The sequence below is a fragment of the Chelonia mydas genome, chromosome 3, assembly GCF_015237465.2.
Source record: "Chelonia mydas isolate rCheMyd1 chromosome 3, rCheMyd1.pri.v2, whole genome shotgun sequence".
Taxonomy (NCBI): Eukaryota; Metazoa; Chordata; order Testudines; family Cheloniidae; genus Chelonia; species Chelonia mydas.
In genome coordinates this window covers 161,269,399-161,531,943 of record NC_057851.1, presented here as the reverse complement: position 1 = coordinate 161,531,943, position 262,545 = coordinate 161,269,399, and the positions used below count along the sequence as shown (strand labels likewise).

Sequence of the window (262,545 nt, the reverse complement as noted above, 5' to 3'; positions counted from 1 at the left end):
CTAACCGTCATCTTTGCCCTTTGATTATATCTCTTTCTAGGAGAGCCAACTACAGCTGGACCCATTATTCCAAGGGAGGGTGAGCCAACATTCAGGATAATGTTTCAGGTTCTGATGGCTGCTCTTAACTGTGGCAGGGGGCACGAAAACCCAGCAAAATAGGAGAGTGCAAAGGTCACCTTCACAATTCCCTGATCTTCAGCAGCATTGTGTTCAAGGATTTAGCCCATTGTTTTCTGTGATCTGTCCAAATAAATATGCCAAGTGTTAAGAAGTGCTGAGCAGCAAAAGCTACTGGTGAGGGCAACCTGTGGCACTCTTTGCCGGAGGATGTTGTGAAGGCCGAGGCTATACCACGGTTCAAAAAAGAACAAGATCAATTCATGGAGGATAGGTCCATCAATGGCTATTAGCCAGGATGGGCAGGGATGGTGTCCCTAGCTTGTTTTCCAGAAGCTGGGAATAGGCGACAGGAAATGGATCACTTAATGACTGCCTGTTCTGTTCATTCCCACTGGGGCACCTGGCATTGCCCACTTTCAGAAGACAGGATACTGGGCTAGATGGACCTTTGGTCTGACCCAGTATGGCCGATCTTATGTTCTTATGTCAAGAGGTGAGGGTGCTCAAGTGTCTCTGAAAAGCAGGCTGCCCATTGAGGGGCCTAACCATGGGTTTAGGTGCTTCACTTTGGGCACCCAAGTTTGAAAACGCTGCCTTGTTTCCCTAAACCAGAGGTCCCCAAACTGTGGGGCATGTCCCTGGAAACTTTGGGGGGAGGGGCGGGCCAGCCCCCATGTGGGGTGGGGTGGGAGCGCCATCCAGCCCCTGCCTACCCCCCCCCCCCCGAGTTCTGCTCCAGTTCTGCCCACAGCTGCATCTCTGGCTCCCGGCCCTGCCCCTAGCCCCATCCCCAGCCTCGGTGTGGCTCACCTCCTGGCTCTTCCCCAGCTGTGGCCGGGCATGGAGCTGCACGTGGCCATGGGCCCGGCTGCCAATCTCCACCATAGCCCAGCTGTGGCTCCACTCCTGCCCCCATCTCCAGCCTTGGACCCTGGCCGTGGCTCCTGCCCCAGCCCAAGCTGTGGACTCGGCCTTGGCCCCCTTAGCACTGGCCACGTTACATCTCCCCGCCCCGAGTCGTGGCCCCCACTCCTGGCCCGGTCTGGGGGGACAGATGTGTGTGGACAGGGGTGTGGGGGGCATGGCCCTCAAAAGTTTGGGGACCACGCTCTAAGCACTCTAAGGCTGCTGGTAGTGACCTTCTCTGTTCTCAGTAGGGATGGGATTTTAATTCTTAACAGCAAACTGTTTAGCAAACTGAATAAGATGAAAGAGATACTGGTCAGGATCATTTTACAGTTGGTTGGCCAAGCTTGTGAAGGCCTTACACTCCACTGGACAGTATTTCTGTGTATCTGTCAAATACATGATAACCTCTTGTGCCAGAGTGCTAGGTAGGAAACCCTGAGTCAGCACTCTGTTCACAGCCCCTCCAATCAGGCATAGCATAGCAGATTGGAGCTGATGAGGCAGACCTGTGCCTAATTTGTGAGTGGGGCAGGGAAGAAAGGCTAATTAAGCCATTAGCCAGAGCTCACAAATTGGCACAGGAAGGAAATGAAAGGGAGGAAACAGGCAGTGGGACTCAATTATAAATAAACTGCCCAGCGTGGTGAACCAGCACAAGGATCTCTGAGTGGTTTGTTGACTGATACAGAAACAGGACTGAGGAAGCCGGTTACACCTCTGAACACCGCATCTGAGCAATTCCAAATTTTCAGGGAATGTTCTAGGCATCGCTTAATAGAACCCTGTTGATTTTGGGGAAAACTGGAAGGAAAAAAAAAGGGGGGGAATGGGGAACATACGGAACCCCCATGTGTTTAGCAGACCCACAGCTTCAGTCACGTCTGTGATGGGCTGTAGATCAAAGAACTGATTGATGGCAGCCATTAATGCCTTCCAGCATAACAAGCCCCCTATCTCATCTCTGCTCATCTTCCCACCAGAGCTTAACACCGTGTGACACCCTGAATGACTAATCTCCTAGACTGAAAGAAAACAAATCATAATGGTTTGGTGGGGTTGGGGAGAATAGGGGAAGCAGGTGCACACAGAGCCACTGTCATGGGGGAGAAATGGAGGACTCTGGTATGAGGGGAGGCATAAATGGGGCATACAGAGGCCCTGGCAAGTGCTGGGGGAGAGGGGATTATAGAGAGCTCCTGGCATGGGGGGGAGTATGGGGGAATGTGGGTGTCGAGGGAGGGGAAATGGAGGCATGCACACAGCCCCTAAGATGGGCAGGAAGTGGGGGGACCTTGCTGGGGGGAGGGGGTAACAGAGGGCACATAAAACACTTGGCCAGGGGATTGTAGGACCTTGGTATGGGTGGAGGAGGGATGGGGGTACACAGAGCCCCTAGTATGGGGGGGGAAGTGGAGGGTGTGGGATTGGGAATGCACACAGCTATAACCAATCGAAGAGAATGGGGTCCTCGGTATGGGAAGAGAGGAATAAGGGGCACATAGAACCCCTGGCAGAGAGAAGTTGGGGGAGAACGGTATAGAGGAAGGGGATCACAGAGAGCCCCTGGTGGGGGGAGACTGGGGGATACTGTATGATTCTGGCAGACCAGGTGCCAGCTCATGCCAAGGTCCCCATGTCGCCACCGCACCCTGACATATATAGCTGGAACCAGTCTGGCTAACCTGGGTGTTAGTATTGTTAAAACTGGTATTAGAATTATAAGAATGTGTTTAGTGATTAGACTTTATGGAATGCTTGTAAATTGCTGCACGCATTAATTTCACTTACATCATCTGTATCCCATATTGTAAGGTAATATTTGAGCTGTAAGCCTCTGTAACTGTGTAAATTACCAGACAGGAGAGAGACACTATCAATGATTTCAGTGTTTCTTTGTACTTCCCCATCTGTCTGTCTGTATCTCTCTCTTGTCTCTTATACTTGGATTGCAAGCTCCTTGGGGCAGGGACCATCTTTTAATTCTGTGTTTGTGCAGTGCCCAGCACAGTGGGGTCCTGGCCCATGACAGGGCTCCTAGGTGCTGTAGTAATACAAATTATCATAATAATAAGGGAGGAGGTTAGGGAGGATGAAAGAGGATTTGTGGAAAAACAGAAACCCCGACATCTTTTCTTAACTGAAAATGTTACTGGGAGGGGGGAGAAAGGAATTCAGTGGGTGAGACCCACACGGACTCTAATAAAGCTACCTTCCTTACCCAGTATTAACAGGGTTTTCTTAGGAATGTTAGGACCATACAACTGCATTTCATTTGAGTCCTCCACCAGCTGAACATCTTCATGCGAAACCTAGACAGAGGGAGCCCTCCACTGTTCAGTTCATGCACCTGCACCTAGCAGTCCAAAGGACTGTTTGCAAGCCACTGATAACAGGAATAATGTCCACAAGTGTTCCCATGGCTGCTGTGGCCTTCATATATGCAAAGTAGGGTAGGACACTATGGGTTTGATATGTGATAGGACTGAATTTATTAGTAGAAATGTTCAAATTCATGAACAGATTCTAACTGAAAAGTATAATATTATAAGATATATATCTAATCTATATCTATCTCAACATGGCTACAATACTGCAAACAATATTATGATACTTTGACAATTCCTAGCATTCCCTTGCATTTATGATATCCTGAGAATATGATTCTTTTTGGACAAGATACGAATGTTAATATCATGCTGCTACAGTGGTACTGCAGGTAAGATTTTAAATCCAACCTTTCAAATCTAAACCCTCGGTTGGCTTTGTGATTATACGGAAGGCTCTTTTTTGTATCACACTTAAATTAGTTGGGAATTAAAATAATGAAGGTAAAACTCACTTCTATGATTTTATGATCAAATTAGCTGCTGTGGTCAAGAAAACAATCTCCCTGCATTCAGAATTAGATTGCAGGATAACAATATTATTCATTTTAGTTTTAGAAATGTATAGCTGTACAGGGTGGCATGCATTCATAAAATAGTTAATTACAAAATCGAAAGCATAATGAAATCTCTGCTAACAACCAGCCATCCTCCTATTCCCTAATTTTACCAAAGACCAATCAAACGCTTGACCCAATAGTGAGGTCAAGACAGCTAACACGTACTGTTAACACAACTGTGTCTGTTGAAAATCAAAGTAGGCAATCAATAGCACACGGGGAGCAGTGCTATATGGTACCCCACACCCTCCATGCTCTGTTAGAGTAAAAAGCCTTATAAAACTGTTGGGGTCACATACAACAGCAAGAGACAATGTGCAGAAATACTTTAGGGAGGAATAAAGAAATGCTTTAGAAAGTGTTTTAACACAGAATCAAAAGTCAGTTTAAAAATGATTACAGCAGTGCAACAGCTCTGAAGATTAGGTGTGCAGTTATATATGCACTTGCTGTGACTGTACAGGCACAGTGGGTGTTTCTGCATCTAGCTGGCCATTTGCACTTTCAGAAATGTGAATTGTGTGCACAATCATAGTAAATGCCATGCAAACGGACATGCTCAGTGAGTGCCTGAGCTTTTGAAAATCACACCTGTCTCCCGTTACTCAGCAATGTAGGTACAACCCTGGGGCATGTCCTGTCGATTTTTCTGATTCGTCTTCATTTTCTGCTCAGTGCAACTGCTGGACGCATTTGTTCTCGCTCCTGGTCCCGCAAAAACCCCAATTTTTAAAATTTGCCTCACTGTTCTATCAACACCCTTATACAATGCCACCGTATCCGAGCACCTCATAGCTGTTAATGTAAGTATCCTCACAAGAGGCAGGGGAGTATTTGCATGGCCATTTTATGGATAGGGGACTGAGGCACAGAACAGTTAAATGTTTTGTCTCAGGTCACACAGGCCGTCTGCAGCAGAACAAGGAACTGGCCCCTGCTCTCCTGACTCTTGTTCTAATGCCTTAACCACAAGACCACCCTTTCGTTCTGTGCTGACTCCCAGTGGGTTGTGGTTGCTCCTTAGCTGTGTCACGGAGTTACCGGGCGATGCTCTGGAACTACTCTGTATGAAGCCAGTCAGGACTCTGGGGGAGCAGGCCTCCTCTCTCTGAGCAGACTGTCTCCAGGGCAAGAAGCTTACACAGCTTCGACCTTCCTGGGCCTGACCTCAGAGCATTCAGCACCCCCTTCCACACCGTGCGCTTCCTGCAGCGAGTCTGCCTGGGCGGGGCTCCTGGGTAAGCCAGAGGGCCCTGCACCCCAACTCCACAGTCAGACGTGACTCTCAGCCAGCGTAAAACCAAAGGTTTATTCGTTGACAGGAACACAATATAGAACAGAACTTTTTAGCACAGAAATCCGTGACTTTCAGCCAAGTCCATCAAGGGGAGTCCTGGGGCAGGCGGCTTGGAGTCCCCCTCTTCCAGTCCCCCCAAGCTGACTGCCAGGTTCCAACGACCCCCATTTCTCCTCCTCCTTCTCTTTGTCTCGCTTCCCAGGCAAACAGTCACCTGGTCGTCCCCTGGTTGCATCCCGCTCCTGGGTCTCAGGTCATGAAGGGCACTGGTCATAGCATACATGCAGACAGCTGGAACAGCCTCACCTGCCCCAGAGGTCCCAGCCAAAGTCACACACCCCTATTCCCACCACTGAGGTATTGGTGCACACATGGAAACTGAGGCACACGTTATTCATGCAAAGCAGTAAAACTCACATAGGCTCAAGAGTAAGACTCACATACAACATAAGGGAAAATCCCCACTTCAGCACAAGCTGCATATACATTTGTGAATATAGGGTTCTTTTAAAAGCGCCAGGGACTTCTGCTGTGGGTTGACTGTTAACTGGGACGTCTGTTAACATCTTGGTGCCCTTCCTAAATGCTTGCCGCTTATGTGGCTCTGGAGCCCCTTAGTGGAATTTACACTGCCCATTAGGGAAATGGGAAGCAGCTGGCTTTGCAAGCATAGATCATCTGCGTGATGAAAGTGTAGCACAGGGAAATTAACAGCTGTGTATGGAGCAAAAAACCTGGGAAGAAAATAAATGTGCATAGTTTGCTTTAGGATTTGTATGTCAGGGTGGGGAAGTGCCCTACGAACACTGATGGAAGAATCACCACTGCTGCCTCTGATTTAAAAACAAACCATAAATCATTATGGAAGTGCTAGTGAGATGCTGGTTCCAGGCCAGCAGCACCCAGCTATCCCCGGCCTGTCAGCCCCCGAGTGGTCTGTTAGCTTTGTTCCTCATCTGGGCCTGCTGCTTATTCCCCACTGAAAGCCACAAGCCCATTTGCAAAATCACAATCATTTCTGTGTATGCCGTGTAACTGTAGCCATGTTAGTCCTAGGATATTACCTCACTCCCCTTGTCTCTCTCTAATCCAGTGGTTCTCAAACTATTGTACTGGTGACCCCTTTCACATAGCAAGCCTCTGAGTGAGATCCCCCCCCCTTATAAATTAAAAACACTTTTTTATATATTTAACACCATTATAAATGTTGGAAGCAAAGAGGGGTTTGGGGTGGAGGCTGACAGCTCACTATCCCTCATATAATAACCTCACGATCCCCCATGTAATAACCTCGCAACCCCCCTGAGGGGCCCTGACCCCCAGTTTGAGAACCCCTGCTCTAATAATTTCCATGGCAGCCTATTGTGATGTTAGGCAGAATTATATTGATTTCGCTAGAGGCAAGAGGAGGGATGGCAAGAGGGAGTGATGAAAGCACAAGATTTGGAGAGATCTGACGGGCTTTTCCACTGACTTCCCAAGGGACCTTGAGCAAATCATTTAATGGTTCTGTGCCTCAGTTTCTTGATCTGTAAAATGGGGATGATGATAATACTGATCTTCCATTCTAGCGTGTGGTGAGGTCGGGCTTTGAGCATCATTCCCAGAGGGAAGTACAGTCCACGCAAAGGGGATATTTCATTTAGGGTTCAGGACTCATGCATCCAATAGTTTTTGCCTCCCAGGATTCCCACACAAACACTTCCTAAAACCTGGCCTGAATTATACAGTCATGGAATGGAGTGTTGACTCCCCACAGGAATTTACCACATTACGGAACTGCAAAGTGTGATCATTTATCATATCTTTCTGCCGGAGGAGTGAACAGAAATGAGCAAAAATGAACGGAACAGAAACAAAATCCTGGATGGAAATAAGCAAAGAAAACTGAGGTTGAATATCAGGAAACATTTCCTAATGGTGATATGTTAGGTGAGGGACAGTCTCACAAGAGAAGTTATGGAAGCTCCATTATTTGGTAATTTAACATGGGGCTAGGTAAGACGCTGGGGAATATACAATAAAAAACAATCCTATATTGGATCCAATGAGTCTTTTCCCTCTCTAACTTGCATGATTCTACCATTTGGAGAGTAGAGGAGGGAGAGGAACTGAAAATGCTGATCTTTGGTTTCAATGCATATGAGTGGAAGCTAAAAGAACAGGCTAATGGATCTGAGAATGGGAAAATGGGCATATTCAGCATAGATTAGGTGCCATCAGAGGTACTGTGCACATTTGTGTGTGTGCAGGTGGCATATAGGACACCTCCAACTGCTTCATAATAAACAAGGAGGGATGTCATTTCGGTGTATGGTACAGCCTAAAGCAACGCTCATTAAGGGCTGTGCTCCCACTCACAGCCTTAACAAACTGTTCGTTTGCACTTCACGTGTCAGCGAAACACTCAGTCTGAAGCCCAACACTATAATTGATCTCTCTTTAATCTAGAGTCAGCACCCACAGCTCCTAGCACTAGATGAGAAAATACTTCCAAACGGAATGAGCACCAAACAGTGGGAAGATACAATATCATCTGCATCATCCACATGAGCCATCTGTGGGTAGTGGGGCAGCTGAAGAGGGACTCTGATGTCTAAGAAGAGATCAAAGCAGCTCTTTCCTGTGATGGGACTTTCAAAAACCCCAGGTTACGTCATTGCTATCAGATAGAAAAGAGAGCTAATAGACTTGTTTTGCCTCAGTATTCAAGTTTGGATCTTATCATCTTAACCTTAGCATTCTAAGATTAAAATCAATGGTTAAACAGAATATTTCCTCTCGGTCAGACAGAGCCCTAAGGCTCAACATCCCCAGCTACCTTTGAAACTGGAGATGGGACTCGAGGCGTAAAGTGTGGATTCCGATCTGGAATTTCTCAAAGTCTCATGCCACTTCCCAAAGTTTTGGGGTTTTCACATCCGGGGTTTTGGTTCAGCCCTTTGAATAGAGTCAGCTGAGATATTGTTTAATTTCCTCCCTATGTTGTGCAGCTTGGTGAATTTATTGGGTTGGTGGGACATTCCATTGGTCTGGAGGAATCCTGCCCCTCTGTTACAACACAGGTGCTAGATTTTGACAAAGTGTAACTCATGGCAGGCAAAATGCATCTCACTGAAGACAAGCATGAAGAGAGAACTGGATCTTTCAAAATAGTCTGAAAACAATCTTGTATTGTTTTTTCATTTTTAAAATCTTATTGGTATTTTGACTATAATAGGTTTGGCACCATTTCAGTAGATCCGAGGGGCTCCATCTTTATTGACCACAGTAGGCTGTCGTGCTAGGATTAGATCCAAAAAAGTCTATGCTCATGGAAGTCAAGTTCAACAAATGGCATAAAAAACAAATCCAACTTGCCCTGCCCCTCCCTTCTTTTTGTATATTTACCCTAATCAGAATATGAATAGTTAAAGTACATCAACAGTCAAACTGTAGATGAAAAGACCCTCATCTCTAGCTTTGGTTTGGTTTACTTGCCCTTGTGAGTATGATACGTAGTAACATTTAAGAACCCATACTCAATAGTCTCTTCATTATCTTTACAGGTAAATGGCAAGGGAGAAAAATTGCGTTTGTGACTTTTTCTGCTTGTGTATGATGTAGAAGGAAGGCCTGAAAGATTTATTTTGCTTGTTCTTTACCTTAGAAATATCAAGTTCTGACCTCTCTGTATTTTCTGGAGGACTCACTGCGGGTCTGGAGATCTAGTGGGATTATGACATTGCTAGAACAAGAGACTGAGACTTGAATAGTGGAGAAGAGAAGGGAAGGGATTTTTTACACAGACTGCTGAAAACTCTGTGTTTTGAAAAAAACACTTGGGAGAAAAACACTCTCTGCCAAAAATGTCAACATCTCTACCCGTTCACAGCTGAGACTGAGAAAGCTCCCACTTTGGTTCTCTAATCCTCCATGAAGTCCTCCAGCTAAATCATAGACAAATAAATTTTTAAAAAGTAATGGTGTAAGCTGCCTCTCCTCCCCTGTAGTCCTCCTCCCCAAAATTACTCAGACCACATCATAAAAATGCAAAAAGGGCACAAACAATTATTTTCCTTTTCTGGTCAATTATAATTTCTAGCAGAATTGTCCATCTCAAGATATTTAAAACATTTCTTTCCTACAAAGTAAGGTACTCCTCAATAGGCCTGTCTATGCTAGAGTTTTCAGCTGTTTTAATTTGAATTAATTGATTGCTAATTAACTCAAGTTAACAAATTTAAGTGTAAATGTTAATCTAGGTACAACACATACATTTGTTCCTGGTTTGTCCTAAGAACAGACAATTGTGGAGTGTCTAGATTAGCATTTACAATTGTGTTTATAATTTGAAAACCCTATTATTTCATAGAGACCTTTCAGAACAGTAAAGGCTGATTGCAAGAGAATAGGCTAAAAAACACTCCTTTTTGCAGAACTGTGACATTCCCCTCTGATGTTGTCTGGACCAGTGACCTGCTAGGCCACTCCAATCCTTGACTCTGAGAGCCAGCCGTACCCTGCTCTTCTGTGCTCTCCTGGGCTGTTCATGCACAGCCTCTGGCATGTAAGCTGCTTCCAGCTACTTGCAAGCAAACGACACCAGCCACTATCTCCAGACCCAGACACAACCCTGGGAACCTCCGTTTTGCAGTGTCCAGTTATGTCTGCTGGATGCTGCAAGCTTATATAAGTTCATCAATTTAACAAATAAATTGATATGCACCAGGCTTGTTCTCCCGAGGAGAGTCTCTGACACACTGCAAACCAAATGCACTGCTTCAGGTAGAATAAACAAACAGATTTATTAACTATAAAGGCAGATTTAAGTGCTTATAAGTTGAAGCATAACAAGTCAGATTTGGTCAAATGAAATAAAAGCAAACCACATTCTAAGCTGATCTTAACACTTTCAGTGTCCTTACAAACTTAGATGCTTCTCACCACAGGCGGCAGCTCTTCAGCCAGGCTCTCCCCTTTGATCAGTTCTTCAGTCGCTTGATGGTGGTGGTGTCTGTAGATGTAGGTGGAAGAGAGAGAGCAAGGCAAAATGTCTCTTCCTTTTATCATGTCCTTTCTTTCCTCCTGGCTTTGCCACTCCCCCCTTCAGAGTCAGGTGAGCATTACTTCATTGCAGTCCCAAACTGCCCAAAGGAAGGGGGTGACTCCCTCGAGGGTCTAACAGATTCTTTTGTTGCTGCCTAAGCCAGTGTCCATTGTTTCTGTGAGGCTAGACTGGGTTTGTCCCATCCATGCCCTGATGAGGTGTGAACTGCCTCTCTGTTCTTGGGGAGTTTTTGCCTGGGCTTGCGTTAAGCCATGAGGATACATTTTCAGCCTCATAACTATATACTGAAATTAAAACCTATAACTTTACTATACCATTACTGTAACAATTACTATAACATCACTATAATAACCATGCTCAGTGCATTATGAGCCTTCCAAAGACACCCAACATGACAAACTTTGCATTGGATACCACACAATCATTTTATAAAGATGAACATGGGGGGTGCGGGGTGTTCCCCGAGGTACAGAGCGTCACAAGAACACAGCAACATATGTGTAAATCCCCCAGAACTGCAGAATCCATAATATTACATAGTCCCTGCCACTGATCTGCAATATTGGGAAAAACAGGCAGATTTAGTTAAGCAGACAGCAAACTTAAATGTGACCGTTACTTTTGCTGTTGAGACAAGGTGGGTGAGGTAATATCTTTAACTGGACCAATTTCTGCTGATGAAAGAGACAAGCTTTTGAGCACACAGAGCTCTTCTTGGGGTCTTGTTGTTGGGCTGTTAATATAAAAAGGGATCCTGTTCGAGCTATTGGGCCAAAATGTAGATTTTTCAAACTCCCTCCATCCCCAAGCCTTTACAAAGCTTCTATTTTTTTTGTTTTAAAATGTCCATAGAAGCAGTTTATTTGAAATGACAAAAGTTTCCCTTCAGTGTTTGCAATTCAGCAGTTTTGTGTTAATTCATAAGGCCTTGAAAGTGAAGCAGAGGCCTTGCCTACTCAGGAAAGTTGAACCATTTTAACTTGAACCAGTTTTTACTCCCTGCATGGATGCTCTGGTTTCATTTTGAGAGGTTTATTTTGTTTTATCTTAATCCTAATTTGTTCCAAATAAACTGAAATAAACCTAAACCAAAATAAATCCACACAGGGGTGTTTGCGCCAGTTTAATTAAATGCATTTAAAATCACATCTTTCGTTAAATTGGTGTGACTGTCTCAAAGTAGACTATAAACAAAAGCGAAACTGGTAAATCTCTTTTCATTGTCAATTTGAGTCTAATTTAAGACAAACGAAGTATAAAAAAGAACTTTATTTGATAAAGTACATTAGATTATTGATAACTCTTTCAGTATTAATACTAAACTGTTATTGGTAACACAAATAAACACTTTTTGTATCTGCCCATTCTTCTTTTGTCATCATTTTCTTTGCATGGAATCACTGTTCAAGCCCTAATGAAAAGTCAAAGCGTCATAGTTTGAATGTGACTTTTAAGAAGTTGAATATACATACACAGCCTATCGTGCTGATCAGGATAGTCTCTGCGTACTCCCCATCTGTTGTCTCTCTTCTTACACGTAGGGATGTCCATGCTAGAGAGACTCTATTGGCCTAGCTACAGTGCTGTAGCTATGCTGGCATAACCCCATAGTGTAGATGCAGCCTGCCCAATGGAAGAGTTTTTTCCATCGATGTAGGACTACCACATCTCTGAACTACCGTAGTTACGCTGACAGAAGCATTCTTCCATTAACATAGCTGCAACTACACTGGATTTAGGTCAGCATAGGTATGTCACTCAGGGGTGTGTGTGTGTGTGTGTGTATCTTTTTTCTTTTCTTCCACACTCCGAAGTGATGTAGCTATGTTCACCTAATATTTACATGTAGACCAGGCCTAACATTGTAAACCCACTGGGACAGGGACTGTCTTTTTGTTTTGTTTGCAGAGCCCCTGGCAGAGTGGGGTCCTGATCCACAACTAGGGCTCCTAGATGCTAAGGTAATTATAAATACTGTAATAACAGCATAAATGAATCCTTCACCATCAGACTGAGACACTTTAAATGCTGCTTTAAAATTAATCCCAAATAAGGGATTTTCCACACACATGGGACTGGTGCAATTCTGTTGCACGCAACAACGAGTTCTGAAACTACACAGATTACTCTGGATATGACACCGTGACCTATTGTAACTTTAGACCAGCAGTTCTCAAACTGTGGGTCAGGGCCGCAAAGTGGGTTGCAACCCCATTTTAATGGGGTCACCAGGGCTGAAGCCAAAGCCTGAGGGGCTATTTTTGCAAGCAGGGCATTTTGTTATCTTGGGTAAGCCGATCTAATGCTGCAGATGCATATTTTGGGTAGCGAATTATTATCCTATCCAGCAGTGACAATGTGAATTTTGAATCCTTTTTTATCCTGGCTTCTCCTTAACTCCTTGGAAGGCGACTTTAGATGATGCTTTGTGCAGCATGCATTCTTTTGCCCTGTGTCGTCCTGGCTTTTCTGTTGCTGGATTCGGGAGGAGGGTTGGTGAGAATCCACTCTGCTGCCTATAGAACACTACATTCTAACCAAAAGTATGTTACTTTGATCCTGATTTCCTTCTGTTCCTGGAAGGTGATGTTTGGAAGTTTTCCATGGAGCATGAAACAAAGTCAGAGTCAGTATTGGTAAATGTCCCCAAAACACGACTTCAGCCTACCCTGCATCAGCCAGATCCAGCCTCTTAATTTCTCTGGTATTGATTTAAGGTAAAATCAGTCTTACACACACACCTGCATAGGGTGTGAGTGTGTGAATCCTCCAAGGGCAGAAGTGAGATGGAGTGTATATGAGAACTTATGAGTGATATCGAAGCATTCCGCAATGTTGGAAATCATGGCCTTGTGGACAGACAGAAAGCAAAGTGGGGGATTCTTTCTCCTTCTCCCCATGGCAATACAATTAACACACCCTCTGTTTCATTCCATTGGAAGACACTTCCACCCCTGCTGGGCCAAGCCTGCTGCCTGGGACTGCAGGTGCTCCAAGCAGCCAGCAGTGGGCCAGAAGGAGGAGGACCATGCAGGAGCTTTTGGAGACAGGGGCAAGGAGGAACAAGGAGCAGCTTGCTTTCAAAAGAGCCAAAGAAGAAAGGGACATGGTCCACGAAGAGAGACTGCTTCAGGGGTTGCTGTAGGAAGAGCAGGGAGCAGGACCGATTGCTCAGGGAGAGAATGCTGGATATGGGGGCCAGCAGGGTGGTTCATCCAGCTCATGTCACAGCGCCAGCACCAGTGTGTGTGTTCCAGCTGCAGTGTCTGCAGGTGCGCAGGTCCATGTAACTGTGACAGTGGAATGGTGTTCCTAGTCCTAGCTCACAATCGTCAGAGGTTGGAGTTTGTGGCAGGACCAGTGAGCAAAATTACAGAGGGGTTTCTGTTCCCAACTATTGACAGTGGTGTGTCTCAGACAAAGATCCTCTAACTCCTCTCGCCAAGAGAGGGACCCTTGTCTCCAAAACCAGTGAGGTGGCAGAGCGCATAGTGGTTTATGCCATACACTACACATTTTCTGGCCAGCCTTAAACTCTCCAGTTCCCTGATGAATGTTCTTCTGACACTTAATGGCTTTCATATTTTTGCTCTAGCGATTATTCAGATGCTCAGCCCAATCGGCCGGGTCCTGCTTCCACGTGGTGCCTCACTTTCCCCCCTCTGAAGTGGGGATAATCCTAACCGACAATTAGACAGTGTTTGATCCTCAGATCTTGCTTCCCAAATCCCTGTCCTCCTTGCCCAACACCGGCCTCTCCCCCCTTTCCCCAAACTTCTATGCCTATGTTAGTGCCTGTCTCATCCCCCAACTGCAAGGTCTCAGACACAGTCTCCTTCCAGAAAGCTGAAGCTGCCCCTGGCTCTGGAGCTGGAATCGCATGTCCTGAGAGCTTCCCTTGCATGGTGTATTCACCGTGGGCATGAGAAAGGACAACACCCATATGCAGGTAGAACAGCAACCTCCATCTCTGTCCCAGCAGCAGGATGGCCTCTGGTGTCCCTGCTCCCTCGGAAAGCTGGAGCTACTGAGAGGTGGGGTTGGCAGAGCACGAGAACAGCCCGTGAGGTTAAGAAATGGCGGGGAGAGCCTCTTCCCTCCATGGGACATTACGTTGTCCCTCCGGGGGCAGTCCTTTCTTTCCGCAGGCTGGGGTTTGCTTCCTGGATTCTGCCCAGAAGCCCAGCTCCCATCCCTAGCAGCTGGGCTGTTCCCTACCCTGCTGTGCATCAGGCCCTCTGCAGAGACCTGCTCTAGGCAAGGGCTGCAGAGCCAGCTGTCATCCTGGCAGGTGTAGCCCCAGGTTCCATAACCCTGACCCAGGGTCTCCCTCCGCTGGCAGACTCTGAGCAAGGCCTGCCCAGAGAACATGGATGACGAGCTCTAGATCCTGCTGACAGCACCCCCCAGCACAGACAAACTACAGCACATCTTGGAGGTGAGCAGAACGGGGAGGGACAGCAGGGGTTTTACCTTAGCCCTTGGGACTCCTAGAAAGAAGAGACTGGAAAATCCATGCTTCTGTTGGATCCTTCTGAGTATGCATTTGTGATATAAACTCACTGGGTGACCTTGGGGTTAACTCACTTTCCCCATATGGCATCATTCTTCTCCACTATCAAAGAAGGACATAAGCCCCAACAATCACCTTCATCTGTGGGTGTCTGTCCTTTGGAGCCTAAACCAACTGGACTATCTGCCCCATCCCATAACCCGGCTCTGTCTTTCCCTCCTAGGGCCATGTCCTAAGCCAGGGGTTATCAAACTGGGGGTCAGGACCTCTCAGGGAGTTGCAAGGTTATTATAAGGGGGGTTGCGAGCTGTCAGCCTCCACCCCAAACCCCACTTTGCCTCCAGCATTTATAATGGTGTTAAATATATAAAAAGTGTTTTTAATTTATAAGAAGGGGTCGCACTCAGGGGCTTTCTATGTGAAAGGGGTCACCAGTACAAAAGTTAGAGAACCACTGTCCTAAGTGCTCAGCCTGGCCCCTTCCCAGCTTGTCCCTGACCTCTAAAGGACTCTCCAAGCCCCTCCCATACCTGCTCCCCTTGGGGTCTCTCTCCTGGCTGAGCACAGCCTGCCCTTCTATCTCTCAGCAGGCCTGGGTCCTAGTCACATGCTGCTGCTTGTCACATGACCCCCACCTAGGGTGACCAGATGTCCCGATTTTATAGGGACAGTGCTGATTTTTCTCCCCCACCTCCTGTCCCAATTTTTGACACTTGCTATCAGGTCAGCCTACCCCCACACTTATTCCCTTTGCCCTAGGGAGCTGCGTAACCTGGGCTAAGTACAGTTGCGCTCCAACCCCTTTCCTGGCCACCTCACCCTGGGACAGGTTGAAACTGGAACCTGTGGGATAACAGGAACTCTTTGCTCTCAAAGGTGCTGAAGACACAATGGAAGAGGAAATCCTTTGGCCTGGATTTCAATTATTCCAACTGAAAGTGAATGAGAGAAAATAGGTCCAGAGTTATCTTCCTAGCAGCATAAAATGTATAGATTGATAGATGTTAAAGTCAGAAAGGACCATTATGTGCATCTAGTCGCACCTCCTGTATAACTCAGGCCCTAGAATGTCACCAAGTGGTTCCTTCAGCCAACCATAACATGGGACTGAGCCAGAGCACCTCTTTTGGAAGGACATCCACATGCATTAGAGCCAGCTGGCTAACAGAAAATCCTTCTTCTGCAGTGACGTGGGGTTAAGGGACATGGAGGAAGAGACATGGAGGCTGTGATTAAAGTTAGAGCAGCGAGGCCAGGATAACCGGGGCTAGGTCCCAGGATTGGCTATCAGAAGACCTGCCGTTTTCTATTCCTAGCTTTGGGACCATGAGCGAGTCTCTTCACTGCTGCGTGCCTTGGTTTCCCCAACTATCAAATAGAGCTAATCAAGGTTTTGTTTGGTCTCCCCATTTTACAGGGTGGGAAACCAAGACACAGTTGGGACCTGTCTACACTACAGGTCTGTAGTGCATTTGTAAGCAGCTGACCCCCACATGTTGTTCAGAGCCTACGGACAACACAGCTCCTCAAGGTGTGTTTGTTCTGTGCTTATCCCCTATGCACCAGCAGGGCTGGATGGCCTTTTCTCACTGTGCTGTGGGGAGCAGGTCCTGGGTACTAAGGGTCTGAAGAAGCTCTCAAGGACTAATTTTTTAAAATAGTTTTTATCAATGAATTGGGAGAAAATATACAATCACTGCTGATAAGATTGGTGGGTGACAAAATAGTGGCAGCGTGGTAATTACTGATGAGGAGGGGGCAGTGATAAAGAGCGATCTGGCTCATTCGGCAAGCTGGACCCATTCAAAGAAAACAAGTTTGACCAGAGCCAAATGCAAGATCCTATACCTAGCAACAAGGCATGCCAGCCACACCTCCAGAATGGGGAAGTGTATCCAGGAAAACAGTGACTATGAAAAGGATCTAGGGGCCATAGTGGAGAAGCCACTCAACACGAGCTGCCAGTGTGATGCTGTGGTGAACAGGGCTAAAGCCATCATTAAACGTAGGAGCAGAGCTATGAGTAGGATAGGGAGGTGACACAGCATCAGTGAGACTGATATTGGAATACGGCATCCGGTTTTCGTGTCCTCCTTTGAAAAAGATGTTGAGAGATTGGAGCTGGGGCAGCAAAGAGCGACCAAATGTTCTGAGGGCTGGAGAAAAATGCCTTCTAGTGAGCTATTGAAAGAGCTCAACCTGTTTAGCTTATCAAAAGAAGATTGAAAGGTGACTTCATTGAAGTGTTGAAGTGGCTTAATGGAGAGAAAATCTTGGGTATTAATGGCTCTTTAATCTAGCAGAGAAAGTCATAACAAGACCCAATGGCTGGAAGGTGAAAAAAGACAAATTCATATTAGAAATAAGGCACGAATATTCAACAGCGAGGATGATTCACCACAGGAACAAGCTACCAAGGGAAGTGGTGGATTCTCCATCTCTTGATGTCATTTAATGAAGACTAGATGCCTTTTTGGAATGTGTTTGCCCAAAAAGTAGCTATACAGGAGGTATACAGGAGGCCTGTGATATGCAGGGGGTCAGCTTAGATGCTGTAATGGTCTCTTCTGGCCATAAAGTCTACTAATTTCTGAAAAACTGAGTGTAGCATTGGGAGCAGCCTCTGATGTTTTACTGTCTAGCCGGCTTGCTTCCTAGAATGAACACTCATTGAGTGGGGTGATCCACAGGGGTAGCTCAAACCTCCAGTGGGTCTGGCCAGTGAAAGGACATTAGCACTGCAGGGGAGGGGTGGTGTGGCAGTGGCATCACAAAGGCCTTTTGCAGGACCTCAGCCTATTGGTCAAAGGTGGTGACCTCACAGAGAGATGCGGACATCAGCCAGGCAGGACAGGGGCGCAGGGCCAGGGAAACCTCAGAGACCCCTGTGGCTTTGCTACAGCAAGTCTCCTTCTTGAGGTCTCTCTTTGAGGACTGAGAGAGTATTAGGGTTCCCATACGTGAGCGCGAGGAGGAACCTCTTTCAAGTTTTCTCCTTTCCTTTTCCTGATTTTACTAGAAAACAGACGTCCCTGTTTACAAGGTAAGAGTCTCCAAAAGGTTCCACACTGGAACCTGTTCAGTCTGATCCATCTGGTGCCAACTGAATTCTAGGCATGGAAAATACTAGCTGAAGGTGGCAGAATTTTATTCCCCATCTTTGATTTTGTCCCTTAGAATCACTGGGGACATTGGGGTTTGTCCTTTTTGTTTTACCTTTTCCTCCATCCCTCCCTCCTTTCTCTTCTTTTCTTACTACTTTTGTTATTTCCCCTGTTCCCCTCCCACCACCAGGAAGGGGGTGTGTGTGTGTGTGTGTGTGTGTGTTGGGGGGGGTGCTCTGCAGCTCCCATTGTGGGAGGTCCACCTGGGGTTGAAATAGTGCTTGGACAGTGATCCTCACCGGTGACCTGGGCCATCCTCTGGGCTCTCTGGTGAGAACCCGCCTGCCCCTCAGTCTCTACCCTGATTGGCTGAGCAGGCGGCTTATTGACAGGGAGGAGACTCAGGTCTTTGTTGTTGTCTTTTAAGACCAAGTAAATAAGTCATAACCAGTCATATGTTTGATGAATTTTCCTGCTTCTCTGCATTAATTGTTTCTGAGCAGTTCATGATTCTCTGTAACATTCCAGTTCTCCTAAAATACTTGCTGAATAATTACTGTGAATTGTTGTTGATCTGGAGCTCATTTGAGAGCACTTTATTGAGGTTATTCAATGTATGAAACTCAAGATCTGACGGTTAGTTTGAAAGTCAGGGCTCTTGGGTCCTATTCCCAACTCTGTCACTGACTGGCTGTGTGACCTAAGACAAGTCAATTCTCCTTTCTCAGCCTTAGCTCCTTCATCTTTCAAGTAGGGATAAAAATCCACTCCTACCTACCTCACAGTGGGTGGAGGATGGGGATCCATTGGAGAGTGTCACTAGGAACAGTGCATAATATGAGGTGTCCTATCACGTTTCCTCAGATCAGATTATGACATCATAGAATAGCTGAAATATTCTGTTTTATTTGTATTTTATTATTTTGAAATTAAGAGCAGCAACTACTTACTTCAGATTGAAGCATTTTATCTAATTTTCAAGATCTAAGTGTCTTCTCTTTATGTGCGATGAGACAATTTAACACAGTGTGACAAACAGGAGATGCTTTTGTTTTGCAACAAAATATTTTTGCAAAGCATTTTCATCCCACTTGTTATGATTTCAAGAAACAAACTGGTTTAGTCTGAATGGGATTTTCTGACAGAAACGGTTTCAATGTAATTTCCCGGCCATCTCGATTGCTGGGCTCTATCTCTGCCTCTGGGGGGTTTGTTGTCTGTTAGAACAGGAGTCAGGATTGGTGGCTTCTCTTTCTGGCTCTGCCACCACCTTGCTGTGTAGGCCCTTGGGTAGGTCACTTCCCTTCTCTGAACCTCAGACTCCCCATCTGTCCAATGGGAAGAGGGAAAATTCTTGAACTCTGGGCAGCCATTGTCCTGGGTGAGATAAGGGGCGTTAAAGCCCTTTGTGAAGGAGAAAGCGGAGTTTCACGGTGTTGAGCACCAAGGAATTCTAAACTTTGCTAAAATGTCTCATCTGTGGAAACAAGAAATGGTTGGGGCCAAATGTTAACCATTGTCTTTTTTAAAGCCCATTCAGGGATGTGAGTCCCACTCTTTTAGGTACCTGGTGTTCTTTGCCAGGAGGAGAGAAGAGGTTCCTGCCTCCATTTTTGTGGTCTTAACAAACCAGGTGCTGTGTCCCAGTTCTCTTCTCAGATCCCCGAAAAAGAACATCTTCCCATCCACTAACAAGACAATACCTATCTTTAAAAGGGGAATAAAGAGAACCCTGGGACTTACAGACTAGCCAGCCTCACTTCCATCCCTGGAAAGATACTGGAACACATTATTAAATAATCAGTTTGTCAGCACCTACAGGATAATTTGATTCTTAGGACTAGTGAACATGGATTTATCAAGAACAAATCATTCCAAACCAATCCTATTTCCTTCTTTGACAGGGTTATGGGCCTAGTGGAGGTGGGTAAACAGGAGTTGTGATCTATCTTGGTGTTAAGAAGGCTTTTGACACAGTCCCATCGGACATTCTCACAAGCAAACTAGGGAAATGTGGTCTCGATGCAATTAGTATAATGTGGGTGCACAGCTGGTTGAAAGCCCGTACTCCAAGAGTCCTTCTCCATGTTTGGCTGTCCAGCTGAGAGGGTGTACCTAGTGGGTCTGGCAGGAATCAGTCTGGGGTCTGGAACTATTCAATATTTTCATTAATGATTTGGAAAATGGAGTGGAGAGTATGCTTCTAAAATTTGCAGATGACACCAAGCACTTTGGAGCACAGGATTGGAATTCAAAACTCCCTTAACAAATTGGAGAATTGGTCTACTTGAGCCAAACTCCATGGCTGGGCCCCTGGCTAGAGACTGGGCTGAAGTGAAACCCCAGAGCCAAACACTCCTCCTCCTGGGCAGTGCACACCGACCTTTAATGATCAGATGCTGCTTAGCACTGTCAGAGCAGCTTTTTTCTCCCAGCACTTTCCAGTAGTGGGAAAGTAGGAAATCTCCATTTGACTGCTGGGGACAGAGCCATAGAGGGGGGACCAACTTGCTCAAAGTCCCACAGGTCAATAGGAAAACCAGCAATGGAACCCAGGAGTCCTGACTCGCAATCCCCTGGTCCAGTCACTACAGCAGAGCACATTCCCCCTCAAAGGCAGGGAGACCGGACATGGTTGTAATTGCCAGCTGTGGGAGGGAGTGTGCAGCAGTGGTTAGTGAAGGGGCCTGGACATAAGGTCTGCTGGGTCCCATCCATGGCTCTGACACTTGGTGTGACCCTGAGCCAGTAGCTTCCCCTCCCCAGGCCTGTTTCTCATCAGTAGGGTTGGGGTCGCAGTCCCTACAGCCCAGGGGAGTTGGGAGGCTCCAGGAAGGTGTGTAAAGTGCCGGGATGTCAGGAGCTGGGAGGCGCTGTCACCCCTGCACTAGGGCAGTGTTCTGCACCCCCTGCTGCTGGCTGAGTTTCTCCGTCCCTTGGCAATAAGACAGACTCTTGTTTTCACAGCCAGTCGATCGCCCAGTGTCATCACCCTGCCTGCTGGCTGGGCAGGGTAACTCCTCAGGTCACCACCCTCTCCAGCCTGCCTTGGGCTTGGAGAATGAGGAGGAGGGCAAGCAACATCACAGGCGACCGTGAACATCCGCCATCCATCGCTCCATCACCTAGAGCAAGTGAGTGGCACTAGGGTTCCTCTGTGGCGTCCCCTGTCTGTCTGGGGAGAGGCAGAAAGAGGGGGAGAATCTCTCCCAAAGGAGATTGGATTTGCAAACCGCCCCCAGGAGCCCCTTGCTCTCAGACCGGGGAGGGGCTTCTCCAGAGCTGTCTCCAGTGTGTTTGGAAAGGTCCCAGCAATGGGGCTCCCAGCCCTTCCTTTGTAGGAGACTGTTCTCAAGGCTGAGAATCTCTGAGCTGGGCCATGGAAATCAATGGGAAATGAGGGGGCCCTGGGCTTGCTATGCCTAGGGACTTTGACATGGGGAATGGTTTCCCAGGAGAAGTCCGCACTTCCGGGTTCTGTTCCTTCTCTAGCCTGGGGGGGAATGTGCCCTGGGATGGCAGGAGTGAGCTGCTTGTCCAAAGTGACCAATGGTCTTTGTGACTGACCCCGGTGCTCAAAAAGGAGGAGACTCCCCGGGTGTTGCAGCACCAGGAATGACGAGGGGGAATGTTGGGAGCAGATCATGCAATGAGCTCCTGCCAGTGTGTGGAGATTGCACTCCCTGCACCCCTGTGGGGGGAGGAGGAGCTGCTCTGGCTGGGGCAGGGATGGGGAGGGACCAAAAAGGCTGGTTAGTGAGAGGCTGCCTTGACCCCAGGCTCACGCCTGCTCCCCGCTCAGTTCCAGGATGATCAGGCTCCTGAGGATGTTCAGGAAGAAGGTGGCCCCAGAGCCTGAGGGAAGCAGCTGCCATCTTCCCCAGGAGCAGAGTGGCCTCTCCCTCCCCGCTGGCAGGGAAGGAGCCCCTGGCCGGGCCAGGAGGTGGAAGTGCCCAGCCTTCTGGCAGAGGAAACCCACTCCCGGCGCAGGTGCCGAGGTGGGAGAGCCACCGGCCAAGCCGAAATGGAGCTGGCCCAGGGTGTGGCTGGGCAGGCAGGACCCAGCCCAGGAGGGGAGCCGGGCAGGGTGGCTCTGGGGCTTGTTGTGTGGGAAGCATCGGCCCCAGGAACCCAGCCCTGATTCCCAGCAGGAGCCTTCGCCCTGCCCGCTCCCTGAGGACCTTCCAGCCTCCCCAGGGCAGGAGGTGGAGGATCCCTGTCCCAGCACCAGCAGCTCGGTCTGCTCCCCATGGGACAGCAGCAGGACCTATGACTCGGGCAGCCGCGAGGCCGATGGGCGCCGCTGCTTTTTTCCAGGTGAGGAGCTTGTGCAGGAGTCGTGGGTGATCTGGACAATGGGGGGGTCCCCACTCTCCCCCATTCAGGCCTGAGTCCTGCAGCTGGTGGGGGTGGGGCAGGGAGGTCCCTGGCTAACTGGCTCTCTCTCCCCTGATCCCACTCCTGGTGGGTGCAGGATGAGGCCCAGCACCTCATGTTCCTGCACACCATCCACCCCGCGTGTCTCGCTGCACGTCAGAGAGGGCAGGACACACTGGAGCTGAACTGCTGCAGGCAGCTGTAGTGGAGAGGATTGTGGTGAGCGAGACACAGTACCCAGCAGCTGGAGGCAGGACAGAGACATGGGAGGGCAGGAGTCTCTCTGGCCCAATGGATGGGGGCTGGCTGATGCTGGAGGGGCAGCTGCGGGCAGGGATTGCTGGGGCTGAAGGTTGGGGAGAAGAGACGGGAGAAATTCTGAGATTGGGCAGGAATCGGAGGAGTGGGAGGCAGGTGGGGGGATCCTGCTGGCTGTGTGGGGCGCTGACTGTGTAATCTCCTCACTGGGAACTGTCAGTGAGGCCTGAATCTCACACACTCCTTTGTCTCCTTTGGGTCTCACAGGAGTTCATTGAGGAGCTGCCTGATAACTCTCCACCCGGCACCGTCCTCGCTAACTCCCTGATTGCTGTGGGCAACCTCAGGTACCGAGAGCCTCCCGCCTGGTTGCCCTAACCCTGGCGCTGCTCAGGCCCAGGGCTGGGAGTCACTGTTCCTCCCACTCCCCGGTCACCTCCCAAGGGTGGCTCCCTCTGCCAGAGGTGGTGGGAAGGTTCACTCTCTCTGGGCTGGGCTGTTCTTTTCACTCCAGTAACATTGCAATGGCTTTGGGGAGAGGCTCCCTCCCAGGATCTACAGGAGGGGCAGCAGGGTCCAGGGAAGAGGCGCTATTCCTGCCCTGCCACTGTCTGTCTGGGAAACCTTGGCCTTGTCATTCCCTGGCTCGGTGCCTCAGTTTCCATTCTCGCCAGCCTGTGCCTATTTCCCTGCAGTTTCACATCCGTGTTGGTGAGAGTCCCAGCACTGCACTGCACAGTCTAATACCAGCTCCTCTCTCTTGCCAGCACCATGACACCTGCCCTGGAGCCAGAGCTGGAAACCCACCTCCTTCAAGCTGCCCTGCATGTCATCTTCACCCTGGGCACAGAGAAGGACACCACCCAAGTCCAGGTAGATCATGCTAAAGTCATGGATTGAAGAGCCACCTGTCATCCTGCCATGAATCCTTGCTAATTGCCTGCAGTGGGATGTGAATGAGAGAGGCCAGGATATGTGTTTGGGGGTCTCACCAGTGCTTCCCAGAGACCCCTCTTCCGATCCTGTGGCAGGTGTAGTCCCTCTTTCCTTAACTCTGACCCATGGCTCTCCCTTGCTTTGCAGGATCTGCATAGGGTCTTGCCAGACCTCCTGGATGCCATGCTGGGGAACCTGCTGGCAGAGTCCCCAGACACCGGCAGGCTCCACTACTTCTTGGAGGTGAGCCCGATGAGAGGGGTGGGGGCAATTTTACCTTAACTCTTAGATCCATTTTCCAGTCTGTCCTCTTAGCTGGGCCCCCAGTGGGCCGTCCTTGGTCAGGGCAGTCAGTGCAATGCAGTGTCAGGCCCTTCCTCCTGGAAGGACAGAGGAAGGAGCTGGGACTTCAAGCCAGAGCTCTGCCTGGTTCTGTTGAGCACTAACCACAGGGCCCCTGGCTGGCTTGGGGAGTGAGAGTCTGAACCCCTCCTGTGAGATCCAGAAGATGGTCCTCAGAGAAGAGTCACAGGCTCCTTCCTAGAGAAACAAGAGTACCCCTAGAGAATCAGCCCTTCTCTCTGACGGGCTGTGAGATTCCTGTGGGGATTGTGCTCACACTCAGTCCCTTCACTCAACCAAGGACTTGAGAGTCAGGGAAGGGTGAGGGGTCTGTCTCCTTCCTGGTGAGCTGTTCAGAAATGAGGAGTTCAGAGAGGATGGGACCAGCCCCGAGCCCGAACATTGTTCCAATCTAGAGAGACAATGACAAGTTGTGACCTGCAGGAGACAAGCATCGTCCTGGGGGCAACAATCCCCTTCTAAAGCTCTGCGATCAATGAATCAGATATTCCACCCTGTGCACAATGTCTCAGCCCCCTGGGGGTCGGGGGTGGGTCTCATTTGCACAACACATGCACCTGCCCATTGGTCCTATGCTGCCTACTTTCCCCAAAGCACATTAACTACTGGATCGTGCCCAGGGTGTCGCAAGAGAGAGCCAGGGCCATTAGGAGCAGCACGGCCCTGCTCAGATTCATTATCACCCTCCCTGAGTTTGACGTAAGTGACCTCTGACCCCAGCTTCCTGACTCCAGGCATAGGTGGGCTGGCGCCAACGAGCTGTAGGATCTGCTGCTGCAGGGGCTGTGGGTTAAGAGTGTTCTTTTTGGGGAGGCAGAGTCATGATAATGAGCTTGGCTTCAGTCATGTTCTTCTTGTCCTGGTTAAGTGATGACTCTGGGCTTTTAAGGGGACCATGCTCCAGGTTCATGCCTTCCTGTCATCCTGGAGCATCTGTGGAAACAAGTCCTCATGGAGGGCCCTGCCCACATCCCTGTGCTCCAGGCTCCCTTGGGGGAAGAGGAAATTAAGGATCTAGCTCTAGCTTCTATCCTCTAGGCATCTCCTGCAGAGAGGTGGAGGGGAAGGAGAGTCCTAGCCCAGTGGGAGACTGGGAGCTGACAGGAAAATGCTGATGGAGTCCCCTCTCCCTCTCCCTTCCATTAGAACTCAGCAGAATTCCCCAGGATGGGTCACCATGTGGCACAGCTGGCTCTGTTCATCGGTGACCCAGCCAAGGACATCAGCCGGCAGGCCAGGGAGGGGGTTTACCGGCTCGACCAGCTGCTGCTGCACCAGAGGAGTAAGGAACCCAGCTGGGAAATGGCACCTGATAGAAGAGTGAGACTGGGACCCCAGCCAATTTCTCTCAGACTGACCCCGGCTGGAGGATGAGTCTCTCTCGATCTCTTTCTCTGTTCTACACCACCCCTGCAATTCTGCTGGGCCAGGCACACAGCGAGGACTCTGCCCACTGTGCAGCCACCAGTGGGATTGGAAGGACACAAGCACTGCAACCAGAATGACAACTGTGTGTGTCTCTCCCAGGGCTGACCATCCATGAGGCTGAAGACCTGTGGTGTTGGGACTGGCACCAGGACAGCAGGCTCCTGGGCTACAAGAACACAGCCAGGGTAGGGGAGGTAAGGACACTCTGCCAGGGCATGACACAGCTCAGGGAATGGGGGTGGCTGGGTCCCCTGCACTGGCTGCCTCCTAGGGCCACTAGACGGAGATACCGTTCTAGCCCCAGGATTTGGAGCCTGGTTCTGGGCAGTCTGCTAATGCCTCATGTCCTGTTGGCTTTAGGTCTTCGGAAAGTTCTTCTTGGAGGTGCAGAGATCTTTCCTCTGGATGGCAGTGCTGGCCATCCATGACCCCCTGCTGCGTGTCAGCCAATCTGGGCTGCTCCTCACCTACTCCCTCCTGGGGGAAGCCCAGCAGTTGATGGGGGACAAGGTAAGCAGCTGCATTAGACTCAGGAGATTGGGGTGAGGCCCAGGCCTCATTCCCATCCTATGGCCATTCACTGGCCTGTCAGCAAGGAGCCTGGTGGGGAATGAGAGTGAGAGAAGGTGCTACAGGGAAGGGAGATGAATCCACCTCCATGAGCAGGAGGGAGCCAGCTTGTCCCCGGAGCAGCTCCAATCCAGCTGTTTAGCAAGGCTAATTAATGACAAGCATTACCTCGTCACAGACTTATGTTCTTAGGACCCGGTACTATCGGTCTTGGGAAGGGCAGAAGAGTCCCTTAAGTGCCCTCTTCAAGCCTCTCCTGTTCCACAGGGCTGCACCAGTTCCCAGTGGCCTAGTGCAGTGGTGAGCTGGAGCTGGTTCACGGGAACCAGTTGTTAAATTTAGAAGCCCTTTTAGAACCGGTTGTCCCTTGAGATTTCTAAATTTCTATATTTAACAACTGGCCAAAAGTGGTGCCTTAGGCGCCAACTCCATGGGTGCTCTGGGGCTGGAGCACCCACGGGGAAAATTTGGTGAGTGCAGAGCACCCACCGGCAGGTCCCCGCCCCGCGCCCGGCCCCAGCTCACCTCCACTCCACCTCCACCTCCTCCCCTGCATGCGCCGCCCCGCTCTGCTTCTCTGCCCCCCCGGCTTCCCGCAAATCATCTGTTCGCGCGGGAAGCTGGGGAGGGCTGAGAAGCAGGTGGCGGCTTTGCACTCAGGCCCAGGGAGGCAGAGGTGGGCTAGGGGCGGGAGGTGTGAGGAGGGCCGCCCGTGCCACAGCAGTTAACCTGGGGGGAGAGAGGGGGGCGTGCAGGGGAACCACTCCCCGCACCAGCTCACCTCTGCCTCCCTGGGCCTGAGTGCGAAGCTGCCGCTTGCTTCGCAGCCCCCTCCCTCCCCCCGGCTTCCTGCGCGAACAGATGATTTGCGGGAAGCCAGGGGGCAGGGGGCGGAGAAGCAGAGCGGGGTGGTGCGTTCAGGGGAGGAGGCGGAGGTGGAGCGGAGGTGAGCTGGGGCCGGGCGCGGGGCGGGGAGCTGCCGGTGGGTGCTCTGCACTCACCAAATTTTCCCCGTGGGTGCTCCAGCCCCAGAGCACCCATGGAGTCGGTGCCTAAGGCACCACTTTTGATGTGATCAGTGGGGGGAGCAGCTGCTCCCCCTGCTCCCCCCCAGCTATGCTCCCCTGCCCCTAGGAGCCAGAAGGACCTGCCGGATGCTTCCTGGGAGCATCACATCTTGCCCCCCGGCAGGTCCCTGTGGCTCTTAGGGGCGGGGTGGGCACCCACTACGGTGGCCCACGAGACCCTCCTGCCTGGTTCTGGGGTCAGTCATGGGACAGGGGAGGGGGGTAGATAGGGCAGGGGTTCCGGGGGGGGCGTCAAGGAACACAGGGGTTTGGATGGGGCAGGAGTCCCTGGGGGCGGGGGTGGGTCACGACCACCTCGTGGGGTGAAGAGGGAACCAGTTAAGATTTTGGCAGTTCATCACTGGCCTAGTGTCGGTGTCACCCGAGCCACCACCCAGAGTTGCTCCCATCACTGGCAGCCTGGGAGGCCAAGGACTGACAGGTGATGTGAACTGACGAGGCAGGGCTGAGGCACATGGGCAGGGGAAACTTGTCCTGCTGCTGGCAGGGCTAGACTCACTCTAGAGAGAACGGGAGGATTCAGTCAGCAGGGGCTGCTGATCTGCCCCATTCACCAGGGCTGCCATCCTGCAGCTTTAGCACTAGTGGCTGGGATGACTTGGGGAAAGGTCTCAACCTCCCCACATCCCACTTCACTGCTGCCAGAATCCCTCATCCCCCCCGCCCCTGCCTCCCCGCTAGAGCCCCCTCCCTGCCCAACCTGGGTGGGGGTGGGGGTGGGGGTGGAGGAGAGGGTTCTGAGAACTTGAGCTGTGGATTGGAGGTGGAACAGCTCTCAGGGGCACTGAGGAGGAGGTGGCAGGAGCTCACCCTCCAAGGAGAGGGGGGTTGGCACTGGAGGTCACTAGAAAGGACAACAAGCCTCCATTCTGGGGGTCAGGAGGGTGAATCCATGCCTCCGAGGTGGGCAGGTGCTGGGTGGGAATGCTGCTGGTTCCAGGTTCCCTTAATCCCCCCTGATTCTTCGGGGACGTCTGAGTGTCTGACAGGTTCTCGTTCCCTTGCAGCAGGAGGACGTCGTGGCTAATGTGATGCGCCAGCTCTGCATCATCCAGCGCTTGCGCCAAGTGCCTGAGGCACTGCAGGGGCTGTGCCTCTAAGGCCTCCAGCAACTCCCACTCCCAGCTGCAGGTACTACTCTGGCTCGCTGTAAATGGGGAGCTAGTGGAAGGGGAAATGGAGCCCCCTGGTACTCACAGAAACTCTCTCCCCTCTCTGTGGAGCAGGGTCCTTCCCTCTGCCCCCCAAATTCCTTCATCTGGGGCAGGAGCCTCCTTCCCAGCTGTCTTCCAGGCCCTGGGATCTGGCAAAGCCTCCCAGATAGGCGCAACCTGGAGCTGAGCCACCTCAGGGAGCAGTGGGGACAGGTCACCTCATCCCATCAAACCAAGCAATGCTGGCTCTCAAAGAGGCTTAGATGGAAGACCCCACTCCCTCATGGAGGTAAGAGCCATTTACTCCTTGGAGCATGTGGGTCTCTTGGGGGAGAAATGGGATCCCCAAAGCACAGCCTGGCTGGGAGCTTCCCCCGTCCCTGGCTCCCAGCTCTGGGACAGAGACATCTCCATCATCGTACCACCCTGGTTTTGTTCCTAGGAAGCAGCTCCCCAGAGATGTCCTCGAACCTGGATCCTGAGAGCATTTCCGGCAGGAGGCTCCAGCTCCTCAGGCATGAAGACAGTATCAGGTAGTCTCGTTCCCATGGCATCTCCAGTCTCCAGCTCCACTTCCCACAGCAGGGCAAATGAACCCATCAGCTCCCAGAATCCCAACTCCTTGACATCCTTCCGCTCAGCAGTGGGGTTTCTCCAGCCCCCTCACCACACCTGTCAGCCTCTGAATGATGAAGGGCCTGAATGTCAGAGTCACCAGAACAAGCAAACTCCAGTTCCAGGCAATGAGGCCTTCGTGTACTCAGCCCCTTTGGAAACCAGGTGGGGCGCAAGGACCCCAGCGCAGTAACAGTAGGAGTGAGCCGGGTGCTTTCCCCTGGGTTGCACAGCCTGGGGCTTAGCCAAGCTGATTACAGAATGAGCCCTAACTGACAGGCACCATGTACCTCCCCTTAAAGAGCCAGACTTCAGTGGTGATACAGCCCAGCTGGGGTATCCACAGGAATGAGAACGAGGTAGGAAGTTCAGAGCAGCAAGGAAAGCCTGGAGGGGAACTTGAGAAGAGAGGTAGGAAGTGCCCAGGGAAAACTGCAGCAAAGAGAAAGGAGCAGACCTAGCTGTTGAGTACAGGGCCCTAGGCCGCTCCCAGTGTCAGGGTGGGACTGGGTTTCCCTACTGGCCCCAAAGAACAGGGCGTACACGCACCCGGAGAGGGTTACCAAGCCCAGCACGGGGGCTGCAGGCTGAGCAAGAGCCCCAGCGATGGCAGAAGGACTGCTCTCTCTGGAAAGACCTCTTTGGACTTTTAGTGTGAGACAAGCTGGGCCCCAGAAGGGTGGACTAAAGGTGGTGACCTGGCCGGAGGGCTGAGTTATCAGGCAGAGAAACTGCCATGGTGCTGGAGCAACCATCGAGGGGTGATGCTAGCCCAGCAAGAGGGCTGTGATGCCATGTCTGCCCACCAGTGGGGCACGTAACTCCCAGTAGATTCGTTTCTGATTGGCATAGTCAGGAGGATTGAATTCCCCCAGTGATCCGTGAGGGCTGATGGAAGTCTTGGTTGCTGAAGGAAGGTCTGTTCTCCCAAGCAGGTGTCTCGAGGGACTGAGCTGGTCACTGGATTTCCCTCTTCAGTTCCCGGGACAATTTAAACAGCCAAAGCAGGTCTAGGGGTTTCTCCAGCAGTTCCTAGAAATCCAACAGAAGCAGAAGGAAATGCAGGTGGAGCTACAGACGCAGCAGCAGCAATGCCTGTGAGAGATCCTGCAAAGGGAAATCAACCCAGGGTCTGCTATGCCCATGGACAAAAAGAGCAGACACAGAGAGCAGGCCTGGGCTGTGCTGAGAAGGTTAGCCCAGAAGAGCAGGGCATGAGAAAGTCTACAAGCGTGGCCTAGTGCCAAGATGGGGACAAGACCTTGCAGACCCTCCACCCACACGCCCTGTCAGATGCTGCAGGGAGGTGAAGGACGAAACGGTTGGCCCAGAGATGAAGCAGACTGAAGAAGGGACAAACACAAGGGTGGAGCTGTCCATGGTGGGTTCTCAGACCCTGACGGAAAAGGTTTTGGTGTATGCAGCGGCAGTAGCAAAAAGACTACAGAAGAAGCTAAAGGCTTCAGAAGAGGCTCTGCAAGCAGCGGTTAATGAGAATGAGTGGCTGCAGGAAGAGCGCTGGGATACTGCAGAAGAGAAGGATTACCTCTTCATTCTGGTGAGCGAGCTGGCAGTGGAGCTGGAGACACTGTGCGTGCAGGCTCTACAAGCGTGCAGCCGGTGACAGTGACGACATGACGAGGGATGAAGCTTGGACAAGAATAGAACTTGCCCCCCATGTGGGCCAGGTTCTAAGGAGGAGGGTATGTAACAGGGGGGCTTGGCCTGTGGGCTATAAAGCCTGGAGCTAGGCCAAATGGATTACAGAGTGAGCTCCACCTGAGAGGAAAACCAGGGAAAACCACAGCAAAGGTACAGGAGTAGGCCCTGCTGTTCGATACAGGGCCTTGGGGCAGAACCTTGAATCCAGGGTAGGACTGGTTCTCCCATGGTCTCTAAGGAAGGGGACGTACAAGGCCACAGAAAGGGTTACCAAGGCCAGCAAGGACAGGCCGAGCCAAAGTCAGGTTGAGGAAGAGCCCTCAAAGGGACAGAAGACCTTGTTTCTGTAAAGGACCTTTTTGGAATTTAGTTTGGGATGAGCGCAATCCAGGAAGGAGTGGACTAAAAGACGGTCACCTGGCTGAAGGGCTGAGTTCCCAGCCAAAAACCTGCCAGAGTGCCCTAGCGACTATCAGCAGGGGTGCTAGCTCAGCAAGAAAGCTGTGACACCAGGCCTTGCCAGGAAGGGGCACCTATTGGTGTGTGAATTCTGTTACAAGCCTGCTTCCATTATGGAAACAGCCTGGTACTGGAGAGTGGTGGGGATGGCCTATGGGAGAGGATGGCTGGAGGGGTCATACAGGAGGGGCAGCAGGGTCCAGTGATGAGAGCAGGGAACGGGTTGTACTGCAGTCCTGCCACTGAGTGGTAACGTGATCCTGGCCAGGTCACACTCCTACCTGGTGCCTCACTTTCTCTTCTTTGAAATGGGGATCATCCTGACCCACGTTAAGAAAGTGTTTGATCCTCTGCTCTTCCTTCCCAAATCCCTGCCCTCCTTGCCCCACACAGGCCTCTGCCCTCTGTTCGCAGTTATGACTGCCACTGCACATTGAGTGGCTGTTTTCAGAGAACTATCCACAATGACTCCAAGACCTCTTTCTTGAGTGGTAACAGCTAATTTAGACCCCATCATTTTAGACGTAGAGTTGGGATTGTATTTTCCAATGTGCATTACTTTGCATTTATCAACATTGGATTTTGAACATTGAACAATGCCATTTTGTTGCCCAGTCGTGCAGTTTGGTGAGATCCTTTTGTAGCTCTTGGCAGTCTGCTTGGGACTTCACTAACTTGAGTAGCTTTTTATCATCTGCAAATTTTGCCATCTCACTGTTTACCCCTTTTTCCAGATTATTTATGAATATGTAGAACAGCACTGGTCTCAGTGCAGATCCCTGGGGGGACACCATTCTTTACCTCTCTCCATTCTGAAAACTGACTATTTATTCCCACCCTTTGTTTCCTATCTTTTAACCAGTTACCAGTCCATGAGAGGACCTTAGGATGTACCTGTATGGCACAATAATTCTGCATTGAAACAGTTGATTCAATTGCTTGTTCTTTGGGGTTCAGACCCCCTGTTCTCCCCATGGGGTGACAGAACCCTGATTGTCACATCTGACGTTTAGGCTCTGTCTCAGCCTTTCACACAGATGTATCGTGCAGCCAGCCCAGCTCAGGGAGCAGTGGGGACAGGTGATCTCATCCTGTCAAACCAAGCAACATGGGTCTCATTGAGGCTCAGATGGAAGATCCCATGCATCTCCTGGAGGTAAGAACCGTTCACTCTTCCTGTCACTTGGGGCTCTTGCAACAAACAGGGGGCTCCTGCTACATATCCTGGTTGGGAGCTTTCCCTATCCCTGGATCCCAGCCCTGGTACAGAGACCTATTTCTCATCATGATATCCTCATTTTATTCTCAGAGGATGTGTCCAGGATCCTGGATAATGTTTTCTGCAGGAGGTTTGAACAGGGAGAGATCAACCCAGGTCTGCAGGGTTCATGGGAGCAGCCACACTCCAACCCTCCACCTGGAAGCCTGCTGAAAATTGCTTACCTAGGACCCATGAAGTTCAGCCCCAGTTTGAGGCTCCACTCCTGAGGTTCTATTGGAGGAGTCCCAGAGAAGCTAATTGGCCCTGCGTAAGGAAGCAGCAGGAACAGGAAGCTGACTGAACACGAGGGCTGCTCCCTGTCCTGGATCATGTGCTGCTTGTTTCTGCTGCCGCTCCCCTGGCTTGATTTTCTGGCATCTGATTTGTGGTTGTGATCACAAGTTTGTCTTTTGCTTCTGATCTTCCAGTATCCTGACCCAGCTGACTCTCGACTCCTGTCATGTAAGTGTGGACTCTGGCTCTGACCAGTAGGTCTGGCTGCCCTTGACCCAGCCATGACATTGACTTTGTACAATTTCTCCAATGCTCTTTTTTGCTGTCCAGCAAAAATACACCAGTACCTTGGCTCCCAAAGTCCTAGTTGCCTGCTATTCAAGGGCTGAGGGGTAGTGCTTGTATTGTCCCCACCCCCACCCCAGCTTCTTTTCCTATGGGAATCTCCCTGGAGCAGAGGCGAAGTCTGCTCTTCTCTTTGGATCAGTCCCAGCAGTAATTCCACCCACCCTGGCCTCAGCTCAGCTACTTTGTTTACCTGGGATCAGGAATCACTTTTGAAGCCCTTAGCCTGTGGGTGGAGGTGGGAGCAGAGGCTGAAGCTCCAGCAGTTTCCACCAGAGAACACCACCCTGTCTTTCTATGGTCTGACTAGGGCTCACCATCCATCTTGGAGCTGAACACCAGATGGGAGCTGATAGATTGTCCTTGGTGGGCCATGTTCTTGTGTGTGATGGAGCTGTGTGCCAGAGAGGGCCAGGAGCAGATGCACCAGGCATGGCCAGGGCCAGGCTAAACAGCTAAATGCTAGGTGAGTCAAACCATGGCCACATATAGACACCTTGGGCATCCATGGGGGCTGAATCTGGGCCCTTCGCTGCCAAGAGCACAACTCACTCCAACTTGAGTCATTATGGTAGTGACCCCTGCCAGCCCCTCTGGGGGGGAGGGGGAGGGTCAGTATTATCTCTGTTAGCTGGCGCACAGGGATGGAAAGCAACTGGCTGCAAGGTCTCACACAACATCATTGAGAGAGGCAGGAAGGAAGCATGGTACTAATACCAGTCCAGCTCCAACAACTAGACTCCACCCACTTCCAAAGCCAGAGAATCCAGGAGCCCTGACTCTGACAGCTAGGCCTTAAATGACAAGACCAAGCTCCCTCCCACTCAGGAAGCCATAGAGGGGACCATCTGCTGAGCTCCCCTTTGCAGTGCCACTGTCAGAGACCATTGCTCTGCCAAGTGACTGAGCAGGGAACTCCTTGAGAGACTCCTAGAAACTCGCAGGTGTTTCCCTATGGCCTTCTGGGAGGCGTGGAAAGAGAGCTGCATTGAAGACACTCTCCTGCTCTAACAAAGGGTTTCTGTTCTCCTAGATAGTCAGCCAGTGGGGCCAGTTTGCAGAACATGGAAGAGCCGTTTGTCGATGGGTTGGAGGATTTACCATGTAGGTGGCAGCAGCTGCAGTGCCTGCGGTCCCCATGGGCCAAGCCTCCACTCCTGACACTCCAAACTAATCTCCCCCTGCTCTCAGGGGGGGCGGTCTTTGGCTTTAGCTGCTGGGCCTGTGTGCCTAGACAGAGGGCTCAGGTATTTCCATCAGGCTGCTCAATGGCAAATGCAGCCATCCACAGAAGTGAAGGAGAATGGAAGTGAAAGAGCAAAACTGGACCATCCGCTGAGCTGCTGCAATCAAGTGAGCAGAGCCGGGGAGAGAAGAGGGAGAACTCGAAGGTGGCTGGTGGCAGTAGGGAGAAAAAGCAGTTTGGGAGCCAGGAGAGTAGAAACAAATAGTTAATGATGAATACTGCGGGCTTTGTCTTATGTGGTGAAGGGTTAAAAATGGGTCTCTTTACTATCACGCTAAACTTTAAAATAGCCGCGTATGATGAAAGGGCAGGTCTATAAAGGTAAGAGGTTAGTCTAGGGGCTTGAAGTCCCAGATTCTGTCGATATTGCATACTTCTACCAGCTGATCTCAACCCAACCAATCCCTGAGGTGGTAGCTGTAGTGAACTCTTGTCCTCTTTTTCTGGAGTAGAAAAAGGACACAATACATGTGGCCAAGGAAATAGAGAGGCATGGGGGTCACTTGTAGTGGTGCCTGTTAATATGGCTTTTGTGGGGGAGCACGGCAGGTTACTTTGGACTAGGTAGGAGCCACATGTCTCCAAACCTGCACATCCCAAGGCTCCAGAGACCTGTCTCCAGATCCCAGAGCTTCCTCAGAGTCCTAAGGAGCCAGATGGAATCTGGCCTCTCTCCCCCCACCTCAGCAGTCCAGAAAAAGCTATTTGTAGATATGTTATGTGTCCTCTCCTGCCACACTCCCTTGTTGGTGACTAATGCAGTCACAGAGTCCAGGCTCAGTGTCATGTATTCCTCTGGGCTGTGACAAGCAGTACGACTTGAGCTGCAATGGATCCTCCTGTTCATGGGCTGAGTGGGCAACCTCTCTACGGCCGTATCTGGTTTCCAGCCCACACGCACTAAGGAGGAGATGATGGACTTACCCTAAAGGTGGGTGTGGGAAGAAGCAGAGTGAAGAGGTGATCAGAAAGCCATCCCGTGGCATTCCTCCTAGAGTCGCTCCCACAACCACCTGGCTCCTTCCTGCCGTAGGCTGCAGCCCCTAGGTTCCATATGGAATGTCTGAATTAACCCGCTAGAAAGCTGCCTCTGGCTCTCTACAAGCTCTCACACAGCCCTGTCACGAGAGGTAAGGAATAAGGTCCTGCCTCCCCCAACAGCTCGGGGGAAGCCTCTCAGAGAAATCAGTGCAGGGCTTTATGCATCTCTACAAACAGATCACTTTGCGTGGTGTTGTCAACAAGCTGTGCAGCTCTTTTTAGAGCAACATTAACTCCCCCAGGGATTTCTGCTCTAAATGCTCTGGGCCTGAGGGAAGACTTCTGTGGAAAACAGACCTTTCCCTTGCTCCAATCCAGGCTCTGCAGTTCTGATGCTGTTGAGCTGATAGGGAAGGCTTGAGGGTTCCTGGAGAGCATGCTGCAACACCAGCAATCCCATTCTGCAATGCCAGCAATCCCATGCTGCCTCAGCCCTGGGGACACGTTCTCTTTCTCCCCCGGCACCTTCCAAAGGAGGGAAGAAAGGGACAAGTGAGGTGGAGTCTCTCCCTGGCTTACAGATAACCCATCCTGCAGTAACACAAGTGTGGACTCAGGGGAATACTGTGGTGCGGTGTAGGTGCTCTGCAAGATATCACTCTTGAAGGGAAGCAACACTTTTCTTGGCACTGGAATCTGGGCAATAAGGAAGAGGAGTTGGAAGTTCTCCCTGGGGAGGGGAAATGGGGAAACCTGGTGGGACGATGTGTATGACTGGAATGTTAGTGTCGCTGGTTACAACACACTGAGGTACGGGAGAGAGGGTAAAAGTGGTGGGCAGGGTGGCACTTTCAGCGGTTCTCAAACTGTGGGTCAGGACCCCAGAGTGGGTTGCAACCACATTTTAATGGGGTTGCCAGGGCTGGCTTAGGCTTGCTGCGGCCCGGGGCCAAAGCTAAAGTCCAAGCCCCAGCACCTGGGGCCAAAGCCGAAGCCCCACTGCCTGAGGCTGAAGCCAAAGCCTGAGGGCTTCAGCCCTGGGCAGTCGGGCTCAGGTTGCAGGTCCCCTGTCTGGGGCTGAAGCCCTTGGGCTTTGATTTTTGTCCAAGGCTTTGGCTTTGCACCCTCACCCACACCCGGAGCAGTGGGGCTTGGGGGGCCTCAGGCTTCGGACCCCCTCCAGGGGTCATGTAGTAATTTTTGCTGTCGGAACGGATTCAAAGTGTAATGAAGTTTGAGAGCCCCTGCTTTAGACCATGGTTCTGTGACTGGATCTGTATAGATACAAATGTCACCCCATGTGGATCTGATTACAGGACTGAGGGTTTAGATTGTCAACTGTTTGGGACAGGGATTGTCGCTGTGAAGTGTCTTGCAGCCTGTGAGTACCAGAGAAAGCAATAATCTACCCCCATTTAGATTAGCACAGTATGTTAAATAAATGTTCCGACACAGAATACTGTGAAGAGAATTAATCTTCATCTACGTACAAATGTCTACCATGTAACACCGCGATTTACGATTTAAATGCACTGAACCACTGGGAGCTCCAGGCACCGAGGGCAGCTCAGCTCCAGCTCTGAGTGCTCAGATTTCTCCCGCTGGCCCCGCCCCCTGGCAGGATCACCGCCAAGCAGAACTCGGCAAAGCTTCTCAGCCTGGCCGTCCAGCTCCTGGGGCCGCCCCTCTTTGTTGCGGCAGCCAATAGGGGCGCTCGGAACGTCGGCGGCTGCCGGGTAACATGGTTACGTGTCAGAGAGTAACAATCATGGACCATGGGCTAAGGCGAAAGAGGCAGCCGCAGCAGCCCCAGCCTCCCGGAGGGTCCGTGGCGCAATGAATCCCGCTGCGACCAGGTGAGGGGGCGGGGGGCGGACTCGGGGCAGGGGTGGAATGTCTGATAAAGAGCGGCCGGCAGCAGCAGCGGGGGAAGCAGCCAGGCAGCCACCCACTCCCTGCCCAGCCCTCTGCTGCTGGGGATCGCTTGCGAGCGGACCCGTCTGGAGCTGAGCCTGATATAAGACTGGTCGTGCTGCAGTCTGGGTCTCTGCTGCTGGCGGCTGGCACAGAATCACCCACCTCCGAGGAAAGAGGAGAGGGTGAGTGTGGAGAGCGGGGTCTCTGGGCTTCAGTTCGAGGGGGATTCTGTTGCGTTTGCGTTTTGGACTCCAGCATTGTCTCAGATCGAACCGGGTGATGCAGACAGGGATCTAGCCAGAGTGACAGCCCTAGGCGCGATATGCCGAGGGATCTAGCCAGGTCCAGGTCACTTTGGGAACCCCAGGGGTAATATGGGGAGAGGGATCTAGGTAGATTGCTATTGTCACCCTTGTGTGACGCCCGCAGGAGTTTTACAGAGAGGTGTCTCTCCAGATTGCTATTTTCCTTTTGTCTGTCAGTCTTAGTTGATACGGAAAGGGATCTAGCCATGTTGTTATCCTCTCATGTGCCAGCCTTAGGGGATGCAGTGAGCTGAATGTTTTGCATAAACTCTGCTCCTCTTCTTCTGCTAACATGCTTTCTCTTTTCCCCCTCTTTCTCACCCTCTGCTGGTTTTAGATTCAGCCCACAAGAGAACAAACCCAGCAGCACTCACGCTGGCTAATTTTAGCTAATAACCACTCTGCCTAATTGCTGTGGCAGCAAGTGAGAGATGGATAAGGCTTCCTTGTTGTGGCATTGAACTGTATACATACGTCCTGCTTGGACTACTCTCGCAATTCAAACCCATCATGACAGGCTCTACTTCCAAAGCCCACCACTGCCCCCATCCCAAGGGAGCCAAAGGGGGCCGGTCAAGGAGCACTCATGCACGGCCTGTCAGCACAGCCAACAACGGGGGCTCAGAAGAAGAAGACAAAGATGGAGGGGTGCTTTTCCTCGTCAATAAAAGTGGCTTCCCGATCGACGGGCAGACCTGGGAGAGGATGTGGGTGCATGTGGCAAAGGTGCACCCTGCAGGCAGAGAGATGGTGGAGACAATAAGGAATGCTGCATACCTGGCTAAAGTAAGTGGCTCTAGGCCTTGGCAGAACCCTGAGATCTCAAGAAACTTAGTACAGCAGTTGCTTTCCTCTGTCTCATGAAGTGTATGTGTATGTTATAGCTTGAGTGCAAATAACAGCTATAGTTAAAGATGCCTAAGTGTTTCCATTCTAAGCACCTGTTTTGCATCATGAATAATTTCTTGAAAACATCACCTATGGGTTTCTAGGCTTGGTTTCTGCCAATATATGTATATGTTTGCAACTGTTTGTTGACAGCTCTAATGCTGCACTGGCAATGCAAGTCTTCAATGCCGCAAAGTTTTTTTTGTTTTTGTTTTTAACAGTGAGATAACTATTGCATGTTAGTTATCTCAGTATAAAATCCTAATAGAATATGGTGCTTTATCTCTATTATTTTTATTGCTTCAGCACCTAGGAGCCCCAGGCATGGACCCCATTCTTCCAAGTGGGGTACATAAACAGATCAAAAAGATGGTCCCTTCCTCAAAGAGTTAATACTTAGTTTGTAAGAAAAAAGACAACAGATGTACTTCCCCATCAGTTTGTCTGTATCCAAGGAAACAGATGATCTTGGTCAGTATGATAGGCTGTAGTTTCTGCACATCAGCAGCCTAACTTGTCAAGTTTTTTTGGTAGGCTTCACAGCAAAGGCGAGCTTTGAGGAAGGATTTGAAGGTGGATAATGAGGTGGCTTTGCAGATGTGTACAGGGAACGCCTCCCAAGTGTGGAGTTTAAATGGGACCCTCTAAGGGTTAACTTGGTGAAAACTCTGCTGGAAGGAACACCAGCTTCTGAAGCCTGTGGGCCTGACTGTATACCTGGGTGGAAATGGGAGAAAGCACAAAGGTGTTTATTTAAAAATTTAACAAGAGGGCAATGGTGACTGGCCTCATGGGCCCGGGTGGAAGTGGGAGGTGACCTTACAGTTCTGAATGACAGATAATAGGTAGGGTGGGGCTAGGTCGTGAAAGATTTTGAAAGGGAAGACAAATCGCTTATATTTGATGTAATAGACAAGAGGGAGCAAATGGAGGGATGCCAACAGATGGGTAATGTGACCAAAGCGATAGGCTAGAGAAATGATCTTTGCAGCAATGCTCTGAATGGATCTGACTGGAACATTTGTGGAGGCCAGGGAAAAGGATGGTGTAGTAATCAAGATGCGAGATAACAAGAGCTTGGATGAGAGTTTTGCTGTGTGAAAAGACAAGAAAGGTCTTATTTTGCTGATGTTCTGCTGAAAGAATCTGCAAGATTTAGACGTGGACCTCTGTTTAGGTCCTCACATCCAGGCTGAGTTGCACTATAGAGTTTACCGTGAGGTAGCTGGTAGGCAAGGTTGGTGCTATACCCTCCACCTGTGGTTGACCTTGCAGTAAAACTAAAATGCCTTGTCTCCACTAGGGTTTTAGCTAGTGCACTCTAGTTAATCCATGGTAAAAACACACTTTTTTTTTTTTTTTTAGCGGTCTAGACCAAACCTAATTTGAAAATTAGCAGGTTAACAACCTCACTGAGAAGTGCCTTGGAGTGTTCCGGTGAATATTGGTTTTGATTTGGCAGTTAGGAGAGCATGAAAACCGCCCTTCGCGCATGGACAGTGCACTCGGAACACCCCTAACATTTGAAAAGCAACGTTCAGACGGAACTGCAGCTGCGCTGTGCACAAATGTACCATTCACTCAGCTGCATAGTGACCATGTTCCAGATTGAATGAGGAAGAGCTCTTAAGGGGTCCTGCCTCAGCCAAAGCAACTTAAACCTTGACTTTACAACCGTGCTGTGGGCTTTCCTGGCCTTTGAGTTCTTTATTTATGCTCTATCCCTGTCTTTTACCCTGTGTCTGTCTTCTCTGTTTAGAATGTAAGCTCATTAGGGCAGGGGCTGCCACGTGCTCTGTGCAGTGCCTTGTACTGTGGGGCCCCATTCTTGGTTGGTGCCTAAGCACTATAGTAATAAACAGGAATAATAATAATTGCAGAAGCTTGACATTCTCTTAATAAAGAGGGTGAAATCCTGGCCCCATTGCGTTCAATAGCAAATTTCCCACAGACTTCAGTGGGGCCAGGATTTCACCTAGAATGTGTGTTTATGAGACTTCGGCAAAGTTTAGGTCGGGGACTGGACTTCACAGCTGGAGCCCATCTCTTCTCCCCCGCCCCTTATATCTCTACTGATTTATGAATGCAAGACTGAAAAACCCTTGGTGAGGAATAGATACTTTGCATGTAGCTTTGCATTAACATGTTAGTTTAATAAAAGACTGAGCTGGGGGTAGGTGGACATAGGGCATGTAAGCCATGGTGAACAGTTTAACGTTTCTGCTGGCAACATTTTCTACTGAGACTAGCAGGTTTGTTTTGCTCTTCATCACACTCTGGTTGTCTCTCTGCTACTGCATTAGTAGTCATACTGTATTTAACGATCTGTCTACCCTCAGAGATTATGGCTTTGATTCTCTTCCCGCATGCACTAGTGTAGATCAGGAGTAAAAACTCCTGGGAAAGAAGATTGGAATGGGCAGGGGGGAATGGTTTGATAAATGTAGTATGTGTATGAACTTCAGATGGCTAATTATATCCCTGTTCTTTGCCTAGGTTAGTAACTAGGAGCCCTGTGCTTCTCTCTGCTCTGTGACACAGAGGTGGGCAAATTCATGGAAGGAGAAGAAGAGACAGGGCCCAGATCCATAAAGGGACTTAGGCACTGCAATGCCTAACTTTTAGGCACCGAGAAAATCACTTGAACAACTTTGGGATCCACAAAGCCTGAGTTCGGTGCCTAGGCTTCATGTAAAAGCCAATATGCTAGGTGGGGAGATGCCTGAGCTAGCCAATGAGAGATGCCAAGAAGTGGGGAGGGCTAAGCTCCACCCTTCTGACAGAGTTCAGCATGTAAGTCTGGGCTGCAGGGAGGTGCCCATCTCTGCTTGTGATTCACAACTGGGAACTCCTCTTCCGGAGTCAGGTGGCTTAGGTGCCTAAGTCGTTTCTTACAAGAATGAGTTAGGCACTTGCCTAGTGCCACACAATGGACCATTGGGATGGCGAGGAGCAGGAGGATGACCATGACCTCTTCTATAACTTTTAGCCCAGTAGTTAGGGTATTCCCCCAGGATGTGGGAGACCCCCGTTCAGTTCTGCCTTCTACTTGATAAGAAGGGATTTGGACAAGGCTCCCCACCTCTCAGGAGGGGGCATCAATCATTGGACTGTGGGATATTGTGATGTGGGACTCTCTCTGTCTCTTCCGTAGAAGTTGAATAATTAATTAGGCCAGAGAGATAGGGATTCTCACTCCTTAGCCGAGTGGTTAGGGCACTCACTTGAGAGGTCTGGGATCGCTACTCAAATGCCTTATCAGACAAAGAGGGAATTGAACCAGGGTCTCCCCTATCCCAGAGATGTTACCTAACCTTTGGGCTAAAGGGAGGCTGCCTCTTCCTGTCCCCAGGCATTTTGTATGGAGTTAGGTGTACTCAGTATGCCTACTGGATTGGGCCCCACAGGCAAGATAAGAGGAGTGCCTATCTTCCCCCAGTTTGTGGATTGCTCTGGGACTTAGATGTAAGTAAGACTTGAAATGTAAGATGACTTGAAACACTTTATTTTTAATCTGGTTTGTGTGGGCAATGGTGGTAGTGGTATATAGACTGTAAGACACGCACACTTTTTCCGTTCAGAGTGTAGAGGGCTAGACAAGGTCTGTAGGCCTTCCTGCTTAAAGCAAGGCAGAAGTGCACGTGCCCAGAGGCAGAAATATAGGTGCTCAGGGAACTTCTGCAACAAAAATATAGGGTGCTGTGTGAGTTTAGGCACCTACAGGGTTAGGCAGCAGCTGAGGGGGGTTTTTGTGGATTGCAGTGATGCCTAAATCTGGATTTAAGTTCCTCTGTGGATCTTGGCTTAAGTTTCCAGCTTTTTTCCCCTTTCCTTGAGCTTGCAGGAGCCCCTCTGTCTGAACACCGCACAGCTGTGGCACTGCATGTGGCAACCAGGAGCAGTCACTCCCCAGGATTCTTCCCCTCGGGCTCAAACACCAGAGTTATCTCCTCCAGAAAGTCAGCAGTCCTGATCACTACATCACCTCCCCTACTTGGAGGGCGTAGAGCTCAGGTGCAGCGTGGAGAACCCATAGCAGCCCATCCCAAAGAATCCGCTTGTCTGGAACATCCCTTCCCCATGGAGCCTCAGGTTCTCTTGGAGTTTGAAGGCCCACACTCTGCTCTCTTTAAGGCTGTAAAGCCCTGCCCCTGGTAGGAGCATGGAGCAGAAACCCTACAAGGCGAACTGGCTGAATCAAGTGGAGTTCTTGAATTCTCTTCCCTACTCCTGGGAGGGCTTTACTGCAAGGGCGTGTGGAGTTGGGCCTAGCAAAGTAACTCATATGGAAGTTGGAAAGATAAGTGACTGTCACCTGAGCGTCCCTTCCCTGGGGAGGTGTTTCTCAAATGACAGTTAAGATCCACGTGAAGTGGGAAGGTTTGACTTCAGCGTGTCATGCTTCCTCTGAAGTGTTAGGTATGTCCTGGGCAGAGGTCAATTCTACTGCATGTGGGCCATTGGTCTATGCTGTTACGGCAGTTCCTGGGTCCTATAGGAAGTAGCTAGGATGAGATGCTGTTAGATGAAGGGTCCATCTGCACCTGATGGAATGAAGCACTTGTCATGCCTTCATTAATGGCATGGAAATGGATCAAGCTGTCTAAACCAATGGCCAAAGTGTTTCCAACGCAGACTGAGAGGGGATGGCAGGAAGAGCTGACAATCACAATGTGTTTACAATCACAGTCAGCAGCAGTTGGGTTCCTAGTGTAGTTCCTGCTGCTTATTTCTTTGATTTTCCTCTCCCCCGTTAATAGCATGGACCAGGTCTTGTCCTGGAATGTGATCTACTCCTGCTTAGGAGTGCAATATTGTAAACTATGGTACTAATGATAACATCATAGCTGCTTGGCTGCTGTCACTTTACTATGCTACTCACAGGCTCATGGAGTTTTTTTTTGCATCATTATTTGTGCCATCTTTTAGCTGAGCCATAGGCAATTTGTGTTAGGAAGAGATTGGATTTGGGATCTTGTGTTAATGCATCAGGTACTGGTGTCTTTCCTAGCAGGTTCTGCTCTTTGTGTATCTGGCAACACTTTTCCTGGTGGTAGTCTTTAGATTTAGACTCTGTTGTGGACCCTTTAGCTGACTTGAAACACTTTATTTTTAATCTGGTTTGTGTGGGCAATGGTGGTGGTATATAGACTGTAAGACACGCACACTTTTTCCGTTCAGAGTGTAGAGGGCTAGACAAGGTGTGTAGGCCTTCCTGTGTCTGTAGATTTCCTCTTGAGTGGAAAGGACTGAAAGGTCAGAGTTCCGTTGACGACTTCACTGTTGATCAGCATCTCTAGTTGCAATTCGAAGATAGCGAAGCACATGCTGGACTTGATTCTCTCCCCTTGCTTTCCAGTCCCAAAGGGTTTGCTGCATCATACGACTTACACTTGGAATGTCTGTGATTGATGAAGCAACTGGGGAACGATCTACTTGCAGCAGAAACATTCCAAGTATACCAGCACACGGAAGGCCACCTGATATAGCTGAACGCTGGGTAGCACTGGTGGTGCTTTCCTGCTTCTCACTGTATTTCAGTATCTTCAGAGTTGAATCCCCATTCCATGTTATGTACACGGGAGCCTTGTAATAGTGTAGAGATAACACTTGATACCTGTCAAACTAGACAGCTGGATAGTTTCATGTGTTCTTTTCCTGAAAGGTCAGGCTACTACTTCCTGATCAATGGGAGAATTACCATCTCCTAGTGCTTCATTCTCCTTCCTCTATGGTGCAACAGGAGACCTTCAGGCACCTTTAAGGGGAGATGGGCCCAGTCCCACCTGTGACTAGTTAGCTGCCTCCCAGTTGATGCCAGGGGACAAATGATTGCCTGAACGCACCTGGTCCTTATAGAGGCCCACAAATGATCAGTTGGGGTGGTGAACTACAAGGAGTAGAAAATGGAGCCCTGGCTCTTGGATGGGTCCTAGGTAAATGGGCTGGGGAAGAAAAGCATTGTAGTGCATAGAAAGGTTCCTATAGAAATCCCTGGGTCAGGGCACTGGCTGAGAGAGGTGAGAGAAGTCCCTGGGACTGTAGCCCGGGTAGGGCAGAAGAACTTCTTTATTTTGATATCTTGCCTAAGTATCTGGTTAACCAATAACTTGTGCCCAGAGGCCAGGGCCTGAAGTAGTCACTGGTGTAGCACTGATCTTTCTCAAGCTGGTAAGAGAGTCCACTAGCTTACACCTTCCTTCTAAAAAGTGAATCTTAGTCTCTTTTATATTTTCAGTAACTAAAAGCTGAACCTGATTTCTATTTACATAGCTACTTGCGTGAATTTGATGAGTTCAGTTTGGATTCTGAATCATTTTAATTCCCAGTGATGGGCGATGACTTTTCCTCCCTTTCCAGACAGTTGCATTTGACTGAACTAATCATCTTAGCATTAGACTCAGAACTTCTTAGTGTGGAGCAGTACGCAGCTCCTGAGTTTGTCTGTTGGGCTGCTGTTAGTGGGACAGATGTAAGTTACAGAAACACAAGGCTGATTTTCTCCCTCTACCTCCCAGCACCAGATTCTCTGGAAATGAAGATCTCTCTCTCAAACCCGATGGAGTGGCCAGTTTGGAAATGGCAGCATCTTCAGGATTATCCCCGTTCCCACCCTGCCCCCATCTTCAGTTTATTATCAGTGCCTAGTACATTGTACTGGTCCTTTAGCTAGTGCCAGCTATAGTGCCTTTGCTATAGTGCCAGCTAGCCTCTGCTCTCAAAGCGTCTTGCAAACACTAATGAACGAAGCCTACCTACAGTCTCTCTGATGGCTCCACTCTTCTGAGTAATAATAGGAGTACTTACGGAGGGAGGGCACAGAATCAGGCTCTGGGGTCAGTAAGTATTACACAGTGGAGACTGAGGTGCAGAGGCATTAAGTGACTTGCACAAGGTCATGTAGGAAGCCTGTGGCGGGGCTAGCAATAGAATCCATATTGCTTGAAACCCGGTCCTGTGAAAAGTACTAGCCTCAAGACAATCCCTCCTCTCTGTGTGGGCTTTAATACAGACTTTGGACCTGACTTTGGTCTCACCCATATCTTATACTGGGGTAGCCCCCTTGACTTCAGTGGAATTATTCTTGAATAGCATTGGTATGAGATCAGAATCTGCCCCTTTGTTGTATGTCTCTGTTAATCTGTCACTCACTTTATAATTTATGAATGGCTGGGTTCATGTTTCCTTCCACTCTGTGCTCCTTCAGCTGTTCAGTTATCCCATTACAAACTCTTGCAGATGTCTTGCATCTGTTGGGATATGTGGCTATGACTGGAGTACTCTGTTTTTGATGGCATAGTATTAATACAGAGCCACGCTTCTCTTTTAAATGGGAGGCTAAAACTTTGCTGCATTAGCATTTCATGCATTGTTTGTATGGAATGAGCAGGTAGAATTGTGGGAGGACTGAACTTAGCACCTTTGTCTGGAGTAGTTGCCAACTCTAGGTGTAAATTGAATGGAAAAATGCAAGTTGGAGGCATGGAACTTATCCCTAGTTGCTTAGCCTAGTTGTAAATATGCTAAAACAGCGGCTCTCAAACTTTAGCAACCCGAGGACCCCCATTTTGATGTAAAAATTTTCGTGGACCCCCAAGCGCCCCGCTCAGCCCCAAACCCTGCCCCACTTCTTCCTGCCCCTGCTCCACCCCTGCCCCTCCTCTTCCCCACCTCTTTGTGTCCCCTCCCCAGAGTGCACCCCATCCCTGCTCCTCTCCCTCCCTCCCAACACCTCCCTCACGCCAGGGAACCAAGAGTACTCCAGGGGGTCCGCCGGCCCCACTGATCAACTCCTCCCCATCCCTCCCTCAACTCCTCCTGCACATCGCTGAACAGCTGTTCCCCAGCTTGCAGGAAGCACTGGGAGGGAGGGGAAGGAGCTGATCAGCGGAGCCGGCACATCCCCTGGAGTACCCTCGCGGACCCCAGTTTGAGAAATGCTGTGCTAAAAGATGTTAGTTTATAATGATCTTATCCAGCTAGTGTTACTCAAGGTATAAAAAAATAAAGTGCATTGAGATTTTTAGCTTTTGGAGTTCTTTTTTATAAGACAGTCCTCAGATATAAATTTCAGAAGTTCACTTGGATTCCATGGACCAAATTCATCCCCAGCATAACTGTAGTGATCCGTGGAGTTATTCCAAAGACTAATTTGGCCCTATGTATTTAACTCAAAGTCTCTGTCTCTGAGTAAGTACACAGATGATGTGAACTACACTATAGAGAGCTGTATTATTATTATTTGGAGGGAGGTTTCCACAGGCTATTTCTGCTTGTGATGCGCTCCCCTATAGGTGATGTTCTGCAGGGAGTAGTGAGTAGCCGTCCACCGAGAGTCAGTGCCACTGAAGCCAAACGGTATGTGTTCCCTTGGTATTCGAACGAGAGCGGCAAAGGGTGCTTCAGAAAGTAGGGTCCATGTCACTTCGCTTCCTGCATGTGGCAAGGAGAAGAGAGACTCTCAATGGGGACAGCACAGGAGAAGGAGACTAATGGGTGTCTGAAACTAAAATATCCTGAGGAGACACAGGACCTTTGGTCTGACAGCTCTGTCAAGATACGTTAATAGTAAATGGTGCAACAATACTAACCTGGGGTGACATCCTGGCTCTATCTATGGTACTTATATGCCCCCCCCCCACCCCAATTGCCTTAGTATCTGAGCACTCCACAATCTTTACTGTGTTTATCCTCACAACGCCCCTGTGAGGTAGGGAAGTGCTGTTGTCCTGTTTTACACACGGGGAACAGAGGCCCAGTGATTTGTCTGTACCCAGGTCTCCCAAGGCCTAGGCTAGTGCCTCAACCACAAAACTACCCTTCCTCCCTATTCTGCTCTATGGAAATCATGAGCAAAACTTCATCGGAGCTAGGTTTTAACCTCTGGTATTTATTTAAGACACTGGCTTTTATAATTGCTCGCATATTGCAAATAGAATAACACCTGCCCACGCAGTGTTGATAATTTTCAGCATTCGAGCTCTCTATTGTCATTTAAATTTGCTAAGCAAACTCCTGGCTGTTTGATGCTTATACTAAAAGTTTACTTAAATATGTGTTAAATATCTGCTGGCTAGCTTTTAGATCCATTCTTTTCGTCAAACACAGAACCTGTTCACCTCTTCCTTTCCCTATCCCCCGACTGCTGAAATTAGAACTAACAAGGTTTTCAGTGCAATTACCTGTACCCCTCTGTAGATATTCAGGTAATCTGATCTACATGGAGAACTTGTCCTTCTAACAACTAGATGTGTCTGGCACAATGTCTTTCCTGATCAGCATCTTGACTCTGTGCTGGATTGGCCAGCTCAGGACTCTGTTACATGGAACTATATCAGCCTCAGCAAGTGCCTAATCCTGGGAGGGGCTGAGCACCTGCTGTTTCCATTGACTTCGGTGGTAGTGGGGGTGTGGTCTCTGGGGTGGGGCCGAGGATGAAGGGTTTGGGGTGAAGAAGGGGGCTCAGGAAGCTCTCAGAAGTGGTAACATGTCCTTCTGGCCCCGAGTCACAAAGGCGGCCAGGGGGACTCTGCGTGCTGCCCCTGTCCGCAGGCGCTGCCCCCACAGCTCCCATTGGCTGCGGTTCCCGGCCAATGGGAACTGCGGAGCTGGCGCTTGGCGTGGGGGCAGCGCACAGAGTCTCGATGGTGGCCCCTGTGCCTAGGAGCCGCAGGGACATGCCGGCTGCTTCCAGGAGCTGCGCGGAGCCAGGGCAGGCAAGAAGCCTGCCTTAGCCTTGCTGCGCCACTGGCTGGACTTTCAATGGCCCAGTCAGTGGTGCTGACCGGAGCCACCAGGGTCCCTTTTCGACTGGGCGTTCCAGTCGAAAACTGGACGCCTGGCAACCCTACCCCTTTTTCCCGCCCCATCCTCCAACATGCCCCTTCATTCTCTTTCTGCTAGAATAGGAGGGTGACTCATAAAGCTGCTTCTGCCACTCTTCTGGTAGTGGAGAAGGTGAATTCTCGGCAGGGTTTGCCCTAAGAGACTGGAGAGGCTGGGCCACAGATTTCTCTTGCGTTATATTGGTTTTCAGACCTACATGGGAAATATTTGTCTCAGTGTTACCTGTCCAGGGCATCCATGTGTCTCTTGTTTGCTCTAGTTAACAGTCTTTCCCTGGCAGTTTTGTGGAGCTGAGAAGAAAGTTGAAGAGTGGCCTGTCTGGAGTTAAGCTATTTAACTTCTACTAATCTGTTTTGCTTCCAGGCTTTATTGTAAGAGGCTTTCAGCCCGAGGTGCCTGCTTTGCTTGGCATATCACAAACAACAAATGTTTACCTTGAATGTGTGAACTGAATTCTGTCACAGCATGAAGGGCCAAATCCAGGTCTGAGCAGCCTGGGTGCATTGGGAGGAAGAGGTTGAGAGGGCTCAGGAAGCTGTAACAGGTGGCTTGTGCTTTGGGAGCAGAAGTGGGGGAGGCCAGCCAGCACCGCCGTCAGCACTAGTAGCCGCAGAGATGTGTGTCTTGGTGAGGAGCCGGTCTTACTGGATGGTGCCTGTGGAGCTATTTGCAAAGAAGCGCTTGGGTTTGAAAGTATTATTGCATGGCTTGAGCTGTAAGCGCTTGGAAATTCAGTGTGGGCTGGAGCATGGAGAGCTCCACAGAAAACAAACGTCTGTTTTCCCCTTGCTGCCCAGTCCTACAGGGTGCTGAGCACCGCCTGTGAAATGCTGAACCTCCTCAGCTCCCACTGAAGTCAGGGAAAGTTGAAGGTGCTCAGTGTCTTGCAGGATCAGGTCCTTGGTTGCTACCTTGCGGGGAAATTGTCTGCTGTGTGGTTCTGAGACACAGCGGGGTTCCCTGGCTGCCCTTCCTGGGTTCCAGGCAGACCCATCCCTCATGCTTTAACATAATTGACAGTGGAATGGTTTCAAGAATAACAATCCTGCAAATCTGACCTTTCCTGAGCCATTTAGTGTCTGTCTGTGAGGGCCTGTATGTGCCTCACATGCTTGAAAAAAGATAAAAATCATATTAAACTGCATTCTCTGAGTTCACATACATACAAAGCTTCACTATCTAGTCGTTCCTAATAGGACACTGTGAGATTATTCATAGCGTGGTAGCATCCAAGCACCCCAATGAGGATTGGGGTCTCTGTTAGGTGCTGTACAAACATAAAGGGTTGGAGTGCTTGGCGTTGGCCTGAGTCGGCTTCTCTGGAAGTCAATGGGAGTTTTCACAGTGGGAGCAGAGTACAGCTAACACGGAGTGCTTTTGAATAGCCCACCCAAAATGAGGGTGTGTCTGTGTAACGTAAAAAGAAAGGGGTGATTTTACTCTTATGTTTACAACAGCATAAATGACTAAACCTGAAATTATTTGAAACAATCCATGTTATTTTTCACCATTTTTACTGTGTACAGTTCCTGCAGTTTGGGCACATTCTGGTCTGTGTGCAGCAGCCCAGTGTCCCAATGGTTGTGTTGCAAGAAGTAAAGGGGAATATTTTGCAGGCCGACACAAAACATTTCTTTAACTATTTATTTATTTAGGGGATTTTAACAGGTTTACAAATCCTTGCCATGTAAATATCAGAGACAAAATAATGATCATTATAACAGTGAGCTTTTGTTTAGTGAAACCTTATAGATTGATTGATCACTTTATTTAACATAGTGTTACCATAAGAGTGAATGAGTCTCTTTACACTACCCACATTGATGTTGAAAAATATTTTTCTCCCCATAAAGCTATTTTAAAAAATCCTTAACTTACATGAATTTTCCATACAAGTATTAACAGATCTGATTTATAACCTGTGTTTGTTACCATTAAAAGACACATTTGTGTTTAGTCAATGTCTTATTGTTTGGTGGTTTGTTTATTTATTTATTTTTATTTTTTTTTGGTTCAAACTCCAAAAATGGTAACCATACATTATAAATGTCTTGATCCTAGGCTGTCGTATTTTCCATTGAAAGGATTTCCCATACTCTATTTCTCCATGTCACTGATGTTGGAGGATCCGTGTGTATGTGTGTGTTTCTATTTTATTTTTTTCTTTGAAAAAGGACTGATCGCCCATCGGGCTGCCGGTAGCAATTGTCTAAAACGTATAGTTTGGGTCTAACCTGTCTGAGTCTTCTAAACACCTTGGGTGAAAGGACCTATTGAAACTGGTAGGAGTTTTGCTATTGGCATGAACAGTGTCAAGATTTCACCCACTTTTTCTGAACATTGCTCTCCTGACACCCAACCCATGGATGTGTGAATTGCTCAATCTGTGTGAATACAATTATTAAAAATTCACATTGTCTACTTGAGACTAGGTTTATAATGATTGCAGTTGTTACTTGTTCAGTTCAGCATTCAAACTAGTTTAAAATGATAACTTGGAGCTCAAATGTATTAGGCAATCGGAATTGGGTACAGCTGCAGTATAGTAGTTTACTGAAGGGATTTGCAGGAAATGTTCAGGAATTTGGGAAACAATCGGAAACTATTCTACCATCACAAGATATGGGGAGGTAATTCTTAAGGCCAATTCTGCCTTCAATACGTGGGTGCAGCTCCAATCCATTTACTCCTCAGTTGTTTCTCCCATGGAATTGTATCATGTATCTGATGGTAGAATTGGGCCCTAAGACCTATATATTCAAAACCTGTGGTGATTTGGGTGCCCACCTTGTGATACTTTAAAGGAACCCTTTTTTCCCCCGGAAGTGCTGGTTGCCCACTCTCTGAAAACCAGGCACCTTTAAGGTGTCTCAGGCAGGCACCCAAAAATGGAGTCCCCAGAATTGCTAGACGCTTTTGAAGAGTTTGGCCTAGTATTTTAAATAAACAGCTCCTCCTGAACTCGGTTCCCTAGTACAAGTGCTTTATGCTTAACAAATTGGAATGTCTGTAATGCAGGGATAGTGGTGTCTGGCTACTGCCGTCTGCAGTGCTTTGTGAAGTTACAGCTTTTTAAAATTTATTTATTTCTTGTGTCATGTTAATTCATTAATCACCCGCACAAAAGGATGAAGAATGCTGGGTAAAATAATGAGCCCTATAATGCTGGCACAGAAACAGCTTTAGTGAATATCCTGGGGAGGTTCTAGACTGGCAGTGAGGGGCAGAGACTGAGATGCGTCTCCTCAAGGCAGTGATACAAGATTCTTTGTTTGATTTGGTGAAATTGGCTTTAAAAGGGCATGGAGCTAGAACTGACCTTGAAGATGGTCCTGTCCGAAAAGGCTTGAACCGGTGAATGGCTGAGTCCTTCTTGTGAGCCACTGCATGTCCCAAATTCCCATGGAAAACTAACTGGGTTGAGAACAATTGGCACCTCAAAGGCTATTGTAAACTAGTGATCTCTCTGACCAGCCCGCGGACCAAAGAACACTCTCCAGCCACAGGGTGCCAGTCCCTTTCTTCATGGCTTCAGTTATTTCTTCAGAATAAAAACTAGTTAACATAATCTGAACATATCAATTTTGCCCTTTAACCCAACCCAGCGCTTACAGGATTGCACTGCACAGGCTGTCTGCCTGAGATTCTCTCATGAACTGGAGGGCAGATTTTTAAAGGTATTTAGGTGCCTAGTGGAATTTACAAAAAGCTCCTAACTCCGATTGACTTCCAAAATCTGGCCCCAACTGATCTTCATGCTGTCACCTGAGCCCTAGCCCCACAGCCTCAGCAAGGAGGCAGCTAATTAGTCGCAGGTGAGGGCAGCCCCCTCTCCGGCCCCCATGACCATTATGATGTGGCAGGACAGTATGGCAAAAGCCGAGCCGGGGTGGCCTGATGAATCCTTGAGCTTTGGCCCTGCCAGAGGACTTAGGGTCCAGTGCTGCACTCCGTTAATGAGCCCTGACCACCAGCAGATGGGAAAATGTGTATTGTCAAAGTTGCTCTTTGTCTCTGTTCAGCTCTCTCTCTCTCAAGATGGATAAAACCAGAGATTAAAATTGAAGTTAATACTCTGAAGAGTCTGGAACAAATCCAGCACTGGGATTCCATTAATCTGAGCAAAATTGGTTTTTCTAGTTTTAAAACGCAAACGCTGTTGATTTCTGTGCCAGGATCTCTCAGCCTAGGATGATATTTAAAGGCTGCCCCTTCCTCATGCCAGTGGTCCCACCAGAGTAGATGCAGGGTAACTCCAATGAACGGATAGTTCACATTGTTGTAACTGAGCTCAGAATCTGCACTATTTACATGGGGCTGATTGCTTTCATATGGGGTTTGCATTATCGGGCCCTTAACTCTGAATTGTATCCCTTTAAGCACCTGCCTTGAGAGCCGAATTGTTCTAGCTGCTGTCCTGGAAGCAATAACCTGTATCATCTTTTTATCCTTCTTTGTTTTCAGCCTTCAGTGCCACCAGTGCCAAACTACAGGCTCTCCATGTCTGTCCCAGAATGGCTTCAAGCAATACAGAATTACATGAAGATGCTGCAGTATCCTTCTTGAGTTGGGCAGCAGAGTCATTACACTCTGCACTGAACCCACGGGGTAACTTACTGAAACACGAGGCTGCTGGAAAGGCAGAGGATAATTCAGGAGGGCAAAAAATCCTACTCTGCCAGCTTTGTGAGGGACCAAAGCGTTGAGCTCCTCATTCTGGTCTTCAGGGCCACACAATTAGCCCTAAGTGACACTGAGCAGAATTTAAATGAAGTGCCAACTCTCTAGATGAATAGGAATGTTCAGAAGAACCTCATAAGCCAATTTCAAAATGATCAGCATTCACGGTGCCTGGAGAAATATATTCCAGCCTCTCCTGATAGCTCACTTTCAGTTGGCATTGCCAGTGTCCACCCCTTTCCCAACCTAGCTGCAGCCTGTGATTACAGTGTTTTCCCCTCCAGGCTGAATCCGACCCTCACCTTCTCAGCCACAGCTCATGCTTTTCGCTGAGGGAGGGATTCGGCTGCCCCCGGGCCAGGAGGTGGGCTGCACTTGCTCAGCTACCTGGGGGTGGACTCCAGAGGGGCATGCAAGAGGCCTCCTTCTCCCCTCAACTTGAGCCACTGCTCAAGCAAAACACACAGATGGAGTCCCCTGCTGCATTAGTGCTTGGGGACTTTTGCTGCTGCTCTCCCCACCCGGAAGCAAAGTGCAGGAACGGCGATAGAGACCTGGTCCTGACCTCTCCAAACCAACCCCCCTAATGAGGCCTGCACGTTTGTGAGCGTGCCCTAGAGTAGTGCTTGATGCTTAGGGGAGAGCCACGTCTCAGTTTCTTGCCTTTTGTGGATTTAATCAGAACCTGACATGCATTTCTTCCCCTTCTCTCCCCACTGCTGAACATTGATTGTGTTTCCACGGCACATAGGCAGCGTGATGGAATGAGCAGTCACTGGCCAGAATATTTACTCCTGGGGGAATTCTGTGCCACCATGCATGCACAGAATTTGTCCCCCGCAGATTCCTTTGCTTCCCCACAGAAAATTAACTTTCTGACAGGAAGCAAAGGGAAGCCACAAGAGCGGTCATGCGACCCTTCCCAGCAGTATGTTTTGGGTGCTCAGGGCAGCCGGCAGAGAGGTGAATCACTGTGGGGCAGGGGGCGGGACTGGAGAAGACCTGGCTGGTGGCTCCTAACCTGCACCAGGCTCAGCTGTTAGTCCTGGATAGGCAGGGGAGGACGGGACTCCCTCTTCCCCTGCATGGCGTTTGGGGCCATGTCAGACCCATCCCCAGATATCTGCCCCAGCTGTAGGGAGCTCTGCAAACTGCTCCCACCCCTCCGTGATTCCTGCACTCATCGCTCCTCAGCTGCAAGGGGAGAGATCCCTGTACAGGGAGCTGCTCCACATCCACCCAACCTCCGTGCATCCAGACCCCCTCATACCTAGACCCTCCTGCCGAGCCTCACCCCCCCACATCTAGAACCCCCGCCCCAATAAGCCCCACTCCCCCTGCACTTAGACCACCCCGACGAGCCACCCACACCCAGATCGCCACCCTACCAAGCCCCAACCAGCTGCACTTGGATCCCCACCCCAGAGCCTCACTCCCCCAGCATCCGGACCTCCCACACAGAGCCCTTTCAACCCACATCTGGATGTCCCCACACTAAGCCCTCCACACTTGGATCCTGCATTGCTGAGCCTGCCTGCCCACACCTGCTGCACCTGGCATGGAGGGGTAGGGCCTTTGGGTGTTTCTGGGGTAGGTCCAGTCCTTGCGCTGTGTTAGGGTCGGGTGCAGCCTCACCGCTGAGTCCGTATCCTGGTGGGAGGGCTGGGGGGGGGGGGCTTCACAGTGATCTCCCATCTCTGTGCAGCCAGTGGCCTGTGCTCCCCAATGAGCCTCCACATTTATTTGACAAATAAAATGTGCAGAATTTTAAAATATTGTGCGCAGAATTTTTAATTTTTTTGGTGCAGAATGCCCTCAGGAGTCAATATTGAATTAGCTTCTTTCATCTTGCTCCATTTGCCAGTTATTTCTCTCCTCTTGTAACTTTTTGATCTTTATTTGGCAGAAAGGCAGTGGAGGTAGAAACAAAGGCGCATGAGGGACTGGTGAGCATTTGGAGGGAAAACAGGCAGTTGGAAGCGTATCTAAAAATAGCAGGAGGTTTGGTAGGCCAGGCAGAGCAGCAATAAAGATCAAAGCACCAGCAGAAGATACAGCAGCAGCTGAACCTGAGAGGGAGAGGCATGGCTAACCTGTTGTTTAGAGAACACATATATTGGGCTAGCTTTGGACATGGAATTTCTTTACTCATTGGTGCATGATTGCTACTCAGACACAGTGAGCTCTGCTAATGTGCATTAAAGGGGGGAACGGCATGATGCAGACAGGAGGCTCTGTCACACTATGAAATGCATATGTGGGATTTTTAATTCTTCAAAAGTAGACATCACTCTACTTGGTAGGTGCTAGAGATGGCCTTGAGAACTCAAAGTTTGGATCCAGATCGAAACGGGCTTCAAAGTCTGCTGGGTTTCAAATGCAGGGTTTTGGTTTCTCACTGAGGGCTATCATGCCACTCTGTTTCACTCAGAATGCTCTGAGTAAGGGCAACACACCTCAGAGCTCAGGCTCTGTTTTGTCTGTAGGGCCTGATTTTCATCAGTGCTCAGCATCCACAACTCCAGCTGAAGTCAGTGGGAGCTGCGGGTGCTCAGTTCTGAAAATTCACACCACTGGTGCTGAGAGTCAGGGGTACGTTCAGTTAAATGGTCCTGACATTTTGTTTTTCCACTAGTGCGATGTGTGCTTGTGGCTCATTCCCCACCGCATATTGTTAACAGATGTTCTCGTTGTCTTGCTGTCACAGAGAAGGACTTACATCTGTTTATATGTGGAAATTATCAGCCACATGTTGCCTATAGGGAAACCTACATGAATAGCATGATTCTTTTTGCATGAAGGGCCGCGGTTATGAGCATTCTTAAACAATGAATGAGGTAGACTGTTGATAGATTTATAAACTGTATTTCTCTTTTCCATTGTGATTCTTCCCATTATGATTCTTTCCTCCCCCCATACTAACAGGAGAAGGGTCTGAGCTGGCCAGAAAATTAATAATTATTTCCTGAAGCATTTGATATTTGGATCAGATTTAACAACTTCTTTCACTTGCATTTCTTCACAGTTGAGAAAATAGAATTAAGTTTTATTTAACATATACAGGATTTAATTTCTCCCATGAGAGTCGGTGGCTTTTTAGTACCCGCTTTATGCTTCCAGCGGAAATTACAATTTGAGAGTGAAAAGAGACTTTCCATCACCTTGGTGAGCTTTGTTGTTTTGTTGTCTGACTCTTTCTTAAAGTTACTTTACTTTAAATGACAAAATCCAGATACAATCACACAGGAACTCAGTTCTTTGAAATTAGGAAAACAAGACCTCTAAGTGGGTAAGTGGCATTTGCCTGCCTGCAGATTGGTTTGGCTCTCTTACATTCCTGAGGCTCTGAGATAGTCTAATTCTTTTCCTGGACACGTGTATACAGATTCTCAGCTGGTGTAAAGTGACAGAGCTCTGTTGAAGTCATCAGCTAACGATCTGACCCAGGGTTTTTCTCTCCTGTACTTCACTGTGACTAATCATAAATGCCTGGCCCGAGTACAGCTTGCAATTGAGACTGATGGCAGTTCTGGAAATCTGGAATCGATTGAGAAGGTCCAGTCTGGGTCATTATGATGGAAGTCTTCCCTGCTTCCTACCTATATCCTACCTCCCTGTTTATTGCCTCAGACAGTATAACCCCCCCACCTTCGCCATTGTTTGTTTTCCTGTGTGGTGCTGCCCTGTTGACTTCACATTCCTTCCGTATGTTCGTATGTAAATGGATGTCCCTTTTGCTAGCTTTCATCTGACAGAGGGACAGGTGAATAAACAATCTGACAGGAAACCTGTTTCTCCACCTCTGCTGTGATACAGAATCTAAAAACATATTTTCAGTATACGTCCCATGGAACTTCTTTTAGTATCTATATACGTACATTTCACAATGGTATTAACAACCAGTGTGACCCTGGTTTTCATTGAAGACCTCACATGACCGTCTTTGGTGAATCAGAATGTACCAGTATCAAGATATTCCTGTAACCCCTTGGCAATGATGGGTTCTAATGTGAGTCATTTCCTTTATTTACCCATTTATCTCTATCTTTTTTTAATAAAAGCTGGAAGCACTTAGATTTTTCTCATCGTTACCTTCCTGAAAGGGCTTTTCATAAAGTCTGAGAGGAACTTCATTGATGGAGAACAAAATCAACCTGTAGAGAGCTTTGAAGAACACAGCTAAGAGCAGAGGTTCCCTCACTTTGTGACTGGTGTCAACTTTCTGGAGCAATGGGCTGCATCTTATTTGCAAATAAATTTACATCACTAATGAGAAGTGTGAACTCAGCCTGTTACCCACACAAAATTCTCTGTTACTCACACACTCTAGGGGCATCCACCTTTACCCAGTTCCTAGGGCTCAAGGCGTAACCCTCTTAATTTAGGCATCCTCTCTTACCCTTCTGGGAGCTCAGGCATAACCTTATGCTCTAGGGCACCCACCCTTACCCAATTCCTAGGGCTCAGGGCGTAATTTTCTGCAGGTTTGCAGGACCTTTTACTGGTGAAAGAGCCTTACACAGTAAGATCTTTATTCTCTATTTATTAACAATCACGAAAAACAGAATGCACACGCTACACATACAATGCTCACCACGCCCAATAAGACAGTTGAACTTTTCCCTGCTGGCCATTTGGGATCAGGTCCATCTGGGGGACTTCAGTTTCTGCACGGTGTCATTGGCAGAGTGTTGAGGTCTGGCAGCTCCGATGGGGCTGTGTCCTGGAGTTGGTTCGCAAAGAACTGCCTTTTGGACCCCAGTTTATACAGTGAAACATGAGTCCTGCTTAGCTATACCTTAACCAATCATTTTACTAACCAATCCTAACAAAATTCTCTAACCAATCATACCCCAGCACCTTCATTAATTTACACCTAGCAAAATTAATTATTTAACAGACCGAAACAATCAAAGAACCAGACAGAGATCATACAGACAAACAATAGGGAAGTGGGGACCATAATGACAAAACAATAAAGAAATGAGGATTTCACAACCACAACTATTGATAAGTGGTTTCTTGCCAGGCAGAATGCTATCAAACTAAGTTTTCTTTAACCATCTTAAGATCTGTTTCTTTATCTGATGATAGTGGGTGCTATTAGGACAGGGTCTCCTTCTTAACGGCCTGATATTACATTGTTTTAATGTAATTTAGATGGAATGGTAGGATGTGAATTCCTGCTTCTCACCTAATGGCTGCTGCTCTTTTAACTTGGCTGCAGACGAAGGCCTTAGGCCTTACAATATGGCTACAGGCCTTATCCTTACAAGCTCACTGTAACATTGCTTGTACTGGTCCTTTCTTTGACAGATGAATCAAAGTTGCTTGTTTGAAGGTCACCAGCAATAATAGCTGAGATTTGATCAGCTATTAGCTGTACTTTAGGGCCTGTGAGGTGCATTTGATCTTCTGGCCTTTTTTTGGGTACCCTAACTTACCATATATGGGAGGAGGGTAATTCTGACAATTGTCACGCAGTTACAATAAGAACTATTGAAGCAGCTAATGGTTCAGATCTTGAGCTACCATAATCATGCTAGTGTTCTGTGATCTCAGTTAACCACTTACACCTGGAGGCACGGGAAGACTGGTCAGCTTCATTCAGCTTGTTTGCAGGTTGTATGAAAATATAATGCTTTCTCGTAAAGAGCTCAGTCCTGTGAGATGCTGAGGGTCTCCAGCTGAGCACCCACATTTTACTTAATTTACTCTGAAATTCAGGCTGCTCATTAGAGAGCTTGTATATGGATTTAGGGGCTTAACTTTAGACACCCAATTTTGAAAACATTGGCCGCAGCCACTTTGTGCCTCAGTTTCCCCACCTATGAAACAGGAATAATACTGTAAATTGTTTTGAGGTACTCTAATGAACTGCTTGATATGAGCCAGCTCCACAGGTGGGGTAAATTGGCATAGCTCCATTAAAGTCAGTGGAACTACACAGATTTACACCAGCTGAGGATCTGGCCCTTTAAGTACACACATTTTTCCATGGCTATTGCAGTGATTAAATAGGGGCTCTGTCGGGAAGCCATTTCTTGCTCTGCAATTACTTAGCTATTGGCTGTAAAATGCCAGCTGGATTTATTTGTTAGTTTTTTTTAAAAAACTGCTCGGGGGGGGTGGAAAGCGGGCAGGGAGAAGAAATCGTTGGTCATCACTGTGTCTTCCAGCTGCCCTGTGCAGCTGTTCATGAAGCCTGAAGGCAGGTGCATAGGCCCCAGTTGAGCAAACCATGTAAGGAGTGCATAAATCCCTTCCTATTCAATAAACGCTGAAGTAGGTGCTTGACTTCTAGCACATGCTTTCAGTCGCTGACTCTTTAAGCCTGTGCTTAATTGCTTTGCTGAATTGAGCCCTCGCTCCAGCTGAAGACATACAGCACTTCGGTGAAGTGCCCAGCACCGTGCAGGGTCAGGCCCCAAGTTTGGCTTTTAAATCAAAGGCCACTGGCCAAATAGAAGTTTTCCATTTTGTTGCAAACTCTGCTTGCTGCAATTGATGGATATTTTCAGGGACGCTTCCAGAGGCTTTACTGCTCAGTGCTTCTGTAGTGATTCCTGTTGGTTTACCCATTGAGTGCCCCAAGTGTATTTTGTTCCTGAAATGACAAAGCAGTACTGGGGAAAAGCTTGCTGGGTGAGCTACTTTCATTAGCTATTGCTAGCTGTGCTCTTTTTAGCTTTGTACATTTCTTTGGGATTTTCTCTCAAATTTTAATTGTGATCATGTATTGCCCCTTTCCTCCCTCCATTGTACAGCTGAGTTTGAGTTTTTGGTCTAGGTCTCGGTTCAGAAGTTTCATGCCAGGATGAATTAAGTTTATTATTTACAAGATTTATTTTGGACGCTTTTCTTACGGTAATGCCTAGAGACCCCACCTGAGATCAGAACCACACAGTATACACATACAGTAAGTCTCAATCCCTGCCTTGAAGAGCGTACGATGCAGAGGTAACATCACTATAGTTATAAGTTGTGTTACAGAGCTGAGTTTTAACAGGTGCTTTAAATCTTTGTTTTGTGAAAGTCTCATTGAAATGGCAAAAACCAAGCCATGGAATCAAAGCTTTGAGCACAATCTGAATTTTTCATGGCAGTTCGATGAAAAACGAACTGATGGTAACAAACCTGTAAAAGTCACCCATTTGGGCAGTTTTTTCACTGGATTGTCTCCTGTGTCTTGGTACCCCTTTTTCAAGAAATCTAAAGCACTCTGGGCCCTCTCCTTTGGCCACGTTGTTGCTCCCCGTATGCTGGTTCCTAGAATATCAGTTATGCATCAGGCATGTTTGCCTATAAAACACAGATAACTTTTTAATAGTAACAACAAGTTTTTGCCACAAAGCAAATCCTGCAGATTGTAGTTCTGTAGCATTAATGCCATAGCCGATCTCTAGTCACTTACTTCTGAGAAAAACTAAAAAAATGAGTGATGCGCTCTGACTCCCTCACCAAATACCCCTGGAATGTAGGAGAAAGCTCCCTGAGCTAGGAAACAAGAGCGCAGGAATTCAAATCTCCCCTGTTCTGGTGCTGTAGAAATTGCCATTCACTACCCTACCCTTATGATTAACTAATACCATGAACCTCAACCTAGAAGATGGTTAGGGAAGAGCTGCTGAACACTCCTCCCCCCCAGGCTTTAAATAAGTTAGCAGAAACATTTATGCAGGTCACTCACTGCAGCCCCAGAATCCAGGTCAAACTCCAGTCCTAGGCTCTGTACCACACTGGCTTTCAGGGTGATTATAGCAGTTTATTTGCTTATCTTCAGCAGTGTTGGGGCAGAATAACTTCTGTTACCAGATTTGCCCATTACTTTGAGGTACGCTCATTTATTGGGTTTACTCTTCTGGGGGTGGCGGTGGGGTGTTCTGTAATTCTATCAATGTACTGCTTGTGTCACTTGTGTTCTCATACGGAGCTCTGCTTCTCCCTTCTGCAAGTTCCCTCCCAATGGAGCTCTCCTGCAGGACCTAGGTTCCCCAGGGCTGGGTTCTTCCAGCCCCAGAATCAGATGAACGCACATTAACAGAGTGCATCTGAGAGGACCGGGTTAATCAGCACTCCCAAGCTGACCCCTTATATGTCCCTGGACTCAGCAGGTAGGTTGAACAGCACTTCCAAGCTGTCACCTTCATATGTCATGAGCACCGCACTGGAATAGAGTACGGCTGAGCAGGCTGGGTCGAGCAGCGCTTTCAAGCTGCCACCCTCATATGTCCCAGGTTCAGCACGTCCCTATCCCCACTTTCACATCACAGTTGTTCTGCTAGTAACCCACTTGATGAGCAAACCCCACAGGATTTTTGGGTGCTGCAGGGATCTTTAGCTTAGGTACGAGGAGTGTTGTTGCAGAGCGAATGGGGAAGCCAAAAAACACCCACGAGGGGGAGAGAGAGAGAGAGAAGCAACCAGCTTAGTTATTGAAATACATGAAATACATGTAAGTTATTTATTGCCAGGTAATAACCATACAAGGAGAGCCAAACAAACAAAACAGTTATAATATTAAATCTAACTTAAATTTGATTATAAAAGTCAGGTTTAGAAAACTATAACTGATCACACAAGTCAGGATCAGAAGGTGATACCTAGAGAGAGAGAGAGAGAGCGAGACAGAGAGCTGGTTCTCACGACTCCGTGAAGCTAGAATTGATTGGGGTTTCCAGGTTGTGGTGGTAGCTGAGGGTGGAGACAGGCCGAGACCCCAGCACGATCAGTCAGGAGAAGATGAAGTCCCAATGGAACTGATGCAGATTTTGGATCCAGGCATCAGAACACATGCTTGAGCATGAGTTGGAGTTTTTGTAGGGAAAGAACAGTGGTTCAGGGGAGAATACTAGATTTGTTTGTGGGTAAACTGATAACTCAAGGGGATTACCAAAGTTATTTTGTTCAGGCTAGACAATAGGAACTGATTATTCCTGGCTATGGACACCATTCCTTCGAGGGAGCTCACAATGCAATTAGGCAGCTTCAGTATTTTGGATACCAATAAAGTATTTATTACTAAGATTGGTCTGATAACTTCTGAGCTGGGTGTGTGTGGGCATGGGTTCATTAACATCTGGAGCAGAGAGCCCCATCATGCAGTGCTTCCCTGCTTTTCTGGTCCCAGAGTTCTGTGCGGTTCTTGCCTTGGAATCTCTGTTCTCCATTCTGTATGCTAATGGGGATGCCTCCCTGTCCCATGTTCGATGCAAATGAGGCTAGGGGTGTTTCCTTAATCCTGTCACCCTTGTCCCAGGGGTCTCCCGCAGCCTTTTCACTGCTTTTTCTAAGTCTTTCTTCTGATCGGCTTTGGTTCAAGCAAGAGGCTGGAGGCGGGAAGGTCTTCTGTGAGTCAGACAGACTGGATACTGCACCCTTGTTCCCTAAGAACACAGCTGATAGGTAACACTTCCCAAATGTATGGAATGTGTGCTGGCCAGATGTGCTGGTCTGTTGAAGTAATTGATATAAACGCAGATGAGGTCACTGTTACGGTATTAGAGTGCAAGTCTGGAGCTGGGGTAGGTATCACTTTGGGATAACTGTTGGAGAAGGAAGTGAAAGCCTCATAGAGTGTGTTACTGAAGCAGTGTTGCAGGCAACTTGAAGGTGGCAAGAAATGTACAAGTCTTTTCCGTAAACTTCTTATTTACATGTTTTTAAGGTTTTGGGTGCGCGGGGTGTGTCCTGCTGTAACCTTAATGGTCACTAATCCTGGTTTTAGTTTGGCAATTATTTAAATAGACAGGACAGACGAAGGGTGGGGGAAAGGCATTATTATTCCCGTTTTATGGATGGAAAATGGCGGTGCAGGCAGATAAAGTGATTTGCCCAACATTAAAATGGGAATTTGGAGCAGAGCCAGGAATTGAACCTTAATCTTTTTAGGCCCACTTTAGTGACTACAAGACCATCCTTCTCAAGGGTTACTAGCTGAAGTCTTTTAATAGCTCTTTGCCTCCGAGTTTGGCTTTCTATAAAATCTGCATTTGGTAAGTGTCTCCCTCTCAAGATGCTAGTGAAAGGCTCAGTACTTCCATTGTATTGATCATGTGGAAATAATGAAGTCCATCTGGATGAGCAGGCATACATATGGGGCTTGATCCAGCAGTGTGCCCTCAGTTTCCATTGACTCCTTTGGGAGTTGTACGTGCTCAGCAGTGCCACACTGGGCTCCTGACTTGTGCTTATGAAGCTGATTTTTTTAAAATGATTCTCTATTGTGAAGGCTCTGAGCTAACAAAGGTTCTGTTGCTTCTTCCCCTCAGGAGACCAATGGGTGAGCTCAGATGTGTAAAGAAGCTACATACAAATTGAAGATCAATAAATCCATGTGAAATTTGTCTTGAAATAGCACTGATCTGTTGTTAGGGAAGTGGGGACTAGACGCAGGAGGGATTTATTACCAGTATCCGCCTGATCCATGAGAGAATAAAAATTCAGAGTTCCGCGCAGGAAGGAGAGCATGAATTATCTGTTTGAGACACTTAATGTTAAGGGACACAGGCTTGATAGGATGCAATATTTAGAAATGATGTTAAGAATAACTCACTGTTGGCTAACAATTGGCAGCCAGCCAGCCAGACCCCTCGGGGTTTATCTAGACTAGAGACGCTTTTCAAAAATGCCTAGGTGCCATTTTCAAAAGTGACAGGCCCTTCTATATTAGAAAGGTGTACAGCCTTAACCAAGCTTTTTTAACTATAAATACTTTAAACTTGTGCAGCTGTTGCCATATGGAAAGGGGAGTAACTGTACTGGTATGTCACCTTTAAGCCGATAAAACTGCATCCATACTAGAGTTCTTTACTAGTATAACAATTCATATCTCTAAAACTTCGAAGTATAGACCAGGCCTATGTCACTTACATGCTTATGAAAATTTTTCTCTGGCATTTTTGGCTGTATTGTAACTCACGTAGTTAACTCGATGGATTGGGAATCAATTAACACAATTGCTAATGCCAGTCTAGAACTCCACAGTCTTTTGTTCTAGGACACAAACATGACCCACAACAAGGAACAAACACTTGCAATTTTGTTATTGACTCAAGTTAACTGGTAATCAGTTAACTTGAGTTATAACCATACCAAAACCTCACATCTGGACAGACTCCTTGAGTCAGATTCCAAAGGCTTAGAGAAATTGTAGTACAGAGGCTGATCTGCAGAAAGACCAGAGGTTGAGTAATTCTGTTACTGAGAATATAGTGGATAATTGATTAAAGAAGTGCTTAAAAAAACAACAACCCCGAACCGAAGTGTGACAGAAGCAGGCAGGTGGGATCTACTTACCCTAATAACAGAAGAGCAAGCCCTTTGTTAACATACCCCGTTCTCAAGGAACCCCAGTGGGACTGAAGAATTTGGCACATATTGTGTCCAGACAATAGCCTGGAGAGAATATTTGAACATCTGCTTCTAATCTTGCAGCTAGAGAGAGGAAAACTTATGGACATACTGGGTTATTCAGATTGAAGCTAAATGCACATTTTCTCATTAAAGCAACCCTATGTTATTGTCATGACTCTACCAGTAGCTGCTCCAATTGCTGTAGCTGGATTTGAGCAGTTCCCTTTCTTGTCTATGTCATTGGGAATACTAAATTATTGCTGATTTAGTTTTCTCCACAGAGTACACAGCCCCTGGGCATTATATATGCAGACGAAGTGCCCAGAAAGCTTAAATGGATATGCAGAGGACTGACAGATTCCCTTGTAGTGAGGTACTTTGAGAAACCTTGTGAAGTTCACATTTGGCAAAGCTAGTGCTTAGATAGCAAAGTGCCAGGAGCTGTAGAAATACGGTAGAGGGCGAGTTCATGGATGTCAAATGTGCCAGTACCAGGGGAGGAGGTGCATCAGTGAAATGAATCACATCCATAAACTCCAGCAGAGGGAGTATGTCAAGACCCCTCAGTCTCTAAAGTACTTGATAAGAGGTTGACACTTAGGGCAAGTCTACACTACAAAATTAAGTTTAGCTAAGTTATATTGAGTACAGCCACTATGCTCCTTTCCTTGTGCCAGCGGTGTGCATTCTCACCAGGAGTGCTTGCACCGATTTACCTGTCAGTGTGGGGCATTATGGGACAGCTTCTGAAAGGCAGCAACAGTTGATTTAAGCAACAAGTGTCTACACTGACACAGCGTCAAGCTAACTACATTGACCCGTGCCTTGCCTCTCGCGGAGGTGGAGTTACTATTCGGTTGGTGCAGTAGATGAGTTACATTGGTGGGAGCTACATTTTAGTGTGGACGCTTACAGAGCTGGGTTGCTGTAAGCTGCCGTCCATTGACCGAACTGTAGTGTAGACCAGGCCTCAGTGAATTTTACTTTTGCCAGTTAGATGTAACCCTTTATGTGACATGGGTATAGTGCACTGATTTTATTTGTAAAAAAGCAACTGCTGTGGAATTTTTGTAAGCACTCCTGCTTTAATGGAAACCCCAAGATTCCTAAGAGGTGCCATTATCACGCTGTTATTTTCTTTTTGTATATGTGGCAAAGGAGTTAATCCAGATGGGCACATCGATAGTTTATGGTCCTGAAGCAATTTACGGAAGAAGGAAATATTGCCCATTGAAACAGTGCTAGGTATACAGCAAAAGGAAAACGACTCCTGATTAGAACAACCAGCTGAACTGGTTACATGTATTAGGGGTAGGAGTGGCTGTGCTTGGGGGAAAAGAGTGACTGTGCAGGTTTGGGGGTGATGGTCAAATTGTACACTCCAGCAAAGAGAGAAGTTGTGTGACGTTTAAGACAATTTAAGTTTAGACTCCTCCTTTGACTGGCTGAGGGCCTGATTCAAAGCCCATTGAAGGCAGTGGAAAGGTCCGTTGGGTCAGGCCTTGCATACCTGTGCTGTGTAGTCACAGGAAGGCCAAGTGAGGGTCTCACAGGCCTCAAGAGGAGATGCTTTTGACTGTGACTTTTGGATACAGTGGAGGATCATAGAATCACAGAATATCAGGGTTGGAAGGGACCTCAGGAGGTCATCTAGTCCAACCCCCTGCTCAAAGCAGGGTCATGAGTGGTAAGTCCAATAAGGCAGTGATGAGCTGCCAAAATCTTAACAACCGGTTCCCTATCAAAAGTTTTGATTTAATGGATGTGCCCCAGTATTTATTTTTTTGTACCAACAGGGTTACCATATGTCCGTATGTATGGTATGTACCATATTTTCTCCCGGACAGCAATTTAAGAACCAAAAAGCCTGAGCTATCCGGGAAAATATGGATGTATGTTAACCCTGCCTAAAGTTCTTTTTTAAAAAGATGGGCCTGAACTAGAAATGAGCTCCGTTTCACATGTGTGGGTCCCCGCCACTCCCTGGGGGTGTGCTCGGGTGACCAGATGTCCCGATTTTATAGGGACAGTCCTGATTTTGCGGGCTTTTTCTTATATAGGCTCCTATTACCCCCCCACTCCCTGTCCTGATTTTTCACACTTGCTGTCTGGTCACTCTAGGGTGTGCACATGTGTGGGTCCCAGCTGCTCCTTGTCCCCCTCATTGAAGCAGGTGTGCAGGGTTACTGCCCTGGGAACTGCAGGGCACTAGTGGACATAGGACCAGCTGCAGACAGGGGCGTGGGGCAGGGCTAGCCGGAGGCAGGGGGTGCGGGGCTGGCTGCGGTCAGGGCAGGGGGTGCGGAGCTGGCTGGAGACAGGAGGCTGCGGGGTTGGCTGGAGGCAAGGGGGTATGGGGCTGGCTGGAGACAGGGCAGGGGCTGACTGGAGGTAGGGGCTGGCTGCAGGCAGGGCAGGGGGGTGCAGGGCTGGCTGGAGAGGGGGGCTGGCTGCGGGCAGGGCAGGGGGTGCGGTAGAGGGTGGTGCAGGCAGGGCAGGGGGTGTGGCAGAGGCTGGCTGCGGGCAGAGGGTGCGGGGGTAGCTGGAGACGGGGCTGGCTGCAGGCAGGGCAGGGGGTGTGGCAGGGACTGGCTGCGGGCAGGGCAGGGGGTGGCTGGACGCAGGGGCTGGCTGCGGGCAGGGCAGGGGGTGACTGGAGACGGGCTGGCTGCGGGCAGGGCAGGGGGTGCGGTAGGGGCTGGCTGCAGGCAGGGGATGCAGGGAGTGGCTGGAGGCAGGGGCTGGTGCGGGCAGGGCAGGAGGTGCGGGGGTGGCTGGAGACAGGCTGGTGCAGGCAGGGCAGGGGGTGTGGCAGGGGCTGGCTGCAGGCAGGGGATGCCGTGGGTAGCTGGAGGCAGGGGCTGACTGCAGGCAGGGGGTGCAGGGGTGGCTGGAGGCAGGGGCTGGCTGCGGGCAGGGCAGGGGGTGCGGCAGGGGCTGGCTGCAGGCAGGGGGTACGGGGGTGGCTGGAGATGGGCTGGCTGTGGGCAGGGCAGGGGGTGCGGCAGGGGCTGGCTGCAGGCAGGGGATGCAGGGGGTGATTGGAGGCAGGGGCTGGTGCGGGCAGGGCAGGGGGTGTGGTAGGGGCTGGCTGCAGGCAGGGGGTACGGGGCTGGCTGGAGACAGGCTGGCTGCGGGCAGGGCAGAGGGTGCGGCAGGGGCTGGCGGCAGGCAGGGGGTGCAGGGGTGGCTGGAGACAGGGGCTGGCTGTGGGCAGGGTGGTGGGTGCTCACAGGGAGAGTGGCTCGGAGCAGCCCAAGCAGCAGGACGCAGCCCAGGCCGAGCAGAGCAGCCGGGGACCCACCAGGCAGCAGCGGGAGCCCCAGGACCAGGGATCGGGGGAGCAGCAGCAGCAACAGGGCTCGTGCCCAGGGCCAGGCGGCAGCCCACATGGCTCCCGCAGCGCAGCGCCCCCGGCGGCCGGAGGAGGAATAACATCACTTCCCGACCGGAGCCCATCAAAGCCTCAGTGCCCCCTGCAGGGAAGCGGGTTAACAACTGGTTCTAAAACTGCTTCAAAATTTAACAACCGGTTCGTGCGAACCGGCTCCAGCTCACCACTGCAATAGGGTGACTTCCAATAACCAAAACAAATGTAATTTAATGGCCTAATCCAAATGCTGCTAAAGGCAACAAAAGACTGTCCTTGACCTCTGTGGGAACTAGACTGGATCCTATTTTAATACCACCGTGTTCCAGATTAATTTCTAATTATGAGATTATCCCCCCCCCCAGATAAATTACAAAAGCAAATTCAAATCAAATATAGCTTTTTTCCCCAGTATCAACAAGGCCTTTGGGGAAAGATATAATTCTTTTGCACATCTATGTGACTGACAGTTGTGGAGACTGAAGTCCTTGGGGCCTGGCCCAGGAAGCCCCAGGGGAAGCTTCACCACTGTACTAGCTTGCCTCAGCCTTGACCTGGAAGGGCCATCTCTAGTGGAGAGTGGGCAGTTCAGTCTCCCTGCCCAGTCAGTCCTTGGCGTCTGACACTGTAAGCAATGGTGTGCATTATGATGGTTTCCCATGACGTGTCTACTGTGAAAAGAACTGTGTAGCCAGCTCATTCCCTGTATGCCCATGAACATACTGGTGATCTAATGGCGAAAGGCTCTGAATCCCATTCCAATCCCTATTGTTAGGGACTACTACTGTTCCAGAACACTAATACAAAAAAGAGGAGGGCCGATCCTGCTTCCATTGAATGGGAATTCTGCCACTGACTTCGATGAGAGGCAGACTGATATAGTATGTGGAGGGTTGTGCACCAATAGACAGTCTGGGTCTGTCTTTGTTAAGCCAGAAGAATGCCTCATATGTTGAATTTCAATCTGTCTTAATGGCCTCTAAGTATCTCGGAGAGCTGTGGTTGAAGACAAATGAGTTCATGCATTGTAAACAGAACATATATTAAATGTATCTTTGTAACAGTCATAAACAATATGAATGTTGCCATGACAGATCAATCACTACTAATTTGGCAACTTGTTTATGCCAGTTGGTTTGCAAAGGCTCCCTGGCAATGGGGACGTTAATATTATACCCACGCTGACTGCTTCTGGAACTGGTGATAATAATGAACTTATAACAGCAGTCAACAAGGGACCTGATCCTGCAGCCAGTGGAGAGGCTGCAACAAAGGGCTTGGCATACACAGTGTCTAATCTCGTTTGTCTTCTCTGCCATTGGTATCTGGTTTTGTATTGTAAGTGTGCTCAGTGCTGCATGGAGCAGAGGGGAAGACTGTTTCTGTCCAAAAGAGAACATTTGGTGTGGTGTGTGCCTGAAATGTCCAGATTTCAAAGCTATCCTGTTTCTCCCTCTAGAAGTCTGTAAAACTCTGACTTAATAGTGCTTTGTGATGTGTTTGGGGCTTGCTGTGCTTGAGGCGAGTTACGCGTGTGGCAACTTCCTACCTGAGCGAGACGCTCTCTCTGTGTCCTCAGAGTCCTGGGTATCATAGAATCATAGAATATCAGGGTTGGAAGGGACCTCAGGAGGTCACCTAGTCCAACCCGCTGCTCAAAGCAGAGTCAGTCCCCAATTTTTGGTCCAGATCCCTAAATGGCCCCCTCAAGGATTGAACTCACAACCCTGGTTTAGCAGACCAATGCTCAAACCACTGAGCTATCCCTCACTTCCTTTCCTGGCTAAAATGTGATTGTGCTGCTTGTTACTCTGACTTAGCACCGGGAGAACGACTAGGATTCTGTTCTGCACCATCAGCCGAATCGTTACTGAATTCCAGTGACAGGGTTTCTGTTACTGACGGTGAGGCGATAGGAGCCAGACAAGACCCAGCTTGACTTTCATATTCTAGGTTGTCTCTGCAGATTGAGTTTGCAAATGAGTTTGCCGCAGGCTAGGTTGAGTTTGCAAACGAAAAGATGACAATAAACAGGGAACCCTAATGCCGTCTTTACTGAATTACTGCTCGGAAAACAGGCACGCTTTAAGATGGGTTTCACCATAATAAGTTAGGAGATGGCAAAAATAGGACGCTGGGGGTTTGACAGGTGCACCTTTACCAGCCGTTCTAGTTCAAATGCTGATAATATTGAAGATAACATTTCTGTGGTGCTGGGATCTCTTCCAGGTGGGTTGGAGCGGGAAAGGCTAAGGTTAAAGAAGAATTTCAAAATAATACCTCTCTCCCAACCCTTGAGTTTTTCAGCTACTACTGAACATGATTCTCTTTTATCTCTTGGTCTCTTCCAGTCCTCTTCCATGCTTTGTTTCTCTCTCCATCCTTCGAGGGTGCCCAGAAAAGCAATAACCTATTGACCGAGGGCACTGTGCCAGCAGCACAATAGCCCTTTCTCAGCTGCACCAAGACTGGATTGTTTGTGCCAAGCAATGGTGATGTCTCTTTAAAAGGATTGCAGACCTGAACCATCCAGTCCAGTTGCCCCAGGCACAGGGGGGCATTTTGAGCACATAACCTCTTTTCTACACAAAGAGCCAGAGCCGTTTTAACACTATAGGAGGGTACGTTAGAAGCTGCCTGCTGTTTGGAAAGAGGGTTTCATGTACCTGCTGCAGGAGCTTGCAGAATTAGTACCCCGTAGCATGGCAGTGCCCTGAACTGCAGCCTCATTCGGCTGCTGCCAGCGCCCTCAGGGACGTGTTTCTATGCAGTCCTGGGAGGAGAAGCAGAGGAGGGGAGAAAATATTGTATCTTTCCAGCCCATTTATGGCAGGGTTTTCAAAGCCACGAAGGGGATTTGGATTCCCATGGAAATTGGATGTCCGACGCTTAGGCAGCTTTGAAAATATCTCTCCTGTTGGGCTTAATTCTGCCTGTGGCGGGGGAACCCCATGCCTGGGATTTCAGTTGGAACTACACAGCTGTGTCATAGGGTGGAATTGAGCTCTGAGTGTTGCAGGGAGTTGTCCTGCTGTGTGGGCTCATGAATGTTAGGAACAACAACAAACGTCAGAAAATGTTTCCAATGTAGGTGTAATTTGCTGGTACCTCTGGTGTAGAGGGGCCCGTCTGTTGTGGAAGCACTGCATGTGGGGTGGTGGAGGATTTGGGGAGCCTGCCCAAGGGGTCTTGGAGCCCAGCTCCGTGGGGCCTCCTTGCCCGCAGCTGGGGCAGAGGTGCAGACATGGGCGGCCGGTGACCTGGCCGTTGGGGAAGGCTAGCACTCCCAGCCCCTCCCCTTGTGCCCAAGGCCCTGTCCCTCCCCTTCTGCCCTCCACCCCCGCAGGAGCTCAGTGCCCAGAGCACCCCCACCGCAGCCCCCGGCCCCAGCGCCAGACAGCCAGGAGGTGAGGCCTCAGCCCTGGAGCTCCAGGAGGCCAGCACAGCCCCAGGCACACTGAGTCCCTGTGGGAGCCAGGCCAGCCAGCCCTAGCCAGCCAGGGCAGAGAGCTGGGAACCGCAGGAGGGGGCCTGGCCTGGCCTTGGCGTGCAGCATGGGTGGGGCCACATGAGGCTGTTTGGGGAGGCACAGCCTACCCCTGCCTATAATACCCGCTGCCCATGCAGGCAGTGCAGAGGCTGCCCCCTCCCCCCCACCAGAGAACTGCATAGCAAACAGCTCAGCTGCTAGGCTCTCGTCCTGGGAGAGGATTTGGGGCTGCTGAGGGTGGTGAGGCTTTAGAGTGTGCATACGCAGTGCCCACATGGGGTTAGTTGTGCAAGCTCCTGTCGGCATGAGACGCGGCGCATCCACCATAACTTTTTCTTTGAGAATCCCGATCTCTGAAGAGGAGACTTTGTGAACACAGTGAGCTGGAGCTGCAGCACCCCTTGGGACGGGAGTTCAAATCTGTGACTCCACTGGCAGGTAGCTCTCGACTTAGATGACGCTGCAGCAGGAGATACGAATGCTTACTTGAGAACGTACCAGCTTTTCCTGATCAAAGCAGAACTGTTGTCTTTTTAATAATAATAGTTTATCACTGGCATTTGTTTTTAAATCAAAATGTCATGCACATCTGTGGTGGTCTGAATTAATAACATATTCTGTTAATGTTGGTAAAATTTGTGTTACAGTAGCACCTAGAGTCCCTATGCCCTGTATAAGCATGCAGTGAGAAACAGTCCCTTCTCCATCGAGATTAGTCTAAGGCTCAGATTCTGATGCCCTTATCCAGGCTGGGTAGATCCTTTCTCCTCGAGTAGTCTCATTGGTTTCCGCTGGTGCATGGTACTACTGAACGTGAGGGAGGGGCTCAGAATCTGCCCCTAAGTAAAGAAAATAGCAAAAGCCATTACTTGAAGGTGACCCTTCTGAGACATCTGGGTTCTCCCATACATCTGCTGCCACTCAGTCCTGGCTGCCTGTACATTGAGGCCTGTTTTTTATCCCCCTCCACTGTAAACTAGTGATTCTATTGGAATCAGTGGAGTTACATCCACATGAATGTGGTTTGAGAGGCGAATTGGGCCCAATAAGACCAGAGGGGTTTGGCCCCTAATAAGGTAAGAGGAACCTTTAATTTTTATTGACTATTTTGACCAAAAGGACTGAAAGTTTTTTCTATCCTAGGTTAATGGAGACGGCTAGAGAAATGACCAGGGAATCCTTACCTATCAAATGCCTTGAAGCAGTTATCCTGGGGATGTATCCTTTTCTCCATGCGCAGTTTGTTCCAGTGGGGGTAACCACTTAAAAATAATACTAGTTAATGTATCTGCACTTTAGGGATGCGGGATGACAACCCCAGTGGAAGGTGAGTTAAGGGGGCTCCATGTGTCTAAGTGATTTTCAGTGATTGACTGAATAAAGGAATCCTCCTTATTAGGAACTCAGCGTGGTACTAGGGCCTGAACTTCTAGTGTCAATCAGCATAATCCTATTAAAGTCAACTCCATTGACTTTGACATCTGTTTACACCATCTAAGGATCTGACCCTAAATGCCTAGATAAATAGCTGTCTAGTTCAGCTCTTAAACTCTTCCATCGCCATCCTGGGCAAATCATTAACAGCCTGTTAACTGAGTTTGAAATTCAGGTCTGTACTACCTAGGTTTCTATAACACATGCCCAACACAGTACTATCTGAGTCTTGCTGCCTTTTGTCTCTGATCTCCTGTAATTGTGCTGTGTACAGAACTAAGCATGTGCATGTTCTAATGTAGCCAAACCTTTAAACTACTGTAAAGTAACGCTCTGGTTCTTATTCAAACCCAGAAAAGCAAAGGACGTTCAGCTTTCAGGGTGAGACTCTCTTCCTTGTGAATTAACCTGCTTTGTCCCAAGGTACTGTCGTAGCACAAGACTGGGCTGCACGTGCTGCTGCCTACCATGTGTGTTCTGATCCTGCTCCCAGGGAGGTTCAGTGACCGAGCATTGAGGGCCCTAAATGCAAAAGGGTAGGGCTGTCAAGTGATTAAAAAAATTAATTGCGCGATTAAAAAAATTAATCCATAATAGAATACCATTTTATTTAAATATTTTTGGATGTTTTATAAATTTTCAAATATATTGATTTCAGTTACAACACAGAATACAAAATGTACAGTGCTCACTTTATATCTATTTTTGATTACAAATATTTGCACTGTAAAAAACACAAGCAATAGTGTTTTTCAATTCACTGCATACAAGTACTGTAGTGCAATAACTTTATCATGAAAGTTGAACTTACAAATGTAGAATTATATACAAAAAATAACTGCATTCAAAAATAAAACAATGTAAAAGTTTAGAGCCTACAAGTCCACTCAGTCCTATTTCTTGTTCAGCCAATCAAGTTTGTTTACATTTGCAGGAGATAATGCTGCCTGCTTCTTGTTCACAATGTCACCTGAGAATGAGAACAGGCATTTGCGTGGTACCTTTGCAGCCGGCGTCACAAGATATTTACATGCCAGATGCATGAAAGATTCATATGTCCCTTCATTCTTCATCCACCATTCCAGAGGACATGCGTCCCTGCTGATGGCAGGTTCTGCTCAATAACAATCCAAAGCAGCGCAGACTGGTGCATGTTCATTTTCAAAATCTGAGTCAGATACCACCAGCAGAAGGCTGATTTTGTTTTTTTAGTGATTTGGGTTCTGTAGTTTCTGCATCGGATTGTTGCTCTTTTAAGACTTTTGAAAGCATGCTCCACACTTCATCTCTCTCAGATTTTGGTAGGCACTTCAGATTCTTAAACCTTGGATCGAGTATTGTAGCTATCTTTAGAAATTTCACATTGATAGCTTCTTTGCGTTTTGTCAGATCTGCAGTGAAAGTGTTCTTAAAATGAACAACATGTGCTGGGTCATCATCCGAGACTGCTATAACATGAAATATATGGCTGAGTGCAGGTAAAACAGAGCTGGAGACCTACAATTCTCCTCACAAGGAGTTCAGTCACAAATTTAATTAACGCATTATTTTTTTAACGAGTGTCATCAGCATGGAAGCATGTTCTCTGGAATGGTGGCCGAAGCATGAAGGGGCATACAAATGTTTATCATATCTGGCATGTAAATACCTTGCAATGCTGGCTTCAAAAATCCCTGTTGTCACCAGAAAGTGAGATTGTAAATAAGAAGTGGACAGAATTATCTCCCAAAAATGTAAACAAACTTGTTTGTCTTAGCGATTGGCTGAACAAGAAGTAGGATTGAGTGGACGTGTAGGCTCTAAAGTTTTGCATTGTTTTGTTTTTGAGTGCAGTTATGTAACAAAAAAAATCTACACTGTTAAGTTGCATTTTCACAATAAAGAGATGGAACTACAGTGATTGTATGAGGTGAATTGAAAAATACTATTTGTTTTGATTATCATTTTACAATGCAAATATTTGTAATAAAAAATAATAATATATAGTGAGCACTGTACACTTTGTATTCTGTGTAATAGAAATCAATATATTTGAAAATGTAGAACAACATCCAAAAATATGTATTAAATTTCAATTGGTATTCTGTTGTTTAACAGTGAGATTAAAACTGTGATTAATCACGATTAATTTTTTTGAGTTAATTGTGTGAGTTAACTGTGATTAATCAACAGCCCTACAAAAGGGTGATGTAAGATCTCTTGCTTTCTCCAGGAGAACTGTTTCATGACATCTGAAATGCTGATTCCATCACCTTTCCCTCTCTCATCTACCTTCCCCACGACAAAAATAGAAGCTTCGTTTAGTGTCTTCCATGCAAACTATCTGAGTGAGGGCCAGGATCTGCTCCCAGTCAGACCCAAACAGCCCCATTGAAACTGGGAATAGATTCAGGGCCAGAATCTTTACAACTTGATCTTCATTTGCAAAGATGTCTTTTAAAATACTGGTGCTACAACTGAAAGGAACCACAGTCAACCCTCTCCTTTGGATGGAGCTGACTTTGCCTGGCTAGTGGCTGTTGCGTCAGTGAAGTCCATGAGTGGTCCCTCAAGTCTACAATGCATTTGTGCTTGGTTAAAATGATAGAAAAGGGAAAAGAGACATTGGGTTTAATTCTGATCTCATTTGTGCCTGCTTTACACCCATTTAACTCCGCTGACTTGAATGGTGTTGAATTTATACCTATAGGAAAGTTCAGAATCAGGACTGCAGATGTTCGTTATCTCTCGCCTGATGGTTTCTACCCTCTTGGACGTGAACAACCTTTCCGACAGGTTTTAAATAGGGGTGGGGAAGTGGCTCATTTGGCTTTTCCTGGAATGTTATTAAAGCCTCAGGGAGCCATCTGTGGGACGAAAATAACATAATTTCTGATCATCTGATAGTATTTCACTTTCTGGATGGTAGAAGTAGGAGGGAAGATCAGATCTTATATTATTTTGGGCCCATAAAAGTAGAGAGACAATCCCCACACCTAAAACTTCCCCACCCTCCCAATGAAAATCAAAAGGACAGCAGCTAGTACAGTGACTATGCAGGTCTGGGAATCCTATGCACACTTGTAGTGTCAAGCTGTGAGGGCCAAAGACTGACTCCAGGAACAAAAGAGATGATCTGTGATGCCTGTAATCATGGTGTTATGTCATATGCCATCCTATTATTTATATACACATAAAGAGATGGGAATGTACTTGCATACATACAGAATGCTTATAGGCATGTCACCTAAATATGATGTTGCTAGGCCTAGTAGAAAAGTTTCTGCTGAAACTTTTTTGTCAGAAAATTTGGTTTTCAAGGAAATGACCATTTTTGTGGGAATTGTCTGCTTCCCTTGAAAACTTTATTAATTTTTGGTCAGCAAACTGAGAGCCCCCAAATTGGAAACTTTTAGCAGTTTTTGGATAATTGTTTTGGCAATTTTCAACAGTTTTCAGTTTTGGCCGAAATTTTTTTACTTTCCTACCAAAAAAGCACAATTTTTGATGGAACATTTGACTAAAAACTGCTTTCCTGTTAGTTTCCCTAGACAACCCCACCCATTTTCCAGCCACCTGGCATTGCTGCCAGGGAGGAGATGGAATCTCCTGTAGGATCTCCTTCTTCTTGTAGACTTTGAACCCCCAGGAACTAGTAGCTGGTCCAGGTGTCATGTGCATGGCTACGTGTTCAAAACTCACCATCAAAATTTCTTGTGCAAAGTGTGATGCCCCCAGGGCCTGTTTGTGAATGTAGTTGCTGGGTGCTGTGTAGGAGGCATGCTGAGCGAGCCGGAAACGTGCCGGGAGGGCTCAGGCTCATTTGCCCCCGAGCCTGGGCGGGGAGTGGAAGCTGCCTCCCCGGCCAGGCTCTCTCAGGCAGCTGCCAGTCTGTCATGCTGCAGAGTAGCGTCCCAGCGGCCGGAAGGGGCTAGTCCTGCCCTTTCTGCTCCTGGTCCCCCAACCCCTTTCACTCCCTGGCATCTGGGGATGTCCCCCCTGATGTGTCACCCAGCCCTGCCCTTGCTCCGCCTCTTCCTGCCCCCTGATCCTCTCCCTCTCCCCCAGTGCCTCCTGCATGCCTCTGAACAGCTGATCCTCAGTGGGCAGGAGGCGCTGGAGGGTGGAGGGGGAGGAGTTGATTGGTGGGAGGTGCTGGGGGAGGGCAAGCAGGGGCCCGCCGGTGAGTGCTGAGCACCCACAATTTTTTTTCTTGGGTGTTCCAGTCCTAGAGCACACACAGAGTCAGCGCCTATGGCTGGGAATGTATTTCTGTAAAGGGTCTTGGCAAGGATGGTCTGAAGGTCCTTTCGTGACAAGCACCGGGGACCTGATCCAAAGTCCACTGACGTCAACGGAAGTCTTTTCATGGACTTCTTTGGGCTTTAGATCAGGCCCTTGGTATATTTTAGCAGTTTTGTCACAATCTATGGATTGCCCCCAGACACTGTCCTCTCTGTGCAGGCAGCAGTGAGCGTGAGCATCTGTGGCTAGGTTTCCAGTTAGGAGACATTATTTGTCATTCTCTCCTCCCTCCCTCTCCCGAATGTCAAGATGATCTTTTCAAACGTGTCTGAGCCATGCATCCCTGAATTTTGCGTTGCCCTCCGGTTCCCTTCTCTGCCTGTGGAAATAAGATACTGGTTATAATAACTTCTGTGTGCTGACAAGCTTCCCCGTTGCTTGGCTACCAAAAAGGGCATAGACCAACACAGCAGCCCTCTGTGGGAGTCTTTAAGCTGAGACCTCCTAGCGCAGAGCAGATTAGGGAGATGTCACTTTAATCAGGCTGCTTGCCAGCTTGTGCCATCAGCTTTTACTGAGACTTTTTTTAACCACTTGTGCAATCCTTCTTCGTGTCGAATTAGGTTTTACATAACGTCCTTTCGCACTAGACGCATCCCAGAACATTTGGACATGGGAGGAGTTAGATACTGATACTGGTACTGCGGTGCCTGCATATGCAGAGAGAGCAGCATTTCTGTGCTTAGCAGAGGCTCTCCCACATCCATGGCTATTCGATTCCTAGCAAATAGAGCTGGGGAGGACCTATATAGGTCTCCTTGTCTATGCATCTATCTAACCGAACTACCTGCTTAATTAAGCCCATCTAACTATCTGCTTCCATGGCCTCACCGCGTCATCACAGGCCCAGCTGTGCAGGAATGAGCCCCCTAATGCGTTCTCTGTGCATTGTTCAGTCCAGGTTTAAATCCATCGAACAATGGAACTTCCACCCCATCCACTGCGAGACAGCATTAGAACTAGTTCTGTTCAAGGACGGGAATAATGGCGAAGGAGTCAAAGCTAACCAAAAAGTGCCAGGGGAACCTTTTCCACCCCAAATTTGTCTTATTAAAACAGGTGAAGGTAAGAAATCATAAGCTGGGGGAGGGCAGGTCACCTAGGAGGAAAATCTTATGTGCAATACGGAGGATCAGATCCTCAATTGGTATAAATCAGCTTATATAATCACTGACTTCAAAGCACCTACCTCAATTTACACCAGTTGAGGATCTGGCTGAGAGAGTATATTTAAAGAAAAAGCAAAGCATTTGTACGGGGAAAAGAGACCAGCATATAACTATGCTAGAAAGGTGAGAATTGAGGAGATTTAATGGCCTATTGTACCTGCCATTTATTTGATTAATGGATACCAGTTTCAAAGACACCTGCCACAGCTACCATCCTGGATCCCTGTGTTTCCACCTGTCCTGCAAAGGATTTCCTGGCCTGCAGGGTGAATCACATTGATTATCACTGAGTTCTGTAAGAAAGATACTCCCTTACTGCAGGAAAACTGGACTGTTGAAAGAGTTCTACTTAATAGCTAGAACCACTTGGACAGCTAATAATAAATGCTGTGAAAAGGGAGCAAGAGGAATCTCTATCAGTGGGCCATCTATGTAACTGAAAACTCCTGGGAATCTTTAATTCTAGTTGGACTCTGAAGGTTGGCACTCTAGGAAGGGCAACATTGGCATGGCAGGTTTGAGAGGAGAGACCCACCCATCTTCTCCCCTTCCACTATCTCAAGCCCTGGCTGTATTCCTTGGGAGCCATAGCTGTCATACACAGTGGTTCTCATTAGAGAAGGACTGCGCCAAAACTCTGGATCCAAATACTTGGAGATCAGGTCCAGATGTGAATAATGAACTAGACCAAATCCCTGGATCTAAACATCCTTGGACTCTGGGGAACTTGGATCTGAATCCAAAATAAGTTGCTTGGGGCCTCTCTGATTATGTACAGCTGGCCCTGTGAGGCCCTCTGCCTCTCTGATATTGCTAGCAGTTTCATGATGCTTTTGCAAGTAGCTTATCCATTTTTGCTGAAGCCTTAAACCTTCTCTGACAAACGTGTCAAGGGTGGGAGGTTTATTTCCCCCTCTGCCACCTTGTTCCAAGTTAGCAGCCTCACTCTTGTCAGCCTAAATAAAGCCGCTTCCCATTTTGTCTGCTCTTACCCCTCAGCTTTTCTAACTAAGGATGAGTGCAGTGCCTTGTGACATCTCCTCCTTCACAGCAGTGAGCACTCCAGGGGCCTTATGTGCAGCTCCCCTGGCCTGGGGCAAGGGCAAGAAAAGAGGGTATATGAGAGTCCTGTGTACTCCAAGGCCAGCTGGTCCTAAATTCAGCAGTGACCCTGGAGTCTGGGTGCTGGGGTGTGTCAGGCTGGAGATATGTAAAATGATGGAGGATTTTAGTGAATTAGTTGTGAAAATGAATAGCACAATCAGTACAGCAGGGGCTTGCAAGTTATCTGAAGTAAATTCAGTGTGGTGCTCTCTCTGCTATTTCAGTTTTCATTCAATAGGACATAGATATTTGTACTGAAAACACATAACTGCATGTAAGAGCAAATCTGGATATTCTAGCCATAGGCACCGACTCCACGGGTGCGCCGGAGCTGGAGCACCCATGGGAAAAAAAATAGTGGGTGCTCAGCATTCACCAGCCACAGCTGTTTTGTGGCACCCCGATTGGCAGCACCCCCAATTAGTGGATTGGGGCACCGCCAAACAGCTGTTTGGAAGCTCGGGGAAGAGCTTGTCGGAGGGCGGAGACTAGCGAGTGGAGGGCAGGTGGGGGCCTCTGGGAGGGGGCAGAGTGAGGGAGGGAAGAGGTGGAGTGCGAGCGGGGCCTCAGGAAGGGGCGGAGAGAGGCGGGGCCTTGGGGAGAGGGTGGAGTGGGGGCTGGAAGAACCAGAGCGAGGGTGGGGCCTTGGGGGAAGGGGCAGGGCCTCAGGGCGGAACAGGGATAGAGCACCCCTAGGGAAAACTAAAAGTCAGTGCCTCTGATCCTGTCTGCTGAGGAAGGAGATGTTATGGCTTTTGGTACCTGGGAAGGTGCTGTAGATAATTTGGGGTCTGAGATAAGTGCACCGAACTGAATGTTTCTGATAAAATCACCATCAGTGAAATATTTAACAATACTGGCATTTAAACTGTTGTCCTTAGTTTCTAGAGCTAATACTTGAGCTGAATGGAACAATTCACACCTTTCAGAGCTACTGTTTCAAGTTGGCTGCAGATTTAGGAAGACATTGCTGCACTTATTTATGCTCAGATTCTTATTTTCAGGCTTTTCCTGTCAACTATAAGGACACAGTTTAGTACTGCCCCCCACCCTCCCCGCTGTGAAAGCATAGATTCTGGAACTTGGATCTGGATCTGATATTTCTGGTGTCTTGAACCCTATGTTTACGCTGGCTTGAAGCCAAAACCCAAAACTAAACACTTCCCAAGCCTTGAGAGAAACTCAGGTTCAGGTCTGAACTTTGCAGCTGGGCCATTTTGCTTGAAACAGACTCTATGGAAAGATTTGTCTCTACAGAAGTTACTCCTTTGTGCAGTTCCTTCATAGTCAGCTGGAAAGTCCTGGCCCTCCGATGAAGTGAATTTAACTTGCCGAGCATCTCATATCCATTTTACTGTATAAATACTTTAATGCCAGCTGTTACCCTAGCATGGTTAAGGCTAAACAAGGTCAGTCCCCTGTTGTTGTCCATATCTCCTCTCCATGGGAAAAATTCTCAAGTCCTTATTCAAGGAAAATCCCATGCAGGGAACTGACATCCGGGCAACCTTCCCTTCATGGAGCTTGCACTGGATCATTCCTTTGGTAGGGTGTGTGTGTGAGACTTGGCTCTCAAAGCCCGCAAGTATATAGTGGCCCTTGGCATATCTCTGTGGTCTCTCTTGGGGCCCCTCCAGCTCCTAGCAGTTAGCTCCAGAGGAGAATTCCCTGCTGGCTCTGTAGCTGTCCCTGGTTGGAGGGAGGGCTTCACGCTGCAGAAGGGGAAAGTGCTTAAGTTAATACCGATAGAGCCAGTAGATAGTGAGCCCAGCAAGCTGAGAGGAAATAATGCTACAGAGAGCATCCTCTCCCACAGCAGTGAATCTCAACCTCTGCAGATGCCCGGTGGAGGAGCTTCCTGAAGGTCCAGGAAATGGGGGTATGATTCACTGAAGGCAGCAATCCTGTCTGCCCACCTCTGTTCCTCCCCAGGACTGCCAGGTGTTTGTTCCCCTCTCTCCCAGACTGGCAGAGGGGGCAGTTTGTGCCTCAGTCTTTATTCAGTCCAAGCGCCCATCAAAGTCAACAGGAGTTTGGCCTGGGTACAAACTGGTTAAGGCCTTCGGGCCTTGGCCCAGTCCTACATGCTCTGTATTGTTGGCTCTGTGTAAATTTGCTGTTGGGCAGTAAATTGAGCTCATCTCCCCATGGAAAGCCAGCTGCTGTCACATAGATATTGCCAGCTGCAAGTGCCCATTCCAGAAACTTTGTTGTTGATGTACACAGCCCAGAGACAGCTTGACTTTGACACTGGAGTTGAGCCCACGCTGCTGGCACTTAGAAAAATTGTGTTCAGATTAACAAACAGAGGACAGTCGACCTGGAAGTCACTGCTGGAGAATAAATAAGGAATGTCAAGGAGGGTGGCTTAAAGTCTGTCTTCTGACCTCGCGGTAGGGAGGGAAGGTACTTTATTCCTGCTAGGACTCTTGTGAACATGGCATTGTGTTCCAATTCTGACTTTTAAAGCTGTTGTTGCATCCGTGCTGCATGGAAGTGTTGGTAAAAATGAATGGTTGCAATCTCTTTCCACTGCAAATGTGTGAAAACAGGTATGTGACACCTGGATTTTTAATTTACAACTGGCTGGGATCCAGCAGCCTGAGTACTTCCGTCTAATTTAAAAGCCATGATCATGCTGTCAGTGAAATATCATGACTGTTCCATTGATAATGAAATGGGTTTGAAATGCAATGTCAATGACATGCTTTCAAATGGACTTAGGGTGACCAGACGTCCCAATATTAGGGTCTTTGTCTTATATACACAACTTTACCCCTCTCCCATCCCCACCCGAGAAAAAGATGTCCTGATTTTTCACACTTGCTATCTGGTCACCCTACATGGACTCAAGTGTCAATGCAAGATGTGATCAATCCAACTTAAAGACTAGACCTGATTCTCATCTCACACTGATGTGAGCCAATGTAACTTCATTGACCAATTAAATTGCGACTTCTGAGACCTTCTGGTAGAAGCATGTGTATATGGGCAGGTGGCCATGGAGGCTTTGTGTGGACTTAGTAGAGAGCTACTCAGAGTGAAACAGGGTTAAAACCCTTTTATAATGAAAGGAACAATTGTGGCAGATCAGTGCAACACTTGAAAGTTTCATAGGTGCTAACAAAAGGCATTGGTCTCGTCCAGGGGTCGGCAACCTTTCAGAAGTGGTGTGCCGAGTCTTCATTTATTCACTTTAAGGTTTCGCGTGCCAGTAATGCATTTTAACATTTTTAGAAGGTCTCTCTATAAGTCTATATATTATATAACTAAACTATTGTCGTGTGTAAAGTAAACAAGGTTTTCAAAATGTTTAAGAAGCTTCATTTAAAATTAAATTAAAATGCTGATCTTATGCCGCTCAGCACGCTGCCAGCCTGGGGTTCCGTTCGCCTAGCCGGCAGCAGGCTGAGTGGAGCCTGCGGCCGGGATCCTGGATGGCAAGGGGCCGGCAGTCAGAACCCCAGACCGGCAACGGGCTGAGCGGGGCTGGTGGCCGGGACCCCAGACTGGCAGTGGGCTGAGCTTCTGTCCGCCGGCTCCTGCCAGCCAGGGTCCCAGCTGCCGGCCCCTCTCAGCCCGCTGCCAGTCTGGGATCTCATAGAGTGGGTACCTACCTTCTCTCTGGTTCTAGCCCATTCTCTTCCTCTCTCTCTGCACCGAGCTGAGGGTGGGAGTGCACTGAGCACAGGGCTGGGGGTGAAGGAGCAGGCTGGGGGTTGGGGTATAGGGTCTGGCCAGGAGCTAGAATGAGGGAGGGGACTCAGGGTTGGGCAGGAGGTTTGGGTGTGGAGTGCTTACCTGGGAAGCTCCCATTTGGTGCGAGGGGTGCAGGTGGGAATGTGGGGTGTGTGTGTGCAGGAGCTCCTGTTCGGTGCTCAGGGTTGGGGTGGGAATATGGGAGGTGCAAAAGTCAGGGCATGCAGTGTGGAGGGACTGGGGGTGTGTGAGGAGGGTGCAGAAGTCAGGGCAGAGGGCTGGGGGCAGGTATGGGGGGTGCTGGAGTTAGGGCTGGGGTCATGGAGGGGTACTGAAGTCAGGGCTGGGGTTGTGGGGGGGTGCAAGGGTCAGGGCAGGAGGCTGGGTGTGTGTGTGGGGGGTGCAGGGGTCAGGGCAGGAGGCTGGGTGTGTGTGAGGGGGGTGCAGGGGTCAGGGCAGGAGGCTGGGTGTGTGAGTGAGGGGGGTGCAGGGGTCAGGGCAGGAGGCTGGGTGTGTGTGTGAGGGGGGTGCAGGGGTCAGGGCAGGAGGCTGGGTGTGTGTGAGGGGGGTGCAGGGGTCAGGGCAGGAGGCTGGGTGTGTGTGAGGGGGGTGCAGGGGTCAGGGCAGGAGGCTGGGGTGTGTGGGGGGTGCAGGGGTCAGGGCAGAGGGCTGGGGGTGTGTGTGGGGGGGTGCAGGGGTCAGGGAAGAGGGCTGGGGGTGTGGGCTAGGGTCCTGGGGTTGCTCCCAGCCCCCTGCCCAGAGCGGCTCACGGCAGGGGGCTGGAGGGGATATGCCCTGATTCCACCCCCCTTCCCCAAGGCCCCGTCCCCACCTCTTCTCCGCCTCCTCCCCGGAGCAGCGCTGCGGCTCCGCTTCTCCCCCTCCCCCGCAAAGGCCATCAGCTGATCGGTGGCAGGGAGAGGAGGAGGGGCAGGAACGCAGCATGCTGCGGGAAGAGGCGGGGGTGGGGGGAGCTTGTCTGCCCTGCAGCAGCAGCCAGCAGGACCAAGCTTCTTCACCCTGCCCCTGCGGGGGGAGGCAGAGAAGAGCGGGCTGGGGCGGGCAGGATCTTTAATGGCACGCTGCTGCCTGCCAGAGGTCCCAGGGTCCCAGCCTGGGTTCGGCAGCAGGCTGAGCGGGGCCGGCTGCCGGGACCCGGCAGGCAGCAGTGTGCCATTAAAAATCGGCTCGCGTGCCGTCTTTGGCATGCGTGCCGTCGGTTGCCAACCCCTGGTCTAGTTGGTTACGTAGAATAATAAATACAAAAGGCCTTTTCATTGGTGTTATTTCTCATTTACACCAATGTGAGAGGAAAATCAGGCAAGACTCAGAGTTCAGATATCTTCCAATTTTGTGTTCCAATTCAGGTCAGTTACAGAGAGAATCCCAGATTATGAAGTTTGGATCTGGATCTGAATTTTCCTAAGGATCAGGGTAGCAGGGGGGTTTCAGAGCAGGATTTGGGTTGTGGGCTCATCTCTAGTGTTTGCTACCGTTAAAGCAAAGGAGACTTAAATATGAATAGCTGAAAAGAAAGAAAATGTTTATTTTATATAGGCCATTAACTTTTATTTTTGAATTTATTAAAATACTTCTCAATGGAGCTATGCCAGTTTATACCAACTGGGAATCTGGCCCATCCTCAAAGCCCCTCAAGCTTTGGTCTGATTCTCCTCTCACTGATTTTAGTCTGGTGCATGTCCATTGACTTCAACTGCCTTGTGTATCTGAGAGATCACAACTAGGCCTTTTAACTAAGCCATTAATGTTTGCATGGGGAAACTGAGGTTAAATGACTAGTGTAAAGCCACAAAGGGAATCTGTATCAGAGCCAGGAGTAGCACTTGGGAATTCCTGCCAGGGGATTGAGGGTGGGGAATGGTGAGTCCACTCATGCTTCATTTTCCATATGTGCTCCAGTGGTGTATAGGGACAACGAAGGAACTGCAAATGGCCAGGGGAGAATTCCTGTGGCATAGGAGTTGTGTAGGCTGACAAATACCCTGTGGAATCTCCCACCCCTTCCCATGGCCCCTGGAGGAGGAGACGTGTCAGGCAAGATGAGGCAGGTTGGGAGATTAGCATACCTGAGTGCTATGGGGGATTCTGGGCAGCTGCACAGCCCATAGATAGCCCTGGGGAGACTGCTCTAATTTATAAGCCGAGCTGTATCGGCCCCTGCAGTAGCCTGGAATCTAGAGGGGGTAGCCACTTTTGCTTCTTCCACCTCTGGCATGTTGTGCCTTCTGTGCTGTAGCACAGAACTGAATTCCCGATTCCCAGTCCTGCAGTCAGACCCACGTCTCTCAAAAATGTGACTATGACAGCAGTATTGGTATGTCTTGGCCTTCTGTTTGCTGCACCACAGCTCTACTTGTGGGGGGAATAGAAAGGAGATCATGACACCCAGCCAGAGGGGAAGATCTAAGTTGCCTTTCTAACCAAGTTGCTGTGTGTTTCATTTCATCTCTGGTGGAGATTCTGATTGACTTGTTGCTTAGCAGACGCATCATGCACCTAAAGGTTAATTTTCACAGCAGTTGTTTCTGTGATAGCTGCTGGTAAGTAAAGCCATTTCCTTCCTCCAAAGGCTTTTACTCCTACTTAGAGCTTAATGCAATTAAATTGCGACTTCTGAGACCTTATGGTAGAAGCGTGTGCATATGGGCAGGTGGCCATGGAGGCTTTGTGTGGACTTAGTAGAGAGCTACTCAGAGTGAAACAGGGTTAAAACCCTTTTATAATGAAGGGAACAATTGTGGCAGATCAGTGCAACACTTGAAAGTTTATTAGGTGCTAACAAAAGGCATTGGTCTAGTCAGTTACATAGAATAATAAATACAATAGGCCGTTAAAAGAGTATATCCACAGAAGAAAAATGATAGTAACCTGATCTTAGCATATACAGAATATTGCATTCTGTTACGAGAAGACTGAGGTCACATTTTAAATGAAGCGGTTGTAGGCGTAATTCTCCAACTGGTGTAACTGCATTGGGCCTGATTCTGATCTCTCACTGGATTTACACTCATTTAATTCCATTGACTTCAGTGAGATTACTCCTGATTTTCACTGGTGTAATTGAGCGTACAGTCAAGACCACTGAATGCAATGGAGATACTCCTGATTTGCACCAGTGTAGCTAAGATCAGAATCTGTGTTTGTTTACTGTAATCTGGAGGTAGCAGATGGATGGAGGGATGCATATACTGCCATGGTTTATCCAGTTGCACCATGTGTTGCGCTTGGATTTCTGGGCTGCTTAAACGATCTACTCTGCGGGCTTGTTCTTTTATTCTGTGTTGCAAGAAATGCATATTGGTTGGTGGGGAGAGTCCATTAATACGCGGAAGATGTAGACCTGCCAGGCTTGCTATGTTTGTCTCTACTTCTTTTAATATGTTTTCTCTTTATCAAATTCTTCAGTTTGATGCTCAGGAGTTAAATTTTTTTTCTTGCTCAAAAATGTTGCCTTCTTGAACGTGCTGGATTCCTGTTTAATCCTCCACTTCAGTGGAGCGACTCTGGGTTTAATGGCTCCAGGCCTTTACCATGGTTAGGACAAGTGAGCTTTTGTCGCGTGTAGAGCCCCTCTCTTCTCACTCTTACCAAAGGGTAATGAGTTCATGATCTGGTCTCACTGGGTAGAGGGGCGATGTAACTTGATGTAAATTGGCATAACTCTGATAAAGGCAATAGAACTATGCTGACACCAGCAGAGGATCTGGCCGATTGCTGGTCAAAGACATCAATATGTTTTAACCTTTGGAGTATGGACTTTAGACCTCTGGGTCTAGATGATCCTGGAATCCTTTTCTGGTGAGTTTCAGGGATTCCAAGGCATGCTCATGCTGGAAGGAGAATAGGAAAAAATGGTGGTGGGCTCACAAAGTGAGACTTGTCCAATGCCAACTGGGTGAAACCACCTGGAGAAAAGATTTTGGAGGACGTATGAGGATCACTGGATATTCTTCTTCACACAGCTTTAGGAACTAGGGGCTGAATTTGAGTTCATGCTACTGTATTGATTTCAGTGGTGTTACACTGGCAAAAGTATATAGTGTCAGTTCAAGCGAGATCAGAATCAGGACCCTGATCTTTTCTTTTCTTGTGTTGGTAAAAAGTTTTTTGTTCTCCAGTTTCTAAGCAGCTGTCAGGCACTCCTGGTATGCAGGAAGGGGGGAGGAAAGCAAGCTATAGGCAGGAAGAATTTTCAGACTAATGTCCTATGCCATTTCAACTATATAATGCCTATTGTTGTGTTTGTGTTAAAGAATTTTGGGAGGGGAGGGTGTGGGGAGAGGATGCCGAAGATCCGAGGATCAGGAATTGTATATGCAACATTTTCCTTGTTGGGTCATCCCTTGTTTTCTATACTGAGAGAGATTTTGGCCAGATCTTGAGCTGCAGTCGGGGCAGTGTGGGTGAGAGTGCATGGGGATAGTCTTAAACCATCTTTGTCCCTCTGGATCCTGGGCTGATCTGCGCTAGGCCTATTCCTCTAATTCTCCCCCACAGTGCAACTTAGAGCATTTCTCTAAGGCCTGAAGCCTCCTCTAACTTCTTCTAGCTGTTCTAGGCCTGTTCCAGCAGCTGGGGTGTAGTCGGGCATAAGGATACCCCAACAACATACCTTTCCCATAGCCATGTCCCCTGCCTCCACTACAGAGAGGAGTTAGCAACTTTACCTCGCCAAAGAAACCCACTGGCAGAGCAGCACAAGGCAGCTGAGGATCCAGATTCTGGCCTCTGCTCCAGCCCCTTTATGCTACTGGAGCAGCTGAGGATTCTGGAATAACCAGCTGGCTATGGTAGGGAGGAGCACAAAGGTGTGCCATGAGTGTGGACAGAGCATGTTTTGCTTCAGTCAGCTCTGGCCATGGTAATGGCGCAGGGGGAAGGGAGCTTAGAATAGTGGAATTTGAAATAGAGACTGCTCTGGGGTTGAACTAGCCCTTAGCAGCCCCTGAGGCCGGGGGAAAGCCCTTCCTCCGGCTGCATTGAGTGGCTCCCTCTGATGCAGGTGAAGATCTGGCCCTTTGACTTGAGGGGAGGCCATTTTACTCTGAGGGCAAAGGGCCTGCTTTTCTATTTCACATTGGCTTCACGCTGGTCTGATTCCATGGACCTTAAAGAGTGACTCTTGACTCTCACTGATGTGACTGAGAGCAGGACCAGGCCTAAAGGATCTCATTTTAGTGCTTCCCTTCTAGTCCCTCCCTCTCACCCTTCAGCAAAGATAATTTGATTGGTATGCTGCTGCTGACCATATCTGTGCCCCTTACATCTGCCCAATCTCTTTGCTGGCAAAGGATGGCTGGATTTGGCTCCCACTAGAACCAACCAGCACCAGTCCTGAGTCTGTAGGGAGCCACTCCAGAAATGATCACACGGAGGTGGCACCAGCAGGGGTTGAGGAAATGATCTAGATAACTACATGTAGCTTCCCTGTGGAGTACTGTATTATGCTGGTATAAGGCAGCTCTCTTCTGGAGACTTCTCAAGGTGTATTTGGAATGGCTGTTCACCAATAACATGGTCAGGTTAAAAGGTGGCTACTCCTGATCACCTCTTTGTGCCAGTGTCTGGAGTGAATCCTTTCTTTAATCCAGCTGCTCTTGTTTCATGCATTTAATGGGATATCTGAGGACAAAAACACTCACATGGCACTGGTTGACAGAACAAAGGTGAGTTTATAAACTGGAGGAATAAAACCCTCTTCAAATGAGACGTATGGAGTGGGATCTTCCCTAGCATCTGAAGGCTGTGGAAAACTCTGAGCAGCAGCCAGTTCCAAAATGGAACCAGAGGAAGGTTCTTTGGAGCGCAGAACTGAGGAACTCTGCATTGGTATTAGCTGAAGGAACAAATGCTGGGGGCATTCACTAGTTTTTCGGCATACTGATTGGGCTTTGCCTTTTTTACAGGTGTGGTCAGGGCACTGGGAGTCAGGCCTCTTCCTGGCTCTGTTACTGACTTGGTGCGTGACCTGGGGCAAATGACATAAGCTTTCTGTGCCTCATCCACCAGTAAGGAAAATGGGTATTATAACACCTACCTTGCAGGGGCATTGTGGGAGTGAATGTTTTTGTTCTGAGCCCCTAGGGTGGAAGGTGTAAGAAGACTTATAACAATATTTGCTTTACAACCTTTGTTCAGAGCTGCCTTGACACAGTGCATATCAGATACTTAACCAATGGGCAGCCTTCCGTGGAACGATTCCCAATCAGCTTTAAAACCCACTTCTCAGGAAACTATTTTCATCATGTGGTGCTTGGGATTTACTGCAATGGCCGGTATGGCTCACTGGGCATGAGCAGAAGATCAGATCTGATGGACAAACCTTTGACCTATCGCACCCTGACTGATCTTGTCTTTGAATTTGAAGATTCCTATAAAAAGTATTTACATTCAGTCAAAAAAGTAAAAATTGGATTATATGTCCCGCATGAGCCACACAGCTTTCAGCCCATTGAGTGGAAGCAGCTGGTCCTCAATGTAGCAAAGATGATGCGGACGGACATAAGGAAGGAGCTGGAGAAATATGCCAGGGATATGAGAATGAAGGTAGGTGCATGATTTCTATAATGCCTTGGGAGTCTGGGTCTGATCTCATTCACACTGGAGTAAATTGGGAGTAATTCTGTTGATGTTAATGGAGTTACACCGGAGTAAAACCAGTGTGAGATTAGAATCAGATCTGGTATCCATCTACTCTGTCCCTCTGTGTGTTTCTCCTGAACTGTGTGTTGCATGTTCTGTAACTTTTTATTTGTAGGATCTCTCCCTCCTCACCTGACATTTGTGGCCCAGAACTTCTCCTAGTTATAAAGGGTGAATATCCAGTCTGCTGTTAGCAAATAGCTTGCTGAGTCTTGAGCTTGGAAGAAAGTCACTGAGCAGAGCTAGTGACTCTCTGGTGTCTGGGGAGTCATGTGCATGCTCCAGTTGCTGGCTTGGGTTATCTGCTGCACCAACTTCCTGCTTTGGACAGCAAAGAGGTGGTCCCAGGCTGTCAGGGAACCAGTTATGGTTCCCTGATTCACTGCCCAGCCCTATTGTATGTTACAGCAGCCCCGAGGCAGCTGTAACATGCACCTGCTGAGAGTGGTCTCCAAGGGACCATCTGCCAGCTGGGTATAACCAAGGGCAGCATACTCTGGCTGTGCCTCTTCTTCTGCAGTAGGAGTTGTGGGGAGGGAAGTGTAGGAACCAGCTATGCCAGCTCTTCCCCCACTGAGGACTCCTCAGAAGAGGAATTAGGATTATATCCCAACCTCTTTGTGCTGCCAAAGTCATAACTGCCTTCTAGCCTGTTCTCACCTGTCGAGGGAGTGAGCCCTGTTGTGTGTTGGGGGCGGGGTGGGGAATTTCTCTGTGGAAGGGACATGGTGAGGGCTTTGTGGCAAGCAGTTCTGTTATTTCCTCTGCGTCGCTGGGTTAAAGTATCACCTCATGTGCCTAACTAGGCCAACAGGGTTTTAGTTTGCAATGGCCTCCTGTGGCACAGAAAAGTCTGCCAAGAGGTGCACTGTTTTCTGTATCCAATTAGAAACCTGAAATTAAGTCTGCAGAGGAGTTGTATGTAAAATACTATAGCTGTCTCCAGGGTCTCACGAGCATGTGCTGTCTCATGTGAACAAATTCACCTCTGCAGAGGACTGGAACTGGCTTACCCCTTCATTACATCTGGTTTGGAAGTTCTGCTAGAGTCCCGCCTTTCACTGATGGCAGCAGGATTGGTTCTCTGGTTTAGAATCAGCAACAGATTAATTTTTCTTCGTTATTGTTTAATCCTTAGACCGCTGGCACTTCCCCGTTGGAGAGTCAGATTGAAAAGCTTAGAGGACACTTGCAGACAAAGGTCTGCGGTTGCCAAAGAGTTGAGAATATGACTCCCTTTCTGGTTGGAGTTCCTGAATATGCTTCAGTGGCAGCTGGGGGTGAAGAACAGGTATCGGTTGCGGTGAAACTGGATTTGATGTCTTTCCAGCCACCTGTCGGCAGTTAGGGTAAAGCAGGTGCACTCACGAAGTGCAGGGCTGCTTCCCTTTTCCGAGAGGTATGTGGCATCATTTGTAAGTTACTTCACACACCACTCCTGACTTTTTGTCTCTCTCCTCCTCCTCCTCCAAAGAATGAATCATTTGTGTGGGTAGAGAGTGCTTCTTACATGTGACCTGGTGTTACAGAGCCTGTCTCTACCGTTTCAGTTTGCTCACAGGCACTGGTTAGCACAATGGAAAATGGGTGGTAAATCTGCCTAAACAGAGACTTCCTAGCGCTGCTGCTACAGCCCCCCTCTCCTGCCACTGTCAAGGTACACGTGTGGAGGATGGGATGTGGGTCTGAAGTGACTGGCTTGTGTCCTGTCCATCCTGGCTTGTGTCCATGAGCACTTTCCTCACCCAGATCATTCACCTCAAGTCAATGCCAGTGAGCTGTGCAGAGCACAGTTATGAATCCAAGAAGGCAGTGGAAGGGGAGGCCCTGCTTCCTGAGAGCAAATCTGATAGCATCTGGCTGGTCTGCAGGGCAGTCAGACAGTGGAACCGATTCATGCTGGGGGAGTTTGGCCTATTGTTAGTGTCTGAGATTGTCTGTCTTATTTTGAGATCTTACAGCTTAACTTGTGTTATTGGTCAAAAACTGTGGGAGTCGGCAGTGCAGGCTCAGGTAAGCATCTGTGCTGTCCCACAGCAACACTGCAAAGTTCTACATTGGAGCCCAGCCCCATTCTAGCTGATGGGACTGTCAGGGCAGCTTATTTGCATTAGGCCTTTTAAACCTCAGAGGATATTGTAAGATACTGAATGTTGGTTTTTAACAGCTAATCAAGGGCCAGAACCTGCTTGCTTTACTTCCACGAGGAGTCCCACTGAAACCAGTGCTGACTGCACAGTGGAGTCACTGGGGCTCCTTGCAAGAGTAAGGACCAGCAGGATTCATCCCCTAAATGTAAAGTCTTCAGACGTGCCTGCATAACAGAAGGGGAGAAAGCGAGAATTGGAGCAAGACCCGTGTGAGAAAGCACATTCCTTGTTCAGTGTGGAATGTGTCTCACTCCATGCATGTCTTTGTCTTAATAATAAGCTCTTATATAGCAGTTCTCATTCATAGCTCTGTTTTACAAAGGAGGCAAGCACCATCATCCCCATTTTGTAGAGCTCACTGTTGTTCATCCACACTTTCCTATGAAGCTCCTTTATTTAACAAAGGGGTGGGGTGGGGGGGAATGTAACAATTAGGCCAAGGCAATGTTTGTGGAATTTTTAACTTGAGTGAATGTAGTGCTTAGGCAAGCAAGGGGCTAACAGTGCAGGTCTTGGCGATATATAGTATTTTCAGGTGTCACAAAAGCTCGCATGTACAGCTTTGCCAGTGGACCCCGCATCCCAACCTGCAGCACCCTGCTCTTCCACCCTCTGGTGGCTTATGCTGTGCACAAATAAAAGTCCAAATACACTAGGGAAATGATCTCTTGTTGACAGTGGGTTTTCTCAGACAGCTGAGAACAGTGTAGTTGGGGCCCCACTGTTTTCCTTCCGGACAGAATGTGGAGTCTAGTGAGCACTAGCAGGTTTCCCTGTGATGGTGGAGAAAAGATTTGTCCCCATCAACTCCAATTAAAAGGTTTGCTGACAATAGGTCATTTGCCTAGTGTCCATCAGACCCAAATGCAGGAAGAAACACCAGATGGATTTCCATGCAGGACCAAAGAACTAGAGAGCCATATTCTTCTCTGTTCCGCAGATGTAAATCTGGAGGAACTCACTGACTATTCTGGATCTACACTGATGTAACTGAGAACAGAATTCAGAGTGGTAGCTGTGTTAATCTGTATCAGCAAAAAGAAGGAGTACTTGTGGCACCTTGGAGACTAGCAAATTTATTTGGGCATAAGCTTTCGTGGGCTAAAACCCACTTCATCAGATGCATGGAGTGGAAAATACAGTAGGAAGATATATATATATACAGAGAACATGAAAAGATGGGGGTTGCCACTGTAATTGATTTGTCTTGTTAGAGTTGGTAAGGCAACCCCCCCATCTTTTCTTGTTCTCTGTGTATATATATATATATATATATATATATATATATCTTCCTACTGTATTTTCCACTCCATGCATCTGATGAAGTGGGTTTTAGCCCACGAAAGCTTATGTCCAAATATATTTGTTAGTCTCTAAGGTGCCACAAGTACTCCACGTTCTTTTTGAGAACAGAATGTTTCCCAGGGTCTCCAGATGTGGAAAACAAGTGTACGGTGACCCTGCACTTCTATAACACACATTAAATCTTTCTCGTGTTCATGTTCAAATATGGAGTGAGATAAACTTCTGCGTTTTGAGTCAGTCCCACTGTGATCACTCACTCTGCCATGGGGATGAATGGAGCATAATTTGCATTGTTCCGTCAAAAAGGAATTACAGGCCAGACACTCAGCTGGTGTAACCTGCCACAGTAGAACCACTAGGATTTATGCCAGCTGAGGAACTGGTCCACTATTTTTTGTCTAATCTTTAAAAGATGGCTATTCCTTATGGTTTTTTTAGATAGAGAATAATGGATCTTATACTTCTCCCTATCACACTGGAGTAAATCAGAAGTTACTCCACTGAAGTTGGTAGAAGTGGTATAAAACTGAGCTAAGTGAGACAAAAATCAGGCCCAGTGATAGCCTTTGAGACTCAAGTTTCGTATTTGTCCATAGAACAGTTCCATGCTGCTGCCACAATGTGCTTTACTGTGAGTTGAGGGCAACCGCCCCTAAGGGGACAGGGTAGTTCGTTTGCCATCCCATGGTCTCTGCTGAGACTGCTGACTAGAAGGCCAGTTGTGGTGATGGTTTTTGTGACGTCAGCGTATCTGGAAACTGGATTGAGACCACCAACTAATTTCACAATGGGGCACTGATAACAGCTTTCAGTCCCTTCCAGCCTGGGCAGGATTCACATAAACCTCAAGAGACTACAGGCTCTGTGTCCCATTTCTGATCTCCAGTATTATCACGGGGTCTTTCTTTTTTTTAAATGTTGAACAGGCATCTTTATTCAGTGCCTCTCTTCCCCTCCTCCTTCCAGATTCTGAAACCCTCAAGTGCCCACTCTCCAATCAAAGAGAGATCACGAGGCAAGTCACTGTCCCCTCGGCGAAGGCAAGTCAGCCCTCAGAGACGGGTGTGCAGAAGAGACAAATCGTGAGTATTTCTGCTTTGCTACTGCTCATGTGTTCTCTTTGAGCTGATGCCCCATTCGTTGATGGATCAGAAACTCAGCGTAAGGACACAGTAAAGCTAAACTATGGATTTGGAGGAATATTGGGATTCATCCGCCATAGCAGTTTGCCTATTTGTGTATGCTTCAGATATTATGGTTAACTTTATGGCTCGAGCTGTCAGTGCTAATAGCACGGTGGTATTGTGCATGCTCTTTACGTGGTCTCTTAATAACAGAGCTGCTGGAGGGACAGAAAGCACTTTCCCTTCCCATATACTCCTGGAGGGATATTTGTATCATGGGCTTTATACTGCTAGAAGCTAGTGGAGATTCTCATAGAGTTCGAGTGGTAAGGGTCTGTGCTTTTGGAGTCAGAGGATGTGAGTTCTAGCCATGTTGCGGTTGGAGTGAAGTTCTGAAAGGCCATGCTGTGCAGCAGAATGACACCTATGAAGTACCTGTGTGGCCACAAATTAGTCACTATTTATGATGAGCACTTTTAAAGTAAGTTTCCAGTGGGACTGTTGGTCTAATTCTTTGTTAGTAGCTAAGAAGGAAGTTAGACTGACTTTCTAAATCTATATTAATGCAGGTAGCAGCTGATGATTTAACAGCAGGTTTACATTTTACATGTAAATTCATATTCTATCTGCATCATTATATTTTGGGCTGATCAGCAGAGGCTCCAGTCCTCATTTGGTGTCTGGATAATTATAGTAGTTTAAAGGCCCTGCCACTCCAGGCACTTTCCCTTCCCATATACTCCTTGAGGGATATTTTCATCTTTGGGTTTCTAACACTGCTACCGCAGTTGTTCGAATGGCACAGATGTTCATTCTGGAGAGGAGTGTCAATGTCGCTGGCTTTACAAAGACGCCTCAGGCTTTCTGAGAGCGAACTGCTGAGCAAGCGTCAGCTGCACAGCAACCCTGCTCTATTCTTATTGCTTAATTTATTTAATATGAAAGGACAAGCGAAATAAAAGTAGTCTAGCTTTGACCCACTGGAGTCAGGTGGTGACTCCATGGTCTGCAGTGTCTGCATTTCCACGCGAAACACACACACCTGCCCAGGACCCTTCTTTTGCATGGTGTTCTTTGTGCTGCATCTCTAATGGTATTACATATAGTGATAGTAAAATAAAGCCTTGGACTATATAATGATGACTTGTAACTAGACAGCAGCTCTGATTAGAGCAGGAAACTGAGAATTGAGACTCCTTGCGTGAGATTCTCATTCCTGCTCCGGCCCCTCTACACTACTGGCATAAAGAAGGGGCTCTGAAGTTCTGCATCCAGCTACGGGGAGGATTCCCCCAGCACCAGAACTGAAAAAGACAGCTGTAAGACTGCCTTCTGAGACCCTCCCCCTAGGGGGCATGCAGCAGGAGGCAGTGTATTGGGGACTGGGCTGCAGCATGTAGTGCTATAGAGACTCCAGGCAGTGCTGTGGTCCCCCAGGGCAGACCGGACTTAGGGCATGGCTACACTGGAAACTTCAAAGCGCTGTTATGGGAGTGTGAGTGTGGTCGTCCGCGAGCGCTGGGAGAGAGCTCTCCCAGCGCTCCTGGTAGTCCACCTCCACGACGGGATTAGCGCCGAGCGCTGGGAACATGGCTCCCAGCGCTCGGAACCTGTTTACGCTAGTGCTTTAAAGCGCTTGGACTTGCTGCGCTCAGGGGAGTGATTTTTCACACCCCTGAGCCAGCAAGTTAGAGCGCTATAAAATGTAAGTGTAGCCAAGCCCTGAGAGTATGTCTTCACTAGCAACGTTAAAGCACTGACGTGGCAGTGCTTTAACATAGCTGTGTAGTCGCGGCACTATAGAAGTCTCCCAGCTCTATAAAAAAAGCACCTCCACGGGGGGAGTAGCTCCCACCTCCACGAGGGGAGTAGCTCCCACCTCCACGAGGGGAGTAGCTCCCAGCGCTGATGTACTGTCTACACTGGCACTTTACAGTGCTGAAAGTTGCAGTGCTCAGCGGGGTGTTTTTTCACACCCCTTAGAAAGAAAGTTGCAGCGCTGTACAGTGCCAGTGTAGACAAGGCCTTGGCCTTAGACAGGTTCCATGGGAGAAAGAGGAGAAGAAAAGTCACCAAAGTTGCCAACTGTGATTAGGTTTGGAGTGTCTTTATTTACGTAGTAACTTTGGATGTTTAGCCTATTGACCTGAAGTCTGCCAGTGGCCTGCAGCTGCCGTACCACGAAGGAGGAATGTCAGGACTGCCATTCAGCCTGGAATGTGGATTAACTGGACATACTATATGAGGAAAAGCTCAAGAGCTGTCTGTGTGCACGTGGTGGCCTTCCAAAATCTCTGTGCAGTCCAACTGGGCCTTTCCACAAGGACCAAGCTGCGAGGGTTGCTCATGAACAGAGGCACCTTTCCACCACCAGAGAGAATTTCAAAAATGTAAAACGTGGATGCCTAAATCTGTATTCAAGCACCTAACTAAGAGTCCTGCTTTTCAGAGGGGCACAGTACTCGCTGCTGCTAATTGACTCTTAGGGGAGTTGCAGCCGCTCCTTTGGAAAGCAGGCCTTAGTAAAGGTGTCTGGATCTGGATGGACATGCCTGGTTTAGGTAAAGGTTGAAGAAGCTGGTGTTAAGTGATGCTCCTTCCCATCATTATACAGTCTGTTTACACTAGAATGTGGTTCACTGTAGTCACCAGGAGCCAGATTTTCAAAGCTGTTTAGGTGCCTAAAGATGCAGATAGGCACCTAGTGGAATTTTCAAAAGCAGCTCCACTGCTATCCTACTGGTGCCTATCTCTGTCTTTAGGCACCTAAATACTTCAGTATCTGGCCCATGGAGACCGACTTGTCTCTCATTTACACTGGGGTAAATCAGGAGTAACTAAGCCAGTGGAGTTACATTGATGTAGAACTGATGTGAGTGAGCAGAATCCAGGCCTTGTTTTAAAACCACACTAACCCCTAAGACACTGACTGACTGGCAGTTATGGCAGCTCGGGCACTGGCCACATTCCTGTTTTCAGCCAAGCCATAGTGGAACTGCCCTGCAGGTAGCCTTTTGGTGGGAGACCATCCCTTCCAATTCCAGGAGCCCCTGGCTTTCTGAGCCTGCTCCCCTCTGTGGCCAAACAACTCTTGGTTCCTGCGTATTGTAACGGGAGCTATCAGACTTGGGACAGGAGGGAAGCGAAGGGGCAAAGAGGTGAGTTTAGTGCCACTTAGTGACTTGGGAGGACTGATGGAGAGTATGCTGGTCCCGTAGAGTTAAGAGGTTTCCAAAGGTTAGTTAATGCAGGGAAGGAAATACATAAAGGAAGCTTGTGCACTCCCCCCTCTTTTGGCTGGGAAGAACCTAGCTGTTTTGAGATGCCCTCAAATTTATTCCGCTGGCAAAAAGATGTTTAGGCACCTGTGCTCCTAACCAAACAATGAACAGCTTGAACGTGGGTATGGGCGTTGTGCATCTTATCTCTTTATGAATCTCTTATTTGCATGCTCTAATTATAGCCAATTACAGAGTAGAGAGGCCCTTCATGCCGCACAATACCCATGCTAGGCTGAGCTACATTATTAGCTGGCAGAGACTGAATAAGATCCTGGCATTCACTGAAGAGGGTTCACCTGCTGATGGCAAGCTGTTATTACAGACTGCTCTTTGTCGACAATAAAATTATATAGGCCCCTCCTGGGAAGACTCAGCGCACTGAAGCTGAAATGTTTTCACTACAGCATTTTCCTGAGCTCAAGAGCTGATGTGTGAATCCTTCCGTTTCTAGGTGGATTATATACATCCCAGGGGCAATGTAGCCTCACGATTGAATAGATGTGGGGTTTGGGGAAGGGGCGTCAGAGGAGCCAGACCTGTGGGGTTGCTGCAGGGATGGGGATGCTCTGCCCTGCATGCGGCTGGGTGGCTGCTCCCGGTCCCGTCTCTCCGAGCTCTGGCTCCACCGCCGGTGGGAGTAGTACCCCAGACCCTGCTCCTACCTCTGGCTCTTGGCCTGCTGGGTTCCTCGGGCCCAATGAAATGAATCCAGTGGCAGCACCAGTGGGATCTGGGCCCTGCTGGGGTAGGTGTGAAACCTGAGTAGTGCGGTGACCCCATGTGCCAGCTCGCAACATCATTTGGTCAAATTTGGCCCAGCAGCCATTCTGTCGTGACAGAAGCGTGTCTGGGCCAAACCTACGTGGCCCTTTGCAGTGCACATTCATTAATCCTGACTTTTGTGGGTTAAATTGCACCCATGGGTCCCTCTAGAGCTGCCCCTTATCTACCCCAACCTTTCACCTGCATGCTAGTGCTAAATAAGCCCATATTGTGTGTGCAATGTTGCGATTGCACCAATGGAGGGAGTGTTCTGAAATGTTGGCTCCTATTACATTGTTAGGTTCAGGCCTTTCACAACGATGGGGTACCTCCAGCCCAGTGTAAACACATCCAAATAGAATAGCTTCAGTTCCTTCTATTGTTCATTACAGTTTAATGGGTTTTGTATTTTCCTAAAAGACCAGAATGCTAATCCAGGCTTTCAGAAGATAAATTTGAGTTAATTCTGTGCATTCACTATAGTTACAAGTGAAATACAATAGGGATAGATTAATCCATGAACTTCTAATTAGACAACCCAGCTGGATGGAGCCATGTGGAAGAATCTCCCCCGTTACTTAGTTTTGCACTGAAAACCTCTCAAATAAGAGAGTTATTTCAGATTAATTTTTAGTTTTATTTAAATTAGAGCTTAATCCTGCAGACACTTACTACTGGATTTACAGCAACAGTGGATGCTGAGCACCATGCCAGGCACTGTTTGCAGGATCAGGCCTTTGTCATCAGATTCGCATCTCATTTTCACTGGCGTAAATCTAGAGTGGCTCCACTGAAATCAATGGAGTTATACCAGTGTAATACTGATATAAGGAGAGAATCAGGCCCATATTCAGTTTAAAGCCACACGGCGGTACATATTATTTAATTATACATTTAAATAAAAAGCTATATGTTATTTTTATCCTTCTGGAAAATTTTACAAGAATAAAGCCAAAACAAAAAACAAACAAACAAAAAAAAACCCTCTAAATTGCAGAGTGTTGCCTTAGCAAAGAATGGTCCCTTGTTTGGTTCTGTTCTTTCTTCTAAACCCAAAGCAGAGGGGCTGGTAATTCTGATTCATCTTTATGAACCTGGAAAGCAATGTTTCATTTTTAATCTGGGGAAGAGTTAGGGCCTGGATGTAATGCAAGAGTCAGCACCAATAGCCGTGCTGCAAATGTTAGCTAATATTACATGAAATTTTAATAAATGCATGTTGTGTGAGTGTAATAATGTGCATCTCTAGTGAGACTGACTTTGATTAGACATTGACAGGAAAACTGTAGTGGTTTTAGTGCTGCTCGGGAAGCCTAGAGGTTGATATACTTCATTAGGATATACAAGGAGACTTTGAAGCAGTATTTAAAAATACCTGAGGATGTTTCACAATCAGTATGAACTGAGGAGCTGGTTAGTGCCTGAGGCTGCCATTTTAGTCACAGTTCCAACAGGAAATGCAGCCTGCTGGACACGATAGGCCAGAAAGATCAGAGCTGCTCATAGAGTATTTATATAGCATAGTTACAAGGCCTGACTGTATCCTCATAATCCACATGGAAGGGACCCTCAGTGCCAGTCACTCCACCACCATGGGAAAAGAAAGGAGGCTCTGATGCCTCCATGTCAGTGTTCCCCTGCCTTTTCCCCCAAGCCTCATGTATGTTGCAGGTACTGGGATTCACAAACAGGAGGGCTGGTGGGACTAGGCACGTTGGTAAAATGTGGGCAGAGCCAAGGGAATCATCTCACCCACACTAGACTTGCGGAGGAAAATGAATACAGCTCCAGGCCTTACTGAACCAACTGCTGGGATTCCCCCTTTAAGGCTGAGGAAGCAGAGCCAGGGTGTTGGCCTTCGTGGACATGGTGCTGATCTCCCACTGGTTGTCTGGTGTCTGCACAGGCTCTGGGAGATGGAGCTATGGCCCTATCCTCTCTGAAACCTCAACAAAAACCTTGCAGAGATCTTCTCAGGCTTAATCCCCTCTGACAGGTGATTGGGCCCATAGTTAAGACACTTTTCCTTTCTGCAAAGTGTTTAAAAGCTAAATAAGAAATAAGACAGGACACAGGGTAACAATTCAGAAGAGGCTGAAACTATTTATAGCGCTAGTTGTAGAAACAGATTAGTGAATAAACAGTTTGAGTTCAATTTGTGAATAGTCAAAGGAGCACTAGCTACTCACAACAAGGTTCCTAAATCTCAAAAGCTATGTGAATTCATAGTAGAAATGTGTTATTTTCTGCCCTCACCTTCACTGGTGCAACTGACTGACTCAAAGAGCAGAAACTATGCATCTCAAATGAACAGCTAATAGTCAAAAGTGAACTGCTCCAGTTACAACTCAATTGGAAAGGTATTTGTCCAAACTGTGCAGCAGAGACAGAGTTACAGGAAAAAGGACTGGTTAGTAAATGAGATGCCAACCAACAAAGCCCCCAAAATTTTTGATCCAATTAATGAGAGCAGAAAAAAGAAGATGCCTGAATAGGTTGAGCATCTCTCTTTCTTTCACTTTTCCTAAATAAATCCTGTATTTTTCTGAGATTATTTTTGCTGTTTAATGTTTATCTATGTAATGTTTAAATCCTTGCAAAGGAGTGGGGAACCCACATGATTTACCTTTAAAGGATTTACACACTGTTCCCCAAGTCTCTGCATGCAGCTCTGATCTTCCTGCCATCACAATGTCAAGATGATAACATGGCATAATTAGTTCATTCAACAAAAAAAAGTTTAGTCCTGTTTTTACATTAGATTAAGTGACAAGAGACTTTGTTCTATTAGTTTCTTTTTTTGAAATGGTGTTTTCACTTGCACAATCTCTGTGTCAAAGAAATGCTGACCGCTGACCACCTCTTCCCTCTTTGACTGCAGGCCTGCCGTGATGGACAAGAAAGTGGGTGATCTCACTACATTGAATGAAGTGGGCTATCAACTACGCATCTAACAAAGCCATAGACCAGATGGAGGGCTTCCATGGTGCTTCACCCGCCCATTACCCTACGCTCCGTTGGAAGGAAGGGGGGTAAAAAAGAAAAGAAAAGAAACCAGGCCTATTTATTAAGAACTTGTGGATTTTATTTCAAGTTTCACTTAGAAAATAGAAATTCTAGAATGATGATGGCAGTATTATCTTTTTTAAGTTCATTAAGTGGCATCAATGAAAAACTAAATTATCTTCACCAGGCTTTCTTCCCCCCGTCAAATAGGAGGGAACTAATGTGGTGGGGTTTTTTTGTTTTTTTTTAATTTAAATAATTGTTTCTAACCTATTTAATTGGCTTTGAATATTGTGCTACATTGGTAGTATTAGAAGAGTGGTGACGAAATCCTATTTCTCGTTAGTGTTAACGTGCTGGGGGCAGTCGGTTTAAACATAGTCAGTATTAATATTTTTATTCAGCAATAAAAATGGCAGTGCAGAGGTGGATGTGACTTTTTAAAGTGTCTATTACCTCAGTATACAACAGATATGCAAAATTGACCATTTTAATTTTATAATCAATTTGTACGGTTTGCCAGCATTTCTGGGAGTACTATAGAACTGCATTAGATGCACCCCACCACTCTTATCATGTGCATGCCTATGAGAGAGTGTAAGGTTTGATTATATGCAAGTGTCTTCTTGAAAGCACTGCTGTCTTATTAGAAATACAGAGAACCGGTTGAGGTTTCTGTTGGGTTTTTTAATAACCGGCCAACAATGAATTTTTAAAATTTCATAATTTTTTAAAACTTTGTCACAAGCTTTTAAACTTTGCAGACTAGACTGTTAAAGCACAAGACCTGGAGATCATTGTTTTGTAGAGACTAGCATTTGCATTGTATTAACAGTCAAACTGAGTGTACAGTCTCAGATTCACGAGGAAATGTCAGAATCAATAGGCTTCCTTGAGAGTTTACTTTTCTATTCATATTTGCGTGTAATTTTGAATCATTTGTCTTTGAAGGTTAAACAGTCTAAGGTGATGATGCCTTTGTGTCTTATATTAAGATCAGACATCACAACTTAGGGAAGGTTCTTGTTTATATGCATTACAGTAACTTACAGTGACCTTTAAAAAGACCTGGCTAAAGAAATTCTTATTAGAATAAGTGTAGCAATAATAGTTGATTTTCAGGATATTTTTTTCAAGAACAAGTTTGTCTATCTCCTCCTTCCTTATAGTGTCCTTTTACTGATGGACTTAGCTAGCACTACGGATGTATGGCTGGATTTTCAAACCAGCTCAGCTCCCATTTAGGGACCTAATGGAAGTAGTCAGATTTCTGAAGTGGTCAGATTTTCAAAGTGCTCCGCACCCAGGAGTTCTCATTGAACTCTAGGAGTTAGTGGGTGCTGAGTACTTGAAAGTTTAGCCACTTCATTTAGGTGCATAAGTGGGAGCTGAGCTGTTCTGAAAAAGCTAGCCTGTACACCAGGGGTGAGCAAACTTTTTGGCCTGAGGGCCACATCGGGGTTCCGAAACTGTACGGAGGGCCGGGTAGAGAAGGCTGTGCCTCCCCAAACAGCCTGGCCCTTGCCCCCTATCCACCCCCTCCCACTTCCCGTCCCCCTTGGAACCCTCCACCCATCCAACCCCCCCTGCTCCCTGTCCCTAACTGCCCCGCCCCCTATCCTCACCTCCACCCCCTGATAGGCCCCCCAGGACTCCCACGCCTATCCAACCCACCCTGTTCCCCATCCCGACTGCCCCCACCCCCCAGAACCTCTGCCCATCCAACCGGTGCCGCGCTGCCCGGCAGGAGCTCACAGCCCCTTGTGAGAAGTCTCACATTTTTAATAAATATTTAGCTGTTAAGAGAAGTCAGTCCCCAAAGCTGGAGTCTGATTTTCCATGGCCTTGCAGCTTGCAGTGTCATTTTTACATGTTCACAGTGTAAGCAGGACTACTCACTTTAAAAGGCGTGAATGAGGGTGCAAGGCCATAGTCATTTTGGTGGGGCAGGGAAGGGTGAATGTGGCCGTTTTGTTATAAAGTACAGTAAATCAACTGCCTTAGTACTTTTAATGTCAGATGGAAAAGTTTCCCCAAGCAAGCTAGTACATAAACACTGAATAATATATTGATCTGTTGTCTGGCCTTTCTTATGCCTGGAGGAAGAGATCATGACTTTTTATAAAAAGAGGGGGAATTTTTGCAATACGCAATGGTGAAATAAGCTACAAAATGACTAGAGAACAAATTAAGGCCCCATTCTGGCAATGAGCCCTGGCGGGTCCTGCTGCAGTTGAACAGGGCTCCAGTGAAATCGGCTGGGTTTGCTGCAGATGCATTTGGAGCTCATTGCAAGATTGGGGTTATGTATCTATCTCCCCCCCCCCCCCCAATTGCAAACAAAAAAACTGCTGGTAATTTCTTTTCCTATTTCACATTTCATTTTGGTTTCTCAAAACGATTCCCCTTCTGTCTGAAGAACAGCACCGGTGAGGATGACCTACATGATCGGATGAAGTGAGCTGTAGCTCACAAAAGCTTATGCTCAAATATATTTGTTAGTCTCTAAGGTGCCACAAGTACTCCTCGTTCTTTTTGTGGATACAGACTAACACGGCTGCTCCTCTGAAACCTGAATTGAGAGGATTTCCTTTTCCCGAGTTATGGAGAGGGTTCCTTGCAGTAAAACATGAGGTTTCATTACAGCCCACAGCCTTTTTGTTTTGTGTATTTATCAGGTCTGATTTGCTTTAAGATAGGTTTTGAATAGGATAGGGTTGGGGCCGGGGGAGGAGAGGGGAGAGGGTTAGGGTGGAGGTAAAGAATGGGGAAAGATCATGGTTTGTATTAGTGTCAAATTTTAAACTGTTATGATTATCAATAGAATTTCAATTCTAAAACATGTACGGCTTAGTTTTGTGACCTTGTAAGCATAAGCCAGCTCTTAGCTTACACAACAGGTTCCTCATTAATGAAGGGATAAGGAAAATAAGAATTAGTTAAGCAACAGAAGCCTTGATTTTAACTGTACTTTTGTGCCATTAGATAGATTACACTTGATTTTGAAAAATCTTTTTTTCTACAGTACCCTATTTTGCATTTCTTCCAACTTGATGATGTGGTTTTACCAGCATCCAGAGTATTTTGGGTTACATGTTTTATCTGAACTTCTAACTTACTACACTGAAGCTTTTCTAAGATATAAAGCTGTGACAAATTATTTTGTACGTTGTTTGTTTTGAAGTACAAGTGGATTTTATTCTCTTTAACTTTGCTCTTGCATTTGCATTTTTGTCTTACCTTTTAAAACTGTGATTCCAACTGCCTGTTTTTCTAGCTCATTGCAAACTTGTCAATTGATATTCTAGAAGAATACACGTGCATGGTTCCAGGTCTTGCTTTTCTCATCACTTGTATGTTTACGTGCAGCATGAAATTTTAATAAAATGTCTTGGTCTTTTTTTAATAGCCCATTATGATTTTTGCCATGTGTATTAATGTACAGGTGGTGGTGGTAGTAGCAGTATGAACTAATGATATAGTCATTGTGGGGAAAGTGTTTTTAAAGCATTCACTCAGTGTAGGCTAGTAACACCAGAATGGAGGAGGGGTTAATGCAAAATTTCAAAAAAAATCATAAATCTTTATTAAATCAGCCCATGACTATTTGGCACAAAGTAACCTAAGCATTAAGCACTTAATCGTATGGTGGGTTCTTGTTTCCCCTAGTGATGGCACCTACCAAGAAACTAAAAGGAGATGGTATCATACCCTTGAAATCTCTCTGTGGAATAAAGACCACCACTCACTCAGCATCTTTCATCAGTAACGAATGCTACATCTCCCCCCAACAGCTGTTGCTTTGCCCTGACAGTAAAGTCTCTGCTCTATCCCCTAAAGCATTGTCCAAAGACAAGGGTTGTCTCTTGAAGAGAGAAGGGAGTAATTCAGGTTCTTTGCTAATAATATGTGCTGATAAAGCAGAACGGTATTAGTGGCCTTGATGGTTTAGATTTGGGCAGGAGAGAAATGGGGAATGTCCTTGAGGCAGGCAGGTGTCTTCCTTCAACACCTTGGTTAATTGGCTGTTAAGATGTTAAAAGCCTTCCTTGATACAGCCTGCATGTAAGCACTCTGTAGTTCTAGCAGCACCAAATAGCTATCTATCAGATAAAACGAGGGTAAGCTTTTACTTTCTGAAGTGTCTGGCTTGTTCAATTGGTAAACAAACAACATCTTTCAAAACTGTGACCAGATACAGACTAGCACTGTACATAGTTCATTCCATGGCTGGGCTCCCCTATCCTGTAGGGACAGAAGAAAAAAGTACTCTTTCTACCAAACCAAGATTATGCTTTGCAGGGAAGGGAGGTGGAATGGAGGAGGAAACTCAATGTTTCAGCATGAACATTTCTCAACTATTTTCTAAGTTTGTCTGGTCTACAATCTCATGTATGAACTAGGAGGTTGGTGTGGGAACCGGTGCTGACAAGTATGTGCATTGAGTATACCAAAGCCCAGAAATGTTTCTGGGTACAGCTCTTTAAAGCCTTGGCTTGTATCAGCACTGCCTCTTACAAAGTCACAAGTGGAGGGTTCAACAAGAACAGGCCCTTGGGAAGAACTAGAAGCCATTCACTGGCAGAAGAAAATGAGATCTCAGCCTGCCCTTCTTCTATGAAGTCAGGAGTTGGGAGAAAGATATCGTATCATACAGAGGCTCAGCTTGTTATGCAGCAGCCTAATATTGTGTGTAGTGATGTGATGGGTTAGCAATGCATCACAACTCACAGTTAAAATGGTAAGAAGAGCAATGTTGCTCTACAACTAGGCTAGGGCTCCAGTCAGTGATAAGGTAGCTCTAGTTTTTCATGCCTGACTCTCGCTTTCAGCCATCAAAATGCAAGAACTCTCACACTAGTTGAGCCTGAGCAGTGGCTTAGCACAAGTTGTGCCAGCTCAATAAGTGTGGGACAGGTGTAAGTTTTTAACGGTCACTGAAGATAGGTGGTATATAGCTTAAATGTCAAATTCTGCCCATCTCACTTAGTTGGGGCAATAGGCTGCATTTGCAACCCCATCATCTTGTATGTTTATTAGGAAGCTCGTACGTTTATTGTAACATCCCCATTAAAATAATTACAATTTAAATTGATTTAGCTTTATCATATGAATTGTAGATAAATAAAAGCTGACATACCAACAAACCTCCAGCTTCAGTGGAAATCTTTGATTCCCTTTCAGAAACAAACATTTTTAGTGAAAATGTTTCAATTGTCTTCATGTAAAGGATATTCAAGGAGCTGAAAGTACTTATCACCACTGTTAAACAGTGTGCAGGTCAGAGTCAGCTGTTTGCCAGAAACTCTAGCACTATTACATGAAGAGTAAGAAAAGGGCCAAGCTCTCACCCTTTCCCCACTTCAATTATATAAAGCTGGAGAATTTCCCAGTGTTCTTTGAACACCACAGCTAAAACCATTTTAAAATAGAACAGGTAAATTTATCAAATTCTACCCATAGCCACCTTTAAAAACAAACAAACGCAGGAAACACACTCCACCATGAATCAGAGTACAAATGTGTGGAGTTCAAAGCTCTTGTGTTCCAGGTATTGAAGTATACACAAACAGCCTAGTACGTGCTTCTGTGATATTCCATGTACAAGTGGGTATTCACCCACGAAAGCTCATGCTCCAATATGTCTGTTAGTCTATAAGGTGCCACAGGACTCTTTGCCACTTTCCCAACCTCTACTACTATCCCCAAGCACTATACATTTTCACCGTTTACTGATCTCCCCTAATCTGTCCTAGCAGCAAAAGAAAAAAATGAGTAACAAGCAAGGACAGTGAAAGCTTCCTAAAAATCTGACACTGAACACACCAGGTCAGAGACAATGAACCAGACAGAACAACCAATAAGCATAATGCTAGGCACTCTTTTCCCATGTAGCACATTAGACCCACTTGGTTAAGCAAGAGGCCTTTTCCTCTACACATATGCAGCAGAATAGCTCTGAATTCTGAAACAAAGTGGGAATTACTGTCAATTGATTATATAATAGTCTAAGAACTCCAATTTAAGAGCTGCAGTGGTTATGGGAAAGGCAATGGCAGAAGGGGCTGAATGAATGCCTTGGAAGACAACATGGGGTGTTTGCAGGAGAAAGCAGGTGCCATCAGGGGTCCTTTTGCTTCTCCAGAGCAGGGGATAGAAGTCTCAGACAGCAGCCATCTCTTTCTCCCACAGTGACAGTGCTTCAACCCTTTCTGCTATCTCCCCTTGCTCCTATACAGATCACCCACATGCAGCACTTGTACAATAGGCTCAGAAGATGGCCCTTTCAGATTTATCTGGCATCTTCACAAAAATAGTTAAGTCATGCAACCATTTGCCTGGCAGCATAGCTGCATTTACTGGTCCCAGATCTTAGAGGCTTTACCCTAACCCACATAAAATGGGGTACCCAAGAACTATTTCCTATTTTTAAATAAAGTTTAGTATTAGACAATAGCTAGCATTTGTTTTTCAGCATTAACTGAATGGATGGCTATACAGCCAGACAGAGTAGCTCACTGTGCAGATGAATCCTTAAGTCACAATGTGGTTAGCAAAGATCAGAGGAAAACCATTCAAACTGAACCAAAAATCCCATCACCCCAAAACACTGTCTGAATTACAAGTTCAACTCAACTGGACTGTCATTGGCCCCACATTCCTCTGGTGCATGAAATAATGTTTAGCTTAAGTCTCAGAATATGAAGTGACAATCAAGAAGATGGTTATTCTGTAATTAAAATAGTAAAATTAAAGTTAATACAGAAAATGGGACATGAAAGTGGACTGAACAAAGAAATGTTTTTGAATTCAGCTGCTTATTGGAATATAATGATCAAGTAGAAGTTTCAGTTTTTCTATCAGCACACTAGTGAGAGCAACTCTATTTAGAAATTATACTTATTAGTAAAATTATGTATGGATCTGTGTGCAATTGAGTTAAGTCACAAGAATTCCTGTTTGTCCTCCCCTCATCCAAGAAGTTTGTTAATGTAGTAGTACATTAAGGTTTAATGTGTAAATCCTAGGTATTTTGCAGGGTATGCTGTGTCATGGTGTATTATGAAACTGAACATGAGGGAATCTTTAAGTGCTGAATATTCTGGAGCTGTAGTAACGTTACAATATTTAAATGATGAATACATGAAAAACAGCCTCATCTATTCTGTAAACACTTCTGAAACATCTGGGAGTGAGACTTTTTGAAAAGTCTGTTAAAAAAAAAAAAACCAAACTAAAAAAACCCCAGTTTCAAACATGAAAGCTCCTTCAGTTCGGCCTGTGTCGTACCGCTTTGTGTTCAGATACCACCACTTGCCTACTTGGTTTCATTTCAGATTCTTTTTAAAGCTTCTGCACATCAGCAAAATTTCTTGTAAGATTAACCATTACACAATCACTTTTTAGAGTACAACTAATTACCATATTGCAAGAATAGGCCCAATCCTGCTGCCCCGGCACTAGCTAAATTCCTGCCGAGGGACTCCAAGATTGTGCCCAATATTTAGATATTTGGGGAAGGCAACAAAAACAACTTGAAATAGAGCACACTTGAAAGTACATAGAAATCTACTTTGAGTTCATTATGAAGCTTGCTACAAACACAATCTTTTGCTTGAAGGATTGAGAGATGTACACTGTACTTAAGAACCATCACCCATTTTACTATGATTTACAATAAAAACATTATCTTTTTTAAAAACAATGCCATTTTCAGATTATGGCACAGACATTTTCCATTATCAAAAAGAGGAAGCTAATGTAAACTTTTTTGTCTTAATGACTCCACAAAGTAATTTAAGCAACTTTACAAAGAAATCTCTTTAAAAACTCTACTTTACACAACACTAAAAATTCAGCATCCAGGCGAACTTAACTTTAACCAGTCTGACAATCGTTTAATTAAAAAAATTATAGGAAGAAGAGACGGTGAAGGAAAGTGCAGATATAAAAATAATTTGGGAATTATTGTTCAATAAGCCTGAACTGAGCTAGTAAAGACAGGTGATCAGAAGAGTTATGTTCATTGGGAAGACCATTAACTGTCCACAGATCTTGCTCTGTTAAAAGTGATAATCTACCAAGAAGCTTCAGACCTCCATCAAAAGTATCTTCGGCTCCTACATAAAAAGAAAAGAAGAAAAGTATGTGCAGAAAACACACCGTTGTGAGTCAAATCATACACACCCACACCTGCCTTATACATGGAAGGAGGACTCCAACCTGGGAGGAGTGACTTGTGAGGTCTTAATACAACGCTTTGGTAACAATGATGCTATACACAAATTTGCACAGATCACTTCACAGCTGATAATATCCACTGTGTTGTGTGAGAGTTAAGCTCATTCTATACATAAAAAACAAAACCTTCGACACAGTAGCTGTTGCTTTGTTCATGAAAAGCTGGACAGCTTCACAGAACCCCTGGTCTTCAACAAGCCAGCAGCTACTTTTGGTCTCCATGAAACTACTCAGCTGGTTCAGGAACTTCACTCTTCAAGCAGCTTTGCAGAGCTCTAACAAGCCAGCAACTGTTACTGCACTGAAGACAAGCCTAGTCACTGTGAACCTGTTCAGCCAGCTCAGGAATACGGCTTCAGCACAGATCCTGACCCAGCGGAACTTTTTGCACACATCCTGGTCTTCAAAGCTACAGTTGCTGTGGCAAAGATCTGGATCTTCATGGATAAAACTATTCAGCTGGTTCAGGAGCGCTCCTGAACTGTCTGAACAGTACCACAGAACTCCTGGGCTACACTGAACCAAAAGCTGGGTCTCAAACTGATTTCCCACAACTAAGCATACAATAAACCAACAGCTATGCAGTAAAACCCATTTTTTGGGGTTAATTAACAAATTGACCTAGCTCCAGAGACCCCTCCGCCCCCAAACGTACCTGTGGGTTATAAGATGAGGTCCAAAACCTTACTAGACTTAGAACACAAACTCTTTATTCGGCAATTTTTAAAATTTATTAGCACTTGGAAACTAACTAATCGATTTTCTTGGAACTACTCAGAAAATTCAAGTTTTACTCAGATTATATGCTGAAAGTTTGGGGCAGATACACTTTTTCATATAAAACAAAGAGCCTGAACTCCCGTTTTCAGAGTAAAACTGAATACAACCTTAATTAGGGCATGCAATTAGGGCATTCTAGGTGTTTAGGGCTCAGTCTTGCAAGGTGCTGAGCAACCTTAACTCACACTGAAGTCAGGGGCAGTTGAGGACACATGGCACCTTGCAGAAGTTTTCAGCACATTGCAAAACCAAGTCCTTGAAGCTAGATTAATTTTCTTGCGTTTTTCCTTTTACATTTGGTAGTGTATAGAAAACTGAGGCACAGATGGTTAAGCAATTTGAAAAGGCCACACTAGAAGACTGTGCTTAAGGTAGGAATGGAACCCAGGTCTCCCTGTTCTGGGATTTATCCCTAGAATGATTCAGCTGGCCAGGCTGCACTGTATAATGGTTTTGTGAAACAAAGGATTTGAAGCAATATAAAAGGCTCATTATCCTGTATGATGATGTAGGATGAAGCAAAGCAGATGGCCAATTGTAAAACATGGAAATGTGTCTCTCAGGGAACCCACAACAAGACCACAAATACGGTAAGTGGTACATTGCTTCGTTGGTAACATTTAAAAGCCAAGAAAGGGTACCCACTCAGATGCGTTATATCTTCCTTGCACCATCTGGTGAGTTTTAGCTGCAACTACAACCACAAAATTGTGGCACAGGTACACACACACAAATGCGCTGCTTCAGTGTGATTTTTCACCCCATACCAAGAGATCTCAAAACCACATAGGTTTGAGACAAAACACTAATGCTGCTCCAAGGTAATTTTAAATATGAGCACTCATGCAGAAGAGGTCATATATCTCTCTAACGCATCTGAAATCTCTGTTCATCATATTCGTGAAAATGTGAACCAATCATGTCACTGGTCTAGTCACTAAGCTCACATAGGCTACTGAATGACAGTGATATTACCTTGGTGTTCACTTCTTTAATTAATGCTCGTCAGGAGTCTCAACTCCTTGAATCTTATAGTCAAGGAGACAATGACGACCACATAAGCGTCAAAGTTTTTAGTAAAAGAAACCATGCAGGCCTCTGCAGTGTTCTACAGAGGATGTCCCCTACATACTACAATGATCCCAGCAAGCAACAGGCTAACATCAATCAGTAAGGGAGAAAATAAAGGACAGGAAGAGATAAGACTGTAGCATTAATCTGTGAGGGAACAGTTCACATGTTCAAAATGTTTGGGCACTTGTAAATCACTGAGGTTAGCATCTTGTGTACTTGAGATCTGTGAAATTTACCAATATGCCTCCTTTTAGGCTAGGTTCTGAAGTTTATCATTCAGCAGGGAGATATTCCTTAAGAGAACTTCAGTGCTTCAATTCAGCTTCTTTACCTGGCTGAGCAGCACTATCATCCTTTGCTGCAGAATAGAAAATGTAATCCACAGTGACAGCACTTCTGGAATGACAAGTTGTTACTTCTGGAATCCCACTTTCAGGTAAGTAATGAGAATAGACCGAAGATAATCTAAAGTGGTGTTGTAATTTTGAAGGAAACCTAAACAGAATTACACAGAAGTATTTTACTTCATTATCGCTACTAAGTAAAAGACTTAGTCATTAATAAAACACACTTATTTAGTTATTATGGCAAAACAAATAAGCTGCATAAACAGAGTCTATTTTTAACACCCTCCGAATGTAACATTCTCATGTTTTGCATCTTGTTAACTTCTTGGAGCAAGGACCTAAGGTACAATTTTCAAAAGGAGTCTAAGGCCATGTCTACACTAGCGAACTTATGGTGGGTGGCACAGTTGCACCTCTATAAGATTGCTCATGTAGCCACTCTATGCCAACAGGAGAGAGGTCTCCCGCTGACATAGCGCTGTGCACACAAGTGCTTTTGCCAGTAAAAAAACATGTCGAGCAGGGGTCTGTTTTTTCACACCCCTGAGTGACATAAGTCTGCCGACATAAGTGGTAATGTAGGCATGCCCTAAGTCCAATTTTCAAGTGATTTAACACTTAGGATCCTGTCCCATTGACTTTCAAAGAGATTTAGGGTCAGTCTACACGAGAAATGCCACAGCAGCACAGCTGTATGGCTCTAGTGTAGATGGAAGGGGTTATTCCATTACTGTAGTAAATCCATCTCAGCAAGAGGCAGTAGCTAATTGATGAAAGAATTACTCCATCGACCATGACTGAGGATGGCTTAATTACATTGCACAGGGAGTGAAATTTTTCACAGGCCTGAATGATGTAGTTAAGTCAACCTAAATTTGTAATGTAGGCCAGACCTTCGGATAAGTGCTTCATCTTGATTAGCTCTTCCACCCATGTAATTACTGTATTCTTCCTTCCTCTTGACACCAACCACATGTCCCTCCATGCCAGTCTAAACTGGAAGCCACCCTCTTGATTTTTAAGTAAACTTTTGGGTCTAACTAGGAGTCTTCACATTAAATCTTTAAATGCTTTTAGGCTTTTTCTTTTTAAAACTTAGTTATGAGTCTAAAAAGAGAAAGGAAGTACCTGTCTCCATGCCTGTCCAATATGAAATTCTTGGGGAGAAGAGTTCTTAAAATAATTAAACTTCTTCCTGTTCTATCCAGTTTGATCTATCTCCTCTTCATTACCACAGTTCTTTGTTTCCCAGTAAGGATACTTATTAACATTTATAAACCAGCATCTCCAAAATGATCAAAATGGGAGGAAATATGAGAATTTAAGCAGCTTGATACTGCTGCCACTTATAAACAGATTTCTGCAGCTGGCCCCAAATTCTATGGCTTTGCTACATCACTATAAACCAAAGAGTGCTGGTTATATCCAAAAGTAAACAGATGTCAAAAGTATTGCTTAATGAGGAGAGATGGATCTTGCCCAGTAGCCAGTCTTGATATTTCCTTAACCTCAGCTCCTTAGTTTGGAATAACATGCATCAGTTGCCCCATATAGAAATGGTCCTTTACAATACATAATTCTAATCCTTTCCCATCTGTGGTTACCTTTTCTTTCACTTTTAAATGAAAGATGATTTTTTGCCCTTCGCATAGTTATCCTAATCCAAATTTTTCTGGGTTCTATTCTCCAATTACTATTTTTGAAAACAATAGGTAGCCATGCTTTTGAACTAGTGTAGTTGCTGAAAGTAAGATCACCAGTATAAGAATGATAAAACATACAATTTAATTTTAGTTTGTTTTTATTCACATCCTCTAACTGCTCTGATAATTCAAGGGTGCAGGAACTAACTCACCAGAACACAGTTGTGAAATGTCAGAGGAAACATTACATTAACTCTGAAAATGGCACTGACTCCATTTCTGAGACTTTTACTTGAGAAGATGAGGGTTTAGGTGTGGTGATGTCTACTTTTGAAAATGTCTTTTTTGTTGTGGGTGTGTTTTATTAGATAATGTGCATGTAAATAAAGACATGTAAATACGTATATTTTAACAACCTACACCGGCAGATACAAAACCCAATTAAAAGACCACGTACAGTTTTATCAGTTATCTAATTTGAAACCATACCAGATATGCTCAAGGTTTTGGTGTTGCTTTTTTTTTTTTTTTTTTTTTTTTTTAAAATAGGAGCCAACAAACAGCCTTCTCAGGTTTTCCAGGACTTACTTTTCAGCTGCTATTATGATCTCTTCTGTGTGCTCCAGTTTCGATTCTTTTTTCTCTCCACCTACAAAAATAAAGAGAATTTCTTATCTATGTTTTAAATGAGATCATTAAGACCATTGGAGAAAAACTATAGGAAAGGTAGCCTAGGACAACATCTTCAAATGCTATTTATTTTTCTTTTGATGGGAAAGATCAAATAAATAAAAACTGGATTGAATTGCCCAGTTTCATTAGAGCCCCTTCAAACCAATCTGTGCCTTTCCAGAAAACTTTACCTAGAAACATACCCTTTCAAATTACAGAGCAATTCAGATGAGCTGAACGTATGTTTAACCTTGAACATAAAGACAAAAAGTAGACTTAGATGGAAGGTTTTAAAAATAGCCCACAACAATGGTTCTAATATTTCTAGTCACCTACTGCATGTTAATCTCAAAGGAATTAATTTTTCTAAGGCCTAAGCCTGAAAATGCCTAGGATGGTGAAAAACTTTATCCCTGAGTAGTCCCACTGAGCTCATGTTTGCAAGACTGGGTCCCATTTTTTTAAATGGAAAAATATCTGGTCTTCAACAGTAAATCTGGGTGATGTTTTCATAGAACCACTAAGTTTACCTGTTCAGAAACTGACCTGTGTTTTCTTCTTGTCGCTGCTGTTGTACCTCATACACACAACTCTGTGAAATGCCTAGACTTGGGGGCCAAATTGGAATAGTTAAGATTCTTTGTCCCCTAGGAAACTGCTCTTGCCCAGACACCTAAAAAAAGATATACGGTTGTTTCAAACAGAATCTGATTTAGTTCACAAGATACCTGTGCAAAATTTTAATTTAAAAAACTATTTTTTTAAAGTCAACTGTGATCCAATTAACAAAAAAGACATACTGCTAAAAAGTTCACTTTTCTTATCCATGCTGTGATGTAGTGTATGAACGCAGGGTAAACAGTGGGCGGTTAAGCCCAATTAAGCCATAGGGTATAATTGGTGATCAAACTCAACCTGAGAGGAGCTGGATCTTCAGAAAGGAAGGAGCAGAGGGCAGTAGAAGGAAGGCAACGGAGGATACCCAGGTGAGACGTAGAGGGTATTTCCTCTCTTGGGCTAAAGGCTGAGAAGTCTGGGAGGCCTGAAGCCTAGAGCCAAAACTGGAAGGCCTCAAGCCAGAAGGAAGATTGGGAGGCCTGGGACAGTGAAGCCTGGGGCCAGGGGCAGCTTGTCTTGAGCCAGAAGGAAACCAGAGGCAGTTAAGTCCAAGAGGCTGTGATAAGTAAATCTTAAGGGGCATTTGGACTGGACCTTGAGGGGCTCCAGGGAGAAAGGCAAGAACTCTGCTGTCACACTCGGGGCACTACAAAGTGGGAGATATCTGGAAGACAAGTCTGGAGCAAGCTCCTCTGGCTGACCGTGACCAGGGGTACGAACCCGACCTCTAGGGAGACCTTCTGGAAGGTGTTGGCCCTTACAAAAGGCCCAGGAAGGGGCTGGAGAAAAAGGCTTGAGGAAAGACTAGTGACACAAAGGAGTCCAGAGAAGCAGTGGCAAAGAGTCTGACAGAGCAGACCTTGGCTGCTCGTCCTAGGTTCTCTGGACTGGAACCCAGCATAGAGAGTGGCTCTGCATTCCCATACCACCCACTGGGAAAGTGGTGTGAAGCCCCCTGAAGTAAGGGGATTAGGGCAATTCAGAGCCTGGAGAGATGGGGGTAAGGGCCAAATGGACCCTGAGTCAGGGGCCAGAGACCTTGGATTGATTTGTTAGACTGTTTGTGGGTCTTTTTTTACCATGAAAGGAGCATGGAACTAAAATTTGACCTGCCTGCAGGGCCAAAATGTGAGAAGAGGAAGACCACTAAAGGACCGGAATAACCATTAACAGGGGATGCTAGAGAAGGCAAAGCTGTTAAGCCACACCCAGCCATGAGGGGGCATACTTACAGTGAGTCCACTCTTCTATACATGCCTTAAACATGCCTTTTGTAGCAGCTCTTCAAAGCTTTCTCTGCTAAACCACGATATTCTTTATATGCAATTTCTCTGCTTGCTCTTGCTTATCAACATCTTTACAACAACCCTATTTTGTAAAATAGTTCTTGCGAGACTAAGCTGAGAGAATACCAAGACCTCTTGTTAGCGACACTAGAAGCTTTAGTGCAGGGGTTCTCAAACCGGGGGTCGGGACCCCTCAGGGGGTCGGGAGGTTATTACATAGGGGGTCACGAGCTGTCAGCCTCCACCCCAAACCCTGCTTTGCCTCCAGCATTTATAATGGTGTTAAAAAGATTAAAAACACGTTAAAATATATAAGGGGCGGGGGGTTCGCACTCAGAGGCTTTCTATGTGAAAGGGGTCACCAGTACAAAAGTTTGAGAACCACTGCTCTAGTGTAAACAGTTCACTGACTGCTGACATTGCTTTTAACAGTGGGGCATTTATTCTTCTGGGAGAAAATCAAAAGGGGGCTGAAAATGGGGTTGGCAGATGATGGGCAGTTAACACCAATAATGGAAAATTCACATTTCCCTAGTGTAGATGCTTTAGTCACTTCAAATTAAATAGCTATTGGTGATATGTCGAATGTTATGTTCACACTAAACTCACATAAAATATCTTAGAATGTGGTGCCACACTCAAACATGGCTTCTACTTTGGTCACCTAGCAATCATAACTTTGACTTTACACTTACACTAATCAATACAGCCCCGGCTCATCCATATTGTGAGAATAATCCTTTTGAAAAGGTTCAGATGGTCCGTGATTAAGTCTCCTCCCACACAAAAACCTGGGACACTTAAATCAAAACTAATAATGGTGTAAGGTGGAACAGTATTTTACTCTGTCAGTAGAACATGTTTTATGGACATTTAAGCTAAGTTAATGAAAAGGGAAGCTTGGTCTTATTTTGACTAATAACTTAGGCCCTATTGTATTGCCAGTTGTAAAAGGAATACCTTAATACTTAAATAAATTATTTTTTGGGGAAAAGTACCCTTTACAAAAGAAAAGGAACACTTGCCAAGTGCTAGACTTGGCATTTAAAGCGTTCCCAGAAAAACGGGCCAGATCTACACTACGGACCTATATCAGTATAACTACGTCACTCAGGGGTGTAAAAAATCCACACCCAAGTGACAGTTTTACGGACTTATCTCCGATGCAGACAGCACTATGTCAGTGGGAGAGCTTCTCCCACCGACATAGTTCCCGCTTTTTGGGGAGGTGGATTAACTACGTCAATGGGAGAAGCTCTTCCGTTGGCATAGGAGAGTCTTCACTAAAGCACTACAACGGTGGTGTACTTGAAGACAAGACCTAAATTAAGCCAGAGGTACGGTCCAGATACAAAACTGTACATATACCACTTTCAAGAACAATTGTTTATATGTTTGAAAATGTTAGAGATTCACTGAAGTGAAAGCTAGGTGCTGGTACCAAAACAAAGGCCTCACAGGCTTGGCAGACACAGCAGTTACAATTTTAGTCCTATAAAAATCCAAGCACTAGCAGAGACTGGGTGTGAACAACAGGTCCCCAAGGCTCATACTGCCCACCACTGCCCGAGTTTAAAACCACCAAATGGGATTTAACAGCACCCAAATGAAGCAGGAATTAAACTAACCAACTGGTGAAGCCCAATGGCATAGATGGCTCCCAACACTGGGGATTGGGTACCAGCTTGGCCATTGCACTTCTGAAACAAAACACTGAGTCAGCCTCAGACCTAGCATAGCAATTCTGTCACAGACTTTCCTCTGTTTGTAGATTTTAGAGTGGAGATCAAAATTGGGCTTCTAATGGCAACTCAACTCCACACAGAACTGGAAAGGGTTAAGGTGGTCAGGTAGGCCTATTAACTCTACAGGCTACACCTGGAAGGAAAGCCAGGGAGTAAGGAATTGATTGCAAGCAGGTTCAAAGCCAGGAAGCTTGCAACAGACAGGGGCTGCTGCTGGGAAAAGGGATGAGGGTTTGGAGCTGTTATACCCAGGGCAAGAAGGGGAATCAGGAATTGTAGGAAGCAGTCCAGGGAAGGAACAGTGAGGGCTGGGAGAGGAAAGCCCAGAACTGCTGGGCATAGGGTCCCTGGAGTAGTGAATGAGCTTGGGTTCCCCTACTAGCCACTGAGGACATGGCAGAGACTGTGGCATAGAAAGGAAGACTGTCTGGGTTACGGTGGTGGTGACAGAGAATTGAAGGACTGTATCCTGAAAGGAGGAACGCTGAGTGACCTAGCCGGAGGGCTGCATCATGAAGACACTGCGGTTCCTGGGACGAGAGGTGCTGCAGACTTGAGAGAGAGAGGGTGTGTGTGATGGTATGTAACCATGAGAAGGGGCGCTGAATTCAAGAGCTAATCCCACAACTGATCAGGAGGAGGCACCAGATAAGCAGTGAGTGGTGCACACCGTGACAGGTGGCCAGTGTCACTCCATAAAATATTCCTTTCCCACGAGCATTAATTCTTACTGAGATGAAAAGAACACCTACCTTTCCTATAGGTAGTCCTTCATAATTCAGCTTTCCTTCCTTTATAAAACTGTACAGTGGAGAACCAGGAACAGAGTTGAAGTCACCACAAATGATAATAGGACAGAATCTACCATCTTTCCGATGGGCAACGCTGGCAATCTCTGCCAGTAACATTGCCAGTTGGGTCAGTTTAATGTCCCCTCGCCTTGGATTATACAGCAGATGTGTGTTGGCTATACAGACTGCAGAAGTAGCTTTACAGTGAAATCTGGGCTGCAGAAGCAACACTAGTCCAACATTGTCTCTGTCCAAGAGTGGAATATCATGGCGGAAAAATTCCACTGGATTTGAAGAGATAAGATTAAATTTGGAAATTTTGAAGCAAATAGCACAGCCATCAGGTTTCCTTCCTGTCCTCATTTTATATTCACAATGATAACCTGTACGAAAGAAATGTGAATCACTAACGAAAAAAACCAAAACAAGAACATAGCTCATGCTATTGTTTTTCCATATAGTAGTCAATACCTGAGCCTGCTATAGTTAAGGCTGCAAAATGTTTCCACTGTACCCATTTTCAAATGTTCCTAACTTTGAGATCTTCACCTTTTGGGCTGAAATGTGCCATGTTTGGTCTCTGTCTGAAAACTAATTATAAAAAAAGAACATAAGCAACTGAAAATGGGGGGGATTATAATGGAAGCTGTTTTGCATAATTAAATACATATGTAAAGAGAAAATTGTCTTTATAAATGACTTACTAAAAATATGCCTCCCAATACATATTCCTACCAATAAATCCCCTTTTGCTTTAATGGCTGCTAAGAGGAAAAAATCACTCTCCTAGTGCACATGTTAACATAGGGCCTGAAACTCATTTACCTAAAGGGCTGTTTACACTGCTCTGTACACTGACTGAGCAGTGTAAAGGGGCCTTAGTGTAAGTGAGCATCAGGCCCATGATCTTCATCTTTCAAAATAAGAGTTGCTTCGCTCTAGCACCATACTGCCATCCCAAGAGGGCAAACTTTATAGCTCAAAAACCCACATTCAAATTTCAGGCCCTGATATTTGGTTTTTATTTTCCGGGAGGGAAAATGTTCACTTTTGCATTCTGCGAAAGAGAAAAGATACATGTAACCATATCATACCTCCTTTACGGACATGTCTGTGTGACTTGTTAAAATAAAACCAGATTTCTGAGGCTACACATCATGCACCCAAGGAACTCAGAAAGGAAAGAAACACTTGGATGTGAGAAGTTAATTTGAACAATAAATCCAGTTCAGTATCTTCTGTGGTGTGTATACTTCTAAACTAATGATTTAAGATACTCATCATGGAACTTCTCATGCATCAAAAGACAAGTCAAAATGTAAAATGACTGATGCTTTAAAGTTTATTCAGGGTGCTACCAGAGCAGCTTAATAATGCTTTACCTGTGAAACATTCCTATTAAGAACAGTACTTGACAGATTTCTGTAGGTCAGAAATAATTGTCTGACAGCTTTAAGAACATTACTCTATCATAACATTACTCTTAATATAAAAATCACCCAACTTTCTGAAATTTGCTTTACTGTAGTAAGACCTGCATGGTCTCAAAATAAGCTTCCAGTGCCTTCTCAATATATTAAGAGTGCTTTGTACCCAACACAGCTTAAAAATGACAGCTTTTTTGAAAGTTCTTTTCATACAGAGCAAGACATTTATATTCAACATTACGGATGCATTATTCTGGGATTATAATATTTTCCATTAGCTGTAACTGTCACAAAAGTAAGTATTTTCTACAATTCTATTTATGACTGAAGCTGTACATCTTCCACCGTAATTAAATATAACTATTTATGAAAGTATACTTTGACTGTATTAACCACTTCAGGGAACACAGAACAGCTTAAATAAATGGTTACACTAAACTCTAAAGCATACATAATATAGAATTTAGAAACCAATCAACAAGACTGGTTTTGATTTGTAGCTTCAGTTAAACCTAGAATTCTAAGATCCAACATCTACATTCCTCTAGAATTTAAGGGACTGACTTGCATGTTTTAAGCATCTCTTGTGAAGTGATGAGTGGCCTCCTTTCCCACTGAAGCCAATGAAAGCTGAGGGCACTCAGCAATTTACAGGATCAGGTCTTAAGTAAATTCATTTGAAAGCAGTTCTGGGCCCAGTTCTGCACTTCATATGCAGGCAAAATTCAGGCATTAATGAGTTTGCCAAAATAAGGAGTGCAAGAACAGGTCTTAAAGTAACAACTATTTATCTAATTTTTGCCATATCAAAAATGCATCTCTCTTCATGCCACATGGATTACTTCTTATAAGTACCGTATATACCCGATCATAAGCCGGTTCGTTTATAAGCTGACCCCCAACAAGATGGATAAGTAAAAATGGAAAAATTTACGACCCGTTCATAAGCTGACCCTACTATTCAGGGGTCAGCAAACTTTGGCTCCCAGGCCACCAGGATAGGCTGCTGGCGGGCTGAGATGGTTTGTTTACCTCGAGCATCCACAGGCATGGAGGTAAACCTAAGTAAACAAAGCGTCCCGGTGCGCCAGCTGCTTACCCTGATGGCAGGACAGCAACTGGTGGGGAAATTTTTTTGGGGGGGAGGGGAAGGAGCTGGGGGTCAGGGGAGTAACCCCTGTGACCACCCCACACACTCTCCCCATCCCATCCCTTCCCACCTTAGCTGGGGCGGGCCAGAGGAGGATGTCTCTGGCCTGGCCACAGCCTGCTCTGGTGGGCGGGGCTGGGCGGCACGGCCGCAGCCTGCTAATCCCGGAGCTGCAGCTGCTTCAGAGGCTGGGAGGAGAGCAGCATGGCCAGAAGCGGAGAGACTCTGGCTCCGCCTCTTTCCTTCTGGCTCTGTTGGCTGTGCAGCCTCTCCTTGCCCCCTCCGTTGGGGGGAGAGGCTGTGTCCCACCTCTCCCTCTCTATACCCGTTCATAAGCCAACCCCCTTCTCTGATGCTTCCCTTTTTTACAAAAAAAAATTCGGCTTATGAATGAGTATATACGGTACATTAAAAAGGAAAATGTAATGAAACGTGGGACAAAAGTGTTCCATCATACCCAAAGATTCCAAACTTGGCTTGATCTCCATTCCAAAATGGTCCTCTTGTACTTCTTGCAAACACAGTACCTAAAAGAGTTTTTCCAATTTGAATTTAATACATTAACAAACATATTAACAAAAGCTTTCACTTCGTTAACTAGTGCATCTATTTTTTCCTTGAAGCTTTAGTAACTTTATTTAAAGAGGTAAAAACCATCATGCAAGAGCTTTCTCTATTTAAAAACTGCTTAGTGTAAGTAGTATTTGGTACCCATTTTATTTATTCAAAATTCTGATCTGTCTAATCATGTAGATTTACCAAATGACTAAGTGACAAAAAATAAAAAAGCTCCTGGTTGACAAGGAGCTAAATTTTCAAGTTTGGGTGCTTGACTGGGACGTCCTAATCCTATTCTTGGACACAAATCAGCACTTAAGCCCCACTCTGACAAACATTTATGCACTTGAGTAACTTTACTCATGTGAGAAGCCTTGTGATCAGCTTGCAAGCACTAAGCAGTAGCAGAGGCTCTGGAGATATCTGCCCACAGACTCCCTAAAACAGCACTGCCTAGGTTTATACATCTCACATTTGGGCGATTAAAAATAAGTTTCTAGCCTTGATTCCTGATGTCTGTAGTGTGTGTTTGTGTTCTCACTTGGTGCGTGCTGAGCTTGTGTTCGTCTGTCTGTTTGAAGGACCGTGTGCTGTGGCCGGCAGTTGGAAGCTGTGAGCTTCTAAACAAGGTTTGAAATCTAGAAGCCTATGTTCATTGGCTGAACCTTAGTCAGGGGGCAGGGCTAACAAGAAGGCCAGAGCTTTATAAAGCAGTGAGCAAGCAACCAGGGAGCAGCAATCACAATTTTTCAGCAGCCTAAGCATTCACAGGTTACCATTTCATATATACATTAAGGAAGGAGAAAGATTTAAAGGAGGATGAGGTAGCAGCTTTCTAGATTTTGATGGAGATCTTTTTCCACTCACAAGGGGCAGCACAGCAGGAAGTGCTTGTTGTAGAGTCGGGCAATCAAGCCTGGCATCACTGGTGAAAGAAAGGCAGGAGTTGACCTTGTGATAAATTAAAAGGTCTGACAGGCAGTGCAGAAGAAGGTTGTGAAGGACTTTGCGAGAGCTGTTGCAAGCAAGATGGTGTTCTTGACAGCAGCATTTTGAATGGAATTGAGCGATGAGGTTGCAGGCACTGAGAGAAGAAATTCCAATAGTTAAAGTGTGAAGCGATCAGGACTTGGATAAGAATTTTGGTAGCATGGGCAGAGAGGAAAGACTGGATCTTAGAGGAGTTGTGGAAGAAAAAGTGGGAAGATTTGGACATGGCCTGGATGTGTAGGTTCAAAGAGAGGGCTGAGCCAAAGATGAAGTGAAAGTTACAGGCCTGAGTGACAGACTGCTGTCCACTCCAACAGAGAAGCAGGAGAGAAGCTAGTTTCAAAAGAAAATAATGAATTCTGTTTTGGCCGTATTAATTTTTAGTAGACGTCTCGTCATGGATGTCTAGCTATCACAAAAGACAAGCTTAAATTTTAGTTTAGATGGAGGAGTGAGGTCTAGCATGGAGAGGCAGATCTGCAGGTCATCCGTATAAAGATGGTAGTCAAAGCCTTAATTTGCAAATGAGATCAACCAGAGATAAGATACTGAAGGAGAAGAAGAGATTGCCAAAGCAGAGCCCTAGAGAGGACCTCCCCCTGAAAGGGAGGGAAGGAGGATGATGACTCACTGAATAAGACATCCAAAGGGTAGGAAGAGAATCAGGAAATGACATCATGAAAATGCAGGAATGATGGGATAATGAGAGACTATGTTTGACCGTAGAAGCATTAAGGACAGTTTCAGAAGTGCATGTGTAAATATAGTAGTGGGGAATTACAGTAACACTACCACTGGCTACTGCCTGAGGTTTAGATCACTCAGAAAACATTACTTTGGTAAACATGAACCAGCAGTACTAATAAGCATGACGTGATAACTTAAAGGACAGTTGAATCCATTAGAAATCTTATCTACTAGATCACACACAATCCAAAACTACTCTTGCTACACATTGACTATGTTGTTCTCAATGAAACCTGTGTTAGTTTTCCACTTACATCTGCATCCAGGTGTTTGATTTCCCGTAGAATGTTGGGAAATCTATAACCCCAGATTAACACTGGCCGTCTGCAGTGATTATACAGGTGAGAGTTATCTTCTAACAAATTCTGTGAAAGGATATTGTAGGACATCACAGTAAAATCAAACTTTCCCTTGTCTTCTGTATTGTTTTGGTCAGTTTGCTTATCTTCAAGAATCTTCATTTTTTTACTATGGTGACAGAAATACTCCCAATGTCTTTTGATCATGCCTGTTAAAACATTAAATACCAAAATGAATGATCATGTAATACATTTACATTACCATACATTGATCTTACAACTTGTTTTGTATGCCACATATTGTATTTACGGAATTATGATTCCTCTTGAGAGCTCCCTTTGCTTAAACAAATGTATAGGCAAGTTTGTACCTGTCATGATTAGAAATATTTCAGACCTTCCATTTGAAACGGAAGTAATAAACTGTGCTCATATAAACTGCATACTTGGTAGCCACTGGGTATGCCCCACATTTCAGACTTCTCTGAAGTTGGAGTAACCTGATATATCCTATGAAGCTCATTATGGCCAGTTTCCAGATATGCTACTCATGGTGTTTATAACTCTCCTGAAAAGTTTGGGGATTAGAGAGACTCAAAAGCTTTCATACGGTTCTAAATTTGGAGCCACAAGAACCACTGAAAATGCCATCTTGCCTCTGCATTATCTCCTATACAGTATCAAGAGTAGTAAAGGATCTGGAAACAGGTAGCAAAACTGATACTCTTATCTAAGGGCTTGTCTAGACTACAAAATTAAGTCGACTTTATCTTATTTGACCTTGAGCCTCTGAATTAATTAAGTCAATTGTGCCTGGCCACACCATGCTCATTGTCTTGATGGAGTGCGTCCTCATTAGCAGTGCATCGTGGCTAGCTATCCCAAAGTGCAGCTTGCTGCAGTGTGTTTTGGGAAGTTTATGCAATGCCTCTTGGGACCAAAACTTTATCACAGGGGAGAATGGGAACATTGTGTCGGCATCCCACAATGCACTGTTCTCAACAGCAAACCACCCAGTGGTTTTCATGCCTTAAAATCACCACGCGTATGCCATAACCCCAGAAGCATGGAGTCTGCTCAGTTCTGCACTCTTGCTGTGAGCATCTCAAACACCTCACACCTTCTCCTGCAGTATTTCCAGAGCCGAAGTAGGGTCCGCCACGCGGAACATAGCAATGTCCCGCAAGCAGACCTGCTGCAAGCCATTGAAAAACAATTCACAGTTGCTGCTCGCAGTCACAAAGCAGCTGCACTCTGAGCGCGGTTTCTGGTCCCGTGAAACAAGCACTGACTGGTGGGACCACATCGTTTTGCAGGTATGAGCAGTGGCTGAAGAACTTTCGAATGCGGAAGGCCACCTTCCAGGAACTTTGTGCAAAGCTTTCCCCTGCCCTGCAGTTCAGCAACACAAAAATGAGAGCTACTCTGACAGTGGAGAAGCAAGTAGCAACTGCTATTTGGAAGCTTGTAAGGCCAGACAGTTACCAGTCAGCGGGGAATCAATTTGGAGTAGGTAAATCAACCGTGGGAGCTGCTGTGCTCCAAGTGTGCAGGGCTATTTATCAACTTATGCTATGAACGGTAGTGAGTCTGGGAAATGTGCAGGACATAGTGGATGGTTTTGCAGCGATGGGGTTTTCTAATTGCGGTGGGGCAATAGATAGCACGCATATCCCCATCTTGGCACCAGACCACCTTGCCAAAGAGCACATAAACCAAAAAGGATACTTTTCAATGGTGTTGCAAGCACTGGTGGATCACAGCGGGAGCTTCACCGTCATCAACGTAGCATGGTCAGGAAAGGGTCATGATGCATGCATCTTTAGGAACTTGGGTCTGTTCAAAAAGCTGCAATCTGGGACTTTCTTTCCAGACCACAAAATGAACATTGAGGACGTTGAGATGCCTATAGTTATCCTGGGGGGACCCAGCCTACCCCTTGCTCCCCATGGCTCATGAAGCCATACACTGGCCATCTGGACAGCAGTAAGGAATGGGTCAACTATAAGCTCAGCAAGTGCAGAATGGTGGTTGAATGTGCCTTTGGTCATTTGAAAGGGAACTGGAGATGTTTACTAACAAGGCTGGACCTTAGCAAAGAGAACATCCCCATGGTTATAGCTGCCTACTGTCTGCTCCATATCTGTGGGAAAAAAAGGGGGGAAATTTTCTGCAGGGCTGGGCAGTTGAGACAGATGGGATGGCAGCCATTTTTGAGCAGCCAGACACCACGGCAATAAAAGCAGCACAGCAAGGGGTGCTGTGTATCCGGGAGGCTTTGAAAGGCCATTTCAACAATGAGTCACAGTAACGTGAGCTGCTTGTGCTTTCCCAAACCTTCACCTGCCTTGTATGACTGTCCCTGTAAAGCCAACCCCCGCTCAAGCCCACTGCTTCTACTCAATAAAGAACATTTATTTCTCGAATCCATTTACTGTATTTAACAAACATAAGTAAAGAGGGAGAACAGAAAAAAAGGTAACCCTGGGGAAAAGGGGTTGTAAAGTTGGAACAGGAGAAACATTTTCAACTGTGTAACATAACACCACATTCCAGACCACCAATGGTCTGTGAATGGGCGTCCTTCTGTTCCTTGTACCCTCCCCTGGAGTTAAGTGAAAGGGATAATGGACTTTTAGCCCATGCCTCATGGAACACTTGGGGGAGGGTGATTCTGCACCAGGCGATGCTGACTGGCTGTCCACCAGGGTCTGCAGAGGAACTCTACCCTCCTGCTTCTGTTCCTGCAGTTCAACCAGATGCCTTAACACGTCCTTCATAATCCGAAGCATCTCATCCTGCGCCGCACGCTCTTCCTCACTGGAAGCTTTCCTGCTCTCCATGTTCATGTCTAACTTCTTGGATAGTGAAATCCTCCACGCTCTCAGCTCTGTCTCAGCTGTCCTGGAGGCGTTCATTATCTCAGAGAACGCGGGATGACATGTTCACCTTCTTCTCCTTCTAATCAGCGAAAGTATGCTTTCAGGTTTTGATGACACGCTGAAGGACACGTTTCCAGGGGTCAGTCATGAGAAAAAAAATAAAGGAGCCATTGTACATGAATAAAATGTTTCCATAACAAGGTTGTTTTCATAAATAAAACCCTTATTACACTAGGTGCAAGCCAGAACATAATCAGAATCCGTAACTATTCACTGTGCCGTTTTGCTGCTCCAGCCATGGTGAGTAGGTCACCCTGGGTCACGGGTGACTGCACTTTTAATGAAGTTTATGGCAGGCTCATGTCGGGAACAAAGGTAGCTAGTCAAACAATGGCTCTTCCCCATAGCACCACAGGAAGCTGTTTACGAACTGGGCGGGGGGAGAGGGAGGGGTATGTTTTCACTCCCAAATTGCAAAATCTCTCATGTGGGGCCCCAGTCCCTTTTCAGCCACTTTAAACTACTTGCCGGTGCATTAGCGGCTGCGTGGTTTGGCAATCCAGAACGTGGGGGGGGGGGGGGTCTATATGCCCTTTTTTTCTTGTAAGAGCACTTTTAATGAGAACTTTCCCCACATTTCCCCTAGGTGACCTGATATGATATCAGTCTCCTGAGGGTAACAGAGGTGGAAAGGAAGGAGATGCGGCAAGTGTCTGGGCATAGACACGTCCTTATGCTGCAATGCTGCCAGCAGAATTAATAAAGGAGCTGGGTGAGAAAGTGTCCTACCATGGTGGAAGAAATAAGACTGCCCTGCCCAGAAACCTTCTGCAAAGGATTGTAGAGTACCTCCATGAAAGTTTCCTAGAGATATCCATGGAGGATTCCCGGGCCATTCCAGTCCACATAAACAGTATTTTCTGGGGGCCACTCTCTGCGTAGCTGGAGTGGCCTCTTGTAAGCAGAGAGCCACAGCACCTTGCTTTTTCTTCACAGTAAACATGCATCATCATCGAATGTGTGTGTCTGCTAAAGTTAAACTGGACTTTGATTGTAACTGTATACTCACCAGAGGTGCCTTCTCTGGCATCACGGTCGGCTACCATGATGCCCTGCGACCCACAGGGCTCCAGGGTTAAAAATATTTCCTGGTTCTCGGGGAAAATGGATCCACCACTCGCCTGTCTCCCATTCTTCTCCTCTTTCTGATCCACCATATCATCCTCATTGTTGTCCCTAGACTCACACCTGTGAGGTGTCCACATTGCTTGTGAGGGTGCTATAGTAGGGTCACCCCTGAGAATCACATAAAACTCGTTGTAGAACCAGCAGCAGAACAACTGTTCGCTTCCCTTGCCTTCTGGTACGCTTCGCAATCTTTTTATTTTCACACGGCACTGCTGTGTCTCCCTCATGTAGCCCTTATCCCCCATTCCACGAGCGATCTTTGCACATATGTCAGTGTGTCTTCTGCTGGATCGGCACTCTGCCTGCACAGGCTCTTCTTCCCACACAGCGATAAGATCCACCACCTCCTGTGCAGACCATGCTGGAGCACATTTGCGGTGTGTAGTCTCCATGATCAGCTGTGCTCAAACTGGCATGCTCCCAATGCTGATCAAACAGGAAATGGGAAATCAAAAATTCCCAAGGCTTTAGCAGTGAAGGGGCTGTTTCCTGTATACCTGGCTGCAGTGCAGCAGAGTTGAGAATGAGCTCCAGAGCGGTCACAGATGAGCATTGTGGGACACCACCTGGAGGCCAATTAAGTCAAATTACACAATGCTGCGTCTGCACTACCTCCTGAATTAAGTGCTGTGCCTCTTGCAGAAGTGGATTACAGAAGTCGACATTAGAGGTGACTTAGGTTGGCGTAAAGGACCCGGTAGTGTAGACACATACATTAACAGGTTGACTTAAGGCGGCTTCTTTCTACCTAATTTTTTAGTGTAGAACAGGCCCAAGGGAATCCTGCAGGGATGAGTATACCCCTGGGAAGCACTGACCATTTTTAATGAAAACAATTCAATTCAACTACTTGAGACACAAGTATATTTTGACCATTTCATGTAAGCTTATACATAACCTGAGGCCAAAAATGTACTATATGACAATTATGCCTCTTCCTCCCTTGAAAGGAAGCTGGAGGACAGATACCTAAATTATGCACCGATGAAATATTTATGCCAGTGGCTGTCCCATCTCTGCTATTGAATTGTATTTGGGCTAGTCCATTCTAAATCCTAAAGTGGTCTTCTGTGATTAAGCACAGTGACAAAATTACCACCCTGCCAAAGTAGACATTCACTGAATCCTTGACTCCCCCTCCCGACAACTGCCAATTCCAAACTCAAAGACAGTACAGGGAGGTATCGCCCAGAATCTTCTCAGCAATCTGAAGGACTTTCCAAAGAGAATATACTCCACCACTGGGACTCCACATCCTCAGAGGAGTGGGGAGGAGTTGCACGTGCTAAGGTACTAAAGGAGGGGCTGCCCGTTGATCACTCCTCTTTTTGTCTGTCGGTCATCTTTCTGAATCCCTCCACCGACTCCTTTTTCCCCCGTATTAAATTTATATCTCTGATCCTCACATTTAAGGGCCTTCACAACTGTGTTCCTCCCTAATCAGATGCTCATTTCTTATCACATCTTTTCCTATGCCCTGTGCTCCGCCAATGATGGCCCAGATGATACTCTCCCAAGTCTGCTTCTCTGATGCCATTCTTGTGTACAGAATGTCCTCCCTGAGCTGATCTGTGAGACCACTATCCTGTCCTTCAAATCCCACTGCTGAGACTCCTGCAAGAAGTCAGGTAACTCAAGATGTCTAGGTGAAGGGTCAGTTCTGGATAGCTGATACATATACAAAACAAGCAAATGTATGTTAAATTTTAGATAAGTAATTTTATCCCTCTTCCCCAGAGCCATTGCAAGTCACTTGCCTTTACAGGCAGTCCTTGACTTTACGACATTTGACTTAAGATGAACAGCACTTACGACATTTCTGAATTGACATCCTGATTCAATTTACAACCACTGGTTTCAACTTTACCACACTTGGTCCCACAATGGAGTGAACTGCAGTTCTGAGTTCCGACTTACAACGCAATTTTCAGGAACCAATTGTGTTGCAAGTCCGAGGACCGCCTGTATAAGACTTAATTCTGCAAGAAGCTCTATGTAGGCACTCTTACATTTATGAAGAGCCCTACTGAAGTCAATGGTGCTCCAAGCAGGCACAAGGACCTGCTTGTGTTGGGCAGCTTGCAGGACAGGGGCTCTAGGCTAAGTTATTTGGACAAGGACTACGTTTTCCAGACAGGTCTGATATTTTTAGTCTCCAAAAAAAGTCTAGACCCCATACTAAAATTTCTTGCTGAGAACTGGGCAGATGGGGAGTGTCGCTGAACATATTTTATATACAGCATAATTGTTTATTTTGCTTTATATAATTAAATATGTATAGTACCAAGCACAATGCAGCCTATGAAGTCTGACTGAAGCCGCTGGGCATTAATAGCTACCACCAATTTCTCTTAGTAGCACCAGATGCTGGTATCTGAAAGGAGTCCATTGGAGAAGAGAACAGACTTGCCTCTTTGGGTGGAGGGAGGTATGAAAAAAAATTCAAGGCATCAGAAGCAGCAACAAAACTTAGAAGTTCCTGCTGCTAGGTCAGAGTACAGACACTAAATTGGGCTAGGGTAGATTGGATGAATGAGATGATTTTTCTTTTGCCTTCCTTACCCCTTAAAAAAAAAAAAAAAAAAAGCCATTCACAATGTCAAACAAGTCCCAGAATCAGATTATGTAAAAAAAAAAAAAAAAAAAAAAGCTCTTAAGCAAACAGTTGGGGACAATTTAGGAGGAGTACGTTAAAGTCAAAGTACTGAGAAAGAGTAGCTGCTGCAGAAGACATCACTGTGCTCTTAGCATCAAGCACGTTGACTCTAAATAATTAAGCATTCTGGCTCCCTGTTCATAAATAATTTGATTGCTGATGCAGTGATTCTCACTTAGACCTGATACGATTTGAATTGTATAGACCACATTGTTTTGAGTTGAGAAATTGGGCATTAAGATATGCACAATCTGCACAGATGCACTTGATTCATGTTCAGATAAGTAAAGAAAACTGCAGCAAGGCCTGCTGAAATTATAATTTATCAAAATAAATGGCAAAAATCAAATATGACCACCTGGTGGTGCCACTTCAAAAAATAAGAGCCACCCTGACTGTCTCAAGCAGCATGAGCTCAGCTCTGTCTGCCAGATTCGGGTTTTTGAGAGCACAAAATCAAAACAGTTTAAAGCTATAAAGTACAGTATTTGACATTTGTAATACCTTTTAAAAACCAACACCCTCTTGGTATAGTCGCCAGCAAAGAGGTGGAATATAGAGGGCGCTAGAAAATGGTACTTACAGCCTGTTAAATATGTAAAGAAAACACTACAGAAATAGCAAACACCCTTTTTACCTCTTGTGTTTGCAGTATTTTCTTCTTCATTTTTTGGTGGAGTGGAAAGACAGGCTGCTTCATTCTGATTAGAGCTGCTAATTTCTTCTTCATTAGGACAGCAAACATGATTCTGACCACTGTGTCTTCTCCTTTTTGAAGAAGGTTCATCTCCCTCGGATTTCATATTAGGATTAGAGAAATGAAGAGAAGAGTTGTGTGCGAAGTTATCAGGTTGCCAGTTCCAGTACTGAGGTGGTCTCCAAGGCCCAAAAAAGTGAGGCGGTCTCCAAGGCCCAAAAAAGTGAGGCGGTCTCCAATTAACTGTAAAATCCCCAGTGCTGAGATACGGTGCCCAAGAATAGCGACCAGCCCACCTTACAGAATTGGAGATACGACTGTTCCAGCAGAATCTTTGAGGGCTATCCCAGTGGGCAACCCAATCTCTGCCCAGCCTCTGCATGTGACGGGGCAGCATGGGGGGATCTACAACAGAAGAACAGATTAGTTAAAACATACTGCTCTTTATTCAACTAGTTTGCTTACAGAACACAAGATGCAGACTACTGTCCACAGGTACAATTTTTCCTAAGTTGCTGACTGTGATTTCTTATAGGATATTTCTTCCCCATACACTGATTTATACGAAGATAGTGGGAAATAACATTTTCCATTTAGAACTCACTCAGAAGCTTGGATGCCCAGAATAAGAATCTGATTATCAGATCCAATCACTTTTTATGAACCTGTCACTTCTTCCTTCAGTTACAATTTAAACAGTTGGCCTATTAAAAAAAAAAAAAAAAAAAACAGACGAACAAGCCATGTTATAACTTTTTTCAGATTTGATTATGCTTTTTCATTCAGTACCTGTATGAGGAGTACTAATGAGAAAGCCCAGAAGGTAGGTACAGTATTTTAGTATGCTGGGACATCATCTATTCTATATAGGCTCTTATACCACACACTTCAGTGTAGAAGTTTCCTGTAGAAAAGAAAAGCTGTCACTGAACATATTCAGAAGTGGGTTTCCCCTATATAGCATATTTGGCTCTTTACCACCACAAAGAGGTTTAATTTTTCTAAATGGTCTGTTGCTCTTTAAAACTAAATTTTTAGCCTAAAGAGGTGACATGCTAATAATAATAATTTTAAAAGGATGGGGTGAAGGGGGGGGAGGGGAAGAGAAGAGAGAGACTGAGCCTTCTCCTTTTTTAATATATACAGAGGTTTGAAAAGATTTTTAATTTTTTTTCCCCATTAAATGTTCTCTTGGTAAAAATTCAAGACTGCAGGCTAGTGGAATGGGTTTATTATTCTTCTCACTTTGAATGATCTTGGACAGATAATTCACTCTTATTTTTAACTGCCAATTATACTCTTACCTTACTGTACCAAGATATGTGCACAGGTGTCTGAAAACAAAACAAAAACTTGAAATCAACTGCAGCTGGGTAAAGAATGATCAGAACAAACATTTTCTGACAATTTATCTATTTTTGAGTATACACAACTACAGCACAATAGGATCAATTTTACGAAGTTTCAACAGTTTTTGAGGACATTTTGCATGATTTTTTTTCCATTATAGAGGGAATTTGCAAGGAATCAGAGATCCACTTACCCTCAATAAGCCACACTTGTGAATTTTGAAAATGTGCTAGAGGCTTACCAAAAGCCACATGGTCTACTGAGTTAAGCACAAGGATAGGAGCTAGACAGTTCTGAGTTCTAGCCCCACCTCTGCTACTGATTTGTATAACCCTTCACACTCATAGCACTTTAAGAACATAAGAATGGCCATATTGGGTCAGACTAATGGTCCATCTAGCCTGGTATCCGGTCTTCCAACAGTGGCCAATAGCAGGTGCTTCAGAGGGAAAGGGCAGAACAGGCGATCATCAAGTGATCCATCCCCTGACACCCATTCCCAGCTTCTGGCAATCAGAGGCATGGGGTTACATCCCTGACTATCTTGGCTAATAGCCATTGACGAACCTATCCTCCAAGCACTTGTCTACTTCTTTTTTGAACCCCACTATAGTTTCAGCCTTTACAACATCCCCTGGCAACACAGGATGACTGTGTTGTGTTAAGAAGTGCTTCCTTTGTTTGTTTTAAACCTGCTGCCTATTAATTTAATCAGTGACCCCTGGTTCTTGTGTTCTGGTTCTTGCACTAATCATGATTTTATAGACCTCCATCATATTCCTTCTTAGTTGCCTCTTTTCCAAGATGAAAAGTCTTTATCTTTTTAATCGCTCCTCAAGTGAAAGCTGTTCCATACCCTTAATATTTTTTGTTGCCCTTTGCAGTACCTTCTACAATTCTAATATATTTTTTTTGAGATGCGGTGACTAGAATTACCCACAGTGTTCAAGATGTGGGCATATCATGGATTTATATAGTGGCATTATGATATTTTCTATCTTATTATGTATCCCTTTCCTAATTGTTCCTAACATTGTTAGCTTCTTTGACTGCTGCTGTATGTTGAGCAGGTGTTTTCAAAGAACTATCCACAACTCCAAGATCTCTGTCTTCAGTGATAACAGCTAATTTAGACCCCATCATTTTGTATGTATAGTTCAGACTATGTTTTTTGACGTGCTACTTTGCATTTATCAAGATTTAATTTCATCTGCCATTTTGTTGCCCAGTCTCAGTTTTGTGAGATCCCTCTGTAAGTCTTCACAGAATGCTTTGGAATAGGGCTGTTGATTAATCACAGTTATCTCATGGGATTAACTCAAAAAATTAATTGTGATTAATTTCACTGTTAAACAATAGAATAACAACTAAAATTAAATATTTTGGATGGTTTTTTACATTTTTAAATATATTGATTTCTATTGCAACACAGAATACAAAGTGTACAGTGCTCACATTATATTATTTTTGATTGAAAAATACTATTTCTTTTATCATTTTTACAGTGCAAATATTTGTAATTCACCTCATACAAGTACTGTAGTGCAATCTCTTTATCATGAAAGTTGAAATTACAAATGTAGAATTATGTACAAAAAAAACTGTATTCAAAAAATAAAACAATGTAAACTTTAGAGCCTAGAAGTTAATCTTCTTAATCACTTGACAGCCCTACTTTGGACATAACTATCTTGAGTAATTTCATATCATCTGCAAATTTTGCCACCTCACTGTTTATTCCTTTTTCCTGGTAATTTGTGAATGTGTAGAACAGCACTGGTCTCAGTACAGATCCTTGGGGGACACCACTATTTACATCTCTCCATTTTGAAAACTGACCATTTATTCCTATCCTTTGTTTTCTGTCTTGTAACCAGTTACTGAACCACGAGAGGACCTTCCCTCTTAACCCATGACTGATTACAAAAAGTTACTAATGAAACTGTTAAATAGCATTGTCTCAGTTTTCCAGATGGAGAAGCTGAAGCTCAAAGAGATTATCCTCTTATAAAATCAATGTCTGAATCAGAATTAGAACCCAGATTTCCTTGTTTCCAGTCCAGGCCTAATAACCTAAGCCACAGTGCCACAACACAAGTCAGTTTTTCTAAACCTCAGTTTCTCCATCTGTAAAATGGACACAGGGGGATATTTAATTATTTCATAATTAAATAAATAGGATTTACAAGTAAAAAGTACTAAGGCTAGTAACTGTCAGAAGGAGGGCTAGAGACAAAAGCCTCGTGGCTTCCTCTTGGTCTAGTGGATAAGAATACTTGTGACCCTCAGTTGATCCAATTTCTCCTCTTCTAGCAGCAGCTTTTTATTAGAAGCCCTCCTGGTCATTCACACAGAGAAATTAATACAAATGGAATAGAATGCTATGCTGCAGTTAGGATGTAAGTGATGTTCACACCACTTTCTAATAGGAGTTCTTAGAATGCTTGTTTTATAATCACTCAGATTAGATTTTGTTCATAGTTCAAATGTAAAGCCTCTTACAGCCATACATTTTTTCATGAAATGTTTTTCTGTTTGGGAAACCACAGGTGAATTTCAAACAGAAGTGCAAAACTGTGCTTGACTCAATTTTATGACCTGACTGCCCCACTAACTAGAACTTGGATTGGAGGCATTCAGCATATAAACATGATCTTCATTCGCTTTCAGATTTCCCACTGCAGTTTGGTTTTAAGCATTTGCTTGCATTTATGAGCAGTCTTCCAGTTTTTGGAAAGGCATTAGATATGCAGTATTAAAGTTAGGCCAGTTAAAGTTACTGTCGACTTGCTGCTCATGAAATTGGAGACACCATTGACTTGAAATCATACTGTCTCCCTAATGTAATGATATTTTCACAACAGGCTGTGTCACTGGAAAAAAATACATTAAAAACTTCAGCTTTGTGTTGATTAAGACAACTAAAACATTTTGCTGGGTCCCACTATCAAATAATTTCCTTCAACTGTTTATCAAAAGTAGAGAGAGATCTGAGATGAGATGCATGTGTAGTGAACTAAAATTATTCTGCCAAACTCATGATTTTAACATTTCTTATATATATTTAAATACAGTTCAACCAAAAATTCAACTGATTTAAATAAATAAGTTATCTGCCTATTATTTGCTCATTCAAAGCCTGCAGCTCTACTTTCATTGGGATACACATTTCTTTCCCCAACAAAACGAGGTGTTGCTATGTGGGATGCCGTTAGGTACTTATATGGAACAGCGCCCCATAGTTTTAATCTTTAATTTTCACTCAGTGGATCTGGAAGTAGAAGGAATTATGTACACAGTTGTAAAGCACATACACCACAAACCGAAGCATTTAGATACTCAAACCAGAGGTTGTTAATGGCAGTTCCTCAAACGCGGGCCATGTGGGAGAGTATCACTGCGCGCCCATGCCAGTGGGCCAGCGCGCCCCCTCTCCCATTACTCCCCGCTTCCCTGGGCCCGCCTCTCCCGCCCAGCCCTCCGGGCCAGCCCGCCCCCAACACCCACCCGCCACCTTAGCGCCCCCGCCCCTGCGGCCTAGGCCCCCCGCCGGCCCGTGTTTACCTCCAGGTCGGGCGCCTCACTAGCCGCTCCAGGGAGCTCCTCTGGCCCCTACATCGCTCCCCCACAGGGGGGTCATCCTAGAGCGCCACCAGCTCCTTCCCCCCCGCCCCAGGGCCCAGCCTCCCGGCCGCCTTCCACACTAACCGGCCTCTGCCCCCGCAGCCGCACCGGCTGCAGCCCCCCCTCCCACAGCGCCACGCTTTCATCGCCGCCAGCCGGCCGGCCTTGCACCCGGGCGGCACGCATTGGGCCATGGGAGTCGTAGTTCTACCGCCTCGCCCCGCTAGGAACCGTTCCCGGAGGCCATGTTTGTTAAGGGAATCTGGCCTATTCAGAGAGCCGAAGATCAGCGGCCATCTTGGTTTAGGGCGCAGGCTCCGTTTCTTGACTGGCGGACGGCCATCTTGGTTAAGGGTAGGCCACTGGGGGCCATCTTGATTTAGGGCTGAAGCCGGGCAGAGAGGCCATGGTAGTTAAGGGCTGAAGCTTGGTAGCCATCTTTGCTCTGGGCACATTGCAAGGCTCAGAGGCCTTTATTTTAATGTGTGACTTAGTTGCAACTCTGGAATGGTGACTAGTAACTAAGAACGCCCTGTGCTCCCTAGGGCTCTGTCTGGCTGCTCTCTGTCATGCTACCCTAAGGGCAGAGGGTGCCCCTAAGCCTCACGTTTATCCTCAGTGATTTACCTTGTCCAGAAATGCCTGGGGATTGGGTGACTTTACTCTGCCACCTACTAGTGTTCATGGTTTCCACTGGAGCCTTAACAGTTGGCAACACTCACAATGTTATTGTGAGTCACACAATATTTGATGCTTTTCTTACAGCTCCAGCATCTGGAGTCCTGGGATCAGGTGAGAATCTCAGCTTTCATTTTTAAAACATCTAAGTTCGCAGCCCCCAGGATTGCAGAGAAAAGCTTGAAAACATGAACGCTAAATGTTCTGAAACCAGAAGGAAAATAATAAGAATCACAAATGTATTATTGTTAAAAAGATCTCATGATTCTAGGAGGGTTGTCTCACAATTTTTAAACACTTACGGTTTTACAGTATGATTTTCAGATACGTTCTGCACTTTGGTGTACAGCTTTAGAACTTATTCCAGTAGGATAATCTCCTTTTACGCAATGCTGTGATATTATGTTCCAATACCACGGCATATGTTATACATCATAGCACCACTGTCTGAGATGTGTGCATTAGATCATCTAGTCCAGGGGTTGGTAACCTTCCGCACGCGGCCCATCAGGGTAATCCGCTGGCAGGCTGTGAGACATTGTATTTACATTGACCTGCAGGCACGGCCCCCCGCAGCTCCCATTGGCCGCAGTTCACTGTTCCCGCAGCTCCCATTGGCCAAGAGCTGCGGGAACTGAGCCACTGGGAGCTGTGGGGGGCCATGCCTGCGGAAGGTCAATGTAACAACATGTCTCAAGGCCCGCCAGCGGATTACCCTGATGGGCCGCGTGCCAAAGGTTGCCGACCCCTGATCTAGTCCCTCCTCTTGCCATTGCAGAATAGCTCCACCAATTTTCTCATGCTAGTTTCAGAGGCAACGCATGAGGGGCATGCAGGGTCACGTGGCCATTTGCTGTTTGGCTTGTACTAAGTATGGGAACGTGGACTAAGCATGCTAAGTAACACTGCTGAAGCTGGCTGCCCTCACTGTCCCCCACACTGTCAGCAGGCGTGGGTCATCTCTGGCTAGTTTTATAGACCGCTAGTACAGCGGTTCTCAAACTGTGGGTTGGGACCCCAAAGTGGGTCTTGAACACGTTTTAATGGGGTTTCCAGGGCTGGTGTTTGACTTGCTGGGACCCAGGGCCGAAACCCGAGCCCCACCACCCTGGGCCAAAGCTGAAGCCTGAGGGCTTCAGCCTGGGTGGCGGGGCTCAGATTACAGGCCCCCTCATCTGGGGCTGAAGCCCTTGGGTGGGTGGGGCTCGAGCTTTGGTCCCCCTCCCGGGGTCATGTAGTAATTTTTGTTGTCAGAAGGGGTTCGTGGTGCAGTGAAGAAGAGGAAGAATAGAGTTTTGGTATGAGGAAGAGGGAAGGGGTCAGAGCTCCCTGCCAATATCTTCCTGATGAGGAAGTAAAGTGTCTTAAGGAGGAGGGACAGATTATTAGACACTTCATTTATATTCTTGTACAGCAGCAAGGTGCATTTTCAGTGACAGGCACTACATAAATTATGTACATAAAAATAAGCCTTTTCTATTCACTGTAGATTATGAGTGACTCACTTTAAAGTGCTTTCTGAGGTACTACAGAACATGACCCTCATCCTGCAAGCTGCTCTGTGTAGGCAGGCCCCTGAGTCCACTGCAGAGTCCCTTTAAGACAATGGGGCTCCACAAGGGTGCATGGGATCTGCCTGTATGCACGAGTTTGGAAAATCAGCTCCTATGAATAGGGCCATACCAAATTCATGGTCCATTTTGGTCAATTTCATGGTCATAGGATTTTAAAAATTATAAATTTCATGATTTCAGCTATTTAAATTTGAGATTTCAGGATATTGTAATTGTAGGGGTCCTGACCCAAAAAGGAGTTGTAGGGGGGTCGCAAGGTTATTGTAGGGGGGTTGTGGTACTGCTACCCTTACTTCTGCACTGCTGCTGGTGGCGGCGCTGCCTTCAGAGCTGAGCAGCTAGACAGGGGCAGCTGTTGGCCAGGAGCCCAGCTCTGAAGGCAGCGCAGAAGTAAAGGCCTGGTATGGTACTGCTACCCTTACTTCTGCGCTGCTGGTGGTGGTGTGCTGCCTTCAGAGCTCAGTGCCCAGCCAACAGCCCCAACCCTCTTGCTGCCCAGCTCTGAAAGCAGCTCAGAAGTAAGAGTGGCAATACCGTGACCCCTCTAAAATAAACTTGTGACCCCCCTACAACTCCCTTTTGGGTCAGGACTCCCAATTTGACAAACGTGGGTCTCCCCCATTAAATCTGTATAGTATAGGGTAAAAACACACAAAAGACCAGATTTCACGGTCCGTGCCGTGTTTTTCATGGCCATGAATTTGGTGGGGCCCTACCTGTGAAAGATTGTGCATACAAACACATAGTTTTATTCAATTCCTGGTATAAAGAAGCATCTACTTCATTTCTATCAAAGTATCAATATATGTAATGTAAGTAGAAGGTTAAGAGCTACATTGGTGGGGTTTAACGACAAATCCAATGCAGGTGTGCAGCTTAACAGCATGTGAAGATAAATAGCATGCAGAGAAGACATGAGAATATGATGGGGTCTGATGGAGTGGGAAACAGTGCAAATACTACATGGGAACTAAAACCAAGAGGGTACAGTATTTCCATACTGCAGTTGTTTGTTACATGTAACTTATTAAACATTTCTAAAGTTTTCCCAGCATGGAGGGTGGGGGAGCATGCTTACAAACTGAGATGTTATTGAGTTAAGGAGGTTCAGGGTGGTTACCATATCAAGTCCACTTTGGCTATTTATTTTTCAAAGGTAATTTACTTAAGACACCTCAGTTTTAAAAGTGCTCATTAATTCTTAATTTGCTTCTCCAAATGCAGTACCTTCCAATAATCTCTGTTAGTTATATATCTTTCTGTGAGATGGGGGACAAATAAGAACTAATTACAGCAAACTACTATTAAACCATTTTCCTAGCAAAGGGAAGTTTCACGTGGAATTTAAACAGTTACTGTATTGATACTTAGTACTATATTCAACACATCTGTGCTGCTGTCACTTTAAAAGGCCTTTGCTCAGTAGTAATATTTTAATAGGACTACACTGGGAATTTTGGTGAGGAAGGAGGAAAAAGTTGGTAAAAGTATGTCAAAAGCTTAAAGGAAGGAGAAGCAGGAAGAACAAAGAGGTCAGCCTCAAGGAAAGTAATGATATGCTACAGGGAAAGGTTTGTTAGGCACTAAGCAAAACAAAGCGTAAGTAAAAGACTAATCCATTCAAATGGCTTCTTATCATAGCTGTTCCCTTGAACTACTACTCCCTACATTGATCTAAGCCAAGAGGTATCACTTTGTAACAGATAGTTTGCTCCCCTCTTTATTACAAAACTTTGGGAAATCCCTGGCTCTAAGCATTTAATGCATTTCCATGTATAGAACAGAGTTAAGGCGTATTCTTCAAGATGGTATCTCTATAATTCTTATTGCCTAAACATCCTATTAGTCACTTTAAGTTTTGAAACTCCCTAATAGATGGATGCTACCAACTAACTGGGGAGATGTTTTGATTATTGAGGAGCTGTTTCTCTGCTGAAGGAGTGTCCCTCCCACATCAGTACTACCAGGGGTGCTGGAACAATTTTTATAGTCGAGGGTGCTGAGAGCCATTGAACCAAACTGTAAACCCTGTAGAGATGGAAACCACTTCAAGCCAGGGGGTGCTGCAGCAACCCTAGTTCCAGCACCTTTGAATTCTGGTGACTTTATGACCATTTTCCTTTGTCATATGCAAAAAGAAAGTAGTAAATGTCTCCAGTAGACTATAAAATAACTAAACAACCCCCACTCTTATTAGTGTAAGTACTCTGGTGAACTAACTCACAAAAACAAAATGGGCAAGCATTTGAAAACAGCGTACTTCATCAGGTCAACATTAGGATAACAGCAGCTGCAGCTTCACTGGTAAGAGTTTTTTAGCTCTTATAAACTAAATGTAGGACTAAATCAAAGAGGGGTGGAAAAAATGGAAAACTGGAATATTCCTTCAGTTTCCCAATATACACTCCATTATAGCTGAGAAGGCACTTTAATTTTAAACCTCTGATTTCAGCGATGTATCTTTCCTCCAAAATGAGCTTGTGGGCAAACTCTGTCATGCTTTGTCTCCACCTAGCTCTGAAACTACTGTATGGCAGAAAACGTGGGGTTTAGATGTCCTCTTGCGATGCAATAATCTAAACCGTTTGGTTTCATAACTTTAGATCTAGCATGTGATAGTCTTTGGTGAGTGAGAAATTTGTATATTGCTGTGTTTTAGGGAATAACTGAAAACCAATAATAAACGAGTTAAACTTGGTAGTAAACTCATACTAAGTATTTGCCTTAACAAGTTACTTCATTATTGGCTTTTTATATCTGGATGTCTGCAAACACATAATCTCCTCAGGCTCCTTCCATCACTGGTCTCTGGGTTCCCCTCTGTCTTAAAGTCATAGCAAATCTGATGGCTTCCCTTGAATCATGTTGGCATGTGCAGTTTCAAAGTTTGTACTTATTGGCGTATAAATACATCCTGTGATGTGTTGATCAAAACCCCGCATGAGTTGAAATGGCTTGATTATGTGGAGGCAAGTAAATGCACTTTACTTTTTTCTCTTCTAAATATTTTTCCCTCTTTCCCTTGTGCTGTCCCTTGTTAATTTGTTGCAGAGAACAAAGAAATTCATGCAAGCAAATTGTTAATTTAACTTTAGGTTTGAAAGTTGTAGAAACTTGCCAAAACTCGAAGTTCTGGTTCCCACAGTGACTTTAATCTAGCTACTCTGAGCATATATAATAAATAATTAGACTATGAAATAGACTGTAAAATGAAATATTACTCATGTGCAAGTATGCAAGAGTTGTGGCTGCTGTGAGGTTAAAACCTTTAAATTTCTGCACTTTTGTGCATTTACTGTCTCAACCATTATGTTGAAAAGGTTACTTTTCTTATACAACAACATGAGCTGAGACCAGCAAACTGGACAGAGAACATCACTTGGAAAAACAAGATCTCAAATTTTGTCAAACTGCCACTTTCAAATATGTAAACATGTATCCAGCTCATCCAATGTAACCCTTATAAAAGTCAACTCAGTATATCTGGATCATTTTCTTAAATTCCCAGAAAATACACGTGATAAAAGACAAATTACATTGATGAATCTGAAAACCAGAAAAAATGTTCATAATACAAAACAGAGGGATGTCTGTTGAGGAATATTTGTCACCAATACAATGCTCCATATCTAATTTACCCACTACAGTTTTTTTGTATAGTTGAGGCTGGTTGAGAGATTCCCAGTTTTGTGTTTTAACAAAAAGGTTATCCCTCTTTTTAGCAACGGGCACCTTTCTGACAATCTTGGAAAGGCCAAAGATTTAATGGGAGGTTGAATTAATAAACCTCACCGCTTCACAGAAGGGTTTAGGCCAATTGGCAGAGCTGTAAGGGAAAACTTCTATGGCTAACAGTCTGCAATATTTCACCTTTTGCTAGCAGTAAATTACCAAATTTAATAATATCTAGGTAAGAACCCAGGTAGTTACTGCAAAAGGAAAAACAACTATCTACATATAGACAACAGTCTCTATTAGGATCACACAGAGGAAACATCTCTAAGATAGCAAAGAGAAAATATAACTAATATACACCAACAGAAGGACTTGGGTATTGTACCTTGCAGCCATGATATCACTCAAATCTGCTTCTTACAGTAACTGAACTTTCAAAAAAAGAAAAAGAGTACTTGTGGCACCTTAGAGACTAACCAATTTATTTGAGCATAAGCTTCTGTGAGCTACAGCTCACTTCATCGGATGCATTCTGTAGCTCACGAAAGCTTATGCTCAAATAAATTGATTAGTCTCTAAGGTGCCACAAGTACTCCTTTTCTTTTTGCGAATACAGACTAACACGGCTGCTACTCTGAAACCTGAACTTTCAAATTCCCTCTTGCCACATGCAGATTTTTTTGAGACCATATAAGACTCCCAATGGAAAATTTCATTGGGGTTACCAAGGCAGTGTTAGATGCCATTCTTGGAACTATGGGCCTGCTACTGTTCTGTAGTTATAAGTTTCCAAAAGACCAGCTGTGACCCAGGAACCTCTTAGTGCCAACTGGGAAGTGGCACGGAATCTCCTGCATCTGGTATGTACATTCTAATTCACCAAATCGTGTCATGTAAACACTCAAATAAAAGCTGGTGTCACAGTGGTCATCAATATCACTGTAAAATGCATGTGTGGATGTTGTGTAAGGAGTTATTTATAGGGCCCTCCCAAATTCACAGTCCATTTTGGTCAATTTCACAGTCAGGATTTTAAAAATAGTAAATTTCAGATTTCAGCTATTTAAATCTGAAATTTCAGGGTGTTGTAGCTGTTGGGATCCTGACCCAAAAAGGAGTTGTGGGGTAGTTGAAAGGTTATTGTAGGAGGTGTTGCAGTACTGCTACCCTTACTTCTGCACCGCTGCATGTGGTGGTGCTGCCTTCAGAGCTGGGAAGCTGGAGAGCAGTGGATGCTGGCCGGGATCCCAGCTCTGAAGGCATAGCCGCTGCCAGCAGCAGCACAGGACTAAGGATGACATAGTGTGGCATTGCCACCCTTACTTCTGCACTGCTGCTGGTGGGGCACTGCCTTCAGAGCTGCCTTCAGAGCTGGGCACTTGGCCAACAGCTGCCGCTCTCCAACCTCAGTACAGAAGGACAGGTGGCAATACCATACCCCCCCAATAACCTTGTGACCCCACCCATCCCCACCCCCCTGCAACTCCCTTTTGGGTCAGGACCCCCAGTTTGAGAAATGCTAGTCTCACCTGTGAAATCTGTATAGGATATAGGATAGGGTAAAAGCACACACAAAAGACCAGATTTCAAGGGGGAAGACTGTATTTCACAGTCCGTGATGTGTTTTTCATGGCCATTAATTTCGTAGGGCCCTAATTATGTATATACGGTTAAAATTATGTTTTTAATGTCTGTGTCTAGGGCCAGGTCACCAGCAAAGGTGAAAAACAGATGAACAGTTTTTTGTCAGACAAAAAACCTATCTGTCTCTTTACGTGTAAATTTAGTATTTGCTCCTGGAGGAATTCTCTGTCAAAAAATTAAAAATTCTGTGCACAATATTTAAAAATTCTGCATATTTTATTTGTCAAAATAACACAATATAATCACACTGTTTTCAATTATTTTGGTAATTTATTTCAAAATACCTGTTAGCAAGTATGTCTCTAACAATATAGACAACAAAAAAGATTCAGGAAATATTTTTTTGACAAATTGATTCATTACTAGGCATATTAATACAGAACTTTGAGTAATAATTCATTTAAACTACAATATAGAAATGTATTTCCTGCTCCCTTCTGAAGCAGTGCAAAGGCTTGGGGGAGTCAGATTTAACAGAGGAGCTGAGGGACAGGGAAATAATTGAGAGGGAAGGAGCCTGGGAGTGAACCTGGTGGGTTATTGGGTGTGGGTGGGAGAAGTATGAAACAGGTTTTTTTCGGGGGAGGGATTGTTAGGTTGTTGGGGAGCCTCCCCTATGCAGACCCTGGCTGACACATAGCCTCTCCCATTCAATCAGGCACATTGCCCCTGTCCCCATGTGTCCCTGCACTCCCTCTTCCACCGTCCCCATGTGGCCCTGCACCTCCACTCAGCCACCCCCCCCACTGTGTTGCCATGTGGCCCTGCCCCCCCGACTCATCCACCCTCTGTCCCCATGTGTCACTGCATCCCCACTCCCATTTGACCCCTTCCTCAGTCTACCTCCCACACTTGCCCTTCTGAACCCCAGTCTGTGACCCCCCGCAGCAGTCCTGTCTGCCCCACTCTCTCTGTTCCCCCCCCCCCCCCCATATCCCATGACTCCTCACCTGGCCCCACAGGCAGAGTGCTGTGAGGAATGCAGCCTTCCTCCTAGCCGGTTGCTCTCCATTCTGGTGCCACAGCAGCCCCTGGAGGGTAAAAGGCATAACTGCAGTGCCTCTCCAGCAAAATGCATTTTCTGCAGGGGAAAAAAAAATCTGCAGGGGGACATGAATTCTGCGTGTGCACAGTGGCACAGAATTCCCCCAGGAGTAAGTACTGTATGGTTCACAATGGGTCTTCTCTTATCAGTCTGAACCAAATGCTAATGAATGGTTGTGAAAACTTCCTGTTACTTTTTCTCTCTTTGAAGAAGTAAACTGGGTTTGGGGGAAGAACCCTATTTTGAGATGCACATCAAAGGTTTGCTCTAATACATTTGGGGACAGAGAGGACATCCTGTCATCCTTCAGCTAAGAAATAAATGGACAGTGAGTTTGCTTCATGAAAAGGGGGTTTCAACCAGGCTTGGCTGAAAACACTGGAGGGAATTTTGGATGAGATTTTATTTCTATTATTCTTACTCACTATCCCTTGAATCTTTGTTCTTCGAGTAATAAACATATACTTGTTTTCACTATGAATATATCTAAGTGCTGTGGGGTTATATAAAGAGATGGTCCTGAGTTGAATCTTACCAGCTGGTGTATACTGTTCCTTAAGGAACAGCAGGCCTGATAATGGTGTGAGTGTCCGGTGGACAAGGAGCTGTTCAGGAACGGTCAGAGGACTTGGGGGTTGGTGTATGTCTTTGTCTGTCTGTACAAGTTAACCACAGTGACTCCTGCAAAGGCCTGGAAGATAGCATTTGTATTGCCAGAGGCTGGTGGTTTCAAGGAGCTGATCCACAGCAGGCACAGCCAAGGCTTCTTGCTAAGGGCTGGTGGTGAGGTGCCTCACAACCCTGGGTACCCCCAGGGAGCATCACACCAGCTCCTCTTTCTTTTTATAGATAGGATTAATTTATTTTGAACCAGCATACTGACCAATTAGGATGAGAGAATTAATGTTTGTAAAAGTTCAAATACAGTCTTCCAGTTTCTCCTTTTCAAGAAGTCTCTTCGAGAAGTAGCTGTCAAAGAGTGTCACTTTCTGACTGAGACTTTCCCATGACTTAGTAATGGAGGAACTAGAGACATTGGTGCATTTCCCGAGGATTACAAGAATTACCGCCCCCTGCCACCACAAAGCACTATTATGTACAGTGTTCTGACTTGTTAATAACTGAAGGGACAAAATATCATTTGCAGTGTACCCACATTTTAAAAAGGAGAGGCACTCTTGGTACACAGCTGGGCTGACTATTTGGATTTAAATAAGCTCCACTTCAGTATTCACCATGGATTAATCTGTGCGGGCTGCAGTTCCAATGGCTTGTGTATGTGCCCTTTCCCAGGTGATTTTACAAGGTTAAAAACTACTACTTCTTGATGGAGTTACGCCATAAACGTTTGTCTACTCACTTTATTATATGAAAACCCTCTCAGGTTCTGGGTTAGAATAGCTGCCGGATGGGGAGGACATTTGCAGACCATAGTCCATCATGTTAGAAAGTTTGGGTTTCTTGTTTAAAAGGCTTTATTTTCATCCGCGATCACGTTTTAGCTTTCTGAGTGTCTCTGCAAATGTAATCTGGCTAGCTTCCTGGGGGTAAAACAGGAGAAAGATAGGGAAGAGAATTTTTCTGGGCTCAGTTTTTTTTTTCCTTCCAAACCTGTAAGAGATTCCTACCTGGCTAGTTTATTTTTTTTCCTTAGACCTTCTTCATTAAGAGGACCCCAAACAGAGGGTCTGCTGTTGGAAGGCATCCTTTGTGCAGACTCTAGTTGCATAACTATCTATATAGGAAAGCAATCTTTATCCCAGGACTCCATGAGATGAACTCTAGTCTTTTGGACTGGGAGTATGTTTATCACTTCCCCAGAACAAGAGCAAATGATCTCTGAGGAGTTCTCTTTGATGCTTGCTTGCCTGAAGTGAATGATTTGCCATCAGAGCCTTGTGAAAATGTATAGTGGACAAGATCTCCCTCTCTCTGAAAAATATATGACTTTTTCAGTAGAGCAGGCAAGTCTCATGGAAATGCACTCCTCCAGAGATCAGCATATCTAATTTTAAAAAATGCTAAAAAGACCACTTCTACTGCAGTGAGAAGAAAAGTTTCCCCTCTTCTTAAGAACCACACTTTCCCACCCTCATTCACATTGAGTAGCACCTTATTCCCTGAAGGCCCATTAACTATACATAGAGTAAGGTACCACTCAGCACCTGTAAGGGTGGCAGAGTCTGATTGTAAGCTGTCCTTTTGTCATAAGGAAATGCTCACAATGTGGTCAGCCTGGATACGCAGAGCAGTTCTGACTTTTTGACTATAAAGTACAAAAGGACAAAGAATCTCTGCAGTAAATTATGAGCTGTGTAACAGATGAAAATGTTAAGGCCATCTAAAAAGAATGATCAGAAATGGGAAAGGGGGAAAAGAAATATTCAAATCTAAAGTATTGGTAATAGATATTATGATTGAAGTGTCCTATTCCAGTGCTCAAACAGCAAATCATGTGTGAAATCACAAATCACATTTGAAAATAAGCAGAACTACACTTAAAAATTCAGAAACAAATCTGACCAATACAGTCATGGAAAAATAACTTAAATATTGTAGTACAGAACTTTCATTAAAATATTTAAACTGTCAGATGATTGGGAAGGTTGTAAGATTCAAGATGCAGTGCAATTTTCCTTGAAGAAAAGGCTTGCCTGTTGTGAGCTTCAGAAGAAGAGAGCCTCTTTTCTTTTAAAAAGGAACCTCACTTGGTATTTTTTTGTTTATGGGAGTCTCTGATCTCATGTAGATCTTCTGCATAACTTGCTAATAAGAGACTGTTTAAAAATAGAATGAATCTGCTACTGCGTGATTTTAATTATAAAAAGAATAGATTCTTACTGTTCATCTAAAGTATGAAATGAACTAAGTTTATTTATGACTCGAATTAGCTGGTAGCACTGAAGGTATGTACATCCTCATAATCCCATCATCCAAGTGTATATCTTCATAGAATAAAAGTGTGCTCCTTTGTAAATCCAAATAGTGTACCTCATTATTTGTGTAATTGTACTGTATCTTGCCACATGTTAGCTTGGTGCTTTACAGACATGCATGAATGCAAGAACCATGCCTCAGAGATTTCTAAACAAAGCACATGCTGAGGATGGTAGAAGGAGGAGAAGGAATGCAATATAAAAGCAACATTATTGAACAACAGGTAGGTTCTTGTTAATTTCACCCTTTAAAAATTGTGGTGTATTTTTGTAATATAGAATAAACAAAGTAAACTATGTCCACCGAGGGTAGGACAAGAAATAATTGGCTTAATCCGCAACAAGGGAGATTTAGATTAGATATTAGGAAAAAATTTCTAACTATAAGGATAGTTAAGCACCAGAATAGGCTTCCAAGAGAGGTTGTGGAATCCACATCATTGGGGGTTTTTCAGAACAAGTTTTTAGACCAACACCTGTCCGGGATAGTCTAGGTAGGAGGTACATCTAGCTCCCTGCACTAAGCAGGACTAAACTAGATGACCTCTTGAGGTTCCTTCCATTCCTACACTTTTATGACTCTCTGTGAAAGAGAATGTCAGTGATATGGATTGCTTTGTGAAGATTTTACTTACATGAAGATAGTTTCTTCAATATATGCAAGTACCTAAATGTAAAATGTATTAGGATACAGTTTCTGACCAAAACCAGGCAACCTATTGGTACAGTATCAATAACTATCAGCAAATCCTGAAGATTTCAGTTAACACTTAACCTTTGCTTGCTTACCTCAGTACATAGAATCATAGAATATCAGGGTTGGAAGGGACCTCAGGAGGTCATCTAGTCCAACCCCCTGCTCAAAGCAGGACCAATCCCCAATTAAATCATCCCAGCCAGGGCTTTGTCAAGCCTGACCTTAAAAACTTCTAAGGAAGGAGATTCTATCACCTCCCTAGGTAACGCATTCCAGTGTTTCACCACCCTCCTAGTGAAAAAGTTTTTCCTAATATCCAACCTAAACCTCCCCCACTGCAACCTGAGACCATTACTCCTTGTCCTGTCATCTTCTACCCCTGAGAATAGTCTAGAACCATCCTCTTTGGAACCACCTCTCAGGTAGTTGAAAGCAGCTATCAAATCCCCCCTCATTCTTCTCCTCTGCAGACTAAACAATCCCAGTTCCCTCAGCCTCTCCTCATAAGTCATGTGTTCCAGACCCCTAATCATTTTTGTTGCCCTTCGCTGGACTCTCTCCAATTTTCCACATCCTTCTTGTAGTGTGGGGCCCAAAACTGGACACAGTACTCCAGATGAGCCTCACCAATGTTGAATAGAGGGGAACAATCACGTCCCTTGATCTGCTGGCTATGCCCCTACTTATACATCCCAAAATGTATAATAAATATGGTGGGAACCCTTTGTTTTCCAGTGTGGTTCCCCACCCCATCCCCCAGTGGAAAAATACTGGCATTCTATCATGGAATCCAGTACCAGATGACTTCATCTCATGACCCTATAGTGTCAAAGCAGCCATGATAATTGTATTCCCTCCAAAAACCTATGCAAAAGTATTTGTTTTGTTAGCTTTCTTTGAAAAGTTACAAGATTACATGGAAATCTGAGAAACTAACGCAATATGGATTTCAAGTCTGTGTGACAAAAGTCTTCTAGGGAAGACTTTTTACTATATGCAAGGGAAAATGGGCATTTAAATTAATCTGGAATCCATTCCTTGAATCCCTGGAGAAAAAAGACTGCATAATATATCCCAAGTCAATCTGTATAATACATCCAAATTTGTATCCCTTGCCTTTGTACTATTTGCACCAGTAGTATACTCCAAGCTATGAGACTCCCCTCCCCCCACCCGCCTGCAGTTCAAAGGTTACTTTTGTCTGTACTCCTTTTCCTCCCCAGTAGGGTAGACAATGTTCGAAGCATGAAAGTTGAACCCCAAAGTTAACCATGGCCAGCTAATATGTTCTTAAACATGATACTCATCTTGTCCACAATAAGAGCAAAACGTGGTGCACTGTAGATGCTAAAGCTTGAGTGCTAGTAACACTACCATTCTGCAATGTGGGCACAGGGTGATGAGGTAGGGGTGGTTTTAAAACATACCTTAACATGTTTACATGTTTTAATTAACATGTTTTTAAACATCACTTAGCACCTAGCATAGTCAAAGACAGTCATGTCTAAAGCATGTTAGCTGGGTATGGTTAACCTTAAACTCTCCTCCCTCCATCCCCAGGATTAACAAAGTCAGTTAGCTGAGCTTTGTTATACATCAGAACTGTGCCTATATTAGGAAAACGGGTTTGTGTTTTAAGACACATTCAAAAATGAGACCAGTCTTAGTCCAGACAGGACCTAGTTGTTAAGGTGTTAACTCACATTTAATTAGAACGTTTCTGAACATTTAAATCATGCCTGCACTCTATTTGTTTTTAAAGCTCGGGTTCACTGCTAATTAACTAAAGATAAACCGACCTCTAATGAAGACAAATCCTAAAATGCCCCTGGTTTTCCCATGGTAGAAAAAACCGTCTCCTTTTGCCCACCTGTAAAATGCTTATCTCACATCCGCCCTCCAGGACGTTTAACTAGCCGATACTTGTAAGGTGCGGTGCTTTGGATGCAAGATGCTATGGAAACAAAGTACTAAAACCATTGCATGCATCCGACGAAGTGGGTATTCATCCACGAAAGCTTATGCTCCAATAGGTCTCTTAGTCTATAGGGTGCCCCAGGATTCTTTGCCTACTAAAACCATTGTTCACCGACCCAGTAGCTACAAGCTTCAGCGCCGCCGCAGCTGCTCCGTGGTGCCCAGGCCCTGGGAACACGCCTCGCTCTCGGAGCCGCCGATCCGGTGCCAGGCGCCGCAGCAGCTGCACAAGGCGAAGCCACGTTTGTGGTTTTAAAGCTGTCTAAGCAGCGGGGCTGCTGCCGCCGTCCCCGCCGGTGGGTTGAAGGCCGCTGGCTCGGGACTCCACGGCAATGCTAGGGGCAGTGCGGGCGGCTGGCTGAAACGGAGCAACACGCTCTGTCCCCACAGGTCACGGATCCGGCCTTGCAGCCCAGCCTCCCTGGCTGTGTGCACGGCTCGGGCGGCTCCGGATTGGGGTTCGGGGGGTGGGTGGGGCGCGCCTGGTCTCCGGCAGCCTCCCCGGGGAGAAGGGAGGGGAGTTTCTCGGAGCTGCTTCCGCCTCCAGCTGAGGCCTGACCCGGGAGTGGATCGCAGCGGCTCTGAGCGGCGGGGCCAGCATGAGCTGCCCCCGGGAGCTAGCGGGGGAGCTGGCCCGGTTCTACACGGTCACCGAGCCCCAGCGCCACCCCCGGGGATACACCGTGTATAAGGTCACCGCTCGGGTGAGTCCGGGGCGGCGGGGACCTGGACAGCTCCGCTCTTAGCGGGTCGCTCCCAAAGGGCCGGGAGCAGGGCGGGCTTAATGCAACCCCTTCCCCCCAGCCCCCGACCTGCCTCTGTGAATGGGGGGTGGGGGGCAGAGAGCATCCCTGCCTCCCCCCCTCCCTAGTCCCGGACATGCCACTGTGAATGCGGGGCGGGGGGCAGAGAGCATCTCTCCCACCCCCAATCCCCGACCTGCCCCTGTGAATGGGGGTGGGGGACAGAGAGCATCCCTCCCTACCCCCCCCCCCCCACCTGCCCCTGTGAATGGGGGCAGGCAGAGAGCATCCCTCCCTTCCTCCCACCCCCAATCCCTGACCTGCCCCTGTGAATGGGGGCAGGCAGAGAGCATCCCTCCCTCCCCCCCAATCCTTGACCTGCCCGTGAATGGGCGCAGGCAGAGAACATCCCTCCCCCCTCCTGCCCCCCCCCAGTCTTGGACATGCCACTGTGAATGGGAGGGGGGCAGAGAGCATTCCTTCCTGCCCCTCTGAAGGGGGGGGGTCAGAGAGCATCTCTCCCTCCCTCCATCCCCGACCTGCCCCTGTGAATGGCAGCAGGCAGAGAGCAGCCGTCCCCCCCAATCTTCCCCTGTGAAGGGGGGGGATGAGGATAGAGAGCATCCCTCCTTCCCTCCCCACCAGTCCCGGACATGCCACTGAATGGGGGGAGGGCAGAGAGCATCCCTCCCTCCTCCCTGCCAATCCCAGACCTACCTCTGGGAATGTGGCCCCAGGCAGAAAGTATCCACCCCATCACAGAGCTTCTCCCAACAGAGGGCCCAGATGAAACTTCTCAGACCTGCCCTCGTGCATGGAAGTGTGTGGGTGGCTAGAGCAGAGATCATCCCTATTCCTTATCCTAGACTTGCATCTACTGGGGGCTTATCAAAGAGCATACCCACCTCACCACCTCCTGCCTCCCACCTGTTCCCTAATGAGAGGAGGATGAGAAAGAGAACATCTTCACCTCACCCATCTACCCCAAATGTGGGACAGGTTCTGAGCATCCCCAATATGCCTGTCCAGCTTCATTCAGATCTGCCGCAAGTCTCACATGTGATGGGGATAGATGGGTGAGGAGAGGAGGTGGGAGGAAGGAATGAATGAGACTTCTTCATAAGGGTGTCTGCTTTACAGTACCTCTTTGTCCGTCAGGGGATTGGGAGAAGATGATTTCGACACGTCAGTGAGATATTTAAAATTAGATGCTTGCTGTAACTCGGCCTGTACTGTCTCCCCTTTGCTGTATACTCATCTTAATTTTTTCATAAGTATTAACTCAAGGAGTTGAGTCTACTTCAGTAATATTCCACCCATGCAGATTATCCCAACAGTTTAAAGAGCAATCGTAACCCTGACACTAGGGAATGCCCTATCCAGCCTAAAGCACATTGCCTCATGCTCTTCTGGTTTTACCAGGCCACTAGATACCCAGACCTGCTGTGTCTCAAGCTCTGGTACTTTGAATGAAGGTGGTTTTTATTTTATTTAAAAAAAAAAAAGAAAGCTTGGTCCACCGAGGGTCAGACTTCAGCAGGTGTCGTCAAAATGAGTCTTCAAATGAGGGCCCCTGCCACTTCCAAATGAATGAGAGACTGCAGGTCTGCTTAACGTTTCCTCAGTGGCACTTGAAGCTGATTGTTTTAGTTTGAATTTCTCTATCCTGTAATTATTTAAAAAAATAAAGCTAGAGGGAAGACTGTGTTTGGATAAATGTCTCCAAAGTGCATGTTACACAAGACCAGTGCTTAATTTATAATGAAAGAGGTGCTGGGACTCAAGCAATTTTATTTTACTTTAATAACTGAACTGCAAAGCCCAGAGGTGCCGGGGCTATGAACTGCCTAGCTCAGAGGTGCTAAGCCCTGGCACAAATTAAGCACAGCACAAGACCAAATGTGCTGGAGTTGCGAAAAGCCTTAAATACCTTCATAAGTGTTCCGTGGACTTGCCCTAACCTGACAGACTGGTAACCTGAACGTTTGGACTCTAGTGTATATGCAGTAATTCTTGATTTTGTGTGTTTCTTAGTTGTGCATCATCTGTCAGAAGCTATGAAACAGTGTTGGTTTCTATTGTTGAGTTTCTGACTTACATAAGTGTTCTGATAGCATCTTAAGTCTGGTAATGTAATGCTGCTTAGTGACAGAAAATAGTTGTTCTGTCTGATGGAACTGTTAACGCTGTCCTAGAAATTGTTAGCTGCCTTAAAACTGCAATAGTGGACCAGTCCAGAAGTCCATCTAACACAGGATCCTGTATCTCACAGTGGCCAGAATCACAGTTCTGAGGAAGATGCAAGAAGCTCTGTAATGGACAGATAGGGGATAAGAGTGGGATCCACAAAGGGTCTTAGCTGTTGCAATGTGTGTGGCATGGCACCTAACTTTTAGGTGCCGAGAAAATCACAGGAACAACGCTATGACCCACAAAGCCTCAGTTAGGCATCTAGGCTCCTGTACACTGGGGAGAGAGAGAGAGGTGCCTTAGAATGGGATCCAGAAAGCCAGCGCGCTAGGCGGTGAGCTGCCTAAACTAGCCAGTGGGAGATGCCAATGAGAGGGGTATGTCCCAATCCCTGTCCCCTCACCTAAGTCCAGGCTACAGGGAAGTGCCTCTCACTGCATAGTGCTTCATGAATGGAAACCCCTCTCTGGGAGTCAGATGACTTAGGCAATAAGGCATTTCTTGTCAGAATGAGTTAGACTCCTGTCTTGCTCTACACAAAATGGCTAGAGGAGGCGGTGCCCGCCTTGTAACAGCCCAGTTCAAGCACTCACCTGGGATGGGGAAGACACAGGCTCAATTCCGTCCTCTCTGACAAAGAGGGAGACAGGATTTGAACAGCGCTCTCCGGCTTCTCAGGACACTGTTCTAATCACTTAGCTATGACATATTCTGATGTGGGGCTCCTTCAGTCTCTCCTGTTGAAGCTAATCCACTGTGGATAAATAATGAAGAGCGACTGGAGCAGGGGGACTGTACCCTGGGTCTTCCATCTCCCGGGTGAGTGTCCTAAACACTGGACTACATAGTCATTTTCTCTCTCTGTGGCCAATGACTGTTTAGTCACTGAAGAGTATAAGTGGAACTAATTACAGAGCAAGGTATTACTCAGTCTGAGTAATGCAGCAGAATCTGGCCCTTGTAGGAGGGGAGGATGGCCTTGCGTTGGAAGCAAAAACTGGAAATTAGGAGACCTTGTTTCTGTTCCTAGTTTTGCCAAAGGCTTCTTGGGTTCCCTTGGGCAAGCCTTTTACCTTCTTTGTACCTCCACCTTCTTTTTTCACAAATGGGAATAATGCTGCATAGCAGTGGGTGGGAGGGACTTGTGAGTTCAGTTCATTAATTTTGAGATCATCGGATAGGAAGTGGTATAGAAATGCAAACTTTTATTGAAGTGACGTGTCCTTTCGCAATCACTGTTGCTGTAAATTTTCTGCCTGTGCGAGCTGTCCATATTTGCACATACCCTATCTTTATATAAAGAAGAGGATCTAGAAAGTTATCTGTGTAGAATGTAGATATATAAATAAACATAGCTCTCAGGCTGTTTGTCTCCGTGTCAGTTTTCTGCATTAACTGTAAGACCATAGACGACTTGAATAATATTTTGTTCTAGATATGATATATTATTCCATCATAGGGTAATGTAAGATGTTTAAACACTAATTAAAGTGCAATAAAAACATGGTGTTTTTTTATTGAGTTAGTGAGAAAAAACACTTTTTCCCCTGTAGGTTCAGTGCTAGAGAAGCTTGTCATGGGACAGAGGCAAGGAAGATAGGGCATTTAGTTTTTCCACATCTCATCCTGATGAACTCAGTTCACAGGCTTAGTCCAAGAGGTCAATATAGTGGCTTAATTTCATTGGTGGAACTGAAAGCAATGCCCCTTTAGTTAGGACAGTAGAACACAGTCTTGTATTTATCTTAATTCTAATTCTTCACTAATTTTTGTATTCTGCTTGACTTATATTAATTTGAAATACAGCATCACACAGCTGTAGTACATGTGCTGAATTCTCCAAATCGGAATGAAAGTTGTATATAAGTCAGGGGGAATGTCAACATTTTATCAGGTCTCTGAAGTTGCAGGTTCTCAGCTTCTTCTCCAAGTGACACATGGCAGTTCACACAAATTGCTGGTGGATAGAGTAATTCAGATTTTTCTTAATTTAAAATCCCAAAATATTAGTTCTTTAAAGTATTGTAACCTTATAGCCCAGAGGTGATAAAATATTATTCATTGTGCCCAAACATGCTTGGGATTTCACAAACACAGAAATGTTCAGAGCTCTTGCCTCTAAAAGGCTTATACTCTAATCGGACATGTAATAATAACTGGGCTGGGGGTAAAAACTTGGGACAGTGGAGAATATTAAAAGAAGCTGTTCAAAACTATGTAACAATATTTTGTTTAAGGCAGTTGTCTGACCCCCACCACTTTTTGTTTTCTCCCTCCCATCCATGCAGTTGGCTGGCTCCATGGTTGATATGACATCACTACCACAGTGCTTGCTGGGGCTGTGTCACTCATACCGTGAACTGGTGATCTGCAGCTTTGGGTGACTGCCTGGAAAAAAGTAAGGTTGACCTGCCCAGTGTACTGAATACCCCTCTTATGCTAGCTATTTCGGGTATTCAGCACATTCTACTAGAGATCTCTGATTTCTTTTGATTCTGTACTTGTGGATCATCTGTAAAACTGGTTTAATAGGTTAAGAGAACTTTACTGTCAAATATAAAATATCACTTTAATATTCGTGAGTAGGAGAGTTGCATGTTGAAAGTGTCCTGAACGTCTAAACCAAATGCACAGGTCTCATTGGAGACTTTTTTGAATGCTAAGCTGAACTAGCTTTGGGAAATTTTTCTTAAGGTCTGTTCTTAGGAGATGATTTTAAAAGAAAGCCAGCTTTAACAGTGTGGAAGCCCTGAAAAAATTCCTTTTATATTTTTGGCAAGGCTGGCACAATGTGGAAACTGTATGTAAGATGTGAATTCTACATAATATATTTAAACTTATGTACTGTGAAAGACATTACATACATCTGCAAAGTTAGGCCTAGTTTACACTGTGGGGAGGGTGGGGGAATCGATCTAAGTTACGCAGCTTCAGCTACATGAATAACGTAGCTGAAGTGGTTAGATCTACTTAGATCTACTTACCGCGGTGTCTTCACTGTGGTAAGTCAACGGTTGACGCTCCCCGTCAACTCCGCCTGCGCCTCTTGCTCCGGTGGAGTACCGGAGTCTATGGGAGAGTGCTCGGCAGTCGATTTATTGCATCTAGACTAGACGCGATAAATCGGACCCCTCCCTCCCCCGGATCGATTGCTGCCCGCCAATCCGGCGGGTAGTGTAGACAAGCCCTTAGAGAAGCATTACAGGTCCTGTATTCATTTCCAACAGTTGAATTCAAGAAAAGATATGAAAGGATTAAAAAAAAAAAAAAAAAAAGAGGCACCACAAGAGTATAGTATCCAGTGTAGAATTACGAGAGATTTTAAAAATTAGTTTCTTATTAAAAAAGTCTGCTATTTATTAATGGTGAATGTTTACAGAGCAGACAAAAACATAGGATATTCTGACCATCTTGTTAAGTAACAAAGGGAGATTCCTATGGTCCTGTTTTATTATTGTTGTTTCCAGAACGTACAGTATTAGTTATGTATTCATCAGTTTGTATATGCAGGTGTGCCATCTATTGATAGCCTATTGATTATTGTGGATGAAAGCTGCTTTCATTAAGGATTTACAAACGATGCTGGTTGCATCATTCCACTCTGAGATTTTTCTGTGCAACTTTTTATCTTCCTAGAGCTTGAGATTTATGGGGTTGTTAACCCATATTCCCTCATGCCAACTATCTGAATTGATGATAGGATCAGTAAAAGTGAAAGAACTCTGTAGAGGTCTCTGGCCTGTGTTGACTTTTTTATGAAAAGGCTATGGAGAACAAATTAGTCCAGCATATAAATAAATAATTACTGTACAGTGACTTGCAGATGGAATTGGGCAATAGATATGGAAGACGATGTAATCTGTAGAAGAAGGGACTGTGAAACATATGGGTCCTATTCCTGACTCTCACTAGCTTGTTGTATAATCACTCATTGCTCTAGGTCCCCCTTTACCCCTTTGAGTAACTTATTTACTGTAACCTCACAAAACTGTTGTAGGGCTTTACTGAAAGGTGAACTGCAAAATAAAAAAGTTTATGCCATTTACTGCTCCTTTTGTGATGTGTAAAGATTGTTTAAGTTGCCACCATGCACCCCTCCACATGGTTTGCCTATGAAGTGTTCTAAAATTCTCACCAGGGAGAGAGTATAAACTCTTTACTGAACTAGCTATGTGGACTCTGCTATAGACTGAAACAAAGATGAAAGTAGAGTGAAAGGAAAAGAACAGCTGAAACATAACTGCAGTAAAGAGGCAAATAGGCTTTCAGACTAATCACAGCAAGGGAAAAGGTGTGTAAGGTTTTGTCAATTGTAGGCTAAACTGGCACAGGAGAGTTTTAAGGTGCAATTTGAAAGAAGTGACTCCGTGTTTGGGAAGAAGAGTGTTTCAGGTTGATGGGGTAGAATAACGGAAAAATAACCCTGTTCTCCTCAGTCTAGTCCCCTCCAAAAACCAAATGGAGGATGAATGGGAACACTACAGTGAGGTAGGGTAGTAGGCTGAAGTTAGGGAAGCATGGAGGAATAAGTTACAGAGATTCTTGAAAACCATAAGGAAGATTTAGAAGAGTAAATCTAATAAAACTGGGGGTGGAGGGCTGGGAGATGAGAACAGTCTGGCTGCAGCACCGCGGATCCTCCATGTAGCTTAGAGGAGAAGTTTTCAGGTGGCCTATGGTCTGGAGCTCTCCTGGGTAGTGTACTTTACCGCTGAGACAGAAAGAACACTGCAATTCAGGGCTTTCTTTCACACAAGCAAACCAAACGAAGGCTGCTTTAATTCACACCTTTAATTATCTTAGTGCATGTCAGTGTATGGACAGTGTTATTTCGAATGAAACTGTCCATACGCTGACTTATGGCGTGAATTACAGCTGACTTAGTTTGGTTTGCATATGTGTAGACAAGCCTTCAGTCTTTGAGCAATGGACTTTATTGCTATTTGTAAATCTAATGCAGAACTCAGGCATTCTAGAGGCTCTCTTGACCAATATAATATATATTTCTTTTTTAAAAACACCAAAATCATGTTTGCCCTGTGCTGCCATACCTGTCAGTCTTTGTCAGGTATTTCTTTGGGGTAAAGTCAGTGTGATCAAATGTGCAGAAAACACCAACATGTGACAGGTAGCAAATACTCACGAGGACAAAATCAAAATGAAAAGTGATCTGTAGAGAACTGAGCTGTGGGTAGCATGGGGAGATTTTGTCCTAAAAGATACAAAACCCACCCAGGCTGAGGTTGTGTGCAATCTGGATTTCAAAAATAGCTTAGTTACAGCTACCCATATCTATTACATTAATGTTACTTTCCTCTCGTGTTTCTAATAACAATTCCTTCAGGAAAGAATTGGAAGAATGGATGGGAAGATGGTCCATATGTGCCCCAGTTCTAAGTGGTCCCTAATAAGAAACTTGCTTGGGGATGTAGCCCTTAGAAGAAGGCATGAGTTATCTATTTTGTAATTTATTTGCTAGTTTCTAACATACCAATTAGCTTTGTTACTAAATACTTCATCTTTTGTTCTATTTCTTATTTTGATAGGTTGAACTTCACTTAACTAACTTAAATCTGCTGAATGCAAATTGAAAAAGATATGCACCTTCTCTGTGGTTTCTTTTTATCAGCAACAGATCACAGTATATTCCTCTTTTAACTCTGCAGACTGAAATTCAGACACTGATCAGGTTTTTGTTTTGTTTTACAGGTTGTTTCAAGAAGAAATCCAGAAGAAGTCCAGGAGGTAACACATTTACATTTGTGAAAATGCTTCAGTTCATGTTCTCATTACTAACTTTTGAAGTATCTTTTACTTAATTTAGTATTTCCTGTGTGTTTTGTCAAAGAAATGAAGCAAACCTTTTTTGTGTCCATCTGTGTTTTTGTCTTAATATTTCAAAACCGAATAGCTAAGGTAGCGTATTGCAACTTTGCCGTCAGCGATGAGTGTGGGGGGGTGGGGAAATTATGAATCATGACTTGAAACAAAATTTTTGGGGAGTAAAGTGTCTTTTCATGACAAAACTTCTTTGATAACTTTTTAGATCCTGTTTCATGGCTGAAATTGGAAATTGAGCTTTACTTTAACCCTTACTGGTAAAATTAGATAAGTTCACCATCAGAGTCTAGGTGTCAGCTGTAAGTGTTCTTTTTCCCTCTTTACCTAATACGTCACTGAAAAGCCTACATTAGTGCTGCCTGTCTGTTAGGTGAACAGGGTAAATTGAAGAGGATGAGGGTGATAGAGAGAGAGAGAGAGAGGGTAGATTTTAATTCTTTCTTACTGTAGGGTACTCTCAGGCTTCTTAAGAAGTAGCCTGTTATACAATAATAAAAACTAGGGCTGTCAAGCGATTAAAAAAATTGATCGTGCAATTAATCGCGCTGTTAAACAACAATAGAATACCATTTAAATATTTTTGGATGTTTTCTATATTTTCAAATACATTGATTTCAATTACAACACAGAATACAAAGTGTACAATGCTCACTTTATTATATTTGCACTGTAAAAAACAAAATAAATAGTATTTTTCAATTCATCTCATACAAATACTGTAGTGCAATCTCTTTATCATGAAAGTTGAACTTACAAATGTAGAATTATGTACAAAAAGTAACTGCATTCAAAAATAAAACATTGTAAAACTTTAGAGCCTACATGTCCACTCAGTCCTGCTTCAGCCAATCACTCAGACAAGCAAGTTTCGTTACAATTTGCAGGAGATAAAGCTGCCTGCTTCTTGTTGACAATGTCCCCTGAAAGTGAGAACAGACATTCATTCGCATGGCACTGTTGTAGCTGGCGTCGCAAGGTATTTACGTGCCAGATGCACCAAAGATGCATAAGTCCCTTCATGCTTCAACCACCATTCCAGGGGACATGCGTCCATGCTGATGACGGGTTCTGCTTGATAACAATCCAAAACAGTGAGGACCAACGCATGTTCATTTTCATCATCTGAGTCAGATGCCACCTGCAGAATGTTGATTTTCTTTTTTGGTGGTTCGGGTTCTGTAATTTCTGCATCAGAGTGTTGCTCTTCTAAGACTTCTGAAAGCATGCTCCACACCTCATCCGTCTCAGATTTTGGACGGCACTTCAGATTCTTAAACCTTGGGTCGAGTGCTGTACCTATCTTTAGAAATCTCACATTGGTATCTTCTTTGCCTTTTATCAGATCTGTAGCAAAAGTGTTCTTAAAATGAACAACATGTGCTGAGTCATCATCCGAGACTACTATAACATGAAATATATGGCAGAATGTGGGTAAAACAGAGCTGGAGACCTACAATTCTCCCCCCATGAACTTCAGTCACAAATTTAATTAACACATTATTTTTTTAACGAGCATCAGCATGGAAGCATGTCCTCTGGAACGGTGGCCGAAGCATGAAGGAATATACGAATGATTAGCATATCTGTCACGTAAATCCCTTGCAATGCTGGCTATAAAAGTCCCATGCGAATGCCTGTTCTGACTTTATGGTGACATTGTAAATAAGATGTGGGCAACATTATCTCCCATAAATGTAAACAAACTTGTTTGTGTTAGCAATTGGCTGAACATGAAGTAGGACTGAGTGGACTTGTAGGCTCTAAAGTTTTACAATGTTTTGTTCTTGAGTGCAATTATCTAACAAAAAAAAAAAGTAAGTTGCATTTTTCACAATAGAGATTTCACTACAGTACTTGTGTGAGGTGAGTTGAAAAATACTATTTCGTTTATCATTTTACAGTGCAAATATTTGTAATAATAATATAAAGTGAACACTGTACACTTTATATTCTGTGTTGTAATTGAAATAAATATATTTGAAAATGTATTAAATATTTTTGGATGTTTTTCTACATTTCAATTGGTATTCTGTTGTTTAACAGTGCGATTAAAACTGCAATTAATCACGATTAATTTTTTTTAGTTAATCGCATGAGTTAACTGCGATTAATTGACAGCCCTAGTTTACATTCCTGCTTTTTCGCGAAAAGCCAGTTGCCAGTTGTTGTGGAACTTCATACAGTGTAAGTTCTTATGCACTCTCTGGATTTTGTATGTAGTTTTTTACTTCATTTCTCTCCTACGTTTTTAATAGGAAGTCTTCCTGAATTTGAGCTCTGGCTGAAGTTTTTCTTCAGGAGTCCTACTTTTGTTGTTGACTATCTTAAAAATAGTCTATCCAAAATTTAGTAAATAGGTGGCTCCTGAGTAGATCTTAATTTTCAGATGCTCGAGTTAGGATCACTTTTAGCTATTATTCATGTTATAACTGAACATTTAAGCACAGTGCGCACAATCCTGTCTAGTGGCCAGGTATGCACCCAACCTCCATCAGGAGCTTTTATATCAGATTTTTATCCCACAACAGAGAAAGATTTATGTACAGTCACTGAAGGACTATCAGCAGCTGCTCTTCCATCCTCTCCCCCAATAGGGTCTATATTTATCACCATTAATCATTTTAAAAACCCTAGAAAATAAATACATCTACTTTGTTGTGAAGCAGTTAGGCATGTTGCACATGTAGAACCCCTGACACAAACCCAGAAAAGTTGAGCCACTTTACAATACATATTTCCTCCACTCACAACATTAACATTGCTACAACTACTGCTATTCATGGGCCATCCACCGTAGCCTTCAGTCTGCTTCCCTCGCTTTGCAGCCTTCCATCTCCCCTTTTAACAGCCCTTCTGGACGTAACCCTTTACCAAATTACCCTCTCCCGTCACAACCAACTTCTACATCAAGCACCCCCAACTACTACTGTGGGGAGAGGGAAGGGGGATAATCAGGTAAAGCCGTGTGTGCAGAAGGAGTAAAGGGGTAATGATAACTGTGTGTGTCCAGCCCAGGGTGGAGAAACCATTGTTTATTGTGGAAGGAAGGTGTGAAAAACAGTTAGTAGTGCTCCAATTATTCTAACCATGACAAACAGCCTATCACATCAGAACAGTGTAGCCTTCGCAGAATTGGATTAATTTTTTATACAATTTCAACAGATAATATCACTAATTAAGCATTTTTTCTATTTTTAAAATTGCAGAAATTATGGGGGAGTGTCAACAATTATTTAATGACAGTAGACAGAGACTCAAAATTTAAAGCTTTTATAAACCGTTAAAACACAAGTGGTCAACATCACATGTCCGAATATACAAAGTAAATATCCTTAAATCAAATCATACCTGTTTTTGCTGTTCATTTTTTAGTCCATTTGTAACCAGCCTAATTCAGAAGTCTGGATCACTGGATTTTGACTCTACATTTTCAAACAGCATTTTCCTTACTTTTCCGACCTGTAAATTTTGATTATTATTGGTGGAAATATTTTTTTCATCTGTTTGTGTGTGGTTGGTGAAATTGTTTACTGACATTTACCTTTAAAAATCGAATTCTTCCAAGCCTAACTATAACAACTAACAATATATTCACACTCTCACCAGACAAATACCCTTTACTGCACTTCTTTAGTCCTCAGATTGCAGTTTGTCATCCTCCCTCCGAACCAGATTCCTCTCCATGATCATGGACTTTTCATTCTCTTGAGCAGTTTTATGTGGTGGTTCTGGGATTATCTATAAAACAGTGCTCATCAATCACCCGATCAGAATTTGGCTCCTTTGCTTGTGGTAGCTTGGATTGGGCACTCAAAAACTTGAGGCATCCCTAATTATTAGTCCCTTCTGAAAACTTAGGCCAGGGGATCCTCTCCCTCGGGAAGTCCTAGATTTCTTGTTTTGTTCTCCTGAGCCTGATCGCTGCAAAGAGTGTGCCTACACTACTAACTTTTGCTGGCACAAGTTCGTTGGCATAAAGACACTGCAGTTCGTATATCGCTTGTGCACGTGCATACTTGGCTTCTTGCGTTGGTGCTGCGGGCACTCACCGGGGTGCTTGTGTCAATGCACGGTGCAGTGCACCACAGGTAGGTTTCCCAGTGTGCAACTCGTCACTGTCCAGTGCGCTGTCTTTTGGGAAGTGTTGGCAATGTATGGTGGGGCAGAAACAAGTCACACGGGGGTGGCTGGGAGTAAGGAGTCAACTTCCCAGCATGTAACTCTCCATCCCACAATTTTGAGAGACAAGGTGGGTGAGGTAATATTTTTTTACTGGGTCAACTTCTCACTCACCTTGTCTCTCTCATAACCAGGGACCCACACGGCTACAGCTACACTGCATCCATCCCATAACGTCATCTATGTCTCATAATTGTTATACCTTTTTTAAAAAAAAATCTCACCAACCCCTGTGGCCCTCCTAGCTGTCTGACATCTCTGACAGAAGCATGGAGCCTGCTCAGCTCTGTACTGTTGTCATAAGTGTAGCAGGCACAGGACACAAAATCCTCTGGTATTTGCAGAGCTGTAAGAAAAACTGAATCAGCGTGTGACATGACGATTTCCTGGAGGACATTGCTGTGGGAATGCAAGGCTGATGGTGGTGTTCACAGAGCATCTGCAGATGGTGGAGCGTAATTTCTGGGTCCAGGAAATGAGCACTGGCTGGTGGGATTGTGTCGTAATACAGGCTTGGGATGATGAGCAGTAGCTGCAGAACTTTCGGATGCACAGGGCCACAATCCTGGATCTGTGTGGTGAGCTTGCCCCAGCTCTCCAGCTCAGAGACACCAGAAGGAGAGCCCCATTGACAGTGGAGAAGCGAGTGGCAATCACACTGTGGATTGCTATTGGTCAGTTGGAAATAATTTTGGAGCTGGAAAATCTACTTCGGGGGCAGTTGTCATGCAAGTGTGCAGGGCCACAAATCATCTCCTGCTATGCAGGACTGTGACTCTTGGCAACGGGCAGGACCCTGTAGAGGATGGATTTGCAGCAACTGGATTCCCAAACTGCAGTGGCGTGATAGATGGCACGCACGTCCTTCCTGTGGCACCAGACCACCTTGCCACAGAGTACATCAACAGAAAGGACTACCTTTCTGTGGTTATGCAAGCATTATTGGATCACCAGGAATACCTCACCAACATCAGTGTTGGCTGGCCATGGAAGGTGCATGGCACTCCCATCTGTAAGAACACAGGACTGTTCAGAAAGCTACAAGTAGGGGCTTTCTTTCCTGACTGACACATTACCATTGGCAACATTGAAATGCCAATAGTGATTCTGGGGGACCCAGCCTACCCCTTCCTCCCCTGGCTCTTGAAGCAGGTACACCGGTCACCTTGACAGCACCAAGGAAAGTTTCAACTACCAGCTCAGCAGGTGGAGAACGACAGCTGAATGTGCTTCTTTAGATAGATTGAAGGGGCGATGGTTTTGTTTACTCACAAGATTGGATCTCAGTGGGAAAAAAAATCCCAAAGGTTATAGCTGCTTGTTGTGTCCTGCATAATATCTGAGAAGCAAAGGGGGGAATGTTTGCCACCAGACTGGAGAGTGGAGGTGTATCACCTGTCTGCTGAGTTTGAAAAGCCAGAAACGAGGGCTATTAGAAGAGCTCAACACAGAACTGTACGGCTCAGAGAGGCTTTGAAAGACTGTTTTAATAGTGAGCCACAGTAATGAATTGTGGTGTACCCGTGCTCTACCTGGCCCTGCTGTTTTGGGGCATGTTAGGAATTGTATGGTGCTTGCTGTATGTTTGTGGTGCTTTCAGTATCGCTAGGCATTCTGCAGCATATATTGGGAACTAATAAAGAAGAATTGTTTTCCAAACAATAGAAGTTTATTGAATAACGAAAACACTGCAAAAATATTCTGTGCAAGTTAAAAAGCAAATATATTAAAAACTTAATAAATCTATGGAACAGAGCTTAAGATGGGGAAAGAACATTCATGCCCATTTTAGCTATGCATACAGCAACTGTGGCTCTCATAGGTCAATGTACATGAATCTGTGGTTGTCCTTAATGGGGTGGAGTTGTAGGCATAGGGATGCAATCCCTGATGCCATGTTGAATGTTGAGGGAGGTGTGGGGAGGTGCTATAATGGAGTTCTCCATGGACTGCAAAGGGAGGTGAGCCTGTGACTTTTGAACCTGTAGGTCTGTACGTTTGCAGCATCTGTGCTTGCTGCAGAGAAGTCGAATTATGTTGTGGTACCTCTCCCTCTGCTTTTTCTGCACCTGCCACTGTAGTAGGAAATAAATTTTCACACTTATCTGAGGTTCTTTCCCCTTCATCAGGCTCGCCTGTGCTCGTCTGCTGGGCCAGCCTGAACTGCAGTGGAATCTCAAACGGGTCCTGGTTTGTGGCATAGGTGGACCTCTCTGGTCACATGTCCCCCATCCTCCTTCTTCTCCTCCTCCTCCTCCTTGTGCTTGCTGCTAATGGCAGGGGTCTGTGACTCTGAGATATCCATGGTGGTGTGTGGGGTGATGGTGGATAGAGCCCTGCACGGATACAAAATTTATATCTGCGGCTGCAAAGTGGATATCTGAGGAGCTGCAGGGCTCTACTGGGAACCGCAGCGGCGAAAGCAGCAGCATCTTTGGCCAACGCTTGCAGGAGCCAGCGCCACACGTGGCAGTTCCTCTAGCGTGGCTCTACTGTCCCTAGCCCCGCCCACGGGAGTGGGCACCAGGCTCAAGGGCAGTTGTCCTTGGTCAAGCTAGTATGTGCAAGTAGCTCCTTGGATATCTGCGGATATCCACAAACATGGATGTAAATACTGTATCCGTGCAGTGCTCTAGTGATGGAGTCTCCACCTAGTATAGCTTGCAGCTCTTTGTAAAAGTTGCAGGTCTTCAGCTCAGCACCGGATGGACTGTTGGCCTCCCTGGTCTTCTCATCTGCTTGCCGCAGTTCCTTGGCCCTGTTGTACCCCTTCTCCTGCATCCCCTGAGCAATCTGCTTGTAGATGTTGACATTTCTACAGCTGGTCCGTAGCTGTGCTTGCACAGCCTCTTCTCCTCACAGGTCCAGGAGATCCAATATATCTTGTCTAATCCAGGCTGGAGAGGGTCTGTTGTGTGTACCTGGCATCTTCAGCTGGGCAGTTGCATGCAACAGTGGAGAGCTGCTAAGAGAGCTCATCAAGCTGGAAAACCAGGAAAAGGCATTTAAAAAATTCATGGGGTTTTAAAGTGCGTGGGTGGCTTCCGGTCTCTGTGACTCTGGGCCATGGAGTTCGTGATTGCAACCAGAGAGGTCGGTGTCTGGCATTGTGGGACAGCTGCTGGAGGACTGTTAGTTTTGACGTAGGTAACACAGTATCTGTGCTCGCACTGTGTTGGCCTCAGTATATCGACCATGGCTCAATGTTTGCTTGGGGAGGTGGTGTTACTGTGTCGCTGTAAAGGAGCACTTTCATTGGTGGGAGAGACATTTAAGCGTAGATACTCACAACAAGGTTGATGCAAAGTGGCTTATGTCAACCTATCTTTGTAGTGGAGACCAGGCCAAAGTATAGTAGAGTTTGCGGCATAACTGCATCAGGAGAGCTAGTTACAGCATGGTTAAAATTTATAGAGTGGCTAGGATGTATCTAGATTAAAGCTTTGGACAGTCCATTATTATGGCCTACTGGTGAAGAAATGGTTAGGTCTATCCACACCACTGAAGCTTTAACCATGTTGTAGCAAGCTCCCCTTAATGTTTATATTTTTAGTGTGGGTTGGGATTTATGCATATTCTCATTACCAATGAGTTTAAGAATGCCCTCTGGCCTCGGCAAAATATGGGTTTTTTTCTACCAAATTGGGTCAAATTGAGGGAAAACGACAACAACCTTTTGACTAGATCTGATTCTTGATATCTCAATACACTTCTGGTTTGGTTTGTATGAACAAAATTTGGTCCTTAATTTTGATACTTTCAGATTTCTACCTGGGGAGTAAACTGTTTAAAATTAGTTAAAGGAATATTTCACTTGGAATCTGTCTCATGGTGTTTTACTACATAAAACTTGAGAGATGAATTTGACTGATAAAATAATTGGATATGCTGTTGCATATACTTCACGTGTTTTGTCACTGTTGTTACACCTTAACATTTAATGTGGATTAGGACAGGGCAAAGGGCCTGAATGAACTCAGAGCTGGCACATAAAATGCTTTCATCTCTTTCATAAACCAAAGCTTATTAGGTCTGTTAGATTCAGATTTAATTGCTGAATTCTTTTCCTGGCCCTAATTTCCCCCCACTTATAGTTCAGGCTATTGTAGGGTGAAACACAAATAACTGGGAAGAAACAGTGGAAACTGTATTAATAGCTGACTTTTGTACTTTTCAGCAATTGGGTAGAACTATGGAGTGGAGCTAAATTTTGTTGAATATAGTAATGTAGAAATCCTTATCCTGCCAATGTTATAATGTACCAGTGGTCTCCTTGCCCTCCTGTAATCAAAGGTTTTGCCCAGATTACACAGAACATGGTGTTGGATTTTTGGTTCAGGGATGTTCATGGCAAACTATTTAAATTCATGCTTACATTTATAGGTAATCAGATCTTTACACACACAAATATTATGGGCCAAATTGTTCTGTCTCTGATTCCCTGTCCCATGAACATTCTCTGTTTTTACTACTTTCGTCTCTCTCCCCTCCATGATTTTTTTCACCTGCTGGTGCTCAACGTATTGTTGTGTATGGTGGAGGTAGAATAACTCCCCATCCTTCTTTTTCTTCCTCCCTCCCCTTTTGGTTCCCTGTGCAGCATTGAGTCACTGTGTGATTGAAGGCAGCATCATTCTTCCCCTCTTCATCACCTCCGTTAGGCTTTTCCCCTCTGTTCATCTGTACATTATTGTTCTGTTGGTCAAAAGGGGCCAGTGGAACAGGGTGTGTGCATATGTAAAGATTGGCTGTGGTTGTCATATATAATTACATATGTAGCTGTTCGGATTAGATATAAGAGAAGGAAAGATTCTGAGCTAAAAGACACTTGCCATAGGTAATCTTCATATTTCCTTAGACAATGCATTTGAGGCCAGATGCAGGGGCTACACAGTATATCCTGTCTATTGCCCAAAAAGCATGTTATGCATGCCTGAGTAATCGCTGACTCTTAGAATATAGAGGTAAGGAAAACAGGCCATATAGCCCTTTGTGCAAGTATTGGAGAAAACCATTTTGGTTGATGTGCCATGGTGTGTGTCAGATCAAGGAACTGTGCATCTCACAAAACGAGCTTTTAACGTAGGAGTAATACAACTTTATTAAGACAGAATTTATGTAGTGAGCACTCAAAAGTAAAGTGGAACGATTTACAAACAAGAGACCGTAAAATTATTGTCTAATTTTTCCCCTATGGAGAAACTTGCTAAGCTAGCTGTTAAAAGAAACCACTAAAAGTACTAATTAGAACCTGTTTAGCATCTTGATTTTCGTAAAGAGTTTGTTGGCAACTCTTTTTGGATGACCTAGTGCAATTATGTTAAACTGCTCTTGCTTTCAGCCACACTTAGCAACAATTACCTCACTGTGAGCTATTAAACTCATTAATGCTTTTTTCCCCCTTTTCTGTTTCAGATTGTTGTTTGGAAGAGATACAGTGACTTTAAGAAACTGCACAAAGATCTCTGGCAAATTCATAAAAACGTAAACAGGCATACAGAATTGTTTCCGCCTTTTGCCAAAGCAATAGTATTTGGTAAGCATGCCTTCTTTTTGAATTTCTAAAACTGTTCGATATTAGCTAATGAGTCATAAATACCTCTCATTCTGGAGCTGCCAGCTGCACCTTTGTACATGCTACTGCTAAAACTTACTTGGTTTTAGTAGTTAAGTCTTTGTCTTATTATGAGGATCTTAATGAGATATGGGTGGATCACAGTTCTGTGGCTGTAAAGTTATTGACTTGTACTGAAGTTATCAAAATAACATAGACTGTATCCTCTTGTTTGCTTTCAGTTAAAGAACTATATGCTCTGAATGTTTATGGATGTATGTTGCACTTTACAGGCATAAAAACATAAGGTCCCTGTTCTGAGGAGTTTGCAATCTGTAACAAATATTAGCTATGTGACTAACACTTGTATGCTGTCAGCTACAAAACAAAATAATTACATTTGTTCTTACACCAAAAAGATGGTTGTAATTTTTAATGATCTATTTATATTACATTATTAAACTATTTAGTGAAGGAAAGGATTTTTGTCTCTTAGGAAATTAATCTACATTTGATGTTCATTCCCAGTTTTATCTAATTATGTTTTTGACATCACCATTATATCTACAGCAACCGGTTATTGCATCAGAGGATTATAACTTCAGGTGAGGAATAAGTAGCAAGAACTAACTAGCTCTTAGGAACACAGATCTTTATATTATTGTCCTTAGTAATAAAAATGAGAAGAGGTAGAGCTTCAGAAAATGTGAGTTATTTAATGGAAACTGTTTATAAATGTGTTTCCTTGAAGAATTATTTTTTAAGAAGTATTTGAGAATTAACTTTTGACGTAGGTGATCAAGCTTTAAAAGTGAAATCAAATGGACATCTAATAAAGTGGAACAACTCCAGGTATTGGAAGCTGTATTGGAACAAACTGTATAATTATAATAAATCCAAAAAAAGTTGAAAACTGTTACTCCCAACAAGAAATGTAATGTTAAGGTTTTAAAGTGGATTAATGTGCTCCATTTTAAGAAGAAATGGGTTTGTCCTGGGTGTCTTCCTCAGTGTAGAATTGCTTGTGTTTTTTGTCCTAACCTTAAGCTTACTATAGGTTTTTCATAGCGGGTACTAAACCCACACTTTTCAATAAGTGCGTACAACTCCGATTACCTTTAAAACATCAAAGGGAGAATAGGCTCTGTAGCTTGAACCCAAAGACACATAATTAAAAGTAAACCTCTTCTTCACATATGTATTATTTATTACATAGTTGACTCTGAACCTAATTGCAGTAGGAACCTCCCTTCCTCAAATCCTTTAGAAACATTCCTGGTTTTTGAGCATTATGCCATAATAATCATCGTGCAAAATTTTGTTTACTTACACATTTATGTGGAAAATCCAAAGCTGTTCAGGTCTATTTTTGTAATTAGAGTATTCTTATTTCAGAGAGCTTTGTGCTCAGCAAGACAAAATGGGACTATGGCCTCTTATTCCATTAATTCTCTTTCTAAAAGATGATATGCATGTGGTATCTAGGAATGGTTGAGGATATTGCCAATACTAGGGCAGGATATTGCCTGTACTAGGCAGTTTACTTATCCCTATATAGAGTACCTAGCAAACACTTGTATGTATATGTGTCTATAATTTTTAAAATGGAATTATTTTGACCATTTTAATTTTGTTTTTTTTTTAAGATTAAAAGTGATTACACCATTTTTGCCAAATTTCAAATTGGCAAAGCTAACACTGTGTTCACAACTGAAAATTCTAAATTTAAGGATTTCCCCCCTCAAAATAACTATAATTTAGTGGCAATACTATCATCTCTTCACCGTACCTGTGTTTATAGCACCCTACAAATACTTAACTTCTCAGTTAAGAACAGTCTAAAGCTAGACATATTAAAATGTACATAGACTGAAAGTAAAAATCTCACTCTTATTAATGTTTTGAATTCATTCAGGATACTAATTCAATGCTAACAAATACTTCAAGGGGCCTGATTATTGTAATAGTTTTAGGAGCTTTCTGGTGGTTTCTCCACAGTGATTAAGCATGAGTCAGACCCTGCTCTGTGCTCAAAAATCCTGAAAACTTCAAGGAAAGGTCTGCACTCACAATGACTGCAGAATTGGGCTTTATTCCTTAACAGTATCTCTTGGTAGAACTACCATGTACATTAGTTTTTTGTCTTTTCAAGATACATTGTGCATTTTCTCTATCCTCTACTTACTGTTGCACACAAAAACCTATGTTAAAAGAACGCTAAAGTTGCAAAGTCAAGCACTTAAAAGTCTGAATTAAAATGCCAGAATTAAGATTGCCTGTTCAATCTTAATTTGGCCCCCTTGTGCACGTATGTTATAACAGACTTCAATTACATGATCATATACTATATTTTTGTCCCATGGAGCCCCTGCTTTATTCAGAGATGGTTCAGCTAAAACTTTCCAAATAAAACTCATTTTGAGGCAGATGCCCCACTTGGAAAAGTTCAGCCTGAATCGTTAAAGTTGCAGAGTCTTTTATAAGCAACTGAAATCAGGGTCTTATAATGAAGCGTGTAAGGTAACCTTAATTATAGGTAAAAAGAACAGGAGTACTTATGGCACCTTAGAGACTAACAAATTTATTAGAGCATAAGCTTAAGTCTTTTAGTGAGTGGCCAGAGAGTTTGACATGTTCTCCTACCGGTTTTTGAATGTTATGATTCCTGATGTCAGATTTGTGTCCATTTATTCTTTTGCGTAGAGACTTTTGCGTAGAGACGGTTTGGCCAATGTACATGGCAGAGGGGCATTGCTGGCACATGATGCGGGTACAGACTAACATGGCTACTACTCTGAAACCTTAATTATAGGTGTCACTACATGTTACCTGATCCTATTGTATTTAACACAAAATGGTGTTTCCTTCTGATAACTAATAGTGGATGTGAAACATGTAAGTGATCTGCAAGAAAATTGAGTTGTGATGTGGATTTTATGGATGCCTGCGTAGAGTCCCCTGAAGTACACAGAGAGCTTTGGCTCTCTTCCAGAGCTGAGACTGAATTGCATTTAATGTTGTTTTTATTTTGCTTATCTGTGAAATTGGATCCGAGGTGAATATCAGTTCCATGTCAGCACTTGCACGCTGCATAATTAAGTGGAGAATATATTATCAATATAATCTCGAATTGATTTTGTATCTAATTTACAGAGTAGCATGATCATTGTCCAGGATGCTTTCAAAGCTGATATTTGCTGTCCAAGATTTAAATTGAAAACAAAGATATGCTCTAGGAGTGGAGAGGAGAATAGATCCCTTTATAAAGCCGTATAGGGTAAGATACCCAAAAAAGAAACTAAGAGTTCTTGAGAGAGATTTTAAAAGTAATTAAAATGGATGGAAATCTTAAATCTGAGGCTAGCCAGTCTTGCTCAAGCCCTGTGAGCTGGAGTAGAATTGTGGGTGAAATCTCTTCTGAAAGACAGCCTTATTCTATTGTTTTATACACTCACAAATGGCTACAGTATAGAATATAAGGGGAGAGAATCTACAAAAGTATTCAGTGTAGTTCTTTTTCACTTCTTGTACAAAGAGCCTTTCTTTTAAAAAAAATCACATTTGAAATAAGAGCAACAGGAAAGCCCAGGAAAAGAGGTAATGCATAACAAGTTAAAATGATAACTTCTTGGAAAGCTAAAAAGGAATAAAAATGGATGAAGCTGCCTTTTATTCCAGTTGAGGCATTTCTTAAAATTATTCAGGGCATCTTTCTTCAGAAGATCAGTTATGGTTGCTTGTTTAGTGGAGGACAAAGTGAAATGTTGGTACATTTTGAGTTGTTGCATATAGGTATTTTATTTTCATGAGTAGCGTTTTATTTTGAACTGCAAGATCAGTCCCATTTGTATATTAATTCCTTTTCCTCTAACTCTACATTAGCAATTGATGCTTTTCTGTATTCTTCCTTCCGTCATGTGATTTTTGTTCCCTTTGTGGTAGCCTTTAAACTGGTTATTTGTTAGCACTGTCATTAGTTGCTGACTTCTGAAAACGTGTATATTTTTTAAAACTTTGTCATTTTAGTACAAAGAATAGCAGATGATGCAGTTTCCAAATGAGCTTTATCAGTTGTTACAGCTGCTCTTATTTTCTGTACAGAAAATATTAAACTTGTACAGAGTCCCAGGTTGTAGCACTTAAAGAGCTGAAGAGAACGCTCTGAGGCATCAAGGACTGTGTGGAAATGGAAGAGCCATGATACACTTCCACCTTTAGTGGAATAAATAGTTGAGAGATCTGCAGAACTGGAATGTTTATATTTCATGCTTTAGTCCCACAACTTTTGAAAATGAAAAGCTGTAGTGTGTGTATTTTTTTTTTCTGGTGTAATAGTGCTGGTTATATCACAGGATGAAACCTTTTGGGGAAAATTCATATTGCTTTCCTGTACTTCACCTGGACTTTTTCCACCCTCCTCACAGGAAAAAACACATTGGCATGGAACATGGGAATTTAAAGTGCTGATAACAGATCCAGCTGTTAAAACTTCTTTGAATTGTCATGTGGCTGTTACCGTTAAAGTATCCTAGTATCTGTTTCTAGGAAATGACCATTCTCAGTTTGGCTGCAGAGATTCATTTTGATTCCCGCACAACCATGAAACGTGAAGGGAACATAATCTGAGGTACTAGTTTTTGACCCATTGTAATCTCTATGCACAGCTGTTCACATATTTGCAAAACAAGAGTATTACTCTTGTTTATGTAGCATCATGGATGTGCACAGTACTTGAGAGAAAACAGAAGACATGGTGGTTGCCCTGAAGAGTCTGAAACTGTATTTTAGGTTGGCCAAGAGATGCAGGGAATTGAAGGTGACAGTGATGATTTTAGCATAGCATATGGCTGCATATATTTGTTGACTAACAACTAGAAGTAAAGGGTCAATACTAGCTACATTATTATTAGACAGAGCGGGTTTGGTGATTTCCTCCAATGCTCCCCACTACCATTCTCCATCCATTGTATTGTAGTTTAAATAAATTACCAAAATAATTAAAACTAGCTGGATTATATTGCATTATTTTGACAAAAAATATGCAGAATTTTACAGAATTTTAAAATATTGCACACAGAATTTTAATTTTTTTGGTACAGAATTCCCCTCAGGATTTATGGTTGAGAAGTTAGAGACAGATCCATCCAAATATAGAAGCAGTTAACAAGATTGCCAACTTGAGAATATGAGGGGGAGTGGGGCGGGTGAGTGTAGGAAATGGGAGCCATCACTGTGATCAGTTTTTCTGACTGCTGTCAGTGACATGGCTTTACTCAAGTGGGTGCACTTATATATAGTGCACAGACAAGCCAATGTGAGCTGATATTTCTACTTCTGACCTCCGAGTATTATAGTTGATAGTGGCCCTACAGAGACGGCATGAGTTAAAGAACTAAAAAGCATTGCAATTGCTAAACTTTTAATGGGATAGTTCAAATGCGCAGTGTGCTTTTTGTCAATGTTATAGGTTCCAACTTAGCTGGCTGTTTGACGTCTTTTTCAGCAGGGTTTCTGTTATTTAAGTCAGTATGTTTGTTGTATTTAGAGTTCAGACTTGTAAGACCATGCTATTTCAGTCACTGCAGTTTACTGAGGTGAGATTTTTTTTTTCTCCATATTCTGTCCTTGTTAGTTTAGAAAAACATACCAGTCCACACCCCAAACGCTGCTTTGTGAACTTAGACATTGATCCTGGTTGGGGGTGGGGCGGGGGAGAGGGGCTTTTTCTTTTCCCCACTACCATGTGGAAACTGTTCATTTGAGGGACTGCTGAAAAAAATCCTACTTTGACACTTTCTATCTGGATTATTATTATTATTCTTTTTTGCATGCCCCTAATGTAAATGAGGTTTGTTTTTTTTTTGTTCTATGTGGTTTTCTACAGTCACCTTCAAAGTTAGCTTTCAGTGTTGTCAGGCAGCCTTATTTTATGCCATGCTGCAGTGGAGGTGCTCTTTCTTGAATTTGTCTCCCAGTCTCTTGTTCCTCTATGCAGAAGTGCGTGCCATCTATTCTGTTCTCTCTGGTCTGTTCCCCTTAACTTCTGTCCCTTTATCTTTTGTTTTAAACTTGTAACTGTCAATTTTCATGATAAAGTAGCTGTGACATAATTGGTATGAAAGCCTATAGGAAGTGAGGTTCAGTTGCATAGTGTGTGCATATAATTAATAGGCCAGATTATTCCTTCACTGCTTCCCCCAGTTGTTGGGAGGGAAGGGAAGGAGGGGACTCTAAGGTGAGCCTTAATAATCTCTCCTTCGGTGGGAGGGACTTGGGGCATGGCATGGGGAAGCAGTGTGAATTTTGAAGGCTGTGCTGCCTCACAGCTCTGCAATCCTTTTGTATCCATGAGGAAAGGAACACCCTCCTGCGTGGAGCCAGGAGCTATCCTGGAGGGAAGGCTAGTGCTTTGTTACCATCCTTGGTGACTGGCAGCGTGGCTCCAACATGGCTGGGTGTCCCTGACACTGCTTATCGTCTCCGTAAAGGACCTCCGAGGCAATAGAGAGAGAATATTATGGAGATCTATCATCTGGATTTTAGTAGCACTCCCTCTACTCTTTCCCTGCATGCTTTTTGGAGAGTGAGTGGCGAGTGCTCAGCTCCTTCCAGGATTGGGGCCATAATTAAGACTGACATTGACGAGTGTATTGTCAAATAGAGCGTGTATCAGTTACTTTTAGATCTCAGTGGACATATGTTAGTGTCTTTTGGCTAATCAAGAGTGTTGCCTCACATATTCTTAGAACGAGAGAGCCAAGGATTCCTGTCGTGGCTGCCAGCTTTCATCACTTAAGTGGATTGCAGAAGACGAGACTCTAGGGACAATTGAGACTCCGAAGTGTGAAGATTGCACAGTCTCTCCTGAAGCATTTGAGTGACTCTCATAGATGCAGGGCATTCTCTTCTGAGGGTTTCTTGTAAAGTAAATGTTCACTTTAGTTATTTCTAAAAAATGTCAATTCATATTTCTGTTCTAGGGCGGTTTGATGAATCTGTGATTAAAGAAAGAAGACAATGTGCTGAAGATCTGCTGCAGTTTTCTGCCAACATCCCTGCTCTATATAAGAGCAAACAGTTTGAAGACTTTTTTCAGGTTTGTTAATATTTCTGTGGTAATTCAGATGTGCTTCGTCTAAATAGCGATACAAATAAAGTTTTAATGCTGCTGCTCCTTTACTCCGTAAATTGTGAAGTGACTTTAGGCCTGATCAGATGCCCTCTTTAAGGTAAATGGGAGTCTTTCCATTGACTTGGCTGGGAGCTGGAAGTGGTGCCCTTAGAGGGTAAGTACAGTGTCCTTACTTGTTAAATTGCCAATATTCTGTAGGGTGCTCAGGGAAAGGGCTTTGATTTTTTTTCATTGACTTATTAAACATACTGGAGGTCTGGAAAGCAATACCAATGCTATTTGATCCAAGATGCTCTGGAGGGAAATAATAAAGTATAACTATTTCTGTATTTTTATGCTGCTATTAATATACTTTGAACCAAGGGAAAACTAGTTAAACTTTTCAGTATTGACTGTCATTAGGGATTGTAACACAGTTCTGTAACAAAACAAATATTGTATGTAGGAAGCCATGTGCAAACCACTACAGCTTTTGCAGCGCATAACTATTTATGGTAACCAAACTCCAGGATGTGGTTTAGGACAGTAATTAACTTGTTTGGGATTTTAATATAAAAATCCCAGCATATAGTTCTTTCCATATTGAAAGCACCATATGCAGAGTAACATTTTAAAATGTTTGATTTACAGAAGATAAATCTAAAAGCTTCTTACAATGTATGTTTTATTATTAGTCCCCAATCCTGCAAACACATATATACATGATTAACTTTACATACATATCAGAGGAGTAGCCGTGTTAGTCTGGATCTGTAAAAGCAGCAAAGAGTCCTGTATAAATAAATATAAATATATATACCTGCCTCTGGAAATTTCCACTACATGCATCTGACGAAGTGGGTATTCATCCATGAAAGCTTATGCTCCAATATGTCTGTTAGTCTATAAGGTGCCACAGGACTCGTTGCCGCTTTTACATACATAAATAGTCCAATTGAAATCAATGAGATTGCATAGATGTCTGAAGTTCAGAGCCTATGTGTTTATAGTGATATAAAGATAAAAATCATCCTTCATATAGGTGAGTATTTTTACCTTTAACACATTATGAAAAAATTAATTTTAAAATGCTTATTTTAATTCACATCCAGCTTTGGTATTGACACTGTTAATAGGCTGGACTGTTCCACTTTGTTGTCTTGTACTGCAACAACTGCACTTTGTCCTTGGGTTATTTTTTGAAAATATTTCTATTTTGATTCGGTTTTGTGTGGTTTAAAAACACACAATAAAAACCCCTTTCTTGCTTAAGAAAAATAAATTTATGACCTAAAGTACTTGAGTGTCCATCTTAAATTAGAAAAAGCATCTGTACCTAGGGTTGCCAACTTTGTAACGTTTAAAAACCGGACACTACAGAAGGAATGCCGGAACCTCCTCTGCTCCTTTCCCCTGAGGCCCTGCGCCCATTTGCTCCTCTTTCCCGCTTCCTCCGTCACTTGCTGCTTTTCACCTCTCCCCGCTTCCCTGCGTGGGTTGGGAGGGACTCGCTTGCAAAGCCGGGCCTGGGAGCTGGAGCCACCTGAGTAGAGGCTGGCTTGGGTGGTGAGTCAGTGCCTCCCACACCTGCAGTGACCAGACTGTGGGTGTCTGATCAGTAGACTTTTTTTTTTTAATTTTAAGTTGGATTTAAAAAAAATTATATACGGTAGTTTTTTAAAATAAACCTATGCTAAGGCATAAACTTACTATAATATATTAAAATAATTTAAATTAAATACAAAAATAATATTAAACAGTACAGTAGAACCTCAGAGTTACGAACACCAAAGTTACGAACTGACCAGTTAACCACACATCTTATTTTGAACCAGAAGTATGTAATCGGGCAGCAGCAAAGACACGCCTCCTCCCCCCCCCACCCCAGCAAATACAGTTCTGTGTAAAACATAAACTACTAAAAAATTAAGGGAAAGTTTCAAAGCTGTATTGAGTCAAGGTTCAGTTGTGAACTATTTAAAGAACAACCATAACATCTTGTTCACAGTTACAAACAACCTTCATTCCCAAGATGTTCGTAACGTTGAGGTTCTACTATACATGTTTGCTGCCACATTTTTAAGAAGTCAGACCTCTGAACTGGTGGAATTCACTGGCTAAGCATCTGGAACCAGAGTTTGTTGCAGTGCAGAACCAGCTTTTGACAACAGTAACCTCTACAGCAAATATAGGGAGAATATTTTCTTCATTTCAGCTTATTCAATTAGTTCAGTTCAATGACTAGTTGATTTAAAGTTAAACAAATTGGAAGCTGAATAGATCTCTTAAACCCAATTGACCACGTCCTCCTTCTTTGCTGTTGTATGATAATGAGACTGTACCTGGTACATAACAGTTAAATGCATATTTTTCTTCCTTTTTTCAGGGTGGTGAGGTGCATGATGGATCTGAATTGATTGGTCCTGTTGAGCCTTTATCTGATTCCCTGATTGACAGCTTATCTGACTGCAGTTCTGAAGGTTGGTTTTCTTCTGTGATATAATCTGACCTCTTGGATTTTTTATAAGCTATTTAAAAAAAACAAAAAAAAAACCACCCTCCAAAAGCTTTCAGTGCTAGAAGGCTACAGGTTTATGTGGCCTTTCTTAGAATCTCTTGATGTTTAAGTCTCACAATTACTTGTATAGTATATTCTATGTATGTGTTGATTTAAGTTTCTTAAAACTTACAGAAGCTAATATAATAATGACTGACTATTTTGCTTGTCCAAACAAGGGAACAAACTGTTGAGCTGTTTAGCCCTTGAAGGTAGCTATCATATCTAAAGGTAATGACTTTTAAAAGGGCACTGTTTGATTATTTTTTCTAAACCCCAGATTCCAATGTGCAACCTTCACACAGTGTGTCCTTTTTAAAAATTCCTTTGTAAAATGTTTACAAGGATCTCTCTGCTACTTGATTATATATTTTAGGTATTTATGTGGCCTCCATCATAGTAGCTGAGTGACTCACAACCTTTAGTCTAGCTATCTTCACAACACCCCTGTGAGGTAGGGAAGTGCTGGTACGATCCTCATGTTACGGATGAGGAACTGAGACAGAGAAAAGGCTAAGTGACTGACTTGCCTAAGGTCACATAGAAAGTCTGTGGCAGAGTAAGAAATAGAGCCCATGTTTCCCAAGTGCTAGGCTAGTGCCCTGACTCCTGGACCATTCTCCTTCTCCATGTGAAATTTACAAGGGCCCTTTTTAGGAAGGGAGAAACACATTGATTATTAAGGAAAAACTGAAACTGATTAGACGCTATGTTCTGTAGAATGCAGAAAGTGAACGAACTTGAAAAAATACAGAAGTATATTTTCTTATTCCGATATAGTAATTTTCAATAGTGTTTGCAACTACAGGATATACATTGTCAGGCATAAATGTAGTTTCTAGGTTGCTGTCCTTTCTTAAAGCCTATAATCTAACCAGATTACTGGGATAGAACAATTAATTCAAAACCAGCGCTGAAAACGAGAAATAATTATATTCAAATCCTCTAGATGGCAGTACTAGTACTCAACTGTGACTTTTTCCCCCCCTCCTGATTTATGCAAACGTCTAGACTTGTATTCCTGTTCCAGGCATGTTTAACGTTGTTAAATGCAAGTGCTTCCAAGTCCTATTCTGCCACCTCCCGCCCACACACACACTCTAGAGCCTTGGGATAACTGTGGGTCCTTTAAATGATTTTAGGACTCCCTTTTTTGAAAGGGAACTGATGAGGGGATTTACTTATGAAGGATCTGTAGCATTCTCTCACTCTTGACTCTCTAGTTTCCAGGGGCTATAAATGCGGACTCTGTAGCAGTCCTTAGCAAACCCGGCTTCGGAAGATGAATTTGGGTTTCCTGCATGGCATTGTCAATGACCCCTGCTAGATCAATGAACAGGCTCTCAGTTGCCTTTTTAAACTGCGTGGTGCACTAGTTAAGGGCCAAATCTTATTTAAAAAAAAAAAAAAAAGCGGATGTGTGTGTGTGTGTGTGGAGAGTGCCTAACGTTAGGCTCCTGAAATCAGAGGCCTTAGTTTTCAGGAGGGCGGAGTAGCCACAGCTCCCAGTGATGTTAAATACACTGCTTTGGATGCTCAGCCCCTCTGAAAAGTCAGGTCGCTGATTTCAACAGCCTAATTTTAAGCACCCTCCTTTTAAAATCTTGGTTATGATTCTTTAGACACTTGGACACTACAGTGAAGGGGACTAGTACTTAAATTCATTTCATTATTTTGGCTTCTGTTAACATCAGTGTTTCAAAACCTGGGTGTAAAGATGGAGGCTTCATTTCCAGAGGTAAAAAGTATTTTAACAACAAATAGAGAGAGAGTGAACAACCTAACAAAAAGCATTTCTAAAGTTCAGAGAGTAGGAAAATCAACATCTATTTTGTAGTTTTTTTCTGAAACAGAGTACCTTGGAGAGAGAGATTTTTTTCTTTCAGTATGGTTTATGTATAAAGATTTCATTTGTTGGAGTTTTGTGTATAAAAATGAAAAAATCTTTCAATATGGTTGAGTCAGCATCTGAAACGCCATTCCAAGCAGAAAACTACATGTGAATAGAGGAGTGCCTACACCAGAACAAGCCAATGCATCTGGCAGTGGTCCGTAATCTTATGAGGAGTGCAAATTTCCTCAGCTAGACCTGGACAATTGTTTGCAACTTTATTTATCACTTCATAGTAGCTGATGCTTGAAGGATGAGGGTTAATGGCCTTCATAATCATTATTCATACTAGTATGATGGTAGATGTTAACAATATGCTCAGATAGGATGCCATATTAATTCTGAAACCTCACTCCGTAGCAAAATATTAGACTGGACCAAATACAGCATTATAAGCGATGTGCAATCCCACTGAACCCATGGGGTGTACACAAGTACGGTAATTTGGCCTGTTAATTTTTTTTAACCCTGAGTACTCATCCCCTGTTAGCTGCGTCACAATACAAATGTGTAATGTTCCTTTATCTCCAAACAAGCAGTGGCCCCTCTTCTACCTTGCAAGCATGTACATATACACATCGTACCAACCTCTCCCCCTCCCCTAGTTATTCTCCCCCTACACCAATTGCCAAATCCTCTAGACAAGTGACTTAGGGAGTCTTTCTTTCTATGTGCATTATCATGGCCACCTTCTCGTCCCCAAAAATGAATCCATTCATGGCCTGGCCCCACCCAGAGAACAGTTTCAATGTATCATCCAGCTGGAAAGTTGGATACTAAGGACTAGTTCAGAAGTGACCTTGTCACTTATTTTTGTGAACTTTCTTAACATCTTAACCATTATTTCCTCTCTTGTGATCTTCTTGTTTATTTTTAAACAGGCAAGTATAGCTAAGCCATCCACTTCTAAGGACACTAATAGGAAAAGATGTGATGATGGGTAGGTCTACACTGCCAAAAAAAAGATGCGTGGCAGCAAGTCTCAGAGCCTGGGCCAACTGACTTGCGCTCGCAGAGTTTGTGGCGTGGGACTAAAAATAGCAGTGTAGACGTTCTGGTTCTGGCTGGAGCACAGGATCCAAAATCCACCCCTCACCAGGTTATAGAGCCTGGACTCAGCACAAGAGGGAACGTCCACACTGCTAGTTTTAGCCCCGCAGTATGAGTGAGCCCAAGTCGGTTGACCTGGGCTTTAAGATTTGTTGCTCCAGGTCTGTTTTTGCAGTGTTGACATACCCATTATTTACAATGGGGGAAAAACTAAGTCTGCTAGTCTGGAGGGCCTGTATACCCCGCATCTAAAACCACACTTATTTAACATATATTGCCACATCTACATAACTTCACCCATAAATCAATGCTTCTTCAACCCACACTCCTAGCTAATTGCTGTTTCCCATAAACAAAATCAACTGACCACCCCAGTTAATAAATTCTGGGCTCTCAGCACCTAAATTATGGGTTCACCTATAAATGCACAAATGATAGATTCTCCAAGTGCACTCTCCCTTATTAGTGAATTGTCTGCTCTCCCCTTGCCCACCTGGTGAGGAGTTCAGGCCCTCTCCCTTTTGCAGAGCTCTAGGACCCGCAGGAGACTCTCTGCTTCCCAGCAATCTCTGTTCCTCCTCCTGCTTCTCTTATGCCTTGTCTGCACTTCCACTTTACAGCGCTGCAACTTTCTCCCTCAGGGGTGTGAATAAACACCCCCCCGAGCGCTGCAAGTTTCAGCGCTGTAAAGTGGCAGCGTAGGCGCCCAGTGCTGGTAGGTACTCCCCTCGTGGGGGTGGTCCTGTTTACAGGGCTGGGAGAGCTCTCTCCCAGCGCTGGTGCCACAACTGCACAGCCATGTTAAAGTGCTGCCGTGGCAGTGCTTTAATGTTGCTAGTGAAGACATGCCCTTAGAATGGAAGTGGTGCCTGTACCACGCTCCTTGCCTCCTGCAAAAGAACAGTGGTGCCCTGCACTCTCTCTGCCTTCCCCCAGGCTTTTTCCTGAAAGAACAAATGGGAGTGGCTCTACTTCCTGCCTCCTCTTCCCCCTCACTCCCCTTAAAGGAACTAGTGTCTCCAAAGACCACTTTTCTAGGCAAAAATTCTGCTCATCCTTCATGAGAAGGTGAGTGGGGTTTCCCCCCCAAACTCTGTCTCTAGAGCTTTGGAGAAAGTCTAAAGGAATTTGTTTTTGTTTGAGAACCACCTGAGTCATGAAACATTACCTGGTGGTGTGGAGAATCTCTTGCCTGCAATGATAATGCACAAGACAGCAGACTTCAGGGTTTATCTCAGAATTTTCTTTTGCCCATTCATTTATTGCTTCAATGGGTATGTGTGGCAAGATGATAAAACAAACTCCCATTTGCGGTCCAGCTGGCAGTGCCAAGTTCATGGCTTATTCCAGACATCTGGTGCAGGATATTATTCTGGAATATTGTTTTCCAGATTGAAAGCTTGTGCGTCGTCTTAAAGCGTATGCATGTTTGCAAGTCCCTCAAATCTTAAATTTCCGTAAGAATTGTGGAGGAGCAGAATAGTCTATATTGGGATTAAATGCCATCATCACAGTTGAATTTGGATACAGTAATGCGCTACTGAGGCTTCATGTAGTTCCCCTAAATAGGCACCTTTGCTGTTTAATCTTTTTAAACCTTTAAGGCCTCAAGGAATTGAAAGAATTAAAATCATAGTTATGATGATGTCGCTGTTCTGGCAATCCAAAGTGAATACATTTGAAAGCAGGTTTGAGTGCAGTTGCTTCAGATACACTTCTCTATCTGCGATAAGACTGCATCAATAAGTCTCTTCTTCCCTTTGCTTGATATTAAATTAACTTATATTCTGTGATATAAAAATATATCTAATGCCTTTCCCCTCTGTCCTTTTTAGTTCAAAAGGATTTAAGTGGACTCGATGATGTGACGCTTACCAGCCAATCAGAATGTGGAGGTGAGATCTAGAAATAGCTTTGTTTATATATCTGCCATATAGTCAAATACCAAAAAGAATATTTTTCGAGTTGAAACTTGGTGCCTTTTAGACATTATAATATATACAGAGAGAAAAATGATAACCTATATATTAAAATTTATTTGAAACCAATGGGTCACAAATATCTAATTGGTAATTTAACAACTTGGGCCACTTAGTCTTACTAACTTAAAGCAACAAGTGAAGTGTTTTTTTTTTTTAAACAGTAAGCAATTGCAGCCTGAATTCATTTTGTAGCATCATCCACACAAGTAGGGTTAGCTGTGTAATTTCCAGGAGCCCAAATGAGAGTGGGTTCTGAAGGTATAGATTGGCTGCTAGTTGCTTAGTCTCCTTGCATTCTCATTGTTATAGTGAGGAATTTGGTCTGAGAGTTGCTTTTGGAAGCCTTTTGCCAACTTGGAGAAAATTGGGCTTCTTCCACAGGAACTCAAAAATCTTGAGGTCCCAAGAGAGTGCTGGTATATAACGCTAGTTCTACCCTTGAAGTCTTGTGATGATATACATCAAAAAAACAGGTGAGGTAAAGAGTCTGTAGGTTTGAAATTCAAAATGGAAGAGGAATGGCAAGTCTTGTGATAGAGAATTCCAAAGGGCACTTATGGTAGAGGAGGAAATCAGATCATTAGTAGTCCTTCTGACCTACACCAGAGATGCTACAAAAGTTATAGAGGCTTAACTTGAGTATACATGGTGGGTAACAAGAAAGAAATTGTTTTCTCAGAGTATTTGTAGAAATACTAATACTAGCCGCTTTCATTTCTTTGTACACACTTGTGATCATACTTCCAGGTTTCTCCAGTGATAGTGACCTCATCTCTTTGACAGTCGATGTAGACTCTCTTGCTGAATTAGATGATGGAATGGCATCCAACCAAAATTCTCCCAGTAGAGCTTTTGGTCTCAGCCTTGCTTCAGAATCCTTAGGACAAGGTGCTGTTGCTTATGATTGTGAGTGGAGCAAACCTGAAGGCGAGAGGGAGAGTGAGAGCCGTAGTCTGTTTACTGGGAGCTTAAGACACAAGCTTGGCAAACATGATTACTTGGAGAAAGCGGGGGAGCTGATAAAGCTGGCCTTGAAGAAGGAGGAAGAAGAAGATTATGAAGCTGCCTTTAGCTTTTATCGGAGAGGGGTCGATCTACTCCTGGAAGGTGTTCAAGGTATGGATCTTCCCACTGCATTGGATGACTTCTTTGATATGTTAGTCTTCTATTAATAACAACAATTTAGTAAGTGCTAAAGAGGTTCTGTTAAATGGCAAATGATATGTGTAGCTGAGAACTGAAATGTGTTTTCTTATCTGAGACTGTTTTCGAACAGTAACGCTGAGTGTCAAATACCTGTTCTCTTTTCAAACCTGAAGCACAACCACAATCTAAATGCTGAGTTGCAGTTTGTCTTCTCTGTCTAGTATACTCCTGTAAATATTCCTTTTATTACACATGAATTATTCTTTATGTACCATTGGGAATGATTATCTATAATACTCAGAATTTGCAGAACTGTTGTAACATAACTTAACTTACATGGTTAATTGAGGGTTAATTATCCCCTTTTGACACATGGGGAAACAGACTCAGGTTAACTTTCCAAACACATCAGGGAGCGGAAGTGTTTCTGCCTCCCAGCCTTCTTCCTAGTCCACTAGACCCTTTTGCCTTCTCTAGCTGAAAGACGCATATACATATAAATGGTTTTCCAAATTCTGTATTATAGAGCTGTTTTCATTGCTAGAGGAGAACAGAATTGTATTCACACATGACCTCATCCCTGTAAAATGTCAGTTTGGAAATGCTGAAGTTAAACAACAGAACATCCTGCTTGCCACTCAAGGAAGGGTTTTCTCTCTTCCATCTCTGATCCCTAAAAGCCCCAAATTACAGCAGCCTTTCAAGCCAATGAAAACTAAAATATATTAGTATTAACTTCTGGTCTGGCTGCAGGAATTGTAGCAGAGCAGTTGCGTGTGACTTTGTATAGGAGTGAATTCAGAGCCTGTGCAGTACTTCCATCGCATGCTAACCTGCTGAGAACAGAAGACTGGAATCCAGGTCCAGGTCTCATTTGACAGTGCAGAGCCCTAACCACAGATCGACTGGGTGGATTCAGAAATTAACTCCAGTAGTTCCAGACAGACTGGCTTTCAGATTTTTATTGTATTTCATAAGGACACACAGCATCGATCCTCTGGAGGGGCCCCTGTATGGTTCTGTGAATGGATGTTGCATATTGTGCTGCTTTTTACACTGGCAGGGAGAAAATAATAGGAATAGTATTGTAGGTGATGCAAAATGTAGGTGGTGGACAAGAGTATGTGCTTATCCTCTGCTAGAGATGAGCCAACTCACTGTTTGTAAATCTATCTCTTTCCTTCTCTCTGGGAGTCATGTCATTAGGATGACTGCACGTCATAGCTTTTCAATGGCATCTTATCCCTACTTATCCATATTATCAACATGCTTTTCATTCCGGACGTTGAATGTGTTGGGAATCCATCTGTTGGTAGCAACCCTGCTGTTCATTCTTTATAAATACACTTTCTTTTAGGATGATGTGCCTTTCACTACTGCTTTTCTGAAGGACATTCCATTTTGTCATAACCACTTCTGCTTTTTAACCACAATGCAAGGGCCTTTCAAACCGGCATTTGCAACTTCAGCATAAAAAGGCCTTTCTGACAAATCTACCTTTAAATTCTTAGTTTGCTACAATCGCTAGAGTTTTCTCTAAGAACTTGAGATTTCTTGCTTTCTCCTACTCTCTCTTTCTCATATTTGCTATCTCTTTGTACAGCTACCTAGCAACAGTCCTAATTCCCAGTCTTATTCTCTAATCCATTGATATCCAGGATTTTCAGCCTGATGGCCAAACATTATTTCAAAAAAGTCAAAGGGTCCCAGAAAGAGTGGCGAAAGTGAATAAGGAAGCATTATTTACCCCTTTACATAACACAAGAATCAGGGGTCACTCAATGAAATTAACAGGCAGCAGGTTTAAAACAAACATAAGGAAGTTCTTCTTCACACGGCACACTGTCAGCCTGTGGGACTGGTTGCCAGGGGATGCTGTGAAGGCCAAAAGTATAACAAGGTTCAAAAAGAATTAGGTAAGTTCATCGAGGATAGGTTCATCAGTGGCTATTAGCGAGAATGGTCAGGGATGCAACTCCATGCTTCAGGTGTCCCTAAACCTCTGATTGCTAGAAACTGGGGCTGGCTGATGGGGGGGATGGATCACTTGGTAATTACATTATTCTGTTCATTCCCTCTAAAGCACTGGGCACTAACCACTGTTGGAAGTCAGGACGTTGGACTAGATGACCATTGGTCTGACTCGGTATGGTCATTCTTATCATCTTAATGGTTTTTGGCAGATTTTCTGCCCTTTTTTTTGCTTCCTTTCTACCACTTGGGCAGCACAAAGGGAATAGTAACCAGCTGCAACTCCATGCTGGGGATAACCCCCCAACATGGGGGATTTCTGTGTGGGTGCAGAATTAGCATAGCTGGCACCTACACCTTACTCTTCCCATATGACAGGCTCTCTGTGCCAGGGATTGGGGATCAGGGATGGAAAGTGGTTGGAGTGTGTATCATTCTGTCCATCTCCAGCTGGTATGTAGTTCCTTGGAGACCATAGCCAGCTAATTCAGGTTAGAGCAGCCCCTAAATTGCTCTAAACTAGGCTGGGGCAGAGAACCTGGGAGCTGTAATTGGTTGCTGGTTCTGAGCTTGTCATCTCCTCTGTGAGGGTGGGATGAAAGAGAGAAGTCATCCTTTGCTAGACACTCCCCCTAGGCTCAGGTAGAGCCAGATGAACTTGTATCCAGTTCTTTCTGGGGCTCTCACAGCCTGGGAGAGAAGTCCCCAGCCTCTTTGCCACAGTGACACAGCTAATTCAAATATTTCAGTTTCAAAATTCCAGGGTGTGGTTCAGAGAACATATTTTCCATTCCTAATAAAATACATATTTTCTTATTACAGTCTCCTTTGAGGGACACATGTGGCCCCCAACCCACAGATTATACGACTGTGCTGTAACTCTCTAATCTCTCTGAAGGGTTTGAATTCATCGTATTCTTAACTAGCCCTGGAGACACTTATGTCAGTATATCTTCATTTAAAATATGCTGTTACTGTTAATATTGACAAGTGAATATTCACTCTACATTGCAATAATAATCTTAACTCTGACTCATAAAACATGCTTATTATCTTTTCCAACATATATCTCACGTGGTCAAAAACATGCATGTATTAGTGATATGCATGTTAAAATCCTTTGTAAATGTCTTGGGTGTCAATAGTTCGTGGTTTACTTATAGAATATCTTCACTTTGTGTCTCTTTCCAGGCCAGCCAAAACAGTTATCTGATCTTAGGGTGGGTTTTTTTTTTTTCTTTTTCCCCACGTGCCGTCACTACATAGTGTGTGTGGCCTGTCGTCTCAGAGTTGACACTATTAGATTGAAGGTGTCCTTTCCATATAAAGTGACAATTCAGAGTGCTGCCACTTGGTGGCACCAAGAAAATAGAAATTGACGCTTAAAAAGCAGAATCACAAAATGCAATCTATGTAGCAAACAGTCAATCCCTTCTGTTTGGAAGTTTCCTCTGACTGCTTTTCATATTGTAGTTTAGTAACTTGGCATCACAGACCTGGAATTTAAGTTTCTTTTTATCCTGTTGTTAAGCACTCCTATTGATTTGGTATTAAGTATACTCACTCATGCTTCTGACCTGTCCCAATGGTATTACCCATGTTCCTAACTGTAAATATCCTTGAAGTTATTACATGTATTACTTTAATCTTGCAGACTTGCAATTCCTTAGCCGATGATAAATAACTATAATTTGTCTGCTCTTCCGTAAAGGCAGTCTCTGTAAGTGGAAAATCTGACATACCTGATGACTCTTCAGCCCTTTGACTTTATGGCGCTAATCCCAGAGGTGAAAAATTCTGCGTGTGCTGAAGCCAAGGAGATAAGGATGTTGACTTGGTTTTCAGTTTCCTTTGTGTATACAGTGGAAAGCAAGGTTCTGTTAACTGCATTGTTAGCAACACACTTGTATCTTCCCCTGTTACTCTTCTGTGACATTTTAGCATGAAATCTTTAGTGTTCAGTTTACTGTCCTGGCAAGAAAACTGATCGGGGTGCCTTTCAGGGAATAAAGGGGGTTGTATGACAGTGTTAAATTCTGAGAACTAGCTGTACTATTTTTGCTCTGGGCATCAATACAATAAACATCTTAGGCCAAATTTTGTTCATGCACAGCCCGTGTGCATAAAGAGATGAAATTCTGTAACCTGTGCCCAGGCTCGAAATGGCACCAGAGCCCATGGGCTGCAGTAGTATCACCTGTACTCTAAGTACACCTCCAGACTGAAATGCATAGAGTACTTATTGCAGCACAGTTCCATGGCGTACAGCGGGCAGCAATGGCTGTTTGCATCCCTCTCCCCCTCTCCTGAAGTGGAATCCCACTGGTGCGGCTTCAGAACTAGTTTGGCTGACAGATATGGCTATTTCTTTATTTTGTTAGCATGGTGAACAGTCTGTGTTGCTTCAGGCCTGTTGATGATGAATTACATGAAGGAAAAAAAAAAATCAGCAACAGCAAGCCTCGTGCTTCCCAGCTGTCCCTCATTTTGAGGACTTTGGTCATTTTAGTCCCAGAGTTAACGATGAAGCTGGTGTCCCTTCATTCTTCTTGCTGGACATAATTTACATTAGTAAGAAACTAACTGGGAGGCTGAGGTAACAGAAAATGCTATTTGTACTAGAGAAATTAATCCCATCTCTTCAGTTCTTTCCTTATTGTGTGACCATCCCAAATTATACCCCCAGTTGGGCGGCGACAAGTTGAGATGTGTGGCGAGCAGATAGTTAAACATGATTACTTATTTTAACCTAAAAAAGCCGACAGTGCCTAAGATGGTGAGGCAAGAAAGATACAGAGATATAGGGGAACCACATACATGAGTAAGGGTGACAGAATCTGTCCTATTAGGTTGAAAAAGTAAGGACTAATAGCTAAGCCTTTTTTACAGGTCTCCAAGTTATACATGAAAATCTGGAGGAAGATTATATACCTAATCTATGGTAGATCTGGAATGCTTGTTCCACTTTGGGACTGTTCTTACATTCTTCGCTTGCATGTGTATATATCTGAATGATGAACAGTCTTGGTTGTGTGGAGTGAGCATTTGTACAGTGTAGTCTTCAAGGCTGAGCATCTGATTAAATAAACCATGATGCATACAATTTGTGTGGTGTCCTTGTAGATCATAAATAGATCTTAAGATAATTAATTAGTTCTATCTGCCAGGTCTTGGACACTAGTTTTCATTGGCTATCCACAAAGTATGGATAAGCTTCTGCTGTCAGGGAAAACATTTTGATTAGGGCTGTCAAGCGATTAAAAAATTAATCGCACTGTTAAATCATAATAGAATACCATTTATATAAATATTTTTGGATGTTTTCCACATTTCCAAATATACTGATTTCAGTTACAGCACAGAATACACAGTGTACAGTGCTCATGTGTAGAATTAAATACAAAGTGTACAGTTTATTTTTTACAGTATATTTTAATATAAATATTTGCACTGTAAAAATAAAAGAAATAGTATTTTTCAATTCACTTAATTTTTCAATTCACTGTAGTGCAATCTCTTTATCATGAAAGCTGGACTTACAAATGTAGTTATGTACAAAAAATAACTGCATTCAAAAACAAAACAATGTAAAACTTTAGAGCATACAAGTCCACTCAGTCCTACTTCTTGTTCAACCAATTGCTCAGAGAAACAAGTTTGTTTACATTTGCAGGAGATAATGCTGCCCGCTTCTTGTTTACAATGTCACCTGAAAGTGAGAACAGGCATTTGCATGGTACTGTTGAAGTCGGCGTTGCGAGATATTTACGTGCCACATGTGCTAAAGATTCATATGTCCCTTCATGTTTCAACCACCATTCTAGAGGACGTGTCCATGCTGATGATGAGTTTTGCTCACTAATGATCCAAAGCAGTGCAGACCAACTGAGTCAGATGTCAACAGCAGAAGGTTGATTTTCTTTTTTGTTGGTTCGGGTTTTCTGATATTTCTCCGATATTTTCTGCATCGGAGTGTTGCTCTTTTTTAAGACTTCTGAAAGAATGTCCACACCTCATCCCTCTCAGATTTAGGAAGGCACTTCAGATTCTTAAATCTTGGGTTGAGTGCTGTAGGTATTTTTAGACATCTTACATTGGTACCTTCTTTGCGTTTTGTAAAATCTGCAGTGAATATGTTCTGAAAACAAACAACATGTGCTGAGTCATCATCCGAGACTGCTATAACATGAAATATATGGCTGAATGCAGGTAAAACACAGAGCAGGAGACATACAATTCTCCCACAAGGAGTTCAGTCACAAATTTAATTTATGCATTATTTTTTTAACAAGTGCCATCAGCATAGAAGCACGTCCTCTTGAATGGTGGCCAAAGCATGAAGGGGCATACGAATGTTTAGCATATCTGGCACGTAAATACCTTGCAATGCAAGCGACAAAAGTGCCATGGAAATGTCTGTTCTCACTTTCAGGTGACATTGTAAATAAGAAGCAGGCAGCAGTATCTCCTGTAAATGTAAACAAACTTGTTTGTCTGAGCAATTGGTTGAACACGAAGTAGGACTGAGTGGACTTGTAGGCTCTAAAGTTTTAGATTGTTTTGTTTTTGAGTGCAGTTATGTAACAAAAAAATCTACATTTGTAAATTGCGCTTTCACGAATAAGAGATTGCACTATGGTACTTGTATGAGGTGAATTAAAAAATACTATTTCTTTTATCATTTTTACAGTGCAAATATTTGTAATAAAAGTAATATAAAGTGAGCATTGTACACTACACTTTTTGTATTCTGTATTGTAATTGAAATCACTATATTTGAAAATGTAGAAAAACATCCAAAATATTTAATGAATTTCAATTGGTATCTATTGTTTAACAGTGCAATTAGAACTGCGATTAATCGCGATTCATTTTTTAATCATGATTAATTTTTTTGAGTTAATCGCATGAATTAACGGCGATTAATCGACAGCCCTAATTTTGATAATATCAGTTGTATACCCACTTACATTAGCTTTGCTGATATCCAACAAACAGAGCTGGAATGAAAGTTACAAATACGATTTGAATGTCACTTTGAACTTGGACCCAGAAATTTATATATAATGAGGCATTCCCACAAAAAATGAAATAGGGTTGCCCTAGGTGCGTAATATTTTTAGACCTCTAGATGATATTTCTAGCCATTTTGGAAACGAACTGACTTTCCAGTTTAAAATGTTACCTCCGCTTTTGATGGGGGAAGATTAGGGTTTAAATCATCTATTCAGAGGAACAGGGCAGCATGATTGGAGATTATTCTCGGATCTGTTAGGGATGCCACACAACTTTCAGAATATAATATAGATAGAAGAAATAGATCTGGTCTAGTATGTCTGGTATCTTAAGGTGTAGTAACCAGAGGTTTTGCCTGTAGAGTTTAATGCCTCATTGAGTGGTGTCACTGAGGTAAGCCTTTACTGGTGAAGGAAAATTGGGTATGGGTTTGAGGTCCGGTCTGGTGCTGCGTGACCTTGTTGAATACAGAAACAAGCAATGTATTTTTTTTTTTTTAAATAAAAAGTATAAACTTTGGTGTCCTAAAAGCAACCGATTGAATAGTTTATTTCCACCTCCTAGCTACTCAAGTGGGCTCCCTACACAGTTTTGCATAAAAAATTACTCCCTCCTCCTCAATTTATGTAAACCAATGCAAAATACAGATTTAAATCTGGTGATTTTTAGTCTCAATTATCCAGGCCCATCCCCATCTATAGTACTTTCTGGTAAGCAGCAGAATATACAAATACTAGAATACCTGATTTTAATATAGCAAAGAGCTTATCTCTGTGTTAAAGGTGTAAACAGTTATCAGAATCTAAGGATTCTTGTGAGGGTTTTATGTTCGTTCCTGGTGAAGATTTTTAAAGAAGCTGGATAGATGGGGCTGCATCTGTAACCATATTGCCTGATGATGTTCCTTACTGTCTTAAAGTCTGCGTAGTGTGTAATGCTACAGAGACATCTTGGAAGAAACATGCTCATGCCATTGTGTAGAGGAGTAGTTTCGTTTTTTTTCTTTCCCCATAGCGGCTTAAAAGAGCTTGTCTTCACAGCTGTGGGGCTGGGCCAGCATGGGTTGTAGCCCTTTAGGAGGAGTGTACGGTCTACTCTTTCAATTTTGGGTTTGCAATTTTTGTTGAAACTTCAAGTAAGTGGGAAGCTAGTCTTCAAATAAAAAGAAAACAGAGAGAAGTAGGATTAGGCAGTTCACTACCTTCTGGGAGTACTATGGGAGTAATATGAATCTCTCTCCTTCCTCCCCCCTCCTCTCTTCCTGCAATTCCTCATTCTTCAGCTGTTGTAGCTTCTTTCTTGGAGTCAGGAGTGTGTCTTCAAACTCCTGTTGGATTTCCTCTGCCCTGTAACAAGTTTGGTGTCACATTCACTGACTTTCAGTCATATTTCTCTGTTTAGTAGAACGCCCCTCGAGAACAGACTGAAGAGAGGCTTGGAAACATTTCGTTTTTCATTTCTCTGGTAAGGTTCTGTGTAACTACGTCCACTATTTTGGCTGCCAAAGCTGTCTCCTGTTTCTGTGTTGCTAGTGTTGGAGGACATGCTGCTGCTGGCACCATTTTGTTTTCTTATCAGTGCTAGGAGGCTGCTGCTTCTCCTTCTGTTTTTGTGCTGATGTAGGTTCCAGATTTTATTTTTTTAACAGAAGAGTATCCAGGGATGTTTCTTCCATTGTAGAATCCATGTAGTCTGACTGATTATTTTTTGTTGTTAACTGCTCAATGGGAAATAGAGCCAGAGCTCAGTGTGAATGCAGATGCTAGGTAGGTTTGCCTCACATGACCAGATCACAGGTTTCTTTGGACATTTACACACACATACTACAGATTACCAGCTTCTGTCCTGTTTAACACAGTTATGAATGCAAGAAACACTTTTATCTAAAGTGAGATACTCCTATGAATAAAACTTTTGAAAAGCTATGTCTTGTATGTACTGTGAAATTTGTGGTTCTTAACTGATACCTGCCTGTTAGTCATTTGAGCACTCCATATGCAGAACACTTTCCTACGTAGCCTTAACCTTTGCACTTATTTCTACATATTTTTCCAGATACTCTGTTCAGATTTGTGATAACCCATTGGTGGGTTAAATTTTGTTTCACTGTCTGAGTTGGAGTTGGTACCTTCATTCAAGGTATATGAGTTCTAAATACCTAGGTAAACATGCATTAAATGTGGTGTGCTCAGAGTCCTTAAAAGAATCCAAATGTTTGTCCTGGAAAGTTATGAGGGTTCTGTGTTCCAGGGAGTCCACTTGATGCCACAGATTTGTGCTTCAGACTTTAAAGCTTCACTTAAAAATATGCTATTCTTCACGGTTGCGTAGATAACCGATGAAGTCTGCGGATAGCGAGAAAAAATAACTCAAAAAAGTGAACTGCACTATTATCTCAATCAGTTAGTTACTCTGAAACCCGAAGAAGGCAAAATGTCAACATTAACTGTTTCAGTGCTGATCATTAACAAACTGCCAGCGTATGTGCTCATCCTCCATCCCAAGCTGCTTCCAGGTGCTGAAATTACTAGCTGCCTCCTTGACAGCTGCCAACATGTCCAGCAACTAATTATGCAGTCAAATTAAAAAGCATTCTAGCTTGCTGTGGCGTTCAGGGGGACTTGTTCGTGACTCAGCTCCTCCTCCCATTCCTGAAACAAATTTCCCAGAAGTTTGCTTGAAATTTCAGGGCTATAGAATAGTGGCCACAGTGTCAAGATTTACAAATTGCATGTTCACTTACGGTGTGCACGAGTTTGTTTGGTTAATAAGGAGATAGCAGTCTCATTCGTATGAGGTAAGAAGTGTTTGCACTAATAAAAACAGAGGTCCTCAAACCAGATAAGCAAAAATAACAGCTGGGTTACCCACTAATGAAGAAGGTGTTGCTAAACCTCCTTTCACTGTGGGAAGGATAAGTCTTTTAAGGCTTCCCCCCTTGCATTTTATTACTCTGTGGAAAACAGAGGCATTCTTTGAAAAATCCAATAATCAAGCTGGGGGATGTATATGGGGTGGCTGTGAAGGACATAGAGAAACTTTGTTTATATAACAAAAAGACTATTTAACTGTTACATTGGGTGATTATGAGTGGGTTATTCAAGCTTTTAGCATCTGAAAAAAGTTTTACTGTTTCAATCAATGGCCCAATAATTGGAGTTTGGGAGGAATTGCATAGACAGATCCTCCATCAAATTCCTGGTATGATTCTTTGAGGAGAAACTTCCAAACTTTTCTGGTTGGTTCTTAAATCCTGATATGGTCTAAAATATTTGAGTAGTCATGAGAGAGAAAACAGAAGGGTATGAGATACCTAGAAGCAATAACATATCAGTAGAGAGATAATGGTAGCTTGTTGGTCTTATTCCTTCTGTGGAAATGTCCTTGTCATGTGCTGAGGTTTACTATAGATAGTTGAGGACAGGAGAGACAGAGGACATCATCTGATTAGATGATTTTCTAGCAAAAATGAAAGTGATCTGATATTTATCTGATATCTGATAAATCTTGGGCCCCAGCAGCACTGTGCAGGCTGGAAGGTGGAGACATGGAAAGTCTCCCCTCCTCCAAATCTCACCTGGGCTACTATTTCCAAAAGGAAATACAGCTCAATGCAGTCAAGTGATTTTCCTGCATGGTATGAGGCATCTGTGTATTACTCTCCCATGTCTTTTGTGGTACCTGCGAAGTATGCCTTCTAAAAATTACAGCAGTGGAATGTTCTAACTTGAAACTCAATCAATTGCCATGAATCACTCTGGGGGAAAAAAACCAAGCCCTTCTTTTCTCCAGGCTAGGGCCCTGGCAATAATGTAAAAATCTAACTTTGATGGCTGTGCTGGTCTCTGAGGTGAACAGAAGTGGTTCTGTTAGGTTTCAGTGATGCACATAGGAGCTTCTCTCAAGGAGCTTGCAAGGTTATTCTTTTTTTGTAACATTCCTTGTACATTCTTGGTAGAAGAGGTGATTGTTTAGTTTGATCTTTAATTCTAAATCAGATCCATTTGGAGTGCATCTCTCTTTCCTTCACAAGAATAAATAGCTCATGAATCTCACTTCCTGAAATGGGATGCTTCAACGCGATTGTCTCATCTTGCAAGAGATGGACCAAGCTCATTCTGGAACGTTGTCTGACTTATTTTTAAACTGGAGGTTTGGTCTGAACTATAAAGATTTATGTAGTATTTTTTATATACATATACACACCTGCTTAGGTGGGGTAGCCTGCCCTGGCTCACCAACTGGTTGAGAAAAGTGTAAGTTTGTTCAGTGGTCACATTAATAGAGACCGCAGTCTTCATTCTTAAAAAATGTGCAGGGGGGCTCAGCTCTATATCCGGATGGATATTATCTCTTGAATTACTGGAAACAAGGGGTTCTAGTTTCTGAGCCCATGGCAAGTTTCTTCACTGTTAACGTGTATAAAAAAACAAAGTTAATGGTGACCTGCAAAGGTTTGTTTGTTTTTTTTTTTTTTTAAAAACAAAACAAAGCAAACAGATTTGTGTTTTATGATGTATAAAGGGGACGTGTGTGTGTGTGTGTTTTGAGGTTTTTTCCTGCTTGGTTTGTACCATAAAAATATCCTGATGTCAATTTTGGTTGTGCTAGAGGAATTATTGGAGTCTCTGAAGATGTATATTGTGTATTTTTCCTGCTTTTGTAGCGCTTCTGTCCAGTCAACAGGTTTTCCAAATCCAAGATAACTGGTTATACTCCATCATATATGTTGCATCAAAGTTATTTGATAAGTGATATTATTTAAGTGATAAGGAAATATACCATTTCTAGTGTCCTTCAGTTGGCATTGCATCTGTGCAGGAGATTCAGGTGCATAATTAGGCAACAGCAGTTTCTCACCTAGCTGGTATCTTCTCTTTGAATCTGATTCTTTTCCCCATTCCTGGATGCACTTAGTGATTCTCATGAAGGGCCGTGTTTTTTTTAAGATGTGACCCTTAATCTACCTGCCCTTTTTTCCAGGGATGGGAATCAAAGGTGACCGTAATTGTGGCCAAGAAGTAGGCAGGGGTATCTCTGATGGAACTTTGGGCCAGTTGGTAGACCAGAGTGTTAATCCTGCGTCTGCCAATGATTGGCTGTGTGATTTTGGGCAAGTGTCTGAACAGCTGTATAGCTGAATTACTCCAATCTGTTAAATGAGGCTAATGGGGTTTACCCACCTTTGTAAAGCACTTCAAGATCTAAAAGTTCCCAGTGTATTTTAAGTATGCTAGTGGATCTGAGTGGGAGAGATGAGCAGCTTTTGAAATGGATGTTCATTTGGAAGCTTGTATTTTAATCTTCAGAACAAGTTTTCACTTTTTCTCCCTTTTGCTCTTTAGCAGCCAAACATGGCACTCTAGTCTAGCTTGTTTTTTTTTTTTTTTTTTTTTTTTTTAAAAAGGCGCGGGAATGGAGGGAGAGGAGATGGCCTTGTCTTCCCACTTGCCAAGAGAGAAACAGTGTGGGTCTGTTGGACTAAGTATAGGATCGGGAACTAGAAACTTCTGATTTCTAATCCTGACTCTGCCGCTAATTTACTGTGTCCTTAGGCAAGTTGCTTAACCTTTCTTTTTCACATCAAAATAATACTTCATCTCTGCTGTGAGTATTAATTACAATAGTTAACATGTCTGCAGTCCCTTGAAGATGTAAAGCATTAAGTATACCGAACAGCAGAGAAGAAGCCCTAAAGGTGTTTTTCTTCTTGTGAGGTAAATGAAGGTACAACCAAACTCCTGCATGTACGAAGGCATGATGTGCTTGTGTCAGAAAGAACTGATCTATAATATATTGCTTATGAGACAGGTGGAGGCTTGGAGGTTGTTAGACAGCCCCTCGATGGGAAGAGAGCTAAGAGTGCCTTGATGAGAGAAGGAAATGAGAGAGAGAGAGAGCATTTCTGACCTTATGTTATACTTGTTGTTTGCTGGCACCCTCCTTTTGATTACTGTGCCTTTTTCAAAGCTTGTTGGTTGCATCTTTCTATATGGGGGATAAGCCATTTGTTGACCATATGATGCTGTATACATCTAACTTTAAACGTCTTGCAGACCTTTTCAATGATTTCTTTTTTCTTCCTCTTTCTGTTAGTACCTGCTACTTACCTATCTACCTGGGCAATCTGAATCTTCCATCTTAGTCCATGCTGTCCAGTATCCTTGGGGAAATGCAGCATGTCACTCAAATGTCTAATGATGCAAGTTGCAGGGCACTTCTTGCAAGTATTTGAAGCACATTTTGAGGTTACCAAAAGGACTTTTTGATCAAGGTACATGTTTACCTATAGGCCTTTTCTGATCTGTAAACTTTAAATACAAGTTTATTTTATAAAGTCACTTTCAGTAGCTCATTGCCAACACCTCAACATAATTCCTTTTTATATCTAAGAGGATCTACTGACTAAACAAGTAACCAGCTGGGGTTTGAGTAGCCAGCACATCGATATCCAGCAGATTGACAATTGAAAGATATATTCACTGCATGTTAGAACCCAGATATTCTTCATAATATTCCTAGTATCCCATGTGCTACCTCTTGTAATTATTCTGTGAAAATGCTTTTTGCGCCTATATATCTCATTTTTCATCAGTTGACCACAGGGTGACTAAGGAGGGGCATGGTATCCAATATTCATGCTCTTTGTCTATGTCAGACCCTCCAGATTATTTGAATATTGTTGAGAATTTCTTTTTTGTGAGTGTCTGAGTTAAATAATTCTTAAAAATCTAAATAGTTAGCTGCTGGCTTATTATCCTGTATTTATAGAGTACCGCTAATGGGTCAGAGGTGTCCTGGCCAGCTGATCTAACACCAAGTTTGATTTTAAGAAATGTATTTTATTACTTGGGAATATACAAAGCTGTTGGGAAATGAGGGAGCAGACTGCTTTTGCTTGTTTAGATGGAGGCTTATGCGCAGCGAAGTAGCTGTAGAGTTTTTATATTCTGTTTGCGGTAACAGTAAACAGAGCATCTAAAATAACCACTTGCACATTGCAACAAACACATCATCATTTGCTTAAAAAGAGTTCTAATTACAGTTGACGAAGCATGGACACCATAAAAATGCATTAGTTTGGCTTGACACATTAATTACCTGTTTTTGCAGATGTTTTTATATATTGTTGTGTGAAGAGTTTACAAAATAATTACAGGAGAATCATATGGAAAATAAACTAAGTGAGTGGTTTCTCGCCTTAATATTTTCATTCATGTGAATCTGTGTGAGGCACAGCTGCTCTGTAGCAAATGCAAAGAGAGAGAGCGAAAAAGAGGAGGAATCTCGAAGGGTTTTTATTCAAAGGTCTCTGTCATCATCATTACCACACTTTTATATCTTGCTTCAGCAGCACAGTTTGTAAACATTTAAAATGACATGGCTGATTTCATCCCAGTGAATGGGGTGGGATGTGGGGAGAGCTTTGATACTGATCAGATGAAATGCAAATCTTTTAAAAAAAACAAAAAACAAAACGAGGAGTCCTTGTGGCACCTTAGAGACTAACAAATTTATTTGGGCATAAGGTTTCGTGGGCTTCATCGGATGCATGCAGTGGAAAATACAGTAGGAAGATATATACTTATACACAGAGAACATGAAACAATGGGTGTTGCCATACCAACTGTAACGAGACCAATCAATTAAGGTAGGCTATTATCAGCAGGAGGAAAAAAAAACTTTTGTAGTGATAAACAGGGGGGCCCATTTCAAACAGTTGACAAGAAGGTGTGAGTAACAGTAGGGGAAAAAATTAGCAAGGGGAAATAGTTTTTACTTTGTGTAGTGACCCATCCACGCCCAGTCTTTATTCAAGCCTAATTTAATGGTGTCCAGTTTTCAAATTAATTCCAATTCTGCAGTTTCTCATTGGAGTCTGTTTTTGAAGTTTTTTTTGTTGGAGAATTGTGACTTTTAGGTCTGAAATTGAGTGACCAGGGAGGTTGAAGTGTTCTCCGACTGGTTTTTGAATGTTATAATTCTTGATGTCCGATTTGTGTCCATTTATTCTTTTGCATAGAGATTGTCCGGTCTGGCCAATGTACATGGCAGAGGGGCATTATTGGCACATGGTGGCATATATCACATTGGTAGATGTGCAGGTGAATGAGCCTCTTATGGTGTGGCTGATGTGATTAGGTCCTATGATGGTGTCCTTTGAATAGATATGTGGACAGAATTAGCAACGGGCTTTGTTGCAAGGATAGGTTTCTGGGTTAGTGTTTCTGTTGTGTGGTGTGTGGTTGCTGGTGAGTATTTGCTTCAGGTTGGGGGGCTGTCTGTAAGCAAGGACTGGCCTGTCTCCCAAGACCTGTGAGAGTGAGGGATCCTCCTTCAGGATAGGTGGTAGGTCCTTGATGATGCCCTGGAGAGGTTTTAGTTGCTGGCTGAAGGTGACGGCTAATGGTGTTCTGTTACTTTCTTTGTTGGGCCTGTCCTGGAGTAATTGACTTCTGGGTATTCTTCTGGCTCTGTCAATCTGTTTCTTCACTTCTGCAGGTGGGTATTGTAGTTGTAAGAATGCTTGATAGAGATCTTGTCGGTGTTTGTCTCTGTCTGAGGGGTTGGAGCAAATGCGGTTGTGTCGTAGAGCTTGGCTGTAGACAATGGATCGTGTGGTGTGGTGTGGATGAAAGCTGGAGGCATGTAGGCAGGAATAGCTGGAGGCATGTATGTAGGAATAGTGGTCAGTAGGTTTCCGATATAGGGTGGTGTTTCTGTGGCCGTCGCTTATTAGCACTGTAGTGTCTAGGAAGTGGATCTCTTGTGTGGACTGGTCCAGGCTGAGGTTGATGGTGGGATGGAAACTGTTGAAATCATGGTGGAATTCCTCCAGGGCTTCTTTTCCATGAGTCCAGATGATGAAGATGTCATCAATGTAGCGCAAGTAGAGTAGGGGAGTTAGGGGATTAGAGCTAGGGAAGAGTTGTTCTAAGTCAGTCATAAAAATGTTGGCATACTGTGGGGCCATGCGGGTACCCATAGCAGTGCCGCTGACTTGAAGGTATATATTGTCCCCAAATGTGAAATAGTTGTGGGTTAGGACAAAGTCACAAAGTTCAGCCACCAGGTTTGCCGTGACATTATCGGGGATACTGTTCCTGACGGCTCGTAGTCCATCTTTGTGTGGAGTGTTGGTGTAGAGGGCTTCTACATCCATAGTGGCCAGGATGGTGTTTTCTGGAAGATCACCAATGGACTATAGTTTCCTCAGGAAGTCAGTGGTGTCTCGAAGATAGCTAGGAGTGCTGGTAGTATAGGGCCCGAGGAGAGAGTCTACATAGCCAGACAATCCTGCTGTCAGGGTGCCAATGCCTGAGATGGTGGGGCATCCAGGATTTCGAGGTTTATGGATCTTGGGTAGCAGATAGAATACCCCTGGTCATGGTTCTAGGGGTGTGTCTGTGCAGATTTGTTCCTGTGCTTTTTCAGGGAGTTTCTTGAGCGGATGGTGTAGTTTCTTTTGGTAACCCTCAGTGGGATCCGAGGCTAATGGCCTGTAGAATGAGCTTGTATGATCAGTTGTCAAGGGGTTTAACAATTCCTGTTTGTTACTATTTAAAAAAAATCTTTCTAAGGTGTAAATCTTAATAAAAGATGCTCATATCAATGATTCAGGGCTCTATATTGAAGAGTGACCACATGATCTCTGTTGGAAATATGAATAAAATGTTCCCAATAAACACTTTAAAATAAAAAGCTTGTATTAGAAAAAATTACTTTTCCCTCCTAATTTTTGAAAAAGTTTGGCTAGTTTGATCAATAGTTCATTCCTATAAAACATACAAATACAACCTCTCTGCATTTCTCTGACGTGTGAAGTATGCACCACTGTTGCGAAAGATCTTGAACATAGAAGTTTGTCTGTCTGTCATCTTATTGTAATATCTTATTTAAGTGAGGAGCTACAAGAAATGAAAACCTGGGATAAATGCTAGAGTCTGCATTTAGTTTTCTGGATTGTTCATCATCACAATCGAAGTGTTTTGTCACAGTTTTTTAAACATTTTATTATTCAAATCTTCTTGGAATTTGGTAGACTATTTTTCCTTTACATGGTCCACATGTGCTATATATTAGATGTGCCAGAAAATCTTGGTATGTTAAGAAGTGATTGGACTGATAGGCAGCTGGTATTTTTTCATAACCTTTCTTGGCTTTTTAAAAATTAGAGATCAAACTAATGTAAATTTAAAAAATAAAATAAAATAAACCCAGCTCCACAAACGTATTTGATTCTCCTATTCTGGCTCAAAGACAGACCTTGTGTTTAAGCATTTAAAGCCTGAATTGGTAAGTATTGAGATCAGATTTCCTGTCAGCCACGAGAGAGATGTGACAACCCTTCGAATAGAACCCTTTTTGCAAATACAGTCCTTACTGGTATGGTTAAGTTTTTAATGAGTGAATAACTCATAAATTTAATATTTTGAAAAATAAATATTACTACGCTCTATCCTATCCTGAGTGATGAAGTAAAATTAATGTTGAATGAAAATAGGAGAGAACAACGAAAACTCAAAGGGACATGCCGTCTTGTGTGTTAGTTGCTCTAAAATAACTGAGGCATTGGGGAGAAAAATAGGTAAACAGCGATAAACATTCAGACTAAAAACAAATAATCAATAATTACAGCAGTAGCTTGACTTTCATACTAGTCTTAAAATCTTCTGGTGAACTGAAATTGCTGGCTGAAGAGAAGCCAAATATTAACAATATAAACAAATTAGTTGTTTCTGAGAAACCAGCTCTTGATGGATGTCAAAGGGGTTGATGACTGTCTCTAAGGAAGTTGCAGACATCTGTACAAGATTAAGTTTCCTTCTGCAGACAGAAGCAACAGGACTGGAAGCAAGTTTTGAGAATTTAAAAAGTATATATTTTGCATTTTTACACACATGGGCGGCGCATGAGCCCCCCCTTTGGGGCGGCTAGTCATGAGGCCCCATCCCTTCTGCCTGAGCCCCAAGCACCCCCTCCTGCGGCCAGAGGTGCCCCTGCTGAACTGCCCCAGATCCCCCACCAGCCTCAGAATTGGCCCCAATGCCAGACCTCTGACCTCCGTCTGGAGCTGAGCTCCTGCTGCCTTGGGGGAGAGGGTGGAGTATGGGTGGGGCTGCTAGAGCTTGGCTTAGGGGAGGTTTAGCCTCCCCTGGACTGTTATACCCGCCTATGTTTACAGACAATATATCCCAGTGCTCTTATCAATAGCCTACGTTTGTTTAAACAAGAAACATTCAGTTTATTCTTTCCTAAATGGAAGACAACAGTGACAGTTTGGAAAAAATTTCCAGAACCTTATTAACCAGTGGTTGAGATGAAAGATGATGAAGCTGCTTGTAAGATTCAGGCACAATGCCTATTTAGAAGCCCCGCTCTGACTCACAGCTGCAGGGAGGGGGCTTGAATTCTCATCAGGCTGCTACTGTTGTATCTTGCCTGCGGGCAGAGTGGTTTCATCTTGTCATCCTGGCTGGTGACCATCTGAAACTTATTAGCCTCTTAGCCAAAAAGGAAGGGGTCAGCCAGCAGCTGAAATCTGTGTGAGTTCTCGGTTTCACCCGGCTATTAGTGGCATTTCTGACCCCATTTTCATGGAAGTATAGGTCGGAAGGATGGAAATAAGCAAGTTTTGCCTCTTCTGTTTTTTTAAAGTAGTAATTTATAACCTTTACCGTATATGCACTAATCTGATTTCCATGGATACAGAGTCCATTTCACTGCTGCCTCCAGTTCTTAATTTCGTTTCTATGGAAACTGACACCAAATTGGCAAAAATAATGTAAGAGTTTTCATTTACTTGAGTATGTAATGAGGCTTAAACTGTATCTTTGCCAGAATACCCAAATCCAAGAACATGGAATCGAATATTATTGTAGGCTTGGCTATCAGAATCCATGAATAAGGCTGGATCCAAAGACGGCAAAATCAAGTCAATCTTTCTCCAAGTGTTTGGAAACACTTTTAAAAAACAAAAACAAAAAACCTCACCATTTTCTGGTACTCTATCTAGGTGAGTCAAGTCCAACTCGTCGAGAAGCAGTGAAGAAGAAGACCGCAGAATATCTAATGCGTGCTGAAAAAATTTCCAGCCTATACCAGAAATCCTTCTCTGAAGATGGATCAGTTTCTGGGGTAGGCTTTAGTTTCATTTCTCTGAAATTGGATCTGTAAGATTGTCTGTCTGTCTGAATTTCTTGGCTTTTAGTTATCTCAAAACTGTTTTTAAAATTAGATAACCTTCTGTATGTACCCTAAACACAGTAGTTCTTTCTGGTAACTTTTTATAGGGTTTAAAAAAAAATTCTTTGGTGCTTCTTGATTTAGTTTACTTTTTGTAATATTATGCAAGGTACCTGGTTCTAAAAAGTGCTGTCAGTGGGTTTTAAGTATTTTTACTTCATACTCCGCAGTTTATAAAGTAAACTGAGTTGGAGCATTCAGCAGCTTCTGCCAGCATTAAATTGCTTTTTGAGGTAGCTTCCACCTTTTTAAGCAGATATCCTTAGCTGAGCTTACTTGTGCAAAAAAAAAATCTTGTTTCAAGACATTCTTAATAGATCTCTACTTTGCCCTTCCCAATCCAGTTCCCCTGGGACCCATCTGTTCTTAGTTTGTTTTTTTTGCTGCAGTCACACTAACGTGTGTGTGATTGTCAATGACTGCTCCCAGGTAGTAAACATAAAAGTGTCAAACTTCCTGTCTGTCTACATTTGTATCAAGTAAGGACAAAAAGGGCAGAAAATTCTTGTGTCTTATTTTTCACAGCCCTAAGAGCAGTTTAAGGAGATTATTTCAGTTAAAAAGCAAAGCCTTAGAAAATTCAGATAAAATTAAGCCCCCTAATCTAAAGTAAATCTTAACCTCCACCCACCCCCACTCCTCTCCTCCCCAATCTTGTTTTGAAGGGGAACTGTTTCTGTACTAAGAGACCACAGATACGTTTATGGGGACATTCTAAATGAGAAACATTTTGTGAGAGTTGATGTCTTACTACTTATATCAGTTGTACTTGAGAGAGTTGTAATACTGTGGTCTGTTATCTGCATCTACATAGCAATGAACCACCCTCTTCCAAGAGGTGTCAAAACTAAACAGAGATGTTATGTGAACTACCTGCTGGTTGCCTTTCCTTGGGCCAAATGCTCTTGGAAGTGGGGCAAATCTTGACTGAATGCAAACCCAGTATTTTTGGAATCTGAGCAGGGAAACAAGTTGAGGAACCCATTACAGTTTGTATAGTAAAAATTCACTATGGCTGGGTAACAGGAAGAAAGAGGTATTACTGTACAAGGACCCCCAACGGCAACGGAACTGCCCTCTCTCATTTAGTACTGAATTGGACAAATACCTCCTTTGCAGATCTTAAAGGAATACATCCAGAGAAAAAGAGGAGGAAAGAGAGAAACCTGCATCTCTCCTTGATAACATTCAAAGCTGACTAGCTAGGAGAAGCTTAACTTTAGCTGAGCAAAATTTTGCTCTTGACTTAATCTCCTTCGTAGCACAAACTTTGTCCATCTAGTGGCACTATTGTGCTAGTATCTAAGCATTTATTTTATTTTACTTATTATTTCTTGATTTTTGTCTCTTGTGCCAAATAAAGTTTTTTGCTTTTATTTGAGATCATTGGAATTAATTTACATAGATTTGTTACATTGGGAACAACCACTGTCCAATGGCCCACAGAGATGGAAACTGAGTTTTGATCAGAAGTGGGAATGTGGTGACAACTGAGACACATAAAAGAGCACGTTAAGTGCTGTGAAGAAGGAGGCGGGCATCATTGTGGGCAAAAAGAGAACCAAGGGAATAAACCTGACACCTTGATTTGTCGCTGTCAAGAATTAGGTAACATGGCTGATCTTCTTGACTACAGCAATCGTAAGAAAACATATGGTGAGAATAGTGACGCGTGCCCTCAACTGTTGACATACATAGTGTTTGACATGAAGTTTGTCTAGATGAGAATGAAGAGGGTGGCTTTTTTTGGACAGTGGTTACTTGCCAGGCTCAGAGGCTCACTCTTTTTCAGGAATGTTTGTCTTGTTATTCTGGATCACAGTTTACCTCAGATTTCCTTCACTCCTTCTTGCTGTTAGCTCTTTATTTCCATCTGGCAGGGTGGGTTCATCTGGAGTTAGTTTTCCTCAACGGTAGCTGCTGAAGGTGATAGGTTTGGAACTTTCCTTTCCTCCTTGTTCAGGAAACTAGACTTCTCCACAGGGAAAAAGATAAACTTTACAAAAGAGCTTTGCTTCAGTTCAATTATTTTAATCTATAAAGCCACTGGAAGCTGTCTTATTTGTAGGTAGCGGGTTAGGGTCTGTGGCTCTGTGTGGAAGCTGCATACTTGATTTTTTGGGGGGAAGGATCTGATTATTCTTTGTTAGGGCAGGTAAGTGACTAGACCCTTTTGAAAATATGACTTGTTCAAGTGCCATAGGTGTGCATGGTGATCGGTGGAGCAAGTAAACCAATACAGGTCCCTGACCCGAATTGCGTACACTTGAACCAAACCTCCCCTCCTGCCACAACTGCTGGATAGGCAAATGGAAGAGAGCCATCACCTGGCGATCTAACATAGGCAAGCAGGTTAGTGCAGAAAGGAGTGTGTTCTCTGTGGCTTGGATTCCTTTCTCAGTGACACAATAGAAGCCATTCTGTGGCTTCTAAAGGGATGGAGCAAGGGATGTTTCTGGCAGGTCTCAGCTGGGTTTCTCCCACCCCAAACCCCTGGGGCACAGCACAACACTGCTGGTAGCCTGTCTTCTTTAGTTGAGCTCATGCTACAAATTGCAGAATGTATTCCCTTTTCACCACAAGTGCTGTCGGGAGTAAAGTCCAAACTTTAGTTTTCAGGTGAAATTCTGTTACTTCAGGTATGGAAGGAAGTTGGAGAGAATAGCAGGGCTTGTATTCTGCAAGTGTATGTATATAGCAGTGAACACACATGCCTGACACATAATCTGGGTAAGTTACATATTGATAGGTCACAAAACACAGTGGGGACAAAAATACACATGTTAACTACTTGAATAGTTAACATGCGCACTCATCTGTTTCAGTGTGAATTATTTCTGGATGGGTAATGCATAGCTACCTTTGGCTAAGGCTGTTTTGGGGATCATTGTGTTGTGTACCTTATTACATCAGGGTTTATGACTGACATGAGTAGAGACCACTTGCCATCAAACAAAAAGAGCACTGTTAAGAATTCTGTATTTTGTGTTCTTGTAATTTATAAAGCTTCTAATTTCCTTTTTCCTGTCCCTTAAGACCTGAACTATTGTGAATCCAGAATAACTATAAGACTGTGATTGATTATTGTTGCCAGGTGGGAGCTCAGCTGTTTGTTACGAAGTTTCATTACCTCTGCAAACCATTGGAAACTATATAAACTCATTTCTTTTTCTATTTTAAAATTTTGTTTTCAATGTTATCTTGATTTATTTACTTGCAACTTTTCTTACATTTAAGGACAAACAGAAAAGTTCTCCTTTCATCTCCACTCTCTCTGATTTATGATAAATTTCGTTTCCTTCGGCCTGGCATTTGCTACAGCAGGCAGTCTTCCTTCAAGTACCGCCCTGATTGATGTGTAATCTTTGATATCTTCCATTAGCCTCCAGGATCACTAAGTTCAAGGCCCTCTTGGAACCTAAGGAGCCCTGCCGAGGAACTGAAGGCCTTCAGAGTCCTTGGGGTGATTGACAAGGTAATTCTTCAGTGTCTCTTCAAGAATTCAGTCATAAATCGACTGCATGCTGACATTTTGTCTTTGAAGCTGTGGATCTTAAGGATATGAAACAAAAGGGGAAAATGACTCAAATGCATCTGCACTTTAAAATAACAAAAGTAGAAGAAAAAAGGCTTTTATCTAAGCAATTCATGTAAGGTCATGCAAAATATATTTGAGCTAAAGGATAAGGTACATGTTTGGTGGCATTCATTAGGATGGGGCCTGCTTTTTGAAAATAATGTCACGGTTACAATACCAGGATAAGGACATGTCGATACATTTTCAGTTTATTAAACTGATGGCTATTTGAAATACAGAAGGGTAAAAATTCATGCACTTTCCCACAGTCAGTGCAATATGGAAACTTGAGGAAGGGGGAACCCCTGTGAAAAAGAGATTTGCTTTCTCTCTTCTTAGAACCTGGAATTCAAATCCCCAGCCAAGGCAGAGATCTAGAAGAAGTCAAACTAATTTTTGACTCATTCAGATAAAATCTCCCAAAATCTCAGGGTAATATCCGTCTATCATGTGTAAATTGTAATGGACCATACAGATCTTTTGCAAGCCCAATTAAGTGACTGAAAGAATAACAGCTCATAAAGTAGCTGCACTGTTTTGATATCGCTGATTAGTTATCCGCTTAGCAAGTACATTTAAGATGATATATTATTCAGTAATGAGACGACGACTAATTCAACTTGTAATGACTCATTTCCTTGTTGCCACTCCATTCCCCTGATGCCTTTTGATTGTTCCTTGAGTGATCCCTGGCTTGTGTGCTTCATGTTTCAGGTCACATGACACATTTGTAACTTGTATTATTAAAAATTGCTGCTATACTCTTCGTTCTGAATTTGTTCCTCTTTTGTTAGACTGAACATAGCAATTTGGATTTTTTTTTGCCTATGCTGTTTTAATTGCATGCATACCTACTATGTTTTCTCCTCTGGGCTATATACACACAGATTTTAACCTTGTTTTCACAACATGCAAGGACCTTTTAGCTTTAATATCGCATACATTGTATCTCCTTTCATCTGATGGCAAGTGTCTAATCTATTCAGTGTTTCTCTCCCTGTATATTTATTAAGGAGCAATTGAAAGACCAATTTGATAAGCTGATTATAGCTGTTAGCTGTGTGCATTGTATAAATCTTTAAGAGTATGGGGGATTCCAGGAACTACCTAACCTCATAATCCCCCATAAGGAGAGATGGAGCAGGCAGCCTAGAGCCTTAGGAATTGTCCATACCTGGGCATACAAGGCTATGATATTATTGTAAAGAGGTGGAGTAAGACCTCTTCAAATGTCTTTCAGTTTTAAAGACCACAAAATACTGGAAATGATTAGTAACTTGGAGGTGATGCTCAACACCTTGTAGGGCCAAGCTCCTTTATTCCATGGGCTAACTGAATCTCCCAGCAAGAACAGTGAGGAGTTCTTGTGGCACCTTAGAGACTAATAAATTTATTTGGGCATAAGCTATCGTGGGCTAAAACCCACTTCATCAGATGCATCTGATCAATAAATAAATACATTTATTAGTCTCTAAGGTGCCACAAGGACTCCCTGTTGTTTTTGCTGATACAGACTAACACGGCTACCTCTCTGAAACCTGAATCTCCCAGGTGTCACTAGATTCCTATTTAGCAAGCTTCTAGGTACAAGCCTGATATATCCAGGTCCTGGAATCCGCACTTATTCTGCAAAGAGACAAGGTTACTGTGGTAACAAAAAACAAGCGATTTAATATTGGAGACATCAGCATGACATGTATTCTACAGTGTTTTGTTGTATAGCCAGCCAGCTAGTATGCCGTAGGGGGCAGAGTTAAGTTTGAACTATTGTTCAGAGATGGAGCAAGAGGTTTTCAGATATCTGTCTACTTGTATACCTGCTCCCAGGCTCTCAACTCTTCTTCTAAGTTTTAATCTTACTCTGAGATATAGTTTGTTTTTATCATTTGAGTATAGTGTCATAAGTGTACCTAGTGTTTTAGAGCAAGTATAAAGTCAATCTCTGCCCCAAAGGAGCTCAATCATACAGTATGTTGTGTGAATATAAAATATGTGTGTGTTTAAAACATAATAGTGTTTATTACATATGTAGTACAGGGACAGTGTTTTTACCCTCACTGTAAATCATTGTGTACACTTATCTCCCATTTCTTCATGCACCCCCAATATGCTCACTCTAAGGCTCCAATTTTGGGAGAGCTTAAACATGTGCATAAACTACTTATGTAACTAGTGACATTGAAAGCAAGCATATTCCAGGGAGTACAAGTGTGTATGTACTACAGACATCAGGTCACAAGTAAATTTATAAATATTAGATTGTCCAAAGGATCCCGTAATACTCTGAAGTTTCACTCATCACAGAAAAGCAGACACTACTGGGCTAGAGTACATAAATAAGTATTCAGCCAGTGCACGGCACAACATTTAGTTTTGGTCAAGGATATGGAGGCAAACCTCTGCTCCTTCTATGGGATCTTTAATATCTCTGCAGAGCAGACAGTCTCATCTCTCACTGTTAAGGCATGGCACAGGGTATAAGGCCTTGTCTACATTACAGGGGAAATTCGATCTAAGCTACGCAATTTGAGTTACGTGAATCGACGTAGTTTAGACCTACTTACCGCAGGGCACACTATGCGATGTCGATGGGAGACACTCTCCCATCGACTCCCCCTACTCTTCTCAATCTGGTGGAGTACAGGGGTAGACAGGAGAGCGATCTGCAGTCGATTTAGTGGGTCTTCACTAGACCCACTAAATCGACCACCGATGCATCAATCCCCTGGTAAGTGTGGACAAGTCCGAAGAGTGCCCATTGCTGCTTCCCTTGTAAAACCACTGCTAGAGCAAGATGTGGGAGAACATCCATATGCAGGAAACACCCTTTATGTGTTGTGTGTACCTCTCCAAACCATTGCTACGCTCCTGATCCATTTCAGCAGCTAGGGTGGTCTATATCTGTAACTTGTCAGCCTGTTCCTGGCTGCAAAACAAGATATCTCATGTTAACCGGTCTCCCTCATATGAACTCTTTAAATAGTTTTTGCTCTTCCCTGAACAGGCTTGTGATGTGCTCTTAGCATCTATAGGATGCAGCGTCCTCTTAAAAATGAAACAAATGGCATCTCAAAAGCAGGGTTTTCTGAGAAATAGGTACTTTAACACACACTATACTGTGTGTTGTAGTGCTTGAGTACAAATCAGCAGGCTAGTGACACTTTGGTCTTGTCTCAGTTGCAGCCACGTGGGAGCATCCATTTGCAACATTTAGCCCAAACCATATTATAATGTGTTTTGTCTGTGAAGAAGGGGCAAAATCATGTGACAGCCTGATCTTTCAGAACTGTAGCACAGTTGCCTTAAAGTAGTTTATAATGGTTTGGGACACAACACGGGGTAACTAGGTCTGCATCACACACAGCTTTTTCTGACAAATTCTGAATCTTTGTTCTAGTCATGATACAACTTCCTTGGTATTAATAACAATGAGTGTGCTAATGGAGATGGACTAATGGAATTTTTACCACTGTGGTGTCTAACTTTGCTCAAACAAATCTAGATGATAATACAGTAAAAATGCTGGTGACCAGTCTATATCCTAGTGTTCCCACTGTTGCTAGATGTCGTGGAGTTGCAACAGTGGTATACCAATGATGACGCAGAAAAAACAGCTTCTCTGGTATTTTGCTCAAACACTGCGAGAGTCCCTGGTTGGATATGCTGCCAAGATTGTAAAAAGGAAATGGGGTGACTTTTTGTGTGTGTGTGTGTGTGCGCCAATTGAGATGCCCAGAAAGGGCCTGATTTTCAGAAAATGGGGTGCTCATCATTTTCTGAAATGCTGGCTCCTTCAAGCTGGGCACCCAAAACTAATAGTCAATTCTGGAAAATTCTGGCCATGGCTTTATCTTATCTATTTTCATTTGGGCTGTTTGCTTCAAAAGTAAGCGATGTGCTGCTTTACTTGCCACAGGCTTTTATATTTTTAAAAGGGGAAGGGCCCCCCTGTGAATAGATTTTTTTGTTGTTGTTGGTTTTTTTTGGGGGAAAATGGTATTTTAATCTAATGAAAAAATGAGGCTCTTGTCTTTTGAATGTTCAGGGCTCGAATCTATTGTGAATATGTGAGGGTAACTCCTGTGAGCATGAATGTACCAGGCCAAAGAGTGGGCTTGTGCGTGTGTCTCGCTATAGATACCCCCCGACCAAATGTAATCAGTTACATGAGCGCAATAAAGCATCTTAAACTTGCAGATTTCTTTTTGAAGTAGAAAACTTTTTTCTTTCAAAACTTATTTAGTAAAAAATATTTCTGTGTTGCAGAATCTATGCTGAGTTTCTGCCCCCCAAGCAACTCTTTACTTTGAAACTATAATCAGCCCCTGAAGAAACTGATTTGCTGTGGTACTGCAGACACCTTAACAATGCTGTTTCAAGCCCAATGTCTTATTCTTTAGTGGGCAACCCTCTGTTATTTAGATTCATTCTGTTTAAAGATTCATCTTGTATCCCTTAAAAGCAGAGTTCATTAAGCAAGGACTATGCTGCTATAAGCAATGTCTCATCACTTTTTTCCCCAAACAGCCAAATTTGATGTAGTCGGTATTGGTGTAAATCTGGAGTAACACAATTGGCTTCAGTGGACTTTTATCTGGATTTTCCCTGATGATTCTGATATCAGTAACAGGCTCAATCTGCCAAGACTTGTGTGAATTAGGTTTATTGTTCAATAGATTCGTGGTTAAAATGTATATAACATAATCTGAAACACTAAGAATTAGAACACTATCATCAGTGGTCCTGATAAAAATTAATTGAGAAGTCTTTAAACAGGGTTCTCACATGGATGTAAATCTCTCTCTGTAATTTTTCTGAAGAACTGAAAAAAATCTCATTGCACTATATAACTTTGCTTCATTACAAATATTTGGTTTTCTGTTCAGTATTATTCTGTATGTGAGAAATCACACGCCCAATGTTAAATTATTATGCTCTATTTCTAGGGACAAGTCACCATGACGCCCAAATCAGTATTATTAATTATTTAAAAAGTATGATATGATTATTACTTATATCAGCCTCAAAAGAGGAAATACCAAAAGGCACAATGTAAAGAACCTATGTGGTGCTTGCTTGCATAATGCATTTTTTTAAATATGCTGCAGCACCATAGTTAGTTGAATTCCACAGGTTATGGTTAGTTTAATTGAGTTTAATTAAAGGGTAGGAAAAATGGGCTTGTGTTATGACAGTTCCTCTGTTGTACATGAATGTTTAATATTGCAGTAGTTATGACTTAGTCCATGTTTACTAATTCCCCTTAGAAGCGTAAGTATTTTAATCCTCAGTTTTACTTTGAGTAGAGTTTAAACAGTACTGCAGTTGCACAATTTATATTGACATCAGCTCATATTTTGGCATATGGCAGTCAGATAAACATTCTGCTAAATTTTGATGCTCTTCCTCTCCCCTAACGTTAGTTATGGGTTTGTACAGTAACTGTGAGCATAAAAGATTTAGAGAAAATGTAGCTGCAACAATCGCATGACTATTTGAATTCACATATTACCTCTATTGTGGCATTATGATGATGATAAGAACCAGAAAGAGAAACAAGTCTGAAACTAATTTTTGTTTACAGTTAAACTGACTAGTCGTATTTTCATTGCCCAACACATAACACAATGGAAACAAATGTCATAGTTGTTAAAAAGCAGATTAAATATTTACAATTTGATTAATCTAGTTATTATTAATAACGTAAATAAGAAAACTTGTTTTAAGAGTAGTCTTTTGTAATCTGAGTGTTTTAAATGATTATCTTGTTTTATAGCAATTTCAAATCTACGATAATAATCATAGACGTTAAAGATGGAAACGTTGTATTTGGATCACTCAATCCATTTCGCTGTCATTACAGAATTGTTTCCTAAAATACATTTTAATATCTAGTCTAGTTTTAGGTCCCAAGACTTGAGGCTTCCACCACTTTCCTAAGGAAACTGTTTTACAACCTAACATATCTCACAGTTAAGAAGAGTCGCATCTCTTCTGCTATTCAGCCTTTTGTTTTCCATAGTTTCATTCTATTATTCCTAGCTCTATCCAGTTTATGAAATTTAAGAAAATAATCTCACTCCTTGGAGTTTACACACTTGACATATTTAATATGTTTTCACTTAGCCAAACTATACACACACAAGTTTTTGAAATCTTTAATCATACTTCAGTCCTTTATAGCTCTCTGATCACTTCTGTTGCTCTTCTCTGAACTCCCTCAGATTTGTCAATAACTTTCTGGTAATATGGTGCCCGGAATTGACTGCAGGTGCAGTTATACAACAGTTGTACAGACAGAGATTATTACCTCCCTGCTCTGACATATTGCCTTGGGGTAGGCAGTGTTGAATCACCCAGGCTTGCCTTTATAATCCCATCACACAGCAAACTAATGTATTTGCTCTGTTAACCCTCCAGTGGGTCTTGCTACTGATTCCCAGACGTCCCCTCCCATTGAGTATGTGTTTAAGATTATTTCTCCCCTTATGTATTGGACTGCATGTTTCCATCAGAATCTTTTTTTTTTTTAACTTGTGTTTCTAAACTCTCTAAGTCCCTCTGTATTTCAGTACTTGCTGCAAATATTTGTTGTACTATTGACTTGATTTCATGTAATTAATAAAGATGCTAAATAAGAACAGTCTAAAGAACAGTTTCTCCTAACTCAGAAGACTAACATAAATTTAACCCCTTATCTCCACTCCCCACCCCACCCCCCAAATCAAGAAACTAACAATGCATGTTTAATTTCTCTGGTTCATTATAGGCCATCTGCCAGCTTCCATGTAGAAGTAGTTTGTTCTTTGGGAAAAGGACCTTGTCTTACTAAATGCTAATAAGTTGCTTAGCACAGTTGATGCTTTATATTTGATAACTATCTGATCATGGATGATACCCTGTATTATAATCCACTGGATACCCCCTCCGGCTTGATATTTTGCCACATATAATTTTTGGCTAATTTCCAGTCTATTTCAAGGGAGTAAGCTTTCACCTTTTACAGCACAACTAAATGTCTAAAAACATAAGTGAGTTTTGATATTTGCTGCTCTCTGGCACTTTCAGTAATTAAACCAATAGAGTTTTTCTTTTGTTAACTATAATATTGCTCATCAAGAGACTCCACAAAGCATAAATTAATTATGGATAATCACTAAAAAAAAGGGGGATAACTGAAAGCATCACACTGACTCCACAGATAGTGATGAGCACTAATCTGTTTTTTTTCACAAGTATCAGCCAAGTGCTTTACTAAAGTTGCCTTCTTGGCTCTATAATCTTTGAATGTGTGCATGTGTGTGCAAGTATAAAACAATATAAATAAAGATGGGGGGTAGAGCTGCTCTGAAGACTGACTATATTTAGCGGCAAAGTAAATTTCTATTAAATAGACCATTTACTCTGATTAGCCTTGCACAGCCAACACAGCTGAGGGAGAGTAAGGTGAATTTTATTCCTACTTCTGAAGCATCAACAAAATTATGTAGCAAATTCTGGTCAGTTACCCCTGTGCAGTCTCTTGGATGGCAATGGAATTTCACAGGTATCACTGAGGTTATTACTTGACTTTTTAGTCCTGGAAGTGATAAGCAAACAAGAAAAAAAAATCCAGCCTGGTCATCAGATCCCAGCTTGAGTTTGCAGGATTTGTGGTTCGAAAAACGGTGTCATAAACGGAGCATATTTGGTCTGGAGTTATACAATAAGCATAGAACCCAGTGATGACGTTATTGCACATTTATTTTCAGAGTAGAACTGCAATTCAGTAACAGAGGATAAAGCCAGCTTTTAAAAGTATACCCTAGGTGGTAGCCTTATCTTCAAAAACCTTAAACGACCAGGATATGTAGTTAAAATTGGTAATGCATTTTCATTTGATTATATAGGAGGTATTTGTAGCCCACATCAGCACACTTTAACCCACTTTTTTAGGAAGCCATTTTTAAATTTATTTTAATAAATGTTGGTCAAGTAAATAGAACAAACTCAAGCTCGTGTAACTATGTTAGGTTTCAGAGTATCAGCCATGTTAGTCTGTATTTGCAAAAAGAAAAGGAGTACTTGTGGCACCTTAGAGGCTACTATGTTGTGTTCTGTTCTGAAAATGTGTAGGATTGAAGCAGCAACAGCAGTTGATTAAAACAAGGCAGAACCTAGTTGCAGTTGGTAAGGTGACTGCATTTCTGTTAAAAACCACCCGAGAGAGAGCAGTGCATTTATAGCAGCTCTTAGTTGATCCAGTAGTGTCCCTTGTGACCTTGGTTGGGTGTTTTATAGGGTGACTAATGGCTCCCCATGTTCTCTTTTTCTGGTGACTTGCCTATTGCCTGCCTCTGGGTTTGTGATTCCCCTTATGCTGACTTCTGCAATATTCCTTCAGTCTCTTATCTCAAGGCTTTGATGCATATGTTCTGAAGGTGGCCACCGTGACTTTGGGTGGCAGCAGATGGTAAACCTTCAGGCTACCACCGGCTATACTGGTGTTAAGTTGGAAACTTAGCGTTTGATGAAGAATCAGTAGTGCATATGAAAGAGCTTTTACTGCAGAAATATCTTTTAATTAAAAAAATTAGCATACTGAAACACTTGCTAATTTCTATGCATGTAAAGAATCCTAAAATTAACTGTTTTCTTAAAGCTAAACTATGGTTATTTACAAGTTAGATTTTATTATTTCTCGAATTTTTTGTATATAATGCATTGTGTTTGTTTGTTTGTAAACTGAGCTGTTGGACACACTTATAAATCAGTTATCTGAAGGTCTTTGAAGTGCAATTATTTTTAAAAGTAGTTTCACATAACATCAGAATTAACTTCCAGTTTTAAAAATGAAATGGGAAATCTTGCTTACAAACCCACAAAGAACTGGTACGTTATTACCTTAAGTATTACTGATTCCCCCTTTGTTGTAGTAGCTAGATGGCAATAATTCCTTGTTTTATATGCATTTTGGGACACTGCATGGCTGCCTGGGAGAGCTAAGATACTGTACAAAGCACACTTGAGTGTGCTGATGAAAGTATTCATTTGGCCTATTGGCAATGCTCTTTTCCTGTCGACTTTCTGTGTCTTTTTGAATTGGCTCTTGTAGCACTGTCTACCTATGTTTTTTTTTTCTTGGTGGTAACATGCTATATTGGAGGATTTTAAAGCCTAAAACAATAGCACATTAATATGACAAATAGGGTTTGCATAGTCTCGTTTTGTATCACAGTCCCACTTGCCATGAATGGCGGATGTCTGGCGTAGCACTTCGTTGCCTCCCTTTTGAGGATGGATGTGGATGACGGTTAATTGTTATAAGGTATTAGACCTCACAATTCACGCTACAGTCATCCTTACACAACAGCTTCCATCAGCATCCGAAATCCAGGAACAGATTTGCTTCCTAACATAACATAAGAGAAGTGCCTGTACGCAGTCTGCTGTTGCTGATACTCCTGATGCCATCGCTTTGGACAGAGTATTGAGACAAGGAACATGCTATGGAACTTCATGTTCTCAAGTCGCGCTTGTTCATGGGGGAGCTCGCTGACCCTGGTGGTTCTGTGTTCTGAAGGGAAATCCTACCAAAAATCCCTAAGGAACATACACCTGCACTCTCCTCTGCAGTGGGAGAGGGATGTGGAGGAATGCGAGTATACGTAACTCCTACTGTGACAATACCAGTAAACAATGTTTGGCCCCAAAGTCTGAGGAGCGAAGCCTCTGATGTTGAGAGCAAGTCAGTGCTTAATCCACTGGGTATGTTTCATCTTTGCAAAAGTACGTTATAGCACTAGTCCTGCAAGGTAGCCCAGAGGAGGTTGTTTTTTTCTGCTGTGTAAATATAATGCTTTGTAGAGTAGATGTACTGGAGTCTAAATGAAGTGGTTGTGCCTCTTTCTTTCTCTGGCTCATCCCCTTTTGGATTTGCATGCTATTTGCATGTTATGGTAATGCCAATAATAGTGTGGTAATTACCCATTTTTGTAACTTGTGCAGATAGGCCAATTATGGACTACGTTTTGATAAATTGCATGAGCATTCCTGCTTCAGTACAATGTTAGGGCCCTACTCTGCAGTTATTTCAAAGTAAGTTATATATAACCTAGATCTACCCAGTCAACTTTGGCTAAATGGATGACACTAGGAGTTTCTCTAAACTTCCATCATGACAAAATAATCACTTACGCCAAGATATAGAGGTACTTAATAAATGGTAATTCTCTATCAAACAAAATGGAGCCGTGGATTATTTTCAAATCTGTGGAAACTGATTTCAGCTTTGAGTTAAACAGAGAAAACAAGACCAAACAGGAGTGAGTATAATGCTTGCTTGGGGAGAAAAAGCGAAGGAATGGTGGCTGGTTGGAGAGACTGGTGAATCAGTCTAGCTAGTGAACCTCAGCAACGCGGAACTATTATCTGTTAAAACCTGTTCTGTTACGGATGAAAAAGAGTAGCTGCAAGTCTTTGTGATGTTGTAATATAACAGCTGAAGCTAGCCCGTAAGGGGCAGGTTGTCTGCTTTATTTCAGTTAGTGGCAGTCATTCTATATGTTACTATAGGGCGAAGAGTCGGAAGTCCGCTCTGTTACACCATATGTTAATACAGTTCTGATAAGCAAGTGTGAAACATGAAAGGGAGGGATACATTAATTGTATTTGTGCAATAAGGTATGCCATCAAAGGTAATTATTTCATGACAGTTTTAGTTATAGCACTTGTTTTATCATGAAATAAAATATGGCTTTAGGAGCCTTTTATTGGAAAGACAATTGTATCAAATTAGTACCAAATTAGATTTTTGCCTTTACAAAGGTGAGCAAACCCATGAGCAGTTTTTAAATTGGTGTGTTGTATTCTACAAATGAACAAATCCTGTCTGAGGGTTAAAGAAGCGATTATTTTGTCCTTTATGCTGACAGCTTCATTACTGATTGGCCTACTGTTGGTATTAAAAAAAAAAAAAAAAAAAAAAAAGTTTGGCTCCTTATGATCTTTGTGCATGCAGCTATAATATTAATACAGAGCCATAGAACAGTTCATTAAGAAGTGACTTTAAATGAGGTTGATGCATGAGATACAGATGTTAAATGCAGACATTCCTTTTCGTATACAGCCGTACGGCTAATAATTTCCAAGTGGCTAAAGCTCTTGTTAGCAAGGGTGCTGGTGTGTTAAGAATAGCCCTATAAATAACTTTAAGAGCTGAAGTTGAAGGTGCTTTTTTTTTTTTAAAGACTATTGTTAACTAAACATTATTGCCAAACAGATGGAAAGCATTCACCAGCCTGATGTTTTTAGGTCTAATTATATTATCACCAGTCCTGTACGGCTCAGTTGAAGAGGTGTATCCAGAGGCCAATTTATAATCATTTAGCCAACACCTGTTTGGGAGAAATTGACAGTCAAAGGGCACATTTAAAAAAAAAATCACATATGTTCTTGTATTTATTGCCTCAATGTGAACAGGACCTACCTACAAATAAACTTGGTAAAAGAAGACAAAGTGACTGTAAACAAAATATCACTTCCTAACAATTTTTATCTGTCTTAATTTGGCATATCTTGTAAATTTTATTTTAAGACTGGTGGCTAAGCAAGGATAGTAAAACCAATGTTACTGCTATGATTTATTCCACTGGCTTCTTTTGTTACTGAGAGCCCTACAGAGCAGGCTTACAAAATCATCATGAAAATTCACCTGCCTAGGCACATTATCTACTCACCAGCCTTCCCATTATGATGAAAATGACATTCAACACATCCCTCAAAAAAATTAATCCATTGAGTGGGCAAATAGAATTTTTAGAGGCTGCTATGAAATATTTTATATCTTAGATTGCATAAACTCTTGTTTTATAGGTTTCAGAGTAGCAGCCGTGTTAGTCTGTATTTGCAAAAAGAAAAGGAGTACTTGTGGCACCTTAGAGACTAACCAATTTATTTGAGCATAAGCTTTTGTGAGCTACAGCTCACTTCATCGGATGCATAAAGTGGAAGCTTCATCTTAAAACAATCAAGTATTTTTGTACACTGTACAATGAATGAGTATTACAGGAGGCGCTGGTAGTGACCTCTGTACTTAGGCTTCCATTAGAAAAGATTATTGCAACCTTTCCTTAAGAAGATCTAAAACATCCACTGTTTGCAGCAGGCCTTTGAAATTAGGCAGGGAGAAAATTCTTGGGCTGGGGAAGTGCCTTGTCTTCAACCCATGAAATTCTGTTCAGGTTTAGCAGAGTTATAATTGATTAAAAAATCACAATTTCCATTCTCTTGCTTGTATTACTCTGGAATATGTTGGCAGTCTGCCCAGATAAGTGAGTATGAACATTCTAAAGAGCTAGGCCCACACTGCTGTTACTTCACTGGGAATACCTGTGAGCTGCTGTTTGGGAACCATTATTCTTGGACCCAGCATGTGGCTCCAGCATTCCATTCCACCCCCTTCTGGGTAGTATGTGGGACAGGATCTTCCCCCAGCTCCCAGAGAGGAGAGAGAGCTGAGGGGGTTTCCCAGAACCCCAAAACCAGCACACAATCCCAGCAGATCATCCCTCTTTCGGTGGTGCCAACTGGGGCAGGAGTCCTCCTCTTTCCAGAAGTGGGGAGGGCAGGGGGGAGGGGCGGGAAGAAAGCTGGGCTGGCCTGCTCCTGCCACCCACTGGCCCCAGAACATGGTGCCACTGGCCCATCACCCCTCTGGAATGTCTTCTGCTATTGCCAGCTAATATGGTTAGTCCTATAGCTCAAGCTGTAGCAGTCTGTACTGCAATGCTGCAGGTTGTATAGATAACTGTAAATCTGGCATTTCCTGTGGTTTTTTATTTGTTTGTTTGTTTTCTTAAATGCTTCACTTTGCAGCTTAAATAATGTTGTAATGTATTTTTTCTTTTTTTTTTTTTAAATGTAATTGTATTTACATTGGAAGCATAACAGTGTGGAGAAATGTAAAGAGTGAATATGCTTGGTATGAAAATCAAATATGACTCAGACTGCACATGCTCTACTTCAGGGGTGGGCAAACTTTTTGGCCTGAGGGCCACATCTGGGAATAGAAATTGTATGGTGGGCCATGAATGCTCACAAAATTGGGGTTGGGTTATGGGAGGGGGTGAGGGCTATGGTTGGGGGTGCGGGCTCTGGGGTGGGGCCAGAAATGAGGAGTCATGGGTGCAGGAGGGGGCTCTAGGCTGGGGCAGGGTGGTGGGGTATGCGTGGGGGAGTATGAGGGGTCCGGCTGGGGGTGTGGGCTCTGGGGTGGGGCTGGGGATGAGGAGTTTGGGGTGTAGGAGGGTGCTCCAGGTTGGGACCAAGGAGTTCGGAGTGTGGGAGGGGGATCATGGCTGGGGAAGGGGGTTGGGGCACGGGGGTGAGGGCTCTGGCTGGGGGTGCATGCTCTGGGGTGGGGCAGGGGGTGAGGGGTTTGGGGTGCAGGAGGGTGTTCCGGGCTTGGATGGAGCAGTTTGGAGGACAGGAAGGGGACCAGGGTTGGGGCGTGGGGGGAGGCTCAGGGTGCAGGCTCCCGGAAGCAGCAGCATGTCCCTTCTCCAGCTCCTAGGCAGAGGCGCGACCAGGTGGTTCTGCCCGCTTCCGTGTCCACAGGCACCGCCCCTGCAGCTCCCATTGGCCGAGGTCCTGGTAGTGCTTGGGGCAGGGGCAGCATGCAGAGCGGAGCCCCCTGGCTGCCCTATGCGTAGGAGCCTGAGGAGGGCCATGCTGCTGCTTCCGGGAGCTGCATGGAGCGGCCCTCAACCCTGCTCCCCGGTTGGAGCACCAGAGAGGGGCAAGCCCCAGACCTCGCTTCCCAGTGGTAGCTTGTGGGCCAGATTAAAATGGCTGGCAGGCTGGATCTGGCCCGCGGGCCGTAGTTTGCTCACCCCTGCTCTACATGTTTGATCTTGGAGTATTGGTCTTGTACATGTACCATTTTAGGTTATTATACTGAAGTGGAACTCTTCAGATATGCCTGGACTCTATAGTCTTGGAATTCCAGGGTAACATGCTCAAGAGTCTGGAGGTTTGCAAAGAGATTTGGAGAACTTCAGTTCCCTAAAACTGGAATTTCTGAGGGTTGTCTTTCAAACAAGTGTCAATACTAAATTAACTAATTAGATTTCTTCTCCTACAAAGTAACAAAACGTTCTTTAGCACCCATGGTAGTGTCACTAAGTTATAAATGAAGTTGTCTATGATGTGTCTGCAGCAGAGCCAGTATACTGTAATGAAGACTGTCTTTTGCAGCTATATCTTTCCACTTTCTACAAAGAATCCATTCTCTTTTCCTAAATAAATATTCTTTTTCCATCTTACTGTAATATTGCAGTCCTAACAGCTGGATTTCCCTGCAACAATTTGTGTTGCCAGTTATAAATGCACCAAAACTGTAAGGTTGTGGAGGAATTCAACAGCAGTGATAGTAGAGTTGATTAAGGCATTAAAAATTTTAGGTTTTGCCGTAACCAGTATGAGCTAGAACAAGCCATGTTGTCGTCATAATGCACAATTTGGTTTGTTTCTTCCGACACAAACAGTTTTCAGTTGGACTTCCTGGGAGGGACCATCAGCCTCACTCTAAAAAACAAAACACCCTCTGCCCTCTCCCAAGAAAACAGGGAGCCTCTGGGGAAGGAACAACGTTTGGGTATAAGAAACCTGGTGGTGTAAAAAGAAGTCTTATTGGGAGAAGGGAGTGTTGGACTAAACTGAGGTAACACAGCTTTTTATGCAGTTATCCTAACTTGAGTTCTGCTGAATTATACCCTCACTCGTAAAACACCAAATGGTGTTTTGGGTTTTTTTTTGTTTAAGTCAAGTTTTAAAATTTTTAGGCAGCTGATTGGTAATCAGATGAAGTTTCTGCAGTATTCAGGAGACATCGTTCATGTCCTCAAGCATAAAAAAAAAGATCAGTAAAGGTCTTACTAATATGTTATCAGAATTTTTTGTATTTTAGCGTGCCTTGTTTTTTAATAACATGCAGCTGTTGGTCTATAGAAATGTTCAATAGTTGATTTTTGAGTTGCCTACTGTTAAGTAGCTATATACTAATGAGAACCTTAAAATAATTTTTTCTTTAAATTATGTGTTTGTTTAGGTTTTACTTGTAATGGATACTAGAACACAGCAGACGTTTATACTGAAAGTAAGTAAAATCTTTATTCTACTTTCCTAAACAACTTGGCCTGCTAATTTACTCCACACAAAGAAAATATTTCCTATTTTTATGGTTGCCATCTCTGTGAATTTTATTGGCACATTAACATTTCTATCTTCTAAATGTATTTGAAATATATTTTCACTTTCTTCCATCTCCTTTTCTTTCCTTTTTCTCTTCAGTTCTTGTACACATAGCATTACCACTGATCACGATATTGAGGCCAGTATCTTAGCAGGCTTCAGTAAAGGATCATAGTTCTGTTAGAGCATAGGAGACATAAACCCTCATGCTTCAGTGCATACATTAGGAAGAAATTTCTCCTATACACAAGCTACTCCATAACTGTTCGTTACAGGGCTTGTTCCCCTGAGGCATCTGATATTGGCCACTGTGAGAGACAGAATATCTGATGAGGTGGACCACTGCTCTGATCCAGTATGGCAGTTCCTATGTTCTTAAAACTATAGGCTACTATGCTGTGAAAGGTCCGTTTAATGCCAGTAAACTACTGAATTAACAATAAGGACCTCCCTGCATGGGAATTAAATCCTTCAGGTTTGCCTCCTGTGATTCATGTAGATCAGGTCAAAATTCTTTTGAGAACCCAGTGAATCCATCACTTTGGGAATTGGTTTAGTTTGAGGGCTTGATGCAGGCCTTATTCACACAAGGAATTACATTGCTTTGAATTAGGCTCCTGACATGAGTAATGGCTGCAGAACTGAGGCCCAAAGACTATGCTGTAGGTAACTGCTGAAACTTTATTTACACCTCAGCCTCAGGTACACTGTGTACACATGCTGTAAACTGTTCTAATTCTATTTATCTTGCGTTAGAAATCCTAACACCTACAGTGCACAGAAAATCATTCCATTTATAATTCACAAATGGCTATTTGTAAACATTATATAGTTCAGATATTAGACCCTAGGTAAGGATGCTCATTGTATCTACAGGCAGAATAGATGAACTTTATACTTTTCCATTTTACTCCTTACATCCTCTTTATCAATATAATAGTAGGTCATACTTACCTCTCTCCCCCTCCTTTCCAATAACTTCATCTGTGTGCCACCTTCCAAAATCATTACCTCTTCAGGAACTGAATCTTTTCCTATTTTTTTAAGTAGGGTGGAAATATAAAGATAACACATGAATCCAGGGTATTCTTTTGTCTCTAGAACATAGACTGATTTAAACAATGTCTTTTCCTTAAAAAAATGAATTTTTTAAAAAAGGTCATAGGGAAATAACTGTGTGTCATCTTGATGACTTAGTTTGAGAGAGATTCTAATAAAAACATTGACCCATGTAATTGATTTTAATGGCAGCTTTGTGCCATCTTCTGTTCTCTGGAAATGCGCCAGATGCCATCAGCAGAGCCTCGGGGGACTGAGGGGCATAGAGCAGCAGATGAGTGGTTTCTCTGAAGCCCAGAGTAACTCGGATAGATTAGTTTGGTTGATAAACACAGAGCACAGCAGGCTCCAAAGGCAACTGAGGGTACAACTGACCTTTTTGTTCTCTGTCAGGGTCTAAGGAAAAGTAGTGAGTACAGCAGGAACAGAAAGACCATCATTCCCCGCTGTGTGCCCAACATGGTGTGTCTGCACAAGTACATCATCTCTGAGGAGTCTGTATTTCTTGTGCTGCAGCATGCAGAAGGTTTGTCTGTGGTTTAAAAAAAAATCAAGCTTTCAATCTATGATCAATTTAAATATCAAATTACTTTCTTGTGTATTTTTCTAAACAAAATATTTTCAGTCTTAGAATAACAAAACTATATAAATAATGGATTTTTTCCCTCATTCCTATTCTGAATCTCATTCCTGTTTTGAATTTCCCCAAAAGCTTTAGTAATATTGTATATTTCTAACCATTTATTTTCTACAGGACAGAAACTGGTTTGGTTGAAACTGCAATCTATAGTATGTACAAGTCAGCTCTAGGAGACAAAATCTTTTTGCCACTTTTGTAATCTTTGGCAAGTAAATCTTTTTAATGTTATGTAGCTAAAAAGGGAAGTATTCCCATAAGAATTTAATAATTGCCTTCTAAAAAACAAGAACGTTTGCCTATTACTTAACATTATATAGTTATTCTGATCTGGGTTTTTAAGAAAATAGCCAGTGGTGTCAAATAGGAGTTCAAAGCAGAAGCACAGAGTTGTGCCTTCAAACTATTTATAAAATTCCTGTTATATGTACAGGGAACAGGTGGCAAAAAATAATTACATTTTGATTTTTTTTCCCCTCTGGATTTAAATATTCCCTAATTTTAATTACTCCTTTTTGTGTAGAATGAGTTCAGAATATAAATGTCAGTTCTGCTAATATATCTCTTCCTTTTTAAGGGATGCTGCTAATTCAACCAGAATGGGAAAATGCAAGGCACAGAACTAGTTTATAGAGAAGATAAGTTTAGAGGAAATATTATTCCTTTTGTTTTAGCTATTTGGTATTTTCCTAGGCACATGTCACTTTTGTCACATAAGGGATCACAGACCAACAAAAGTTGACTCTTTAACATGAGGAGGTCTCTGTTTCTGTAGTATGTTTTATTTTAAACTTGGCTGTACAATGCTGCATGAAGGAAGACCTTACATTACTAGGCTACAATGTAACTGTATGTGAATTCTCTACCTCCCAAGAGACCATCCTGGGAATTTGAAAGCTATCAATTGACCTCTGACCTGAATGTGTATTGGTAGTTTTTGACTGAATCTTTGGAGAAACTTAGAAAATTTGTTGGGAATTCATTGATGCCAATGGACTTCTGCTCCCTGGAGTCTGCAGGGGCAAGGGATGAAGAGAAAAAATATTGGTGGGATGGGGGTGGGGAGAGAAATCAGTTGATTATTATAACTTCAGGTCCCTAGGATTTTTAATTCTCTTGAGGAAAAACTTCCTTTGGTAGCACAGGATGAAGATGGGATGAGAAGAGGAAAAGGTATTTCAGGGAAAATTATTAGGGTGGGCAATAATGAAACATCCCAAAAAGAACTTTAAAGTACACAGGAAACTGCCACAGTCCAGTGCAACCTTCTGGAAATGGTTACTACTTCCCAGTAAGGAATATCTTCCTGTAGCTCTGATGAATGAAGAGGGGAAGGGAAGCAGAGATGTTTCATACCCCAGAACTCCTTTGTATATAAGAGCAAAGAGGTGAGCTGAATGGATTGGACAGGACACTTGTTGTAAGAGGAAAACTTTACATCTTGGCGGGTCAGGAGAGAATAACAAATCCAGTGAAAAGTTACTGTCCAGGCCTGCTCATTCTTGCCGAAACCAACCATAACAAGCGTTGAGTCCCCGAGGTAAAATTAATTTGTTTCAACTGCTGCTAAATCCCTACTTTGTATAAATTGTATAGGGCAAAGTGTTTTCTCTCAAATCCCTTTTGTATATGAGGAATAATAGAGCAACATATTGTCTAGAAGTGGGTACATGATAAGCTCAGTCACTGTTCAGTTAATGATTCCTTATAAAAACTACTAATTTTGAGAGATAAGTTAAGCTTATTTCAATGAGCCAAACATAAAGGAAAAACAATTGCATTTTAAAAGTAATATGCCCTCCTTAATAGAAGACCTATTTGTGTACGCGGAAAAAACATGCAAAAGAATGTATTGTAAATAAGCACTTATTCGTTCTTATCTAAATCTCAACTATACAAAGTAGCACAAACACTCTCACAGCCTGAAATCATCCTGAATACCTCCTTCAGTGTGTCCTGTCTATCCTTGAGTGATGTACTCGAGTGATACTGGAGAGGAATTGTGCTACCTCAGATTCTAGTTCACCTTCCTTTGAGGCATAGCAAGATGGTCAAAGTTCTTGGATGACTGTGCTTCCATCATCCAAACTCCAGGTGACCCGGACTCACTATTGTGGTTGTTGATTTATTTATATTCTGATTAGTGCCTAGATGCCTCAACTGAGGTCTGAAGTTCTTTTGTACTAGATGCTGTCCAAACACATTATAAGAAAAAGTCCTTGACCCTGAAAGCTTATAGTATAAATAAACAAGGCAAAGGGTGATAGAAAGGAAGTGGTGTTCCCATTTAAAGAGGGGGAACTGAGGTACAGAGTGATACGGTGACTTGCTCAAGACTATGCACAGGAAATGTCATAGATCCAGGATTTGAACACAGATCTTCAGAGTCTCTGTCCAGTTTCTTATTTAGAAACCATCCTTCTTCCCTGACCTTTGTCAGTCAATAAAGTAAAAAAATAAAAAATAAAAAAATTGCCATTGTGTTTCTAGTATCCATGGTGATTCTCTGACATCGGCCCTTGAGTTCCCCAGCTCATCTGGATTCCCACACCAAAGATCACTTCCCAGCTCTGTCTTAGTAAAGCATAGCTGGAAGACCGTGAGCACAAGAATAGTTGGAATCCTGACAGTCCTGATACCCAATCTGAGCGGCTTTTTTGAATTTTGCCAAGAAAAATAATTGGAAGGTGATTGACACTCAGGATGGGGATTTTGATATGGGCTGATGCAGTGGATAGTGGCTGACTCAGTAAGACCTTTTAAATTGTTGGACATTGTAGAAGTAGAAATTATGACTGTAAAATGGGGTAAAGTTACACTGTATTTGTATGGGGAAGTTAGACTTTGTCACCAAGAACACCATGCTGTGTTGATGACAGGAGAAACCTGTTAGTTAATAGCAGTCAGATTGCCAGAATCTTGTAAATTTCTAGGGTAGATAATCTTATCAAAATCCCTACAGAGGAGGTTTTCGTAAATTATGGCTACCTCACAATCATTCCTCTAAAAGCCATCTCTTTCTCTGCTTTTCAGGTTCCCCTGATCAGTCAAAAGCCAAAACTTTTTAATGATCCAGAGCTCCAAGGTGTAATGGTAGAGCTAAAAAGGCTGCTTAGTCACTTAGAGGTACTAGCATTACTGCTCCCAGTTAAAAACAAAAAAAGATAAACAGGCAGAGTATACTTTGCAGTCATCTTTGGGAATGGATAAAAACTTTAGGGTCAGTGCCTGTTTTGGTGTAAATGCCTAAAACTGCATGTCACTCCTGTATTTATCCTTTGCATCCAAACTTCAAAAAAAGTTCTGTTTCATTAGAAAGGAGCATTGAGCGAATAGAACATTTGGTTTATATATTGCTCCATGGTGGCTTATCATGCTTAGAGGCCAGTGTACCATTTGGAAGTTCAAGGATAAAAATGTTAATTTTAACTGGAAAACCGTTTGGATTAAGGCCTGTTCAGAAGAGGTTGTAAAGTTGCCTATGAAGGTAGCTGCTTATTTGCGAAAGGCTTTGCTGTTGATCTTACACCCACTCCCTTTACTGCACAACTTGTATCCACTGTCAGGTTTAAAACTATTGGGTTTTAAACTGGATTCGGAAAACTTGACCCCAAACATTCTTTGATTAAGAAGAAATGAAATTCTTGTTTTACCCAGAAGTGGTGATGCTGTCATCCCTCCAAATACAGTTAGTGGGGCTGGTGGATTCCCTTATAAGCTCTTTCCACGGTCACAAAACATTAGAGGGCTTTAGAGAGGTGTGTTAGAGGCAAGGAAGTCCACAAAGGTATCTGGTAGCTTTGTCAGAAAGCATTTGGCAAGCTGTCCTGTGGTGGAGAGCTGGTGTGATGTTAACAAGGCCTTAGTTTTTGTTGGCACTCCCAGTGCCAGAAATTTTAGAAACAGATGCTTCAAAAATAGGCTGGGGGGGCTTCCGTGGTATATCAGAGTTTCAGTGGCGGCTGGAAACTGTCACATCTCTTTAGGCATAAACAAGCTGGAGCTCCTATCAGTCTGGAGAGCGCTCAGGAAACTTCAAACTGAGGAGGCTTTCAGGGTATGGGAACTAATGACAGCAATTCAGTGGTGGTCTGTCTTGCCAAACTAGGGACTCGCTGGTCGGAATGGATTACATTACTAACCCGAAAGATTCTATTGCCAGTCCGGAGAAAGTAGTAGTGACTGTTCTGTCCTTGTCCAAAGGCTGATTTGAGATGATGGCGCGCGCTCTCAATTTTTGTCAGATGGTGGGCACACAGGCTTCTTCTATGCTAGCAAACTTTGTAGCAGTTATCCACCACCAGGGTTAGCAATGCTGAAGGCGGTAATATATGTAGGACTCTGTTTTTAACTATCGTACTGTCATGTTAGAGGTTCTGGTGATAAACTCCTGTGTCCTATGTACACTACAGCATCCACTGCATTGGTGGAGTTATTGCTTATGTTATGGTAGTGCCCAGAAGTGAGGTCACAGTTATGTTTGGCACTGCACATATATAAGTATATATGTTTTAATAATCATTTTATCTATTATGAAGTTGACTAGTGGCTGCATCTCTTCTTTACAAGATCTGGATTTAATTTTTTCTGCCAGCAGTGCCGCTCACAAAACATGAGATACTTTATGTGGCTTGTGATCAAAGGAGCAGTATGGCGAGATGTATTTTCAGTAGGGTGGAATATCATGATTTTCATAAATCAGGACTGGGTTTTTTTTTAAAGATATACTACACCTCTACCCTGATATAGCCCTGTCTTCGGGAGCCAAAATTTCTTACTGCATTATATCGAACTTGCTTTGATCCACCGGAGCGCGCGGCCTGCCTCCCCCCCCCCCCCCCCCGAGCGCTGCTTTACCGCATTCTATCCGAATTCGTGTTATATTGGGTCGCGTTATATCGGGGTAGAGGTGTATAGTTCAAAATGAATTATTTGGAGGAAGTTCTATGGCCTGTGCTATACAGGAGGTCAGACTATGTTATCACAGTGCTCCCTTCTGGCCTTTGGATTTATGAATCTTGAAACCATTTCCCCCTTTTTCCACTAAAGTACAGAATTTGGGAGAGTTTTGAAGGATGAATTGAGTAGATGTGTCTCAGCACTCCTCTTCTCTCTCCCCTGTGTGGTCATGGTTATTTGGGAACCCAGATTGTTGTCTTTAACTGTATTTAGCAAAGCCCAAATCCAGTATGTCCACAATTTTTCAGCTATAATCATGTTTTGCAGGCACCGGAATACATAGCCCTGCATTGCAGACTCCTGGGCCAACTTACCAAAAGTTAAATGATTGTTTTTGAGATACATCTGCTTAGTTTTTCAGGATGTGAACTTGCAATGTAATATGTCTGCAGACAGGATGAGTCAAAATTCAACAGGACATTAATTCCTTTTGTAAACTAAAACTAAAGCATGGCTAGGAAACTGAATTTATTGTCAGGTTTTCTTTCATCCTAATGATACTTATCCAAAAGTCTTTGTATCCTCTTGTCTTTGTCACTACTTCAAACTAGCATACACCCACACCCTCCCTACAGAAAACATTTAAAAGAAAATCTAAAAATTGTGGAACTAACAGGAACTCTCTAAAATCTAAATTGTGGAACTCCTGTTCAGCATCACTGCCCACCCACTTTGCTTTTGATTGCATTCAAATTTCCTATCACTTTTCTGTACACTGACTTTTATGATTCATCTCTTTGGGGGCGGAGATCTAATCTTCTGTCTGTAACGTGCCTATGCTGTCTGAGTGACTAATATGCTCTATGCTATACATGCATTGTTTGCATTTTTCTGCATACAAGTTCACTTTTAAAAATAAGTTTCCATTGTAGCTAATAGGCTGCAGTGGCACAGGACTGGGTTAGGAGAGCCAAGTCTATTCCTGGCTCTTTCACTGCCCTATGGTGTGTCATTGAGCAAGTCACTTCACCTGTGCCTCAGTTTCCACGTCTGTACAACAGATACACATAATCCTTATGTGTAAGATGTTTTGAGATTGTAAGGGAACTCAGCCAGGGCTCGTCCCTCAGCAGGGGAGTGGGGTACCCCAATGCCTCACTACATTCTCTGCTGGGTTAGGGAATACCCAGTCTATGGCCCAGACCTTCAGGCTGGGCCGTGCTGGCAGTTCAGTATAAACCCAGGCCCTGGGTTAGGGCGGGGCAGCAAACCAACAGTCAAGGGCTCAGGCCCTCCGATAGGGACTGAGCAAATAGTTCACAGCAAACCCCAGGCTCCTAGCTTTAGCAACCAGGGGGAGGGGAAGATTGTCTCCTGTGAGATGGGTGGCAGGGGGGACGCAGGCCCACCCACTCCACTGTGTCCCAGCCCAGGGCCCTAGCAGTGGCCAAAGATCTGCTTCTGTGTCAGTGGGGGTCCTGGCCGCAACACACTGACATTGGCTCTAGCAGTGCTGCAGCCCAGGCTACTTCCGGACTCCCCCTTGTAGGGTACCTGGGTCAGGGTGGTGTCCTTGGAGGGTTCCAGCACCATGGGTTCCTCTGGGTCGCCGGCGAGGGGTAGGCTTGGCAGCTCCTCTGGGTCGCCGGCGAGGGGTAGGCTTGGCAGCTCCTCTGGGTCGCCGGCGAGGGGTAGGCTTGGCAGCTCCTCTGTGCATCGGTCAGCGTCAGACATTGGCCAGTCCAGCCAGTCCTCGGGTCGGCTGCGGCTTGCCGGGGTCTCCCAAACCGGAGCCAGGCCACAGGTGTCTGGCCTCTCCAGCTGCTGCTGCCCAACTGAGCTCCGGGGTTGGGCTTTTCTACTTCCTGTCCTGCGCCTTGACCTCTGGGGGGAGGGCACAGAATCCACTGGCTCCACCCACTTTGGTGTCTGGGGAGGTTCTTCCCTTGGCGGGGTGGTGGGGTGGGTACCACACCGCCTCACTACAGAGATATGTGGAGGAAATGTGCTACTTTTGTATAAATAATTGAAAACTAATTGGAGCAAGGGCTAAAACGTGGGTATCCCACCTCCCTAACCATTGGGCTATAGAGTGATTCTCTCTCCCTCTGGATCAATAAATATTTACCTACTTATCCAAAGCATAACGGTTTCAGCAGATGAAATTTGAGAAAGAGACCCATCAAAGTAACCTGTAGCCCAGTGATCAGGGCATTCATCTTTTGACATTTCTAGGAAAAAAAAAAAAATTCCAGAGTGAAACAATTTGCCGACATTGACACGAATTCACGAAATGTTTTGGTTGACCAGATCTGCATTTTCTGGCAGCAAAAAGTTTCAGCTGAAAAATGTCTCCTAGCTCTATATAAGAGTCAAATATTATTTTTTTGCCGTGACACTAGTACTTGATTAAAGTAAAATTTACTTGGAATGCACTTTATTTCAGTTAATACTGTAGTGGTTCCTGGTAGCAACCAGTATGGCTGGGTTTCCACTTGCATTCTGATATCCCGCTTTTCAGGTGCACTTAACTTTCTTAAATTCCTTCTGGAATGCTCATCCATGGTTTGTGTAATCCAAAAGGTGGATTTTTGTATAAGGTAAGTATTAAAAAAAAAATAGTAAAAATGAACTTCTCCTATCCTGATTGAAGTGATTTGGCCTTATGTAATTAAAATAATAAAAAAAAAAGGCCAGTGTTTGCTAGAAATGTCAAAAGTCAAATTATTATTATTATTTTTTTAAATGAACTAGATTTCAAGTAGGTGTCACTCGGAAGATTTCTGCAGCAATATTAACTCTTCCACATTGCACATAGGAAACACTTCATATATTCCTTGGTACAAATATGTTTTAGTACATTAGCGTTGATGTATTTATACTATAAAATGTATAGAATGACTGGCAACCTTGTGGTAAAAAGATTAGATTAGATTAGAAAGGAAATTTGGTGGCATTGATGCTAGTTTCCTGTGATTCTATTAAAGATGAATAAAGTTCAGTTTTGCAGTGATACTTTTTACCGTTATTTAGTATGTTAGACAATATTTGACAAAGTGACTGAAGCCTGCTTGCATGGACTGACTTCTGTAATTTTAGTTTTTATAGATTTCTGATACAATATTAGCATGGCTTACTAATGGGTTTTCTTGATTTTACCCAACACATGGTGAGAGGAGGGGGGGATTATTTGTGTGTCACTCATAAAAACATAATTATATACCCAGAAACAAATATTGCTCTTGTTTGACCCTGGAGTGGGCATTTTCAGAAGGGAATAAAATTGTTGTTTTTCAGTATTGAACAAAATTATTGAACAACATTTATTTACATATTTCCACTTGACCAGGAGGCCACTCTTGAAATACTTGTACATAAACAGCTATATATATTAATTTGGACATTAATCAAATGGTTTTTCATTTATTTGCACTTAACTGTAAATCAGAAAGCAATAAGCAACAGTTTTTCATCGTTTCCTACTACAAGTAATTATTGAATCATAAACTTTTTTCTCTTAAGCTTTTAAAAAGAGGAAGGTTTATACTGGGAATAATTATTGAAGGGTCGGCAGTATGGCCATTAAACTGTTTTCACTAGTGTCAGAATAATAGTGTAAATTTGATTATTTTCATTGATCTTAAGTATAATAATTGGAAGCTGACCTATTGACCATCTTTAGATGCCTACTAGGACTAAGGGAATTGGATTCTCTGTTAAAAAGCATCAGAAATAAAAACCTTTAAAACCGGCATGTGCTATTTTCTTTTTAAACCGTTACATAGTGACTTGAGTGTCTTTTTTGATGTTGATAGGATCAAATGTATGTGAAACATAAAGAAACAATAATGCCCTGGGTCACCCTACTAGCAGAAATAGCTAGGGAGGAGGATGTGGGGATAAAAAACTCCTTGAGAGTTCCCTTATCCCACTGTTGATTTTCCTTGATATATTTCCGAAGGGAATCAGGAAGACATGAGAATGGGGACTGGCTTGGCACTTGTGGATTCTGTAGCCAGAGGAGTGGGCAAAATGCTGCATGTGGATACCCAGGGTCCCCATGCCACCTCTGGTTCCCTGATAGTACAGCTCCTATGCCCCAACGACATCTCTTAGACAGGGGGTTTCTTCCGACCTCAATGGTGTATGAAAGCTAAGCCCGCATTCTGCCACCTCTTAAGTGTCAGTGGACTGTTGCTCTCATCTGGGAGCTCCATGACAGTCCACTCATGTGCAAGAAGTTCCAGGGTCTATATTTATGGATGGGTTAGGGGAGTGTTGTCAAATGAAGTTTTATTAATTGGTACAGGAAAACCTTTAATATTTCCATTATATGTAAATGAATGAGCTGGTCAAAATTATTTTGCCAAATTTTTAGCATTTAAAAAACATGATTTCAACAAAACTTAACAAAAAATAAATTATTTTTGAAATTTTCATTCAGAATTGTGGAATAAAAATCCCACTTTCGCTTTTGCTCCGTCTTTTTTTCCAGTTGTGGGAAAAAAAGTGTGAGGGGACAGGTAAAGAGGGGAGAGTGGTCCCCCAACCCCACTTTCCTCTGCTACTATTAAAGTGAGAGAGAGAGAGATGGTGGCAGTGGGGAACTCAGAACTGAAAATTTGAAACTATATGTTTTAACAAATTGTTTAAAACATTTTTGTTTTGAATTCTTTGTATGGGGGAGCGGTAAATGGTGGACAAAGCATCAAACTTTTGCAACCCTCCCAAAATTTGACCAACTCTAAAACTTTTACGTAATACAATAAAATGAGATAACATTCCATATGACTCATTTAAATACAGACATGTATTCGTGGTAACCATGAACATCTTAAAATCAGGATCTAAAATTACGATATAAACAATGATTGATTCTCAGTGTTTTCTATATCAGGACCCCCTCCACGTTTTCCTGCCCATGTAGCTGGGACCGTCACATTTAATTATATGGGAATGTCAAGGTGGTGACACCCTGACACCTGTTTACAACTTGTAGGTTGAGAGCATGTATGTGAATAGATCCAGATTGTCCTCCTTACTATCAGTTTCCAAACTGTTAGAATTTTCTATTAATATTTTTTTTGTTTGATACAGTTAGCTTCATTGTAGCTACTGAAGATCTTGTTCAATCACACATACTTTCAGGAATTTCAGTAAACTCTGTAATTTTGAAAGGGAACTTCCTGAATTCGCATTTTTTTCCCCCCTGAAAGTTTTCTAGGACATCTCTCTGCCTGCTTGAGGTCAAGTTCTTAGGACCAAGCAAGCACAATAGAACAAATTGGAGAGAGTCCATCAGAGGGCAAAGAAAATGACTAGGGGGCTGGAGCACATGACTTATGAGGAGAGGCTAAGGGAACTGGTCTTATTTAGTCTGCAGAAAAGAAGAGTGTGGAGGGGATTTCATAGCAGCCTTCAATTACCTGAAGTGGGGTTCCAAAGAGGATGGAGCTAGGCTGTTTTCAGTGGTGGCAGATGACAGAACAAGGAGCAATAGTCTCAAGTTGCAGTGGGGGAAGTCTAGGCTGGATATTAGGAAAAACTGTTTCACTAGGAGGGTGGGGAAGCACTGGAATGGGTTACCTAGGGAGGTGGTGGAATCTCCAACCTTTAGAGCTTTTTAAGGCCTGGCTTAACAAAGCCCTGGCTGGGATGATTTAGTTGGGATTGGTCTTGCTTTAAGCAGGGGGTTGGACTAGATGACCTCCTAAGGTCTCTTCCAATGTTAATCTTCTATTATTCTACTATCTTTTAATTTCATTTTGTGCAACCTCCTGCTTTGTACCCGTGATCTGTAATTGTTTATAACAAGCATTAATAGAATTTTCAAGATTTTCAAGAGTAACCATCCAATTTTATTATTTCCAAAGTTTAACTGCAGCCAATACAGTGGTTACATTTAGTGCTGTAACTTTCTTGAACTTTTCAGAGATGAGAGAACTGGGCTTGGGTTGGGACAGAGACAGATGCTCTGTCTTATTCCTTCCTCTTTAGCCATAGATTCTGATATCTGTTACTGAAGTGTATTGATTAAAATCCTCCCCCCAACCCGCAGCAAAAAAAAAATTGCATAATATAGCAAGGTATTAGGGAAGAAATCTTAACTTGGGAGGGCAGGGGGATAAACAATCCTGATTTAATAGACTAATAAGATACCTTCAAAAAGCAAGAAAAGAAATATCTGTATCCTACTAATAGGGAGCAGAGAGGCATTAATACTCACAAAATTGAAGAAGGGAAAACCTAGAACTTGGTAATAATTCCTCCTTTATTCAATCCCTCCTTTTTTCCCTCCCCTGATGTCACATAGAAGATTGGAGCTGCGATTCAGAAGCATCTCAGGAAATGCAGAATGGTTGCAGGGAACCTTATTTTCGCTGATTCTTGATATGTCCTGAAATGGGAGAGCAGTTGTAATCCTGGAACAACTTGGTTAGAGACCATTCTGTAGGATTTTAAACATTCTTTCTATTTTAATAATCTGAGATGCTGCTACTAACATGAATGTATTAATAAATTTGTTTGAACTATGAGTTAAGTCGACAGGGTCCCTCTAGCTATTCTCTATTGAAATAGCAGTTCTAACCTCCTCTAATTGGCATAAGGAAGTAATTTGCCCTGATGACTTGTGTATTTTATATCTCATAATGAAACAGTGTTTTAGTTCTGAGTTAAATTGTGATTTTTCTTTTTCTTCCTTCGTAGGAGGCAGACTGTGGTCTTACATCAGTAAATTCTTAAACAGAAGCCCTGAAGAAAGCTTTGAAATCCATGAACTCAAAAGTTCTACTAAAATTCACCTGCAGCTGCCAAGCCCTAGCCCTACAGAAATCAGCAGTAGTGTTGACTCCAAAGGAAGCAATGGGGGGAACATGCTGAGAGTTATACCTCTGAAGAGCAGCCTTACACCAAGTTCTCAAGATGAGAGTAGTAACCAGGAAGATGGCCAAGAAGGTTCTCCCAAATGGACAGATTCTGGGTCAAGTTCAGAAGAAGAATGCACTACTAGTTATTTAACATTATGCAATGAATATGGGCAAGAAAAAATTGATCCTGGCTCTTTAAATGAGGAACCTGTGCCGAAACCAGAGGGAGAAGATCTTAAAACCAAAGAGTTAGGATGCTTACAGGCACATACTTTAGTTGGCAATGATAGCCTCAGCTCTCAGATCACCTCTCGGGAGCTAAAGTTTTTCACTGAAGATGCTGACCCGGAAGTACTTAGTCCTACTAGGATATCAGACTCATTAAGTAAATCCAAGCACAGCCCTATGGAATTCTTCAGAATAGACAGTAAAGACAGCACCAGTGAACTTCTGGGGCTTGATTTTGGAGATAAATTGTATAGCTTAAAATCAGAATCTTTAAAGCCATTTTTTTCTGCACCCGATCATGACAGGAGCCTTGAAACAATGGAAAGAAAGGTGGGCTTTAGAGCCCAGGACACAATAAGCCGGGGTTCCAATGACTCTGTGCCGGTAATTTCTTTTAAGGATGCTGCTTTTGATGATGTAAGTAGTGCTGATGAAGGAAGGCCCGATCTTCTAATAAATTTACCTGGTGTATCTGAGAAACTGGAAGAAGCGCCGGTGGTTAGGCCAAAAAAGTTTACAAAGATTAATGTAAACGTCTTGGAAAGCAAACTGTTAGAAACCCCTGATGTCTTACAATTAAATAATAGTACAGAACAATGCAAAGCACCTGATCAAAAGTTAAATCATGTGGTGCCAGAATTGGGCCATCCTTCTAGCAAGGAATCAGAAGGACAATATGATGTCACTCAGGAAATTGTCAGGACACTATTTACATCTGACATTGACCTGGCTAGTTCAGAAGATGTGGCTCAGTTTCAAGGACTCGGAGTAATTTCTTCCTCATCATTAAATGCAACAAGCACAGAAGAAAATTTCTTATTTATTTCTAACCCACTTTCAGGTGCTAAAGAATATAGTTTAGATGGAGGCATTGTAAGAAATCAAGCAGTGTTGCTATTTTCTGATCAAACGGAAGACTTTGGTAAAGAGAAAACAAACCCTGCTGTCTTACCAAAAGCTGAAAGCAAAGAGTCAGCAGTGGAGGGCAAGAGTGAAATAGCACTAGAAGGAGAGAAGGAGATACATCAGATTTTTCAGGACCTTGACAAAAGACTAGCACTAACCTCCAGATTTTACATCCCAGAGGGTTGCATTCAAAGATGGGCAGCTGAAATGGTTGTAGCCCTTGATGCTTTACATAGAGAAGGAATTGTGTGCCGCGATTTGAACCCAAACAACATCTTATTGAATGATAGAGGTCAGGAACTTTTGCAAATGCATTTCTTTTTATTCGCTGTTGCTTCCAATTAACTGGGTAGGCGTTTTATCTTGTAATTAGTATCTTCATTTCCTGTCTAGAGCTTCATTATCAGTGCAGCAAATTCACCCCCAGTAATAGCTTCTAGTACTTAATGATGCCATTATTCTTAATGATACTGTTTTTAGCTACAAAAGGAGTAATTACAGTTCACTTCTGTAGAAAATGGAAGGGAAAAATGTTTTGATTTCTCCTGTCGTTTTGTTTTTAGGACACATTCAGCTAACGTATTTTAGCAGGTGGAGTGAGGTTGAAGATTCCTGTGACAACGATGCCATGGAGAGAATGTACTGTGCCCCAGGTTAGAGCAATCACCTAAAATGTTTCACTTGGAAAACAGATTAGCAGTTTCCATTTTCTCATGGAGCCTATATAACATACTTCTCTTTGGGACCTCAAGTTCATGCAATATCTGATTAGGATTTTTTCCGACTATCATAGAATCTGAGAGAGCTGGTAACTATACCACTGTTCAACTGACCTGTAGTTTAATATGTTATGTAGCTCCTCTATAAAAGGTTACTGCACTGAACTTCTTGTTTTTTAGGAAACATTTTGTTTTCCTTAGGATATTTCCAGTTTCAGTGAGGGCATGCCTGATCCCTGAAAAGAGCAATTAAAGAAAAAAGAGCAGTTCAGACTGAAGATGCCACAAAAAGATTTTAAAATACAGACTTAACAAATGTACAATAATAAGAGAAACATAAATCTTACAACAGCTTTAAATATAAAACTGTAATAAACATACAAATATGTGAGGCACCTATGATGAGCAAAACTGGAAATAATTTAGAGATAGGTATGTTTTCTTAGAACCATTTCTATTAAACCCAATGGGATAAAATGTGCATCTTAGCTTTTCTGGTAAATGCTGTTCTTCAACCTGAAAACTGCTAATTTTATGTAGTGGTCAAGTGGTAATGCCTGGCAAAAATGAGATGGCTAAATAGTTTCACTTATAAAATTTTGAAAACAAGAGGTTATAAACTAGCTTAGAAACATACAACAAAAACTTCAAATTACTTTAGTGGCTGAGATTTTTCATTTGTGAGTTCTGTCCACAGATGAACTGTTTGGGAAGTTTGAGCAAAATCTATTCAACTGTTTGACTCTTTGTGAAGGGGAAAACTTCCTTGCTTTAAAATTTAGAATGCCCTGTACACTTCCTGCTGAATTCACACACAGGTTGAACTTTGAAACTTGGCATGCAGGTGGTCCATAACCAAGGCATGTACATAGTCAGTGACCACGCTTGATAAAGATTGGTTGAATAATAGGTTATAAACAATTTAAAAGATGGCTTCAGAACTTAGCATTGAGCACCACTTCATTCTGTGAGTTAGTCCCCTTAAAATCAAATGGAGTAAGGGGCTACACAGTGTGAATAGACAGTAGAATATGGTCCATTGGCAGCTGCTAAAACTTGAATTCGGACCCCCCACTGTGACATTGCACTTTGTCTCTGCCCAACCTGACTTGCACTGAAGGTGCTGTTGGGCCAGTTTACAGGAGGAAGATTATGAATGTCTCTGAATCACAGCCAGATACTTCTTTATGTTTTCAGACAACACAAAACACCTCACTACCTTAACCTCAGGAACAGGAAAACCTCCAGATCTCTGGTGCCAATTGGGGTCTCTGTGGGAGGGGGCAAATGCCTCCTCCGAAGGTTTTTGCACTTGGTCAAAGTTCCATAGGCCACGGAGCTGGGGTGGGGGGGCTTTCCTGAGCACTTTTAAGCACTGGTCTTGTGCTAAATCAGTCTGGCTACTGCCAGAGTAGCCTGGAACATTGGTTTGGCTGCATGGTTCCAATGCCGCTGAAATTTGACCCGGCCAGACTGAGTGATGGCTGGGCCAAATTTCAGTGAGTGGCATTGCGACTGGGTGCACGGAGTCACATTGCTACTCAAATTTGGCCTGGCTGCTCCTCCATCCAGATGGAGGGGCAGTCAGGCCAGATGGTGTTGTGAGAGGGCACATAAGGAGCCTGTTCCTGTGGGGCAGAGTGCAGGGGAGTCAGCCGAGACCTCGGCTCTTGGCGGCACTGGCTCATGCACTGTATGGCTAAGAGAGAAGGGAGACTCTGAGTATGTCTATGCTGCAGTTAAACACCTGCAGCTGGCCCGTGTCTGCTGACTCTGGCTCACAGGGCTTGGGCCATGGGGCTGTAAAATTGCAGTGTAAATATTTGGGTTTGGGCTGGGGCTTGAGCTCTGGGACCACAAGTAGGGGAAGGATCCCAGAGCTCCCACCTGAACCCAAATATCTGCACCACAATTTTACAGCCCTGCGGCCTAAGCCCGGCAAGCTCAAGTCAGCTGACATGGGTTAGCCACAGGCGTTTAACATACCCTTTCTGAAGACATACCCTCTCTGGCTGAGGGAGACCTGGGGTCTGTGCAGGGAAAGGACAAGTGAGGTCCCTGCTGGGGGGAGCAGGAGTGGAATTTGTCCCAGCAAGAAATATCTGAACTGGCACCACTGCTACAGATCCCCTCATTTTAGAGTTCAAGCAATTTCTATCACTTTTTAAAGGTGAAAAAAACCCTATCTTTCTGTTGCCAAGGTGCATCCATCACAGTGCAAACAATGTGCCGCTTCCTTGGTAGCCCAGCCTTGCAGGAAGCTTTCTTCAACAGAACAGTAGTGGTAGCAAAGATGGAAACTCATCCTTTCCCATGATATTGCCTTAATGAGGTGTGAACTTCAAATCGTAACTGTATCCATTTTAATCACTACACTGTTGGAGGCCTTCTCTGCCCCTGTAAGCTCTAAACAACCAACCCCACCCTGCAGTAATGTAGTGTTGACCAAGCAGTTGGAATAACATTTAAAAATCACAAAATGCAAGAGTTAAGGCTTCCTGCACCATCATTAACTCTGCTTCAGTGCACGTTGGTAGTACCGATCTGGAGTTTTTTTGGCTAAGCCTCCAGTCCTGCAATTTGGATCAGTGTGGGCAGACCTTTGCATTCGTGGAGCCTCACTGGAACACTGCATGGGTGCAAGTATGCGTCTGCACATATCTCTCCAGTTACAGGATAGGGGTCTTCATGTGTAAATATTATAAATGTGCAAGTTGACTGAGTTAATGTTGCTGTAGGATTCTTAGCTTCCACACTTCCTGAATATTAATGTTTTCTGTGCAAAATGTAACAATGCATTAATGTATTGTTTTGGAAATTAATACTGCATATATTGTAAATGTTTTCAGTAACTTAACAAGAGAGTGTTGCTTTGAGTGGAGGAACATTTTATTTTGAGTAGCAGTCTCATAGTTGTACCTAGAAATAACCAATGTCACGCAGTTCAGACTTGGTGCTTAGAGCTCCCACTTTTTAATCATGCTCCAAGCCACTTGCTCATCATTAGACAGCTAATTTCAGTCTACGTCCTTCAGGTCCAGGAACACTCCAAGATTATGGGGAGATAGATGGTGCTTGAGCGATCATCATTCTATTGAGGACCCATGTCTCTGCTCTATCAGGACAGCATATTCCCCGCTTCTTAGGATAGTCTATTTTAAAATACTACTTGTACTCCACTACATTGTGAGAAGCTGTTCTTTTAAGTTACTTGCTTCAGTTACACATTGCATTCTACAGAGAGATCTTATATTAAAACATTGCCCTCAAGATTCTGTTGTTATAGATATTATACAAATTACTTATTCTTGAGATGCAATTCTTTATTTGTATTAATTTTGGACACAGTTTCATCAACAGAAATGGCAGAAAATTGATCTGAAAGTTTAACATGTAACAGGATATCAACAACTTAAAATCAGACTATGTAAAAAGTCTAAAAAATATTTCAACTCCTGTGGTTACAAGTAACACCGGAGATTGCTAGAACTGAAAGAGATGAGAGAGAGAATCTCTGTTGATTCAGTAGGTTTACTTTGATTATTTCCACATTTATAGTCAGCCAATTTCCCTGACTGTGTGGGTCTTTCATAATAGTCATAGAATCATAGAAGTGTAGGACTGGAAGGGACCTCAAGAGGTCTTCTAGTTCAGTCCCCTTCACTCATGGAAGAACTAAGTATTATCTAGACCATCCCTGACAGGTGTTTTTCTAACTTGCTCTTAAAAATCTCTAATGACGGAGATTCCACAACCTCCCTAGTCAATTTATTCCAGTGCTCAATTACCCTGACAGTTAGGAAATTTTTCCTAATGTTCAACCTAAATCACCCTTGCTGCAATTTAAGCCCATTGTTTCTTGTCCTATCTTCAGAGGTTAAAGAGAACAACTTTTCTCTCTCCTCCTTGTAACAACCTTTTATGTATTTGAAAACTGTTATCATGTCCCCCCTCAGTCTTCTCTTCTCTAGACTAAACAAACCAAATTTTTTCAATCTTCCCTCGTAGGTCATGTTTTCTAGACCTTTAATCATTTTTGTTGCTCTTCTCTGGGTTTTCTCCAATTTGTCCACATCTTTCCTGAAATGTGATGCCCAGAACGGGACACAATACGCCGGCTGAGGCCTAATCAGCATGGAGTAGAGCATAATTACTTCTTGTGTCTTGCTTACAACACTCCTGCTAATACATCCCAGCATGATGTTTGCTTTTTTTGCAACGGTGTTACACTGTTGACTCATATTTAGCTTGTGATTCATTAGGACACCCAGATTCCTTTCGGCAGTACTCCTTCCTAGGCAGTCATTTCCCATTTTGTATGTGTGCAACTGATTGTTCCTTCCTAAGTGGAATACTTTGCATTTGTCCTTATTGAATTTCATCCTATTTCCTTCAGACCATTTCTCCAGTTTGTTCTGATCATTGTAAATTTTAATCCTATTCGCCAAAGCACTCCCGGCTTGGTATCATCCACAAACTTTATCAGTATACTCTCTATGCCATTATCTAAATAATTGATGAAGATATTGTACAGAACCTGACCCAGAACTGATCCCTGTGGGACCCCACTCGATATGCCCTTCCACAAGTGACTGTGAACCACTGATAACTACTTTCTACGAATGGTTTTCCAACTAGTTATGCACCCATTTTATAGAAGCTCCATCTAGGTTGTATTTCCTTAGTTTGTTTGAGATGGTCATGTGAGACAGTAACAAAAGCTTTACTGAAGTTAAAATATACCACATCTACTGCTCTCTCCCTCCCCGCATCCACAAGACTTGTTACCCTGTCAAAGAAAGCTACTAGCTTGGTTTGACAGGATTTGTTCTTGACAAATCCATGCTGATTGTTACTTACCACCTTATTATCTTCTAGGTGTTTGCAAATTGATTGCTTAATTATTTGCTCCATTATCTTTCCGGGTACTGAAGTTAAGCTGACTGGTCTGTAATTCCCCAGGTTGTCGTTATTCCCCTTTTTATAGATTGGTACTATACTTCCCATTTTCTAGTCCTCCATAATCTCTCCCATCTTCCATGACTTTTCGAAGATAATTGCTAATGGCTCAGATATCTCCTCAGTCAGCTTGAGTATTCTAGGATGTATTTCATCAGGCCCTGGTGACTTAAAGACCTCTAACTTTTCTAAGTAATTTTTAACTTGTTCTTTCCCTATTTTAGCCTCGGATCCTACCTCATTTTCACCGGCATTCACTATGTTAAGCATCCAATCGCTACTAACCTTTTTGGTTGTAAGAAGCTCTTTGTTTACCAATGTACTAGCATACCAGAATCTACTCACTGGAATGGCTTAAGAAAATGGCATTTTAGTACTAAAGTCTCTCTTCAGTGGGGCTCATTATAGGGGCAGAAGTCCCTCCATGTGGAGGTCATTGCAGGATCAAGGCCTAAGAAATCACTCTAAAAACTGGGTATTGAATACCAGAGTATAGAACAGTATCTATTTTTTTAATAAAATAACCAACACTATTATAGAAACAGCCATCACAGCCTTTAGAGTATGAAAAACAAGCAATTGTCACTCTCACTAAAACCCATGAAGAGCTGAGATGAAATGTGACTGTGTATGTATAAAATATATTGTTTTCCTGCCCTTTATATATATATAATAAAAGGAAAGACTCCTTACTAATGGTAAAGCAGCGAGAAAATGGAAAAAAACAAAGATTTAAAAAGTTCCCCAGGATATCCTTGTGACAACATAGTCAACTTTCTGTAAAATAGCAATATAATTTTATATCTTGCATACATTAAAAGCCTCTTTGAGAAGAGAGAAATCTTTTGCAAGAAGGTACATTTCTTACAGTTGACCAGCAGGTGGCATTGTACCATTAATGGATTTATGCTGTTGACTGGCTGGCACCCTCCTTTGGCTTACTTTAGATAAGATCTACAGAGTGGAGAAGAGCTTTGTTGTAATTATTTGCATAACAAGAACTGTACTTTCAAGCTTTGTGAGTTGTAGAGCGTTCTAGCATGGTATATATGGTTAAATGTGGAAAGTCCCTTAGCTCCTTGGTAGATCTACTTTAATAAAGTTCAGGCTGAAATAAATAACACAATAACAAAGCTATCTGCAGATACTTAAAAGTAGTTCCTATATTATACTTTGATTAATAGCCAACCCAAATCTTTGCTGTCCACCCATGATAAGTCAGTTTTTCTTTCTTTGAACTATAAGGGAAATGACGATGACTTATAATTCATTCCTCATAAACTCAGCACCATTAAGAGTAAAAAATGTGGATTTGTTTTTGGCCAAGATTAATGAACTATAAATAACAAATGTGTTTAACTAACAAATTATGAGGCCACAGATGAGAATTTTCACTGCATTAACTCTGAAATGCATAATGTTTTCTTACAATCCCCTTTTTACATTATTTTTTGTTTTCTAAATAGTCTTAAAATGTGCTAAGCTGCTGATGTTTAAATAAAATGTAAAGTTGTCACCAGATCATGATGACAATGATTCACTTCTGTTTAAAGTCCTTTGCTCTCAGTGCCCCCTGAGAACTCTTATCGCATATTTGTTCAAAAAACAACCACCCCCCCCCCCAACACACAACCTATTATCCACCCCCTCCCCATGCTTTATAATATCAGCAGAGTAACTTTTTTATCTCTTGGTTAATGTGCCTTGGTATTTTGAGGGGGGAAAAATTCCAGTAACAGATTCAATTTACAAGGACAGAAACTTGAGCAAATGCCAAGCTAGCAGGGGGGCCATTATTCTGCTCTATAAATACGTTTGAAAAAGAAACACACACACACACCTGTGAATCAACATGTTTTGGTCAAAGTGAGGGGAAAGCAAGATAGATAATTTTTTGAAATGCAAATGATCACCTTCTGTTATTTAAGTACAGTTTTTGCCCACTTTGTGATCTTAGATTTGCCTAAGAGTCATTTCCATTTAAATAATGCAGTAATCGTATTACACTCTTGGTAGGACATAGATAACCACAAGTTTGTAAAACTAAAACTGGAACTTTTAAAAGACCCTAGCCATTGTTTGTTTATATCTGTGAAAAAGGCAAAACATGAATGGCTGCAGCCATATCAAGAGCATCTGGAGCCAGACCTGATCAAGATTAGGTCTCATTGAGAAAGCAAAAACAAGTCGTTTTGGTATATTTTGTATCTCTGAATTCTAAAGCAAAGTGCAGCAGAAAAAATCTACGGCTTTAACACGTGAATGTGCATCTTGTGCCCCACCCCCCCATACTGCAGGGTGTATTGATTTATTTTAAATCAAGGCGATTTAAAATCATGATTTAAATCACCAAGTGGGAAGCCTCGATTTAAATAATCTATTTTAATCAACTTTTCCATTTGAACTTCACTTATTTTCTAAAGAAAGGTGCATTGTTACTGGTTGACATAACCATTAAAAAGTCAATTTACAATTAAATCGAGCCTTTACAGTAGATTTGGCACACCTTTTTCCTACCAAGTGATGTCATACATGATGGTGTTTCCTGGAGTCAGAGGCCAGGCCCCAACGCCTGTGATGACTTTTCCAGTCAGTGTCTTGCACCAGTAGCACAGCCCCTGGGGCCCCCCACAGGATCAGGCCCTTAATACAGTATATGATCTATTGTGCCATATTTATAAAGCTTGACCTCAAAAGTTAAGATTTTTTCCCCCTTGTTTGATTCTTTCTTTATAAATTGTAATTCAAAGTTTTTGATAGTCTCCTGGATTCAGAATATTTATCTTTTTATTTTAATGTTTTCAGAGATTTAGGCCTTACCATATTTTATAATGATTTTATAATGATTTCAGGTTTTATTTGAATCAGGTTTTTTTTTAAAAAAATAAAAGCTTATTATTATAATTTAAAGTACAAAATAAAAAAAAATCTGATTTAAATAAAAAATAAATGATTGATTTTTTTTTTTATCCACCTGGCCATACTGTATATGTCAAACATCCAAATCCCCCAGCTAGTTAGAAGGGAAAAGTCCTATCTACTTAGGGTGACCAGACAGCAAATGTGAAAAATTGGGACAGGGGGTGGGGGGTTATAGGAGCCTATATAAGAAAAAGACCCAAAAATTGGGACTGTCCCTATAAAATCGGGACATCTGGTCACCCTATATCTAGTCCAGAGGTCTAGATTTCACAATTGAAACATTGTAGATGAAATGTGATGGGCTTTTCTGAACAAATAAGAAAATCCAATACCACTTTTTAGCTACAGGATTGCAGTATGTAAACTTACGATTCACCTCAGATATCACCCCACCATACAAGGATGGCATTTTTTTCATTGGTATATCACAGCTGAGAAATCTAGCCCTCTGATAATGCAATGGTAATGAGAGAACAGATGAGTTATGAAGTCCCATTTCTCCCACCTGCTCTTTTTTTCCTCTAACAGTGAATCTTGAACAAGCTGAGTGTGTAGAAAGACAGATACATAGTTGAGATTTTCAAGACAGCAAGGAGATCTAACTACATAATTTCCATCAATTTTTCTTGAAGGAAATACAGTCCTAGTCACATACCCTCATGTTTTGATGACTTCACAAGACACTTGATGTGATCAGGATCCCATGTGCATGCTATATTCTCTGTATATGGATGCACACAAGTATATCAGTATATTTGGTTTGATCTAAACCAGTAATTAGTGTATACTATACAAAGCCTACCCAAATCAAAGATTTGTAGATACAAATTTTAGTCCAAAAAAAGCCCAAATTGCTTCATACCACAAGTTGATATCCATGCTCCCAGATGTGAAATGACAGCTTCTCTTCTGCTCTTAGACAATTTTCTATAAGAAAGAAACATGCGGCTGATGGTTGGAAGCACACAATATTAAAAAAAGTCAAAAATATCAGCAACATTGGTCTTTATGGCATGATGTTTATTTGCTGGACAAATATATCCCACCCCATGTTACCAATTACCTGAAGCCTTGTGTATCTGTATATATAACTTCCAGTGTGAGGTTGCTGATATTAAGTACTACTGTTCTGTAGTCTAGCCATTTCATTTGGAGTAGATTGTTTAAGAAAGTAGATTAAAATATAATTGACCCCTAGAAATCAAAGGGAGGGTTGGTCTAATGGTTATAGTGAGAGACTAAACTCCCATGGGTTCTATTTCTGGCTTTGTCATTCACTTGCTGTGTGAACTTTTATATACTGGTGTGATCCTAAATACAAAGGAGAAAGCATTATGACCAAATCACTTATGTGATGTGGTATTTAGTTACTGTATCTTATGAGATCTTGGCTGACCGAATCTGTGTGGAGTAAATTGGCTTTGGTTCCTTTTATCTGGTTCTTTGCAAATGCTCCTTTACATTTATAATACTAAATTAAAATGCAAAACTTTTAAATTAGGACTATAAGGCAAATAGATTGTCTGAACTCTAAGGGCTATACATGGCAGCAGAGAATGGTAAACACCATGTCTATCATTTTCAGGGGGTTGTGCTTGTCCGTCCCCGTTCCTCCCACCCCCCCATCCGTCCTCCTTAATGGATTTGGCTGGGTACCACAGTGGCACCTGATGGTAATTCAGACTGGAGTTTTGGATTCTGAGTTTTGGTTTCTGGCCAATGGAAGAACTATGCTAGATGTTACAATATTTCCACTAGAAATGCAGTATAAATGAAAAGGACTCCTCAAAACTTGAAATAATTATTATGATCAATCAACCAAAAGTCAAATGGTATCTTTTTTTTTTAAGCTTAGGAGAAACCTCTCAGTACAAAACTCCAGAGCTTCTGAATATTAGGTTAAGCAATACCTCTACTTACTTTCAGAAATCAACTTATTTTCATGTGTACTAACTTCAGGACTTGTGCCTGAACTAATTCAAATGTCATCTTTTGGGAATTAGTTTCTCCTGGAAAACTTGACTGAATTTTGTTCCAGGTAATTGAAAGACAAGGAGACCTGGCCTAAATTGCATCGTGACTGCAAGTCCACTGGACTGCCTCTGAACCCAGTATCTTTTGTTCCAAAATCTAGCACTGCACTGCTCAACAGATCTTATGGTCAGCTCCAGATCAGGTGCATTTGGGAGAAAAAATTTTCCTGTGCCTTTTTGTATAAAACTTTTTGAGATCTTTTAGCATGAAGAGTGGTATTTCAATGTAAGGTATTATACCATTATTGTATGCATTTTATAAAGGACAACAGGCAAAGTGCATCTTGGTTACGATATTAATAACTGTGTAAAGGATTTGGTTCCAAAATAGATTAGTTTGGGCTCCCCTTTCTACTCTAGAACTGGCTTGCACGTTTGCAAAATAAATTGAAAATAAATAAACAACTCTATCAGCTGCATATCAGGAAGGAAGGTACCACTATGTATAATATAAATGTTCAGATAAATACTGGGGGGAGGTAGGAAGGAAAGAAGGCCTTTCAGTCAAGACCAGCCACTATATCAGAAGAATAGCACTGAACCTCTTCACAGAAGCTGTTTATGTGCACCATCTGTCTCTGAGTGAAAGTGGTTAGCATTTCGCAAAGCTTGTCTTAGCAATAGGTGTTGCAGGTAAAGTATTTCTGTGCAGGAATTTAGCACTGTTGTGCTGCATTACCTGATTCTGGCTGTCCCGTGGATATGGTTTATGTGGAAAAGAAAGCAGCTCTTTCCCTTTAGTCAAGTTACATTAAGGTTGGATGAACTACTGATTTGTTCACCCTATCATCTTTTCCCGTTGAAAGGATCTTGTGATCTTGTATAGTGTTAATCCTAGAAAACACTAGCACCTGTGTCCGTGTCCGAATGTGAATAGGGTCCTCAATTTAAAGGTTGATAAAGGACTGGCACAAATATGCCAAAGTTATTCACTAAGTTCTTATAGGCACTACCATTTATTGTCTAAATTACTTTGCTGATGGATAGAGATGAAAATGTTTTCTTAGTGAGGGCAGATATTGTGGTTCACATTTAGTGCAATATTAAAGCTTTGAAAAGCATATGCACTGTGTGGTATTACATTAGCTGGCTTCTGTGTATGACTTGAAAGCTCTTCATAATCTTTTTTCTAAATTTTCCCATGGAGTGTAGTTGAGATAAAAATGCAGTAATATTGACATGACATTCTGAACTTATTACTATCAATGTATTGCATCAAAAGTAATGTGACCTGCTCAAAGTAACGGAATGTAAACAGCATTTGTTTATATGTAGCATTTTCAATGACTTTTTAAGGAAAACATCTTACTTTGATTTTGAAAGTGAAAACAGTGGGGGGTGGGAAGGCAAAGCAGCACCTAAGGAGGTACGGGTGGTGGTGGAATGGGAGGAAAGTAAAGCTAATTTCAATGTTGATTAGTACCTATGGATACTTTACCTAGGTGGCTTTTACACTTAACATTTTGGTTTTGGTGACTAATCATTTAGACTCTATAAACCACGTGAACAATCTTGCCAGAACCCTCAGTGCAAGTTGAACCTTGTATTTGGCGGCTGTTTCTATTTATCCTAATTATATCATTTTAATGGTGTTTGGGGATGAAAGCGACAGGAGGATTTGGTGTCTGAATGTTGTGGCTCACATAGGTAAGAGACTGGAAATGATACAACTCTCCATTTATAATTTGACAGTTTTCTAATGGTTAGACTTCAGGCCTTGGAGTCGGAAGAACTGGGTTCTTGTCCCCACTTTGCCACTTAATCAATCTCTGTTTCAGCTTGACCTTCTGCAAAATGAGTGAATTAGTACGTAACCACCTCTTGTAAATAGCTCTGAGGTTCTCTGGTAGAGCTTGATTCTGGGCTTGATTCTGCAAATAACCCATCAGAGTCTGTTACTACCAAGGATTGTATTGCTTTAACTATCCTAGTAAATTTTCTAGTGTAGATAGTGTGTTAGTTAAAGAAATACTGCCCCGTGTGTGTGGTACTGGAGAATGTAAAAAAGGAGCTGTATTAAGGGAGTCCTGCAAGGGCTGAGCATCTTCAAGTTGCATTGCAGCTAATGGGAATGGGAGTGCTCGTCACTCCACATCTTGCAGGATTGGGCTCTCAATGTTTCTGTGTGTCAGGTGGAGAGCTGTAGTCACTGTTCTGCTCTCCCCTGCTACAGGAATCTGATGCATTTGTAGTTCTTCTTCTGCCATCTTCATTTTAATCTGCATAAAAGGATACACAGTAATTTTTTCTAAACTGGCATAATGTGTTTCATAGCAACTGCCATGTGACTGTATACTAATCAATGCTCTGTGTTTGGAATCTGGGGTGGATTTTGACACTAAAGCAATTTTAGTGCAGCTATTGAATTTTTGATAGTCAAAATTAAGATTTTCTTTTTCCTGCAGTCTATTATGCCTCCTGTTTTAAAGCAGACAGCTTGGTTGGTTTTTGTTTGTTTGTTTGTTTGTTTGTTTGTTTTTTAACATGACTTTCAGTCAAGGCCAGGTGCTTTCTTTTTGCTATCACCATGGGTGTGCAACTGCGTATGATGTGAGTATACACAGGCCACACTGCTCTCTGGTGTCTGCTGTCTCCTGAGCATAGAGAATAACGAAATAGTCTGGATGGCTGGTGGGTATTAGGCATGGGAGCTTTTACCATGTAGGTAGGTAGTTGATTTGAATCTGGTCCAGTTGGTAGCAACTTTCAGTTACTAAATTCTGATGGCTGTTGAATAGCCTCTGTGAAATCCTGCATGAGCACAGTGGGCTGGACTAGATGACCTCTTGAGGTTCCTTCCAGCCCTACATTTCTATGATTCCATGAAATGAGTTTATGGTCTTAGTCCAGTTTCCAGTGGACTCGTGTCCTCCTCTTAAAGTGACATCCTCCTTGGCAACCTCCAAGATCAAGGATTGGTTATGAGATAACTGAACTATCCTTTCACCTTCTAGAACAGAACTGAGATATTGCAGTGGTCCTGTCATGCCTGGATTGCAGGGCTGGCCCTAGACCAAATGGCACCCCAGGCGAAGAGCATCTTTGGTGCCCACCCCTCCATTTGTTAAACTTTTGAATACCTTATTTTTTATCGAATTTGTGGCTCATTTCATGACTTTGATGCACGATTTGCATGCATGATTTATCCCTGTCATGTAAGAAGATAAATTTGCATGCTAGGATCTGTAAATCTGTATTTATTCATGCCATATATAAGCGAATAAAGACAAATTCAGTGCCCCCGCCACCCTCTCCCCCCAAGCCCAGCACCTAAGGCGGTTGCCTGGGTCACCTGTCCCTAAATCCAGCCCTGATGGACTGTACCTAATTGATGGAGAAATGGATTTCAGTCTTAAGAATGTTTAATCGGTCCCCTTTCACCAGCCCTAAATTCACTAAACAAATTTTGTTGTACAAGGAAACATTGCAGTCCAGTGGAGAGGAATCCTTGCCCATGTGCCTACTGGTATTGAAACTGTCCGTACTGTGCAAGTCATGAGGAAATAATAAATCTGCATCGAAAAATGCAGCCTGCGATAGGTGGCTAAAGGGCTCAGGAGCATGCAGGCATAACGAAAGCTCTGTAGTACTTAGTGTATGCGCAATCGTCATTAAATAGTCACCTTGTAAATCAATATTAATTTTGAAGGTGAAACTGACTTTTCAATCTTAATCTAAATGTCTCGTGTTCAGAGGTTGGAGCTATTCTAGAAGAGACAGAAGCTTGTGATTGGTGGAGTCTAGGTGCCATTCTCTTCGAACTCCTCACTGGAAAGGTAGGCACTGGTGCAGGTATGCAATCAAACAAACATGGAGGCACCATCCTTCCAGAAGCAATTGTGCCTGAGCATGCTTTTATTACTATTTCCCCCTCGTCTGTGTTCTTCAGACCTGAGCTGCATAGACTTGCTTGGCTTGCACAGGATCAGAAGAACAGTGCAGGTTTTTCAGGGATTCAAACTTGTTCAAGCTTCAGCACAAAAACTTGGTAAAGTTGTATTTACCATTTTGCAATTTTGAGGTTAATAATAATAATAAAAAAGCCACGATTATTCTTTAATAATCCTTCCCTACCTTTTTCAATGCATATGTCCAGCATTTGTACACTAATACAAATGTTAGTGCTGAAGCTATTGGATATCAGTCCAGGGAGCAGTATAGATCTACATATGTGGTACTGACATGAATTCTGGTTTGAGCTGGGTCTGCAGTGAAATGTCGATTATTTAATCAATTTCTATATAGATTGACCACCCTGTCAGTAAAATGGATTTCACCTCCTCCCCTCTTATTGCTTGTTCTCATATGGCCCAGTTTGACATCTCTCCTGCATATGTTCTAATGCATGCATATACTAGGATCAATAATTTTAAAGTATAATGTATGAGGTTAATGTGCTTAAGTGATGATATGTAGTTAGTCCATACAGAAGCAGGTGGTAGAAACAGACATTACTGCTTATTTGGGAAAACTACTCAGTATTCTAAAAAATGAGTATCTGACCAAATCAGATTTGTTGGGGGACTTGGACAGTCGTAGCAGTTTCATTTTGAACAAAATCCAAGAATCCAGTTGACCAAAAGCAGGAGAAAGATGAAGTCTGGGGGGAGAGGAAGAGGTTTAAAATATAAATTGTATAAAAACATAAAAAGAAAAGGAGTATTTGTGGCACCTTAGAGACTAACCAATTTATTTGAGCCTAAGCTTTCGTGAGCTACAGCTCACTTCATCGGATGTAGCTCACGAAAGCTTATGCTCAAATAAATTGGTTAGTCTCTAAGGTGCCACAAGTACTCCTTTTCTTTTTGCGAATACAGACTAACACGGCTGTTACTCTGAAACCTATAAAAACATAGTTCCAGGAGAACTTCAAGTACCTTCATATTATACTCTGAGGTTTGCTTTTTATTCGTCAGAGGATTGCTCTAAGTACAGTGTTTGCATCAGTGTGCACCTATACTATCTTTGTATTATGTTGGTTAAGAAGCGTTCCTGATTGATTGTTTCAGACTCTGGCTGAGTGTCATCCAGCAGGAATAAACACTCACGCTTCTTTGAACATGCCAGATCACGTATCCAAAGAGGCCAGATCACTCATTCAGCAGGTAATTTAATAGGGAATGTATTTTACATACGTAAGCATACATATATATACAAACGTTTCTAACTGCTGTAGCAGTGAAATAACCTAACTATAAAAAGCTGACTGCAGGGTTGTAGGCAGCCCTCTTGTCATTGCTTATGAATTTTGCATGAATATATTGTTACATCTGGAAATTCTGACTTCTGATGCCAGACTTCTGAGTAGAGGACTAAGTTTAACATTGACTTCAAAGGGAGAAAAGTTAAGCCAATGCTGAGTGCTTTTGAAAATCGTCTTGTGGTATACGACCATTTTAGGAGGTTTGTCCTAAATCCATCCAAAGTGTTTCCATGAACATTTTGATTCAATCCAAAAATACGAATACCAATATAGCAAGCTACCTTTAGACACTAAATAATCCATAACTTACTGTTATGTTAACCATACCTATCACATTGCTATAGTTGAAAATGTGTGACTACTCTCCATGAAGGAAGAGAACTTCAAGGCATCCCTTAAGGATGGACGACAAGTGTAATTTAAAGTGTGAATAATCTGGCTTTTGCAACAGAAAGATAATTTTTAATACATCGTCCATTAGAGGATTGAAGCAAAGGGGTGCTGGCTTGAAAGAAAATACACAGCCTTCCAGGTCGATGTGTCTTGTATTAAAGTTTTTTAAACATTGAGGGAAAGGACAAGACTTGCTGTTTTCTAGCTCTCCGTGTTAGGTGGTCATAACTGATAACACAAGATGCTGAAATATGCTTATGCATGAACAGCATAGAATTGTAATGAATGCACTTCTCCTTTCTCTCCTCCTTACGTGTTCATTAATTTCAAACAAAACATGGGAACCTACCATAGGTATGACTGACTCCATTTGCACAGGGTAAATTATATATGGTGGTTTTGTAGTTTAGACTTTGGATGAAGAGCATCTGGCTTAAAGGCTAAACATCACTTAGGAACTCAGTCTTGATTTGAACACAGTTGAAACCCAAGGAAAGAGACTTAAAACTTGACCATCTAAAGGAACCAATGGCAGACTGATTTCTGTATCTTTCTACTAAGCCACTGATTTATGGTCAGTCAGTCATTGTAATACGGCACCAATTCCAGTGCCAGTCTTGCACCCACAGGTGTCATGTTACTAAAGCGTGTGAGAAATGGATGAACAATGCACAGTGAAGGAAATATCTCACGTATGCTTGTAGAGCTGGAGACTTACTAGGTGCTGTAGTCCACTTCTCTCTGACAGTGTAAGGATTGGTCTCTGTTGTAAATTTACTTGTGTTTTTGTCTGGTCCACTTGTAAATCTACTAAACAGCGGAGTGTCTACCATTTACAGTTTGAAGTGACACACAGATATATAGTATAGCCTTCACTTTCAGGCAACTTCAAACTGATAACAAGATCGTATCTGTTGGGGTCATAGCTCAGATTAAGTCCTCATGTGCAGTCTGGTGACTTATAGGATGGAGGTTCAGCTCCATAGGCTAGTAAATCAAACCTCTGTTGTGTGACTATCCAAGGAAACTACCATTCATTGTTGAGGAAGCCTTGTCAGGAAAAGGAAGGGTCTCTTGGCATGGTTAGCAATTTGTCATTGTGGCTTTCCTCTTCCACCCCCAAACAGGTTACGCAGGTCAGGACATCACAAAATAGCTTTCAGGGATCAGTATGCAGCTACATGGAAAACCATACCAAGTTTTGTCTCATGGCATACAGCTTCCAGTGCTGATAACTTCACTGCCTTCTTCATCTAGCCAACACCATGTCCTTCACTTAGGAGAAAACAGATTTTTTTTTTCTATTTTTTTGTTTTGTTTTGTTAAACAAATAAGCTAAGGTTCTTAGTTTATATTTAATTGGTATTTTGTCCTCAAGATTTTTCTTTAGATACTTCCAAGTTTCACTGGCCAATAACATTTGCACAAATTTTTTAAGAAAAAAAGATATCTGGTATAACTTATGATGCATTTATTTTCCAAGAGTAAAGTTTTTGTCCTGGAATACAGAACTTCAGAACATAAAATTTGTTGTGCTTACTTTCCCACCTGATGTTGCTTGTTACGTTTCAGGGGAAGGCAGCATAACAGTGACTGCATCTGCTTGTCTGCTGGCTTGTGTAAATTCTCACAGTAATGCAGTTTGCTCCCTGAGTTATGTTTCGGGAATGAAGTTAGATTATTTTAAATGGCAGAATCAACTTAAAATGTACAAATTAATATTCTTATGGGTTTGTGCTTTTTTTGATTCTCAGGTGTAGGCATTTGAATGCATTGAGATTAGAATTCACAGTACCCCTTCATGACAAGTATGAGAAGAAACTATGTCATTAATTTATATTCTGAAGAAAGGCAAAAACTAAATTTATGCCCTGGAACTGTGTATTTTTAATATAAAAACAATCTCCAAGTCTACAAACTCTTTTCATGGCTCTTTATCAGACTATTTGAAGTTCTGCCTTAACATTCCCTTTAAAGTTACCGTTCTGCATTAAACTCAGTAGGGATAAATATTATGCTTTCCTTTCCACATGGATACAGCCTGTTTTCAATATGCTGTCTTGTTTGGAGATTGTAACTCAAGCAAAGAAGCTGTTTAGTTTTAGCAGTTTTCCATTAAACTATTGCACCAGTTTTCTCCAACATCTCAATTTTAAATTTGGATTTAATGACAACACTGTAGACTCCCTTATTCGTTATAATCATTTTGTGGAAATACTCTTTTCAGGAGATAAAAACCATTCGTAACAGTACCGTGTTCTAGGGCAGTAGAGACAGAATCATGGAACTTAAAGAAACCTCTATGTTGCCATCATCTGTGGCATTACGTTAATGCCAAGGTGTCGAAAGAGTGACCATAGGCTAAATACAACCAACAGAGTTCTACAATGCAATCCATGGCTGCCATTCTCTTAGCATGTAATGTTCCAAAGCATTGCATGCTAGGATCTTTAGTCTCAGCAGGCTGTAACTCCATGTCCAGTAAGGGGGTCTTCAATGAGCTGAGCTTTATATATGTTTGGTGTTAAAGGCTGTACCTTACTCTTAGATCTTGCTGTGACTCTTTAAGAAGCAGTACTCACTTTTACTAACTGAATTGTATGGTGTGTTTTTAAGCTTTTGCAGTTTAACCCTGTGGAGCGTCTTGGTGCTGGAGTTGCAGGTGTTGAAGACATCAAATCTCATCCATTTTTTGCCCCTGTAGATTGGGCAGATCTTTTGAGATGAAAGGAACTATGGCTTTATGAACATGCTCAGGTCTTCTGATGGACGAATTTCTCTGGCACAGAAGCACCTCTGACTTGTCATCGTATAAGGTGTATTGAATCGCTTGGACAATATGAATAAAGGAGATGGGAGTAATCATGCAAAAAGCAAATATTTTTAACACAAATCACTGAATGGACAGGGTACTAGTTTATTTTTATTGCGAGTGGCTGCTATATGTAAACCTTCTCACCAAAGGTGTGCTCTGTGTTGAAACTGTTGGGTAAGCATGTCTAGCTCTGCCAGCTTATGAATTAAGTAGAAACAGGACCTCACTACAGGTGCTTCATCAGATGACAGAAGTGCATAACTTTCTAGTCCACGACAGCAGAAAGTAGGGCCTTTTATAATGTCAACAGACTATGTCCCTGTGCTAGATGCAATTGTGGGGGAAAAGGATCAAATAATTTATTAATGGTATATGCAGAACAAAATACTAAAAGTGCTTTATGCAAAACTTGGCCTATAAAACAAAAATATGTATCCATGGAAAAAAATAAGAAAGCTGTTGCATCATACTGTGGAATGTGTCTTGAAAGTGGCTGCATATCATTTCAAATAGTGGAAAGAGGTGTCCGCATTGTGCTTTCTCGGTTAGCAATGTCTGTGCAGAACTCTCTCTCCATAACGTTGGATGAGTTTCATGTTTAAGTCACTACAAAAAAGGGAAGTCGTTTTTCCTCAGCCAGGTAAATACTGCTTTACTAACTGAATAAGGACCAAGGAAACATGATGCTAAATAAATGTATGGATATAAAAATGAGACTCTTCTCTCTTAATTGGAGCTACCGCAGTTTCAATTAATGAACTCTTCCTTGGCGTGTTCTCCTCTTAATCTCTCCCTCTTCAGGACCCCATTGCCCACACTCTTCTTCCTGATTAATCTTCTGGAGTCTTACTTCTTAATGATCCCAACAATATGAGTGGCTTGGCCCACTCTCATGATCTGTTTCCAGGTGCAGAAGAACCAGGGGACTTGTCGGTCCCAATTGAGCGAGCAACAACTAAGCAAACTCTGGGTGGGAATTGGATTGAGACAATTGGCTGAACTGTTTGGTGAGTAGTGGGATCTGAGGGAGGGAATGGAGAGAAGGGAGCTAAGAACTGAAGAGTATTTAGTGCCTTAGTTTTGCTTTTTTTTTTATTACAGCTCCCCAACTATGCCAGTCCGTGTTCCTGATGTGTACGTAAATACAGTATAGACAGATTCTTTTACAGATAATGTATTTGTATTTGTATTTGTTTTTAAATGTCCCTTTACCCTAGTTTTATCCGGAGAACAAAGGGCAAATCCCTTTGCGAAAGAGAGGCTTCAGCAATCATTACTGTATTTAAAAAAAATATTTTTTTGCTCCTATTTGTATTTTAGCAACATATTTTATGGGCACTCCCAAAAGTGCATCTGCACAGTCTCCATCTGTTAGACACGAGGTCTGTGTATTAAAATAAAGTGGAAAAGGAAAATACTTCACTTAAACAAAGGAAATCTGGAAACTTTTTTTCCTTTTTAAATTATTCCACTCACCTCTTTTTTTTTTTTTTTTTTTTTTCCCTTCTTGTGATCAGAACTCCAGCAGAGGGGCTGCAACAACAGGGCAGGTTGTAACCAGGTCACCAGTATCATTGCCTATGGAGTGCTGTCCAAGATGACATCACTCTCAGAAATTGCATTTCAACCTACCACCCTCTGGCTTCATAACAGGAACTCCCTCAGGTGAGCCACAGGAACAACTTCCTGTGCCGAGCTGGTAGGAAATCTCTAATGCTCAGACCAAGCTGTTGCAGAGCTTCCTTCCAGCAGTGCCCTAGCTGTGACTTTGGAAGGAGATCTCTTTGCTCAAGTGAATCCTCCCTTCCCTCAGCCACCTGACTCAATCCCTGGGGCTCTCTATACGGTAACACTATCAGATAAATATGGTCTGTTGGCTTATTCCATTGTGGTAGTTTGCCAGTAACTTTTTAAAAACACTTTTCTTGTTGTCTTGGTAATTTAAAGATACCAGTCTAGCCTAGTTCTAACCACTCAGCTTGTGTCTTATGTGCAGTTTGCCATCAAGGGCAAGGCAAAATGATATGTAAACACAGCCTGAAATCCAAAAATCAAGAAGAAAGAAAACGCCATTCCGGAAGGGACCAAATAACCATTTATATTTTCAGTGGAAAGCATGTGGTTTAGTTAATGACATCCAAATATATCTTGAACTTTTTATGTGAATGCTGTCAATAGTTTCTCCTTCAGCAGGGGGTGGGGGTGGAATCTGTGTCATAGACAATATAAGGAAGCTGTCGCTTGAGAATGCAACTTGCCCTAAATAGTTCTTTGATGTCCTATGTTTTTAATAACCATGCCACTAAATAGACTATTTGTATCCCCTAAAGCAAACACAATTTCCAAGCTGATACATGAAAAGGTGGTTTCTGCCATTGCTCCTATTGCTGGATGTCACACAACTTTGGTGTTAAATATATTGGTTTCACAAACCTGTAGGGCCAAATTCAGTCTGCTGTTAGTGGATTTCAAATTCAGCCCTGGAAGGCCAATAGAGTTTCGGCCATTTCCCCCAGCTCATAATATGGCCCTGGTATCTAAATATATATTTTTATCTGTTAAGTCCTCAGCATGTCTGACCAGCTGTTGGAGGTTGTGCTGATTTTTCCTCCTTACACCCTTTCCCACTGGGGCCCTGCACTGAAGACATTTATTTTTGGCTGTAGCAGACTGATTGACCCAGTCACTACAGTATCTTATGGTCCCCGGTCTTTTAGTGATCTAAAGCCCATCCTACTGTTCACTCCTGTTATAGCCCTAACTGCTTAAAACTGTTATAGAAAAACAAATCAGTGCTGTCTTGTAGTAATTATTGAGAAGTGTATTTAGTACAGTGGAATGAGCCTTAGGTTTCCCTACAATCCTAATTCAGGGTCTAGGTAAAGCAGTGATCTTGGGACACTTCAACATAGTCCTCACTGGCCAGTTGCCCCTGTTAGAGCTATCATGTAAAAGTTTTTGCTTCCTATTAAGGGAAAAGTTTTGAACTGGTATCAGGGTGCTGAAGTTCTCCATTGAGGGCATTGTGGTGGGGAGAGTTTGGACATCCATCCCTCCCTATACAATGTTCCTCCCTTTTGTAAGAACTTGAATCCAATAAAAAAAAATCTAAGAAGGGGGCATTGTCTGGTTCTCCCCCTGAATGGTAAGAAACATCAGTTCCTGTGCTTGTAGCACAGTTCCTCTTTCTTCTTTGCGAATGGCCTCTTGCGGAGCTCTGGCTGTATCAGCACTGCCATGCAGCCCCTTTCTGCACCTCCAAAATAGCTGGTTGTAGCACTTCAGATCCAGCATTTTGCATCTCCTCAACTCATATGTTCATTTCTAAACCTTCGAAAGGTGGTATAATAAACCCCATGCCGAAAGGCTTCAGAATGAAGAAGGCTGGGGATGCCCGCCCTTTGTAAATAATGTACTAGACCAGTGGTTCTCAAACTTTTTTTTTCGCGGACCACTTGAAAATTGCTGAGGGTCTCGGCGGACCACTTAATGATCTTTCCAAATGTTGTTTGTACCGTTAGCTAACTATTGTAAAGTGCTTTGGATAAAAGCGCTATATTAAAGAAAAAAACTTAATAATTAACGTTTTTTTGTTCTACAAATAAAAGCACACAACTCATATTTTAATATCAGTAGTGTTTACCTTTCTAATGCGATCGATGTGCCCTCTCTCCCAAGCTGGGCCTGGGAAGGAGGGGCATCTCTCCCCGGCAGCTGCAGCCCTGGAGCTGGGGAAAGTCGCCTCTTTCTCTGGCTGCCGCAGCCCTGAGTGTCCCAAATTTCCCCCACCCCCTCTTCTCACCCTACTGCCTCCTCCCACCTACCCTCTATTCTCCCGAAGGCCACCACCTCACATGTGTGTCTTGTCCAGGCACCTAATTAGTGGAGCCACGCCTGTGTGGCTCCACTAATTAGGCTAGTGGCCCTTCATTCTGTTGTGTGCGGCCGCCCAGGCATGCACCTTAGAGGGATCTATCCACAGACTACCCGAATGGAGCTCGCGGACCACTGGTTGTCCATGGACCACAGTTCGAGAACCTCTGTACTAGACATAATCAGGTATAGGGAAATGGGAAGTAAACCACTACAGGCGTGTGTGTGGTATGGTTTTTTGTTTATTTTTTTTTATTTTTTGGTGAATGTGGTGTTATTTGTTTTCTCAAGGACACTAAACAGGAAGCTGGAGAAATAGAAACTTCCTCTCTAGCAAGATTGATGAGTGATTTAAGTAATAAAATGCAAATGTTTGTCAATTTTTTTGCGTCTGTGCCCTGTACATTAACTGAATTGTTATGTTCAGGGCTCTCTTCTGCCCCACTGATATATCTGAAAATCCATGTAACCTAAATGTGGAACACCTAGGACCCAAAATTTCGGTTGACACCAATAGCAGCTGCAAGGGCTGAGTACATCTGAAAAGTGCCCTCCAATATCTTATCTTTTTTCTGAGTTACACATGTTTTTAGATTGAAATCCTACAACTTCTTGGCAAGGACTAAGAAGAGATTAGAATGGATTTTGTTTTTTCGTAGCCCCAAGGGATTTCCAAACTTTCTGCTGCTTCTCCACCCTTGAGATCTCATTTTGTGTCTAGCCTTCCAGCCTTATTAGATACTGCTTCCCCAGACCCTGTCACCGGTGCTCCTAAATGGTCAGTGGGGTTGCCAGAGATTGATGTGACCAGTGTTCTGCCTCTGCAATAATTTCAGTCCTTAATCCCTTTTATACTTCCCTGTTTCAGGTTTGCAACCCTTCTTCTACATTATGACCTAGACTTCTTATGCAGAACTTCTCTCAGTGTGTCACTCGTTACTGCTATGGTATGCCCAGGTTTAATTTTATTGTTATTATTTTTGTGCATATTGTCATAATGAGTAAAGATCTAATATCTGCCTTGAGGAGTTCATAGTCCTGGCTGAGTATGTTCTCAGTATAACCTATTCTATGACGCTAGCCTGAGCATAAGTGAAATAAACAGGCAATGGAAAGGGAGGAGCACATCACTAAGATTATGGGGCCTGGTACACATTGTGTATGTTCATATGTTTTATTGTGGTATCAACCTATGGGAGGTTGTTTGAGGGGCTGTCGGGAGTTTTGAGGAGAGAGATGTTGCATAGCATATGGGATTAGCATGGTGACTGCAAATGTAGGGAAAGGGAGTGGAAGATTGTGTGGATCCATATAAAAGACCAGGTGGGAATCAAAAGTCTATGGAATTTGTGTCGATCAGGGTGACAAGTGATGAGATGTAGGCAGCTGTATAGAGCTTTGAATTTGAGAATGAATAATTTGGTCTGACCCGGTATGACCGTTCTTATTTTCTAAGCTCAAAGGTCCATCTAGCCCAGCGTCCTGTCTTCCAACAGTGGCCAATGCCAGGTGCCCCAGAGGGAATGAACAGAACAGGTAATCATCAAGTGATCCGTCCCGTCGCCCATTTCCAGCTTCTGGCAAACAGAGGCCAGGGTCACCATCCTGGCTAATAACCACTGATGGACCTATCCTCCATGAACTTATCTAGTTCTTTTTTGAACCCTGTTTATAGTCTTGGCCTTCACAACTTGGCCTTAATCTGGAAGTGGCTGCAGAGCCAGTGGAAAACCTCATGGAGGGGTGAATGGGAGGGGGAAGTGTTCATAAGAGCTGCTATTTGGCAGCAGCATTTTATCTAGGCACCGCAGAACTCCTGTTTCCTGCAGCACAGTCTGTGAAGGGTGGCAATCCTGACGGTCTTTCTGCTAACAGCTTTTCACGTGGTGCAGAGCTGGAATCTCATCATGGCACTCAAATCTATAAGAAGTATCTAAAAGAAAATCAACATTACCTGAAGCACTGATGTAAAAGAACACGTAGCAAATCAGGGCAAGTCTGGTGTTCCACCATGTGTTTGATCTAGATTGAGCTACATTTCCTGAGACCTTGCTGTTAGGCCAAAGGAGGCTAACTGGAGCACAGCAGAGATAATGCTCATAACTCCCAGGGATGGGTGATGGTTTAATGCACTGCCCCAGCAGCACCTACTGGCTGTTGGCGGATTAAAGGTGCCATTTCTCCAAAGGCAACTCTGTCTCCATCTTCTTGGCCATGGGTGCTGTCAGAAGGGATTAGAGCCTTTCTGCCGGAGGGTTGTTACAGCATTGTGTTGGGCAGGAACATTGGTGGAAACATGTCAATGGTGGGCAGCAGGGAATTAGTCTCTTCTTGTGAAGGTTTGGGGCAATAACCTTGATTCATTGGCTCATCTGGGGAAAGCCCTTCTGGGCAAATAGACCAGGCAAGCTAGTTGGCAAATGTTAGGCCTGGATAAGGGAGGGCCAGCCAGGAAAAGAGAAGATGGCTCAGTGGTTCATGACCTTCTTAAATGAAGCTGTGCTAAGCTATGTCTGATTTGACTTGAAGTTATCATTGTTCTGGATAGTTTTGCTTTGGCATAAACCCTGATTTATGAGCTTTCTCTCCCCCCGCTCCCCGAATGTGACTGAAAAGGAAAAAATAATTGAATCCTGCAGCACTTCTGGTGAACTCTAATTCAGCATGCAGCACTTCTTATGCAATGAGAGTCTTGCTAAAGCAGCACCTAGAGGCAAAAAATAAGATCACCCATGATTCTTTGCAAATGCAGATTGTGAATGGCTGCTAGAATGGACCAGAAAAAAAGCTTCATGGTGCGTAGTCTGCAACCTGCCTTTTGTACGGGCTAGTCCCTATGCTGTCTTCCCTATTATCCAGTCCTCACTGCAATGAGTGCTGCGAAGGAACCTTGGTTTTTCTTTCACTCTCCACTTTGCTGCTGTTGTCAAGATCTTCTTTCCTTTTGCTGAAACCTATATATTCCCCCGTTCCCCTTCCTCAGCTGCAAACCATTGCTCCCTGTC

At 43.6% G+C, this 262,545-nt stretch overlaps 4 protein-coding genes and 2 long non-coding RNA genes across 18 annotated transcripts; 5 read left to right on the top strand and 1 right to left on the bottom strand.

Annotated features, from left to right (window-relative positions):
* Window positions 1-22,608: 22,608 nt before the first annotated feature.
* Window positions 22,609-28,442, top strand: LOC114020584 (maestro heat-like repeat-containing protein family member 1). Its single transcript, XM_043543147.1, has 9 exons — window positions 22,609-22,731; window positions 22,843-22,922; window positions 23,343-23,448; window positions 23,659-23,754; window positions 24,469-24,573; window positions 25,021-25,496; window positions 25,663-25,812; window positions 27,968-28,091; window positions 28,187-28,442. The coding sequence occupies exons 1-6, from the start codon at window positions 22,609-22,611 to the stop codon at window positions 25,246-25,248; spliced, it is 738 nt and encodes a 245-aa protein (XP_043399082.1). The 3' UTR covers window positions 25,249-25,496; window positions 25,663-25,812; window positions 27,968-28,091; window positions 28,187-28,442.
* A 271-nt stretch (window positions 28,443-28,713) lies between these two features.
* On the top strand, window positions 28,714-33,150 carry LOC122465189. The gene is made up of 4 exons (XR_006289839.1): window positions 28,714-30,432; window positions 31,876-32,006; window positions 32,160-32,573; window positions 33,001-33,150. It is a non-coding gene; the product is annotated as an uncharacterized LOC122465189 (long non-coding RNA).
* Window positions 33,151-35,968: 2,818 nt separating this feature from the next.
* Window positions 35,969-104,152, top strand: VASH2 (vasohibin 2). Of its 4 annotated transcripts, none has more exons than XR_005224852.2 (8): window positions 35,969-36,773; window positions 37,477-37,925; window positions 52,338-52,426; window positions 55,786-55,842; window positions 71,912-71,986; window positions 88,644-89,025; window positions 90,260-90,520; window positions 93,543-93,651. XR_005224852.2 is itself a non-coding variant. In XM_007064757.4 (8 exons), the coding sequence occupies exons 2-8, from the start codon at window positions 37,650-37,652 to the stop codon at window positions 100,695-100,697; spliced, it is 1,068 nt and encodes a 355-aa protein (XP_007064819.2). In that variant the 5' UTR covers window positions 35,994-36,773; window positions 37,477-37,649; the 3' UTR covers window positions 100,698-104,152. The 4 variants fall into 4 exon arrangements, 2 of the variants coding, with proteins under 2 accessions (XP_007064819.2, XP_043399606.1); XM_007064757.4 differs by lacking the exon at window positions 90,260-90,520 and adding an exon at window positions 100,625-104,152 and having other exon boundaries at window positions 35,994-36,773; window positions 93,543-93,658; XR_005224853.1 differs by lacking the exon at window positions 35,969-36,773 and adding an exon at window positions 36,845-37,016.
* On the top strand, window positions 65,611-70,062 carry LOC122465188. The gene is made up of 3 exons (XR_006289838.1): window positions 65,611-65,723; window positions 67,749-67,750; window positions 70,050-70,062. It is a non-coding gene; the product is annotated as an uncharacterized LOC122465188 (long non-coding RNA).
* A 4,240-nt stretch (window positions 104,153-108,392) lies between the features above and the next one.
* On the bottom strand, window positions 108,393-135,840 carry ANGEL2 (angel homolog 2). Of its 4 annotated transcripts, XM_037895733.2 has the most exons (11): window positions 135,455-135,678; window positions 131,845-131,874; window positions 131,330-131,444; window positions 130,481-130,945; window positions 123,073-123,326; window positions 120,981-121,050; window positions 117,908-118,329; window positions 114,053-114,179; window positions 113,423-113,483; window positions 111,176-111,339; window positions 108,393-108,869 (listed from the first exon to the last, which is right to left on the bottom strand). In XM_037895733.2, the coding sequence occupies exons 4-11, from the start codon at window positions 130,935-130,937 to the stop codon at window positions 108,715-108,717; spliced, it is 1,710 nt and encodes a 569-aa protein (XP_037751661.1). In that variant the 5' UTR covers window positions 130,938-130,945; window positions 131,330-131,444; window positions 131,845-131,874; window positions 135,455-135,678; the 3' UTR covers window positions 108,393-108,714. The 4 variants fall into 4 exon arrangements, with proteins under 4 accessions (XP_037751661.1, XP_037751660.1, XP_037751662.1 ...); XM_037895732.2 differs by lacking the exon at window positions 131,330-131,444 and having other exon boundaries at window positions 135,455-135,840; XM_037895734.2 differs by lacking the exons at window positions 131,330-131,444; window positions 131,845-131,874 and having other exon boundaries at window positions 135,455-135,691.
* A 3,372-nt stretch (window positions 135,841-139,212) lies between these two features.
* On the top strand, window positions 139,213-256,378 carry RPS6KC1 (ribosomal protein S6 kinase C1). 7 transcript variants are annotated; one of them, XM_043543667.1, is made up of 17 exons: window positions 139,213-139,365; window positions 154,962-155,071; window positions 158,383-158,418; window positions 168,109-168,229; window positions 175,228-175,343; window positions 177,745-177,838; window positions 182,692-182,751; window positions 183,586-183,954; window positions 202,988-203,109; window positions 206,600-206,692; window positions 221,883-221,930; window positions 223,478-223,610; window positions 235,329-236,915; window positions 237,187-237,276; window positions 250,950-251,032; window positions 252,266-252,361; window positions 255,469-256,378. In XM_043543667.1, exons 8-17 carry the CDS (start codon window positions 183,657-183,659, stop codon window positions 255,577-255,579), a joined length of 2,661 nt encoding a protein of 886 aa, XP_043399602.1. In that variant the 5' UTR covers window positions 139,213-139,365; window positions 154,962-155,071; window positions 158,383-158,418; window positions 168,109-168,229; window positions 175,228-175,343; window positions 177,745-177,838; window positions 182,692-182,751; window positions 183,586-183,656; the 3' UTR covers window positions 255,580-256,378. The 7 variants fall into 7 exon arrangements, with proteins under 7 accessions (XP_043399602.1, XP_043399604.1, XP_043399601.1 ...); XM_043543666.1 differs by lacking the exon at window positions 139,213-139,365 and adding an exon at window positions 149,900-150,036; XM_043543665.1 differs by lacking the exon at window positions 139,213-139,365 and adding an exon at window positions 150,297-150,444.
* The last annotated feature ends 6,167 nt before the right edge of the window (window positions 256,379-262,545 follow it).

What these genes read in the sequence shown, in the direction of transcription:
- LOC114020584 (XM_043543147.1), top strand. Translation starts at nt 22,609, where the DNA reads ATGGATGGGGGCTGGCTGATGCTGGAGGGGCAGCTGCGGGCAGGGATT. An exon ending in AGGACACCACCCAAGTCCAG is followed by an intron (nt 23,449 to 23,658) that starts GTAGATCATGCT and finishes CTTGCTTTGCAG; the next exon opens with GATCTGCATAGGGTCTTGCC. An exon ending in TCACCCTCCCTGAGTTTGAC is followed by an intron (nt 24,574 to 25,020) that starts GTAAGTGACCTC and finishes CCCTTCCATTAG; the next exon opens with AACTCAGCAGAATTCCCCAG.
- VASH2 (XM_007064757.4), top strand. Translation starts at nt 37,650, where the DNA reads ATGACAGGCTCTACTTCCAAAGCCCACCACTGCCCCCATCCCAAGGGA. An exon ending in ATGCTGCATACCTGGCTAAA is followed by an intron (nt 37,926 to 52,337) that starts GTAAGTGGCTCT and finishes CTTTGTTTTCAG; the next exon opens with CCTTCAGTGCCACCAGTGCC. An exon ending in GAAGCAGTTATCCTGGGGAT is followed by an intron (nt 71,987 to 88,643) that starts GTATCCTTTTCT and finishes AGTGCATATCAG; the next exon opens with ATACTTAACCAATGGGCAGC.
- ANGEL2 (XM_043543670.1), bottom strand. Translation starts at nt 135,660, where the DNA reads ATGAAAGCGTGGCGCTGTGGGAGGGGGGGCTGCAGCCGGTGCGGCTGC. An exon ending in AAATACTGCAAACACAAGAG is followed by an intron (nt 123,327 to 130,480) that starts GTAAAAAGGGTG and finishes ATGTTTTAACAG; the next exon opens with GCATGATCAAAAGACATTGG. An exon ending in ATCATAATAGCAGCTGAAAA is followed by an intron (nt 111,340 to 113,422) that starts GTAAGTCCTGGA and finishes AATTCTGTTTAG; the next exon opens with GTTTCCTTCAAAATTACAAC.
- RPS6KC1 (XM_037895729.2), top strand. Translation starts at nt 150,340, where the DNA reads ATGAGCTGCCCCCGGGAGCTAGCGGGGGAGCTGGCCCGGTTCTACACG. An exon ending in AGCAGACGTTTATACTGAAA is followed by an intron (nt 221,931 to 223,477) that starts GTAAGTAAAATC and finishes GTTCTCTGTCAG; the next exon opens with GGTCTAAGGAAAAGTAGTGA. An exon ending in CCAGATCACTCATTCAGCAG is followed by an intron (nt 252,362 to 255,468) that starts GTAATTTAATAG and finishes TGTGTTTTTAAG; the next exon opens with CTTTTGCAGTTTAACCCTGT.